The following is a 288,358-nucleotide window of genomic DNA, read 5'->3' as shown; positions in this document are numbered from 1 at the left end:
AAACTCATAACGTAGAAAAATATTAAAATGTAATGTGAATGCTTAAAAATATTGGTCCTTCTGAAATGGCATGCTCATTATATACTTCTTTCATTTTTTGTTGCACTTATCACTCTCTGATATTATAGGATATACTTATTTCTTGCTTGGTTGTTCCCTTCATTAAAATATAAGATTGGTGAGAGCAAAACTTTGTTGGATGACTGTACATTCAATTCCCTCTAAGACACTCTATCACAATTCCCTCTAAGACACTCTATCAGACTTCATAGTTTCATTAGTGTATAGATTGAACTTGGAATTGAATGTTATGAACACTTTTGTTTCATTTAGGAACACTGAGTTTCTTGGTAGATAGGGGTGTTTGTGTCTTCAGCAGCAGTACAGGCAAAGTATCCAAGTTCATCTTATTTTCTAATCCTTAGTTGTTTCACCTGGAGATCACAGTAATAGCTGCATTATAGGATTATTGTGAAGTATAAATAAAATATCCTAGAACTTAGCAAAATACTTTCAATCTAGAAAATGCTCAGTAAATGTTAGATAAGTATCATCAATAGTAATTGATGATTAAAATATATAAAATCTATTTTATCTCTGTCTTTGTATGGGACTAAGCGATGGCTCTAGCATCGGAGGAAGAATTAAACCACCCACTTGAGACATACATCCTTGAGCGAACAGAACAACTTATTTGATATTTAAGACAAAAGTTAGTTGAAAGTAAATATTTTATCTATTAAAAAATCAGCACCACATTGAACCACTGGGAAGAAAAAATTACCAACTTATATTTTAAAAAACCTATACTTACCATTTATCTGTGAGAGTGGAAAGGCAGATAGCACTTTACATTTAAAACACATCTGTAAAGGTGCATAAACAATTCTACCTGCTAGAGATCAATGTTTCAATATCCAAATGCCAATCAGAGATCAATTTTTTTTATAGAAAATTGTAAATGGTGACTCGAATATCTCAGAATTTTCAAATTCTGTCTTCTAAAAGAACTCTCCCTGAAACTTGAAGGAGACATTTGCCATTAGTCAGCATGATTATTGGAAAAAGATGATGGGATGATTAATTAATGTCAAGTCTCTTTTGTTAGCTATGGCTCAGCAGCATGTACTGGAAAATGATACAAATTCACATTTTTCTGGAATTCCATGAATGGCGTCATCAGCATCAAATCATTACCTACCCACTGTCCATCAAATGGCTTTCTACTAAAGAGCCCTTCATAAGGGAAGCCAAATGCAATGCCATCACAGACAGAGAGATGCTGTCTCTGATTTCAGTAAAGAAAGAAGAGAAACGTTTTTATTTTTAAGAAAAACTTATTTAACTTTTAGGGAAATACACAAAGAAAATATCTCAGACTTTCTAAAAATTCTGACAGATTTTATTACTGGGGGTCCATATGGCCTACATCAAATGTTGCTTTGTAAATGTGTTGCAGTAATGTTGGAACTAAGATCTAATATTACTAACTGTATATGTGGACTAAATGCTTATTCAAAATAATGCTAGGCCTCCACTTGTTCCTGCTGGACCAGTTCATTTTCTATACTCTATTATCATCACCTGGGCTGCTTTTGTTATTTTCTTTCCTCTGGCTATTTCATGTAAAGTTTAAATGCTTTGAAGTTGTAAGTGTGTTAAGCTAAGCCCTGTATAATTAAAAAAAAAAAAAAAGAACTAGCAGATACGTGATTTAAGTGACAGTATAATGAATTAGTTGTATTAACAATGACAATCAAATAATTATAAACGTGCATTATGTGTATCAAGCACCTTCATTTAAAGTCACATATAAGGTCAATTTTAGGATGCTTATAAATATAATGAACAGCTTGATTCTCTCCCTAGTTTAGTATTTAAGAAAGATTATTTTATTATTTCATTTTTTCCAATTTCTTCAGATGGAGTCCTGAGTAAATATGTAAAAGCAATGAAAAATTTATTGCTTGGAAGTTCATAAAAGAGAAATATACTGATAGTTTTTAAAATACCATTCATTTAGCTTGTTTATACATCGTTTCTCTTGAAGAAGGTGGTTTAGACAGAAGAACCATTTCTTGGAAATTTGTGAGGTTTGCCATTGTCTCAAGACTACTTGATTTCCTTTACAGAATGAGCAAGAAGGCTATTCATGCTGCACCCCACCCACAGCTGACCTTGTCTCTACACCTTGCTCACTGAGGGCCAGCCACACTGGCCTCTTACTTTGGGGCCTTTGCATGGGCTATTTCTTCTGCCAGAAACAGCCTTCCCCGGGTATCCAAATGGCATGCTCCCTCCCTCTTGTAAGGATCTTTGAAATTATCACCTAATTATTTTACTTAAAACAGGGAAACCTACCCCTACCCCCAATAGTCTGTATTTCCATGCTTTATTTTTCTTCTAGTGCTTGTTATCATCTAATATGTTACACAATTTACTTCTAATTTTGTATGTTGTCTGCCCTAGAATATAAATTCCATTCAGACAGAACTTTGTTCCTGCTCTAGTTATACCAGTATTTCCAGTATTTGCTGAATAAATAATAGGACAGATTCTGAAAAGTGGGGGACTAACTGTATTTTTTACCTATGGTTCCTAAGCAAAGATTTAAGGATAGAAGGTAGTGTTGAAGGAAGAAGGGCAGCGTTGCAAATGTGGCTCAGCCTACATGGGCCAAAAAGCACAGAAAATGTCCATTGTTCAAAAAAGTCTCAGACATCTTTTCACACCTTAGGATTTCATTTAGGTTCAAAAGTTGTGTTTTAAAGGAACCCCTTTGGAAAATCAAACTTTTATTTAGGATGAAAGGCTTAGAAAATAAGTTCTGTGACAATCAAGAAATGATGAATGTTTTCCTTCACATGGGAATCTGATGAATGATGAGGTCATGTTGGAGAACATTCGAGTAGGGCGGAGAACTTCAGACACACGGGCCTCTGGAAGATGGCTGGAGATTGAGAGACAGTGAGATGAGGCTCCCACATAGGTATACAGTTGGTATTTAAATCTATTATACTTTTACCTGTAAAAATGTAACTTTTATAACAAAATGCTATGGTTAAGAAATGAATTCTTTTGAAGATATATGTGAAATCTGAAATCAGAATTCTTATCCTGATTTGAAATGTTATTGAATGTATTTAATGAATGTTTAGTCTTGTTCTTTACAGAAAGAGTCTTTCAATGAAATATGCTTATTTATAATGAGTCTTGTTATTTTCTGGAATTGTTTATCCAAGGTGTTCTTGGATTGTCTTGCACCTGTATGCTGAGAAAAAATTTTCATCCTACATAATTTTATGTCATCAAGTTAGGCACCTCTTAAATAAATATCAAAGTCAGATGAAGTTCCTAAATAGATGTTTGACAGAAAATGAATATAAAGAATTAGAAATAGCAACAATATCAAATACAAAGATAATTGTACTCATTTAAAGAGCTCTCTTCTTTTTATTTTCTAAATTGCTTTTATCACTAGTTAGCCCTGTGTTTTGGAGAAGTAACCGGGCCTAAGTTTTGTTAGGTATAAAGGGGCTCAGGTAATGATTTCTAAGATCAATGTATCTTGGAAATGTTTAACAACCAGTGCTGATTGATAGAGTGCTGCATAAATAGAAGGCAGGATTTGCATCACTTACCAGTTTTTTTTTTTTTTTAATTGTTGGGGATTCATTGAGGGTATAAAAAACCAGATTACGCTGATTGCATTTGTTAGGTAAAGTCCCTCTTATAAATGTGGCTTGCCCCCAAACTAGTTTTTGTCAATTTCAGTTGTATAAATACATCTACTGTGGCTACACTGGTGGGAGAATTAAGCTACTAACATGATCCTATCAACTGATATCTATAATTTAGTTCTATTATAATTGAATTCTATTATGTTCAGAGACATGCTTTGTATAAGTTGAATTTTTATAAAAATTATAGAGACTTGAGACTTGATTAATGGTGTGGAATATGGTCTATCTTGTTGTAAATAATGTGTATTCTTCTGAGGTCAGATGTAGTGTTCTAAAAATATCAATTAGGTCAAATTGATTGATAGTGTTATTCACATATTTTATATCATTACTGAATTTATTTCTATTTTATACATTATTGAAAGAGGGGTGTTGAAATCTATGACTATAATGAATTTGTCTATGATTCTTGCAGCTCTGTTAATACTAGCTTCAGGTATAATGCAGCTCTGTCATTAGATTCTTGGAATAGGCAGAATTCTGAGACAGTTCCCCAGATCTTGCCCCATGATGTACATAGTCCTTGGAGATTATCCTCTGTAGCTCTGTCTCAGTCAGATTAGCTCTTAAAAGAGACAAGAGGTCCTGGTGAAAGATTAGAATTATGAGAGGAATTCCATGAGAGGCAGACTCCATGTTCCTGGCCTTGAAAATAATGGGGGGCACATGGCCGAATGACTTCTAGGAGCTGAGAGTACATGCCAGGTGACAGCCAGCAAGGAAGTGGGAACCTTAGTCTTACAACTGCAAGGAATTAAATTCCATCACAAGCATGTGGCTTGGGAGAGGACCCTGAGCTCACATAAGAATGCAGTCCAGCTGGCATCTTGATTTTATCCTCATGGAATTGAATAGAGAGTGTTGCACCCAGACTTCTGACCTACAGAACTGTGAGCTAGTAAATGTAGCCATTTTTGAAGACATCATTGAGCTTGTGGTGATTTGTTTTGTAACAACAGAAAACCAATACAGTGCAAAAATATTTAAAATTGTCATGTTCTCTCGATTAATTGAATAGTTTACATTATGAAATGACTGGCTTTATCCCTGGTAATATTCTTTGATCTAAAATCTACAGTGTCTTATAGTAATGTAGCCATTCCACTTTCTTTTGATAAATGTTAGCATAGAATATTTTATTCCATTCTTTTATTTGTAACCTATTTTTGTTTTTATATTTAAGTTGAATTTATCTTAGGCAGCATTTATTTGGGTTTTGCCATTTATTTTTTTTAAGAATTTTTTTTTTTGTGGTTTTTGGCCGGGCCTAGGTTTGAACCTGCCACCTCCGGCATATAGGACCGGCACCCTGCTCCTTGAGCCACAGGCGCCACCCTAGTTTTGCCATTTTATATAATGTGACATTGTATGCTTTTGATCTTTACATTGAATGATTATTATATGATTGAATTTAAAACCACTATCCTCCGTTTGTTCTATCCTTGTCCCCCTTTTTTTCCTTCCCCCTTTCTTTTGAATTAATGGAGTGTTTTTTATGATACTACTTAAGATTCTTCTAGGCTGGCTTATTAGCCATAACTCTTTATAGTCTCATGTTAGCTTCTGCAAGGTTTATAGTAGTCATCTTTAATTCACCACTGCTTATCTTCAAGTGGCTTTATACTACTCCTTGTAAAGTATAACAACCTTACACTTCCTTTCTACTCTGCCAGACTTCGTTCTAATTTCATACATTTTCCTTCCACATTTGTTCTAAACCACAAAATACATTATTCTTATGTTTGTATTAACAATTATGTTTTAGAAGATTTAAATTATCAGAAAAAGAGCCTGCACATTTATTCAGGCAGTTAGTATTTCTGGTGTAGTACATTTTTGTGTGTAAATTCATATTTTTATCTGGAATCATTTTCTGTCTGCTTAAATTCTTTCAAGTTTCATATTCTGACAAGTCCTTATTTCACTATTTTTTTGAAATACATTTTAGCTGGGTGAGGAATTGCAAGTTAATAGGTTTAAGAACATTTTGTTTTTTAAATTTCAGGACTGTAAAGATGTTGCTCTGAGTCTTCCAGCTTGCATTGTTTGTGAGCTTACTACTACTACTAATACCAATAATAAGAGTGTGCTGACATCCTTATCTTTACTCCCCTATGCAAAATGTATCTTTTTCTTTGCTTCCTTTGTTACCAGTTTCAAGGTGTGATTTTTACTTTTCCTGTACTTGTAGTACTTGGATCATTTTGCTTAAAATTTTCATCAGATTTTGAGAAAAATTACCATTATTTCTTCAAATATATTTTTTCCTCCATCATTGAGGATTTTCATTACATGTATATTTGACTGTATGAAGATATCCTACAGCTCACTGAAGCTTGTTAATTTTTTTAATTTGCTTTCACTCTGTGTTTCATTATGGATAATTTCTTTTTTTTTTTTTCTGCCTTTTTTTTTTTTTTTTTTTTTTATTGTTGGGGATTCATTGAAGGTACAATAAGCCAGGTTACACTGATTGCAATTGTTAGGTAAAGTCCCTCTTGCAATCATGTCTTGCCCCCATAAAGTGTGACACACACCAAGGCCCCACCCCCCTCCCTCCGTCCCTCTTTCTGCTTTTCCTCCCCCTCCATAACCTTAATTGTCATTAATTGTCCTCATATCAAAATTGAGTACATAGGATTCATGCTTCTCCATTCTTGTGATGCTTTACTAAGAATAATGTCTTCCACGTCCATCCAGGTTAATACGAAGGATGTAAAGTCTCCATTTTTTTTAATAGCTGAATAGTATTCCATGGTATACATACACCACAGCTTGTTAATCCATTCCTGCGTTGGTGGGCATTTAGGCTGTTTCCACATTTTGGCAATAGCAAATTGAGCTGCAATAAATAGTCTAGTACAAGTGTCCTTATGATAAAAGGACAGAAAGTTCTATTCATGTCTCTTGCCCATTGATATATGGGATTGTTGGCTTTTTTCATGTGGATTAATTTGAGTTCTCTATAGATCCTAGTTATCAAGCTTTTGTCTGATTGAAAATATGCAAATATCCTTTCCCATTGTGTAGGTTGTCTCTTTGCTTTGGTTATTGTCTCCTTAGCTGTACAGAAGCTTTTCAGTTTAATGAAGTCCCATTTGTTTATTTTTGTTGTTGTTGCAATTGCCATGGCAGTCTTCTCCCTGAAGTGTTTCCCCAGGCCAATATCTTCCAGTGTTTTTCCTATGCTTTCTTGGAGGATTTTTATTGTTTCATGCCTTAAGGTTAAGTCCTTTATCCATTTTGAATCAATTTTTGTGAGTGGGGAAAGGTGTGGGTCCAGTTTCAGTCTTTTACATGTAGACATCCAGTTCTCCCAACACCATTTATTGAATAGGGAGTCTTTCTCCCAAGGTACGTTCTTGTTTGGTTTATCAAAGATTAGGTGGTTGTAAAATGTTAGTTTCATTTCTTGGTTTTCAATTCGATTCCAAGCGTCTATGTCTGTTTTTGTGCCAGTACCACGCTGTCTTGAGCATTATGGCTTTGTAGTACAGACTAAAATCTGCTATGTTCATGCCCCCAGCTTTCTTTTTGTTACAGAGAACTGCCTTAGGTATACAGGTTTTTTTCCGGTTCCATACAAAATGCAGAATCATTTTTTCCAAATCTTGAAAGTACGAAGTTGGTATTTTGATAGGAATGGCATTGAATAGGTAGATTGCTTTGGGAAGTATAGACATTTTAACAATGTTGATTCTTCCCATCCATGAGCATGGTATGTTCTTCCATTTGTTAATATCCTCTGCTATTTCCTTTCTGAGGATTTCATAGTTGTCTTTACAGAGGTCCTTCACCTCCTTCGTTAGGTATATTCCTAGGTATTTCATTTTCTTTGAAACTATGGTGAAGGGAGTTGTGTCCTTAATTAGCTTCTCATCTTGACTGTTATTGGTGTACACAAAGGCTACTGACTTGTGGACATTGATTTTATATCCTGAAACATTACTGTATTTTTTGATGACTTCTAGGAGTCTTCTGGTTGAGTCTTTGGGGTTCTCTAAGTATGAGATCATGTCATCAGCAAAAAGGGAGAGTTTGATCTCCTCTGCTCCCATTTGGATTCCCTTTATTTCCTTGTCTTGCCTAATTGTATTGGCTAGAACTTCCAGCACTACGTTGAATAGTAAAGGTGACAGAGGGCAACCTTGTCTGGTTCCAGTTCTAAGAGGAAAAGCTTTCAGTTTTACTCCATTCAGTAAAATATTGGCTGTGGGTTTGTCATAGATAGCTTCAATCAGTTTTAGAAATGTGCCACCTATGCCTATACTCTTCAGTGTTCTAATTAGAAAAGGATGCTGGATTTTATCAAATGCTTTTTCTGCATCTATTGAGAGGATCATGTGATCTTTATTTTTGCCTCTGTTAATATGGTGGATAACGTTTATAGACTTGCGTATGTTAAACCAGCCTTGCATCCCTGGGATGAAGCCTACTTGATCATGATGAATCATGATTTTTGATGATAAGCTGTAATCTATTGGCTAGGATTTTGTTGAGAATTTTTGCATCTATATTCATGAGTGAGATTGGTCTGAAATTCTCCTTTTTGTTTGGGTCTTTTCCTGGTTTTGGTATCAGGGTGATGTTTGCTTCATAGAATGTGTTGGGGAAGATTCCTTCTTCCTCAATTTTTTGGAATAATTTCTGCAGTACAGGAATAAGCTCTTCCTTGAAGGTTTGATAGAATTCTGGAGTGAAGCCATCTGGACAAGGGCATTTTTTGGTTGGAAGATTTTTTATTGTTTCTTTGATCTCAGTGCTTGAAATTGATCTGTTCAGGAGCTCTATTTCTTCCTGGCTGAGTCTAGGGAGAGGGTGTGATTCCAAATATTGATCCATTTCTTTCACATTGTCAAATTTCTGGGCATAGAGTTTCTGGTAGTATTCAGAGATGATCTCTTGTATCTCTGTGGGATCAGTTGTTATTTCCCCTTTATCATTTCTGATTGAGGTTACTAGAGATTTTACTTTTCTATTCCTCGTTAGTCTGGCCAATGGTTTATCTATTTTATTTATTTTTTCAAAAAACCAACTCCTTGTTTCATTAATTTTCTGAATGATTCTTTTGTTTTCAATTTCATTGATCTCTGATTTGATTTTGGATATTTCTTTTCTTCTACTGAGGTTAGGCTTAGATTGTTCTTCTTTTTCCAATTCCATAAGATCTCTTGTGAGATTGTTGATGTGCTCTCTTTCTGTTTTTCGAATGTAGGCATCTAAAGTGATGAATTTTCCTCTCAAAACTGCTTTTGCAGTATCCCACAGGTTTTGGTAGCTTGTGTCTTCATTGTTGTTATGCTCAAGGAAGTTAATGCTTTCCTGTTTTATTTCTTCCTGCATCCATCTGTTATTCAACAGAAGATTGTTTAATTTCCATGCCTTTGGGTGGGGTTGAGCATTTTTGTTAGAGTTGAGTTCCACCTTTAGTGCCTTATGGTCTGAGAAGATACAAGGTAAAATTTCAATTCTTTTGATTCTGTTGATCTTTGTTTTGTGTCCCAGGATATGATCAATTTTGGAGAATGTTCCATGGGGTGATGAGAGGAATGTATATTCTTTATCTTTGGGATGGAGTGTTCTATATGCGTCTATCATTCACAGTTGTTCTAGGGTCTCATTTAAATCTCTTATATCCTTGTTTAATTTCTGTTTAGAGGATCTGTCCAGCTCTGTAAGAGGAGTGTTAAGGTCCCCTGTTATTATGGTATTATCAGATATCATATTGCTCAGACTGAGTAAGGTCTGTTTCAAGAATCTGGGAGCATTTAAATTGGGTGCATAGATATTTAGAATTGAAATGTCTTCTTGTTGTATTTTTCCCTTGACCAATATAAAGTGACCATCTTTGTCTTTTTTGACTTTAGTTGCTTTAAATCCACATGTATCTGAAAATAAGATTGCAACTCCTCTTTTCTTCTGAATTCCGTTTGCCTGAAAAATTGTCTTCCAACCCTTGACTCGGAGCTTTAATTTGTCTTTTGAAGCCAGGTGTGTTTCTTGCAGAAAGCAAATGGATGGCTTGTGTTTTTTAATCCAGGCAGCCAATCTATGTCTCTTCAGTGGGGAATTCAAGCCATTAACATTTATTGAGATAATTGATAAGTGTGGTAGTATTCTATTCGTCTTATTTTGTGAGAGTCCATTGCTTAGTTTTATCTTTTGCATCAGTGTGGAGGTTAGGTTCTGTCCTTTAATTTCTGAGTTCTTACTTTGCTGCTGATCCATTGTGGTGGTCAGTGTGCAGAACAGGTTGAAGTATTTCCTGTAGAGCTGGTCTCGTTGTGGTGAATTTCCTCAATGTTTGTATATCCATAAATGATTTGATTTCTCTGTCAATTTTGAAGCTTAGCTTAGCAGGGTATAGAATTCTGGGCTGGAAATTGTTCTGTTTAAATAGATTAAAGGTAGATGACCATTGTCTTCTTGCTTGGAAAGTTTCATTAGAGAAGTCTGCAGTCACTCTGATGGATTTGCCCCTGTAGGTCAACTGGCGCTTACTCCTGGCAGCTTGCAGAATCTTTTCTTTTGTCTTGACTTTGGACAGGTTCATCACAATGTGTCTTGGAGAAGCTCGGTTAGAGTTGAGGCGACCTGGGGTCCGATAGCCCTCTGAAAGCAGTGTGTCAGAATCTTTGGTGATATTTGGGAAATTTTCTTTTATAATATTCTCTAGTATGGCTTCCATTCCTCTGGGGCACTCTTCTTCCCCTTCTGGAATTCCTATAACTCGTATGTTGGAACGCTTCATAAAGTCCCATAATTCTGACAGTGAACGTTCTGCTTTCTCTCTCTTCTTTTCTGCCTCTTTTACTATCTGAGTTATCTCAAGACCTTTGTCTCCTACCTCTGAAATTCTTTCTTCTGCATGGTCTAACCTGTTGCTGATACTTTCCATGGCGTCTTTAAGTACCCTAATTGACTGTTTCATTTCCTTCAGCTCTGCTATATCCTTTTTATATTCTTCATATCGTTCATCTCTTATTTGATTCTGTTTTTGAATTTCCTTTTGGTTATTTTCCACTTTATTAGCCGTTTCCTTCATTGTTTCCATTATTTCTTTCATTGTTTTCAACATGTGTATTCTAAATTCCCTTTCTGTCATTCCTAACATTTCTTTATAGGTGGAATCCTCTGCAGTAGCTACCTCATGGTCCCTTGGCGGGGTTGTTCTGGACTGGTTCTTCATGTTGCCTGGAGTTTTCTGCTGATTCTTCCTCATGAGTGATTTCTTTTATCTGTTTCCTTGCCCTAATTTTCCTTTCACTTCCTCTTGCTCTTTAAGTTCTCGTGCCTGTGGACTAAGGGTTACAGGACCAGTAGGGTGAGAAGGTTGAAGAGCAAAAAAGGGATGAAAGAAAGGAGGACCGAGTGATAAGAAAAACAAAGAAAAATAGAGAAAGGAGAGGGGGTGGGTAAAAGGAATATTGACAAAAAGAAGAGAGGCACAGAAAGAGGGAGACAGAGCAATATAGGTGTACAGTAGGGTACTTTGATACAACCTTAAAAAAAAAAAAAAAACACCTTCTGGGGGTGCCCAGTGGGGTGGTTCCCTTGAGGTCAGCAGCTTTTTGCTAACCTGATCAGACACAGTACCCCACCTCCACCAAGTAGAGAGGAAAGACAAAAATGCTATAAATCAAACCAAAACAAGCAAACAGAAAACTTTACGGGATAAAATTGGGTGGAAAACCAAATAATAGCGGTAGAAAATCTGACAAAAACGAAGTTCTAATTATTGAAATATGCAGCAATGGGAAATTATAATTAAACTAGAAAAATTGAGAAAGAAAAAGGATCTGTATGGAAAAGGTTGAACTTAAAAAACAAAACAACAATCAACAACATCAAAATAAACAAAAAAACTCCAACCAAACCAAAAAAAAAAAACCCACAACCAAAAACAAAGCAGTATGTATATGTTATTGAATATTGTCTGGGCAACACGTGGTCTTCTGGGGTATGAGATGTTAATCAGAGTTCTGATACGACTGGAGGCTGCTAGTTTCTCAAACCCCAGCAGGTAGACACCCTAAATCTCTCTTCAGCCCACTTAAAAGGCACTTTGAACTTGTTCACTTGCTGAGCAGAAGCTTTCCCAGGGAAGTGCTTGTCGCTGGAATCACTGCTGAAGTGGCTATCCACTTACCCTGTGTGCCAAAACTGGTCTCCCTCTGCCCCCAAAGGTTAGGGCTGCAAGGCAGCTCAGACCCCACCCTTAGGCTACTTGGTCGCTGGGTTACCAGCTCCCACCCAATTCTAGCTCTGCAACCCTGAGGGTGGAGCTTTCCGGGGCAGATTGCTCACAATGGCTGCCTGTGACCCAGAGCCAAACGCTATTAGCTCCGTCTGGCTCAGCGGCTCAGACTGGGGCCCTAGACAAAGGCCAAAGTTCTCCGCACTCCCGCTCAGGCTCTCCCCAAGGTAGTTCAGCTGAGTGCCAAGTCCAAAGACACCAAAACAGTTCACAGGTAAGGCCTTTCTAGTTTGCAGTCTTGCTGCTACTGAGAGACTGCAAACTCTGACATTTTTCTTTTCTTTCTTTTTTACAGTTGCGGGTGGGTTTAGATGGATTGAACACACGCGACCACTTGCCGGTTTTCCACTGTTTTAGTCCTCCTCTTGGGGTCCAGAAGTCTCTCGCTGACTCCCTGTATCCTCTCAGGGGTGATGATAGGCAGATCCCACCAGCCAGAGATGCCTGGAGTCCTATCTCCCCAGACTCACGGTGCCCAGATGCAAGGAAGCTGTTACTCAGCTGCCATCTTGCTCCGCCTCCATTATGGATAATTTCTATTACTATGTCTTAGGGTTGACTAATCTTTTGCAGCATCTTATCTGATTTTAATCACATCTAGTATAGATTTCATATCAGACTGCTTAATTTGCTTCTTTATAATTTTTCTAATTTTAATTAAAATATTTTCATCTAATTTATTGATTTATTATTTTATTTCAAAATATTAAGAGGCTACAAATGTTTTTGTGACATGGATAGATTTTATAATGTTTATGTCACGGCTATGTGTGAGCCCATCACCCAAACAGTGCTCATTTTACCTTTTAGGTAGGTTTTGCAACCCCTCCCCACTCCTTACTTCTCTCTGTGCCCATGTTTGCCCATAGATAGTTCCAAATTATTAAGTGATGATTGTTTTCACATTACTGAGATACTTCACCTAGGAAAGTAGTACCCAGCTCCATACAAATTGCTGCAAAAGGCACTATTTCAGTCTTTTATGGCTGAGTAGTACTCCATGGTATATTTATATCACATTTTGTTAATATCCACATGGATTGATGGTTACTTAGGTTGATTCTGTATCTTTGTGATTGTGAATTCTGCAGCAAGAAACATTCTAGTGCAGGGGTCTTTTTGTTAAAATGACTTCTTTTCCTTTGGGTATTACCCAGTAGTGAGATTACTGATTCAAATGGTAAGTCTCTCTCTCTATTTCTTTGATACCATTTTCCATAGAGGTTGTACTAATTTGTACTTCCACCAACAGTGTATAAACAATCCTATCTCTCTGCATCAACACCAGAATTTATTGTTTTTTGACTCTGACAGGAGAAAAGTTATGTATTATTTTGGTTTGAATTTCTACTTCCTGGTGATTAGTGATGTTGAGCACTTTTTTCATGTGTTTGTTGGCCATTTGTTTCTCTTCTATTGAAAACTTCTACTCATGCCTTTGCCCACTTTTTAATGGGGTTGTTTGTTTTCTTCTTGCTGTTTTGTTCGAATTATTTGTAGATTTTGGATATGTATACTTTGCAAATATTTTCTCCCATTCCTTAGATTATCTATTTACTCTGTTCATTATGTCCTTCATTCTGGAAGCTTTTTAATTTAATTAAGTTCATTTTATTTATTTATTTTTTATTGTGTTAAAACATTTATGTTCTACATTTAGTAAGTTTCACATGTACCCTTGTAAGATGCACCGTAGGTGTGGTCTCACCCATTACCCTCCCTCTGCCCATCCTCCCCGTCCCCTCCCCTCCCTTTCCCCTTTCCCCATATTCTTAGGCTATAATTGGGTTATAGCTTTCATATGAAAGCTATAAATTAGTTTCATAGCATTTTATATATTTTTGTTGTTGCTGTAATGGCATTTGGGGTCTTAGTCATAATTTTTTTGCCTAGGCCAATGTCTAGAAAAAATTTTCTTATATTTTCTTCTAGAACTTTTATGGTTTCATACCTTATATTTCAGTCTTTTATCCATCTTGAGTTAATTTGTTTATATGATGAGAAATAGGGGGTGGGGGGGTCCTATTTTATTCTTTTGCATGTGGCTATCCAGTTTCCCCAGCACAATTTATTGAATAGGGCTTCCTTTCCCCAGTGTATGTTATTGTCTGCTTCGTTGAAGATCAGTTGGCTGTAGTTTACATGGTTTTATATCTGAGTTTTTGTTCTTTTCCATTAGTCTTTGTGTCTATTTTGATTCCAATACTATGCTCTTATGGTTCCTATAGCCTTGTAGTACAATGTGAAGGCTGGCAGTGAGATGGCTACAGATTTATTATTTTCATTTAATATTGCCTTGGCTGTTCAGACTTTCTCTTGGTTTCAACTGAAGCATAGAATTAATTTTTCCTAGCTATGTCATATATGACATTGGTATTTTGATAGTGATTTTGTTGAATCTGTATATCATTTTGAGTAGTAGGGACATTTTAACAATGTTGATTCTGTCAATACATGAGCATGAAATGTTTTTCATTTGTTTATGTGAACTGAAATTTCTTTGATCAGTGTTTCATTGTTCTCTTTGTAAAGATGTCTCACCTCTTTGGTGAAGTATATTTCTAACACTTTTATTTTATTTTGTTTTGTTTTTTGTAGCTATTGTGAATGTTATTACATCTGTGATTTGGCTCTCTGCTTGACTGATATTAGTATATTATAGAAATGCAACTTATTTGTGTATATTGATTTTGTAACCTGACACTGCTGAATTTATGCACCAATTCTAGGTCTAGGTCTTTTGATGAAGTCTTTGGGATTTCCTAGATACAAGATCATATCAATCCTCAAAAGATTGATCTACTCTGCTCCCACTTTGGATATCCTTTATTCCTTGCCTGATTGGTCTGGGTAGGACTTCTAGCACAGTGTTAAATAGAAGTAGTGACAATGGGCTCTCTTATCTTGTTCCATTTATTAGGGGGAAGGCTTTCAACTTTTTCCCATTCAATATGATGTTAGCGTTGAGTTTTGTCATATTTGGCTTTGATAATTTTGAGGTGTGTTTCTTCTATGCCTGGTTTGTTGAAGATTTTTATCATGAAAGGTGCTGGCTTTTGTCAAATACTCTTTCTGCACCTATTGAGATGATCATATGATCTTTGTTTTTGCTTCTATTTATGTGATAAATTAGATTTACTGATTTATGCACATTGAACCATCCTCGCATCCCTGGGATGAAGCCCACTTGGTCATGATAAATTACTTTTTTAATATGTTGTTGAATTTCATTTCCTAGTCTTTTGTTGAGGATTTCCGCATCTATATTCATAGAGATATTAACATTTATTGAGAAAATTGATAATTGTGGTAGAGTTCTATTCATTTTATTTTGTGAAAGTCCATTGTTTAGTTTTATCTTTTACATCATTGTGAAAACTAGGTTTTGTCCTTTAGTTTCTGGGTGTTTATTCTGCTGGTGGTCCATTGTGATGGTCAGTGTGTAGAATAGGTCTAAGTATTTCTTGTAGAGCTGGTCTTGTGGCAAACTTCCTCAATGTTTGCATATTGGTAAATGATGTGATTTCTCCATCAATTTTAAAGCTTAGCTTAGTAACGTATAGAATTCTGGGCTTAAAACTGTTTTGTTTAAGTAGATTATAGGTAGATGACCATTCTCTTCTGGCTTGAAAAGATTCATTTGAAAAGTCCATAGTCATCCTGGTGGATTTGCTCTTGTATATCAATTGGCACTTACCCCTGGCAGCTTGCAGAATCTTCTCTTTTGTCTTGACTTTGGACGAGTTCATGACAATGTGTCTTGGAGAAGTTCTATTTGTGTTGAGATGACTTGGGGTCCAATACTCCTCTGAAATTAGTGTGTCAGAATCTTTGGTAATATTGGGGAAATTTTCATTTATGATATCCTCTAGTAGGGCTTCCGTTACTCTGGGGTGTTCTTCTTCCCTTTCTGGGATACCTATAACTCGTATGTTTGAACACTTCATGAAGTCCCATAATTCTGTCAGGGAGCATTCTGCTTGTGTTCTCTCTCTTCTCTCTCTCTCTCTCTTTTTTTTTTTTTTTGTCACTTTAACTGCCTGAGTTAGCTCAAGAGATTTATCCTTTACCTGTGAGATTCTTTCTTCTGCATGGTCTAATCTGTTATTGATACTTTCTACTGCAGCTTTAAATTTTCTGATTGACTGCTTCAATTCCTTAAGCTTCACCACATCCTTTCTATATTCTTCATACATTCGTTTCTTATTTGATTCTGTTTTTGGATTTCCTTTTGGTTATTTCCCACTTTCTCAGCAATTTCCTTCATTGTTTTTATGATCTATATTTTACATTCCCCTTCTGTCATTGCTAACATCTCTTTATAGATGGAATTCTCTGCAGTAGCTACCTCATGATCCCTTTGGGGGGAGGGATTGTGGTTGCTCTGGTCTGGTTTTTCATGTTGCCAGGATTTTTCTGCTATTTCTTCCTCATGAGTGTTTTCGTTCTGTCTGTTTCCTTACCCTACTTTGTCCTTTCACTTCCTCTTGTTCTTTAAGTTACCGTGCCTCTGACCCAAGGTGTTCAAATGTCCTTTTGGTAAAGGACTAAAAGGATGAGAAGAGCAGAGAGCTAGGAGGGATAAAAGATAAGAAAAAGAGAAAAGAGAAAGGAAAGCGGTGCATAAAAGGGAAGATTGACAAAAAGAAGAGAGGCATAGAAAGAGAGATAAGAGTAATAGTGGTGTACAGTAGGGTACTTTGACCCACACCCACAAACCCCAACCTCTGGTGGGGCTGGTTGGGTGGTTCCCTTGAGCTCTGTAGATCTTTGCCATCCTGAGCAGACACAGGACTCCACCTCCACCAAATAGAGAAGAAAAACATAAACACTATATATCAAACCATACCAAACAAACAAAAACCCTGAAGGGATAAAATGGGGTGAAAAAATAAATAACAGAGGCAAAAAAAACTAGTAAAAATAAAGCCCTTATTATTAAAGAAGGTAACAATGAAAATTTACATTTACACAAATAAAACAATTAAAAATGTAGGGAGAAAGTTGAACAATAAATTAAAAAAATATATATATGTATATATATAGATATATATATAGATATAGATAGATAGATAGATAGATAGATAGATAGACAGATAGATAGATAGATAGAGATAGCCTGGGCAACAGGTGCTCTTCTAGTGGATGAGATGCTAATCACAGTGTGGATACAGCTGTGTAAGTTGGAGACTGGAAGGCTCTGATGACTTCTTTGCCCTGAAGCCCAGCAAGGTTGAGAGCCTGAATTTCTCCTCAGCTCACTTAATAGACATGCCTCAACTTTTCCAAACCGTATCCCTTGGCTAAGCAGTGGCTTTTGTGGGAAAGTGTGTGCTGCTTGGATCTCTCCAAAACTGGCCTCCCGGTTATCAGGCATGCCAGAACTGGCCTTGCTCTAGGACCCTGAGTGCAGAGCCAACAAGGCAGTTCTCCAACAATGTTTGTACCCAGCCTGCAGCCAAACAATGAAAGCTCTGTTTAGCCCCAGCAGCTCAGTCCTGGCCTCTGGGTGCTGTTCAAAGTCACTTGCTTGCTCACCCATGATCTTCCAAGGTAACGCAACCAAGTGCGCACGTCCAAAACAAACAAACAAACAAACAAACAAACAACTGCAGGGAAAGCCTTCCCTGTCTACAAACTCTCGCTAATGCTATAGCTGCTGCAGCTGTAGCTGCCACAGCTGGCCTCTGAGCGATGGCAAACTTTTGCTGCTTCTCCAATATTTTCATCCTCCTCTTTGGGTCCTGAAGTCTCCTGCTGCCTCCCTGTGCCCCCGAAGGGATGTTTCTGGGCAGAACCCACAAGCCAGAGGTACCTGGAGTCTTCTCTCCCCACTCTCACCAAGCCCAGTTGCAAAGAAGCTGTTTCTAGTCCACCATCTTGCTCAACCCTGACCAAATAACTACTTTTAATGAATCAAGAAGTAGTATTTTAGTTTTGTCTGCATCTGCAAGGTTAATTACATGAAGTATTTGAAGAATATGAAGATATGTTATTTAAACAGAAGAAATTATGTAATTCATATTAGCAAACAAGTTGAACATTTGAAAGATTAAGTTTATTCTTTGAAGTCTAAAATATATATTTATGTGTTGTCATAGTAACATTTACTTGTAGTTGATTATCTTCATTGTTCAGAACTAAAAGACACTGCTCTTTAATATCTGAATATCAATCAAGTTTCATAATCTTTCAAAAATAAATGTATATTTATCATCTCTTTTATTTTTTATTTTAAAACATAATCTGACCTAAGTATATTTTCTATCAGTTGCTAACTTTTAGGTAAATACATAGTGCTTATAACAATTTCAAAGTTCTACATATTATACAATATACTAGAAGCGACACATACCCTTGTATTCAGAAACACAGCATGAATAAAGCACTATATCTTTCTCTGTTTCAAATAAATTGAGACCATAAACAAAATTAGTCTTTTTTTCTTGAAAATTAACAGAAATTGTAGTTTTAAAGCACGTGCAATTTTGTTTCTAACCAACAGATGGCACTATCAAATTCCGAAACACAACTATATTTAAGTAAGGTATTAAAATTTTACAATGGGAAAGGATATTTGCATATATTCAATCAGACAAAAGCTTGATAACCAGGATCTATAGAGAACTCAAATTAATCCACATGAAAAAAGCCAACAATCCCTTATATCAATGGGCAAGAGACATGAATAGAACTTTCTCTAAAGATGACAGACGAATGGCTAACAAACATATGAAAAAATGTTCATCATCTCTATATATTAGAGAAATGCAAATCAAAACAACCCTGAGATATCATCTAACCCCAGTGAGAATGGCCCACATCACAAAATCTCAAAACTGCAGATGCTGGCGTGGATGTGGAGAGACGGGAACACTTTTACACTGCTGGTGGGACTGCAAACTAGTACAACCTTTCTGGAAGGAAGTATGGAGAAACCTCAAAGCACTCAACCTAGACCTCCCATTCGATCCTGCAATCCCATTACTGGGCATCTACCCAGAAGGAAAAAAATCCTTTTATCATAAGGACACTTGTACTAGACTGTTTATGGCAGCTCAATTTACCATTGCCAAAATGTGGAAACAGCCTAAATGCCCACCAACCCAGGAATGGATTAACAAGCTGTGGTATATGTATACCATGGAATACTATTCAGCTATTAAAAAAAATGGAGACTTTACATCCTTCGTATTAACCTGGATGGAAGTGGAAGACATTATTCTTAGTAAAGCATCACAAAAATGGAGAAGCATGAATCCTATGTACTCAATCTTGATATGAGGACAATTAATGACAATTAAGTTTATGGGGGGGGGAAGCAGAAAGAGGGATGGAGGGAGGAGGGTGGGGCCTTAGTGTGTGTCACACTTTATGGGGGCAAGACATGATTGCAAGAGGGACTTTACCTAACAATTGCAATCAGCGTAACTGGCTTATTGTACCCTCAATGAATCCCCAACAATTAAAAAAAAAAAATTTTACTGGCATTCAATCTTGAAGAAAAATGTATTATCTTGAATAAAATGCTGCTTTTTCAGAATTAACATCAAACAGAATCTGAGAAGCCGATTGATCAGATTTCAGAACCAATAACATTAAAACATATGAAATCCAAGCTCATAATCAAATTTTATTTACTACAACAGCAATTTAGCCCTCCACTTTGAAACTGTGATAGTCTCCTCTGATCATGAATGTAGACAGGGATGGTCTATGAGGGAAGAGGCTAAGTTGGATGACGCTAGAACTGCGTAGCCATTGGGAAGCCCCATTTCTGACAGTCACATGGAACTTAAGAGGTTAAAAAAAAGGAGCAAATTTGTCAACTTGTCTTTTTCTTTCCTTTAAGAGGTATAGTCAAGGATGTTACATATGGGGAAAGAGCTGTGAAGGAAGAAAGATTAAAAATAGTTGTTTTGTTCTGACAGAAGATAATAATACCCCAGTCTGGTGTGGGAAAAGCAGACTCATTTGTTGTAGAATTTTGCTATGGACATGGGTTCTTTGGCAGGACTGTTTAAGTCAGCAACTTTGTCTCAGCATCTCCCTTATTCTGGTCTACCCTGGAGCTGCCAGTCTGGGCTGGAGGTAGAGTCACCAAGTTTAACCATTTTTCTACCTTATGTGTTTAATTACATTCTACTTTTAGCACTCCTGGTAATATATCTTCTGATGTGCCAAGTGTTTTTTCTTAGAACAACATACTGGAAGTCTAGCCTTAAAATGTTCTCTATTATTATCCCATTTCTGTCATTTATACCCTTTCTCTGAACACATACGTGCTTTTCCCTTCTAATGTCTTTCTCTTCAAGAGTAATTTATCACATATGTTTGTTCTCCTCCCTTAGCAAAACATTAATAAGTTATCTTTTAACATTTTCCTACATTATTCCTTTCAAATTCTTATTTTGCTTGACAAAATAGATTTTGAATAAAGCTAAACTCATTGAATATGTTTTCATATTTCAACATATCTCTTCATATATAGCTTAGAAGAGACCCCTATTCTATTTCATATATTCACTATTTGTACTTCTCTGTTGATTTATATAAATGGATTGTTCAATTATTTTGAGTATAATATGAACAGTATACATTTTCTGCTAATTTAGTAACATTGAGGATAAGATTTAATTATCTTTACCTATTTTCCCAAGACTGAGAACAAAATCTTTAAGCAGTCACTGCCCATTCCAGGTTCTGCAAAAGTCTAGAACTTTATTAGTTACCTTGGAATGTCATGATATTTTTATCATAAGCAAAACAAGATAAAACTAAGGAATATCTAAGGCGCATTGAAATCTCTGAAGCGGGGAATTCAGTAAAAGTGGGCTTGCATCACGGCCAGTGGCCAGCATCCTGCTGATGGTCTAGAATCCACCAAGACAATGATAGCAGTAATGGTGTAGGAAATTCGAATATTTACAGGTAAATAAAGATCAATTTTTTTCTTGAAAAATATAGGTATCCAGTCTATATTTCATATTTCCACCTTCCATAGAGATATAGCACTTCAGGATTAGTTTAAATTGCAAAAAGCAAAAACTGCAAAAGAACAATGGCTTAAATAAAATAGAAATAATTTCTCTCGTGGAAAAAGTTCTCTTGGAGATATTCAAGTGCTGGAATGGCAACTCTATTCCACAAAGTTCTCAAGAACTCAAATACATCTAAGCCACTTCTCTGCCAGCTCTAGTTTATATACTGAGTCTTCAGGGTTCAAAATGACAGTAAGATTTCTCCCCATCTGCCTGTGATTAGGAAGTAGAATAAAGAAAAGGAGGAAAAAGTATACACAAGCTGTCTTTTAAGGAAGGTTCCAGAAGTTGCCATAGAACACTTCTAACAACACTTAACCGGCCAAAATTTAATTTCATATCACAAGCTGCAAGGGAGGCTAAACGTACCTTTCTTCACTCTGTTTGGACGTTATTACAGAGCATCGCCCAATAAAGAGGTTACGTAATCAATATTGTAAAGAAAATCTAGCCTTTTACCTCTAAGTGGAAGTAAAAATGCTGTATTACTATCCTCTCTCTTCCTTTCTTTCTCCTTGTCTTATTTTGGTTTTGGCAACCAAAGCCAACTAAATTTGATTGAAATTAAAAGAAAAGAAAATACATTATACATGTTGTTATGGTAACTGGAATGATGGAAAGGTTTGCATTATTTTCACTGTGTAAGTAATACATTTTTTCTAACCATATATTTTAAAAAATTGCCACAGGGTTTGCTTAATGAGACGAATATAATGGAATATTTGTTTCTCAGCTGGCAAAAACACAGTTTCCACTAATTTGACAGATTTTTTTAGCAGATCTGTAATTTATTTGATTAAATTACATTTTCATAGTGTTTTCATGATGACTTACTAGAAATAAAATCTAAAGGTCTAAAGAAAAGCAATTAAAATTTGAATAATTTTGGTCAAACTACTTATCATTTTTACTTGCATTTTTTGGCAGAATAAAAAGTATTTCCATGAGATATGAACCATCTCAAAGAGAACATGAAAAATTGCAAATATAACTAGGGATTTAAAGTAACCTATAGATTATGTTCTGTATCAAAGTCCACAAAATGTTATAACCTCCATGTTAGGAAAAACATTTGTTTATGACATAACAAGGACATGTATGAGGCATGCATGTGGATAAATGACATAAAGTTGTGAAAAATTTTTAAAGTTTTAACCTTTCATCTGCAGTCAAATTTTTTTTTTTGCCAAAACAAAATTTAAAATACTCAAGCATAAAAAAATCAATACATGTAACCAAAAACATTTGTACACCTGTATTATTTTGAAATAAAAATAAAAATATGATCATTTAAAAGAATAAATGTGGGCTCGACACCTGTAGCTCAAACAGCTAGGGCGCCAGCCACATACACCAGAGCTGGCGGGTTTGTAAAGCCGGGCCTGCCAAACAACAATGACAACTACAACCAAAAAATAACCAGGCATTGTGGCAGGTGCCTGTAGTCCCAGCTACTTGGGAGGCTAAGGCAAGAGAATCGCTTAAGCCCAGGAGTTCGAGGTTGCTGTGAGCTGTGACGCCACAGCACTCTACCAGGGTGAGAGCTTGAGACTCTGTCTTAAAAATAAATAAATAAAAATAAATGTGACATGGTTGGATAAGAGGTTAACATTAGGAGGAATTACATGTGCAAAATATACAGAAACTCTTTATACCTTGCCGTTCTTTTGTAAATCTCATATCATTTCAAAGGAAAAAAAATTAAGACATCCAGTCTTAAAATATGTTAGAAACATTTATCTAAAGTTTTGTTGGATTTGGGTTAATACATTAATAATATTACATAGATGAAGACAAAGAAAAAAACTTCAAATTAGTTTGAAGAGGATGTTGTTTTAAGTCATTCACATTTGACTTTATTGGCTCCCGCAAGTTGGCCCATATTATCTCCCAACATACAAACACATGGTTACAGTCAGCGTTTAAAGCACAGAGCATGAGCGCTCAGATATCAAGGATCCTCTACGGGTCAGGAAATGATAAAGTTCCCCCGCCTCTCAGGCCCCGTGCCAGGCTGTCTTAGGAAAACCACCCCTACGCCCAGGAACCGTGACCTCTGGGGGCTGATAGGCAAGTAAACAGAAAAAAGTGTGTGTCGCTGGGATTCGTGAAAATGTTGACAAAAAGAGAAACTCAATTACCTTTCCTCGGAACCCAAGTTTCTTCTTGCCTTTTTTGAACAAATAAAACTTCTACCGTTTTTCCAGATGCCCAAGAGAAAAAAAACTAACTCAGAAATGCATGCTTTTCTCAAGTACATGGCTATGTTTGGTTTATCAAAGATCAAACGATGGTGGTAAAACACAAATATAGTTGAGCAAAGGGGAGGAGGAGGAGGGAGGAAGAGGGGGGAGAAGGAGGGATCTCACCTAATACACACAACGTGAGGGTGTTCAGCACGCCCCTTGGGTGAAGGGCTCAACTACAACTTGAACTTTACCTTAGAAGTGAAAACAATGTAACCTAAAAATTCGTTCCCTCATATTAATTTGAAGAAAAAAGAAAAGAAATGCATGCTTTTGTTGCTGAGGTGCAGGTTTGCTGCTTATCCTCAGCAGCCCTTTCCCTTGCCCCCTTCCAGCCCAGCTTGTTCTGGCAGACTCTGCTTCTCAGCACTGTGCGCACCGTCCAGCCCGTGAAGCACCAGGAGGTTTTCCCAGGGCAGGTCAGCGTCTCTGGGTCTTTCCTGATGCTCGCCCCGGATCCCCCTCTACCTCCCCCTACACACATACACGTCGGAGCATGTAAGACTCCATACTGAACTCCAGCGTTTAGTTCTATTTAGTTCAACAAATCGAAGCACATTTTACTCCAGCCTGTGGACTAAACATTTTTATTCACGGACAGTTTAGATGAAATTCTTGCACTTCAGGAAAACAGAGGGGAAGTAGGTCATGTAACACTGCACGCTCTCCTAGTCTCCAAACATACTCCTTGGTATATTTTCACAAACCTAATCTACCTATGTAAGCAGCACCCAGAACAAAGAATAAATAATAATAACCGTGACCAGCAAAGCCCCAGTTCTTAGTAACTACTCCATTTGCCTGACTTCTGAGAGTAGAAAGTACTTTTACCATTTTTATTTTTTATATAAATCTAATATCTCTGTCTGTATCTCGCTCTCTACCCAGCCTCTCTCTCACACACACAAATTTCTTTGGGGGTATTGTATTAGTTTTCTATTGCTGATGCGACACATGACTGCTCATTTAGTGAATTAAAACAACACAAATTTATTCTGACACAGGTCCCACTGGGACAGGACTGAGCAGTTCCCCGGGCTGTGCTCCTTTCTGGAGGCTCTGGAGGAAAATCTGTCTCCTGGCGTTTTCTACCTTCTGGGGGCCACCCACGTTCCTTAGCTGGTGCCCCTCTTTCTTCATCTCTAACGTTAACAGTGCTGCATCACTCGGTAGTCACATCTCCCTCTCATTACAGCCAGCAAAGTCTTAAGAACTCATGTGAACAGACTGGGCCCGCCTGGATAAACCAAAGTAATCTCCCCATCTCAATATCTTTAACCTTAATCACCCCTGTAAAAAGTGCCCTTTGCTGGGCGGTGCCTGTGGCTCAGTCGGTAAGGCGCCGGCCCCATATGCCGAGGGTGGCAGGTTCAAACCCAGCCCGGGCCAAACTGCAACCAAAAAATAGCCAGGCGTTGTGGCGGGCGCCTGTAGTCCCAGCTGCTGGGGAGGCTGAGGCAGGAGAATCGCTTAAGCCCAGGAGTTGGAGGTTGCTGTGAGCTGTGTGAGGCCACGGCACTCTACCGAGGGCCATAAAGTGAGACTCTGTCTATACATTAAAAAAAAAAAAAGTGCCCTTTGCTGTGGAAGGCTTAACATATTCACAGATCTTTCAGATTAGGATGTACATACTTTAGGTGGTCATTATTCTAGGATTGAATCGCTGGCCATAGAATATACATGTATTCAGACTTAGTAGGTATTGCTAATTAGATAAACTTTTGCACCTATCAACAGTAGGTGTGTGTGAGTTGTCAAAGCTTGATATCTTTGTCTTTTTTGACTTTTATCTGTTCTGGAGAGAAGTATTACGATGTGTACCAGAGTTCTCAAAACTCCAAATTTTCTCTGCCTTTCAAAATGCTGAGTCAAGAATTCTGAAGGGTCTGTGATTTTACTGTACTTACAAGTTAAGAAGGTAACCCGCCATAATTTTATGGATTTTTGCAAAAGAGACAAAATTCCTAGTTTGGCCATAGAAGACAGTTCATTAGTCATAGGAATGGCAAGTGCTAAAATATCTGCATTTACTCTCGTCCCCCAAACGCTAGTTTTCACAGGACAGCGAAAAGAGGGCTACATTCTTGGCTGGCCATGCAGGGGGCTGCAAACCAGGGGGCTGCATTGAAGGAGAGAAAGAAACCCAGAGCTTGGGGGAGCTAAATCTTTTGTGATGGAGAATGTGCTTGTCCTTTTCTCCGGAGCAAGACACCATGTCTATATTGCAGTGCCCTGCAAGTTGCTTTAGAGGGAGACTCCGTGTCTTCTAAAGTCATCTTCTATACTTGAAAATATATACTGGAACAAAGGCAGTAAATGTATCAACTTCTAAGATATTCAGGAATATTAGAGACCAATGGAGGATTGTGTCTCCATATCAGGCCTATCTCTAATCTATTATTGGAGTTGGTGAATAGATTACCATGTACTTATCAAACAAAATTTATCCTATGGCTGTATGGGGTATATATGGGAAGTATCACGGAAATTAATTACAGGATGTCCTTGCCTTCAAGAACTTATAAACTAGTAGAGAATGATAGAATATTTGCTTTATTTCTATACATATATTGTAATTCAAAGAAAATGTTTAAAATGTAGCAATACTGAGCTGCCTCGCATCAACTAGGTGAATTTGAGCAAGGCCCTTGACCTCTTTGTCTATCTGACCCTCAGTTTTCCTAACTGTAATAGGATAATAATGATAACGATAATACTGTATCTGATTGAATAATGTCCTTTCAAAATTCTAGGCTCTCTAGAACTACAGAATTTGACCTTATTTGGAAATAGGGGTTTTTTATATGTTAATAAAGTTAATATGAAGTCACAATATCTCAGGGAGTATTCCTTAATCTAAAGACTGATATCTTTATAAGAGAAAAGGTAATGAAATTTGGGTACAGAGATAGATCCACACAGGTAGCCATGTGAATATGGAGGCCCAAAGTGGAGTTATGCAGCCACAAGCCAAGGAATGCCAACGATTGCTCACCACAGGCTCAGAGGAGGCAAGGAAGGTTGCTTTTCTAGAGACTTTGGAGGGAGCACAGCCCTGCTAAAACCTTAATTCTGGACTTCTAACCTCCAGAACTGTGAGAGAAGAGGTTTCTGTTGTTTTAAGATGCCCTGTTTGTGGCAGTCTGTTACAGTAGCCGTAGACAACTAATGCAACTACCTATAGACCCCATCATGGGTTTTTATGATATATGTATAGATGATGTAATGTATATGATGGTGTTTGAAAAGTAATATCCATCACTTAATCTCAATTCTCACCAGTCCTTTGATAAAGAGTCTTAAGGTAGAATTCCTTTTAGCTACACATCTAAATAATAGTCTGAATATTTCTTCTTTAAAAAAAAAAAAAAGGAAACGAGGTGAGACGTATGGGCAAAGAAATACATCAAACACTCAGTTGGTTGGGGTGTTTCTGTGTGCCTTTGGGCTTCAGTTACACCAGAATGCACTTCAGGAGGGCCTTGCTGCCTAGGCCAATATGTAGCAGTGCTTTTCTTTATCTGTATTCTGCACCAAGGGAAAATAAGGCAAAAGAGAAGAAGAGAAATTGAACATGATTTATATTAGTACAGAAGCCTAAGTTAGAAAAGGTAGTTAAGAGAAAAACAGGCTTGCTACCTGAAATATAGAATTGAACAAACTTACCTGTTCATTCCCCTTTAGCACTGAACTGAAACAGGACTCTCTACAGGGCCCACTGGTAATATTTAGGTAAGGGCCCTGGCTAGGGAGTGGAAGGCTCTTTTTGAGCTTTATAATTTAATTAAAAATGTATTACAAAATCCTTTGCTCCATATTGAATATTACAGTGATTCATTGATGAAGATTAGAATAGAGAAGAGGTACATTTTTCATTGTCCAATTAATATTGTAAAGAGTCTTAATAATATTCAGGCATCAATCTTCCTTTCCAGGTCCCAGAACTTTCTCTATGTGTTTTTTATGGTCAAATGCATTATCCTGGATAATTTCATACCTCCTACCTTGAGAAAGGGGAGCAACTCTGTTACTCTTCACAAGGCCATGGGTATTCAGAATCTATTTGTATTGAAATGATACGGATCTTTTTGCCTCTGCAGTTCACGAATGTCGTTTATTTGATGCTTTTCACACAGTTATTCATGGTTCTGCATCATCCACTATTCTTCCTGTGAGCACTGGCTTCCACCAACTCTCCCGTAGATGGTCACTGTGCTTTGTTGATGAAGACCAAGTCTTAAAAGATGTAGGAAAATGTGAATAGCAATTATTTTTCCCCTCATGTTAAATTTGCCGTTCAGAATTTGATATTGTATCCTTAGAACATTACATCTTCCAGTCATGTCATCTCTTGAACTTTTTAGAAATAGTCACTGAATTTTCAGAGTGTGATTTCTTTTGATGTTGACCTCACGCTGCCTCTCACATATCCTCTCCACCAGCCAGGAGGATCGGGGAAAGGGTATAGACAGAGCCAGCAGAACAGTGTCATTTGAATAAAAATGGCCATTCTCCTTTCCAGCACAGCTTAAGACCAACTCAAGAGAACACGACTTCACCACATGGAGAATCAAGGGAGCAGAAGGGTCAGTCATTGGCATGGAGCGGTGACATTGAAGGCCCTCAGTGAAGACAGAGGTGGTTGGTTACTCTTGAAGGTTTGTTTGCCTCATGGGTGGCACAGTGGCTGGGGGCACTCAGGCTAAAGGACACCTTTCCTTACCTCTGCTCTTCTGCTGCTATAGCCTCAAGGTGGCACCATGCAGGAAACACAGACAGGTGAGACCCCATGTAAGAGTCCAGACACCGCTCAAGCACCTATGGTGGGCAGTAGTGGATGGCAGGCCCAGATCCCTGCCAGGCCCAGATCCCTGAACTGGTCCTGCACAGGAAATACCTCTCTAAGCAGTGGGAAAAAATCCAGTGGCTTCTCTCCTGGACTTGACCTGACCAGAGTGATTCCTCAGATGAGAGCCCCAGACTTCTTCAGGCCATCTGGCTGACTCTATAGCCAGAGAGGCTGGTGCGTCAGAGCAGAACTTGGAAAGGGAGAAGGGACTGGCCCTGGGGCTCCTGTTTAGGCTGGCAGTGCCTTTCCTGAAAGCACCACAGACTCCGCAGTTCTTGGCACCACAGTTATTCAATTTAAAACCACCAGAAAAAACCTATGTCTTGCTTCTGTCTTTCCATGAGCTCCATTTTTATTCTGACTTGTGAGAGGAGGTAGACTTCAAGCTGTAGTTTAGAGCATGGTCATACATTCCTGAGGTTTAGCTCCCCACCCGGTTGGAATCTAGGGCACAGAACCCATAAACAAGGATTTACAGAAACCTCTGTTACTGTCTAGGGAGTAAATTGTGGACAATAAAAGTGAAATATACAATTCCCAGTGCTTCTTAAATGTATAAACATGCATAGCAGCTCAGTGTGCTCTGCACTAGATTAACAATACGCTGCTATGCTGCGGCACCAACACCACCACCTGGATTTCAAAGCAGGATACATTAGTGCTAGAAAAAGAGGAGCAGAGCTCCAGGGAACAGCCATGGCCTCTCTCCTATGTTGCCTGCTTCATTGCCTAAGGCAGAGCAAAAGAGCAGGTGGCCGAGGACAGCACTTTGCATCTCTCCACGCTGGTCCTCAGACCAACCTATGGCTTTTGTGATTCTGACTCCTTAACCTACCAAATGAATATCATTATTAACACCCAACACAATTCAGAGGATTAAACAAGGCCAATAATTTCAAAGACCTTAGGTCACAGCCTGGGAAGTCATAGGATTTCAGTAAACTCTTATAATTGGTGTTAGCAATCTTTACTGTCATGTGGGAGATGGAACGACAGTATGTTTATAACTTACATATATATGGGACTAATGTAAAAAATAAAAGCTATTGTCTAAATAAAATAGCCTGAGGTGCTGAAGAAAAAAAACAAGAAATTGAAGCTGCAAAATTGTAATTTGACAACAGCTACCTAGACATTTCGGTCAGTTGAGTGGAGTTGTTCTCCAGCGTGGTTCTTGGGGACGCAGATCAGTGTCACCTGGGGAACGAGTTAGGCCAATTCTCTGGCTGCTCCACCCCTCAGGTGTTCTCACTGATGTACCGCATCTAAAAGGATCCCAATTGGGACGTTTAGCATCACTTATGAACCAAGGAAATCTGACATTGATATTTTCTTCACCTTTAGATGTTTCTTCTTCCAGAAACTAGATGTGACTATGCTGTTAAAGTTGTGATTTTTTTTCACAACACATTTCCTGTACTGTGTCTACGTTAAGGGAAGTAGTAGATATCATGGAACCCAATGGTACACCCAGAGTCAGCTGTTTCAACTCCGTGTTGTTCCTCTTCTCTCCTTTCCCTCTTTACCCCCAGCCTCCTCTCCGGCCCTCTCAGAACGCCAGTTTCCTGGAGCCCTCAGCTGGTTCTGCTCATTCTTGTATCCAGATGCACTCACCAATACAGTCGACACAGCGGGAGCCTCGACTGCTACTTTAGAACTCAGCGGGGCTCCCCATCACATAATTCTCTCTAAGGGATGGAAGATTCTCTATCCCAGCAGTGGTGGCTCTGTGTGGATGCTGGGCCTTCTGCCTAGAATGGTATTTCTTTATACTTTACCACAAGGCACATAATAAACATAATAAACAAGCATTCTGACATAAAAATTTGAAATGCCTTCTCCTGCAAAAATAGTATATACATAGCACTTATTTCACTTCAGTAAAAAGTTATCGAGTGTCTAATATGGGCTGGGCGTTGGACAAAGGATGAGGTAGAAGGAATAACGGTATTTTCTCCCTGTACTAGAATAATGTGCACCCAAGCAGGGGATATGTATATCCTATATACGTGATCACTTTCACACTATGTCGTAGGTGTAGCAGGAGTATTCACCGTGTGGGGTGAATAGTAAGGCAAACTTGAGAGATTAGGAAAGGGGTTTAGGAGGAATGATGAGGAGCTGAGTCTGTTTTACAAATGCTAAACATGTTTTCAAAGGGCCATAGACACTCACAGGTTCCATAACTATTATGACCAACACACTTATTCAGATGAACTCAAATTATGTTTGTTTTTTTTTTTTGTTTGTTTGTTTTTTGAGCAGTTTTTGGCCAGGGCTGGGTTTGAACCCGCCACCTCCGGCATATGGGACTGGCGCTCTACCCCTTTGAGCCACAGGCGCCACCCTCAAATTATGTTTTTAAAAGCTCACTTATTCATTCCTGTAAATATGCCTGGGAGCCATCTTCTTGTTGCAGGCCCTTCACACTTTCATATAGTCCAACTATCTCAATACAGAAATCAGAAAACCATGCTGACTTCTCCTTCTCCCTCGATTCTCACATCCAGACTGTCCTTAGGGCCACAGCATCTCCAGGGTTCCTCAAATTCATTTGCTCCCTTTATGTCCCCCTTCTCAGTGCCTTCTCTTTAGCTCTCATAATTTATTTCTGGAATAATATAACATCCTAATTTTTTTTTCCAAATCTAATTTTTACCCCCTCCGAACATCTGCAGGATAACATCAGGGTGCTCTTTAGGCAAAACAAAACAGATGCCACTTAAGTCTTATTCAAACATTGTATTGTGCCTCTTGCATTAGAATAAACATGTCTCTCAGTTTTTCTGAATGCAGATGTTCCACTTTTGTATCTGCTGACCTAATCATAGGATTATTCTTCTCATTGCTTTCATTATTTAGTTTAAATTCTATAATCTTATATTCATAAGGTGAGTCCTGCCATTCAGAGATGCAAGGTTGATCTCACACCCTACATTACCCCTGCACAATCTAAGTGCAGCAAAATCCTGTTTATGTCTTAAACATATCTCATATTCAACATTATGTCTGGCATTGACCAGGTGCTTAATAATTATTGAAGTTTGAATAGTTACACTTAAAAATTCAAGTTTTTGTTATTAATCACATTCTATGTGACTCATTCTTAGATAATTAGTGCAGACATACAGGTTTTTACATTCTTTTAAACATGTTTATTTACACATTCATAAAACTATCATTGGCTACCTAATTAATATGTGCTAGTTCAGCAATGCCCAGATGATACCTGGACCAGAGAAGCAAGAATATTAACACGTAATTATAGATTCTCTTTGACTTACAATGGGGTTATGTCTAAATGAAGTCATCGAAAATTTAAAATATTGCAAGTTAAAAATGCATTTAATATACCTAACCTACCATGCATTACAACTTAGCCTAACCTACCTTAAACAGGCTCGGAACACTTACATTAACCTAACCTAACATTGAACAAAATCATCTACAACAAAGATGATTTTATAATAAATAGCTCATGACAGAATATTTCACTGCATATTGCTAGCTCAGGAAAAGATCAAAGTCCAAAATTTGTAGTATGACTTTTACTGACTGGTCATCGTTTCACATTATTGTAAAGCCAATAAAATTATAAGTCAAAAATTCTTAAGTCAGGGATCATCTGTAAATAATGGCACAAGTCTCCCAAGAAGGTGCTGGAATTAGATTCAAGATTTTTTTTTTTTTGAGACAGAGTCTCATTTATTAACCCTTGGTAGAGTGCCGTGGTGTCATAGGTCACAGCAACCTCCAGCTTTTGGGCTTAGGCGATTCTCTTGCCTCAGCCTCCTGAGTAGCTGAGACAACAGGCACCTGCCACAATGCCCACTATTTTTTTGTTGCAGTTTGGCCAGGGCTGGGTCTGAACCTACCACCCTCAGTATATGGGGCCGGCGCCTTAACCCACTGAGCCACAGGCACCACCCTAGATTCAAGATTTTTTGAAGACACAAATGAGGAAGAGATGAGTTGTCAGGGGATGGAGAGGAAAGGATAGCTTAATAAAATAAATTACTCTGGGACTGAATCCTGGAAGTTGAGTGACAATTTGGGCAGGCTATTCTAGGCCTGTGCGTGAAGGCATGTGATAACTAGGTCCATTTGGGAAAATGCTAATATTTAGTAGAACTGCAGTAGGACATAGGGGAAGCCATGGATGAGGCTAGACAGGTGCACAGAAGCTGGAGCTCAGCAGGGATTATTGGCCCATCCATGTGAACAACAGTGACTCTTCCATAGTTGTCTGATAAAGGAATGTCATGAACAGTATAGAAATTCAGAAAGTTCATCCTGGTAGCAATATGACAAGGTGTATTGTAAGAAGAGACTTGCTCTAGGTCAACAAAGATTATTTTAGACATCCAGAAAGGCAGATCAGAACGCAAATTTAGAATCCTCCATGGGAAATGGGAGATCAATTATGAGAAAATTATTAAGGGTGTAGATATGAAGGACTTGTTGACTAATTGGACATGAAAGGTGAAGAAAGAGATGAAGAGGTGACCATAAGATAAATTTCAGGTTTTTATTTTGGGAGATTTAATATTTGGAGCTGCCATTGACCCAAATGAAGACATCAGATGAGAAGCTGTTTTAGGGGAGCAATGCGCAAAGAGGAATCTCTAAAAAAGACTGTGAAGAAATAGAGAGGAGAACAATCAGAAAAGAGCTGTGTTATAGAAATTTAGAGTTGGAGTGTTTCAGACTGTCCAGGATTATCAATAGCAAAAAATGCTACACATTCATCCAGGATTATAGAAACAGAAAAGAGTAAGAAATATATTCAGATATAGGGGTCTGAATCCAAAAATGCTTTTGCCAAAATCATGGCATGTTGTATAAAAGTTTACTTAATTACACCCCACATTTATTGGAGTTGGTTCTTCCAAATTTCAGGGTTTAGGTTAGGGACTGTGCATACTCACATGGACAGGACCACCATTTGCCTCAAGGACCTGCAGTCCAGAAGGGCAAGTCAGACGTGGAAACCAAGGTAGTCATATTATTGACCAACCTCTCCTTGACCAAATATAAATATGGCACCTTTTTCTTTGTTGCCTTCAACTACACTATGTTTGCTTTCTGCTGCCTATGCCTCAACAGGATCTAGGTAAAAATGATAACTTCTGACAAATTTCAATGATTAAATTTAGTCCAGCAGATGTTAAATCAATTCAGAACTTCCTCTTTCCTCCTCCTCACGTTAGGCCAGAACTGCATGATATCCCTAGAGACACCTTCTTACACCATTCCTCTTTGGAGTAAACTGAGGTTAATTTACGTCTCCGAGGGCTACCAGGATCTGTCTGGGGAGATACTCCCCCAGGTTTTCCTGGGCACCCAATAGCACGGTCCCTTCAAAGCCTCCAGGGAACATGCTTCTTCCACCTTCAGAAATCTCTGAATCAGAAATAGTTCTCAGTTTCTCTAGCTATCCTTCATCCATATTCAGAAGATTCAAGTTAAAACTCAATTTTGTTGACCAGACAAGACAAGCCTTCAGACTCCGCATCTCAGTGACCACTCAACCAGGGAAATAGACAAGTCTCTTCTTTGTACCCTAACTCCGTAAGTGATTTTCTTGGAAGAAGCTCCAATTCAGCTATTCAGACCTGTCCTTATGCAGAAAGTAGGGCCTGAAAGTGTAATGAAAAAGAAATGAGTACATATTTCAAGGTACATATCTCTAATTATTGGTGGATCTCTTTAGAATGTGGGCACTCAAACATTTTATTCCTCAGTTTTGGGTCTTGGCAAAAATTCTGGGAGTTAGGAAATATAACTCTCTGTAACTTGTTAAATAAATAATTATAAAATACTATGTTCTACATAATTATTTTTTTATAAATGCTCTGCCCATAAAGGCTAATTCCATTGAGTCTGGAATTGGCCTGGGTTATTCATCCTCTGTAATTAACTATTACTGGACTGAGGGCTTATAAATTTCTTTATGAAGTTTAGTGACTCTTATGCCCCCTGGACTGAAATTCTGACAGCTACACAGTTGGAGATAATATTAAATTTAATGGTGGTAACAGATCAGCTGTTCTAAATATGTGCACATGTTACATAAAGCTTAATAGTGCTTTCCAACAGTGCACATGTTTTTAAGGTTTGTTGATAAAATGATCTGGCCTGGTCCTAATCCTAAAAGCATTAACTCAGTGATTTTCAACCAGTGTACCAGTACATATGGTGTGCCATGAGAGGATCTCAGGTGTGCTTTAAAAATTTTAAAGATCATTAATGAATTATTTTCAAAGGAAGTTTAAATCACAGTAAGTATATATTTTTTTTATTACCCCCTTTTTTTTGATCAACAAAATCAAAGTGTGCTGGAGGTTTAACCATAGTTCAAGTGTGCCATGTTATAAAAAAAGGTTGAAAAACAGGGGCATGACTGATCCTGGAAGGTCAAATCAATTGGGTGTTAGCTTGTGGAAGAAGCATGTGTGGAGACAGGGGAGGAGATACTTCCTGACTGTGACCTTGCACAGCGACATTATCCTGAAGGTCTTGAGCCAGGAAGAAAGAGGATTCCTGAGTAGTCTTACTTAGAGTTATTACTGTGGTGGAAAACAGTCTACTTTAATCGCTTAAAATCTTATTTCTCTTTCTTGTGAACATTCAGTGTTTACAGAGAAAGTCGCTGAAAGTGGCTCTTTATCATTTTGCTCACAAAATGTAGCTCTAAATGTATGAATTCAGTGCTTTTACTGCTAGCTCCTCTGAATTTAACATATTCCCTGGATAGAAACTGTCTGGCACTTTGTCCTGCGGGAATTCCTCATACTTTAAGCAAAGGCTGAGTGTTAATGCCTGTCAACTCCCCTCTTGCCATTTTGAGATTTTTAACACCTAAGCTTTGAAAGTTCAATCAGGTGAAAAACACTTCAATGTTTTTAAAATTTAAATCTCAAAGACCTTGAGATATACTTCAAGATTTTTTAAAACCTTTTAGTGTTTTTTAATAAAAAATTAAAATAACGAAAAATGTACATTATTTTAAAGAACAACAAAGAATGTGTGACACCGCTGAAGCATTCTACCAATGGCTGTATTAGAAATGAGATGAAAGAAACCTAAGATCCACACCTTAATATGCACGACTGTTACTAAAAAGGATATAATTTAAAACTTTTCTCAATGATTGACATTAAACACAATCTGTGTTCAAACACAAATGATAATTTCATTTGTATTCTTGATTAAAATCATGTAACTTGTATGCCAATCAAAAAATGGGACTGTTGAGAGATTGGCCATTTTAGAAGCTTAAAATAAGTGATGCAAATTGTGGCTGATGTTGTGAGTTGTTACTGGTCTATGAGTTGACCATAAATACATAGACGTGTAATACATATAGAAAATATGCTGCATGGATTTTTAAAAATAGCTATTATTATGGGACAGCAACTCAAACTTTTCACAGATTTTAAATGCAAGTATTTGATAAATGAATCAAGAGGAGAAGCAGGAGAGAAGGAGCTGGAGAAGGAGAAGGGGAGGATGGGGGAAGGGTGGGGAAATAAACCTTGAGGAAACAAAGTATGATATATTGCCACATTGTGCAAAATATGGATGTCAAAGAGAATTGCATTGCCAACTAGAGATTTAACTGGTTCTTTCCAGGTAATGACCACATTAAGCACCAACTAGGCTAAGAATATATTAACAGAAAAAGCCAGGCACTGTGGGCAGGAGAACTGGGTGCAAATGCCAGACCTACACTTAAAACTCCACAAGGACTCAGTTTTCTCATGTTCTAAGTTAAAGAAAGAAGGGAACTCATAATTCTGTAAACTGCAAATAAAAATCCTAAGCCCCCCAAACACTGAATGGACCCCCTCTTAGCCAACAAGACTATGGAGAAATCTGAAAAAATGAGTTATCTGCCATGAATGGACAGGTCTAACACGCCTTGTTATATCCCCCTCCCTTTGGCACTATAAATACAACTGACCAGCATTAATGTTAAAATAGAGATCACACAACTAACAGAATGGACTTTTTGTGCTAAGATGCAAAATTATAAATAGGTCACTTTGACAGGCTTCCAATTTCCCACCCAGAGAAGGTGCTGTGATTCATGCCTCACATCGTGCCCCTGAATTAAGATTCTTGTTGTGAGTCCCCTGAGTTGTTGACATACAGATTAATACATAACCTAGAGACATTGAAAATGACACTGATTCGTTTCTAAATCATGAAGTTTTACTGATTGCCTTGCCTGTAAGATATTTTAGCCTGTATGTGTCATCCATAGCCCATGATCGTAACTTCTATTTTGTACTCTCCCGTGAAAAAGATAACTCTGATATGAGGCCCCCCAAATTTTCTTATAAAAGCATCCCACCTTGTCAGACTTGGAAACATGCCCACATTTGTTTGTGCATTTTCTGAGGTTGATCCTCAAATTTGGCTTTCAAGGACACTAATCATTTCTGCCTCAACAGCTTTAATTATAGTTCACAACTCTTACCTCAATGGTTACTCCTGAGATTAGAAGCTGTATGAAATAAGAAATATATTGCCTGCCACATGTTAATGCTTCATTTTCCATATGAAAAGTGGTGGATTCTTAACCTTCATACATTTCCTTGTTTGTTTTACGTACAAGTGGAGGAAAGATAAGAGATTATGTTGAGTCATTAATATATGATTTGGAGAAAAGACATTTCCAATCATGTTGTCCTTGCCCATTGATTAGATAGAATAAGTCTTAGACTGCAGACTTTGGGGCAATAATAGTAAGATGGAATTCTATACATAAAAGTTTAGGCAGAATTTTCACTGTGGAATTTTAAAACTTTTTTGCAGTTATTCAGATCCTCCTAGTTCAAATTTTTAAATCAATTATTGAAGTAGAGACTACAATTTACTTTTCCTTTCCTTTTTAAAATAAGAACTACAAAAATAACACTGAAAGTATGTACTAGAAATATTATTGTGCATTTGATTAATTAGTGTTTGTTATCAATTATTTTAGGTGTTACATAAACTAATAATCTAAAAGTATTGCTTATTCAATCTGTTTTTATATTCTTAAGATAAACTTTTTGTAACCTAGTCCATAATTTCACTGCCATTAGTTCAGAATAGCCTTATCCATATTTTATCCAAATCACTGACTATGTTAATAAAGTTGTAGGAAAACAGGAACAATAGTAGGTTTGCAACAGAGAGAATTTAATGTCAGAATTGGTTCAATTGTATTGAAGGACTACAAAAGGGCATAATTGGGTAACAAAAAGTTCAACAAGAATTCAGGAAGCTGGGATCTCCCCTACACTATGAAATGAAGGACGGAGCTTGGGGTTGGCTGAACCTAAAAGCACAAAGCAGGACTCTGGTAGAGCTGGCGCTTCCCCTTCTGAGGAGAAGGTGCCCCAAGCTTGTGCTAGCCCTTTGGAAGGTCAGAGAAGAGGCCTCAAAAGAGCTGGAATCAGACCCATGAGCCAGAGACATCGCCTGGATGGCCAGTGCTGGTAACTCAGGAGCCCTGGGAAGGAGACCACATTGCTGGGCCTCAGACATCTGAAGAGAGGATGCTGCCTCCTGGTCCTGGGATCCCTGAGGAGAACATGAGACCATCTCTGGACACAGAGAAAGAAGCTAGAAGCTAGAACCAATCGCTGCTGTTGGAGTGAATGAAGACAGCTAGAATGGGGTGACTGTGACAATGACACCCATCAAATCAGAGCATGAAATCCTGTTTCCTCACCTTTCCTTTTCCTCTAAGGTTCTTAGGTGATGGAATCTTATAAACAGTCAGCTGGCCCAGGAACACAGTGTATAGAGTCCAGCACAAGGACCGGAATGAGAAGAAAAAAGAATCGGACATAAAGAGCAGTAGCTGTGTAATGAGCACAGAGACATTTCATAAGTGTGGACAGTTCATCAATTTTGTTCAGCACATTCACTTATGTGTGATGGTTTTGTGACAATCCATCAACAAAAACCTGAATATCTATTATTTATGGCAAGGAAACTACTGTCTTTGCATAAATTTCGACTCAGTGTTCCATGTCTTGATTTAACACAATTAGAGAATTACTGGAGTATCACCATCTATTCAATTGATGACCCAAATACAAAATCTAATTGTAACACTGGCATTCATTATGACAAATTATTTCTTTGTATTATAACCTTACATATTCATTAATAAGATACATGTTCTATTTTGGGACTGTAACAAGATTAATAAGTGGTTTACCATTGTTATTATTATTATTATTAATCTACTGCATAAATACCCTCCTATGTTATTTATTCATGAAGAAGTATTCCTTCTCCTGAGACAATCCCTTGTTGAAGTTGATTTCCTCTATTTTCTGTGCCCAATGATGAAAAAAATAATAGTGATTTGATTAGGATCATTAATATTTGATTTTAGTATTCAAAGCAGACTAGCCCATCATGTTGCTCGAATTCCTACTGCTAATGTAATCATCTTCATTCCTGGACCTTCTTTTTAGCACCTAGAAAAAACATTTATTTTACAGTTCTACTCGAATCACAGTTTTGCCACCTGAACACAAGAATGCTCTGTTGCAATCGGGAGGATAGGGAATTTGAACAACCCAGCATATAACCAATGTGATAAACAGAAGAGTCTTAATTTTTCCCCAAGGACCCGTGGATCTTCATGCTTCTGGATAGCTGCTCTCAAGTTTTTGTTTTCTTTGCAGAGTGTTCAGTAGTTCTGTCACTGACAAGTGTTTCTTCCAGAATTGATGGTGTCAAATACAATTTATAGATTGGTGTGGACTGAACTCCAGAATGAGCCCCAACAGAACAAACCAAAATGGAGTGACTTGTTCTAAAATCCCACCTTACTAAGCCCAAACTATTAAGAAGTTATTTGTCTGATCGTCTTAGAAATCAGGAAATTGAAAGATAATAGCTATATCTCCAAATAAGCCAGTTACAGCTGCCTTGACAGGGAGGTTCCCTCTGCTTTAACTTTTACAAGGAAAGCTAGCTTTGGTTTGTTAGTTCTGATTTCTCCATCCTTTTCTGTCCATACAACGAATTTTCTCTGATCAGCTTATTGGAACACTCATCCTGCTTTAGAATGAAGTGTTGCCTGACTCTGGAATCTCAAATAAAAGCCAATTAAGACAAAATTTGCTGTAATTTTATCTTCTGGAAGTAGTTTCTAAACTGAGTCTGAGACATAAACAACCACTAGGTGAAAAGAATAGAAAAAGATGAGTGAGTTCTTCAAAGCTGTCTTTTCTTATTCTGATAAGTGTCTTCATGCTACAAAAATAAATTAATTCTACTGTCTGGATAAATTTGGTTTATTAATGGGAGAAAAAGAATAATATCCTTTAGTAAAGGTGGAAATTATGGATAAGAAATGGGAATTAAAATGCCTGAACCAATCTTTTTCTCATGAAAATATCAAAAACAAACTAGAATGATGCAGTAATATTTTGAATCAAAAATAGTCATTTCATGTAGAAAAAAAATCTTCATTTAGGAAGCCTTGGAGCCAATTGCCAGGTTTCAAAGACAAGGACTGTCCAGACCAAAGGGGACTCCTGGTCCTTTCAGAAATCGCTCAAGTAAATAGATAGTTTTTACTACAAGAAATGATGGAACCAAAGAAGAGGCTAAGTGCTATAAACTGGAGACTAGTGGATGTAAAACAAGTTGGGAACCTCTGGGGTACTAGTCTGTATTTTTCAGACCCCAGAAAAATACATTTAAATAAGTATATTTTAAACAGTGTATCAAAATACATTTAATAACTATATTAAAATAAATTTAAATAAGGTTTAGTCTCTTAGAACATAGCCAATAAAATATTCTCTATTTTTTATGCCCTATTTAGCAGTCAATAGGGCATTTTCTATAGAATTGTTGAGTGTCGGGCGGCGCCTGTGGCTCAGTGAGTAGGGCGCCAGCCCCATATACCGAGGGTCGCGGGTTCAAATCCAGCCCCAGCCAAACTGCAACAACAACAAAAAATAGCCGGGCGTTGTGGCGGGCGCCTGTAGTCCCAGCTGCTCTGGAGGCTGAGGCAAGAGAATCCCGTAAGTCCAAGAGCTGGAGGTTGCTGTGAGCCATGTGACGCCACGGCACTCTACCCGAGGGCGGTACAGTGAGACTCTGTCTCTACAAAAAAAAAAAAAAAGAATTGTTGTGTGTCCCATGTAGCCTGTACTCTGAGAATTATGTGAGGATTTCTTCTCTTTCTTTCTTTTCTGTCTTTCCTTCTTTCCTTCCTTCCTTCTTTCTTTTTTTGAGACAGAGTCTCACTTTGTCACCCTAGGTAGACTGCCATGGCATCATAGCTTACAACAACCTCAAACTCCTGGTCTCAAGCCATCCTCTTGCTTCAGTTTTTCATTTGTGGTCTCCAACTTGTGAGCTCAAGCCATCCACCCGCCTAGGCCTCCCAGAGTGCTGGGATTACAGGTGTGAGCCACCATGTCTGGCCTTATGTGAGGACTCCTTTGCTTATCTGTGGTGTCTGTGGTGGTGGATGTTACAAAAACTATATATGGATCTTTTGTTGGCTCATCAGCGTTCATCGTCAGTGTTTGTGTATTTAACATGAGGCCCATAACAACTCTTTGTTGTCCAATGTATAGCAAAGAAGAAAAGAGTTTGGACACCTCTGCCGACAGTTTGACAGTTTACAATGGAAAGTCCCGCAGAGCAGGAAGTTCCATAATCAATACGTGCTTTTGTTCTTATGACTGATTCTAGTGAGGTGGTAAGATCAGAAAAAAAAAATTCTTTATAACTTGATTATAATTCGATTCCTTATGTTCTTAGACCTAAACTTTGTCTACTATGCTGATGACTTTTGATGTTGACCCTCCAAAATCCTTTGAAAAAGTGAAAGCTGAAATTATAACAGCCAGATGGTATGGGTGGGGCTGGTTTTAGAGCCTGAAATTCAAGCCTCAAAACTTATTTTTATTTGTGCACATTTATTTTAAAATCTTCATTGCGCCAGCTCATGTTCTCTCTACCTTCTGAAGCCCGCACAGCACAAACAAGCATTTATAAAGGAGATGATGGGGGACCGCTCATTCTAAGTATTTTATTCCGTGGCATATTTGACTGTGAGAAAGTATAAAGGGGATTAGTAGGTAAGAATACAGCTGCCACATCATTAACCACATGTTCAGTAGTTAGCCTGGGGCCAACCATGTGCTGTTACAGACATCAGGCTCCCTGGATAAAGCAGCATGTAATGCTCATCGTGTAGCTATGCAGTTTTTGTTTATAAATATTACCCCGGTGTAGAGTTTGCTAGAAGTGCCAAAACAAAGTAGTGTGGCTTAACAATAGCAATTCCTTCTCTCAGCCTTCTGGAGGCTAGAGACTCTGATAAAGGTAGCCGCAGAGGGTTCTTTCTATGCTATGCAGTTTTTGTTTATAAATATTACCCCGGTGTATAGTTTGCTAGGGATGCCAAAACAAAGTTAGTGTGGCTTAAACAATAGCAATTCATTCTCTCACACTTCTGGAGGCTGGAGTCTCTGATAAACATAGCCGCAGAGCAGGTTCTTTCTAAGGCCGCTCTCTCCGGCTGGTAGATGGCTCTCTTCTTTTGGGGTCCTTCTGTCATCGTCTCTCTTTCTGTGCATAAGTTATAATTTTTCCTTACAAAGGTATCAGTTATCTCAGATTAAGACCCACTCTAATGATTTCATTTAACCTTAACTTTCTCCTTGAAAACTCTTTATCCAGGCTCAGGGCTTGCAGCTCAGCGGCTAGGGTGCCAGGCACATACGCTAGAGTTGGTGGGTTCGAATCCAGCCTGGGCCTGCCAAATAACAATGACGACAACAACAACAACAAAATAGCCAGGCATTGTGGTGGGTTCCTGTAGTCCCAGTTACTTGGGTCTGAAGCATGAGAATTGCTTAAGCCCAAGAGTTTGAGGTTGCTGTAAACTGTGATGCCATGGCCCTCTACCAAGGATGACAGCTTGTTTCAAAAAAGCAAAAAAACACAACTCTATATCTAAATATAGTCATACTCTGAGGTACTAAGGATTAGAACTTCAACGTATAATCTTAGGGGAGCATAATTCAGCTCCTAACTTTTGGGGTGTTGGCTTAGTGTCTTGGTGAATGAATATCTACTATTTAAATCAAGACCAACATTTTAGAAGAAAAAACGTTGTTGTTTTTTATTTCCCTAAATTATGGCAAAGGTAGTCATGAGAAATAAAAGGAAAAGATAGTGATAAAGGTAAAGTAAAAGAAAAAGGGATAAAAGGCATAAGATATGTTACTTTTCATTTATCTGGGGTAAGTGATTGGTTCCCTAATTTTCTGAAGTTTCTAAATTTTAGACCCTGTGTCTTCAGAGGGATTTCCCCATAGCCTTTACCTTCATTAAAACTCTTTATGTAATGCATCAATCATAATATACAAATCATATATAATACCTTTCTTCCTAATGCTATGGAAAAATTAATAAGCATATTTGGCAAGTATGCAAAAGCTCAACACCATTTTAACACTCAGAGAATAATTCGGAAGGATTTTAGATGAGAATGATCATACTATTACTGGCTCTAATTAGCACGTTAGAAGGTATAACATTTGTTCTATGCAATTAAGCTTTATTCCAAATTTTGTTAAATTCATTTTTTCTCCAGGAAACAAAAGATGTGGATGAAATCTTGAGAAGCAGGAATGTTGTGATCATGAGGCTATGAATCAGCTAGGCCGAATACCCAACTCTTTAATAAGGAAATATGTTATGTACAAAAGCCATGCCAGGCACAGTACTAGCTGTTCATTATAGGGTGGAATCTATACAATGCACGCTCGGCAGTGTTCTCTTGTTCAGGCAGGAATTGAGAGCATCCTCCTTTCTCGGATAGGGACAAGAAACTCCAGCTAGACAGTTCTCTTTGGAGAGGTACAATGGAGAGAACACATGGCCCATGAAGTAGTGTAGAGGAATGGACACCATGCTTGCAAGGACAGTTAACAACTTTTATCACATTAAAAGGAAACGCTGAGAACAGGACAGTCTCCTGGCAAGCCTAGAGATGTTTTGTGACTTAGAGGCAAACCCCCATTTAACTCAGTGTTCCAGAATGAGATAAGATCGCGCACTCGTTAGTAAGCATGTGTTAGCCATTGATGTATTTTTATCTATGATACAAATGTTGTCTCTTCTAGTTTATCACAAATTTTCACACTTGGTTAGTTTTTTAATCCAAAAGTTGATAGCTCATATTATATGCTGCAAATGGTTGAATGCTTATCACCTTCATCTTGAAATCCTGAAGCCAATACTTCTCAAGGAGTTATAATCTTACAAACAAACACATCAAGAATTTTAAACAAATTACACTGAAAAATTAGTAATAGGCTGGGTGCCGTGGCTCACGCTTGTAATCCTAGCACTCTGGGAGGCTAAGGCGGGTGAATATCTAGAGCTCACAAGTTCCAGACCAGACTGAGCAAAGCAAAACTCTATCTTTACTAAAAATAGAAAAACCAAGGCCAGAGGATCTCTTGAGCCTGAGTGAGCGGTTGCTGTGAGCTATGAAATCACAGCATTCTACCCAGGGCAACAGCTTGAGATTCTGTTTCAAAGAAAAAAAAGAAAAATACAAGACACAGGCCAATTCTCCTTTGCCCTTGGTAGAATCTTTTATATACTTGACTTTTGATGTTTTTCTGCTTAATTTGAAAAGCTTTTATATATGTACTTTATTTTTATTTATTTTTTTTTACTTCATTTTCATCCAATTAGTAGCTCTTCTGTGTCCAGAACTAAATAATACATCCTGTACTTCTGCAAGCATTATTTTAACATATGCATTTGTCTTAGTTAGGAAAAGAGCTAGAAAATTATTATCCTTTTGTTTTTCTGCTAAAATATGCTTTATACGCTAAGTGAGAGCAACTCTTTCATCTACCATCGTAGTAGTTATCTATATGCCTAAGCTCAAAGTTATTTTCACAAATTTATGAGGTGATATAGTTAACCTTTATGTCTTTAAAAGTAGACAGCAAATAGAGAATATGGTCCAATGCAAGTACTTGAAGTTGTATTGAACGCTGCTTAAGAAGAAGGAACATGGAGGAAACCTATCTGTCATTCACCAGTTGTGTGACACATCACGTAAAGAGGAAATGGCCTGAGAGAAGTACACAATCAGGAATCCAACTTGAACAACTACATTGGTAAAAACTATGGAAAACGCCGAACTATTTTTAAAATTGTACAAAATGATATAAAATACATTTCTTTGATATACGAAAACTTTTGTTAGGATATATTTCTAGAAGTTGAACATCTGAGTCAAGACGTATATTGAGTGGTTTTGGTATATATTTTTAAATGGTATTTTAAGAAAGGTAATTATTAATAGGAAAGGCAAAAGTTACCTCTTGTTGGGCATACTGATATTTTGCTCATTTTTCTGTTTTCTTTTAAGCATTTACTTAATTTTCTTTAATAAGTATGCACTATTTGTGTAATAACAGAAAATAAAGAAGAGTATAAAAATAAGAAAGGGAGAAAGAAAAAGAAAGAGAGAAAGAAAGAAAAGGAAGGAAGAAAAGAAGGAAGGAAGGAAAAGAAAGAAAAATTGTATCTGTATACAGTGTTATTATTAATTTGTCCTGTCATGGAAATCCACTTGTCTTTTAACCTATGTTGAGAAAGTTATTTTAGCTATTTAAATGCTCCCTACAAGTTAGGACCATAATCCAAGTGATTAAGGAGTCTGAATTCTTTTTAAATTGATTGTTGTTGGCAAACACTCACACCAGGATAAACAAAGCCATTAAACACAGATCTCTTTTACATTTGAAAAGACTTGGCAAATAATTTCAATGCTACTCTTTCTTTGGTGTATACAACATCTCTGTTGAGTGTGTGCATGCCTGTGTGGGCACACAGTCTATTCTTTCATCTATATCTTAACAATCTGGTAGGAATATGCTCTTTACTTGAAAATGACTTGCACACATTTGAGTAACAACATGAATATTTTTTTGTTTTGAATTTTACATCATGTAATATTGTTTGAATACTGTTTTTGTCTTTGTTATGCATGTATTTAAAGATATATCTGTGCAATATCTAGCTAGAAGTCCTGAAGGGATCAGAGATGTACTATGTAAACAGATATATTTCTGCACTCTTAAATTTTGATAAATAAAACAAGAATTCACAACTTTTTCAATCATTCTCAAGTGTTATCATCAAAAACACTTTGTGGTTAATCTGATTACTTGGATTCTCTTCTTATTATGATTAAAACATCCTCCTCCCTTCCCCCCAAATTAACACAACTTTTAGTCCAATATTTTAATGTGGAAAGTTAAAGAGAATTTAAATAGAAATGAACTCAGAGGAGAGAGAAGGTTGAAGAAGATCGCTGAGGCAAGCAGCGACCCCAAGGATACAAACAAAAGGTACAAAATCCATCACCAAGTGGATGGGAGTCCCCTCCCCCATAGGAACGTCTTGGGAATGCCCCACAAACAAACGAGCAGAGTTTAAAGGTTCTCCCATTACACTCCATAGGAGAGACCCTCTAAAAACTGAACCTACCTCCTCTATTAGGGTGCCACGGCATTCTCCTGCCAGGCATAAAACTGTATAAAACTGTATATATTCTCTACCTGCAATTCTGAGCTCCCAGAACTCCCCCACAATCTCACTTTGAAGTCTGGAGTCATGTCCCCCAGGAGTCCAGATTCTTGGGTGATTTCTCGAGGGGTATGGACAGGGCCTAGACTGTAGCTGGTCAGTGCTGATTCTGTGGCACAGGAGTGAGGAGAGGATGGTTGGCTGAGAGGGCACCACACCGGAGCAGCGGTACCCTGAGGTGCAGAACAACAGCCATTTTTGGCAACAATAGGGCTCACTCCGAGATATTTCAAAGCCACACCCCCTGTCTCCCTGGGCAACCAGAGGAGGCCAGGCATCTTCTCAGGTGGCGACCACCGTGGAACAGATCTGGGACGGAAATGCAGGCCCCGTGAGTAAAGGGTTTGCCTGAGGTGGTACCGGCCTGGGTGGAGTGTGGGGACTAGAAAAATGCACGGGCAGAGCCGGGAAATTCCCAGGGTGGGGCTGATGCAGAGGACCGCTTTACTGAGCCTAAGACACCACAGGCCCTCAGGAGATCATCAGCCTATAGACAAAGGAAGGCAGGAGGCTAGAACTGACAGCTAATGAATACAAACCTGCAGGAGCAAAGACAGGGCCTGAGGACAGGCTCTGGGAATTCAAAACAGCTTCTCTTCTGCAGGGGAATTTAGCAGGGACAGAAACAAATACCTGCAAAGTTGTTCTGTTCTGTTCTCTTCTGTCAGTAACATCAATCAGGGGTGGGGCTGGAACCTCCATCAAGTGCCCGAGGTTGTCAGGCCTCACTGCCCCCTGCTGGATAGAGGCAGAGCACAGTGGCCTGGCTGAGCAGATATAGATTTCCTTGTGATTCAGGCAGGTGCAAACCCCTGGAGTATCTGTTCACTAGAGGCAACTGGGTCACAGCCCTGTGGGGCTATCAGTGACTGGGCGTGACAGAGGTGCAAGATGGGGAAGGAGGCATCAACCTTCCCAGACTAATCTATTTGCTGGGTGGGTTCTCCTGACTTCATGGAGCACTGGAGCAAGTCATATCTGAGTTGTCACCAGACCCCTGCGATCCAGTTGCCAGAGACCTTTTAAACTCTCCCACCTGAGATAGGTGCTTACTGAGAAAATTAATTTGGACCTTCTGAACTGAGCCAATCACCCGAGGACTATTCAAGTGGTGCCCTGGGTGTGTGGGTGTAGGAAGGTTTGATTTTCCTTTTCCAATTGTTGCCTGTTGGGGGTGGGGTGACTTAATTGTTGGTGTTTCTTCACAGCTTAGCCTTCAACCCAGAGTAACTGTTTCACTAGGGTCAGACAGAGACCAGCTGAAAACAAGACAGAACCACTTAGCCCCACCACACCAAACAGGTCCTCAGTTTCTCAAGCTATAGCACTGTATGGGTCCTTGACAAAGCTCCAGGGGAAAAACCAAATGGTGTAAAATAATCATGAGGTGGAATTAGCAGAAAAACTCTGGTAACATGAATAACCAGAATAGATCAACCCCCCCAAGGAAAGATATGGCAGATGTAACTGAAGATCCCATTCATCAACAGCTGGCTGAGATGTCAGAAATTGAGTTCAGAATTTGGATTACAAACAAGATTAATAGAATGGAGGAAAATTTGGAATTAGAAATTCGAGCAGCAATTCAAAAGTTGGAATTAGAAATTCGAGGAGAAATTCAAAAGTTGTCTCCAGAATTTAATGAATTTAAAGACAAAACCACCAAAGATTTTGACGCACTGAAGCAAGAATTTGCAGCCCTCAAAGATCTGAAAAATACAGTAGCATCCCTCAGTAACAGAATGGAGCAAGCAGAAGAAAGGCTTTCTGACATTGAAGATTGAAGGCTCCCAAACTCTCAAAAAGGAAGAGAAATGGAGAGCAAAAATGGATCATTCTCTCAAAGAGCTCTGGGATAATTCGAAGAAGGCTAATAGCCACCTCATTGGAATCCCTGAAAGTGATGAAGTGGCCTCGCAAGGCACAGAGCCCCTTCTCCATGAAATTATGAAAGGGAATTTTCCAGACATGCCAAGAGATTCTGAAATTCAGATAGCAGACACATTCAGAACCCCAGCACGACTCAATCCGAATAAGACATCCCCAAGGCAAATCACAATTAACATCACTAAAGTTAATATGAAGGAGAAAATTCTGAAAGCAGTCAGACATAAGAAATCCATTACCTACAAAGGGAAGACTATCAGAATGACTGCAGATCTCTCTGCTGAAACTTTTCAAGCCAGAAGAGGGTGGTCACCAAATTTTAATCTCCTAAAGCAAAATAACTTTCAACCCCAGATCCTGTATCCAGCTAAACTGAGTTTCATTTGTGATGGAGAAGTTAAATAGTTTAATGACATTCATATGTTGAAGAAATTTGCCATAACCAAACCAGCTCTTCAGGATATTCTCAGACCTATCCTCCATAATGACCAGCTCAATCCTCTACCACAAAAGTAAACTCATTCAGAAACTTTTGATCAAACTCCAACTTCCACAGTGGAGAAAGGATTAAAAATGTCCACTGGACTTTCAAAAAACTCCATACCCCAAATTTTACTAGACTTATCAATATTCTCCATTAATGTGAATGGCTTAAACTGTCCTCTAAAGAGGCACAGGTTGGCTGACTGGATACAAAAACTTAGGCCAGATATTTGATGCATACAAGAATCACATCTTACCTTAAAAGATAAATATAGACTCAGGGTAAAAGGATGGTTGTCCATATTTCAGGCAAATGGTAATCAGAAAAAAGCAGGTGTTGCAATTCTATTTGCAGACACAATAGGCTTTAAACCAACAAAAGTAAGGAAGGATAAGAATGGTCACTTCATATTTGTTAAGGGTAATATCCAATATGATGAGATTTCAATTATTAATATTTATGCACCCAACCAGAATGCTCCTCAATTTATAAGAGAAACTCTAACAGACATGAGCAACTTGATTTCATCCAGCTCCATAATAGTTGGAGATTTCAACACTCCTTTGGCAGCGTTGGATAGATCCTCCAATAAGAAGCTGAGCAAAGAAATTTTAGATTTAAACCTAACCATTCAACATTTGGATTTAGCAGACATCTACAGAACATTTCATCCCAACAAAACTGAGTGCACATACTTCTCATCAGCCCATGGAATATACTCCAAAATCAATCACATCTTAGGTCACAAGTCTAACCTCAGTAAATTTAAAGGAATAGAAATTATTCCTTGCATCTTCTCAGACCACTATGGCATAAAACTTGAACTCAGTAACAATAGGAATCTGCATACTCATACAAAAACATGGTAGTTAAATAACTTTATGCTGAATGATAGCTGGGGCAGAGATGAGATTAAGAAGGAAATTGCCAAATTTTTGGAACAAAACAACAATGAAGACACAAATTATCAGAACCTCTGGGATACTGCAAAGGCAGTCCTAAGAGGGAAATTTATAGCACTGCAAGCCTTCCTCCAGAGAACGGAAAGAGAGGAAGTTAACAACCTAATGGGACGTCTCAAGCAACTGGAAAAGGAAGAACATTCCAACCCCAAACCCACTAGAAGAAAAGAAATAACCAAAATTAGAGCAGAATTAAATGAAATTGAAAACAAAAGAATTATACAACAGATTAATAAATCAGAAATTTGGTTTTTTGAAAAGGTCAATAAAATTGTTATTAACCTGTTGTTAACTTTTGGCTAACCTAATCAAAAAAAGAAAAAAAGAAAAGAAATGAACTCAAAAAAAAGTGAGGCTTGGGGAAGAATCATTACCTACTGTAGAGTAGTTGATTTAAGAAAAACATAATAATATTTTAATATATATAATTAGTAGTAAACTGAGTATATAGTTAAGTCATACTACCTTTGTGAAGACAAAAGCAAAAGAAGAGAAATTGAATTCAAGTTAAACATACAAATAAATAAAAAATAGATGATCAATTAAATACATGATGTAATGTAACATTTTATAGTCAAAATAATGTTACAAATCTGTATTTATTCACATAAATATGTTTTGATATCAAAATATGTATCAAATAAGCATTAAGAAATAATTTCTTCGAATAACTTCTTTAAAAAAAATTCCTTTATAACATAAATTTTCAGTTTTATGTGAAATAATAAGTTTCAAAACATTAATGATGTGCTTTTTATATAGTAGTGAAAAAATGTTAAGTATCACTCCATACTCTGAAGTTAACTAAAGAGTAAAATATATTATTAAATTCCCGGCCACTTTTGATATTATAAGAAACACGCTCATTTTATTAATTGTTTGTTTGTGATTTCTCTGTTTATAAAGGCATTTTAACTTCAATTCAAAACAATACACAAAAAAATTCCCCTAGGATTTAAAAACTTCATTTATTTTTTTCCTTTCTGAATACAAATGGTCTGGGATGGTAGATCTGTCATTGTCTTAGCAGTCTGTCAATTCTTAAATTACCTGGAATGTTAGAGGCTGATTCATCTCTGAATTGGGTATACATTCTGAAGCCATTTAGAGCCCCTAGCACAAAGAGTCCGGCAAACTTGGAACACCATTTGGTGTATCAATAATAATTTATAGAAAGGACTCTGCCTTTGTCCCTTTAAATAAACTAGACTTAAGGATGTAAAAATGCCAAGAAAGATAGTGAATGTTAATTCTGTCACTGTTATTATATTTCATCACTGCTGCTGATGCAAACTAATATGACTGATGTCACTGTAACCCACACATTAGGAAGAGCAAATAAATGTGTGGCAGATGTCTAATTAATGATTCCATCAATGTTCCTTGGCTTTTCCCACTTTCATCCCCTAGTTGGATTTTTTCTTCTATTAATGTAGTAAGAGTTATTGATAGGAAGCACCATATACCTTATGTGGGATGAAGGGAGACTAGAAAGGGTTGAGAATAAGGTTGAAAAAAAAAATGTGCTTCCTAGGACTTCTCAAAACATGGGGGCTAGATAATAATAACAATGACTACTTGTGTTGAGAGATTCCACTGTGCCTGGCTCTTGTTAAGAACCCAATCACACAAGACAAGTAAAACATCATTCTATTTTTACGGATGGTGAAACTAGAGATCAGAGAGGTTAGATACTTCATCTGAGTCACTGCTAATGAGTCCCGGAGTCTTGATAAATCCCTACATTGAAGTGCGCCTGGTACTTTTGCTCTTAGAACTCTGCCATGCTCACCGGAGTTGAGTGTACTTCTTGGGTTCATTAATACATTTTTGTCTAATATAAAAGTAGTTTGAACTTTCTAGATCCTAAAATATTTACACATATTTTCTATCTGTCTTTAATCTTGAAATTTCGCATGTCTTCCTATTCTTAGGACCACAAAAAACACAGAGATATTTAACATGACATCTAATTGAATTTTATATATTTTACATGGTATTTTCCAGCAATTACAATTTATAGTCAGTCTACATTGTTGCCCATTGTTTTTTTGTTATGGAACTGTAGAAACAAAAGAGATTGACTATGGGTAAAATTAGAGAATCTTCTTTGGACACTCATTCTCTCTTCTCTCTATGTCTTTGGAGAATCCCTATAGCCCTGTCTCAAGCTCCCACCCTTTTCAAAATCACACATGATGCCATTTCAACAATATGCATTAGGCTTTTCCTCTCATGCCCACTGTGAAATTTCAGGAGAAGCCTATAGTGATCCCACTGCCACACTTCTCACTTACCTTCAGAAGACGAGAGAACAGTGAAGACAGAGAATAAGAAGCAGGTGGACCAAGGAATAACAATACTTTGCTGCTGGAGTTTACAACAAACCTGGTATATTACCTAAAGACAGTAAAGACTGTATTGTCCTCAATTAAACATATGAAGTCAATTCTCCTCTTCTTTACTCATTAGGCCATGGGCCACTTCCTATTTTCTTTTCTTTTTATTTTATTTTATTTTTTTTAGAGACAGAGTCTCACTTTATGGCCCTTGGTAGAGTGCCGTGGCATCACACAGCTCACAGCAACCTCCAGCTCCTGGGCTTAAGCGATTCTCTTGCCTCAGCCTCCCAGGTAGCTGGGACTACAGGTGCCTGCCACAGCACCTGGCTATTTTTTTGTTGCAGTTTGGCCGGGGCTGGGTTTGAACCTGCCACCCTTGGCATATGGGGCCGGTGCCCTACTCACTGAGCCACAGGCGCCGCCCCGGCTGTCTTTCCTACAGCACAAGCTCACCACATTAACATACCAAAACATTCTGTTGTACTAGGGGAAAAACAAAGAAAATCTAGGGTAAGCATATATTTCACAGAATGACACCCTATAGCTAAATCACCAGATTAAACCCAGATAAAATGATCCTATTAAGAAGTAGTAAAATGTTTAGATTTCACTTATCAATGAGAAAACCAAGCATGCGTGTGGTAATTATTAACGAAATGTGCATATTAGTAGGTTATTATTGCCTACTCCCTACAGGACATTCAATTAGTTTAAATTTTAAAGTTATATTCAGAGAGGCTCAAGATTTACTCAAGATTGTACTGTTAATTAATGATGAAAATAAAAAGAAAAATTTTCTTCTTCAAGATTCCAGTTCCTTTCTTTGTCTTTGAGTAGCTCTGCCCCTTTGAGAATACAGAGCTAAGAGACCCTGAGTAGGACAGAAGTGATATTGTTTGTAATTAGAAGTTTACTAAAGGCACTTTGAGGAGTGAAAAACTAAGGCATATAATTATAATTCAAAAGGACAAAAATATTTTAGGATTTGTTGTGGATAATGAGAATTCATCCTCCCATATTGAGGAGTACCAACACAGAAAAGTCAAAATTTGACATGTGAAAACACTGTTTTATAATAACATAAATTCTCCTGATTTCCATTGTCACATCCAAATTCAAAGGTAATTTGTAACACATCTGGGTTCTACTTTTTTCCGTCCCACCCCTCACCACATTTAATCTGTGAGTCTTCAGAGAATAACTGCTAATTCAGGAGACAATTGTGCCCATTGGAACAATCCTTATCAGATTATCTGTCTCACTCAAGAGCTAAGTGATCTGTGCCTTATCATCAGAGGGCTTTGAGCCTCAAATTCCCTGTCTATAAAAGGTACATAACATTTAAATGATCTACTTGTTATAATTGACAGTACATTTAGTCCTCTGTCCAACATAAAATACGATATGAAAATGTGGAATCATGCTATAGTATAAGAAGTACAATGTCCCCAAATAATTCACTTTGTGGTCTGCTAATAAGACCTAAAATATCTGTCATTATATTCACCCCTTTGACTCAAGGAGGTAACAGAGGTTACACTATAAATATGTCATGAAATAATTGTTGCAATAGTCTACCAAGGTACCTAGGTGGGATGGGTCCCTATGGAACACTTGTTATTAATAGTAACAAAAAGAAACAAACTAGGGATTCATGCAACAAGGTGAATGAGCCTCAGACATGTTACGCTGCATTAATGAAGTCAGGTAGATAGAAAACAAAGTTCAGAATATATGATTGGATTTTTATGAAATTCTGGAATATGCACAGGAAGGTATAAGGGAATTTTCTGGAGTAATGGAAATGTCTGTGTCTTCGAAATGACGTGGGTTACACTAATACCTGGATCGCCCAAACTGGTTTAAAGGAACACTTAAGATCTGAGAATTTTACTATATGTGAATTATATTTCAATTAAAAGACTAATGTTATTGTGATTTTTAAAATGTCTTGTATTTTATGAGAATTGAAGTGTTCTCAATGAAAAAATATATGGAAAGCTTGAAATTAGTGAAAAACAAGAAGGGAGGTTGGTAGGGAGGAAGTGGGCGCGCAGGTAGATGAAACATGATTAGCCACGGATTGAAAAATTGTGAAAATTAGGTGATATTCACGTGGGAGTCCTTTAATCTCCCTACTTTTCGATGTGTTTGAATATTTTCCATTGAGAAAAGTGGAAGGGAGGGCATATCTGGGTTTATGCTCTCATTTGCAAAATATAAAAGTAGAAATAGGAGAACTTAACTTGTGGAAGGTCTCAGAGCCGAACATAAACCAGTTCCCAGGTGGAACCTTCCTTCTCTGGTGCTCAAAGACGCAGGAAGCAGGAGCCATTGCATTGTAAAAAGGCTGCTTTTCAAAAGGGCAGACCAAGTGTGCGCGGCTATGTTTAAGCTGTAAGTATTTGCGACATTACTTCTCTTTTCTACTATATTTTCTCTTATACACACTTTTATATATAATCATTGGCTCCCATTCCCTGTGGTTTCACACGGTCGTTTTCTAGATTTAAATTGGATTGTACTCAAATTTCAGAACCCAAATGCGTGAAAAGGATCACAGAAAGCATCATTTTCTGCAAAAATAAAATGAACCCCAAATAATAAACATGCAGCAACAACTTGTTTTTCTTTCCAGTGCTACACTCCCAGGCGCAGAGAGCAAAGGCAATCTGCTCCTGGGAGGAGCTTGGTTCTCCTGCCTGGTGTGCTGGGGTCAGCCGTCTGTCTTTTCCTGCAGCTTCCAAAGAGGTGACAATGTATTAAGTGATGCAAAAACTGTCTGAAGTTCACGTGTGTCTGTGCGTGTGGGGGGAGGAGGAAAGGGGGTGTCAGCTCTGAGGGCAACACCAGTCCCAAGCGGGAAAGGTGAGTGGTGTAAGGAACGTCCTTTTCCGATGGAGCTGAATAAATAGGATGTGACAGTCCAGGAGCGTAAATCACGCCGGGTTTGTCGCCCAGACCTCCTACTCCGGTCTGGGGAAGTAAGAGCCATTTCCAGAGTGATGAGCCTCTTGCCCGCTCTTTTTAGACGGTCATATTTATTCCGCCGATGTGAAAATAAGAGTCTGGCAGCCGGTGATTGGCGGAAAAGGAAATGGTGACAGTGGGGTGGGAAGCGGATTTGCTGGGCCTCCCCCCGCCTCTCCAACCTGCGACTCTTCCTCGGGAGTCTCTTCTCCACCCGCGGGACCCTTTCGGGCTGGTCCTAGATTGAGAGCACGCGAAAATCTGGAGGCGATTTGGACTAAAGCAACCCTTAACGTTGTGCCCCGTGACCAGTTATCCAATTTCTGCGATCCAGGGAAACGTGCTCTCGGCGGTGCCTCCTCCCCAACCCCCTTCTGAGCCGCCCGTCGCCCCCGCAGCTCCCCCAGGACTAGGATGTGCCTTCGGGGGCGGATCCCTGAGGCCTCCGGCACCCCCAAGTTGACTCTGACGAGGGGGTCCCGTGGAGGAACCAGAGGGAAGGTAGATGAAGAAAAGGAGGGGGATGGGAGAAGGAGAAGCATCCCCCGAGCCTGCCGGCTCCCGGTGACCCTGAACCTGAGCCGAGGCGCTGAGCACCCCACCTTCCTGCCTCCCGGGCCAGATGGGCGGCTGCAGGCGCTGGCGCGACCGGTCCCCACCCCCACCCCATCCCCACCCGTGAGAAGGACCGAAGCGCACGCGGCGGGGGAAACAGGAGTCTGAGATAGGGGCGGGCAGAGGCGCTGACAAATCAGCAGCGGGGGCGGCGAGCAGAGGGGAGGCGGGAGGACCCGGTGGAGGGCCAGACCGCGAGCAGGAAACGCGCCCCGAGAGCGCGGGGAGCCGCCGAGCGCCGCGCCGCCCAAGCCAGGTGCGTGCGGGCTTTCGGGGGACCCGGGTCCTGCCTCGCCTTCGGCATCTTCGCGCTCCCTCCTGCGGGTCCATCCAACCCGGTGTCTCTCTTGGATCCTTTCGTGCGGGGGACGGGGAGTGGCAATTCGACGACAGGTTCGCGGGTTGGCCTCCCACGCCCCCAGCCTCCAGTCTGCGGGCTGTGCTGACAGCAGCCTCCCCCGGGTACCATCCCTCTTCTGGTCCGCCTCCGCCCTTACTCTGCGCTCCTTTCTCTCCCTCTTTCTATTCAAATAATATCTGGGAATTGTTTAAATCTTTTTAAGAGGGGGGGAGGCATCGGAGTTCTGGAGAAGCAGAGGCATTCAGGTGAGTGCTTGCGGATCTAAATGGACGTCTTTGGAAATGCTGGAGAAACCTGGGTGGGAGAGGAGTCAGCACAGACGCTGGGAGGGGATAGTGCTGCGGGGGCGACTCGCTGTGCGGAGTCTGTGCGTACGTGTTCCTGTGGAGCTCGGGGAAAGTAAGTTGACCTGGCTTGCCTCCTGCTCCCTGCATCCCGGATCTGTCCTCCCCACCGGCTGGGAGGTGAGACTGCTTCTCCGGGATCCGCTTTTCCTTCAAGGTGCACGAGCATCCAACTTTCTCCCTTACCTTCCAGCCCTCTGACCATGTTCTCTGTGGCGTAAACAAGCTGCGTTTGGCAAATAATTAAATGGGAGCGCGGGGAGGGCGAGCCAACAGGTGGCAAAGGGTTAACTAGCGCAGGCAGCTCAGTTAGGATTCGGGCTGACAACGCGCCCTCGGGGGGCCGGCGCGGCACCAGGGGCTGGTCCGCGGGGGCCAGCCCAGCTGCTCCGGGTAGATAGCGGTGCGGCAGGGAGGTGGCAGGCATGGTCTGGTGGATTAGAACTCTCACCCCGGGGGGGCGGGGTGTGTGTTCTGTTTACCTGAAGCTCAGCCACACCCGGTGTGAGATGTTCGCTTCCCACCCCTTCCCCAGATCAGCCCATTAGCCTCTCCCCTCTCCCGGTACGAGTTGCAAGGACGCTCCTGGCCCTGAGCCCCAGCTCCCTTCCTTTCCTTTGGTTTTTCTTCTGCACCCGCTTCCAACTTACGCGGTCACCCTTCCCAAGCTGGGAAGTTGCACGAGAAGAGAAGTCTCTTTTCGTGCAACTTCACTTTTGAAATGCTGTAAGAACAGCTCAGATGATTCATTCGACTCCCTGTTTAGGCAGCCAGACTTTTACTAGCCAAGATGGATGGGAGATGCTACATTTTTAATGCCAAAGCTAAATAAAGCTGTCTTGTCCAAAGGTTGAAATAAGGGTATGCTTTAAAAAGTCTCGCATGGCGGGGGGTGGGGGGTGAGGTGGGGGAGGGGGGAGTATTCTACTGATTTTACAGTGGTTTTTAACTGGAGTGGTTTTAATTTTATTTCTTTTACCCAAAGTTCTCATTCAAAGTGTATTTTATGCTTTCCAGTGTGGTTTGAAGGAATTCATTAGCCATGGATATATTCAAGAAAGGACTTTCCAAGGCCAAGGAGGGAGTAGTGGCTGCTGCTGAAAAAACCAAGCAGGGTGTGGCAGAGGCAGCGGGAAAGACAAAAGAGGGTGTTCTCTATGTAGGTAGGTGAACCGCGAGTGTCATTTTCATATTTATTCATGACTGATGGGTTAGAATGATCAATATTCTAAATGCTGGTAGTTCTCCCTTGATTCATTTTGGCATCACTGTTTGTCAAAAGGACAGACTGAGTAACATGTGCGTGTAGGTAGGTGAATGTGTATATTTGAGCTACTCATAAAAAGTGGGGCTAAATGTTTGCTTTGGAGACTATTTCATTTTGCAATAATATTTAGAATTTTTTTCATTTATTTTATTTATTTTTTAATTTTGGATTAATAAGAAGGTACTTACGATTAGGGTACAGCATTTGCGGTTGCGAAGTCAAGTTCCCACCTAACAGGTGCAATGTAGGGGCTATGGCACACCCCCTGGGTGAAGGATTCATTGTTTTTACCTTTTTAATGAATGTTTCTGTACCCAGGTGACTGTGTTTCAGAGCTATGTTTTCAAACCCAGTCTTTTCAAAAGTAAGCAGAAATATTCTTAAGAATCAAAATCATTCATTGGCCTTTGATTTCTACTATCATCGTTAACAATATGTGCTAATTTTAATGTGTTCTGATTTTAAAGTAAGACTTGATATGGCCCTGCGTTATGTAAAAAGAAAGCTATTGTGGCCCTAAAATGGAAGGAACACATTGTTCTTTGATGGAACTACTTGGGATCACTTAGTTATTGTGGACATTGGGGATTAAGTGCTGAAGAAAGTGCTTGACGGCTACTACTACTATCTTAGAAATGTTTATATAGTTCATCTGTCAAATGACACATATACTAAAATAATAAAGAAATTGGTGCCTATCACTTCACTTGTTCCTAAATTCTCACCTTTAATACACCAAGGCTCTTTTCTGTATCTTGAAGTGTTAAATTCTTCTGTCACATAGGGTGTCATTTTACAAACCACTTCAAATTCTTTGGGGATAGAGGCAAATACACACACACACTCATCCACAGGCATAGACACACACACAGCGCGCCCACTCTTCCCCACCTCTTTCTCCTCTGCATGTGTGAGCTCTTCCACATTCTCTGGTGGCAACTATGGTAGCAGGAGTCCCAGGATGGACCATCAGGGGAGGGTGAGCCTGTGGGGTGGCAGAGATGACCTGGGCGCTTTGCCTATGCCTATGTCTATGGAGTGAAACAAAGATTCACTATTTCTCCTACACGTATACAGATTAGAAGGAGAAAATTTAAACTGGGAATGATTTTTATGAATGCTTTTCACCAAAGTTTATAGCAGATTTCTTTTTTCTCATTCTACATCCACCTTAAAACGTATTTTTCAGAAAATCATTGAAACAGTGTTACAAGAGAAAAAAAATCTTGATGAGTTAATACTGTGAAGTGTGAACTAATACATATTTTTAGATGGAATTTGGAATAATGAATCAGTGACATGCAGATTACCCATATCTTTCTATTTGTCCTCATTTTTCCAAGTTCTGCAAGTCCAAGTTTGCACCTGTTCTATGACATCAGCTACTTTATAACAACTTTTCACTGAAACGCTTTCCCGTGTCTAGCGTGGTATTCAACACATAGCATGTTCTTTAAATTATTCATTTGTTATATTCTGAAGTCTAATTGAAAGATGAACTTGCATGCAGGATTCAAGGTGAAAATGACTATTTGAAGACACAATAGTATAGTGCAGAGGTTGGCAAATCACACATGTTTTAGGCTATTACATCTCTGTCTCAACTACTCTGCTGTTCAAGTGTGAAAGCATCTCTGTATAACTAGTAGGGCTGTGCTCCAACAAAACTTCTTTATTTTTCAAAACATATGATAGGCTGGAATCGTCCATAGGTTGTGGTTTATTGACTACTAGTAAGGTGGAAAGAATATGGACTTGATGTCATACAATCCAAAATTTTAGCCCAGGTTATATCACTTGTTACTGTAGTGAAGGGGTCCTCAAACTGCATCTTGTGGCCTGCATCCACATGAGGCCGTGTGAATTGTATTTGTTCCTGTTTTGTTTTTTACTTCAAAATAAGATATGTGCAGTGTGCATAGGAATTTGTTCATAGTTTGTTTTTTTTAAACTATAGTCCGGCCCTCCAACGGTCTGAGGGACAGTAAATTGGCCCCCTGTTTAAAAAGTTTGAGGACACCTGCTGTAGGGTCTTGAGAAAGACTGAGCGTCCCTTCCCTCATTAGTAAAAATATGACTTGGAAAAATGCAACTACCTCTCAGTATTTCTGTCATAATAAAACAGAAAATACTTGTAAGAATAACAAGTACACTTTAATATATAAGAGCCATTGTTATTATCATCAAGTAAACTCTCCAACAAAATAATTACTGTGCCAACATATTTTCTGTTTATCATTTCATCCTTCAATAAAAAATGATTACTAATTACTAGTATGATTGGATGTGACCAAAGAAAATTTTATAATTTCACTTATGGCTGAAGAATTTTAGAAGAAGCCTCCTAAGAAATGTAATCTTATTCCTTACTAGAATATAGCTTTAGCAGCTGTCTTTTAACTAATTGAAGACCTGCCATAATAATCAGTGTTATTTTTATTTTTTCTCTAGTTACGTTATGTGTGTACACAGATTTCCAATTGATGTACTTTATCAGACAAAAATGTCTCAATCGAATGACTCAGAAATTAAAAATTAGCTTTAAATTCAACAGCAGAAAAATTTAATTATTTCCCTACAATACCAAGTATTGTAACAAAAAATGCAAGAAAATGATGATCTTCAAAACTCTTCCAATGTCACTCTGTTCAACAGCGGCAGTGGCCATAGGGGTGATTGATAGCAAACTCTCAAACCACCACGTGCTTCATCTCACCAAGTTGGCAAAGTCAGCGTAACATGCCCATCAGCACAATAGCTGAGTTCTCACATTTCTCAGGCCTTACTTTTGATCTTCTCCACTTTGTGCTCAAGTATGTTGCATGAGATATTTATGAAATATAATTAATTATAATTTCCAGTGGTTTGGTTTAGTGGCATTCTTTCTTTTTTTTTTTTTTTGGTAAACTAAATGTTATTGTGTAAAGTGTTTACTATAGTGAAGCAAGTCAATACATCTATGATCTCATATAGTTCTTATGTTTGTGGCAAAGGCAGCTAGAATCTACTCATTTAGCATGAACCCCCAACACTGTACAGTTTTATGAACTTCAGTCCTCATGTTGTACGTTGGATCTCTGGACTTGTTCATCCTGCCCTCCTGCTACCTTGGATCCGCTGACCTGTAGCTCCCCATTTTCCACTCTTTCTTCCACCTCCGGTAACCACTCTTTGGTTCTGTACCTCCGTATGTTTGAGTTTCTTTTTTACATGTCAGTAAAGTAATGCAATAGTTTTCTTCTTTCTGTGTCTGGCTAATTTCACTTAGTATAAGGTCCTCCAGATTCATCTGTGTTGTGGTAAATGACAGAATCTTTTTTTTTTTTTTTTTTGAGAGCTCCTTAGTATTCCATTATGTATTAATATATGTCCTACAGGTTTTCATTCATTTGTCCATTAATGAATACTTGTGTTGCTTCCATATCATGGCTGTTGTTAATAATGCCAACATAAGCATAGGAATAAAAATGTCTATGAGGTGGTGATTTCATGTCCTTTGGATATTTTCCCAGAATAGGGCTTCCTGTCCTATGGTGGTACTATTTTTTAATGTTTTTCTGTTAGTTTTTGTTGACATGTAATAATTGTACATATTTATGGGGTATAGAATTATACTTCAATATATGTATGTATATAATGTGTAATGATCAAATAGACTAATTGGTATATATCACCTCAAACATCATTTCTCAGACTTGAGAATATTAAGAAGCCTCTCTTTTTGCTTTTTAAACATATGTCAAATTATTATTAATTATATTCACCCTATAATGCTAGAGAATCTAGAACTCACTGTTTCTTATCTGGCTGTAATTTTGTATTTGTTAACCAACCTCTCCTGCCAAGCCATTTACCCTCCCTAGCCTCTAGTAACCATATTTGTACTTTCCACCTCCGTCTCATTTGTCTTTGGTTCAAAATACAATCCACAATTAACCAAGGGTTAAATTCACAGCTACTCCTGAGGCAGCGAGGAAAGAGCAAAGATCAGCAGTTGAACATTTTTTTCTACTAGTCCTTTTTTTTTTTTTTTTTGCAGATTTTGGCCAGGGCTGGGTTTGAACCCGCCACCTCCGGCATATAGGGCCGGCGCCCTACCCCTTTGAGCCACAGGCGCCACCCATCTGCCAGTCATTTTTTTAAAGGTATGGGGTGCAGGTAGTGGGGATGAGGCATAGAGATGAGAAATACACCCTTACATACGAGCGCTTCTCATTACATACAGTTCCACAAATTCTAGTTACCACAGTTAGTTAAATAACACTAGTCCCCTAACAACACAATTCACATTGGTATATACACGCTGAGAGTAATTACGTGAGGTACAAACTTTACTGCTGGCTTTGAAGCCACCAAATTATTTCATAAATAACAGAAAGCATTATAATTAATGACCAAATCACAGCACTTCTTTCCGAATTTGTTGGTAACTGGTGACTTCCTGGTTTGCATTGTCAGCGATGTCCACAGTTGTATGGATTTCTTGTCTCCCAGTGACAAGCCCATGTGGTATTTCACAAAAATGCATAATCAGAAGGGGAAACTAGCCAACAGATATGAAAGTGCGACAAAGAAATGAAGTGAAAATGTCGGAATTAAAATTCGAATCAAACGAATTTATTTATAGAAGCAATAGCCGACCATGGGGATGGTGTCACTGCTGGAGTCAAGAGACTCTAGATGTGAAGTCAAAGAGACTTATTGAAGGTGCACATATCAACATGAATGTGGAAAGTGTTTGAGATAGAGTGAAAGTATCCAGAGGACATGGTGCTACAATGCCTCCTGTTATACGTAATCTCATAAAAGTATATCATGACATTAAAGTACAAAGGATAATATTTGGACACTGATCTGTCCAATATGTAAAGTATGTCCATACGTAAAGTATAACAATTTGGCAAAACAAAAACATATACATTCCATATAGGGAGTTATGCAATAAACACTGTTTAAACTATGCTTGATAAGTTTTTTACAAAGAAATAAAACACTTTTCATTCTCAGTATTTTAAATTACCATATTATAAATAAATATTAGTTTTAGTGCTCTTTCATTTCATAAATGTATTTGTAAATAACTATGTTAATTTTTAATGTTTTGGCAAAAAATTTTAAAGGTTAGGGAACAATCATAATGTTTACCACTGAATAGTCATACTTCTTTTTTCATTGATTAGTAAGATCACTTACCACAGCTTGAATTCAGTTATACAGTTATTTTACAATCTCATAGTACCATGCAAAGGAGGCGTTGCCTGTAAAATACATACATGGCTCTCCAACCCCATAAACGAGGTCTGACAATTAAGTTTTTTAACTCATTCTAGGAAAAGTACTATATACTTCTTTGCTGAATATCACTATGGTCATTTTCAAAATACTCCCCTTGGGAAGCTATGCACTGATGCCAGCGCCCGATCTACCTTTCAAACCAATTTTGGAACTCTTTTTCCGGAGTGACTATTAAAACTGTCATCATATTATCCTTAATGTCCTAAATATCATCAAAATGTCTTCCTCTCACTATTTCCTTTATCTCCAGGTAAAGAAAAAAAGTTATTGGGGACCAGATCCAGTGAGTAGGGGGGATGTTCCAATACAGTTATTTGTTTACCAGCTTAAAACTCCCTCAGGGACACTGTTGTGTGGGCTGGTGCACTGGTGTGGTGCAAGAGCTATGAGTTCTTGACCAAAGTTTTCAGTTAATATATTCCTAATTGTTTTTCTTCCAAAGTTTACTTTGTCTGCTGTGCTTTTCATAGTCAGCCAGTGATTTTGATGCACTATTTGATGAATTTTTGCAATGTTTTCATCAGTTCTGCTTGTTATTGGCCACCCTGACCTCTCTTCATCTGTGACAGTTTCTCTTCCCTCAGAAAAACATTTAATTTCTTTGAACACTGCTCTTTTCTTCATGGCATTGTCTCCATAAACTTGGACTAAGATTTTCCTGACTACCCTTCCACTCTTCTCAAGTTTAACAAGAAATTTATGAATGTTTGCATATTTCTCTAATTCGAGCTCCAACATTCTTGTGACAGTGCACAAATACAGACAACAATAATGAATGCCGCTCATATCACCACATGTCAACATGAACACAACTGTGAGAGACTGATGTGCCCCAACGTTATGAAAGCTTACCAGGCTATTTGTACAGTGCTGTCAAAGTAAGCACATGGCGGGCAGTTTGCAAACTTAATTGTCAGACCTTGTATGTATAAAGACAATATATAGAATATTGTCCTTTGTCCTTTAACACATTTAACAATTGCACAATTTCATTTATACAACATTTATGATTTGATTATTTTTCCTGTGATTTAAACTCTAAATTCATTTACAAACATTATATGTGAAGAATAATAGTTATCACTTACCATTCTATGCTGTTTTAAGAAATTTATATGAATAATTTCCTTTGATTTTCCTGTTTACCTAATGATACACATGGGATTATTTGAGCAGTAAGTGAATAATTAAACACAGACACTCTGAATCCAAAGGCTGCATTCCTAACTTTAAAGCTATTATATTTTAAATTTTTATTGGAGTCCCTTAAGTATATTCAGTTTGAAATTTATTCAATATGTTTGTTTATTAAATTTAGAAACTTTCTTTGACTGCTTATAAAATCTGATTTTAAATATGATTCATACAAATTTACTTAGTGACATATTCACGTATGTTCATGAAAATAAGTATCTTTCATGTGATTCAGTATGTTCATTTAGATCATTTTATTAATTATCATTATTTAGGATCATAAAAGTATATTTCTGAATTTTAAATATATTTGCAACTAAGTGACTATATCAGATCAATGTTTCTCAAAACTTGATCCATGAATTATCTGCATTAGATCATGAGGGTTATTAAAAATAACAGAATTGATATTCTATATTTACTGAATATTCGGGATTCTAACTCAAAGGTTAGCGCTTTTTTTTTTTTTGAGACTGAGTCTCACTATGCCACCTTCAGTAGAGTGCTATGGTGTCACAGCTCACAGCAACCTCAAACTCTTGGGCTCAGGCAATTTCTTGCCTCAGCCTCCCAAGTAGCTGGGACTATAGGTGCCTGTCACAACACCTGGCTATTTTTTTGTTGCAGTTGTAGTTGTTGTATAGCAGGCCCAGGCCAGGTTTGAAACTCCCAGCCTTGGTGTATGTGGCTGGTGCTGTAACTCTGTGCCACGGGCGCTGAGCCAAAGGTTAGCACTTTTAAGATCACTGCTACCCAAGTCATTATACCATACTCTGTGGTTTTAAGAACCAGTTTCTATGAAGTAATTAATTAATCTTATGTATTAATTTTAGTAAAAGGAAATTGAGGCCCCTTTACATTTTTTTCCTATTTTTGTCAAAAGTATTCGGTTATTTCTTATATACTTAATAAGGATTTTTTTAAATAATGTATTTTTAAGCTGAGGATTTGTATCTATCTTAATATCCACGTATAATTTTAAGTCATTCCAGTTTTTATGTCTTCATTTTCTTAATACTCTTCTATGTTTGGGTAGAACTATATTATTTGAGTTAAAATATAGTTTTCAAGTTGATATTTAATCAATTGTGGTTATTTTCTTCAAAAATATTTTAATTAAAAAACTGGTGTGAATTACACTGAAAAAGCCACTATTAAAGAGGTTATGAGTAAAATTGCTAACAAGCTCAATTTTAATATAATATACATAACAATTATTGTATACAAGTTTAGTAATGAGCATGGTTTGGGAGAAATTCTTGTTTTACAAAGCCACAGTTTGAATATGCTTATACCCTGTTATTTCATGTGTAATGTTAGGCAAATTACTTAACTATGATTTTAATTTGCTCGTACATAACATGGGCTTAATATTCTTATATTAAATAGATACTATGGAGATTGAATGCGATGAAGTGTAAAACACCTTTTACATAACAGGTGTCCAACAGATGCTAATGCCTCCTTTCCTGCCCCTTCTGTTGGTGTTTCCGGGGCTAAACTAATCTCTCTGATCTCTGCCGTGTTGTACTTTTAAAGCTTCAACAGTTCTGAAGCCTAAATCATCTTCTCGCCAATCCCCAATGTTATCTCACCTTTTTTTTCTCTGTAAGTTGTTATGTGAAGTGAGAAGCAGGGGGATGTGATCATTTTGTGCTAAACCCTTCATTAGAGAGAACCGCCTGTTATTTTTGCTTTGTTTTCTTTGTTGTAGGGGTGATGAGATTGCTCCTCTTTTTAGTTGCTTTTTCTTAAATTTGGTCCCCCTACAAGGATATCATTATACACAGATATCTAGAGATTGAGAATTATTAATTAGTAGTATTTAAAACTAGCTAACAAGTCATATAAGACCATTTTGAGATTTATGATTTGAATTTGTTTATTTTTATAGGTTCCAAAACCAAGGAGGGTGTTGTGCACGGTGTGACAACAGGTAAGCTCCACGAGGGTTGCATCCAGGGATGGTATTCAAAACGCCTAGGAGCGAGTCATTCAGAATGTAATTATAAACAATCACAGTGTCCACAGAGGGAGATTCTAAGACAGCATCAAACTTTTTTTTTAATTAATTCATAGCTGTGTACATTAATGTGATCATGGGGCACCATACACTGGTTTTATAGACCGTTTGACACATTTTTATCACACTGGTTAACATAGCCTTTCTGGCATTTTCTTAGTTATTGTGTTAAGACATTTATATTCTAGATTTACTAAGTTTCACACGTACCCTTGTAAGATGCACCACAGGTGTAATCCCACCAATCACTCTCCCTCTGCCCATCCTCACCCCTCCTGCTCCCCCTTTCCCATATTCTTAGGTTATAACTGGGTTATAGCTTTCATATGAAAGCCATAAATTAGTTTCATAGTAGGGTTGAGTACATTGGATACTTTTTCTTCCATTCTTGAGATACTTTACTAAGAAGACTATGTTCTAGCTCCATCCATGTAAACATGAAAGAGGTAAAGTCTCCATCTTTCTTTAAGGTTGCATAATATTCCATTAAAACTTAATTCTTCATGAAGTATTTCAAATAGGTAAATATTTATTGTAAATACACAAAACACATTTAATTGCCAAGAATAATGAATTTGAATTGAGCAGCTACATTTAAAGTAGTTGTGAATTTGAGTATTCTGACCAACAATATGTTGGTAAACTGCTAGCATAAATAAAATGTCAAGATTACCATTTTCAAAACATCAAAGTAAAATCTCCCATAGAGTGCAATAAAATATTCTGGCCCTCAACTATACTGATTATAATATTTGCCTGATGATTTGGAGTACATTTTAGGACATACCCTTATTTCTTGTGTTTATACTTGTACACATATTGTATTTGTATAATATATCAAGAATTTGATTAAGTCTATAAGCAGATTTACAACAAAGAAATAGCAAAAATGATGTCAATGATGATGCTTATCATCAGATTATGAGGAAAATGAGAAAGATAATTACAGACATAAAAAAACTATAAGAATACCAAAATTTTTTGGTGTGTGTCACACTTTATGGGGGCAAGACATGATTGCAAGAGGGACTTTACCTAACAATTGCAATCAGTGTAACCTGGCTTATTGTACCCTCAATGAATCCCCAACAATAAAAAAAAAAAAAAAAAAAAGATAATTGAGGCTCAATAAAAAAATATAATTGCGAGGGTGGCAGGTTTGGACCCAGCCCCGGCCAAACTGCAACCAAAAAAAAAAAAAAAAATAGCCGGGCATTGTGGCGGGCGCCTGTAGTCCCAGCTCGGGAGGCTGAGGCAAGAGAATCGCGTAAGCCCAAGAGTTAGAGGTTGCTGTGAGCCGTGTGACGCCACGGCACTCTACCTGAGGGCGGTACAGTGAGACTCTGTCTCTACAAAAAAAAAAAAAAAAAAATATATATATATATATATATATATAATTGAGGAAAAAAAAAAAAAAGAATACCAAAATTTTAACAAATTAAGAGCCCAGAGACTTGCTATCATTGAGTTTCATGTTGTCACTGTTTCACACTTCCTGACAGGTGTGCTAAAACAAAAGATATAATCAGGAACACAATTTAAATGGCAAGAAAGCATAAAACATAATACTGCCTCATAACAGTAAAATGCTCGTATCACTGAATTATAAAATAGAAATGAAGAAAGAATGGCAATCTTCGTGGGGTGTTGTAGTTCAGACTATAAACATTGTATTTAGAGATCTCCTTTGTTCAACTTCCTGCTTATTTCAAGATTCTTATCCTCTGTATTATTTAGTATTCCTTATCTCTAAAAAAATTAAGTGAATTAATAATGTATACAAACCACTAGAAAACTGGAAACAAATAGTATGTATTATATAAGCATTACTTATTGTTTTATAGTGGACTTTCTTGAGCAATATTTTTAAAGCTAGTGAAGAAAAATGTTTCCTATGACTTTTAAAAATATATACTTTTGATAAAAAACAAGGGAATAGAAATAAAAAAGAATCCTTTGGAACTGATTTTGTTACAAGCTAATTTTGCAGCTTTCATCGCCTCTACTGCAATCCAATATATAATACAGAGAACTCAGGCAAGTAAATAGACCGGCTCGCCTTTGGGTTACCTTTTATATACAAGGTCTAAATAATGTCAAGCATAATTTATAAGCAAGAACTGGATAGCCAACAGAGACTGTGCCATCTGAAGACAGCCAACTTGGATTAACAGTGTTTCATTTTGATAGTTGAGGGAGAGCCCTGTGGTTTAGAAAGCAGATAAGGACATGGCAAGTTCCAGACCATTTGGTAGAAATTGAAGAACTCAGCCAATACAGTCACCTAAAGATCCAATGGAGGCCGTGGAGATGGGCTGCAAAGATAACTGTTGACAAGCTCAGAATATGTTAGTCTTCTTCAGAATGCCAGAACATGAACATAAAATCTGGTATGCACGCACGCGCGCGTGCGTGTGTGTGTGTGTGTGTGTGTGTGTGTGTGTGTGAGAGAGAGAGAGAGAGAGACAAAGACAAAGCGAGAGCCTGAAGTTTGTATAATTAGGCAACATTTTATAAAACATCTTCTGAAGGGCAGTAGCCCACAAGCTTATGTTTCCATGGTCTTATAATCTTATAAAGCTGGGAAATTTTGCACACCTTGTCTTCCCTTTATCATGTTAAAGAATTGAGATGCCCTCCAGTAAACGAGTTTGCATAATATAGTTTAACTCAAGGTCTTTTAAAAACCTATTTGACTATTGAAACCTTTCTTTAATAGTTACTAGGGTCAAATAAAACTAATGTTTCATAGAAAACTATGGGAAATACTGCTGGGCAGCAAGGACGTGATGATTTTGGCACAGGCGATATTTATGGCCATTGCAACAGTTCATCAGTCCAGCAGTAGGGAGATTATTTTATTTATTTTTTTTTTTGTAGAGACAGAGTCTCACTTTATGGCCCTCGGTAGAGTGTCGTGGCATCACACAGCTCACAGCAACCTCCAACTCCTGGGCTTAAGGGATTCTCTTGCCTCAGCCTCCCGAGCAGCTGGGACTACAGGCGCCCGCCACAACGCCCGGCTATTTTTTGGTTGCAGTTTGGCCGGGGCCGGGTTTGAACCCGCCACCCTTGGCATATGGGGCCGGCGCCTTACCGACTGAGCCACAGGCGCCACCAGCAGTAGGGAGATTATTAAAAAAAGCTTGTCTGGACACAGTGGCTTACATCTGTTTTGGCAGCAATTTGAAAGGCTGAGAAGGATCACTTGGTGGTTTGAAACCAGCCTTGGCAACATAGTGAAACTCCCATCTCTACAACATAAGGATAATAAAAAGGTGGACATGGTCGTGTACTACTATAGTCCCCTTGGGAGGCTGAGGCAGGAGGATTGCTTGAACACAGGCGTTTGAGGCTGCAGTGAGTTATGATCAGATCAATGCACTCCAGCCCGGGTGACAGAATGAGATCCTATATCTAAAAAACCTAAAATGCAGTTATAACTAATCTGTCTATAACAGTGGTTCTCAACCTTCCTACTGCTGTGGCCCTTTAATACAGTTGCTGTGAGTCACGATGCACAGGTTGAGAACTGCTGATCTGTAAGAAATGAACTGGGAAAAATCAACTGCAATAAGAATAATTCCTGTCCCATGTCAGATAAATGAATTAACTTGTCCAGTTGAGTTATTTAATATAAAAAATCTAATTATAATGAAGAGGAAAAATAAGTTAATTTCCCTTAATGGTTAAAGAGAGGGAGAATTTGTTGTTTATTATGCTTGGTCTAAAATGTTTATTATGAGTATAAATTAAGTGCTAAAGAAATGTTCTTTATTATTGTTATTAGTCTTAACGCAAGACAGCAAAAAACTATCATATCATACCTAACATTATTTGCTAATGTTAAAAGAACAATATCCCTAAGATTCATCCTATTAGCTGTTTTTGCAGAAAACCTCAGTAAATTTAGGCCAGTTTTCTATTTACAAAGTTCAAGGAAAACAAATTCTTTTCGTTAGGTAATCTCAAGTTAAAATCTAGAAAAGTACACTTTAAGTCCTGGCTCTTGGTCTCAGGAAATTATTTCAATTATCAACTTAATGCATCATGTTGTGGGAATATGTGCGAGTATATTTAATTGAATTTACTGAAGGACATATTTTGAAGGTGCTTTTAAAATAAATTATGATATAAGCTTACTCATTTATTTTTCATATAAGTATAGTGTAAATAAATTCCCAACACTGGAGATTTTCAGAAAGTTTTGATCATTATGAACAAAATTAATTTTGAACTGTCATAATTTGAATTTCTATAAATTGCTTTAAATTCATTTTCCTCAAATATATTATTTGTATAACAACTCAAATCTAGTATTTCTTAATTTTATAATTTTGTTCATATCAAAAATTAGGTTTACTATATCTGTTTTAAAAGTTGATATCACATTTCCTGTTTGGAATTTTATTTTTGACTTAGCTAAAAATCAATGTAAATCCAATTATTGAAGTCAATGATATATTGAAAATAGACACAAAATTCATTTTAGTGCATTTCAAATTATTTACTTAGTGTCCACTATTATACAATAACAAAATAAAACAGAATCCCTGGTTTTAAAGAACTCGAAATAGGGTGATGGAGGTGAAAAGACATACTGGTAAATAAATAATTATGGTACAATAGAAACAGTTCAAAAGTAGAGATGTCTCTAAAATTTTATGAGATTGTAAGAGACAGAACAAAAGCATGCATGGAAGGAGAGTTTTTTAACATAGAATGGGATGTTTGAGCTGGCTTTTGATAAAGGAATTGAGTTTGCTACTGCTCAGGTGGAATTGTTCACCCCAAGATGGGGAATATTGGAATGTTGGGGAAAACAAGAGTGAGTTCAAAACATTATAGTATCAGTTGGCTGAGAGGAAAGTAAGCTTTTAAAATCCTGATTAAAAGATCATTTCCCTTAAAAATAAATAGCATTTATTAGACCCAAAATGTACTAATTCAAATGTGTCTCTTTTCCTTTGATTTTGTCAACCTTTGACCTATCAGTGGGCAGAGAATCAGTCTAAAAGACCTTAAAAGGGGAAGAATCACAAGTTCAAGGTCAAGAGAGAACCTACTAGAGAAATCAGTCCTACCAAAATCTTTTAAAATGTGTCTACTATTATTATTTGCATACTTTGTCATTTTATAATGTAACTGATTTATTTATTAGTGGGCTAATGAAATTACGATAAGGTAAAAAGTACATTTTACTGTGTAATTTATGTATATTAACAACATCGATTAAAGTTTATTTATATACAAAGGATTGTAAAACTCATGGCTGCATCTGTGAAAAATAAAAACAAACTTTGGACTTGTTTTTGAGATTTTATAACAAAAATAAGTTCACATCAACCAAAATCTATTCCTGTCCTTAGAAAAGAAAAAAAAAAAATGACAACTTCAAACACAGTATTCACTGTTTTTAGAGAATCAACATTTCAGAAATGTTTTAAAACATAAAATTTCCAGTACAGATTTTCACCAGCAATCGAATTGAACTTTGCATTGTGCATAGCTCTTACTCTTCAGGAGGGATCAGCCATAGCTCTAGAAGTGGCAAGCAATTGGTAGGTAAACCTATGAAATTCTAGCCTAAAAGGCAGAAATACAGAGCAACACCTGGGGTGAACTTGTTCTGGTTTCAGGCTGTATGGTTTCATCAGGCTTCCCCTTGGTGTCTGCCTGCCCTGAAAAGTAGGCCCCTTGTTCTTACAGACCATCTTAGCATCCATGACCTATATAGTCTGTTTGAAAACAAGTTGCTTTGTCCACATTGTATAACTAGGGCCCTCTCCAACTGATGACATGAAAGCTGTACAATAATGGTGGGAATGGCCCTTGCTAGCTGACAATAGTAACCTCTCAGGTTCCTAGACTGAAGCTTACCTACAGAGTACAAGGCATAACAAGTAACGTTGTCTTTACTCACGTGAGCCCCTGAGGAATAATGTCACTCAAAACCCCAAATTTCTGAAACTTGGGGGGAAAGCAAAGAATGAGTTTGTACGGCAGGATGAAAAGAAGGTAAACATTACACAGATATAGATAAGACGTGGAAGTCAGAAGGCTTTGTGGGCATAGATATCATAGAGGTTTTGACAGAGGAGGGTTTGTTTTATTTTTGTATTGGCCTTGGAATTATTAAGAGAACAGAATCTCTTATCTCTTTGGCTTTTTCATGAAATTCTTTGTTTAACTGAAAAAAAATTTTGTCTCATTGGATCTTCCTTTATGAGATTATATGGAACTAATTTAGAAAGATTAGTTTAGCAATTAAATAATAGTTCTAGGATGTCTTGGAGAAGTTATTTTTATTAATTTTTTAAATTGACATTGTAATTATACGTATTTATGGGGTACAGTGTGATGTTTTGATTGATATGTATGTTGTAAATGATAAAGTTCATTGTTTCTTTGTAATGAGAGCATTCAGAAGCCTCTTCCAGCCATCACATTACCCTATTCTGCAGTAGAATGCCAGATCGTATTCCACCTGTCTAATAGTAACTTTGTACCCACTGAGTAGTTTGTCCCTATTCTCATTCCCTCCCCAGTCTCCATTAACCACTATTCCACTCTCTGCTTTCTGATTTTATGATATCAACTGTTTTTTTAAATTTATTTAGATTTCACATATCTGTGAGATCATGTGGGATTTATCTTCTGTGTGTGGCTTATTTCACGTAACATGAGAACTTTTGATATGAAATATCAAATTTGGATTGCTTATAAAGCCAATCCAAACTATTTATTCTACCTTCTACAATTTTTAACTTATTTTTTAAAATCTGCTGAATCACCACGTCCTAATTTGTTTTATGAAAATAAATTTTAAGAGTGTCTAACATGCCTCTTCATTTTCACACAGTGCTTAAGTCTAGCTCAGGGATGGGGAACCTGTGACTTTAAGCCACATGTGGTCTTCTAGGTCCTTAATTGCAGCCTTTTGACTGAATCCAAATTTTACAGAACAAATCCTATTATTTTTATTAATATATTTTGTTTATCTTTTATATTTTTATTTTATTTTTGAAATGAACTTATTTAAAATACCAAAAAGTAAAATAAGTTTCATCAAAATAATCCTCCTCCTGGCCAACAGAATTAGAATATTAGTAAGCCATAAGGGCTAAATTTATAGCCACTATGCTCATGATTTAGTTCTAACTTCCATCACCTGATTTGTGCCACTACTCTAGGTGGCTGGTTGGTGAGAGTTCATTAGTCTGTTATCAACTTTGGACAAGGGTGCATTGTGCTCCTTTTTGAGTGGAATTTGTGCATAGTTGCACAGCTCAACAGCCTTTTTAAATTCTGTCTGCTTAAAAGCTCATCATGTCAAAGAAGACCAAGAGAATGTTAAAGGAAGAAAACAGATTTTTTAATGAAGGTTGGGAATGGCAATATTATCTTGTTTCTGCTAAAGCTAAGATGACTTGCTTGCTTTGTGATACTGCAGTACAAATATTAAAGGAATTCAGTGCTCATCAACACTATAGTGCTCATAAGGACCACAAATACTTTAAATCAGAGGAAGAGGCAAGAAAGATAACATCGTAAAAATTAAAAAATGTAAAAGCAAAATCAAAAACAATTCTTTCAAACAGCAATAAGACCTGGAAATAATGCCACTGAAGCAACTTACAAAGTAGCTTATTTGCTTGGGAAAAAGGGAAGCTATTCCCCAATGTAGGAATTGTAAAAAAATGCATTTTTGAAATTGTAGGATGCACAGATCTCAGTAACTTTTCAAAGAAATATAACTTTTCAAGAATTATAACTGATCAGCCGTATGAATTAGCCTTCAACTTAATAGAACTTCATCAATATTTCAAAAGAGAAATATATGTTATTCAAATGTTTTTGATAAATAGACTGATACTACGAACTTAATGCAGGTTTTATACATCATTTGGGTCATAACAGAAGATTCTCTTTGCTATAAAGAGTTACTCACTTCTGGCACTCTTGAGAACAAAACATAGGCAATAGATGCTTTCACCTTTCAAGATAAATGTCATGAAGTTGGACTGAATTTGGTAAATTTAGTGAGTGTAAGTACAGAGGGTGCCCCTTCTGTGACAGGAAAACATGAAGGGTTTATTACACAAATAAAGTATTAACAAAGCCAGATGCTCTAATTTCTTTTCATTGTATCTTGCATCAGCAAACATCTGTGCTAAAGCTGTAACTTTCCAATAAGTTATATTTGTGCAAATGCAACATGGCATTGTCAGTTTTATAAAATGCTAAAATCGAACCATGAGATTTTCAGTGTGGATTTGCCAAGTCATTCTAAAGTATGTTGGCTGTCACAGGGACAGGTGTTAGTCAACATTTTACCTTTGTGAGAACAGATAGTTAAATTTTGTGATGAACAGACTCAGCATTTTGTATTATTGAAAGAAGATACCATGTCAAATCAAAATGACTTAAATATTTCTTTGCATAGTAAAACTACATCTGTATATGATATATAATAAAAAAATCCAAACATTTCAAAAAATGCTGTCTTTTTTCAAAACACTTCTTCAAAAGGAAATTTCATCTGAACATTTTCCTCAGTTAGCAAATGTCGCTGATGAATAGAATGATACATGCCAATAATTTGAAGGTATAGACCCATTGATTGAAGAATACAATGAAAGAATCACTGACTTTGAAAATCATGACATAACACTCAAATTAGCATTTTAGCTTCACCTCGTTGATATTATCAAGGTATCTAAAGAACAATAGATGAATTGATTGAGCTCCCAGTAGGTGACATTTTAGCATGTCCAACTGAAATATGGGGAGATGCAGTATAATACCCATGCCTTCAGCAACATGCCCCCAAAATTCTTTCTTCACTTACTTTTGTGAATCTGCCATTCTCCTACCTAACCCAAACTGAGATACCCTTCCAGTCACAAATGACTGATACCTATCTAGAGGATCAGCTGGAACTGGGGACCTTCATGCTGCAAACAAATATTCAAATGCTTTCTAACCAAAAACAGACACAACCAAGTCATTAACAGGCTAGTTCACTTTAAAATGGATGAATAGTTTTTGTGTTTTGAAATTATTAAGTATATAACAGTTAGATTTTTACAAAATAATGTATATTATAAAGTATATGTAATTGAAGTTTCTTGAATGTGGCCTTATTTGATTTCAGCTTAATTAATGTGGCCTTCCAACATGAAGAGGTTCCCCATCCCTGGCGTAGAGTCTTTGTTCCCATTAAAACTAATTAAAATCTACCTTAGTATTAAAAACCCTTCTATTCTCACCACTTAAAGTTCCATAAAGGATCACAGTTCTTTCGTAATTATCTTTTATGCTGTTGTTCATTCATGTGTGTCAATACACATACCGTATATGTGCACATGGGTAAATAGTACATGTTCTGTTATTCAGAAAGTGTTTTGAAAATGCACTTGTTGTGTGAGGTCAAAAAAATAGCATTGGATTGAAATAAAGACGTACTTGCATGCCGAGTCTGATTCAACTTTAATCACACCTGTAAACATGGCTTCCCGTAAACATTCCTTTATATAAATCAAACTCAAAATTTTCATGGCTTTATATTCCTGGTCATTAAACTTGAATCACTTTTTAATACCTGAGCTTTATAAGAAAATATCTTCGCAAATGTTTGCTTAGAAATTTCAGTGGTTTTTGCTGCCTCTGACCCTTCAGGTGTCCATAGAATGTGTAGAAATGTAGGTGTGTAGAAGTTGATGGCCAGCGAAAGTGGAATTATTCTAGGTACTGTCATTCCACCATTCTTGATTGTTCTTGATTGTTGTTGTTTTGATTTACCAGTGGCTGAGAAGACCAAAGAGCAAGTGACAAATGTTGGAGGGGCGGTGGTGACAGGTGTGACGGCAGTAGCCCAGAAGACAGTGGAAGGAGCAGGGAGCATTGCAGCTGCCACTGGCTTTGGCAAAAAGGACCAGTTTGGCAAGGTATAGTTGCTTATGTTTCACATCATATTTATAAACTTGTGAAATCATGGTTCGTTTTCACATGAGGTGTTGAGCAGTAAAGATGCTTACTGTGAGAGAAGGTTACCTGATCTTCCCCTTGTAAAAAAGTGCTGCCTTTCTGTGAGTCTTGTTTTTTTTTTGTTTGTTTGTTTGTTCTGAGGTAATAACCCAGATAAATGGCCATGCAACTTGTACAATAATTACAATTGTTTCAATTTCTTGAAGAAAGTTAATGATACGAAAAATGTATTAAATGCCAAGAGGAGCAGTGACATTTCAGAAAGAATGCGTGTTTTCATGTGAACTATATAGATCTTGGAATTTCTTTTCTGGAATAATGAATCTCTTTATGCCTAATCTCTAAATGAAGAGCTTTTACTTGTTTTTTTTTTTTTTTAATAATGAAACCATTTCTCATTAAATGGCATATCTGCATATCACTTAACAGTTCACTAGCAAATACATATTTGTGGGAACCAAGAGACTTAAAATACACACCAACCAGAGATCATAGTTTGGGGGTAATTTAAAAATTGTCCGAAGAATGTTGCCTGAATTCTTTGCCTGTATTTTTTTGATAAATATGGGACTTGAGTATGATTATACAAAAGTTATAACTTTCATTTTAAACATGGGAGTAATAAAGTGTGAGGTGTCAACTGAAAGGTGAAATTTTACAAATCTCATGACCACAACAGCAAAATAATCTTTGCTTTTTCCTTGTTATAATGGCCTTCTTATTATTCCTTAAACAAATAGAGCTTACTCCAGCTCTATTCCCTTCCTTTGCCTGGAAAGCTTTTTCCCCAAACCTTATACTGTACTTGGCTCACTACCTCATCACCTTAGATCTTTGTTAAATGACAAAATTAACGAAGATGACACAGGTGAGGCCTTCCCTGACTTATGCAAAATTGGAACCACCCTCCTCACCTCTCATATTCCCAGTCTCCTACTCTTTTTTTCCCCAAAGTGTTTATCACATTTCAAAATAATGATTTACTTATTTTTATGTGTGTTGTTTATTTTAGTTCTGCCTTGAGAGTAGAATGTATTTATTTTCCTCACTGACAATTTCAAAAGTGGCTAGGAGAGTTCTCAGCACATACTTGCCAATTAATAGATAATTATTAAGTTAAGAAGGGAAGAAAGGAAGGACAAAAGTGAATAAGCAGAGTAACTTTTATTTCTGAGTCTTTTATAATTATATCTTCAGTATAAGAATGATGGCTCTTCGGCCATCCAAAAGTTGTAATTAAAATGGCTTTGGATGGTTATCCTGAAAAAAGGAAGTTTTATTTGTTGGCAGGGTGATCTGTTTTGTCTTAGCTTCACATAATCAATTCTAGGGAGTAGCCCTGCTGTGACAGCCCATTAAAACATTGATAATAAAAAAGTCAGGATGAAAGAAAAACTTGTAATATATTTGAATCTACCACATAGGCTTACCACATGTAGTCATTGTTTGGTGCCATTGATGTCAATTATGGAAAATATGAACTGGACTTCTAGTGAAGTTCTTTAACTAACATACCAATGTATGGTTGAATATGGTAGTTCTCCTTTGTACAGAGTATTCAAATCTTATTTGTGCCAATAATTATACTAATTTCTATTTTCCATCTGAAATTATAATTATTTAAAGCTCTGTTATATTTCAAAAGTTGGGAGGGATCTCATATAGTAAGAGGTAATTAACCTGTTCTCTGTCCCAGACCCTTTTGATGAGCTAATAGATGCTATGAATTCTCTTCTCAGAAAAGTCCACACTCAGATACACACTCCAGAGGACTTAATGGGAAATTCATTAGCAGACCCACATTCACAGCCCATGATTGAGTCCATTTCTCTCATAGTAACAGATGAAGGAACTGAAATCCATAGAGGAAGTGAGTATTCCAAGGTCACATGACCAGTTGAAATAGACTGGCTACCCATGATACTTTTTCATTCACTACATCACTATCCCCCAAACTTCCTTAAAACCAGCCTTCCTATGTACTTATGAGTTGAATTATGGATAACTTGATTTAACTGAAGAATTTAATTGCTTCAGAATATCAAGAGACCAGGGAAACATGTACCTATTCCCTATTAAGGCACATGATATAAATTGCAAATGGATATGAAAGTGCTTCGTCTTTTACAACATTGAGCTTATTTTTCACCCTTCTAAAAAATATTGCTACTTATTTTAATAGTTTAAAGCAGCAAACTAAATGAGACAATACTAACCATTTAGATGTATTTCTTTTATGGGTACTACAGGTTCTTACAAATTTGGAATATGAACATGAAGCCATAAAATCTAAAAATTGCAGTATGGTGGTAAAAAAAGCCATTGAACTAGGAGTGAAAATGACTAGTCTTTATCTGTGCTCTGTCACCACCTAGCTGGACAACCTTTAGCAGATGTCCTAAAACTGTTTCTCAAATAATGAAGAACTCTACTAGGAAATTGTTAAAGCCAAGTTTAGCAATAAATTCTGACTTTCTATAACAATTCAAGAAATACTATAACACCTGTAATTGTAGCCATGTCTGTGGGATCCCAAAAAATCCAGGGAATTTATTTATTTATTTATATTTTTTGAGACAGAGTCTCAAGCTGTTGCCCTGGGCAGAGTGCTGTGGTATCATAGCTCATATCAACTTCCAACTCTTGGGCTAAAGCAATCCTCTTGCCTCAGTTTTTCTATTTTTAATAGAGATGGGGGTCTCGCTATTGCTCAGGCTAGTCTCAAACTCATGAGCACAAGCAATCCACCTGCCTCAGCCTCCCAGAGCACTAGGATTATAGATGTGAGCCATCATGCCCTGGAGAGTTTAATTAGAATCAGTAAATTTATTCATTCTGAAATTTGAAATAATTTAATTTCATCATTTAGATGCTAATAAAAATCATCCTGATGAATATAAATAAGCTCTTTTTTAAATTAAATCATAGCTGTCTACATTAATGCAATCATGGGGTACAATGTGCTGGTTTTATACACAATTTGAAATATTTTCATCAAACTGGTTAACATAGCCTTCATGGCATTTTCTTAGTTATTGTGTTAAGACATTTATATTCTACATTTAGTAAATTTCACATATACCTTTGTAAGATGCACCGTAGGTGTGGCCCCAGCAATTACCCTCCCTCCACCCATCCTCCCCCTCCCTTCTCCTCCCTCTCCCCTTTCCCCATATTGTTGAGCTATAATTGGGTTATAGCTTTCATATGAAAACTATAACTTGTTTTCATAGTAGGGCTGAGTACATTGGATACTTTTTCTTCCATTCTTGAGATACTTTGCTAAGAAGAATATGTTCCAGCTTTACCCATGTAAACATGAAAGAGGTAAAGTCTCCCTCTTTTATTATGCAGCCACAAAGGTAGTGGACAACTTCAATGTGCCACTTTTAACAATGTATAGATCATTTAGACAAACAGCAGACTTGAGCAACAATGCACACCAATCAATCACATCTAAGAGACATGTTCAGAACATTCCATCCAACACAACAGCAGCAGAAATGCACATTTTTTTGAAGAACTCATGGAACATTCCTAAAGATAAATCACGTGTTAGACCACAAATCAAGTCCTAACAAACTGATGAAGATTGAAATAATATTAAATATTTTTCTGACTACAGTATTATAAAACTAGAAATCAATAACAGAAGGAAATTGGAAAAAAATTATGTATATGTGGAAATGAAACAACACAAGTCTGAAAAGCCAATGGGTCAGAAAGAGATCAAAGGAGATACTTAATTGTTTTTGTGAATTTGATCATATAAATGAAGCCACCTTAGTAAAAATTTTTCCTTGTAAAGCCTTAGAGGAAAAAACAACTTATCTTGAATTTTAAGAATTTGTTTCATCACACATTATTAGCTTCTCTATTGAATACATCAGAATAATAGATCTTTTGATCCGTATTTTTACCTGTGTGTGTAAGAAGTTGTCAGTCATGCAATTCATTTCTTGAAGCTCATTCATTTGATTGGCACAGTAGAAACAGGTTAAAAATGCATTGTAAGAAATTTTAAATTCAAACCAATTATGAGGTTATATAGGTAAAATTTATGTTTCTCACTTCTATTGAGGAAGAAATATCCACTTGCACCAAGAATATGGTATCAATAACCTGAATCAGAGTTATTCTGCAGTCTTCCTATGTATATGGGATAGAACTCATCCCTAGAACATTTGGTCCATCCCAGCTCCTCAACAGTGCCCTGCATGTCATTGATACTCAAATAAATCCTTTGTGAACAAATGAGCATCTCTTTAATGCTATGTGGAATACTCTAGAACAGGGGTCCTCAAACTGCGGCCCGCAGGCCACATAAGGCGGTGTGATTGTATTTGCTCCCTTTTTGTTTTTTTACTTCAAAATAAGATATGTGCAGTGTGCATAGGAATTTGTTCATAGTTTTTTTTTTTTTTTTTTTTTAAACGATAGTCTGGCCCTCCAACGGTCTGAGGGACAGTGAACTGGCCCCCTGTTTAAAAAGTTTGAGGACACCTGCATTAGATCTTGAAGTTTTATATTTTTGTAATTTTCTTGATTCTTGAGGGAGTAGAAGTCTTGAATAAACCGAGAAGCCACAAATAGTGCCCCAGTCAGCTTCTTCATCGTATCCCAGTTAGGCACTGACTTCCCTACATGGCAATTAATAGTTTTCATATGAAAAATGAGCTGGAAATATCTATCATCTCAGGTAGTTGAAATGTCCAGGTTCAGCCGTGTCATTTACCTTGTTCAGAATCAGAATGAAGCACCTCAACAATGCCATTTTGGAAAAATCACATCAATAGATCATAAAGAGTTTTTTTAAATCTTAATTTCAGATGGATGAAAGCATGTGTACTCTGTCATTCTGACTTAATTCATGCACGGATAGCTAATCAATTCTGTACTAGATGCATAAAATGAAGGCACAAGGAAAAATTTCAGGTTTGACATCGTGATTTATAACGTTTAAGCATCCTTCTGCTGATTTCCTTTGACTTACCCCAGCTGTCATGTTTAGCTTTATGCAAATTTATTTTTAAACACTTCAGTGTTATGAACCTTCTGATTAAAGGATGAATCAGATGATGCATGGTGCCATCAGCTGAGTCATTTCACAGACAAGCCACAGGTCACAGGCAGCTTTGCATGTTTCTTCGAAGCACACGCCGATCACAGGCACAATCTCAATACCATTTATTAAGAGGGCAGTAAAAAGATGCCAATATTAGTGAAATATTTTAATTTACAGTAAACTTTCTCCTTAAGTGTTTAATGATGATTTAATTATGATATGTTGTCACAAATAATTAGAAGTTTGATGCTTGTCTTTGTGCTTGACTTCTGAAGATAACAAACATAAATGTTAGACATAATTAACCTTCCATTAAAAGCTTTGTGGCACAATGAATTGCTTGATTTGTATTTGTAGTGGGAATGGCGTGCAGTATTAACAGTATTATAATCTTAGATTACAACATAATATGATAATTAAAGAAAAAACAAAGACAGTAGTTTCAAAAGATATGTATCAGTAACATTTTGTAATGTGGTATGCAAAAATTGACATTTTATACTCCTTCAAGAGTCTACTAATTGTATGTAAACCTCACCCGCTTAAAAACATGTCTATTATGGATTTTCTTTTATCTGACACTATTTCACTGGGTTCAAGTTGGATGAATCATAAATCCTAAGGACCCTTAATCATGTAAGTTACTAAACGGGAAAGTACACTATGATTTGTATATAAAGTCATAAGGAAAATAGGCTTACTGTTATATTTTCATTAAAATTATTTTGCTGAATATTTTATATGCCAGGCACTCAGCTGGGCATGATGAGGAATAAAAACGGAGTAACACATGGGCAGCTCCTGCCTTCAAGAAATATGCAGTCTGTGAAGGGAGACTGATTTATTTACCTATCCCTGAAAAAAAAGGAGCATCTCTGGCCTCTGAGAACACTATGTGTTTGTAACAAGTATAGATCCATCATGAGAAAAGAAAAATGTTTTTGATAGACGTGAGAGAGACTTATTCTCTCAATAAATATCATACTGAATAAATATCCATCATACTTTAAATTGTGTTTTTGTCAGTAGACTAAAATTACCTAACACACATGGAAATGATGACTGTTTAGATAAAGGGACACAAAAATGCTACCACCCAAATCCTAGGACGGGGATTAGTAATCTGGGAGCATTACAACCGTGCAACATACACAGATTACAAATCCAATTTTGGTCTTTAGAGAACTGATTGTGATGACAGTTTTGTTTGTCAAGGAAATGTATTCTGGAATGGATCTGATAGAGCTCCCTCAAGGCACGCCAACGAACAAGCTTAAATCATATTTGTGCAATTGACTTATTCCTTCATGAATGATGACTAGTGATTAAAATTGTGCTGAATGCAATGTGAGAACAGGGTCTGTACCTTTATGAATCCATTTTTACTACCCATGTGCTAACCTCTCTTGCTAGTGCTCCTCAGTGGCAAAGAAGGATGATGTTTTTGTTAGCATTTCATTAATCAGATCTTGTTATATGTAGGATGACGTTAAATGTGGTGAATTTTAAAATTATTTTCGTTATATATATTTAAGGCTTATGTCATGATATTTTGATACACTCCTCACAATCTAAATAAATTTAGTGAAGTGATTCCTACAGCCAAGCAAATTAACATACCCATCCTCTCACCTACTGACATTTCTTGTTTTTTCTTTCTTTTTTTTTTTTTATGGTAAGAGTACCTAAGATCTACTCTTTTGGCAAATTACTGGTGCATACTATTATTGACTATAATCCTTATCTTGAACGTTCGATCTGTAGACTTACTCACGTCACGTAACTTAGGTGGTTTGCTTTTCACTCGGTTGCCAATGGAGCCATATTTCCAGTTTGTCATTCGTTGGTAAGCCTGGAGAAATAGCAATATGTTTAGGGGACTAGCAGAAAGTGAATAAGACATGTATAAATACTAAAAATCAATAGTCTTATCCCAAATTTTAGTGATAATCAACTTATTTGTCCCTAAAAATAAGAAATAATTTAATTTTTTGCCCCTTCACGTATAGGCTTTGAGCTCCCTAATTTTCAAGAGAACCATAGGATCTCTTTTGATATCACCTTTGATAGTGTTATGTACTTATCAAAGGTGATATCAAAGGAGATCCTATGGTTCTCAAAATGTTCAAAATACAAAAAAAAATAAACATATATATATATAATTTAGGGTGAAATACATTTACTTGATGTTCAAGGAGAAAGAAGTAAAGTCACTGAGATGCCAGCTATGGTTTGCAGGAAAATATATAATTATGGGAAATAGATGATACATCTCATCAACCTGATTATTCCTCTACAAGGAGAAAATAGTTTGTCAACTCAAATATAAAGTATTTTAATTTTATAAGAAGCTTTATTAACGGTTTACAACATTTGAATTTTTAAGTTGCAGTTTAAATGTCCCTCTCTGCCAGGGGTTCTGGGATCACTGAACAGATACTTGTGAAAATTCCAAAAGTAGTACTTTATTCTTATTAAGGATAGAACAGTGTGTATTAAAAACCACCAAGCCTGAAACTATTTTCGTTGAAAAGGTAAATTGTTGAACTGATGTTTAAAAGTGGCAACAGAGAAGGAATATCTATTTTATCTTCCTTCTTAGAGGTGGAAACTGGCTTATCTTTCTCTGGTGTTCTTCATACTATTATTATTTAGAACTTGATTCATATGAATGGATTCAGTTACAGTATTATGGGTGGTAAAGAACAATGTGGACTTTCAATTTAAGAAAATCAAATAGAAGCTGAGCGTTGTGGCAGGCGCCTGTAGTCCCAGCTGCTTGGGAGGTTAAGGCAAGAGAATTGCTTAAGCCCAATAGTTCAGGGTTGCTATGAGCTGTGACACCATGGCACTCTACCAAAGGTGACAAAGTGAGATTCTGTCTCAAAAAAGAAAGAAAGAAAATCAAATAGATTTGAGTACCTATGCTTTTCAAGGGAATGGCATGAAGCTCAGAACCCATAGTCGTAGCAAGTCAACTCTAATTCACACATATACACTTTTCCTTCCTGACTGCTGGGAATCCTTACCTAGTAGAAAATCACCCTTTCAGGGCAGTGCCTGTGGCTCAAAGGAGTAGGGCGCCGGCCCCATATGCCGGAGGTGGTGGGTTCAAACCCAGCCCCAGACAAAAACTGCAAAAAAAGAAAATCACCCTTTCAATGTATGTTACCCTCTTTCATTCCACACAGATTTCCTGAAAATGTACAAACAGCGTTGCCTTTGGCTCCAGTTTTTGCTCAGTGGATTGATTGTGTATTATTTGCAATCATTAAAGGAATTGGAAATGGAAAAATGCTTTCTACTTATGTCACTGAGCTTTTGGATTAATATAATTGTCATTCAAAACAAAATGACATTAAAAATACTTCATTCTTGGGCGGCGCCTGTGGCTCAGTGAGTAGGGCGCCAGTCCCATATGCCGGAGGTGGCGGGTTCAAACCCAGCCCCGGCCAAAAAAACCACAAAAAAAAAAAAAAATACTTCATTCTTAACTTCTAATATGACATATGCACGCCTAAAGTAAGCACCTTTAAAAGATAATCTCCACTAAATACTAATAACGGCCTGTAGGAGTAATTCTTCTTCCATGGTGTTCCTCCTGCCAAGGGAAATTAATAGTTATGAGTTAGAAACAAAGACAGTTCACAAGTGTTCTGGTTGGTATCTGCTGTTTGATCCCATCATGACCAGCTGGCCTTTGTGTGCGTAATGGGCTCCTGGTTTATTTGCATGGGATCTATAGGGATATCATGGCTTGGGGCAGAGGCCAAGGGCTCAAAGTCAGGGAACATGAAGTTGGTCTTATCTCTCTCACTATGCTGGGTGATGTCATCTCACCTCTCCACACAAGTTTTCTCATTTGTGAAATAAAAATGTTGGGGGCAGTGCCTGTGGCTCAAAGGCGTAGGGCGCCAGCCCCATATGCCAGAGGTGGCGGGTTCAAACTCAGCCCCGGCCAAAAACTGCAAAAAAAAAAAAAAAAAAAAAAAAAGAATATATATATATATATATATATAAAATAAATAAGAATGTTGGATAGATGAGTTCAAAGTGCTTTGAGTTTGTATTTAATGGCTTGAATTTTAAGCCAGTTTATTTGATTATGTATTGCCAACCTCCTGGCAACCTTTCCAAACCAAAGCTACTCATCTGTAATTGGCCAGCAAACTGCCCAGAAGTGGGAGTGTGAATGAAGTAAGTAAGACAGACAAAAGACAGAAGATAAACTGTACTGCATTAAACAGTCATAGCAGTTTGCTAAGAAAAGTCTGCATTTTCTCTAGGAGATGTGTTAAATACAGGAATATAGAAGGTCTTTTCAATATTCGTATGTAGTCTGATGATATTAAGTAAACTATATAACTCAAAGGGAAAAAGTTCGCTGAACATGCCAACTTATTTAGCTGAATAAAATGAAGTTGTGCTATTATTATTTTTCCTGTAATTTCCCCAAAGTTATATGTTTCCATTGAATATTACTATTCACCTGGTGTAATTAGAATTAGTTCTTTGCTCAAATAGTTTTGGGAAACACTGGAATAAACAAAGATAAAAATCTCTCTTTTGAATGAAGACAATCTCAAGAGTTCTTGATCATATGTGGTGTGTGTAATGCCATCTTTCCTAACGCCTTTTTGATACCACATCTACAGAGAACAGTTCTGGGTGTTCATGGAACACACATCTGGATGCTGTGGGTTAATTTTGGCAATCTCCCCTCACTCTTTTTTTCCTTTTCTTAATAATGGCTGGTTTTATATCCCAGATTTAAAACATTTAGAGAGATTGTGAGGACTCAGCATCCCACATTAAAATCTATTTTGTTATAGCCATTTTTTTTTTTAAGATTCCTTAACTCATACGAGGCTCTTGTACCAAATGCAGACAAAAATTCCTGGTGAAACCAGATGGGGGCAGGTCTACGTTGATTGCAACTGTGAAAATTGGCTGATGAGTCTTCTGGGCCCCTTTTTTTCATACCCAAAGGCAGGGATGTCCATTAAAGGGAAGGAGGACAGAGTTTCTCTGCAGCTAATTGCAGATGACAGAACTTTCTAGAATGGGAACAGTCCAGAGGGGGAACAATGCTAAGTGCAATTGAAAGTCCCCAAGTTCATTACAAAATGAGATGATTTATCTGCAAAGGAGGAGCGATAGGAACAGGAATATCTTTGCTCTGATTTCCTTTCCATGCTCTTACTACACAGATGCTTATATCGTGGGGTTACTCTCCAATGTGGTATATCCTGTGGTCTGAATGTCCCTGGCCGGTCCTCTCTTAACCAGGAAGGAAACCACTTATTCACTGACTCCTGTGCTTTACATTTCGACCAGCCCAACAGGACTTCCACTTCCACCCAAGGCCTGGATGGGAGTCCATGGGAAACCCAGGAATCCTAACCCCATTAGCCCGACTCTCAGGACCCAGGGTGTACGGGGTGAGGGGAGTGAGCTCACATTCTTCTGTGTGGTACGTTGGCCCTCCATGTCTGCCTGATTTTTTGGTTCATACTTTGTTGGCAGATGCACAAGTCTTGCTTCAGGCAGCATCCCACCAGGAATAGGACATAGGTGGTCCCTGCTTTCAGGAAACACCAAAACTAAAACGAGGGAGACAGAACCTGTTTCCACAGAGAAAGGGTGAGGGGAGAAGAAAAACTCTAAAGTTACACTCAAATATTCCTTCAAATAGCTGTGCCTGAAAAACTCTTCTCTTTCTTTCTTTTTACGCTTTTTTGATGGAAAAATAAGAGGGTTTGGCACTTGGACTCCGGAATTGAGTTCCATGCTTTTCACCTACAAGCTTATCCCACAATAATACTTGCACCTTCTGCTGAGATGTGGACTGGGGAAGGGGCCAACCAATGTTCAGAGACACAACGCCTCAGGGAGGGTTTTACATCTGCAGCAACTTTATGTTAGAGATGTCTACCAATCACTAACAATATGGTTGGAAAGAAAATTAATACAAATCATTTTTGAGGACATGTTGAAGCTCTATGTAGAAAGCATTGAAATTATGCACACTCTGACTCAACAGTTTCACATCTAGGAATCTAAATACTCATCAATTTTAAGATAAAGATGTTTATCACAGCATTGATTATTATAGAAAATTGAAAAAATGCTAGGGGCTTGACAGTAGGGACTTTCTGAAATGCATGACAGCTGTTCCAAACAGTGGTATACCAGCCATTAAAATGCTGATGTAGAAGAATAGTAAATGGCATAAAGGACGTTCTTGCTGAATTAAATGAAAAGAGCAGACTGCAAAGCAATATGAACAGTTTGTAGAGTATAACATTTATTTAATCCGTATGTGGTGTCGACAGACCCGAAGTATATGACAGGCACTTAGTTTTTCTCAATGAAGCACACTTTGCATCTTAGGCTGGATAATTCTTTTCTATGTAGGATGTTTATAAGCCCTGGTCCTTACTTGTTAAATGCCAGAGCTGCTCCCAGGCCTTGCAACAAACACACAAAGGCCCTCCTGTTGTTCCTGAGGAAATGCTGGAAGGGAGTGAATATTTCCAGGTCATGGATTCTCGTCCTTTTATTGTCTCCCTTTCTTATTTATATTTTCTCCAATTCCCTTTAATAAACATGTCCTTGATTCATAGCAAAAGCAAAATAAATGATATTTACAACATTTTGCTATTTAAAACTATGTAAATGAGCCTTCCCCTGCTTTGGCCACAATTCGAACTTAAAAATATTAATTGTCCTGCTCAGTGTCCCAGTTTCCACTTACATTCATTCAACTGATTTAACAACATCGGCTTCATAGACTCTGAGAAGTCCAGTTTAGTGCTTGGTATTGGTTCATTCACTCACCCATTTATCCACCCATCCATCTGATCTGAGTTTGTTGAGGTACACTACATGTGAACTAGGACGCCAGCTCTCATCAGAAGTATAGTGATAAACAAGACTGACTTCTTGTGCTCTAGGCTTTGACATCTGGCTGTCGTTATGATGAGTACAAATAGGAGTTTGTTTGTCTGTTAGTATTAAGGACCTTGCTTGAAGATTTCTTCCCCAGCCTTCTCTGCTCTTCAGTTTGAAGCAAGATTTTCTGAGTGAAATATCACGGCATCTACAGTCTCTTATTATTTTTTCAAAAATGTCCAGTTATAGTACACTTCTTTCATTTATTTCCCTTTACCCCAATTATCAAACCAATTTAGAAAAATCATTTTGACAATTCCCTGTTTGCTGTCTAATCCCACCACATCCAAATTTCAAGATATATTTTAACAAAGATTTCTCAGGAGTAATAAGTTTTATTGCCCAAGCGAATTTAAAAATATATTTGCTCTTTGATTTTTTACAATTATGTATCTGATCATTTGAGGCCTTACGCATTATTTGACTTTGCAAATTCTTATTATAATGTTTTAGGGGCTCAAAGGAAGCTGTTATCTTAGTCTGCTTGTGCTGCTGAAACAAAATACATGAAACTAGGTAGTTTATAAACAACAGAAATTCTTTTCTCGCAGTTCTGGAGGCAGCCAGTCGTAAGTTCAAGGTGCTGCAGGCAGGTTTAGAGTCTGGTGTGGGCTGATTCCCCATTTCCAACAGAGCACCTGAGGGACGCATCCTCTGGAGGGGACAAATGCCTTGTCCTCACGTGCCAAACTCACCCCTCAATCCCTCTTACAAGGTCACTACTCTTTCTCATGAGGGCTCTGATCTCACAGCTTCATCACATTCTCCAGGCCCCACCTTTTAATACTATCACATTGGCAAATAAGTTTTACTTCATGAATTTTCACCACAGTAGCCTTGGTGAAATGTATCCATTTTCACCTTTAAGAAAGGTGAATAAAACTTCACCTTTCTTATTTTAATATACTTATTCAGAGTATGCCAAACTCTCGAGCTTATGAATAATCTTTCTGTACTTTTGTAACCCTGCCTGACAATATATAGGAAGTTGCAAAAGGATACTTTTTGACAGAATCATTCCTGTAGTCAGTTCATTTCTACTGCAGTTAGACAAACCCTTCCACAGTGTGTGGGTTTATTTTATGCATCAACAAAGACCTATACACAGATTGGGTCATTTTTATTCTTTAGTGCTTCACTTGTAATCTCCGAATATCATCTTGTTACTAAATGCTGCTATGTTAACAGTAACTAGCATGTTTGATCATCTTAAATGTCTAGGATCACATTTTAAAATAAGTTATATTTGTCATCTAATAGTTCAGTGAAATGTAACAAGGATTGAATCATAGATAGATTTGAAAGTAGATTTCAACTGTAAATAGCAATTAGTTCTTCTATAAAAACTATAGAAAATGAAAACTTTAGGAGAAAAACTCTCCAAAGTGCCCATTTTTCAGGTGATAAATATCTTGAAACTATTTAAAAAAAAATGTGTATTTCTGACAGCTAACAAATATTTGTGTTTGTTTTCATTCTTTATTGGGAGAATGAAATTTCTTCTCTCCTTCAAACATTCCTCTTTCTTTGTAAAAAGAACCCAACCCCAAAAAACGGGCATTATTTTTTCTGATACTGGTTTATCTTATAATTGGGGGTTTAGCGTTGCATGTGTATATGCGAGTGTGCGTGTGTTGAGAAATTTGTTTGGTCTTCTTAGAGTTCAGTCATTTTATAAACGTATCTACATTGGCCTCTGTCTTTGCCATCCATGAAATGGCTTTTGGCAATACTTCCTTTAATATAGTGTGCTGGATATCTGCAAGTTACTGGCCAGATTAGTTCTAGAAAATTAGCTCCTGGCTTTTTCCTGTCTACAGGATCAAGGCCCGAGGCCCGCTCCTATTACTGAAGGGCCTGTGGTATTTGGCTACCTGTTCTTATGAACGATGCATTTCACAATTCTCAACAAAACTCTTCACTTTAGGTGGACAAGTTATCTTCAAAATACTTCCCAATTACCGTAGTTACAATGTATGTCTTTCAGCTCTCTCTTATCTCAGTGAAGGCTTTTATGTCTCTTTTCTTAATTTTATCTATGCTAAAAAGTCAAGCTCTAGAACTCCAAAAAGCTTTTTCTACCTGCTAAAATACATAGTAATTTCACCTTGCTTTGATCTTAGAGCAGGTGCGGATGTACTTTGCATATCCTTGATTCTTTTCCTTTCATACACTTTATCCAATCCTTTAGCTAATCATCTTACCTATACTGTATTTCAAAATACGTCCCTAATCTTACTCCATCTCCCTTCTCCACTGTTACTACCCCAGCCCAAGCCACCATCTCTTACACATAGTCCTTCCCAGACCTGTGAACAGATCTCCCAGCATCCTGTGTCCTCTCCCAGCATTCTGGCTCATCAGTTCTTAACCAGAGTAATTCGTATAAACCAGATCACGTCTCTTGCCTGCCCTCAACCGTCCTGTGGTCTTTTGTCACACACAGAATGAGATAACAACCTTTGCAGTGATTTAAAGGTCCTACGTTATCTGGCCCGCATCGAGTTCTTATTTCCTGTCCCTTTCTCCCTGCACGCTGCCTCCAGCTGCACGGCTCCCTGCTCCTCCTCTCCGTTCTTTATACTGGCCCACCGCCTCGCTGAAACTCAGTAAATACACAGAAAATACATTATAAATTATTAGCTAAATGTGAACCGTTTCCTTCTGAAAGCAGAGATAAAAAACAATCTTTTTCTTCAAAACACTTCCAGAATTCTGAATTTAAAAAAAACTGTTAGAATGTCTACAAAGAATCCAACCATTGTCGGTATCAGAATTCCGTGTGATTTCTAGTAACTTAGTATGTTACAGAGTATTAGGACATGCGAATGTACTTAACTATATGTCTGACACCTACCACAAAAGCTCTTGCTTTCTCACACTTTTATAACAGCTCTGGTTATCATACAAAGATACATTAAATCAATTTTCTTAAGAACAAAGCAACTGTTTCACTCATGAGATGAATCTTGAAAATTAAAAATTTGCTTATAATTACACATTATTCATATTCCACTAAATACTTTCTTAGTAGACCACATAACTTAGAATGACAGTTGGACAGATGGGAAGAACCACATGCATCCAATATGAGGCATTTGGTGAGCTTAAGATGCCAGAAAGAAGATTAGGAATATCAAGGCAGGGAGCTTCTGATGGCTCTGAAAATGTCGTCCTTGACCCTCCAGTATGTGTTTCCTTTGAAAAGTGGTGATTCCCCAAACAACTTTCCATATGTTATATTCAAATGTAATGCTTTCTCATGGTTATGGGTATATAAATAATAAAATGAAATGTCTGGGCAGATCCAAAGAATTTCCCCTCCCTCTGCCTTTTACACCAGGGTGACAGCTATGAAGCGTGCAGTGCATTTCCTCCGTGAGGAATGTAATAGGATTCATTTGTAAGAAGATGAGAGGGAGAGAGAGGTGCTCATGGAGGGATGGAGAGTCATTTGTCACTGCCTGTACTTGTCAGCCATGTGGAACCCCGAGAGGCACTGGCTGAAATAGCAGGCCTCTTTATTCATTTCTTCAGAACATTTCAGCAGTAAAGATTTCATTAAGGTGCAGAAAAAAATTATAGCAATGAGTTGGCTTCTATGATTCAAAGTAGTCATCTTTGAATATTGATTAAGATTTGAGATGAAGACTTTGTTACATATTTTATCCATAGGCTATACTGATTTATCTAGACAATTCTAATTTTAGGAGGTGCCTTTGGGTGTGACAGATTTCTTTGTAATACATGAAGTATCTATTCAAAACTACAGATACATTTTGCCTACTGTAATGTTAGATCTAGTTCAAAGCATTTGGACTTAACAATTTCTTTTCTGCAAGAGAGAATTAATTGATGTTCCATGGCAAAATTATGTGTAAGGGTCATTAGCTTTTCACATCCAATGCATATTGTGCAAATATTTACTCTTTCCTAATTCATAATACATATATGAGATCTCAGTTCCAGTGAAAATGGTTTGAGCAAGATGGCTTAAGGACCATAGCTCTTTTCCTTTCCTGTTCTCAGACCTCTTCTGATCAGATGGAATAAACCTAGATGCTCCCAAGAACAAGCCATCGTGCCCACATTCTGCCTCACAAAGGCAGAAGCGATGACCACAGTGACAGGGCTCACCCTCACCTTTTTCTTATCAGATAAATTGGTACATTGCCGGGGCATAAATACTTTCCACCACGTTAAAAATGCCGGGAAATTGGTTCTATGATTCTCAACGTCAGTGCTTCTTGATTTATTCATTCTGTTTTGTATGGAATTATTTTTGTCCTACATTTTCACTTAACTGTTCTCTTCCAATGTCTTCCCTAAACCCACATCAGCCAGACACACAGGCATGGCTTTTGCTGCCATCAATGTTAATTCTCCTTTAAAGTTATTTTTAAAAATTTGGTAAAATAGACTTTGGAAATTTGTGTTCATCAATTGTTCCTCATCTGTTTTCCCCCTTCTCATTTCATTGTATGTTCATATTTTTTCTTGGTCAAATTGATTTTTAACTTTTTATGTTAGTTTCTGTCAGTATCTCTCTTAATTCCAAGTATGCTTTTCTAAATTTCCTCTCTATATGTTTCATTTTGAATTATTGAAAGATGGATTAGCTTTTTCATAATTTTATTTGTTACCTTAGGGAATATAGAATCACCAGGTCACACAACATTGCTGTTTTTCCTGTTAGAGACAATGCTTTCTATGTATTTTGGTAGGAGGGAAGCCAGGGTGATGCTGTTACGATGTCTTTGGCCGAGATTAGCTAGTTGATACTAAGATGCATTGTTTCCCAGAGTGTCATTGTTTAGTTTTGTTCAGGTACATTTTACACAAGCTTATAGCTGTCAGTAGTTGTTCCCAAGATCTATTAATGCACGGATATTAAAACTTGCCATCTTTTATCTGTCCCTTTCACATTCATTTTTTCATCTAACCTGGAATACACTTACATTTTTGGTTCTTATTCCTTTTAAACATTGTATTGTGAAGGAGGAGAAGGTGATCCATAGATTCTAACAGTAAAACTATCTAAAAAACAACCTTATAGGCAAATGCATAATATAAGGGAACCTACAAAAATTATAGTATGTCCTGTTTACACCACTGCCTCCTTTCACATGCAATGTTTGATGAATACTTAATGAATTTTTGTGCAGCCCCATACCCAATTATTCAGTTTAGGATACAAGAATTAATAAGAAATGTTCTCAGATCTTAGGAAAAAGGGGCACAGCATCTCCGTCCAATGGTTGCTCCAACCCCTCTTCCTACCTCATTCCCATATTAAATATCAGGCAAGCTAAAGTAATAGTTATCCCAGATCTATTTTAAACTCCAGACACTTTGTTCAATGTCTCTTTCTCCTTATCAGACTGGAATAATTCCAAGCCTCTGAAATTCTGGGCGGCCACGATAATGAAACAGAGAGGATACCAAATCTGTCACAAATTTATCTTGACACTCTATCCAGTTGTACTTGGGACTGAAGGTCACAAATAGAATAAGGTTATTGTGGGGTGTTTTTTTGATAGGAAGAAAACAAACAACACTGTGAGCACAGAGTCAATGTCAAAAACTGATTCTTAAATCAACACGAATTCTGGCCTTAGGCATTTCTATGAAAGGAGGTCCCGTGTTTTAGCACCATCGATGTGCTAAGGGGCAATATATCATAAGCAGTACGGTTTGAATTCTAGAAATTTGGGTTCAAGAAATGGACCCTGCAGTTCAGGATTTATAATGTAGCTGCCTCCGGTTTTCTATCAAGAATACAATTACACTGTCTTCCTTAGTTGTGTGACCAGGAACAAATTGCTTCATTATTCACGTAGGTCATCTTAGAAATGTGGTAGATATTACTTGGGATAAATGTGGTCCCAACACATGGTACGAAAGCTTAACACCCATAGTCCTTCCCTGTTCCTCCTCAGTATTCTAAAGGAGGTTTTTGGAGCACAGCTCCCGCACTGGACAGACTGTAGCATCGTCAGGGTCATCATCCCTGCCAAATTGCAAATTCTCTGGTGTAAGGACCGTCACATACATGACCTCACATTTTATAAAGTGCTTTATGCTTTTCAGATTGTTTGCATAATTTCAAATAGACAATATGCTTATTAAGTGCTTATTGTTGCTATTGTTATTGTTATAACAGAGTCATAGTAGGGTGGGAAGGTAAAAATGTAATTTCTACGTTACAAATCTGTTTCTGAGGCTTACAGAAGTGAAGTGAACGGCAGTCACATGGTCAGAGAGTGACCCAGAATAAACAAACCTAAATTCACGTCTCTGAGCACAGTGCTTACCATGCTGCATCCCAGAGATGGTTACATAGCGCAGGAGAGTGTCAGATGGCTTAGTTCATGATTCCCATCTGCAGAGTCAGGTGTATTGGAGGCAAGGTACTGCTACTCAAAGATGCCAACAATTAACAGGTCCTGCCTGTCATTGGTCTGTGCTGAAGTCTTTACCAAAAGAAACATTAAAACCAATGCAAGAATGAACAGCGAAAAGTTTATACCCTATGTATATCTCAAGTAAGATTTTTAAAGCTCTCCTTATTAGTCTGTTAGGCAATTCTTTATATTTAGCATGTAACTTTTCTGTAATCTCAACTTATTTCCTCATTACTTCAATAGAAAAGTATGTATAACCTCTGGTTCTCTGTTCTTTCCCTGGCCAATTGCCAGTCCATAACCTAGTTGTCAAGTAGTAAAGCTCACAATGTACTTATTAGACTAAAATCCAAAGCACAGACAAAACCAAAAGCTGACGAGGCTATGGAGCAGCAGAGACTCTCACTCGCTGATGGTGGTAACGCAAAACAGGACAGTCGCTCTGGAAGGGAGTTTGGCAGTTTCTTACAAACCTAAACCTGGACTTACCAGATGAGCCGGTGGTCGTGCTACTTGACATTGACCCAAATGAGCCAAGCACTTGACGTCCACATACAAATCTGCATGTGGATGTTGATAGCAGCTTCATTCATAATTACTCAAACTCAGAAGGTACTTGGGTATATTCCTCAACAAGTGGATGAAGGAACAAACTGTGGTGCATCCACTCAATGGGATATTACTCAGTGATAAAAACAAATGGCTCAGTCAAGCCACAAGAGCACATGGAAACGTAGATACATATTTCTAAGTGAAAGAAGCCGGTCTGAAAAGGTTGAAGACTGTGCGACTCCAGCTGTAGGACGTTCCAGAAAAGACAAAACTATGCAGACCATAAAAAGGTCAGTAGTTGCCAGGGCCTCTAGGAAAGGGTGAAGGGATGGACAGGTGAGCCCGGGGCATGTTTGGGGCAGTGAAACCATTCTTTATGACCCTGCGATGGTGGACACATAACTTTATACATTTGTTAAAAGTCACAGAACTGTACAACACAAAGAGTGAATCCTAACGGAAACCATGGATTTTAGTTATAATGTCAATATTGGTTGAGCATGTTTAATAATGTACCACACTAATGCAAGATGCTAGTAATAGAGGAATTACAGGGTGCCATGGAGTTTGCAGGAATTTGTTGCACTTTCTGTGCAGTTATTCTGTAAACCTAAAGTTTCTCTCAAAAATAAAGTCTATTCAAAAAGCTGCAAAGCCCAGATTAGATTTCACACTAGTAGGAACCTTATTTTACGTCATTTCATCTATACTACATCATATGGTTGTGCTCCACTTCAGTAAAACTCAGTGTTCTAATACCTTAATTTAAGATTTATGGAGAAATTGTATTTCAAAATAATCTTTAACTAATGTCCTTCTAAAGTAGTCATGAATAGAGAAATCAATGCATAATTTAATCACGGAAGATTGATGTGCACGAGGCATGCCAGGAACGTGAGCAGAAGCCGGGAGTGTGTTATGGTGGTAGGCTGATAGTTCCCACGTGGCACTCTGAGGCATTGAATGGGGCTTTTTCTCCTTTCTTCAAACACCATTTAACCACATACTTAAACAATACTTTTGAGGGCCTGTTATGTAGCCTCTCTCTAGGCACTGAGAAGACTCTCTTTGTGACTTTGAAGTGTAACATTCCAATTTCACCTTACCTACAATCTTCCATGCCTCAGAAGATTGTAAAGACTTCCTCAGATTAAGATGTCTTATTCACCTTGGTAATTTCTCCAGTATCTGGTGCAATCAATGTTTTCAAAAACAATAAGCCCCCAAGAATTTATTGACTCAATGAGTGACTGCATGACTAAATTAATAATAAATCTATTCTACTTCCCTGCTTATTTAGAAGGTATGACAATAAAATACTGAAACAGGTATACATTACTTGTGGACTAGTCTTTTTTCTTTACAACCTCAATACCTCTTTCTTGTACATAGTGCTATTTTACAATTCCATTGGCTTATCACTCTTTGAAGAAATTCATATCCCAATTCCTCCCTAGAGTAATAAGGGTGAGAAAGTATTTTGAATGATCTCTCATAGCTCACTTTCATTGAGTCAATCAAGATGTAATATATAATACACAGTACAGGTATCAATCCATGGTCGTGATAAGACCGTGTGTATGAAACTAAGGCAGACAAAATATCTCCGTGAATATTTGGTATTTTGCTTTTCTATAAATAATTTTGTTTTACTTCTTATTTTTTGGAGACAGAGTCTGACTCTACTGCCCAGGATAGAGCAGAGTGGCGCCATCTTAGCTCACTGCAACCTCAAACTCCTGGTCTCAAGTGATGCTTTCACCTCTGGCTTCAGAACAGCTAGGACTACAGGCACATGCCACCACACCCAGCTAATTTTTAAAAATTTTTTGTAGAGACAGAGTCTTGCTTTGTTGCCCACACTGGTCTTGAACTCCTGCCTTCAAGGGATCCTCACACCACAGTCTCCCAAAGTGCTGGGATCAGACGGCGAGCCACCATACCTGGCCCTGTAAATATTTTTCTATGTATTACACTGTGTCAACATATAATTCCTGAAGGAAACAGATGATGCACCCAAATTAAGTCATTTTACAAAACTTTAGAAAAAGAACTAATATAAAGTTTTGGGCAGGATTAGGAAAAACACCAGGAATGGTGCGGTACTTTAGGATGGTAATGGAGGGGACCACTGAAACGAATAGGCCAAAGAGAGAGAGGGAGGAGCCGGCAAGAGCTGTGTGAGGATGGCGGCCTCCGGAGCTGAGGTCCATGGAGTACGCAGCTGCCTGCACTGGCCTGGCTGGGAGGTAGAGAACATCTGGGAAACAAATCCCCTGACCTTACCTCTCTCCTACCCTGCCCTCTTTCTGGTATTCCCACTGGCCCAACTCACGGGGCAACCAAAAAACAAATGAGTACCCTGATGTAGCAGTGGGTTCTAACCAGGAGCAAGTTTGCTCCCAGGGGAAAGTTCCTATTGCTACAACTTTGGGGAGAAGGGGGCAGAGTGCTGCTAGCATGCCGTGGATAGACCCCAAGGATTCTTCTCAGCAATGCTCGGGACACCCTGCCATGACGAAGCATCCTGTTTAAAATGTCCTTGGTTGAGAAACCCTGATATAATAAACCTGATATATATAAATATTTTTTATATATATTAAATATAATAAACCCTGATATATATAAACCCTGATGTAATCCATATAGTGCATGTTCCCAGGGCACAGAGCAGGAGCAGGTGGAGAGAGTTTCTGAAAGTGGGGAAAAGGAAGAAATCGGCATGTCTCACTCAGCAAAGAAACTAATGCAAACAGCAGACATGGAAACAGTGCTTAAGATGCAAAAGTCTTGAGAATGTATCTGGTAGTGGTCCATGGAATTTATTAAAATTCAACCTGGAGTAAGTAATATTTAGCAAGCCAAGTTTGTCTTTAGATAAATCCTTGTGGGATTTATTCAAGGATTTGTTAATACTGTGCACACACAATGCTCCTATTACAGTCAGTCTGCTTATGTGAAACACACACAAGAATGTAAAGGACAATGTGGTGCGTTCACAGAGGGTCTTGCGATGACACAGCTGACCCTCTCCTGTGTTCACGTGTGTGCTGATGAGGGCTCTGGTTTGCATAGTGATACGGCTACGGGAGATGCAAATATGACATTGATCCAGCTTGTATGTTTGCACACACCCAGGTGCATGGCCTTTCTATCTGGTTGATATTTGATTCTTTTATTCATCTCTCTTATTCCCCAGAACGTCCTCCACAAAACCTGTTTCTTATTCCTGACTCACTCTCCATGATATTCCTGTTCCCTCAGCAACATCATATACTCTGTGACTGCTTATCCCTTTGTCCAGATTTCTAGTTAGATCTCTTGCCTAATATACACTTTCATACTGCTGTTCGCTTGCCACACGTTTTAAATTAGATGTGACACTATTACTTTGACTTCAGCAGGTCTCAAAGTTGAACTTAATTTTTTTTGGTTGTTGTTGCGACAGAGTCTCAAGCTGTCACCCTCGGTAGAGTGCCATGGCATCACAGCTCACAGCAACCTCAAACTCTTGGGCTTAAGTGATTCTCTTGCCTCAGCCTCCAAAGTAGCTGGGACTATACAGGCACCCATCACAACGCCCAGCTATTGTTTTTTGTTGCAGTTATCATTGTTGTTTAGCAGGCCCAGGCTAGGTTTGAACCTGTCTGCCTCAGTGTATGTGGCTGGCGCCCTGCCAAATGAGCTACGGGCACCGCCTGAACTTAATTTTTAACACCAATAAGGGGTCCCTCCATGTCAGTTTCACCAGCATTTTTCTTATGACCCCCAGTATAGGTTGGTCACTGATGCCTTCATAGCTCCCTCTTTCTCCCATCTAGCCGCAAGGTGATTTTAGAGTCCTTGTTTTCCTAATCTCTCTTATTCTCTCTCCCATCTCTTCCACTGGGAGGGTCTGGACAGGACTCTCATCACCCCGTGCCTAGATTAGTGCGAGAGACTCTGGGCTCGTTTAGCTGTGATTTGCCTTTTCATCCCAGGTAACTTCCTTTAACTGCCACTGATAACATTTCACACATCATTTTTCATCCAAACGTATTTACCTGGCTCTTTGTTCATTATTAACAGAAGCCGGACTTTGTCATTAGACTGATATTTTGAAATTTTTACATATTTTTCTCCAGTCTTGTTCCAGTGTTTTCTCTTGCCATTTCTTCATTTATGCATTTAGGAGTCAGCTAACACTGGGAGGCCTGAGAAGTTCAGTATTTATCAAATGAACTCTCTCCTGCTGGTTCATCCCTTGCCGCCACCAGAAGACAGTCTTTTCCTCCCTTCACATGTATGTTTGCCATATATTATACTCATGTGCCTAAAACATTTTCTTAAATCTCAAATATCTAAGACTCTCACTTCTGCCCAAGATCACAATAATCGCTGCCACAAATACTCATGGAAACTGTTGCCTACATTGCTTCTGCTCTTGGTTTCCCTGGTACCTTGTACAATTTCTTGCGTATGATCAGTATCTGCAAATGAAATGCTCCTTGTTTACACCTGCATTGTCCAATGTGGGAGCCACTAGACCAGTGATTTTCAACCGGTTTGCCATGGCACACTAGGGTGCTGTGAAAGGATATTAGGTGTACTGTGAAAAATTTCTAAAGATCATTAATTAAATTATTTTCAAAGGAAGTTCAAACACAGTAAGTATATTCTTTTTTTTTAATAAACATAATTTTAGTGTGCCCAGAAGCTTAATTACAGGTTCACATGTGCTGTGCCATAAAAAAGGTTGAAAAACAGGGCAGCGTCTATGGCTCAAAGGAGTAGGGCACTGGCCCCATATGCCAGAGATGGTGGGTTCAAACCTAGCCCCGGCCAAAAACTGCAACAAAACAAAACAAACAAAAAAAAAAGTTGAAAAACATTGCACTAGACACACGTTGCTATTAAGCCCTTGAGAAGTAACTAGCCTGAATTAAGACACAGGTGTAAAATGAGGTATTTCAAAGGATTACTGTGAAAAAAAAAGAACATAAATTTTCTCAATAACTGTTATATAGATTACACATGGAAGTTATAATATTTTGAATGTTATATTAAATAAAATTCACCTGTTTCTTTTTTATTTTTTTAAACATAGATAGAAAGCTTAAATTTACATCTGGGGCTCACACCATAAGTACATCAGATAGTGTTGCTGTAGATAGTAAGGCACATGAGCATTTAATTATGCTATAAACAATGTGCATAGGTAAAATATTTAACATTTTTGATGACATATTATTCCTAAGTTTGATTATTACATCTGTGTATACACTTCAATAAAGGTAATGGGAGAGAGCAGCTTAATTAAAGGTTTTCATCTTTTGACTAACTTGTTAAGCCACAGGAGGGACCAAGTTAACTGAATGCTTAACTCTGGAAATTTGTATTCACTTGGAGAATTCCAAGTATGTTTACACACTTTTATATTGCTTTTCATCTTCTCTCCTGGTGGAACTTTTCCTTGTAGTAAGTATGTGGCATTCAAATTCATCCCTATTTTCTATGATTATCCTTTCATAGCCCTGTGGTTTCCAGGAACACTGCGGAATTGTGTGCCGCAGAGTAGACCATGTGTAACTGTGACACGATTTGACTGCGTGTAGTAGGGCTCATTATTCTGCTATTTTAACAACTGGAGAGATTGAGTTTGGTGTATTTTGTGTCCAAGATTTTGCTATTTTTAACATAATATTGAATACTTTGAATAAATGTTACAAAATCTCTAAATGGATCAACGAAAATAGCTCTCCGTCCAAAGAGAAGCAATGCAGTACATGGGATAAGAGCAGAAAAATTGCAAAATTGCTTACCTCATTATTTCTGTTTCTTTATCGTAAAGTGGTGACAATTGAAGTCAATTCCAGAGAGTTGCCAGGAGGATTAAATGGGATTAAGCATCTGTGTATAATTGGCACATAGTAAGCTCTCAAAACTGTCAGGCATTATTATCTGTATCCCAATTCTTTAGAAATCCTAGTTTCTTCTCTATCAATAAAGCTAAAGTTAATATTTTAAGTAAAACTTGAAGACAAAAAAGAACATTGTACATTTTCTATTTCTAAACACTGCTTTATAATAGGAAGATAAAATTTGACATTTGAACTTCTGTTTAGGAACTATGAAATTATTAATGGGAAACATCATGTGAAATTATAGAAGATAACATCATGCTATGAAAAAAATTTTTAATTAATTAATTATTTATTATTTTTAAATTTCAGATTAATATGAAGGCACAAATCTTTAGGTTACACTGTTTTATTTCTAAGGTTAAGTTCAAGTTGTAGTTGAGCCCTTCACCCGGGGAGCATGCTGAACACTCTCATATTGGTCCTGTTAGGTTAGAACCCTATTTACTTATTTTTTGAGGCAGAGTCTCACTCGGTCACCCTCAGTAGAGTTTCCTGACATCATCATAGCCTACAGAAACCTCAGTTTCTTGAGCTCAGGCAATCTTCTTGGCTTAGCCTCCCCTATTGGGGACTACAGCCTCCAACATAATGCTCAGGTAGTTTTACCATTTTTGTAGAGACGGATCCTCACTCTTGCTCAGGCTGGTCTCAAACTCCTGAGCTCAAGCAATCTACCCACCTTGGCCTCCTAGAGTGCTAGGATTACAGGTATGAGCCACCTTGCCTGGCCCCCAAATTTTCTTATTGCATTCCACAGGGACCTTGTCTGATTCATTTTATTATTAAACTTATTAGTCATTAATTCTTTTGTTTTTTATTATTATTGAATCTCTTCATTGCTTAAACTAGTTAATTAAGTGTGTAGAATAACTTTTTAAACTTAAAAGTCTAAAAAAAAGTTGAAATTAAAATACTCAGAAAAGTTATGTTTCAGAAATGCTGAGGACCTCCAAAACCACAATAACCTAACTGACATTTATACAACACTCCACCTTGAATAAGAAAAATACACATTCTCTTCAAATGTACATAGAACATTGACCAAGAGAGACCACTTTCTAGACTATAAAATAATTCTCAGTTTATCTTATAGGACGAAAAGCATACAAAGTATGTTCTCTGACTACAATAGAACTAAAATAGACCAGTAACACAAAAATGTCCTAAAAGTGTAGACATAGTTGCAAATTAAATAACAAACTTCTTAATAAAAGGGGGGGCATTGCAACTAATTCTTAACTGATGGAAATTTTTAAAAAGTAAGATATACTCAAAGCAATCAATACTTAGAAGAAGTTAATATGTTTAAATTATTTTTTCAGAAAAAAAATGGTCCAAAATTATTGGTCTACATTTTTACCTTAGCTAGATAATAAAAAAAAAGCTAAAATAAATAAACAAAGAAATGAAAGAGCTGGAAGAGCAGAGATTAATATAATAACAGAAAATAAAATACAAGTAGAGAAAAAATTTAAAATAGAAAATCTGGCTAACATTTATCTGTTGAAGAAATTGTTTTTGTTTTTTAATTTTTATTTATTATTTTCTTCTTCTTTTTTTATTTTTATTAAATCATAGCTGTGTACATTAATATGATCATGTTGAAGAAATTGTATTGAGTGTTTAAAACTTTTTCATAAAGAAAATTTCTGGTTTAAGTGTCTTCACTAGTGAATTGCACAGAATATTTATGGGGGAAATAGCACAAGGATTACACAATCTCTTTGAGAAAATGCAGGATTAGGAAACACCTCTCAGCTCATTATGTAAGCCCACCATGACCTTGATACCAGAACATGACAAACACACTACAAAAAAAGAAATTTATAGACGAATATCCTTCATGAATATAGAAGCAAAATTTCTTTTTTTATAGAAGGAAAATTTCTTTACAAAATTTTCACAATATATATGTGACAAAGAACGCATGTGAGGACTATGTAAGGAACTCTTCCAATTCATCAGAAAATATTTTAAGTAGGCAAAAGAATGTATATAATGCTTAACATCAACATCATTAGTCATAGGGAAATGTAAGTTAAAACCACTATACACCACCACTACATGCCTATTACAATAGCTAAAGTAAAATGGCTGTTATTACCCTTGTGGTTGAAGGTAAATAGTAATATCATGTACTTTTTGTGGGATTATAAAATGCTATAGTACCTTTGGAAGGGAATTTGGCAAGTTCTTCTGAAGTTGAACACACACTTAACTCGTGAGTAGCAGCTCCACACCTAGGTATTTGATGAAAATCTATGTTCATACAATGACCTGCACAGAAATACTCATGGTAGCTTTACTCAAGTAAAGAGTACTACCCTTTTAGTAAAGAGTACCTCGTCATTTATGCTACTTTTAAACAGTAGGACCCTAGCTAGCAGTAAATATGGAATGGACCACTGCTAACCTCAACAATGCTGATGTATTGTCTCAGAAGCCAGGCACCACTGAGTAGATACTACCATTCTGGAGAGACAGAGTCATCTTTTATAACAAGATCAGTGGTTGCTGGAGGTGGAGCTGTCAGGGCAGTCATCCAGGAAGCTTATCCCAAGATGGGGCTAGAATTGCAAGAGACTTATTGGGGACGATATGTGTGAAAGGTAAAAAGAGAACAGGAACCAAAGTAAACAGGGAAACCTCAATGAGGTTACGTTATCTCTGCAAAGAGAGGCAGAAGGGAGGAGAAGGAGAGTTGGGTAGAAAGAACCTTAGCATGCTGTGCAGCTATGAGAAAGTCTTGCTTTCAAAAGGAATTGTGGTACAAAGATTGCTTTCTGAGGAGTGGTACAAAGATTGCTTTCCGAGGAGTCACATGTTGGGCGGAAGTGTCCAGACCCTAGTTTTGTTGCTGTTTTCAGCCAGAAAGAAAACAGAGGGTGGCTTGTGTTCGCATACTGCCGTGGATCCCACAGCTGTTGCCGCACAGGTTGACAGTACGCTTTATAGCTAATTGGCTTTCACGTAAAGATCCGAGAGGTACGGCTTCAGGGACACCACGCTGGGCTGGGGTCACCTTATGTCCATGTCGTGACTTAATGATGCTTCCAGTTGCAACACTATATTATTAAAAACAAACAAACAACCTTTGTGCAATTCTAATTGAGCTGTGTTTGGAAATGTGTATTACGTACTTTTTAACAGTTGTTAAATCTGCTCTCTATCGGTTAAGGAATCCCCACATAATGATCTTGTGGCAAATAAGTTCAGGTCGTGGTGTGATTAAGAACTAAAATGGCTTAAAGTTTATTATGTGGGAAATTATTAATGGAAAAGTATATTTCAGTGCTCCTGAAGTTTTTATTTCTTTCTTACAAATTCTTCTCATAGTCAATCTTATTACTATTCTTTTTCTTCAGTAAAAATATGCAAAGTACGGATCTATAGAGGATAAAAAATATTAGAAGAATGATTTCTCCTCCTTCACTGCCCCCAAAATACTAAGACTATTTCCTTGGCTTCACTTAAATCTTCTAAGTCCATCTCCACAGTGTCAACTCAGGTCTTAAAAGTAACCTTCTCACTGTTTTCTGTCATGATAGAATATTCCTACATCAACATACCCTATCATGTTAGTCACAAATTATAATCTCCAGGTAACAGCCTGTCTTGAGGTTCTTAACCTGAAGCTTGGGGGCATCTGTTCGATCAATGGATAGTCTTCAGCACTTCAGTCGGCCCTTGGAAATTTAATGCAAAATGCTGTAGGGATGCACAATGTTGTGGGAAGTGTGTGTGGCTCTTATCGGGTTCTGAGAGGATTAATAACACATAAAACATTAAGAATGTCTGCTGTAGAGAGAGTTTAAAGCTTTGCCCACCTACTACCAACACAACCTCCACTCTACATCCCATTTTGAGTTCTAAAATTGAATCTTTAAGAACACACAACATTATGGGCAGTTCCTGTGGCTCAAGGAGTAGGGCGCTGGCCCCATATACTGGAGGTGGTGGGTTCAAACCCGGCCCCGGCCAAAAACTGCAAGAACACACAACATATAGTGGGTGCAGCTTTAGTTAGTCTAATAAAAGACCCAGAAGTTATTTTTTTCCTACTTATGCCTAATAGGAGTCCAACAAACATTTATTTTCTTTATAGCTGTATACCTGCAATTGTAGACACTTGCAGGTATACAGCTATAAAGAAAATAAATTTGTACAGGTATTTGTGTAGGTATATAGCTATAAAGAAAATAAAACAGATGCCATTTAAAAAAATAATACAATTTGTTCATGCTACAAGCCATAGACTATGCTACTAGGTATTCACACACATAACCTCGATTAATTCTCACAACAGCATGTTGGTATTACTACCCCCAGTTTACATATGAGGTTTAAAAAGAGCTCAGTATCTTTCCCCACATGATCTAGTTACTAAGCGGCAGAACAAAAAATTTGGTTCATTCACTTAGTAAACTGTGTTACATGAGTACCTATGATGTGTCAGGCATCTAGACACTTGGGCATAGTTAGGAACAGAATGAACAAAAATCCCTATCATGGGGGAATTAATATTGTCACAGAGGTTAGGCACGCAATCATCAGATGTGAATGGAAAAGAAAGAAAAAAAATATAGAAGATTCCAGATCATGGTAAGAGCTATGAATGGTGTCAAGAAGCTGAAAATGGAAGGCAGTTCTCCCCAAGAGCCCCCAGAATGGAGCAGAGTCCTGCTGACACCTGAATTTAGCCCAGTGAGACCCACATTGAACTTCCAACCTATAGTCCTCTGTCACAAAAGTGTTATGTTGTCTTAAGCAACTAAATTTGTGGTAATTCATTATAGCAGCAATAAAGACTAATACTGCATCCAAATAAATTATATCATAGAATGATAAGATGTGAATGGGACCAATGTCTACAAAACTATTTTAAATGCTAAACAGGAACATGTATTTAAAACTCTTAGGCCAATATTTAACATAAAGCTACGCATGCTCTAATGTCATCATTACTAAAACTTAAGGTCTCAAATACATGTGTAAGTGTACGGAGATATAAGAAAACTTGCTTGCTGAAGTGACAGTTATAGCAGACAACAGCTACTAAATAAATACAAACTAAATGTTTTATCAGATTAAATTTAACTTAAAAAGCAGTAAGAGATCAATGAGAGGCTTTTAGGAGGAAAATGCCAAGCAAGCTGAAGGGCGATTTGGAGTCTGATTACTGTATGTGTAGGAGTAAAGGGATGATTAAGACGTCAAGAGGACGGACTGCGCACTTTGTATGCTCATGTCTGTCATGACCAGGGGATTAGCTGTGGGAATAAATGGACTATATCGGAAGTAATCCGAGGAGATTGTGTTGACATGGGGCAGTGTCCACAGAGTGAGTTTCAGACCCGACGTCAGGCTATGATGAAGGAATTGGTTCATACTGCGTCGTGAGGTTTATATCAGGGGGAGATGGAACACAGAGGCCCTAATAGCCCTAATCTGCCACTAGCGTATGGCTTAGACAAGCCACTTAGAGTTGCATCCCCTATTTCCACATTTATAAGTTCGAGGATGTGCGTTACACAGGACCTCAAAGGTTCTTTGCAACTGTAAAATTGTACAGCAATCCTTTGCCTCCACAGTGGAAATTTGCTATTTTACTACAAATTTTCTACATGTATGGGGTGTCATACTCATTTCAAAAACAATGTACAAAAATTACCATTCTAGAAATAAACACAGGTAATGTTGACATTCTGTGTTTTCGCTTCTCTTCACAACACAACTCACCTTGAGGCGAAAAATTTTGTGATGATCGAAGCACACATTTAAAAAAAATGTGCTTTCCTCCAGTTGGAAAACCCTTTTCATGTTTGAGTCCTTGTCATTTTTCTTTCAAATGACAGGCCTGGCAGGAGTCAATATCTGTGTCTGAAGGTAGCTGGATCAAGATTTAGTTTACAGGATATTTTTACCTATAGCAACTACTGCTGGGTGACCCCGGAGCAAGAAGTTCAGTAGGACATGCATTTACAAAAGCTGGAAAATTGTAATCACAGCATGATTGTGAGACAACACTGTATCATCACTTTCTAAAGTGGTTTGGGTTAAAGTCATTTCCCCAGCCCAAATGGTGGTGGTGGTGGAGAAGGGGCCTGCAGGGAGGGGATTCACATGGTGTTGCCTTGTGGACAGAGAAACATAGTCTTCATTTTTGTGATACACAATCACAGCTGCTCAGAATTTATTCATTTATTCTTCTGAGACAAGAAAAAAGCCACCAAAGGATATCAACAACTTGCCCTCCTCACACCTGGAGAGCACAGAGACCTGTCCCTCATGACTTTGGTTTAACCCGAGGAGAACACCTCTTCGGGAAAACGTATTACAGCAGTGCCCCCCTCCATGTAATCCTGGACCTTTAATTTTATAAGAGGTTTTTCGGGCGGCATGCACAGCTGCCTCAGTGACTTCAGCCGTGCCTCCCGAGGGAGGTGAGAGGAGACCACAGATACTATGTAGCACGTAAATCTCTAACAGCAGCTCTGCATCAGAGCATCACTTAAATGTGTCTAGTAAGACTTATTCTGATACATGTCAGAGAGAGTGCTAGAAAATACTCAGTCTGCAGAGTTCAACATGTTGAATAATTACTATTGCAAATTAGCTTGTGATGTTCCTAATGGTGTATTAAATTCATACGGATGAATATATGTGTGTGTATACACGGCTGAGATGGTTTTCCCCACACGGGGTCACATTACTCAGATAGGCTCGGGCTGGGATTGGCCCTCCGGCTCTTTTTCATTGTCTTTAGTCATTGCTTGTACCTCCTCCCACTCCAAAGCCATGGTCCTTTCCCTGCCGATTGTTCCTAGAGGTCTAGAATGGTCTTCGCAACGTACGTGGTCTGCCAAGAACTGGACCACAGTCACTCTCCAAGTGGAGAGACTGTTGCTCCCTGTAGCAACCTCTGTTTTTATCTAGAACAGTGATTCTCAACCTTCCTAATGCCACAGCCCTTTAATACAGTCCCTGTGGGTCACGACCCACAGGTTGAGAACCGCTGATCTAGAATCTTCCTCCTGCCTAGAGCCCGAGGACTTCTTATCTTACCATTAAGAATGAAGAGTCCTTATGATAAAAGGATTTTTCCCTTCTGGGTAGATGCCCAGTAATGGGATTGCAGGATCAAATGGGAGGTCTAGCTTGAGTGCTTTGAAGTTTCTCCATACTTCCTTCCAGAAAGGTTGTACTAGTTTGCAGTCCCACCAGCAGTGTAAAAGTGTTCCCTTCTCTCCACATCCATGCCAGCATCTGCAGTTTTGAGATTTTGTGATGTGGGCCATTCTCACTGGGGTTAGATGATATCTCAAGGTGGTTTTGATTTGCATTTCTCTAATAGATAGGGATGATGAACATTTTTTCATGTGTTTGTTAGCCCTTCATCTGTCTTCTTTAGAGAAGGTTCTATTCATGTCTCTTGCCCATTGATATATGGGATTGTTGGCTTTTTTCATGTGGATTAATTTGAGTTCTCTATAGATCCTAGTTATCAAGCTTTTGTCTGATTCAGAATATGCAAATATCCTTTCCCATTGTGTAGGTTGTCTCTTTGCTTTGGTTGTTGTCTCCTTAGCTGTACAGAAGCTTTTCAGTTTAATGAAGTCCCATTTGTTTATTTTTGTTGTTGTTGCAATTGCCATGGCAGTCTTCTTCATGAAGTGTTTCCCCAGGCCAATATCTTCCAGTGTTTTTCCTATGCTTTCTTGGAGGATTTTTATTGTTTCATGCCTTAAATTTAAGTCCTTTATCCATCTTGAATCAATTTTTGTGAGTGGGAAAAGGTGTGGGTCCAGTTTCAGTCTTTTACATGTAGACATCCAGTTCTCCCAACACCATTTATTGAATAGGGAGTCTTTCCCCCAAGGTATGTTCTTGTTTGATTTATCAAAGATTAGGTGGTTATAAGATATTAGTTTCATTTCTTGGTTTTCAATTTGATTCCAAGTGTCTATGTCTCTATTTTTGTGCCAGTACCATGTTGTCTTGAGCACTATGGCTTTGTAGTACAGACTAAAATCTGATATGCTGATGCCCCCAGCTTTATTTTTATTACTAAGAACTGCCTTAGCTATACGGGTTTTTTTCTGGTTCCATACAAAATGCAGAATCATTTTTTCCAAATCTTGAAAGTACAATGTTGGTATTTTGATAGGAATGGCATTGAATAGGTAGATTGCTTTGGGAAGTATAGACATTTTAACAATGTTGATTCTGCCCATCCATGAGCATGGTGTGTTCTTCCATTTGTTAAAATCCTCGGCTATTTCCTTTCTGAGGATTTCATAATTTTCATTATAGAGGTCCTTCACCTCCTTCGTTAGGTATATTCCTAGGTATTTCATTTTCTTTGAAACTATGGTGAAGGGAGTTGTGTCCTTAATTAGCTTCTCATCTTCACTGTTATTGGTGTGTACAAAGGCTACTGTTTATCGCAGCTCAATTTACAATCGCCAAAATGTGGAAACAGCCTAAATGCCCACCAACCCAGGAATGGATTAACAAGCTGTGGTATATGTATACCATGGAATACTATTCAGCTATTAAAAAAATTGGAGACTTTACATCCTTTGTATTAACCTGGATGGAAGGGGAAGACATTATTCTTAGTAAAGCATCACAAGAATGGAGAAGCATGAATCCTATGTACTCAATTTTGATATGAGGACAATTAAAGACAATTAAGGTCATTGGTGGGGGAGGAAAAGCAGAGAGAGGGAAGGAGGGAGGGGGGCGGGGCCTTGGTGCGTGCCACACCTTCTGGGGGCAGGACATGATTGCAAGAGGGACTTTACCTAACAAATGCAATCAGTGTAACCTGGCTTATTGTACCCTCGATGAATCCCCAACAATAAAAAAACAAAAAAAAGAATGAGAGTCCTTACTGCTGAGAGCTAGCACAAATAGTACAGCTAGAACTTGGAGAGAAGCATGGGTCTTGACAATGGACAGTTAGAATTTCTTTGTTGGAGATGTAGTATCAATAACACCAGAATTACTGTTTCATGGTACAATGAATAAAAAAGACAGCCCTGGATTTGCCTTGGGAACTAAAGACATCCTTAATGTAATTTCTGTGCTGGAAATAACTTTTTTGCTCAGACAAAAGACATACAAACTCACATGGGGCGGAAATACATTCGTAATTGAGGAGACAGTGCCCTAGATAATGTCATAATTTTAAATCATGATTTGTTTTCTTGTATATCCTCATGTGTCTCGGTTCTTTTTTAGTCTAATTTAATAATATTATGGCAGATACTGAAGAAAACCTTTACTTTTCTGCCAATTTATCAAAGTACTTGAAAAAATTTTATACATAGTATATTAATCAAGAGATTTTTATAACATTTAATATAATCTTGTAAAAGAAGATTGAAATTATTTGTAACCTATATTATTATTGTTATTAAATAACTGATAGTCAGTAGGGTATTTATCATGTTTGAGAATGTTTGGCAAGCTGTTGGGTATACTCAAGGAAGGGAATGTACTTTTAGCAGGAATCTTATACCTCCTACATAGAAATGAGGCATTTACCGAAACATCTATGGAACAAAATGTTTCCAAATGTGTACTATACACTTCTTATAAACCTCTTTTCTTTTGTAGCTCTATTTCAGAGGCAGGCTTTGCTTTGAGCAAAAAGCTCATGTTTGTTTTCACAGATCTTTTATAAGTAAGCAGTGTTTGATTTGTGATAAAGGACATAAAAACACAAAAATATTAAGCACACATAAATAAGGCCTTTGTAATCTGAGCTATGCTAGTGGACAAGTGAAAGGAGTGTTGTCATATGGCCTGTAGACTGTGTCCAGCCTAGGAAGATAGTTTATAACCAAAGGAATAAGAGAAGACAGACTGAGTTCAATCTAAGTGATAAATACAGCATGGTATACACAATTCCATTATTTCAAGAGATAGGAAAAAAGCTGAAATTTTCAGCAAAGAAAATTATGAATTTGGCAGCCAATTCTGATTACTCAGCCCTCTCATCTATTTTTTTAAACTCTGGCCGAATTTCTAGTGATGTAAATGTCCATATGAGGTTGCCCCTGGGGATGGTCTTACCATTGACCTTCAAAAATGTTACTTTCTGGCATTTCTTTTCACATAGCGTTGTATTAAAGATGAGTTCATTCATCCTCCTTCCCCTGCCCTTGCTATTTGCCCTCCCCTCTGGGCAGGGTGACATGCAAACATGGGTGGCTGGTACCTGAACATGCCTGGTGATGAAGGAAGCGGGTAAGGAGCAGAGGTCCTGGGCTGTGTGCCCAGCAGCCAAAGAAGCCGGGGAGAGGGAGTTGAGGGGAAGAGATGGATACGGAGATTGAATCCAGAGTGGTTATGACATTTGTCACACTGAACAAGTGACTGAATAAACAATAAGCAAGTAACAATTTCAGCTGTCGCTGGCTTGGATGACAGTGTTGCATCCGTTATGAGTCCTGGTTGGGAGAGTTGTGCAGGGTCATATAGAAAGGAATCCTTGCTTAGGGGATGGTACATACTGACGTATTTAGGGTTAATGTGCCATCCTGTCAGAAAAAGACGCACACACACACACACACACACAAATGCATGCATATGTTAGGGGAGGAAAGCAAATGAGGCAAAATGTTAATAATTAGGGATTCTGGATGAAGGGGAAATGGGTAGTCTTTGTACCATTATCAAAACTTTTCTATAGGTTTGAATATATTTTACATTTAAAAAACTAAAACAGTGATTCCTTCATGGATCATCTCCTGAATATCTTGTATATAAAATAGAATGAACTTATATAAAATGTTCAAACACTGTAGATGTTTACTTGTCATTCACCCAAGTGCACGGTAACTGTTTTTGGCAGGTGGAAGAGTTTCTTCCTTATCGAGCTTGAGGCCTCAAAGTCCTCTCACTATGCAGCCCCCCCACTGTCTAGGGGAGGCACCCATTGCTAGTTTGAAGGGGCATACTGTATATCCTCTCTGAAAACAGGCCACAGTTAATTCACAATAGACTGGAAATGTAGTAGATAGACATGTGCCCTGACAAAGAACCAGGAACAGATTTTAATGGCAAACTCTGATACAACCTGTCATTAAGTGCTGTGTGGGGAAAGGTGCTAACCAGACGGAGCTCATCCTCCCTTCAGCAAACAGAAGCTGAACACAAACCTTTTACTTGGTTGAACCTGAGCTAGCTGATGGTTCAGAAATTTGATAAGACAATTTAATTTCTTTCAACGAGCTCACAAAGAATGAATGTGTGGAATATAATCATACCCACAGAGGGTTTATACACCACTTAAATAAAATGAAATAATCCTTTGAGTTCAACTTAGCAATACATTTGTGTGGGATGGTTAAAGGTAATCTTTGACTGTTACTGTGTCAAGGACAGGAAGAAGATATTTTGGGTTGAGGAGTAAATAATTATAGTTAAAAAAGAGTTCTCAGTTTTTCAGTCTTACCTATTTCTATTTAATGACATGTATACTTGCTAACATTCAAGGTATAAAGACTGTGATTGCAACTACAATAAGAAGAAAACATGTTAATAAAGCAAATGCTACATTTTCACAACCAGCTAATCATGTTCACAGGTTTTTTATGGAAGGGTCATTGACATTGATCCGGCCAAGTAGGTCATCATAGCCAAAGCGTGAAGTCCATCTGTGTTGCAGTTTTTCGCATCCACGCTTATCCAAATGCTCCTTAGATTTTTATCAGTGAATGCATTTTGAAGGTCAGAGACCTACTTGGATAGATCGTTACCTTTTAACAAAACTATATGCTATTTTCACTGAAATATACTATATTTAGATGTTCCCCCACTGGGAATTTTTTCAAATTTATGTATAGCTAGTATCCTACCTTAGTCTTGGCTTCTTAGAAATAGTTCACTCTGCCCAGTGACTGATGCCACAGAGCACTGGAAGGCCTTACCGGTGTTAGGCTCCGAATTTTCTTTTGTTTATTATGTCTGAGTTATCTTTTCTCTGCCATTCCTCGTTGGCTTCTTTATAGGAACCTAAAGTATTATTTTGGTATGTATGATTTATTTATGAAAAAAAATCAGTGGAAATATTGACTATAGCTTATTCCTTCCCTTTTAAGAGACTTAATTTTAAGCTCCACTTGATTCAGACATTTCGTTGTCATATAAGTGAGATGTTCCGAATTCATAGCTTTTGGTTTCTACCAGCGCATACAACATTGTGACTTCATATGGAGATAAAAAGACCTTTAAAAATTATTTAATATGTGGCCAGGCGTGGTGGCTCACGCCTGAGCTCACTGGTTCCAGAACAGCCTGAGCCAGAGCGAGACCCCGTCTCTAAAAATAGCTGGGTGTTGTGGTGGGTGCCTATAGTCCCAGCTACTCAGGAGGCTGAGGCAAGAGAATCGCTTAAGCCAGGAGTTTGAGGTTGCTGTGAGCACTCTACTAAGGGTGACAAAGTGAGGGCGGCGCCTGTGGCTCAGCGAGTAGGGCGCCCGCCCCATATGCCGAGGGTGGCGGGTTCAAACCCAGCCCCGGCCAAACTGCAACAAAAAAATAGCCAGGCGTTGTGGGGGGCGCCTGTAGTCCCAGCTACTCGGGAGGCTGAGGCAAGAGAATCGCGTAAGCCCAGGAGTTGGAGGTTGCTGTGAGTCGTGTGACGCCACGGCACTCTACCGAGGGCGGTACAGTGAGACTCTGTCTCTACAAAAAAAAAGGGTGACAAAGTGAGACTCTGACTCAAAAAAAACAAAACAAAAAATATTTAGTATGAGCTAGGCGTGAAGGCACTCACTTGTGGTCCTGGTTAATCAGAAGGCTGAGGTGGGAGGATCCCTTGAACCCAGGAGTTCAAGGCCAGCCTGGGTAAATTAGTGGGACCTCAGTTCAAAAAAAAAAAAATTAATTAACAAACAAAACAAAATCAAAAACAAAGGATATTAATATGAAGTGTATTATCTAACATTCATGTGACAGCCTTGCAATCTATTGTCTGGCTCTGCTAAAATCTTTTTACCCACTTATCCTGTTTTTCTTTCCATTTAAAATAATAATGATTTTTTTTTAATTGAAATTATACACAAACCTATCCCCACACGCAGTGAACAACTGGGCAAACCGTTAGTCCTACAGTTAGAGTATGGTATTAAATAATGTCTCAGGAGAGAGACATTGAGACGTAGGAACATGGAATTTAAGTCCCACATCTGCTAACTGCTGCAGTGCCTACAGTCAGATCAGTTTACTTATAGTCTGCTCTCAGTTTACTTGTTAATGGTAACGTACCCCTGTTTTGGAACAGTAAAGTTTTTCTATAAATTTTCATATTCTATGTAATGTTTTGATGAACATCCTTAATTGAAATCTTGTTTACATCTTTATCAATTCCTTCAACATGATTAGAGAAATAAATATTGGAGATGCAGATCTCCCATTAAAAATATTGAAAACTTCTGATGCTCAATGAGTAAATTAGATTTAGTAAATATTTATCATTCTTTAAATTTCTTCACTTTCTTGCTTTTATGATAGTTTACAAAACAAATGCATGTCAGGTAATTAAGAAGTTAGCAGAATTTTATAAAATCCTGTAACTGTATTTAATCCTTTAATGTCAGTGAAACCAGCTGATCCTATAGAAATAGTTTTGGAATTACAAACAGTAGCACATAATCCCTGTGACCTTATACTGGTTATTTACTCTTTTTAAATCTCATGTATGTTAAGGGGTCATATTGCATCTAATTTGTGTACATGCTTATGTACACATATAATAGTTGTGGTTATTGAGAGAGTCCAATGGAAACATATGTAAAAGTACTTTAAAAGTAGTGGGTCATTCTCTATTTTCATTACTATTATCAATTTTTGATAAATTAAATCATCAAATTCATTTAATGATGTTTGTTTTCAGCTTTAGGTTGTATTAATTTTCCTCTGATACTTTTAAAGATTAATTAATAAGACATTTCTCCTAATAAATAAATAGACCATTGTATTTTAATCAGACAGATGAATATTTTGCAATAGCTTCAACCATAGTAAAAGTTTGAAGCTGTCTACCGAGGACAGAGCCCTGTATTAAAAGAAATACAGTGAACAATGGACTTGCATGAAGCCTCTAAGAGGGGCTCAATTCATCTCTAAGAGGGGCCAGTTTTAAGAAAAACATGACTTTGTTTTTCATGAGTATTTCAAAATAAACCTAGCTCATATGGTATGGTTTTAAACAGGGGAAAGAAAAAAAAAATTCTGAGAATCCCTGGAATTCTGATGAAAGTATTACTTGGCATTTTATTTCACCTTCTGGGTGCATTTGACAGAAATAATGTGATGCTGGAGGTGTTACAGGACTAGAAGGTGAAAACTAGAGAATTAAAAATCTAAATAACATTATCTGTGAAGTCAATCCTATTGTGTTGCTTGAGTTTTACATTCTCTTCCCATGTTATATCAAAAGAATAAAACTTGGGGCAGCACCTGTGGCTCAAGGGAGTGGGGCTCTGACCCCATATGCCTGAGGTGGTGGATTCAAACCCAGCCCCAGCCAAAAACTGCAAAAAATAAAATAAAAATAAACCTTGCTTGATAAATACTGATTGTCCCCAGCCTTATTTCTAAAATAGAATTCCTTTAAAGTTAAATGTATGCATATAGGCTAAGATGGGTGAGGAACCATTCACATATTTTAAATAAAATATAGTAGAACCTCTGTAAGTTGACCACCCAACGGACTGTAGCAAGCTGATCAACATACAGAGGAGGTCTACACAAGGAACAAAGCCCATGCACAGCATGTCCAAGTGGTACCTGCCCACTCTATGAAAATTAGGTCAACTTGAGGACGTGGTTAATGTATGGAGGTGGTTAACTATGGGAATTCTACTGTATATTCTTATTATGAAGAGGAAAATGATTAGATCTTTACATTTTATAGTCAAGTAAAATAATATCAGTTTTAAATGAGTTTCTAAGATTTGCGCAGTTTCTACTACCTTGGGAAGGAACAACCTTAAATTTTAATAGATACCTCTTTACATACATGGCCCTGTTACGTTTGAGATATAACACCAGAGCTTTTTATAAATGCACATTAAATTCCTAACAGTCTTGAGAAGCTTTAAAAATGCAAGTAGCGTTTCCAGATGGAGCTGTGGGTGCATGAACACTAGTCTTGGTGTTGGAAGGGACCACTCTAGGCCCTCATCTTCAGACTCATCTTTGAGTGATTGACTTGCCCAAGGTCATGAAACTAGAAAGTGGCAAGATGGGCACTAGAATAAGTATCACTGCCTCCTTATTATGAAGCCTTCTATGTTCTGAAAGTATTGAAAACCCTCTGTGAGGTAGATGTCCCCTTTCTTGATCTGTTTTATCTTTACAAGAAATGGAAATTCAAAATCCACAATCCTCATTCTCAACCCACCTCAAAAGGAACATGTTTTTCTTTTTTTTTGTTTTTTTGTTTTTTTGTTTTTTTGGCCGGGGCTAGGTTTGAACCCGCCACCTCCGGCATATGGGACCGGCGCCCTACTCCTTGAGCCACAGGCGCCGCCCATGTTTTTCTTTTTTAATTGTGGTCAGCCTCTTCCTTTTACCTGAAAGATGCTTGATAGTGATGGCAGCCATTATAAATATTCCCTTTCACTCCAAAACAACGTTTCTCTGTTGATTAGGAAAAATATTACATGTTACCAAGTGTGCAAACATTCTTTTCAACAAAACTTTCAAGCTTTCTTTCTCTCCCCTTAATAGCAAAATGTGAACTCTGTGGTCCTGTGTTCTACTTTAAGTCTGTTTATTCACAGGTGAAGAAAGCATTGCAAATAATATTTCATTTGGGCTGCTTATTCATGATGAATAAGGTCCCCAGGCATAAATATCCGCTTATCCATTTGTCTGTCTGCCTAGTCATCCATTGCTTCCGCTGATAATTATTGACCCCTGCTGGGCTGTCCTCAGATTTAGTTTCTGTCCTTCTGCTGCAGGGAAATTGAGGAGAAGCCACCACATCCCCCTTTCTCCTTTTGTTCTTCCCCTTCTTAGTATATTTACTGCCATCTTCTCCAGCACACTCCCTGTTGTACTTCAGGGTTTTTACTGTCTAAAGTTATTTCTGCAGCATAGATCATCCTCTATACAGATAGTATCAAGTGTTTTAAATACAGATACTGAAAATGGGTATGTCTCATATAAATAACATGAATAGTTTTTGTTACCTCCTCTCCCTATTCTCTAGACAAGTATTAAAAAAAAAAAATGTGTCTTAAGATGTTCACCCTGGTCAAAGGCCCATGATTGTATGCTAAATGAGTTTCTTCATACGATTCATAACCTAGAGTTAGAATATGATCTCCTAAGCATCCAATTAGCCATCAGACATATAAGAGTCAATGAAAAATATTACGTTTTGATTCATCAAAAGAATTTTTTTAATTTTCATAAAGACTATTTTGTGGCTACAGATAATGAAATGTTTAAATTTTATTTTTCAGGCCACAAGTGAACAAAAAATGATTAATCATTTTTCCTACCATGTAGCCTTAACTCTACTTAAATCTGGACTCAAGAGAATGGACGATATCTTTTCTACCCTTCAAAAGCCATGTCTGTATCTGAATGCTAAAACTAAATATGAAACCAAATTGTTTTGACTTGTCAGTGGCCCATTCACTTTGTAAGTACCAATAGGCAATGATCGTCTAGCTCAGTAAGATGGTCTGACCCATCAAAAATCTAATTGTAAACACGAAGATGAGGTGTCTGTTTTCTCAAGTCATCTCTGTAAAAAAGTAAAATAGGAGACTGTAAGTATGAGCTTATAAATGCATTACAGACCCAATCTGTTAGTCTTTCCCCTTTCCTCATGAAATGCTTCAAATATCTGGAAACTGGAACTACTCTTCTCATTTTAAAAGATATTTCTTAAAATTCTGTTGATAACTGGGGAAAGCATGATACTTTTCTTACCTGGTTCTTCCAATATCAAAAGGATGGGACCATCAAGTAGACTTAGAAGATAAGCAATAATTTAACTACTGGTGGCAGTTAGAACTTTAAGGAATAAACTACTTTGAGGAAAATTTACATTTAAAGCATCAGTATGCCAAAACATATTTGCTTCTGCATGCAAAAACAACCAATTTCACATGGGCACTGTCTTCATGAAAGAATAACCACCTGGCCCTTCGCCCTATTGCTCTACAGAGAGCTAGAAATAAGAGTACTTTTCTAAGTATAAAGAAAAAAATTTTAAATGTAAGTGTTGGTTTAGCTGAAGCAAGGCATTTTCAGTTGGTAATTATTTTTCAAAATTAAAACAAGTTCAGCATGTAGGTCATGAACCTTGGATATGTTCTTCACTGTCGAGATTATTAACCATCTGTTCTTGAATCTAAAGATTTTTTTTCTTTTCTAGATCACCCTCATTCTCACATAATTTCCTCACATTTAAAGGCATAAAAACTGTAAAAGTAACACCTTCCACCTTATTTTTAATGAAGAATTCCTAATGAAACACTGGCCTCTGAGACAGAGAAAGAAACCAAATGCCATTAATGATACTTACCTTGTTTCTATGCCAGTTCTAAGTGGTTTCTGGCTATGTATGTAAAATGCATCTGGAAGAAAAATAGCAAATGTCAGGTGTTTAGCTAAGTCTGCTTTGAGAATTATGTTATATAAAATGTTAAGAAATATTTTACTCTGGTATTTTTATTTATAAAGAAGTTATAAAACTAATGTTTTAAAAATATCTCGGCCCAGTAAACAGTCCTAAAGTAAACAGAAGTTGGATGCCACTGCTTTTATGTAAAATACTACATATTGTTGTATTACAGAGTCATTTCACTAACAGTATAAGAACAGGATCTTTGTTTAGGATTGAATATGGGCTGTAGTCAGGATTCTGCCTTTACCTGGATACATAATTTTCTTTTTCCTTGAATAATGTGGAATGGTCTGAGATATCTGAATGGTCTGATATCTGCCTTTTTTGTGACCACAGCTTGTGTTCCAAAGCAACTAGTTAGGCTTAGAGATACTCTCACTGTGTGTGAAAGAGCCACACCTCTGTGTGAAGCTCTGGGGCTATCAAGGCTTTGTCTTTATGAACAGAGTTCAAATTGAGAAGTCATAAGACTTCCAGTTGCATTTTTACATGTTAGTGAAATATATTGCACACTTAGAAGATATTATTTATGCAAACCTTGTTACAAGTAACTATGATTAGTCAATTAACTGATTTGTAGTACATTTTTATATTTTAGATAAGGGCATATGTGTGGCCCTATTCATGACATCTTCTCTGTAAAGTGAAATTCAATGGAGCAGTTCCTTATTGAGCCTCCACTCAATTGACCTCATCTTTAGCATCTGTTATCTTTGTGTTTGTGTTTGACCTGTGGGTGTACCTTTCTTAACATGGCAGCAAAAAAAGAAATCCAGCCCAGAAGTACAACATAGGTCAGAAAAAATGTGGCTCCAGAGGTTTACATTGGGTACTGGGGATTGCAAAGCATGTGGCCACAGGAAGAGAATTCCGTGACAGGTCTTCAGGTCTTAGGAGTCCAATAGAAAACACACACACACACACCTGTGAGGCCTGGAGGGAGATCCCCAAAAAACATCCTGAAGGGTCACCAGGGAGGGGAAGTCTGTTCCCACAGGAACATGGCACAGACGTTGGCTAAGCGAGGATGGGTTCTTGGCATTGAAGAGAAGGAATCAAAGTAGGACCCCAGCTATGCAAATTGAAGCACCTGGGCAGGAGAACTAGGTCTCTGGATTATATACATAAACACACCCCTCTCACAGCGTCTTGCATGCCATGCGGGGGTTTACATGTGTTCTGAGACACAGATATCAAGGAGATGATTCTGTACACCAGCTTGCACCACTAACCTCTAAGCAGACTGACATTAAGGGAGACCTGGATAAAAGGCAGGTGCCCAGTGGTCAGTCCTCAAACACTTCCAAGGTGAGCCTAACAGAAGTGTAACTTAGTATCTGTTGTGTCCATGACTTCAGGGGAGAAGTGAATTAAGGCCCATTATGGACAGAGAAAAGAGGGCAGAGACCCATTACAGTGCTATCTTAGCATCCGAAGCTGCTAACATACCTAGAGCCTTAAGTCTGGTGTTTCTTAATGTGAGAGGTGGTAAGCGTCAGGGGAAATCAGCAGGGTAGTTACTTGTTTTGGTTCTAACTAATCTCACAGCAGTTTGGGACCCCAAACATTAAATTGTTGAGTTTGTTTTTTATTTACATTTTAGTCCTTTTATCTCTAATTTTTAAAACTAGTTTATAAGATCAACATAGTTCACAGCAAGTTTATCAGTACATGTTTCTTGACAACTGATATTTTTTTGCCTCCCAATTTCTCCGTGATTTCCATACCCACTTAACCACTCAGTCTTATGCAACCCATTCACAGAACATTTGTGCATGTCATGGGCATATACTCGAGGAGCTGGAAACACAAAGGTGAGTAGAGGTCATAGTGCTCCATTCACAGAATCATAGTTCAATGGGATAGGTACAGAAATGAAGTAGGTATAAAGTGATGTAAGGACACAGAATCAAGAGGTGAACTCTGAATGGGAAGATTGTACGAGGCTTCCCAGAAGTGCTGTCTGAGCTTCAGCAACAGCAAAGTCTTCTACGGAGACTGTGCTTACCATGTGGCTCTCTCCTTTGTCTTCTTTCTCTTAACCAACACTTCCCTATACTTCCTCACATTCCCTGGACATGTTGTGCCCTCCAATCAGTCTGCCATAATCCTCTCTGCCTCCCAGTCTGGCCTAGACACTCTTCCTCCTTACTCTCATGGCACCTGTGGACACTTCCATCACTGTCCTAGCTAGACTGTTTATTGATCTGCTTGTCTCCCTCTAGACTATGTACTCATCTCACTGACAGCAATGACTGTTGAACTCATCTTTATATCTTCAACACCATGCTGACAGTAACAGCATGAACATCCAGTTGAAGCTGGAAAGATGGTCGTACCATGTAGTGAATGACTCTCTATGTTATGCTGGCTTGAATTCCACAGCCAGTGAGAAATGTGGATACATGGACAGTTTTTAGCAGGGGACTAGTGAAAGCATTTGGATTTTAGAAAGGAAAGTCTAATGATATGCATACAATTAAGACAATATATTAGGAATAGGAATTTCACTTAAAAACTTAAGCACAAAGTGAGAGATCACCAAAGGTCTGAACCATATTGCAAATGTGAAAATAGAGAAAAAAAGAAAAAAATTTGGGTGTAAGAGCATGAGGCAGAAAGGTGTGAAGAAATGACTAAGTGTGGATCTGTTTCTCAGGAATGAATGAAAATTAGAGTATTGGAGCTAATCAGGTCTAATACTTACTGTTATAGTTTGGATGTTTGCTCCTCCAAATCTATGTTGAAATTTATCCCCATTGTTGGAGGTGGGGCCTAATGGGAGGTGTGTGGTTGTGAGCGTGGATCCCTCATGAATAACAGGTCAGGGCCCTCCCTGAGATAGGAGGTGAGTAAACTCCGTTATTTCCTGTGCGTGCAAGCTGGTGGTGAAAAAGACCCTGGCATCTCAGCACCTCCCCCTTGCTTCCTCTCTTGCCATGTGATCTCTGCACAGGCTCCCTGTTCCCACCCACCAGGAGTGGAAGCAGCCTGAGGCTTTCACCAGATGCCCAGTCTTCCAGCCAGCAGAACTGTGCACCAAACAAAACTCTTCTCTTTACAAATTGCCCAGTCTCAGGGATTCCTTTATAGCAACACAAACAGACTACAACGCTCATTTTTAAACAAAGCTAAATGCTTGCAACTTATTGCAACTGTGCTGTGGACTGAAAATATGAAGCAATGTAAATGCTCAGTTCATATATGAATGCTCAGTTCATCACCTCTTTCATCTTCTGACTTAACAAGGGAGCCCAGCCCCATTGCCTCCAAATTCTGTTGTATCTGAGAGCAGCAAAAACAGATGAATTCTGCTTTCCCCCAGAATCATACAGGAAAAGCTTGTTGCCTTTCCATTTTATAATAATATGTTTAAGTATGGGTGAAACCTTTATTTCTTAACAAATTTTTAGCGTAACATTTGTCTTCATAAATTTTTCAAATAAACAGATTGTTTCCCTAACCTGATCAATTTGACTCAGTAAAAGTATTTTCCCCAAAAACACATAAAAAATGTCACAATAAATATGTTTGGAAATAGCTAATAAATTTTTAAAGTAGTTCAGTCACTTAAAAACTGATAGAATTATAAAAATACTTAAATAGTTGTCTGCTATGTACATGTATTTCTAATGATATTGTTTGCATAATTTTATATTTTAATACTGATCTTTTCTCCAAACCTTGATGAAGCATACTTCTTTACCCCCCCACCCCTAACCCACTCACCACCTGGCAATCCACATTCCTTTCTTAATGAACTCTGTAACTTGAAGGCTATTGGTTAATATAGTTATAAGGATACACATGAATTTCACTCTTAAGTAAAAGTTTTATTATACTTTTTTATGCAATAATATAAATATAAAATTAAATTTTAAGCCTATAGAATACTATTGAAGGAAATTGTTTGAAGACTCTGAGCTATTTATTAAAATCTCCTTAAGCATTCATTGGTAGATTAGGGACCATGGATAACAAGAATTAAGATGGCTACAGTAATCAGAGGGTCAAAGGAACATGGAACTATTCATGATCTAGCATGATCTAGCAAAACATTCCTTATCTGTGCTAAACTATCATGTTTTTTTCTCCAACATTAAAACACAAAGGAGAAAACATGGGGCTCCCTAGATGTTTATGGTTCTGGGTCCTCAATAATACATATATGAATGGTCAGAGTGCTCGAACCTCATGGATGCAGGCCTGTCTTGAGATTGCCTGCAGCATGTCTGACCAAGATGGTAACAGAAGGTGAAACCCGCTATAGTCTCTCTGTCTTCAGACCACTTTTTTCCCCTCTTCAGGTTAATATCTCTACGTCTGAACCCGAGGGGAAAATGTTGGTCTTGCTCTTCTTTCTCCCTCACAACCTACCAGAAGTTATCCTGGAGCACTAGGACTTTTTTCCAGACTGTATCCATAATAGACAGAGTGAATGAGTCAGACTCCTTCGAGTGAGTCAGACTCCTTTGTTTTCTTTTATTCAACAAGTATTTTTGAATTGTCAGTATTAGGTGCTACAGTACTAAGCTTACAGGTGTGTGTGTGTGTGTGTTTTAAAACAGGTCTGTCTCTTAAAGGTCACACTTTGACAAACAGTCCCTAAATGAGAATTACAAGTGCACGTATTCAATCACCAAACATTTATTGAAGAGCTTTACTTAGCCAGGAACTGTATTGGCATTAGAAATTCAAAGATAAACAAGAGAAATCTCATGCTTAGAGAAACGTTTACGACAAATTCTGTAAGGGCAGTAGGTTCAGGAATCTAGGTAGCACAGAAGCAGGATGAGTTCAATGAGGCACAAGATCTTGTCTTAGCCTGGTTTCATTCCCCTGAAAGCAGAGCCTGAAGTACAGGGCAGAAGGCAGGTATTTTATGTGGGTGGCAATCCCAGGGAACAGGGGACAACATGACAAGTGAGGAGAAAAAGCCAATATAAAGGTATTTTATTGAGAGCAGAGGGGCCACTAGTCCTTGGTACCCTTTTAAGGGTTGTGCAGACAGATGGCTTGAATTATTTTCCTGAAGGACAAAGGAAGAAACGGTTACCCACTCGCTCCTGTCTCCTACTGAGAGCTGGATATTCAACTCTGAAATCCTGCAGAGGCCTCCTCTTCCCTTTGGCACTGTTGATGCTCTTAAGCAGAAAGCAGAAAGGCACAGCACGCTTAAGGCAGGGTGCCGGCACAGAGTGAACGGAGGCCCTTAGGGAACTGAGCGTGCAGCACTGGCTGGAATCTGCGGAGCTGGCAGGAAGCCCTAGGAGTGGCACCGCTGATGTTCCTTTACAGCTGATGGATCTTCCCACACAGGTGAGAAAAGGCATGCTGGACAAACAGATTCACAAGGGCAAATTATGGGGGAAGAGCATATATTGATTGGAGAAAAAGCAAGAAGGGTGTTGCCTTCTTCAACTCTGCCTAACAGTCGGTTAAATAGGGATTTATGTGGAAGAGTGGTAGGAGTGGAGAGAAGAAGGTTAGCTTCTATTAGAGAGAGTAGGATTTAGCCCCCGATGAGAAGCTCCTGAAATACCTTCTAAAACTTGTATGTGAGAAGAACAATATTGATCTCTGCAGTAAAACTAAATAGCCAGGAAGACCATTTCAATGACTAATGATGCATATAAAAAAAAAAAATAATGTCATCTTGAACCAAAGCATGAAGCTGCTTAGGATATGTAACCAAAAAGATTTAACTGATAAAAGATAAAAGGAGAAAGAAGAAAAAACTGTCATGTTTTGGTTTATTCTTTTTTTGTCCTTATCCCTTCTAAGTGTGGATAAACTCTAGAAAGGCTTATACTAAATGATTCTGGATAGTCATACTTGTTTCTTTGATGAAACTAAGTCTGATTTATTTATAAATGCATAACCATATTATGAAAACATATTAGGAAAAACTTTAAAAGTAAAAAGAAGATTTTTCTGAAGGGGGAAAGAGCTGGTTTAATTCTCTGCGGGCAGTATGCTTTGTGATTTACTGTTGGTATTGGTGTCCAGACTCACATTTTACTAGTTGGAAAATGTTTTTCTTTCTAATCAATGTTATCATGAGCTTTAGTTTTACTCTTTTGCTTTTCCAGTCTTGGAAATCTATGACTAATCCAAATAATCCTGTGTGGCAACTTTCTAAAAACACTTCTAAACGTTCAATCCCACACGGCCGCTGCGTAGTAACACAAAGAAGAAAATGCCATTGAATTGGAGAAAAGTCTACAACTTATTCCCCTTTAAATGTAGTGTTAGCTCAAGAGAAAGGCGGCTATTTATATTTTTCAGAATGGAACTTCCCTCAATGAAAATAGAGTAAGAATAGTAACTGAAGTATTGTTGCAACTGCAGTTAATTCTCAAACATAAAGGTCATCCGATAAAAGCTTCTCGGCTACCATTGCTTCAATTTAAAAGTTGGCCTTCTTTGTAAGAGATGAAAGTAAAATAACTGAAAAGGATCTGTTGCAAATTTGGAATGTATTGAAATATATTAACGTGAAGCAAATTTGGAATGTATTGAAATATATTAACGTTTAAGCCACCTTCGCTTAAATAAGAGACAAGAAAGAGAAAAACAGACTTCTATCTCTAGAGGTTAGTCTTTGGTGAAATCTTAGGTCTTGTAATCGCTGGCATAAATGAATCCCTGACCACTTCATGTAGAACAATTGCCACTTGGAGATATGATATAAACATAAATATGTACTATATGCTAATTTAAAACAAACACAGAGAGAATTGCCTACTGAGTCCCAGCAGAAGGTGGTGCAGTGATTCTTAAAGTTAATAATGTATCATAGTTAAAAATACAGTCTGTTGAAAAGAAAGGGTATGCAAAAATGAGATGACTTTTTTATTCATATCAAAGAGTACTCTTCTAGGATTGTGAGAGAGACCTGGAATTAAGAAAAGACTGTCAGTTATAAATCAGACACTGACGAGTAAGCTGTCAGATGAAATCCAAATGCCTCCATCACTTAATATTACTGAAATATTAGTATTTACTGCCGGCACTGGCACGTTTTACTAGTTAATTAGTATTTTGTTAGTCTTAATTTCTAGCTAAATTCCATAGTGAAATGGAAGACATACTACTAAAAAATTATTATTTACAGAACAAATTTTTCTTTTTCCTTGAAGAATGATATACGGACATCCCTTGGTAGCCATAGGAAGTGTTTTCTAGGACCTCCCTTGAATACCAAAATCCTTGGATGCTAAAGTCCCTAATATACAATGGCTCAGTATTTGCATATAACTTATGCTCTTCCTTCCATATACCATAAATCATTTCTGGATTACTTATAATACTCAATACAATATAAATGTTATGTAAATAGCTGTCATCCTGTGTCACTTAGGGAATAACAGCAAAGAGAGAAAGTCTGTATATGTTAAGTACAGATAGAATTTTCTTCTGAATATTTTTATCTGTGGTTGATTGAATCCACACATACTGGCTCTATGGATATGGAGAACCTCCTGTATTAGTGTTGTAAGTAAAATAATGCTCCCTCCCTCTCTCCACCCCACAATGATGTCCATGCCCTAATCTCTGGAAACTATAAATACTAGAGATGCCAAAAATCTATACATATTTTAAGAGATGGTCTCTATGTATTACTTTTTGAAGTTGACTTGAATTATGGTAGAAATGTGTAGTATGATGTGTGCAGTATCTCTTATAATTGCAGAAGTCAAATGACACATATTCATTTTCTGTTATTGGTGTATATTGACTATTACAATTGTAAAACAGTTTTTCCCTCTCTTTTAATGTGTATACATTTTGTCTCCCTCTGTATTTTATGTTATGGAAAAGGAAGTGAAGTTTGCAGAGGGAATTAAGTCCTACTGTGAGATGAGGTGATTCCAGGATTATCAAGGTGGGGTCAATGTAATCATAAGGGTCCTTACCTGATATGAGTCATAGCAAGTTTTGAGGTACTCAAAAATCAAGAAATGTAAAATCCTCACAGACAGAAACAAATGAAGCCCTCCCAGCAACACTAGTAAGCTGAGCAAGTTGCAACTTGCATAGGTGAATCAGAAAGGATGCTGTTGGCTGGGTTTCCTAGATGTGAAATAATGGACCATAACACAATTTGTCTCAAAACTTTCATAGTGACCCAGGTATAAAGAGGCAGGACATTCAATATTTTCATGATGTCCTTTGAGAAAGACTTGACTAGCTGTTGCTGGCTTTCAAGATGCAACAGGTCATATACCAAGAAGAGTGGGCAGCCTCAGGAAACTAGAAAAGATTAGGAAATGGATTGTCCCCAAGATCCTCCAGAAAAAACATGTTGATGCCTTGATATGATCCCAGTGAGACCCATTTTTGACTTCTGAAATCCAGAACCGTAAAAATAAATTTCTATTGCTTTAAGCGACTACTTTTTTTTGGTAATTTGTTAACAGCAGCAATAGTAAACTCATATAATTACTTTTAAAATTATAAAAGAAAATTGAGTGGGCATGCTATTAAAAGATTTTACCAAAGTTTATAACAATTTTTTTACCAAATTAGATATCTAAAATTCATTACCACTTTGAAAACATACTTTTTTTCAGTTGGTACATAATAGATATAATATATTTTCATGAGGGGGCATGTGATAATTTGATACCATCATATAATTAAATCAGGGTAATTGGGATATTCTGGGGAGGGGGTTGCAGATTTTGGCTGGGGCTGGGTTTGAACCCACCATCGCCGGCATATGGGGCCTGCGCCCTACTTCTTTGAGCCACAGGTGCCGTCCTAATTAGGATATTCTTGCCTTAAATATTTATCATTTATTTATGCTAGAAACAGAATTATTCTCATCTAGCTATTTTGAAATGTACAGTAGAGGGCGGCGCCTGTGGCTCAGTCGGTTGGGCGCTAGCCCCATATGCCGAGGGTGGCGGGTTCAAGCCCTGCCCCGGCCGAACTGCAACCAAAAAATAGCTGGGCGTTGTGGCGGACGCCTGTGGTCCCAGCTACTCGGGAGGCTGAGGCAGGAGAATCGCTTAAGCCCAGGAGTTGGAGATTGCTGTGAGCTGTGTGAGGCCACGGCACTCTACGGAGGGCCATAAAGTGAGACTCTGTGTCTGCAAAAAAAAAAAAAAAAGAAAGAAAAGAAATGTACAGTAGAATAATATTAACTATGGTCACCTTATTGATCTATTGAACCCCAGGTCTTATTTCTTCTCTTTAATTGTATATCTGTGTCCAGTAATCAGCCTCTCTCCATCCCCCTCTTTCTCCTACCTTTCCTGGACTCTGGTAAGCACCAGTCTACTCTTCATCTTCATGAGGTCCACTTATTAAGCTTTTTCATATGAGTGAGAACAGGCACTCTTCGTTTTTATGCGCTTCACTTACTTCACCTAACATAATGACCTCCAGTTTCATCATTGTGCTGCAAATGACAGGATTTTTTTCTTTTTCTGGCTAAATAATCTTCTCTAGTGTATATCACTGCACTTTCTTCATCCATTCATACATGAGAGGCACTTAGGTTGATTCCACATTTTGCCTACTGTGAATAATGCTGCAATAAACATGGGAATGCAGATATCTTTTCAATACCCAGTATTGGAATAGTTGGATTATATAGTAGTTCTATTTTTAGTTTTTTAAGGAAACTCCATGCTGTTTTCCACAGTTCCATACTTATTTACATTTCCACCAACAGTGTATGAGAGGTCCCTTTTTTCCATAAAACAACTTTCAACAGCATGAATGTTCTTTACAATTCCATAAAAAATGTTGGAAGCATCACATTTCCTGATTTAAAATTATATCACAAAGTTATAGTAATCACACAGTATGGTACTGACATAAAAACAGACACATAGACTAATGGAACAGAATGAAGACCCAAGAAATAAATTTAAATATATATAATCAACAAATTTTTAATGAGGATACCAAGAAGACACAGTGGGGACATAATAATCTTTTTAGTAAATGGTGCAGGAAAAGCTAGCATTCCCACATGAAAAAGGAGAGAAATTGGACCTTTTATACCATACACAAAAATCAAACATAAACTGATAGAAGATCTAATTCAAAGACCTAAAACTGTAAGAAATGGAAGAAAAGCTGCTTGACATTGGCCTTGACAATGACCTCTTGAATATCACACCAATAGCTCAGCTACAAAAGTAAGTATGAACAACTAGGACACATCCAAATACGAAGCTTCTGCATAGCAAGGGAGACAGCCCACAGAATGAAAAGGCATTCTATGAACTCAGGAAAAAAAAAAATTGTAAACCATATATCTAATAAGCAGTTCCTATCTAAAATCTATAAAAGACTTCATAGAGGGCGGCGCCTGTGGCTCAAGGAGTAGGGCGCTGGTCCCATATGCCGGAGGTGGCGGGTTCAAACCCAGCCCCGGCCAAAAAAAAAAGACTTTATAGAACTCTATAGTGAGAAAACATATAAACTAATTTAAAAATGTATAAAGGACCTGAAAAGACATTTCTTCAAAGATGACATAAAAATAGAACACCCATCAGATATATGAAAATGTACTCATTATCACTTATCGTTAAGGAAATGCAGATCATAACCATTGAGTTATCACCTCACGCCCTTTGGGATAGCTGTTATCAAAAAGTAAAGAGATGACAAATGTTGGTAAAGACATAGCAGAAAGGGAGCCCTTGTACATTTTTGGTGGGAATATAGATTGGTGCAGCCAGTATCAAAAAAAATATGGAAGCTCCTAAAGTAATTCAAAATAGAATTACTATATGACTCAGCAGGGTCATTTACTAATATATGTGTGTGTATATATATATATATAAAACTATGTATATACTATATATATTAGTATATATATACTAATATCATGCATATCACAAGGTAACTGCATACAATTGCAAGGTAACTTTATATATATAGGTCAAAGAGTCAAAGGGGGATTACATTAGTCATCTTTACATAACAAACTAGTCAACACTTAGCAGCTGATAACAACATTCATTTTTTTATTGTTATTGTTGGGGATTCATTAAGGGTACAGAGAACCAGGTTACATTGATTGCATTTGTTAGGTAAAGTCTCTTTTATAATTGTGTCCCGCCCCCAAAAGGTGTGTCACACACTATGACCCCTCACCTTCCCTCCTTCCCTCCTTCCCTCTCTCTGCTGTTCCATTCCCATGCCCTTCCCTTCTTCCCTTTCTCTGCTCTCCCCATCCCCTACCTCCCATTGTGTACTAGGTCACTAATTATCCTCATATCAGAATTGAGTACATAGAATCTTGCTTCTCCACTCTAGTGATGCTTTACTAAGAACAATGTGTTCCACTACCATCCAGGTTAATACAAAGGATGTAAAGTCTCCATCTTTTTAATGGCTGAATAGTAACATGGTATACATATACCACAGCTTGTTAATCCATTCCTGGGTTGGTGGGCATTTAGGCTGTTTCCACATGTTGGCGATTGTAAATTGAGCTGTGATAAACAGTCTAGTGCGAGTGTCCTTATGGTAATTTTTTTTTTCCTTCTGGGTAGATGCCCAGTAATGGGATTGCAGGATCAAATGGGAGGTGTAGATTGAGTTCTTTGAGGATTCTCCATACTTCCTTCCAAAAAGGTTGCAAAGGTGGGTTTGCAGGCACACGAGCAGTGTAAAAATGTTCCCTTCTCTCCACATCCACACCAGCATCTGCAGTTTTGAGATTTTGTGATGTGGGCCATTCTCGCTGGGCTTAGATGATATCAGGGTGGTTCTGATTTGAATTTCTGTAATAATTAGGGACAATGAGTTTTTTTTATATGTTTGTTCTGTCTTCTTTAGAGAAGGTTCTATTCATCTCTCTTATCCATTGATATATGGGATTGTTGGCTTTTCTCTTGTGGATTAATTTGGGTTCTCTGTAGATCATAGTTATCAAGCTTTTGTCTGATTCAAAATATGCAAATATTTTTTCCCATTGTGTGGGTTGTCTATTTGCTTTGGTTGTTGTCTTCTTAGCTGTACAGAAGCTTTTCAGTTTAATTAAGTTCCATTTATTTATTTTTGTTGTTGTTGCAATTGCCATGGAAGTCTTCTTCATAAAGTCTTTCCCCAGGCTGATATCTTTAAGTGTTTTTGTATGCTTTCTTTTAGGATTTTGATTGTTTCTTGCCTTAAATTTAGGTCTTTTGTCCATCTTGAATCTATTTTTGTGAGTGAAGAAAGGTAGGGGTCCAGTTTCAGTTTTTTACATGTGGATATCCAGTTCTCCCCAAACCATTTACTGAATAGGGAGTCTTTCCCCCAGTGTATGTTCTTCTTTGGTTTATCAAAGATTAGGTGGCTGTAAGATGTTGGTTTCATTTCTTGATTTTCTATTTGATTCCAAATGTCTATGTCTCTATTTTTGTGCCAGTACCATGATATTTTGACCACTATGGCCTTGTAATACAGCCTAAAGTCTGGTGTGCTGATGGTCCCAGCTTTGTTTTCATTACTAAAAACTGCCTTAGCTATACAGGTTTTTTATTGGTTCCATACAAAACGAAGAATTATTTTTTCCAAGTCTTGAAAGTACCACGTTGGTATCTCAATAGGGATGACATTGAATCTGTAGATTGCTTTGGGAAGTATAGACATTTTAACAATGTTGATTCTTCCCAGCCATGAGCATGGTATGTTCTTCCATTTGTTAATATCCTCTGCTATTTCTTTTCTTAGGGTTTCATAATTTTCTTTATAGCAGTCCTTCACCTCTTTTGTTAGGTATATTCCTAGGTATTTCATTGTCTTTGAAGCCATGGTGAAGAGGGTTGTGTCTTTTTTTTTTTTTTTGTAGAGACAGAGTCTCACTTTATCACCCTTGGTAGAGTACCATGGCGTCACACAGCTCACAGCAACCTCCAACTCCTGGCTTAGGCGATTCTCTTGCCTCAGCCTCCCAGGTAGCTGGGATCACAGTCTTTAAGTAGCATCTCGGCTGTTATTGGTGTATACAAAGACTGCTGACTTGTGGAAATTGATTTTATATCCTGAGATATTACTGTATTTTTTGATGACTTCCAGGAGTCTTGTGGTTGAGTCTTTGGGGTTTTCTAAGTATAAGATCAGATCATCAGCAAAGAGGAAGAGTTTCACCTCCTCTGCTCCCATTTGGATGCCCTTTATTTCCTTCTCTTGCCTGATTGTATTGGCTAGAACTTCCAGCACTATGTTGAATAATAGTGGTGACAGAGGACAACCTTGTCTGGTTCCAGTTCTAAGTGGAAAAGCTATTAGTTTTACTCCATTCAGTAAAATGTTAGCCGTGGGTTTGTCATAGATAGCTTTGATCAGTTCAAGAAATGTGTCACCTATGCCTACACTTCTCAGTGTCCTAATTGGAAAGGGATGCTGGATTTTATCCAATTCTTTTTTCTGCATCTATTGAGAATATCATACGGTCTTCGTTCTTGCTTCTGTTGATACGGTGAATAACATTTATGGATTTGTGTATGTTAAAACAGCCTTGCATCTCTGGGATGAAACCTACTTGATCATGATGTATGACTTTTTTGATGATAGGCTAGGATTTTGTTGGGAATTTTTGCATCTATATTTGTTAATGAAATTGTTCTAAAGTTTTCCTTTTCAGTTGGGTCTTTTCCTGGTTTGGGTATCAGGGTAATGTTTGCTTTGTAGAACCTGTTGGGGAAGATTCCTTCCTCCTCAATTTTTTGAAATAATTTCTGTAGTATGAGGATAAGCTCTTCTTTGAAAGTTTGATAGAATTCTGGGGTGAAACCATCTGGACCACGGCATTTTATTCTTAATTTAGGTAATCAGTGTTATAAAGTGATTGCCTCTTCATGCGAGTATCAAATATATTCCTCATAGGCTGAGCCATTTTTAAGATCACTTTTGTAGCCAGCTATGTGTCCTTATCTTATTTGTTTCTTAATCTCCCTAGCCAATATATTTTTTTGTTTAAATTGTTCAACAAAGATGAAATGCTTGTTACATCAGTGTTATCCTATAGAAACATTGGCAGTGACAGAAAGACATATTTCAACCTACCATAAAGTAGAAGCAGAATGCCAGTTGCTCATGGAAGATAAGCATTGACTTCTGTATTTAAAATAGCTCATTTTGTTCTATATTTTCAAATTGTTCTCAATCAATTGTGAGCATCTTGAATATCATTTATACACCTAAGGGTAAATAACAGCAGCAATAAGGACTGAAAAAAGAGATCTACAATGAATTACAATGAATTTTCACCCATTTCAAAAATAGCTCCACACTTAATTTTCCTTTCCTCCTCAGATTTTTGTTTGAGGACTATCCAAGAATATTTTAGTTCCCTGAAGACTTCAAATGTCAAGATTCTTACCCACGTAGGCAGGAGAAATCTAAGTAAAGGTTAGATTTACTGGCTCTGTGCTCCCCAGCAGGAAAGGGTAACATGGCATGTCAGGACAATGCTGCTGGGTCCTTTACTCCGCTGACACTTTCTCTCCTCTCTGGTATTTAAAAAGATTTTTAATTCAGATACAGAATTTTATAAAGTTAGTTTCAGTCTTGAGATCTTGAGATCTCAGAAGTGTCAAAATTTCAATCTCCTCCCAGCTTGATAGCTATAACCTGAAATAGGATCTCAGTAGCTCAAGCAAAATTGGGCTCTGTAAGTTGGTTAAAAATTATTTGGCTGGAGGCCTGTTGCTGAGGGAGGAAGTAACTAATTCTTAGCATATTTTTGGAGCCAAATGCCAAATTGTTTGCACTTAACGTCACAGCACCAGGCTTACCCTTCAAAATGCAGACCAAACGCCAGAAACGTTCCCCTTCTGCTACAGAGCTCTCTTCACCAGTGACAGACAGCAAGAAGCCCTCCTTTATTTTCAGAATAAGGGTCTTTTGCTTTCTTAGTCAGTGGTTAGAAAACTGCTCTAGTTTTCATTGCATTTCATAATTTAAGATGATTTCTTCAAGAACTGTGCTATATATATGCCTATGTGTGTCTACATGCTTTTTAAGCACCCAGACAATTTCTGAAAATAGTACAAACCTTGTATTGTAAAATAGATGTGAAGGAAACAAGGGAACTTACAACATTCTTTCCTTACATTGCTCTACTTTGCTTTCTGCACTTTTAATCTATTCCCTTGTTAACACTCAATTTGGGGATAGTAGCTGTTACCAAGGCAACTGGATAACTCCACCCAGGTAAAAATGAATCTTGAAGATGAGTTTCTATGCCCCTGAGCAATTATTATGCACATGAAAGTGAAATATACATAAACTTTTGACCTTTACCAGTCTTTCAGATTTACATCTACAGCTAAACGTTTTTATTCTTAATTCAGATAAACAACTTTATAAAGTGATTGCCCCTTCATTTAAATGTCAAGTATATTCTCAATAGACTGAGATATTTTTAAGACCATCTCCCCTCCCCCCATGGAAAAACTGTCTTCCATGAAGCCAGTTCCTGGTGCTGAAATGAGTAGAGAACACTGTTTTAAAGTGCCGCGTTCACTACGATTTGGTAACAAATTATTATAACCACCGACATCCGTTAATCACCTAATATGCGCCAGGCACTGGATTATGGTCTTTATGTGCATGATCTCATGTAATCTTCACCATAACCTACAATGTAGGCATTCTGAGAAATTTCAATAACTTGCCCTGATCAACAATCTCGTGATTAGGATTCACAGGTGCAATCAGCTCTAACTGCCACACTGTTCACCACTACTGCGTTTCTTACATTCGCGCCCAAATTTATTTGCAATCTAAATATTAAAAGCAAGTAATAAACTTAGTATCACTAATGTATACACATAGTAAGCTTCATTTTCAAAGTGTGGATTTATCTCAGTTTAATGAGCAAGGCATATTTTCATCATACTTTTACTTTACGCATGGTGATAAGGGCATGGTTACAGACACGTCTGTTTCCTGCGCTTCTTCACTTTGGCCGATCAGGATAGCAAATGGAACTATTACTTGGCAGATACCCCCAGGCCTGCTATATCTGAATGGACATGACCACACCTACAGCAGAGAGAGGAAGCAGGCAGAGTGTTTCAGTGAACAGAGCCCATTCGTTCAGCCACAGTGTCAGGGCAAAACAACAATCAAACAAAAATTTCAGATGCAGGGTTTGTAGAAAAGTTCACTTCCTGGAGTTTTTTGGTGGTGTTTTAGATTTATTCTGTCTTTGTCAAATCAGTAGATCACGGCATAGTTTTAATTTGCTCTGATTTCTAAGCTAGGCATGTAATAAGTGCATTAAAACAGGAATCTCGGGGATGTGCGACTTCTGTTAGAGCCCTGCTTTCCCAGTGCCACCTGTGCTGTGTTGAGGCAAGTCACTTTGCCTCTCTCTCAAATCTCCCAAATGCGGGACAGCAAGAATAATTACTTCAATTCAAGGAGCCATAACACGACCGTGTTTAGAAATGTTCTCGGTACACGGTGAGCACTCATTACCTCATTAGAAGTGGAGAGTGGACTTATCAAAGTTATATGTTCCTAAAATCCTCTTGAGTGACAGAAATGTAGAAATTACCAGTCTGTTTAAGAGAGCTTTCTGAGAACCTTGGCGTATGTTTTAAGGATGAGGCTTAAGCTTCAAATGAGAGAATGTGTTTGGTACTTACTCTGGGTGCCCGGCTTCTTGCCCTTCTCTTGACATAAACAGCTTTTGTTGGGGAAAGGGCAGCATCTTTGATTTGACTCCTTTTCAGTCATCATTCCGCAGCTGTCTACAAAGCCCCGCCCCGCGTCTGGTCCCTGTGGGTCCCTATGCCAGCCCGCTGGCCTTCTATGTCTTTTCTTATCCCTTCTCCATCTGCGCCCCCCGCTCTCTAAATCATAAACAAATAAAGCAAGATATTAAACATCTTTTGGTTGTCTTCTCTTCGAAATCCCCTTTTTCCAAACAAACTATATTTGTATCTAAAATATAGATGTTATCTAATAAAACCGCTATTAAAAGTGTCATACCCTTCCAGGAATAGACCTATATACTCGCATGCACATGTGTTAGGTTTTGTTACACTAAACATATTTTCTGGCACACATTTATTTCATTTTGCTTCTTACCTGATCCTTGCAGATTCCTTGAACGACCCTGTTTCCTCGAAAATAAGACATCCTCTGAAAATAAGACCTACTTACAGGAAAGATAAGACGTCCCCTGAAAATAAGACGTAGCTCATCTTTGGGAGCACACCTTAAAATAAGGGGAAACAGGGTAGTTGAGCGTAGCTAAGGGGCTCTCGAGTCCACCTGGACTAACCGTGCTGGGCTTGTTATGGGCTTTTATAAGTAGCTCTAGGAAAAAAATATTTTAAAATTAGCTTGTCTGGTGAAGTGGTGGGGGTAAGGAGTTATGATGCCTATTTTATTTTTGGAACTGGGTAACTGTCTTGAAAGTCACATGATTTTAATTATGAGTATTTATACATGTATGTATGAGTAACCCTGAGGCCCCCTGAGTTATAGAAGCGTCACCATGATAGCTAGTCACCTGAATTTGCTAGGCGTCCATAGAGTGCTGAATGTTGCTTTGGTGCTATGGATTTTACTTGGAAACATAAAGACACAGTTTAATCCTATGTGGGACCTTGTAGGATTTTGTTGATTTTTGTTGTAAATAAAACTATTTGAAACAAGTCTATCAACACAAAGATACGCACTTCTGAACAGGCAAATACACAATCTGCCTGTTCAGTCACGGCCTCAGCTCCCCCCCATTCTCCTTCCTGTTTCTATGATACAGATGTGTCAGGTGACTGAAGAAAAGGAATTCTGTTGCTGGGGAAAGCAGCCCAGTCCAGACTGAGAGAGAGACAGAACACAGCCAGCAGGAAAACCCTTTTCTAGGGCACCTGCAGCAATAGTCATGAAGTGTCGGAGACCTACAGACAGCCGTGCTCACCCTCTCCATCCAGCTAATCGCAAGGGCCCCGGAAATTCACTTTCCAAATATTTTCTGATTCTGTCCCTCCTATCAAGCTTGCCAACATTGACATAGTTCCGGGGCACCCTCTTCTTTGTCCGCATTTCCAGTTAGATCTCTCCTCAATGCAGTCCTGTAGATCCCCCACCACAATCCTTCCATGATTTCCCTGCCGGTGTAAAACAAATCTCTTCCTTTTATTAACACATTCGGGGGTTCTGTGGCCCACATTTATTTCATTCTGCAGACTAGTTTTTCAGAAATTAGCTCCAGTGCAAGTGAAAATCTAGCATATTGACAGCATGATAGATAAATTTAAAGCCGAAGAACTCAAAAGTATCGACCACGTAGTGAAAAGTTTATAGTAACGATACAGGGGCCTTATAGCATAGATGCGGAAAGCTCTGTGTTTACTGTCAAACAGATCGTTCGGCAGCTGTGAGACTCTAGGCCCTAATTTTTATGTTCCTTCATTTCTTCCCTTGTAAAATGAGAAAAAAAAAATTACCCTTAATACATAGGGTTTAAAGAAAGCGTTTAGCATAGTACCAACCCAATAATAACGGCAGTTCAGTGGTGTTACTACCACAAAGGAAAGATGACTGACTTCATATTTTTGTTTAACATATTCTGAGATAGATGCACATCTTTGAAATGAGGTTAAGGCTGGAGAATGAGCTGGAAAGGACTGGCCACAAGATGACTGTATGTGGTGATGGAAGAATAAAAGGTGGCTGCAAAATGTAAACCTTCAACAGCAGGAAGAATGAAGTCGCTGGTCTCATGGGAACTGATGTGGGAAAAAAAAAACAGATCAAAAACAGTCATAATTTATGTTATTTATGTTTTTGGCCTCCTCTTTATGGGGGCAAGACATGATTGCAAGAGGGACTTTGCCTAACAATTGCAATCAATGTAACCTGGCTTATTGTACCCTCAATGAATCCCCAACAATAAAAAAAAAAAAAAAAGAAAGAAAAAAAAATTAGCAATTATAGCATCTGGTGTCCATACAATTTTTATTCCTTAACTTAAAAGAATCTATAAGAAACTCCCCAAATAAGAGGAAGCTATGGGTAGCATTACATTTTAAATCACCTTTTAATAATTAAAATTAGAGTTTGAGTTCCCAATGTGAATATAAAGTTTCCAACTTAAGAGAAATGGCTTCCAAATTTGAGACAGCTAACGTGAGAACAGACCCTACTAAGGGATTAATTCCATCTCTTCAGACATCTAATGCCTGATTTATCGATGTTCAACCAAGCATTTAGCTGGTACATTTAAATTAGTCATAATTTCAAAATGTTACCTAATGATACTAATTAACTGTACAGTACCTCTGGATACCACATATCCCTAAAATGATTTATGCAATTTGATTGTTAGTAAAACTGAACTACAAGGAAAGTTCATGTTCTATGTGAATTTACGCAGAAATGGAATATCGATGAAGTAGTATCTGGTGGAATTAGAAATAAGTAAAAATTTTCATGTTTTTATTTCCTTTTTTCTCAATGGGATACTCTAGTTAAAGATATTTCTGTATAGTAATGTTTGTATAAATATTTTTTAGTTAAGGTTAAAAGAGGTGACATATTGGTTCAAGCATAGCTATTAAAATAAATTAGTTTGTGGGTAGGCAGCAATTATATTACTAGCCATAGCTTTGGTCCTTTTATCATTTTCCATTTGATTTTACACAGTGGGATTTTAAAAGCTAAATGTCTTTGGTATCTATAAACTTGACTGAAATATGAACTCATTTGTTTTGGTCTGCTGATTTTTATAATCATAATTTTACTCCTATAGATTTCTTGTAGAAATTTATAGTATATACAATTTATGTTGCACTAAATTTTCTTATTCTATATAATTAATAGACTTTTACTTACAGAAAGCAAGTATTAATCTGCACTTTCTTAAAAGATTTATAAATCGTCTTATAACTCTAACTGAGGAATTTATCTTTTAAAAGTTACATGCGAAGAAACTCACATTGTCTGGGTATATTAGAAATTGTAGATAATTCACATATCAACTCTATAGCTCTACAACATCACATTTCCTTAATAAATAACATGAAATTTAGTAGTGAAAATATAGCAGGGTGCTAGTAGCAAATAATTCAACTAACTCAGTGATAACTCCTAAACTCACTTTTAATTCAACAATATAATTTCCCACCCAGCCTTTACTTATTCATTTATTAAGTATTTATTGACTTCCTACAATGTATGGAGCATTGTACTCAGGCTAGGGAGTGTAAATTACTTTGTAGTATTACCCTTTAAATATGTTCGAGGTTATTGAAAAAAGAAAGAAAAGCTCTGAGAGAAGATGAAGGGTTAATTCATTAAAAAATAATATTGGAGGACAATTTTCTATGCAAGCCTTAAAAGTTACTACCTTTCTTAAGAATAAGATGTACCAGATTTAGGATATGAGACTCCAGTTCCGACAAAGCTCACTGAACACTTCTATACTGATTAACCTGCTGTGTCTGAGCAATATTACGTAGCAGCTGCATGCTTCCACTTTTGTGATGGTTAATTCCTTCCATTCGCATTAGTAATTTTCTGAGCTTTGGAACTTCCTATGGTACCTCAGCTATAAAGCGTATTTATCTAAATGAAAAACAAAGAACTAGATGTAACCAATGGGCATGCAACATCAGCAGCTTTGTCACTCTATTGTAGCAGAAAATGGATGTTGGATACGTTAAAGTTGGTGCTAGAACATATAACCGATATTTAGGTAGAAAATGTTTCAAGTTTTATGTACTTTGGGGTTGAGAAGGAAATGGAACTTATGTTTCATGCGCTGTCATCCTTTTGGGGGGAAAAACTCTCTTATGAATGAATTGTATATAAATATTACAGAAACATAATTAGATGTTTTCCAGACTCTGTTTCTAAATAATAGATGTCCTTTTAGGAGGGCCACTAATATCTGACCTTCTGCTGCAAGCCACTATCAGGGTACACATCTAGTCCTCATTCCACTCTCATTCCTAGCCACCATATCACTGTTCAGATAAAACTGCTAGTTTCTATTCATATGACTCACCCCAAATGGACTTTAGACTATGCCTATTATGGTTTGGTGAGGCAAAGCTTCTAGGTCAAGTGTCATGAGGAAGAATAACCCACCAGGCAGCTAACTGACTCATTCATTTACATCTCTTCACTTCAGACAGTTCTCCGTAACTTGCAGGTAGCACAGATCAAAGTCAAGGGCGTCCACCCTTTCGCGGCAGACACTTAGGTTGATTTCATATCTACTGTGAGTAGGGGTGAGTGCTGTATCAAAGTATTACTTGTACTCCATAAATATGTACATCTATTATGTGTCCACAAAAATTTAAAAATATTCAGAAAGTCAAGTTTAAAAAGCTTGTGGTTGTTAGCAAACCACTACCTTTCTTGACACAAAACCAGTGTGGAAGTCTGGACAGGGATCTAATATAGCCGGGGGAAGCATTTGCCACTTGTTTTGAGATTTTACATAAGCACAGTTAGAGAAACGTGTAACAAATGCCTAAAAACTCTTTAGTAGGGACTTTTTTGGTGCCAGGAAAACCACTATAAATAATTCTTTGTTACTTGATATTTTCTGCCAAACGCTGGTAGATTATATTTCCATGTTTTATTAACATCAATTAAAATAACGATATCAAAACATTAGCAAATAAATAAATAAGGGTTAAAAGGGTAAAATAAAAGGGAAATATATGAAACTATAAATAATATAAATGATGATAGTATGTATGTACAAAAACATTCTGTTAAGGAGAGAGGGCTGCGTTGTGAATGAAAGCATTTTTTTTTTAATATAAGACTTCTTTTTTAAAAGAACGAGTTTAGTTACAGCTCTGGAAACGTGAGTAACAGTTTCTATAATTTAGAGTGTTCCTTCCATCTAGATATAAACCTGATCTTTTTCTTCTCATAAAAAAATGCCAAAGTAAATAATCTGTTCTTTTGCTATAATGCATTAATATTCCATGAAAGGATTATTGATTGGATTTTCTGATTCCATGAGAATATAAAAAGTGATCCCATTACTTTAGCATTATTTGGTTTTAGGAGTCCTAAATGGAGGCAGCGATTCCTATTATAAATTCCTGCAAAATTCATAAAACCAAAACTAGCGTGGAATTGTAGGCAGGGATGTTAACATAACCTGGTGAAGAAATTGCCCTCTTGTTTGTGACTATATAAGCACAAAGAGAGAAATGTGTACTATATGCCTGCAAATTCTATGCATATGTAATAGACTTTTTTTCATATGCTATGTTATTAAAAGACCAGATGTCAAACAGATTAGATGAGGAAAAGGAACTGGGTAAGAACCTTGGACTCCACATGTCTTTTATTTCCGGTTTTTACCACAAATCTGTTTCGTACATTGCTCAGTCGTGCTGAATCCATTTTGGATTCTGTGAGCTAGATAACATCTTCTTCCTTGGATACACTTTTGTCCTCTTCCATGGTGTTACCAGTGCTGCTCAGAACAGTATTGGACAGTGATTATTATTTATATGACTTCCCAGATTTCTCTTTCATAGTCACCTTTGGATGTTTTAAAGATCATTCTTAAAATACTGCCACGGACTATCCATGGTGGAGCTCAGGTAGATGAAATTGAAAAGGGAGTTTCATGGAAGGTCATTTTATTGTCCTCAGATAGTGTTAATCAAATAGAAAACAAACCGGACATTGAGCAGAGCTCAAAACACCAGAGCCGTTTGACAAATGTGATCTTTTTTAAATAGGAGTGCTGGCAGTTGAGAGGAGTGCTCTGTCACACTCGAGAGAATCTGTGTCCCTGCAGATTTATATGAATGCTTAGCTATTATTGACCCAGCTCTTCATAGACGACTTAGTAAATGTCTGTTTTTGCATCAGATAATGGCTTACAAGTTAATCTCCTCTTGCTCCCCATCACACATACACACCCCTTCTTCCCAGATGGCTGGTAAGTGAAAGAAATACTTCGATTTCTGATAATATCGCACAGACCACTTGCTCATCATCTGCTAGTCACATTGGCAGAGGTGACAGTTTTAGAGACACTGAAAACAACGCATATATTAAGGAATTAACAGTTTTCTGAGATGAGTTATAAATTACCTAACATTTATTTTACCTCATGTTTCATAAGATTTGATAAAAGAACTAATTTTGAACTTAGCCATTTAGAATAACTATCATAGCAAAAGCCCTCAATGTCTCACTCAATTTCAAATTTTCCATTTCTCCCACCAACATTTCATACATGTAGGGACCACGGTCAGCTCCAGCCAAGTCCATGTCAGGATCCACTGCGTGCACACAGAGGCATCATTTTTTTCTTTTTTTATTAAATCATAAATGCATAGATCATGTATACCTTAATGCATGTGTGGGATACAATGTGCTGATTTCATATAGAATTAGGAGCATTTACGTCACACTGGTTAATATAAACCTCATCTCGTTTACTTAATTAGTGTGTTAAGACATTTATACTCTACACTTAATACATCTGACAAGTACCCTTGCATTATGTACTCTAGGTGCTATTTCAAGCCAAAGCCATCGCTGATGAGTCAAGAACACCTTAAAAAAAAAACGCAGAATGAATTCCACCTTTCAAAACAGTCATGCACATATGATTTTTATGTAAAGATGACATTATTCTTTCGTGGTAAATTACATTTTGCATGAATTCCTTATAGTCATGGGAGTTTTATCAACTGTTTTTGGCATCTCTGAAATAAACACCTATATTTTAAACTTACTCATTCCATCAAAAGCGTCTTATGCAGAGATGTTGCTGCAAGTGTATGTCTGTGTGCTGAAGACAAGGACTGAAGAGAAGTAATAAACCAAACCACCGGTGTAAATGTGACATTTTTAACAACTAGAAATTGAAACAATTCTAACAAAGAAATATATTGTCCAGGTCAACTTTCATTAGATAAAAATCTTTTCTTGGCACTATGAACCTTATTTTATTCAAAGACTGACTAGGTGGCTCTCTCTATTATATACACAGAGTTCATATTTTTAGTCATCTTTGTAAATGGTGCCAAAAAGTATTTGAAGAATAAATGACTAGCAATAGGAATAAATGCCCCTTTTTATTTGGGTGTAATTCACTACTCTGAATCATTAATAGCCTCTAAGGATGACAGCAGAAATTAGTTGAGTAAACCATTATGTCTATTATTAGAACACTAGACAGTTTATCAGTCCAAATAATGCATCAAACATCTGTCTTACATTACTATTGTTCAGGTTATCGGATAATGGTTTATTTAATTGTTCTTTCCAATTATTCCACTGAAGTTTTTGCTCGCCCATTAGCTGACTGTCAAGATAAAACAGGGCAGAAGGAGAAGTGTATTGAAAATGCTGGACAACTGTTCTTAAAATGAAAACAAGTACATCCTTTGCAAGCAGACTTGTGTTTATGTTGTATGTCCTCCAGGGCTGTAAGATATAATACTCTTATTAAGTCTTGGCTTCTGATAATATTTGTTTATATTTGAATAATTAAAAAATATATAATTGCTTTTGTTATTTGAAAATATCAAGTTTAAAAAGGTGGCTAACTCTGCATCCCTCATTTATATTCCAATACATACTTTTAGGACTTCGTAGCTTCCTAGAAGGCTGTCAATCATTTATGGTTTAGAGTATAAGGAATGTATGTAGTTCGTGTATAACAAAGGTTTTCCAATTTTCCTAGAACTCCATAAAGATCTTTGCTTCTTACAGCTCCTCTTTGTCAGGAGTTCTGCAGGACTATATTTTATCTTAAATCTTATTGAGTATTGAGAATAATGTTTAAGCTTGAATTCTTTTACGGCTGTTATTTTCAGGACTAACAATTGTTGTCTGTTTTGGGTTTGTATGTATTTAAAAATTGAAGTGATTAATATCAACAAAATAATATTTTGATATTTTAAAAAAATATTTAATAATTTAAAATTATTTAAAATACATTTTGTTTACAATTCTTTCATGCTAATAATCATGAAAAAAACTTACCAAGTGGTCACAGAGAATTTTTTCTTTACAAAAAATTCATATATTTGTCTTACTTAGAAGAACTGATAAAATGAAAATGTGCTATTAGCAAATATATTCTATTATTTTATATTTGCATTTTATGATAATTATATTTGAAACAAGCTTTTAAAATCTTTCACTTAATTTCTTTTGCATTTGTATGTTTGGGCTTTTTTATTTTCAAGATAGGTGGCATTTAAGTTTCACTGCATAATTTTTAACATAGGTCTACAAAGAGCTCATCTTTTTTGAAATTTATCATCATAACCACAAATTGAAGTTGCCTGAGCTCCAGGTGGATCTCACATAGTTGACTGAATTTTATTATTTTAACCACACCCCCATGACTACAGAATATTGCCAGACAACAGAGTACAGAAGACCCATCGGACTCAGTCTTGGTGCCATAAATGTTTTAATGGTTGTGTTGGAATCTGGAAATGGAGCTGTCTACGGATGAGTCCTCTTCCTTTGACTACCATTATTATCTCCTTTACAAATTAATTATAAAAACTGGCATGCTAAATTAGCACTCAATGAAAATAAATAATAATGAAAAATGAAAGTGAATAATAATACTTGGAGAAAGGAAATCTTGATCATATTCAGGAATACCAGGAGGTATAAAATACATGTTTAAGTTTGAAATCATTTAGTGTCCTTTATTAAAAAAATGTTAAATGTGATTTAAGCCTTACATATTATTTACTTTAACTTGTTTCTAGATTAAAAAGTAAATGCTTACCTACTTTTTTATGGTTTAGAATATAAGGAATGTATGTAGTTCGTGTATAACAAAGGTTTTCCAATTTTCCCAGAACTCCATAAAGATCTTTGCTTCTTACAGCTCCTCTTTGTCAGGAGTTCTGACAAAGTAATCCTTCCAATTAAAACAGCAATTTTGTCTATTACATCTCATTTAAAAATGATCTTTATTATTGGTTATAGAACATATAACCAATAATAGCTATTGGTTTCTTCTTTGACTAAGATGATGCTTCAAGTAGGTAAATCTGTAACAAAAAATATATATATATAAAAATATATATATATAGCTAGTTATTGACCACAAATTCTACCTGCCTCTCAAATGGACCATATTGGACCTGGAGGGGACTGGAAAAGATATGAGATGGTTCATGGTATTCCACCAACATTCCAAGAATAAAAATAGATGTTGTACTAATAACAGCTTCCTCTGGTCGGGTGCATGTGCGTGAGAGCGTATTCATGCTGTCAAGTCAGTTGCAATCTTTCACGGTTGAGAGTCAGATGAAATGCTTAAATGTGTGAGTCACTGGCATTAAAGACAATTACAGCCAGATTTATGGCTGTGCTAAAATAAGGCTAATTAGAAAAGAGACTAAATTCCCTGATGATACCAAGTCTGACTAGTGATTCACCTTAAATTCGAGAACATTTATTCTCACTTCTTCGTTTGTCTATTTGATAGTTTGCCTGTTCCATTAAGTGGCTAGTAGGAAAGGAAAAGAAAGGCACTGTGTGTGTGCCTGGCGAGCTGCTGAGATTGACATGTGGCTTTGGATAGTTCCTGGACACCATTGTCTGCTTGGAAACAGAGGTGGACCTGTAACAGTAGTCGCTGCTGTTACTGTCCCAGGGGTCATTTACTTACCCCAGGTGTCCCCAGCTCTGACATCCTGAGGATAAACATGATTTCCCTCCATTGCAAACGCCCTCTGCAGGGCTAGCCTCGCCCCCAGCCTCCCCCGTGATGTACTGGCATCTCCGAGGGTATCCCACATATGCTCAAGAAGACATCTGCTCACTTTTATCTGTTTGACTTTCTTTTTTGAAAACTGCTGCCTTCAAGTTACTAAGGGAAGAATCATGCCACTGCCACCCTAAGCCAGTGACCTTGTGTCTTGTGCCCTCGGTCTTCCAATTACTGCAATCAAAACAACAGCGTCAACAGTTGCAAGTGCGCGCTCTCTCTCTCTCTCTCTCTCTGGACATCAGGTCTGATCCCGAGAGCCAGGCTGGGGAACAGACACTGCCTCCTCTTGTCCTTCCACACCAGGCTTTCCAAGCCCCATAGACTGCCCCCTCCTCATAAAATAGAAGCATGGAAAGAATGCTCAGACAGTTCCTGAGTGAGGAATGAAACAGGTTTGTTCTTAAGTTGAATTTGTATGTACGTTGGAACAAGTACATTTACCTATTACCTGTAATAAACTCTGTTCATAAGTGTGCGTCATACATCAGTTGGATGTTTGTAACTCGGGGACTTACTGTATAGTCTCTGTTCATATGTGTGAGTTATGCGTAAGTTGGATGTTTATAACTTGGGGACTGCCTGTAACAGGAAAAGAGAAAACCATTAGCCATTTTGATTCAGTCAGATGACCCAAGTTAGGGAAAGTTGATACAGGAAGGTCACATTTAAATTTAATTTACCCTCCTGCAAAAAAATAAATAAATAAATAAAGATTAACCTTGTCATTTTCATGACATTCTTGATTTATAATATAAAAGGTGCCAAAACTACACAAACAGACAAAAGGAACAACAGAACTGTGTTTTGGCCACAAAGGGCATATGTATTTATCATTTTCACAATGCAAAAATGTTTTATTATTTTAAGTTTTAGTGTAAATTTGGGTGTGCGTCAATGTATGATTATTGAAGTTTATTGAGGAGTAAAGCTAAGCCTGGCATTTATTGCATGGTTCCAACTTACTAAGGGAAAAATCTCAATACAGATTGAGTTTTGTTTTTTTGAGACAGAGTCTCACCATGTTGCCCTTGGTAGAGTGCTGTAGTGTCACAGCTCACAGCAACCTCAAACTCTTGGGCTTAAGTGATTCTGTTGCCTCAGCCTCCCAAGTAGCTGGGACCACAGGCACCCGCCATAATGCCCGGCTATTTTAGTTGTTGTTTAGCAGGCATCGGCTTGGGCCAGCATGCACTCTTTTATCCTCCCAGAAGGCTATGAGGAGAAACTGTTAGGTAAGGTCTATGAAACACTTTCAAGTAACACTATAAATAGAAACACTATAAACTATAACACTATAAACAGTTCCCAAGACCCAGCCAAGATACAAGAGCTGGCCCCGGCCAGCTAAACATTGAGAACTGCAACAAAAAAATAGCCAGATGTTGTGGTGGGTGCCTGTAGTCCCAGCTACTTGGGAGGCTGAGGCAAGAGAATCGCTTAAGCCCAAGAGTCTGAGGTTTCTGTAATCTGTGACACCACGACACTCTACCGAGGGTGACACAGTGAGACTCTGTCTCAAAAAAAAAAAAAAAAAAGTGAATGTAGCATCTTCTTGTGGAAATGGGCTCTGATTCAGCCAAGTTCTCAGATGCATTTACTTTTACAGATTTCTTTAAAACACAAAGGAGTCTTGGATTTATTTTTTTTTCCAATATAGCAATTTTACTGTCAAGTTTTTTTTTATTTTTTTATTTATTAATTTTTTTTATTAAATCATAGCTGTGTGGGGATCTTAAATCTGACTGTATTTTATCACCATATTATCTAAAATTACTAAATAACTATATTACCTAAAATTATTTGTACCATATTTAAAGGGACCCCCATTTTTGTGCCTTACTACATCTATGTCTAGTTGTAGCGTCACAGCCGTCCACAGGTCCTGCAATCGTCAGAGCTTGCCATAAGAATACGTGTCTTAGGCACAATTTTGATAGTTTTATGTAAGCCTCCTACAATAACAGATCATCACCAAAAATACAGCAAACAGTCCACAATTACGTTGTTTAATTTTTACTGCAAATGACAATTTCTTTGGGGTTTAACATTCTCATACCAATGGGGGAGTCAGGGACTGACCCCACAGAAAGGTTTTATTGTTTATCTGTTTAAGAAGGACAACAGATCATGCAAAAACAAACTTGGTGGGGTCCGTCGCTGACCTCCTCCCTGGCGGTAAAACCCAATAGTTTCCTCTCCCAAAACACCTTGTTCCCTCTTTATAAGTTTTGTACTTATTTACAGGAAATCTTCCAATATCGGATGTTTTTGTCTGTGTTCCTTCCTGGATCAAGTGTTAATTGATCTCTTTGGGTTTATATGGGGAAGGGAGGCCTGGGGCTTGGGGAAAAGTGATAGTTGTCTAGGGAGTTAACTGCATCTGTGCAGCAGAGCAGACAGACCATTCATATGAAAAGCTTTTGAATGAGAAAACGGAGCAGCCACTTCCCAAGGCCTTCCTGGTGGGCCGACCTCTCCATTGCCTTAGACGCTCCAGCTTTTGTCCTTCCCTGTGATTGGATGGGTGGTCTTGTTCTTTTTCTTCTTTTAGCACGCTCATCCCTGCTCTTCAGAAAAGGTGCTTGGAATAAGCTACAGACTTTCTCTAAAACTCACAAAAGCATATAATGCATTGCACATGAAAAGAGAATAAAAGAGACAATGTAATTTATACAAACCACTTAGAGCAACACTCCATGGAATACATATTTTTTTTAAAAATCTACCCAATCTTTTCATTGAGCTTCTATTAAAGATTCATTATGTGGAGTGTAGCTTGGAGATCTGGAAAATAATTACCACTTTTTTATACATTCACTATTGTTTATTGACGTTTTCAAGGGAGTTTACTTGCCTAATGTAGGTTACAGATTATACTACTCAGGAAGTGTATAAATATGAGCCTAAAACATCATCTGAGTTTTTAAATAATTTAAAAATGTATAGAAAGTTAAAACTAATAGAAGAAAAAATAATTCAACAATACTTCAGTTGAACCTAGCAATTGATCTTTCTACGTTGTGATAAAGTATAGTTTTTTAAAGTGCTATTAAAAACATGACTTTTAGACAAAAATATATAGTAAAAGGAATACCTCCCAAAGATTTTATTCAACTAATTAATTAGTATTGTAACAAGTAAGATGGTAAGATTTGTTTAAAAGAAAATCTAATAACTAAAAATGTATAAAAACAGTGAGTCAAATTCTTAAATGAGTTGCCTAGTAGATACAAAGCTGGTTAATGTCTTCCTGACAATAACCATAACCTTTGGAATTATGTTTTCCATTGGGTAGAAATCTACAAGTTAACATATAACTTCAAAGTGTTGGAGCTTTAATCAAATCACAAAGTCAGACTCAGGGTTTTTTTTTTTCTCTCAGTTAATTCAATAATAATTGAATGAGCCTCTTAAAAATAATATTTAAAAGATATGTGGTTTTTGTCTTTATCTCCAAGTTTTCAATAATTCTTCTCATGAGGAAAAATGTTTAGAACTTTTTAAACGATAACATTACAGACATCACACCGATCCCAAACCACGTCCAGGAAAATATTCTAGTTTTGTGCAAGAAGGAATAGATAGATACTTAGATCTGATATAAATGTGTGCATTCACATATATATTTGTGTACCTGTATATTTTTAATTACACAAAATATTAACTGATTTTGGAGAAAGTGGTATGCTCTAGAGAGAGAATGGGAGAAATAGACAGTACTGTTATAATCTCTCACATTTATATTTAATCTTTTTTTCTTTTTCCGAATCTTTAATAGAAGTCAGCTAGAAGATACTAGTTTCTGGAAAAAGTAGGAACATTTAAAGTCCAATCCAGGGGGAACTAAAGGATTATGAGTGATTGAGTAAGTAAATGTTAGCTACAGAAAGTATTTTTTCCTCTTGTAACCTTGAATATTTCTTGTACTTGTGTTCAAATCACTCAGTTATTTCCCACCTAGCAGTTATACTTGAATGGTATTGCTGAAATACGCAGAGATACAGACTGATGATGAATTCCAATAAACTATTAATGGTTTAGAAGGTACAAATATTTTGTTGTTTTTCTGGAATTCCAGCCATTAATGTAAACACGCAGTTTCAAAATAAATAACACATGGATAGACACATATGCCCAAGCATCACATATGCCCAAGCATAGGCCCGCACACATATAGGCAGGCTTTCAGAGGTGTCTGCCTGGTGCTCCAGAGCATGGCTTGTGGAGCCAAGCTGCATGGTTCCATTTACTATAAACTGAGAGGACTGGGGTAATAATAATGGTTCTATCTGTATTGTGGGCCTAATCATAGAACATATCTCCTAAGGGTATGGTAAAGTTCCTAATGAGTATTTACCAAGAAGCAAATCTTCACAAAATATGAATGACCATTATCATCTAAATTTTACTTTATGATCAATTTTACAATTTTACTTTGTGATCAATATTCTTTCTACTTAAACATTTTCTATGTTGATTCATGTTTTTTTTCCATTCTGAAAGAGCACTTCTTAAAATTATGAAGTGCCCCGGCCCATGGGGAATTCAACGGGGACCTGGGAAACAAAAGGGGTCAGTCGAATGAGGGGACAAGAGACACGAAAGAATGAGAGCAAGTCAAGAGTCTGATCAAGCTCCGTCGAGTTTATTTTTCAGCTGGACTTATAACATTCAAACGAGGAAGTAACTAAGGGCTATTCCTAGCAGGGCGGGGAGGGGGCTAGTTTCTGGAGAATTACTAGGAGAAGGTCCCTAAGGTGGGGGGTGCATTTCTGAAGAGATACGCAAGCGGAAAGTACCATTGCTGTTATGGTTGAATTCCTGAGAGTAGTTTGCTCGTAAAACCGCAAATCAAGCAGGCTTAGCAAGGGGCATTTTTGTGAGATGTTTTGGCTCCTGGCAATGAAGTAGTGTAAGTTTTATGCATTCCTCCTTTTATCCAGACTCCTAAGCTGCTGTGAGAGTCTCACTGGGAATGCCAGAATTAGATGACTAGAGGCTCATCAGTCATGGGATCAGAGAGCCCTTTTGCAAGAGAGTAAAGGCCAGCAGGTGGAATCTGCCTGGACTGACTTGAGTCACTGGATTGGGGCTTAACTAGAAACTTGTGCTTTAAGAGAAAGCTGAGTACATTCTTTTTACTTTCCTCAGAGAAAAGAGTCTTTCTGTCAGAAAAAAAGAGACAATATCCAATGTGTATCTTAAATTCTGAATAATAATTAAAAAATATTCATCTCAATAAAAACACAACAAAGAGATATGTTAAAATCCTCACATGTCCCTCTTTCGTTTTCCTTGCTATACGTTAAAGCAATTATCCTTAGGACACCCTAGGGATCACCCTAGGACATTATTTTTTTAAACTCAGATTCCTGTTGGTTCACCTCCAAAGATTCTGATAGTTAAGGGCAAAGCCTAGGCATTTGCATTTATGATAATTACCTAAGGCAATGCCCATGCATGTTGTTCTGAATGCTCTGTTAATACATATAAATAAAAATTAGATTTTTAAACGTGAAATTTGGTATAAAAATTTAACACAAACAATATACATTTTACCTATTAGCTGACAAATTATGATATCTTCTTGGGGCCATAGTATCAAGTTCACTTGGATCTGAATCCTAATTTCAGCCATAAATTACTGAGGGAGTCCTCTTTTAAAACAATGGAGCTGAGTTCGATTTTTCAAGTAACTCTTTATTTTCTGTTTTCTCCACTGTTGTCTTATAAGCATGTATTCATCTCCACCCCCGCGCCTTTTTTACTTGACCTTATTTGTCAGGCACTGGGCAAAGAACTGGAGACGGTAAAAGTGTCTGTGATGTCCCTTGCTCTTAGCTCTCGCAGCCTGGCCGAAGACCTTCACTGCAGCAGTCATCTCAAAATATAGCAGTTGATGCTGGCCTAGATCCTGGGGAGAGCATTTAGGGGGGCACATAGGGAAGAGATGTTAGCTCTAACATCTAATTAGATAATTAAGATAATTGAAGAGCAATTTCTAGAAAAGGTGCCGTCGTTCATCTGATCTTGGCTCGGCGCCTACCAAGTGTGTACATGTTGCAGAGTCTAAGCACAGAGTGATGAAGGGCACTGGTAGGTCACTCCCCTCCGATGCCTTTTCTTCTAGTGGACATGAAAGCTAACCCCAAAAGGTAATTGGGGAAAACGGTAAGGAGACTGAATGTGTTCTTGTCACCGGGTTTACTGGCTTTTGTTTGTATTTTTATCTTAACACGGCACAGTGTAATGACACATCCTCCAAAGGCTAGGCGTTCATACCCTTTAGCTGGCATTTCTGCAGGCAAGAGCCATGTTCTCTCTCTCCCTGCTGCATTAACCAGGAAGACCTCCCCCAGGTGGATTTGTGCAGCTCCCCAGCTAATCAATTATCAGTTTACCTCCTGTCTCAATAAGCTTTCACACCTTACGGTTGTGAAAGAGTGTAAATATAGTTTTAGCATCTTAATCACAGCAAACACCTGATTCACATTTCTTTATTAGCTCAAATGTAATAAAAAAGCACACAGCAGGTCGGAAAATACCTGCAAATTTCCTAATAACCTGCTTTGAAAAATGTGCAGAAATAAGATTTTTAAGGCATATTCCAGAGGTTTGCTTTTTTTTTAAGAATATCTCCATATTAAAAATATTTGTCTGAGAAGCAATCTTGTTCCTGATTTTTTTTTTCTCTTTTGAAAATAAAGGACTAAAAATACTTAAAGAGGCAGAACAGCAACCTTCCCTAGCGAGACTTTCTTAATTAATGCCGTGGTCTACATGGAGAAAAGGGACAATTGGAAGAGTCCCTCAGTAATTATCTAACCAAGGGCTTTAGATAATTACAGCAATAAATTTTTCAAGACACAAACACACTGCCAAATTTGACCTCTTATTTGGATTCAGGCTTTTTATTTTTAAAATCTTTTCTTTTATGTCCATGTTTATGTTTGACAAAGTCAGCTTAATGGCAGATGAAACCCTGGATCTCAAAATATTACTGAATTCTTAGTAGGAGGATCTCAGTATAAGAAGCCAGCTCTTAAAAATCCTACAGTGGGAACAAGAAGACTGAATTTAAAAAGCCAAGAAATACTCAGGTAGAGATGAATAGAGACACGTGGACTAAAATAATAAAACATATTCAAAAAAAGAAGCTGTGGGCAAATAAAGAATTAGTATCAGACAGAAATGTTTGTAAATCCATTTTTTTAAAGATGATTATTAATTTGCAATCTTACAATGAAAGGGATTGGAGAAAAATTGCTGAGCCATTATATTCATGAATATTAAAACCATCCCTAGAAAAATCTCCTTTTTACTTCACAGCTGATAGTCTAAACAATACCCAGTTTTCCACCATTAAAATAAAAAATAAAGGCTTTGGCCTTCAGGGAAGTCTCTGGACTTTTGTAACTTTAGTGAGTCAGAAAATGCATAAAAACATTTTGTTTCTGCCAAAAGCCAGCTTGCCCTCTTGATCTTCCTAAGTCTCCTCCGTATCTTCCATCAGCCCTCTCTCTATCTGACTTAAATTATGGCCCTTCTTTCTAAAAATGGTAAACTCAATCTCCTTGGCGTGCTTCAAGATAGAGTATAAAATCCTCTTCAGAGATTGAGCTCTCCATTTTAAATTGTCCTTGGTGAGAGCAAGCACACTTTGCCCTGTATTATGTGACTGCAGTGTTAAGTATTGCCATGGGCAACACTGTATTTTCTAAACATCTTCTATTCTTTTAATGACTGACATACATTCAATTACAAGTAGACAAATGTATATCTGCTGTATTTTCAGCTCTTTGTTGGCTTCCTTTCCTCTCAGGTGCCTTGTGACCCACAGTGGTGTGTGTTCACACTAACCAAAGCAGTCATTTGCCTGCCAGAAATAGCTGTGACATTTAAAGAGGGGGCCAGCGGAAAGCACAGTGCTTAATATCCAAGGCCAAAGAGCCAATAATGAAATTGGGGCATCAGCTACCGAGAGATTTAGGGGTAAGAATGTACAGGTTCATCTTGAAATAGTCTGTGAAAATGATTTCTGTTCTAAATATGATTGAAACGAATCCATGTCAATCTGTTTCATTAATTTGTTAACTCGCTCAAGATAAACTGTGCTAGGCTATGAAGAAGATAAAACTGAGGTTCTAAGCTTTCCCTTCGGAGTGTTCGCGGAATACTTGTTTTGTAACACCTGGCTTTAACTGATGGGCATATTTACTTTAAAGGTCCTCATTAAAGGTATGTGACAGCTGTACCTGGGGGACATTAGACACTGTCAAATGTGATGGTTTATCAGTGAGGCATGAAAGCGGCCTCAAGTTTCTTTTTTTTTTTTTTTTTTTTTTTTTATTGTTGGGGATTCATTGAGGGTACAATAAGTCAGTTACACTGATTGCAATTGTTAGGTAAAGTCCCTCTTGCAATCATGTCTTGCCCCCATAAAGTGTGACACACACTAAGGCCCCACCCTCCTCCCTCCATCCCTCTTTCTGCTTTCCCCCCCATAAACTTAATTGTCATTAATTGTCCTCATATCAAGATTGAGTACATAGGATTCATGCTTCTCCATTCTTGTGATGCTTTACTAAGAATAATGTCTTCCACTTCCATCCAGGTTAATACGAAGGATGTAAAGTCTCCATTTTTTTTAATAGCTGAATAGTATTCCATGGTATACATATACCACAGCTTGTTAATCCATTCCTGGGTTGGTGGGCATTTAGGCTGTTTCCACATTTTGGCAATGGTAAATTGAGCTGCCATAAACAGTCTAGTACAAGTGTCCTTATGATAAAAGGATTTTTTTCCTTCTGGATAGATGCCCAGTAATGGGATTGCAGGATCAAATGGGAGGTCTAGGTTGAGTGCTTTGAGGTTTCTCCATACTTCCTTCCAGAAAGGTTGTACTAGTTTGCAGTCCCACCAGCAGTGTAAAAGTGTTCCCTTCTCTCCACATCCACGCCAGCATCTACAGTTTTGAGATTTTGTGATGTGGGCCATTCTCACTGGGGTTAGATGATATCTGAGGGTTGTTTTGATTTGCATTTCTCTAATATATAGAGATGATGAACATTTTTTCATATGTTTGTTAGCCATTCGTCTGTCATCTTTAGAGAAAGTTCTATTCATGTCTCTTGCCCATTGATATAAGGGATTGTTGGCTGTTTTCATGTGGATTAATTTGAGTTCTCTATAGATCCTGGTTATCAAGCTTTTGTCTGATTGAAAATATGCAAATATCCTTTCCCATTGTGTAGGTTGTCTCTTTGCTTTGGTTATTGTGTCCTTAGCTGTACAGAAGCTTTTCAGTTTAATGAAGTCCCATTTGTTTATTTTTGATGTTGTTGCAATTGCCATGGCAGTCTTCTTCATGAAGTCTTCCCCCAGGCCAACATCTTCCAGTGTTTTTCCTATGCTTTCTTTGAGGATTTTTATTGTTTCATGCCTTAAATTTAAGTCCTTTATCCATCTTGAATCAATTTTTGTGAGTGGGGAAAGGTGTGGGTCCAGTTTCAGTCTTTTACATGTAGACATCCAGTTCTCCCAACACCATTTATTGAATAGGGAGTCTTTCCCCCAAGGTAAGTTCTTGTTTGGTTTATCAAAGATTAGGTGGTTGTAAGATGTTAGTTTCATTTCTTGGTGTTCAATTCGATTCCAAGTGTCTATGTCTCTGTTTTTGTGCCAGTACCATGCTGTCTTGAGCACTATGGCTTTGTAGTACAGACTAAAATCTGGTATGCTGACGCCCCCAGCTTTATTTTTGTTACTAAGAACTGCCTTAGCTATACGGGGTTTTTTCCGGTTCCATACAAAACGCAGAATCATTTTTTCCAAATCTTGAAAGTACGATGTAGGTACTTTGATAGGAATGGCATTGAATAGGTAGATAGCTTTGGGAAGTATAGACATTTTAACAATGTTGATTCTTCCCATCCATGAGCATGGTATGTTCTTCCATTTGTTAATATCCTCTGCTATTTCCTTTCTGAGGATTTCATAGTTTTCTTTATAGAGGTCCTTCACCTCCTTCGTTAGGTATATTCCTAGGTATTTCATTTTCTTTGAAACTATGGTGAAGGGAGTTGTGTCCTTAATTAGCTTCTCATCTTGACTGTTATTGGTGTATACAAAGGCTACTGACTTGTGGACATTGATTTTATATCCTGAAACATTACTGTATTTTTTGATGACTTCTAGGAGTCTTGTGGTTGAGTCTTTGGGGTTCTCTAAGTATAAGATCATGTCGTCAGCAAAGAGGGAGAGTTTGACCTCCTCTGCTCCCATTTGGATTCCCTTTATTTCCTTGTCTTGCCTAATTGTATTGGCTAGAACTTCCAGCACTACGTTGAATAGTAAAGGTGACAGAGGACAACCTTGTCTGGTTCCAGTTCTAAGAGGAAAAGCTTTCAGTTTTACTCCATTCAGTAAAATATTGGCTGTGGGTTTGTCATAGATAGCTTCAATCAGTTTTAGAAATGTGCCACCTATGCCTATACTCTTCAGAGTTCTAATTAGAAAAGGATGCTGGATTTTATCAAATGCTTTTTCTGCATCTATTGAGAGGATCATGTGATCTTTATTTTTGCCTCTGTTAATATGGTGGATAACGTTTATAGACTTGCGTATGTTAAACCAGCCTTGCATCCCTGGGATGAAGCCTACTTGATCTTGATGAATGACTTTTTTGATGATAAGCTGTAATCTATTGGCTAGGATTTTGTTGAGAATTTTTGCGTCTATGTTCATGAGTGAGATTGGTCTGAAATTCTCCTTTTTGTTTGGGTCTTTTCCTGGTTTTGGTATCAGGGTGATGTTTGCTTCATAGAATGTGTTGGGGAAGATTCCTTCTTCCTCAGTTTTTTGGAATAATTTCTGCAGTACAGGAATAAGCTCTTCCTTGAAGGTTTGATAGAATTCTGGAGTGAAGCCATCTGGACCAGGGCATTTTTTAGTTGGAAGCTTTTTTATTGTTTCTTTGATCTCAGTGCTTGAAATTGGTCTGTTCAGGAGGTCTATTTCTTCCTGGCTAAGTCTAGGGAGAGGGTGTGATTCCAGATATTGATCCATTTCCTTCACATTGTCAAATTTCTGGGCATAGAGTTTCTGGTAGTATTCAGAGATGATCTCTTGTATCTCTGTGGGATCAGTTGTTATTTCCCCTTTATCGTTTCTGATTGAGGTTATTAGAGATTTTACTTTTCTATTTCTAGTTAGTCTGGCTAATGGTTTATCTATTTTATTTATTTTTTCAAAAAACCAACTCCTTGTTTCATTAATTTTCTGAATGATTCTTTTGTTTTCAATTTCATTGATCTCTGATTTGATTTTGGAGATTTCTTTTCTTCTACTGAGTTTAGGCTTAGATTGTTCTTCTTTTTCCAATTCCATAAGATCTCTTGTGAGATTGTTGATGTGCTCTCTTTCTGTTTTTCGAATGTAGGCATCTAAAGCGATGAATTTTCCTCTCAAAACTGCTTTTGCAGTATCCCACAGGTTTTGGTAGCTTGTGTCTTCATTGTTGTTATGCTCAAGGAAGTTAATGATTTCCTGTTTTATTTCTTCCTTCACCCATCTGTTATTCAACAGAAGATTGTTTAATTTCCATGCCTTTGGGTGGGCTTGAGCATTTTTGTTAGAGTTGAGTTCCACCTTTAGTGCCTTATGGTCTGAAAAGATACAAGGTAAAATTTCAATTCTTCTGATTCTGTTGATATTTGTTTTGTGTCCCAGGATATGATCAATTTTGGAGAATGTTCCATGGGGTGATGAGAAGAATGTATATTCTTTATCTTTGGGGTGGAGTGTTCTATATGCATCTATCAAGCATAGTTGTTCTAGGGTCTCATTTAAATCTCTTACATCTTTGTTTAATTTCTGTTTAGAGGATCTGTCCAGCTCTGTAAGAGGTGTGTTAAAGTCCCCTGTTATGGTGGTATTATCAGATATCATATTGCTCAGACTGAGTAAGGTCTGCTTCAGGAATCTGGGAGCATTTAAATTGGGTGCATAAATATTTAGAATTGAAATGTCTTCTTGTTGTAGTTTTCCCTTGACCAATATAAAGTGACCATCTTTGTCTTTTTTGACTTTAGTTGCTTTAAATCCACATGTATCTGAAAATAAGATTGCAACTCCTCTTTTCTTCTGAATTCCGTTTGCCTGAAAAATTGTCTTCCAACCCTTGACTCGGAGCTTTAATTTGTCTTTTGAGGCCAGGTGTGTTTCTTGCAGACAGCAAATGGATGGCTTGTGTTTTTTAATCCAGTCAGCCAATCTATGTCTCTTCAGTGGGGAATTCAAGCCATTAACATTTATAGAGATAATTGATAAGTGTGGTAGTATTCTATTCGTCTTATTTGGTGAGAGTCCATTGCTTAATTTTATCTTTTGCATCAGTGTGGAGGTTAGGTTTTGTCCTTTGATTTCTGAGTTCTTACTTTGCTGCTGATCCATTGTGGTGGTCAGTGTGCAGAACAGGTTGAAGTATTTCCTGTAGAGCTGGTCTTGTTGTGGCGAATTTCCTCAATGTTTGTATATCCGTAAATGATTTGATTTCTCCGTCAATTCTGAAGCTTAGCTTAGCAGGGTACAGAATTCTGGGCTGAAAATTGTTCTGTTTAAGTAGATTAAAGGTAGATGACCATTGTCTTCTTGCTTGGAAAGTTTCATTAGAGAAGTCTGCAGTAACTCTGATGGATTTGCCCCTGTAGGTCAACTGGCGCTTACTCCTGGCAGCTTGCAGAATCTTTTCTTTTGTCTTGACTTTGGACAGGTTCATCACAATGTGTCTTGGAGAAGCTCGGTTAGAGTTGAGGCGACCTGGGGTCCGATATCCCTCTGAAAGCAGTGTGTCAGACTCTTTGGTGATGTTTGGGAAATTTTCTTTTATAATATTCTCTAGTATGGCTTCCATTCCTCTGGGGCATTCTTCTTCCCCTTCTGGAATTCCTATAACTCGTATGTTGGAACGCTTCATAAAGTCCCATAATTCTGACAGTGAACGTTCTGCTTTCTCTCTCTTCTTTTCTGCCTCTTTTACTGTCTGAGTTATCTCAAGAACTTTGTCTTCTACCTCTGAAATTCTTTCTTCTGCATGGTCTAACCTGTTGCTGATACTTTCCATTGTATCTTTAAGTTCCCTAATTGACTGTTTCAGTTCCTTCAGGTCTGCTATATCCTTTTTATATTCTTCATATCGTTCATCTCTGATTTGATTCTGTTTTTGGATTTCCTTTTGGTTATTTTCCACTTTATTAGCAATTTCCTTCATTGTTTCCATCATTTCTTTCATTGTTTTCAACATGTGTATTCTAAATTCCCTTTCTGTCATTCCTAACATTTCTATACTGGTGGAATCATCTGCAGTAGCTACCTCATGGTCCCTTGGTGGGGTTGTTCTAGACTGGTTCTTCATGTTGCCTGGAGTTTTCTGCTGATTCTTCCTCATGAGTGATTTCTTTTATCTGTTTCCTTGCCCTAATTTTCCTTTCACTTCCTCTTGCTCTTTAAGTTCTTATGCCTGTGGACTAAGGGTTATAGGACCAGAAGGGTGAGAAGGTTGAAGAGCAAAAAAAGGGGATGAAAGAAAGGAGGACCGAGTGATAAGAAAAAAAGAAAGATAGAGAAAGGAGAGGGGGTGGGTATAAGGAATATTGACAAAAAGAAGAGAGGCACAGAAAGAGGGAGACAGGGCAATATAGGTGTACAGTAGGGTACTTTGACACAACCTTAAAAAAACCCCACCTTCTGGGGGTGCCCAGTTGCGTGGTTCCCTTGAGGTCAGCAGCTCTTTGCTAACCTGATCAGACACAGTACCCCACCTCCACCAAGTAGAGAGTAAAGACAAAAATGCTATAAATCAAACCAAAAGAAGCAAACAGAAAACTTTACGGGGATAAAATTGGGTGAAAAACCAAATTATATCGGTAGAAACACTAACAAAAATGAAGTTGAAGTTATTAAAAAAGGCAGCAATGGGAAATTATAATTAAACTAGGAAAATTGAGAAAGAAAAAGGGATCTGTGTGGAAAAGATTGAAATTAAAAAAACAAAAGAACATCAGCAACGTCAAAATAAACAAACAAAAAAAACAACCAAACCAAAAAAAAAAAAAAAAAAGAAGAAAAAAATACACAACCAAAAACAAAGCAGTTTGTATATGTTATTGAATATTGTCTGGGCAACACGTGGTCTTCTGGGGTATGAGATGTTAGTCACAGTTCTGATACGACTGGAGGCTGCTGATTTCTCAAACCCCAGCAGGTAGACACCCTAAATCTCTCTTCAGCCTACTTAAAAGGCACTTTGAACTTGTAAACTTGCTGAGCAGAAGCTTTCCCAGCTTTCTCGCTGGACTCGCTGCTGAAGTGGCTATGCACTTACTCAGTGTGCCAAAACCGATCTCACTCTGCCTCTGAGGGTTAGGGCTGCAAGGCGGCTCAGACCCCACCCTTAGGCTACTTGGTTGCTGGGTTACCAGCTCCCACCCGTTTCTAGCTCTGCGACCCTGAGGGCAGAGCTTGCCGGGGCAGATCACTGACAATGGATCCGTGTGACCCACCACCAAACACTATCAGCTCCGTCTGGCTCAGCGGCTCAGACTGGGGCCCTAGACAACGGCCAAAGTTCTCCGCACTCCCGCTCAGGCCTTCCCCAAGGCAGTTCAACTCAGTGCCAAGTCCAAGGACATCAAAACAGTTCACAGGTAAGGCCTTTCTGGTTTGCAGTCTCGCTGCTACTGAACTTACAGTTGTGGGCGGGTTTAGACGGATTGAACACACGCGACCACTTGCCAGCTTTCCACTGTTTTAGTCCTCCTCTTGGGGTCCAGAAGTCTCTCGCTGACTCCCTGTATTTTCATAGGAGTGATGATAGGCAGTTCCCACCAGCCAGAGATGCCTGGAGTCCTATCTCCCCAGACTCACGGTGCCCAGATGCAAGGAAGCTGTTACTCGGCTGCCATCTTGCTCCGCCTCCGGCCTCAAGTTTCTTAATCAGTGATAACCCATATATCACACTGGCTTTTTTAACGCAATGTGTTTGTCTTTCTTTGGATGGAGACGTTTATTTAGTTCATTGCTGTGGTTTTCACTCTTGCTCCAAGGTACCCTTAGATGTTCCTGAGTCTCCATAGAAAAAAAGAATGATGGGCAAGAACTATCAGAGATGTTTTTAAACATTTATTTTAAAGAAATATTTTTTATACTTAATAATGTGATGATGATGATGATAATAAAGGTTTAAATGACTTCGATTGTCAAATCTGGACAGGAATTGTTATACTGTAATGACGTCTAATCACAGAGAAGCCCCAGCTTGCTTATTTTCTGGGTATAACCATGTAAGAACAACAACATGGTTCTATATCCTGGCTGGGTTTTTGAATGGTGGTTGTTGTTGATGTTGCTGTTTGGAACATTCAGTGACTTCCAAATACTTTATTTGCCTGGGAAAACTCAACAAAGGCAGATACTATTTTCCGGGTTAAACTTGCTGAGTCTGCTAGGAAAGTAAATTGTCTGGGCTGGCTCTTCCGCTCCAGTGGACTTTCTAATAAAATCATCCTTGTACTGCCTACATCTTTGTTTCCATAGAGATGGGACAAGCAGGTATTCCACACTAAATTATGGTTTGAGATGTGAAAAATGGGATAGGAAAGCCACAGCTTAAAAACAAACAAAAAGCTAGCACTGGAAGAGGTAGGGCTAGTGACAATTGAATCATCCTGAATTTAAAATTCAGAGATAATCAAAATTAAAAGTAGGAAGAATCTAAACAAGGAGGGTAAGCAAAACAGCGAAAGTTTGTATAGTAAAAGGGTGCAGAACAAATGTAATATTTGTTTAGGAAAATCAAATGAAAATAGATTGTTCTTAATAGCAAAGATCAAATTTCAATATTTTCATCACATTGTGAAACACATTATGCATCATCTTTTATATATGTCAATTTGATGTTAAAGTGACTTCTTTCTTGTTTCCAAATTCTTAGAATTGTTTTAAAAATTTAATTGCATGATTTAGCAATTTAATGTGGGAATTTGAGGCTCGGCGCCCATAGCACAGTGGTTATGGTCAGCCACATACACTGAGGGTGGCGGGTTCAAACTTGTCCAGGGCCAGCTAAACAACTGCAACAAAAAATACCGGGCGTTGTGGCATGTACCTGTAGTGCCAGCTACTGAGCTACTGGGAGGCTGAGGCAAGAGAATCACTTAAGCCTAAGAGTTGGAGATTGCTGTGAGATGTGATGCCATGGCACTCTACCAAGGGTGACAATGAGATTCTGTCTCAAAAAAAAAAGAAAAAAGAAAAAGAAAAAAGTGGGAACTTGATAGAAGATTTTTTTGCATAGAAATATGTTGTCATGCATGGATATATGTTTTAGACTTGGCTTTTAGTTAACGTAACATATCAGGGCCACTAGATTTACAAACTACCCTATTTCCCCGAAAATAAGACATCCTCCGAAAATAAGACTTACTTACAGGAAAGATAAGACGTCCCCTGAAAATAAGACCTAGCGCATCTTTGGGAGCACACCTTAAAATAAGACACTGTCTTATTTTCGGGGAAACGGGGCAGCTGTGAAGTCACTTTGGAGGAGAAACTCTGGCAACAGGGCTGTTAGCAGAGATTTTTTTGTTAGTTTGTTATCTGTTCTATTGTATACTACACGCATTACATTATTGCTATAAAACAGTTCTCAGTGAACTGTTTACGTGAAAGATTGAAACACTAAATTCTTTGCTTATTAAAGAAAAATCAGGATATTGGGCTGGTTGTTTTAACTAAAAAGTAATGACACCTGCATCCACTGTGCTCACGGCTTCTCAGTGCTTGTTTTACTTCTTTCTAATTGATATTTTATCATATTTTTCACAGAGTCCCCCATAAAACTTTTCCATCCTCTTAAGATCACAAACCCATTACAGCAACTAAAATCTTATGCTTTAATGTAAGACTGATAGGTTTTGAACACAGCTTGACTATCAGCTTTGTGACTTTAGGCAAAAATGCAACCTCTGATATCCATGTTTTATTCTCAGTAAAAAGAGGTGATTAACTGCTTTATAATATTATTGAATAGGTAAGTATAAGTCCCCTCTCTTTTCTTTCCTTTTTCATCTTCATGATATCATTACCTATTTTACTAAGAAAATAGACTGTATATCGTAAGCTCCTTTCAGTTCTCTCAACTCCACCTAGAAATATAACCTAAATAAATTAAAACATTCATGTGTCCCACTTTTCTTAAAATAAACATTACCTGTGTTCTTGACTCCAGCCCTTTCCATTTCTTTTCAAATCTTGCTCTATTTTTTTTTATTAAATCATAGCTGTGTACATTAATGCAATCATGGGGTACCATACACTCTTTTATAGACCGTTTGACACATTTTCATGACACTGGTTAACATAGCCTTCCTGGCATTTTCTTAGTTATTGTGCTAAGACATTTACATTCCACATTTACTGTTTCACATGTACCCTTGTAAGATGCACTGCAGGTGTAATCCCACCAATCACCCTCCCTCCGTCCACCTCCCCCCTCCCTCCCCTCCCTATTCTTAGGTTATAACTGAGTTACAGCTTTCATGTGAAAGACATAAATTAGTTTCATAGTAGGGCTGAGTACATTGGATACTCTTTCTTCCATTCTTGAGATACTTTACTAAGAAGAATATGTTCCAGCTCCATCCATGCAAATCTTGCTCTATTAACCAACCTCTCTCCACCTTGTATCTTGAGTCTCTGCTCTGAGAGAATCACAAAGCTCTTGGTTTCATTAAAAAGGAAAACAAAATGAAGAACAGAAATTCAAACCCTCCTGAAATCTCAAATTCTGTTACCCTTAAAATTAATTGTCCAGCTTTAACACCAGCTTTCTCTTTGCACAACTTCTCAAAACGTTGTCTGCCACCAATGGTCTTCAATGGTCTCGCTTCCTTCATCTCCTGAAATCTGACTTCTTCCTCTGTGTTTTTTTCTGGACTATTCAACAAGCTTAGAGAAACAAACAAGTATTTATTAAACAAGTACATACCCCCAATACATAAAGTTCATATTACTGAAAGTACCTTTGTGCTGTTCTTTTCTTCGCCTTTTTTGTTTTACAGTGTTTGAAACAAGTAGTCACACTAATCCCTTTTTCAGTTTCTGAAACTGTTATTTTCTGTGTTCTAGTTTTTACTTTCCATCTCTACCCCTTCAATTTCCCTTCTTTATTTGCTGCCTTGTCTACTAACTGAGAACGTTCTTCATGTGATGTCATGTTTTTCTTCTTCATTTGCCTCTTTTTCTCTCCTCAATTTTATGGACTCCGATGATTTCCTCAATTACTTTGTGGAGTAAATACTCAAAATGTATCTGTATTTCTGAACTCTCTCAACTCTAGGCTCATACTTTCAACATATATTTTAGGCCAGATTCACAATATATCTAAAAAAGTTACTTTTCTCCTCCTAAAATCTACTTTAGGATCTACTTGTTATTCTTTTTCTCTATGGCTTCTACTAACAATCCCCATATTTCTAGTCAAACTCAAAACCTAATCATTTTTCCCCCTTGTCCTTTTGTCATCTGCCACATTCAAGACGACAAATGTGAGACCCAGGGTCTCACATTTTACAAGTAAGGTATGAACTGCTTTTTGTTTGGAGCTACCTTTTCAAAGATTTCCTTATAGTGAACAGACTTGAAAGATAGAAATAGTTTCTCTCTCTAAAGCAAAAGGCAGGTGTGCCTTGGTTACAGGTAACATCTCTTTAGGGAGCAAAGGGACATGTTTACTGTGCATTATAAAAGATTCACATTCCTTAAACTTTGAGTTTCTTTTCTCTAATACAACTCACTGACCACATAGTAGTCACCTGAACTTTTCTGTGGGAATAGGATCTTGGAGAGTCGGTGCAAGAAAATCATGACACTCTGGCTACTGCTATTACTCTGAGTGATAAAGTCATTTGTCTCTGACCCAGGACTATTATGTCTTTGCCCAGCATCCATAAAACTGGCAGACTTACAAGTCAGATAAAATCTCAAGCTCCTCAGAGCTGTTAAACAATTGTGAAATTCTACTCATCTGACAATACATGCAATATCTCATGAATTCTTTTTGATCCATTTCTACTTCCCAGACTGGTTATCTATCTCATCCTCTCTCTGTGGACTATTGCTGTAGTGCCAAGGGTGTCCAGCCTGTGGGCCCTGGATTGCATGCAAATCATGTGAGGACTTTTTGTTTAATCTGTAATAGCAAATATCACAAAAATTATGTGTGGACATTTTTATTTTTGCTCATCAGCTTTTGTTAGTATTTCTGTATTTAATGTGTGGCCAAAGACAATGCTTCTTCTTCCAATGTGTGGCAGAGAAAAAAAAAGGTAGAACACCCCTGCAAGCCCTTTATTTGATCCTCCATCTGTGTCTCTCTTCCTTCCAAACTATTTTGCACATCATTGCCAGTGTATTCTTCCTAAAACAAAATTCTTACTGTAGAACTTCCCCATTTGAAACACTCCAGTGACTAGCTTTCAAGGCACTCATCCATCTCCACACCCTATTCTTCAGCCAGAAAAAAAAAAATCACTTTTCTGCTCCTGTGCTTTTGTCCAGGATGTGCCCGCGCTCCCGAAGTTCCCAGTCTGCCCAAAACATTCAGACCCAGTTGTAATGATGTTTCCCTAGCTGGAAGTAATCTCTCCCCATTCTGAATGTTTTCTGTTTACTTCCCTTAGCCCTATATCACATTTATGATCTTGCATTTTATTAGCTTTTATATAGTTCTAATTTTTCTTTCTAGACTTGAAGTCGCTGGAGGTGAAGGAACCATGTCTTACACCTTATAATATGTTTGACCATTCTTGAATTGTGCTGTACATTATAAGTACACCTGCATTTTTACTGCTAACTACTCTTTCATTTGATTATTCAGGTGAGGTTGATATTGGCAATAATCTTGTATTTGCTAATAAAATAACACAAAATATATAAACCCCATCTCTGAACTGTAGAGAAAAAATGTTATCTGTTTTATTGTTCTGTTATAATTTAGAGTTGTTTGTTAACTCATAATAATGTCACAGATATCATAACTATTCGGTCAATGGTTAGTACAGAACAATTTGAATTCTAAATTTTTCTGCCAAAATCCTGTGGTTCTTTACACACAGATATATTGCATATTTAAACAAGTCACGATGCTATCAGTTACTGTGACATATTGTCATGAATACTAAGATTACATAATTGGCATTTGACATTTCTAAGATCTCAATACTTGATGTTTTTTCTGTCTTGTACTTTTATGTCAAGATTATAACTGATTGATACAGCACTCCACAGGTATCATACAGCACTCCATGGGTACAGAACTGACCCTCTTCTGCTTGTAGATCTTTGTTAGATAATTGTAGCGTTTTCACTCATGGCTCTGTAGCATTTGCTTCTTATGTGTCATGAGTATGTACTGAGGATGCTGTAGGCCTATCTATTGAGCTTACTCAAGCTCTCAGCTGTATTCCTGTGCAGCTGAGAGAAATGAACAAAGAGGAATTCCTGCCCACTCTTACAGGAGGGCAAAACACTGAGGCTCATTGTGGATTCTAAATCATCAATGAAATAAGGCAAAAGTTTCCACTTTTGAAATAGTGGAGTTATTTGTTTCAATCTTTGCCAAGAAAAATTTTGTTTCAAAAATAAAATTAGCAATAGGATGAAAAATAGCAATGCTATCATCTTTACTGAGATAATATAGGATATACATTTATTGGGATACTTTTTTAAAAAGTGCTTAAAACAATCCAGCACATAGTTGAGGCTCAGTAAATGTTTGGTATTACGACCATGCATGGTCATTATAGCCTATATTATGTATATTATGTATGTCATCTGATTTAATGTGATGACACTCTCTGACAGGTTTTATTTTCCAGTTGAGTCATCTGCACTGCTCAAGATCTCACAGGTACCATCTGCCACTAAGTCAAATCCCAAATCCCATGCTCTTAAAAGTATATTTCTCCAAGAAATAAATAGTATGCTTAAGCAATTGTTGGAGGGAGGTGACTATGGTACAAAGTATTTAGATTGATTATGTAAACACAGTTTCAGTTCCTTAATGAAGTGATAGAATTAGGCATCATCACTAGATAGATAGATAGATAGATAAATAGATAGATTTTCTAAATGTATGTTTTCCCAGCATTCACACGCATACACATACTTACATACACACAAACACACTTGTACACACTCCCTCTACACCATGCAACAATAGAGACAGTTGCAGCATTAAATACAGGATAATCTGTATATTGTTATTTGTTCTTCCTCTGATACAGAAATCAGGAGTTCTTACTCAGCAAACACCAGAAGAAGATATAAATGAACCAACTTAAAGAAGGGAAAATGGTTGAAAAAAATAAATAAAGAATTGTGTATTGATTTTTTTGAGAGTTTAGTAATTTAATCCAAAAATAATGGATAGATCCTTTAACAATAATTAAAAGAACATAAATAAATATTTGGTTTCTAATTAAAGATTAGACAAAGCAAAGGATATTCATTCATTGTGATGAGGAAATAATCTTTTATTCCTGGTTAAATTCTCTGTGGATTAAGACAAGGTAAAATAAATAAATAAATAAACATCTGCCCTGTTGACTTAATGGATCATTATGTTTTATTGTGATAATCAAAATTAATTTGTAGCAGGGGCTGGGGAGAGAATAGGATCTTTAGTGTAAGGCTAAGCAAGATAAGGCCTCTGACCCAGTTAAAAGTTTTACTGGTTGGTCCAAAAAAGTGAAGTAGGAAACTCAAATGATTATATTTCAAACCAATCTAAAAAAAAAAAAAAGAAAAAAGTCTAGTATTACATATTTTGGGAACAAAATAAACAATTTATTTCAGACAACTTTATTTTCTTTATTCTGTTAAAACACACTCTAAGTTAAAGGTGTTAATTCACCAGAAAATGCTATACATTGAATTCATAATAAGTCATTTTCCCTGTAACAAAAAACTGATCAACTTAGTGTTTGCAGATTCAATATCTGGGTTTTGCTTTCTGCAAAAATGTTATACACACACACACACACCCTCAACAATTCCTGTAGTCTATTTTTTTTCTGATAAAAGTAGCAACAAACTCTAATGGTACTAGTGATAGCTCAGATGGTTAATCATAAAATATTTTACATAGCATTTTGAGAGGATTAACATTTTGAATCTTAGTTTTCCTTGTTTAAGAAGCCCAGCTTATTGTTATGTAAAAAGATTTTTTTTCAAGAAGCTTAAGAAATATTACTGCATAGTAGCTAGGAGAGTGGCCTTTGGAGCCAGAATTCCTGTCTCCGTACCCTCCTTAATAAAATGGAGAGAACAGTAGTAACTTCTTCATAGAGTTGTTTGCAAGATTAAGTAATACATGTAAAACTCTAGGCAGGATTCAAATAGAGTACACATTAAATGAACGTTAATTGTTATTGTTATTCCATGAAAGAGTCAGATGGAAAAGTAAAGTAAGCGTTTTAATATTTCATTTGAATGACTATTTAAGGACACACCCAGCCCATCTGATGAGGCACATCTACGGGTTTCCAGAGGAAGCTTTTTCTAAGTAACCAACCTTTTCCCAGCAGCCACAACCTGTGTGACAAAACTTAACGACGAAAAAGTTTATAAAAGTTTACAGAGAAATCGCTACCCCTCTTGAAGTTGACTACTTCCTCGGTGAGGTATATTTCTTCAGTGCCCTTTATCTGGAACAGATGCTAAAACTTGGATTCTAAAACTTGGAGGCTGAGATTCATTAGAAGAATTTTCCTTTTAGATCTGGAGGGCTCCTCAACCTTCACTTGGCATCCATTTCCATTAGCGTGGAAACTTCTGGGACTTCAAGGTGTCAGATATACTTGGCTGTTCTGTAATTCTACTCTGGCTTTCTGAAAGCCTTTCCTAGTCTTTAATCTCTTTGAGAATGAAGAAGCATTCTTATTGTACCCTTTAAGACTCTTCTGGGTTTGATATCCACTGATCTTGGAGCTGCTGCCTTCCCTCTCTGCTTCAGAGCTCTGTAAGTTCTATCCATCCTTTTGTGTACGAGAGCTTGTTTTGCCTCAAGTACTTTCTCCCAGTCTGATATTAAGATCAGTTTCCCATCTAGTTTTGAAAGCAAACTCCTGGGCCTTGTTTCACCAAGATCTTGAAGGCATATTTCCTCTTTTCTAAGAATTTTTAAGCATTCCCTGGGTTTCTCTAAAATAAAGAAGCAGACTCCTCATCTTAAAGTTTGTCAAAGCCTGTACTCCCCACTGATCCTTAACCCGGTTGCTGGTTTTAATACGTGTCTCCAGATATCAACGCATTTGCAAAAATGAGATGACTCATTGATTCTGAGCTCAACACAGATCTTTCTCAGATTAATCCACTCTCCCTTTGTTGATAATATCTGATTCATCCATTACCACAGGGACTGATCTACAAGAATCCATTCCTTGCAAGCTTAAAATGATACATTTAGATATATACTTAAAGATACATAATATTTGTTTATTCATATCAGAGGAGGATCAATTCTTAGATATGAAAGGTGAAAATAGTTTATTCCCAGATTTCCTATTGTGTATTAGTGTTTTCAGCCAGGTCTATATCCAAGTAACAGTGAGAAAACCTGGCAATGGTTGCTTGCTGTGAAGTCTTATTAGGTGAGTCAGCTAATTACACAGTAGGCACTGTACTTTTGCTATGTTTGCCAAGGAGAATGGAGATTTTGGATTGCATACTGTCTCTTTGCTATATAGTGAAATTTCTACTTAATGATTTTACACCAATTTCTGATTTATACACCATTTTTTTTAATTTATAGCCGAATGTATTTAAAACTGGATAACACTATTGAATAGCATCCAAAAGCAATCCCAAATGTATTCATCGTAGTAGCTTTACTCTCCCCTCTACTCCAAAACCTTTACAAATAAAAAGTAAAGCAGTTTTTATTTCATCTATTCCTTTTATCTTTCTTTCCTTTCAAAGACATTAGCAAGATTATTCAAAGTATAACATGAATGTGTTCTAAATACATATTATTTCTATGTAAGACTGGGTTCTCTAAAGGCATCATGTAATTAGTACATTTGCCTGCTTAATCTAAAAATGTTCCCTGTACTGTGAACTATGAACTGTGTATAATGTGTTTAATGCGTTTGCTACGTGACTTACAGTGTTCACCAACATGATTATTCTCAGGTGATACGGATGGTTGAGGCCATACCATTATAATTTGTAAATTTGCTGAGACACTATTTGAGCAGGCATATAGCATAGTCGAGGGAGAATAAGTCTGTTTGCAAATAAGAAAACCTAGCCTATGTCCTGGGAGCTACATCTTCACTCAACCCAGTTGCTAGGTTTTGGTTGTTGTAACATGCAATTTATGACACAAATTATATGCTATAGTTGCACTTTCCAATTAGGAGATTCAAAATGATCTCAGGAGGTTGCACCAGACAGGATCACAATCTACTGTAATCTGTGTGTGTGTAGATGTGTGTTCCCAATTTCTAAAGCACATGTTGTACAAGAATTAGAAAATGTTGGCAGAAAATTATAGACTCCAACATCTAAAGCACAATAGGATACTGCATCACCAAATTTTGAAACTTTTATCTTATAAAGTCAGGCAAATACAATGCAAACTACTGCTCTCTTGATACAGTAGTGCAAAATATTCAAAATATTATAATGATGGGCTTGATGGTATGGCTGTACCAGTCCTCCCACTCCGTAAAGGCCGATGTTTTGCCTTTTTACTTAAACCATTCTCTTTTACATCTACTTCACTAGAGGGAATATCACACATTATATCATAATATATCAGATTTATTACAATTAATAAATGTTATAAATAATATTGCAACTCCTTGCCTTTTGTCTACATAATTGCCTCAGAAATGACAGATTGGTCCAATAGACTTCAACCACAGGCTGCTGTTGGCCATTGGCTGTTCATGCTGGGCCTGCCATTTTTGGTTCATTCCTGAAGGTCTGGAGTATTGAATGGACCAAGTCCATTGGTTCTTTTAATCCTACCCTAGATATAAATCATAACTGCACTTTCTTCAAAAGTAAAATTTGAATTTTAACTTAACCACATACAGGTACAATAGGAAAAAAAGATGGGGTTCATTAAGTGTCTTTTTAACATTATTCTTTGGTGCCAGTTTTTATGGTTTCTCTTGCCATAGAATATAGTTACTTGAATGCATTTAAACACTCTTATGGTATATGAACAATAAATATGATCATTACATTATTTTTATATTATTCTTTCCTGTATATAATATTAAATTTTAAAATGCAGTAAATATAGGGATTTTTTGAAATATAGATGTTGTTTTGGTTTTGATAAGTAATATTGTTTAAAGTTTTGTATTATTTTAAATCTTTTACCATTTAATAAGATACCTAGTCTTGCCAAAACAAGGCCTCAAAAAATTAGTTTAAGACCAGGTGCAGTGGCTCACACCTGTGATCCCAGCACTTTCTGGGATGGAAGGATAGCTTGAGGCCAGGAGTTCAAGACAAACCTGGGCAACATAGCAAGACTTCCGTCTCTACCAAAAATGAAAATTAAAAATATTAGTTTACTGTCTCTATTCTCTCTCTTTCTCTCTTCTCACTTCATACTAAGCATTTCCAAGTTAACGTTCCCCATAAGCTATTTATTCTTGCCTAAAACTTTAAAGTTGACCGTTTGTCTACAAATGATTCTAAACTCTGTGCAATGCTCAATCTGTCCATTCATAGGCCAGTCTATCTTTTACGGTTTTACCTTTCCTACTTTTCTCTATGGTTTCCAGACTTCACTAAATATGTTCAGCAAACAGGCATGTATTTGAAAAGAAGGGTCTGTATTCATTTCATGTCAGCCTCACAATGTCTTTGAATTTACTGATCTCTTCATTCATCTTTACCTATTTTATTTCCTTCTCTTACAAGGAAATATCAACTCTTCTCCATTCCAATTTTAGTTTAAGTTTCTATGTAAATATTTAAAGTCATAGAAGTGAAGGGGGTTTATTGTTTGGTACGTTTCCAGAGGACAATTTGGTGATATGTTGCAGCATTTATAATACATCCATCTTTTAACCTAACTATTCAGGAATTTATTAAAGAAACAAGAGTAATAGTGTTTAAAGATACATGTGCCAGGATGTTCACTGATTGTTAGTGATAATATATATAAAAAATTTATCACATATCCAACAATAATTCATTTACTTCTATGATGGCAGAGGCACTTTACCCAAACCCAATTAATCTTCTAGTTTAAGTCTTCAATAGTCCACAGCATCAGCTGTAAAGATGTGGTGTGCAGTTCAGTTATAGGAGAACGCTCATCCGCTCTGGATTGAGTCATGTTTTCATGACTCCTAACCTGCCTTTTGATATCTGTGTGAATTTAGAAAACCGAGTAACCGCTATGACTCTGTTTCATCTGTAAAACGGAGATGTTTTGCCTTTGATTCTGATGGAATTGAACCCAAGTAAATCGCCTTTCTTTAGTTAAAAAAATTTTTTGAAAAATTAGTTTAACACTTAGAGCTGCTCCTCTCCATGGAAATCTTTAGTAAACAGTGAAACTTTTATAAGAACTAAAGAAAAACCAGAGTATCCAAAATTTTTAAAAATTCGATTTGTTTCTTTATAAAATTTCTTGGCTTAAAAAAAATACCTAAGATTAACCTGATTTTTGAGCAGATGCCCTGTCGTCCCCACACTAACGAGGCACAAACAGAACAGTAAGAATTGACAGCGGAAAGTTAAACATAGGCAAGATATCTTTCTAATAAGACTTTCATACCGGCCTACTTCATTTTTGAGTGTTTCAATAAAATACATAATAATACTCTTAATGATGTGCACGGTACTATTTACACACGTATAGATTCCCATCTAATATGGGAGAATATGATACGCACATTTTTTTGAAGAATCTAGGTTATTTTCATTTCAATAAGAATTCTGAGTTTGACTTTATATTAGAAGCACTGGATTCTTTAAGACGAGTGCTTAATTTGAACCCTTGATTCCTTCTTAGGTCAAAGTTCTTTCTTAGTTTCCTCTTCTCTGTGTGTATCTTTGCGGCTACACTCTCTCTCTCTTCCATCCTCATGGTCTGAAAGGTTGAGCGGTCTATTATTTTGGAAAGCTTAACACCGTTCAGCAATGCAGCAAAGCAAAGGCTCCATCCCAAACAGCTCGCAGTGCAACAGTAGTGGGGGAAGGAGGCTGCTGAAAGAGTAGATAGCAGGTGGTTGATGAAGCCCTCCTGTTAGGAAGATCATTGTGGATTGTTTCCTGGTGTCCTGCCCTCCTTCGTTAGAATATACCGTAAAGAAAAACTTGCCCTCATCAATTCCTTGTTTACACTAAGATGCAGTTTGTACACGAAAGGCAAGATAGCCTGAGTGATAGTTTCCCCAAGAAATCCAGCTGATCTATTCTGGTTCTGATTTCTCACTTCCATACAATGACCCACCTCTCCCTGTGCCGTGCCTTTCCCATCCTGGAGGATCCTTTGCTGAACGCTGTGCGGCAAACTTCAGTGGCGATTTAGGACAATGGGACTATGTGTGAGGGTCAGAGTGGGATAATGATACAGTACCGCAGCACAGGACTGGAGAAGAAAAGAGGAGATTGAAGGTTATACATCCTGTGCTGAAAGGATGTGGGCTACCTGTGTTGCAGGAAGTGTTACTGAAGTTGTCCTAGCTTCTGCATTGCCCCTCCATCCCAATTAGTCCTGGATCCACTAGTTCCTCTGGCCTTGCCCTCAGAATGCTCTTTCTACACCTAACCAGAGGCTCATCAGAGTGTCTCGACACACAAAGGCAATTCTCCCCTGTGCTTGAGCTAAAATTGTGTTTGTTTTGTTTTATTCCCTTTGGGTATACTTTTGCAGTATAAAAGAGATAGTGGTGTGATAGAATATATGTCCGTGAATAAACTTATGGACAGAGGTCCATGATTACTTCTTTATTGATGGGTTTTAGAAATCAAGTTTTAAGACTTTTTCTTTTACCTGAAATATACTCTGGTTATAAAGGAATAGGTATACTCAGGGATACAATGGAATGTACTATTTCTCAATCAGGGAAATCTATAGATAATTCATTTAAAGAAAACAATTTAAACGCCAAAACTCTTTTAGGTAAGCTCAGGAGAGTAGTTATGAACAAAGACTCTAAAGTCCCCTCTGCCCATGTGATTGTGCAAAGTACTAAACCTCTCTGAGACCAAGTTTCCTTAAAAAGATGTGGCAAAGATGTGATAGCTCATGTGGCTATCTCATAAGTCTGTGAGACAGACTGCTTCGTAGGAGTTCCGTGAGCTATTTCCACTTCATGTATGTAATGCAGTTACTTGAAATCTTTACAGTTGATGATTAATTTATTTTTAAAATTAATGTATTTTCATTTTGTTGCAATCAATAATCTCATTCTCCAGAATACGACATTAAAAATCAGTGCTCAGACTTGTGAAAGCACAATAAAATTATTACTTGAGTAAGTAAAAATTTCTGAAAATACAGGTCTGTTCTTGAGATCTCCAATAATTATTGAACATGTTAGGATATTTGACGGTTCACCCTTCTTATTTCAATTTCAATCATTTATTTAATATCTCTTTTAATATTATACTAGCTTTTCCTCTATGGTCCAACAATTAAGCCAATTTTACAATCTGTATATATAGAGAATGCCATTTTAAAAAATTATGTAAATGCATGCTTAGCAAGGCATGTATTTTTTTTTAAATAAGCAGCCATTATATATTTACTGCTTGAGTGAGCCAATATTTATACTTAATAGGGATGGATTTCAGTTGACAACAATACCTAGTCAATCTAGCCGAGGAATTTAAAAGCAACACTTAATGTTACTTGGCTGAACCTTGAAGGACACACACAGATATACCCAAATAGACATGCATGCATGTAACCAGTAACAGTCATTAGTCTTAGTTATAGAGTGACAATTCAATTGTGAAAATCAAACAACAGATAAGGCAGGGCTGCCTAAAAACCTTGTAACAAATTACATTAAAAATTTAAATCTTCACATGTCAATTTCACAATTCATGGATGTGTTTTCCTCAGAACTGGTTATCATTAATAGTTATCCAAATCTTAATGAGAGGGGTAATGATGTCATTTGCTCCTCCCAGTTATAAAGAAGGTATTGCTTCCCCATTTTAGCATTACGGGTGGTTTAGGCTTACAGAAAGCATAAGAAACTTGTCAACATTGTGAAACAGAGAAGCTAGAATCTGAGCTGGAGTCTGTGACTCTACGGACCTAGTGCCTAGACACCACACAGCAGACTAGAATCTGAGCCGGAGTCTGTGACACTATGGACCTAGTGCCTAGGCACCACACAGCAGAGCTTGATTCCTTGACCAGTACCGTTAATGGAACGCTGTGAAAACAGAGCCTTTACTTCACATTTAGAAGTGAAGTAGTTCGGGGATGGTTTATATTTAATTTAACTTACAAATGACTTGGATTTCTTTGGTTTATGAAAGGGCCCTGGGCAGGGCGATCTATGGTTCTCTGCCTGGCTACCAGAAACGCAATGTTAATTTTGACCTTTTCTCAAGGTCAGCTATTTCCTTGTCCCTCTGCCTGTTAGTCATTTCCATGAGGAGGACATGGGGTGGCTTTGCTCCCATCACACTGCCCAACATCAGCCACATCGGCCGATTGAGTTGATTCCTTGACTGAGACCGAGGAATTGCCTCTCTGCACTTTCAATTTTCAGTGAACTATAGCTTTTCAAAGTTGCTTTGCAATGCAGTGCAATGCAACAAAAGTATTTAATTAAGAATACCACTGAAGCTATGGCCGTTTCAGGCTGAGTTTCATTGTACCTTATTTCTAAGAAGCGATACCTGGAAAAACTTTCCGAATGTGTATTTGATTTTCTTTCGCCTATCTGTATAGTCTCCATCTTCCAATTTTAAACAAGAATTTGTTTCTTTGTTGTCATTTAAAAACAATTTAAAATATGTGTGCTTTAACATTATAAATGGTCACATAAGTCAAAAATTTAGAAAAAAGTAAAAGTAACGCACATAACTACCCAAGAAAATAATTTTCCTATTTGTTGCGTTTTCTTCCATTACTTTTACCTTTGCGTCTGAATTCTACGTAAATCGTGTCCACAATAGCTGCAACGCTTTATATCCTGCTAAACATCATGCCATAAACAAGTTCTTATATCGTCACATGATTCTCGGGTAATACCTGTCTTCATCATAATCTAGAGTACTTGAATGATAATCTTTTAAACTTTTTATCATCTATTGAACATTTCATTAGCTTTTTACGCTGTCACTGATCTTGTGAAAAAGGCCTCGGACTATAACTGTGAATTATTCTCTAATTACTGAATTACTTGGGCAGAAACTCGGTACATTTTTAGGATAAGTGTTGCCCCCGTGTTTTCCCAAGGGCGCTGTGTAGAAGACCAGCAATAATGTTGTTACGCCATTTTTACAATATTCCTATCTGTACTTAGATAATATTTTTCTAAAACAGGTTTGTGATTTTAAAAAATGCAAAATGGTACCTCATCATGGTCTTTCTGTGCTTCCCACTTTCAACATTAGAATGAAGAAGGTGCCCCACAGGAAGGAATCCTGGAGGATATGCCCGTGGATCCCGACAGTGAGGCTTATGAAATGCCTTCTGAGGTGAGAGCTCACGTACATAAATCTCCAAGAACAAAGTTTAGGAATTCAGGCTGGGTCTTTCTAATACTCAGCACCAAAAGTCTGTCCCTGTCAGATTTCCCTTACCTCAGTCCTCACTGGGCATCGTTTGTTTTCCACATGCACGACTTGGCCAAATCCAGGATGTGTATTGTGTGGACAGCTTGCATGCTAAAAATGGGTTTTGAATTTGTAAAGGATTTCAAAAACAAAGAAAGAAGAGGATAGTGATGATGGTGGTTGTCAGAGACCATCTGTGGTCCACATAGCTTAAAATACTCACTATTTGACCCTTTATATAAAAATTTATAGACTCCTGTGGTAGAGAACTATTTTACTAGAAACCTTACTTTATTTCTTTTTATTTTTTTATTTTTTTGCAGTTTTTGGCCGGGGCTGGGTTTGAACCTGCCACCTCTGGCATATGAGGCCAGTGCCCTACTCCTTTGAGCCACAGGTGCCACCCTAGAAACCTTACTGTCTGAAATAAAGTCCCAAATGGAAAGTTAGAGAAATGAACTGAATGCCAAAGGAAGATAATTAGGCTTTGCCATAACTGTCCAGTGAGGTGACTGCGTAGCAAAATAAAGATAGCTGCAAAAGTTGCAGAGTAGAAAGATAAATGCGTGATTGGCAACAAATGGTGTATTTCAATCTAGCATTTTAAGCAGCATAATTTGTTTCTTAATTTTACTTTATTCAAAAATAAAATCACTTTTGATTAAAAATATATAAAAAGTGAAACTAGAAAATACTTTTAGGTGAAAAACTAACTCACCAAAAAATGGTAAATTTGACTAGATTTAGAACCCATTAAAGAGATTAAATTAGTAATCACAAACCTACCCACAAAGAAAATCTCATGCCCAGATGGCTTCACTGGTAAAGTTTATCAGGCATTTAAAGAAGAATTAATGCCAATTTATTATAATGAATTAATACCAATTAGTTCTTCTTATGAAAATTTAAAAAGGAGGGAGCATTTTCCAAATTATTTTATGAGATCAATATTACCCTGATATAAAAACCAGACAAAAATATCGCATAAAAATGTATAATTGCTTCATTAAAAATTGAGTTCAAGTGTGTATACTACATATTACTCTTTATGGCATTGCTAAAGGCATATTTTAATAATATCCTATTTATAGAAACTGAGATAGAATTATTCATTTGCCTAATAAGATTTTACTTATATTGTTCGGTCATCTTTTTATGCAAGGCGCAGCGCTGAGCACAGTAGAAAATGCAAAAAAGAGTAATTGACAGCACCAGTGCACAAGGAGTTTGTACTTAGTAGGTTTGATGGAACGAAAATAGAAGTTTGTTTCTTCATTTACTCATTATGATTCCTTTAATAAACATTATTGACTGTCTTCTATACACCAGGCATATAGGAACAACAGCATACAAGATATACTAAAAAGCATAAGATTTTAAAGGATCTGTTTAGGTCAATTGGAAGTTTTATTGAGGAAGTGGTATTGATCTGGGTGGGAGAGTGCTGGAAATAAGGGAAACCAAAATGAATGGAGGACATTCCAGCACAAGGAAATACGATATACAAAGACGCATGTGTGTGAGAATGTAGTAGGTGTGTCTGAGGAATGAAGAAAATCGTGAGAGATTAAGATTGTAGAGATGGCTCAAAGCCAAACTGGAGAGTACTGGGACAACCTTTCCATTTAAGTTTGTACTTTATTAAGAAAGCAACTTGTATTATTGAAGGTATGTTTTTTTTATTTTTAAGCAGACTCCTGGTATTATTTATTAGACTTATTCATTAGGAAGTCACCTGGCCAGGAATGAGTTATTTATATACCTTCAAAATTATCTTCATGGAAAATACTAGTTAACTGCAAAATCAAAAGAACAACCTCACCATAGAGAAAACTGGCAGATACTCTGTTAGTCATCAAAGTAACAGGAGAAATGAAATCCCACACCACCTGATAGGATGCAACAGAAAGTTCAGAGGGAAGAACCCTCAGAGAAACTGAAAGAGGAACATTTAACAAAATGATTGGCTTGTGATAGTTAGAAGTGCCAATGTTGTGATAGTCAAAGAAAGACTAAGGAACTGTTCCAGATGGAAAGAGACTTGAAATTTGATTAAATGTAGTGCCTGATGCTGCACTGGGAATTTGGCCATCAAGGACCTTATGGGGCAACAGGAAAAACTTGAATGGGGCGGTATCAACATTAACTTCCTGGTGTTAATGATTGTGCTGTGATGATGTCAGAAAATATGTTGATATGATTATAGAAAATACACACTTTATTTTAGTTTTTTTTTTTTTTGGTCATTGTTTTCAGATTCAGGGTCTTGCTCTGTTGCCCAGGCCCAATCCGGCCCCTTTAGTAAATCATTAATACTTTTATTATGAATGATATTAGATATTGAGGGGGCTTGAGGTTTGGAATAAACATTAAAATTAAAGCCATTAAGCTTGGTGCCGTGTTCAGTAGGTAGGGTACTGGCCACATGTCCCGGGGCTGGTGGGTTTGAACCCAGCCAGGGCCTGCTAAACAACAATGACAACAATAACAAAAAAATAGCCTGGGGCAACTGAGTAAGACCCTGTCTCAAAAAAAGAAAAAACACATCAAACAAGCCAAACAAGGTGCCCACCCATGTCCTATCTCATTTGCCATAACTCCTGGTGACGAACCACCTGCACTGATCCTGTGTCCTATTTGATTTTTCTTTCTTTTTTTTTTTTTTTTTATTAAATCATAGCTGTGTAGATTAATGCAATCATGGGGTACAATGTGCTGGTTTTATATACAAATTGAACTGCTTTCATCAAACTGGTTAACATAGCCTTCACGGCATTTTCTTAGTTATTGTGTTAAGACATATCCTGTTTGATTTTCCTAACATTAGGGAGGGTATCAGGACTACGAACCTGAAGCCTAAGGCCAGTCTTTGCTCCAGTTTCCTGAGATCTGCTGACAGATGTTCCATCCTGTAAAAGTGCTCAGTTCCAGTGTGCCCAGTCCTGACATTTTCTCAAAGTTTTTACAGTGTCTTTTGAAGTCTTCCATCAGCAGTGATTGAAGTGCTCGCACCTGCCCCCGCCAGCGTTCCGGTGCTCCCCTCTCACTGACGTGAACATATGGTAGCAGGGTCCTTGTGTGCTCTGGATATTGTGGCTTCAAATCTAAAATATTAAAACCAATTAAAAACACCTAAGTGACTACCACTTATTTCTAAATCTTCACTATTTTTTGTTGCTGTTGTTGAGAGATTGTGATTTATTATCATATAAGATTTTTAGGTATCTTTTACTGATTCTGTCCGAGAATTATAATGTATTGTGAAATTCGTTTACATATATAGCATTTAAAAAGAGCATGAAACTATGCACCTATAAATATTAACAATGAAGTTTTACAGCTTTGTGGTGTGTTTTATTAACTTGTGTTTGTATATAAATGGTGAAAATTCAAAATAAAATGTTATCTCATTACAAAAGTATTTTCTTTTTTATGCCATCTCATTTTAATGTTAATATTGTGCTTATAAACAATACGAAATGAAAACTGATGTGATGAATGTAAGTATCGGGTTCTTAATAGACATTTACAAAGGAGGAGGAGCTTGAGAGGAGTTAGAAGGGATGGTCTATTAACCATGGTCTCTGTGAATTCCCTGAAGCAACATTGTCCAACGTGTGTCTTGAAATGCACCTGTGCCTTCAGATGCTATACTGAAAAAGTGGGTACTACGGAGTAAGTAGTGTAAAAAATGATTTTGACTACACTTCCTTTAGATATTCATCAGACACATTAGCACATAAACGGCTCTGAGAGATCCTGGTGAACTTTTTTTTTAATTCATCATTTCCACCCCCCCCCATTTTTTTTGTAAATAATCAAATACTCTTTCCCCCCACACACACCCCACACCCCCGCCCAGGACACACCTTAAAACATCTCTGGGAAATACTGGAGAATCACCTTAAGGAAGGTTCCCTGGATTCACAGAAATCTCATGGACTTTAAAAAATTTTTCTAAATATATAAATTCTAGGATATTTCTTAAAAAAATACTTCTTCTTTTTTAGGGAAAATCCCTAGCTCCCCATGGATGCTGCCAAATAAACCTAACTATGAAAAATTTATATAAATTCACTTAAAAATTATTCAGTTAGTACTTTCTAATTATTCAAGAAAAAATGGCATAGTAACTTTAAAAAGTCAATAATAGAAAGTATAATTCAAAGAAAGAACATTGTGGGGTGCTAGCAATTTATATAAAAGAGTGACTACTGTGATAAGTGGATGGGCACCATAGAAACTTCCTTTTTGCCTAATTTGAAAGAGACTACTACCAGGTGCTGAGCTGCCTGTGTCATCTCACACTACCGAGCAGCGGTGAGTCTCTTGTTTGTCACATTTAAGCGAGTAAAGGATTTGTTTTTGAACAGTATCTAGGGTGGACATAAAGCTCGTGTGCAATTTTAAATTGTGCACTATTTTAACTTGCACGTGCACTTTATACCTACCCTGTATTTCCAGGTAGGTTAGAAAATGTAGTTAAAGTATATTTTCAATCTACCTAAAGCATCATATTTTAAAAAGATAAAAAAGTATTGGTATTGAAATTAAAAAGAGTACAGAATCAGACTAGACATCAGTGTCTGAGAACACCTGGAGATTAGAAAAGTTGTGACCATGAGCCTAAGGATTCTACTCTGAAGTCTTTCTTCCCTTAACACTTATCTGGAAGTTATTTATGAGCACTGAATTGCTTGTCTATCATAATAGTTTATTTTGTACCAAACACTTAGACAAAGAGTTCTGTGAGTCACACAAGCCTTTTTCAGGAAGCTTGTTTCACATTCACTCCTGAGACAGTCACCTGGCAAGTGGCCTGAGGATTAATCGGGTCATCAGTTATTTTGCAGATATACCTTCCCCCAAGTCTGATTTATTTCATCCTCAGATGACTCCATAGGGGCCTTTATCTCAAAAGTTCGCAGAAGGCTTTGGCAGACCATGGGCAGCAGAACAACCCAATGCGTGGTTTGGCTCTAAACAGTTGGATCTTTTTCAGTATCTCTCCACCAACGTGAGATGAAAATATGTTTCCTCATCTTTCTGGCTCATCCAGTAAGTAGCTCTTTGAGATGCCATAAAAAAATACATATATTTGATTTCTTCCCCCAGTTCCTGGCGAAGAGCTTCTAAAACCCTTCTAATTTCCCTAGCAATCGGGGTGGTAGGGCCATTTTGGGTTCTAATATTTGGTCGTTGACCCTGTTTTCCGACACAGCTCCTAAATCCCTGGGAATTTCCTGTGTGGTAGGAGCATCTTCTGTCCCAATGAGGTGAGTCTTAGTGGGTTCCTGGGTGGACCCTGGTCAACAGAAAGGTCACGCCTGGATAAGAAGTTTAGAACATTCGACCCCACCTCCGTCTTCTACAGAAGGGAGAGGAGTTGGAGATTGAGTTAATAGTTGATCGTGCGTACATGAGGAAGCCTCCATAAATATCTTCAAAAGACAGAGTTCAGAGTACCAGGTAGGGGCCGGGAGGGATGTATGTTAAGAGAGGGCTCCTCACTCACCCTTCCAGCTTGCCCTGTGCCTCTCTTCCATCCGTTGTTCCTAACTTGTGTCCTTATAAAAACCTGGTAGTCAGTAAGCAATGTTTTTTCCTCAGTTCCATGAGCCACTGTAGTGAATTACCAAGCCTGAGGTGAGCACCTTGGACTGAGAGCCAAATCAGACAAAAATTGTGGGTCATCTGAGGACCCATCACCTGTGATTCAGCTCTTAAGTGGGGAGCAGTCTTGTGGGACTGTGCCCTTAACGTATAGGTCTATGCTACCGCCAGGTCGATAGTGTCAGATTTGAAGTACAGGATACCTGGTTGGTATACACAGGGACTGTAGAATTGCGTGGTGTAGGAAAAAGAAGTGTACACATCTGGATCAGCAGTAAAGTGTTCTGGAAACACTGAGTGATGTGGATGAGAGTATAAAAGGAAAACCACTTTATCTTTTATTTTCACACATACGTGTAAAAACTCATACATTTCAGAGACAACCATTAATTCTCAGAGTTAGTGTTGTCTAATCCATACTGAGGGAGAAAAACATATTTTTCTCTTTTTTTTTTTGTTTAAAGCATAACAAATTTAATCAAAGTTTTTTCTTTTACTTATACATGTGTTTATTGGGTTTCTACTTTTTGCCTTCACAAAATTAAAAAGGGTTAAAATTTAATAACAGTAACAATGCTTAAGATAAGGACTAGAAACAAAAACCTTGTAAAGAATGAACAAAGATAAATAGATTCAGAAAGGAAATCAGATGATGGCTGCAACGAAATATTGAGCAATAATAATGCAAAAAAAGTAACATTCACATTGTCAAATAAGATTATGTCTGTTATAGAATGCTTTGACTCAGGTTCAGTATGGAGTCATCAGTTAACTTCTTCTTATTATTTTTTTCCAAAGTCTCAAAAAATAGACAACTAATATTTATAAATAAAAATAAAAGATAATTTCAAAAAACAGACCATGTCAAATCTTATAGACAATAGAAAACGCAGAAATACTTCAAAATCATTCTACTTCGTCTGGATACAGATATTTCTCTCTGAAATCTTATAGACAATAGAAAAAGAAGAAATACTTCAAAATCATTCCACTTCCTCTGGATACACCTGATATTAAAATTGGAAAAAAATATATTATTATAAAGGGGAAATTACAAATACATTTCACTAATAAATGAGGATGCAATATCCTAAATGACATATCAACAAGTTCAATTAAAAATTAATGTGTAAGTAATATACTTTGGTCAAAATTAAATCCAATTTATGTGAGAATTAGTCACTATTTTCTTTTCTTTTTTTTCTTTTCCTTTCCCTCAGCCCTTCCCTCCTTCTCCGTCTCCTCTTCCCTTCCCCCATGCCAATGGTGGGGCATGGGGGAAAAACATATTTTTCTACCTGCAAACCTTACAGACTGCCTCTGTCCACCATACTAATGACATGGTTTTTATCTGGGATGAGTTCATCATACTTTTTTCTTTCTGTCTTGGGCAAGTTATCTCTGTCCATGAAATTAGATATACTTTTTAAAAAGTATTATGTGTCAGACATAGATACAAGTAGCCATAAAATTCCACATAAACTTTATGGCCATCCTGTATAAGTGATTTATCAATATCAAGTCATTTAATTCTCAAAAAAACTCGAAAAGGTTCCATTATTATTTGAATTTTATACATGAGCAAACTGAGGTGCCCATAGGCTAAGTCAATTAAAAACAGCCGTTACTTAGCAGAGCAAGGAGTCTGTGCCCTTGGCCCATGGGCTCTCAGTGTCTAAAGATATGCAGCCATGTAAAGAACCTTCTATTAGTCTAAAGAATGAGTTGGAAGACCTACTTTCTAAGTATAATTATTAATTTATTTCTGTTTTTCTTTAGGTGTCTTTGTCTGATGTAAGTTATAGTTACGTATATGGAGATATATTTCTAATTCTAGGGAAAAATAGCATCTGATATCTGATATTTTCTTGTAACTAAACTATGCTTAGAAAATACAAAATGTTGACATAACAATAATAACAACAGTCTACAGGAAGGCTTAGTTTTCCCCCCTGAATCACGAGAACTTGGCTACTGCCAAATAAAGAAAAATATAAGTGAAGGTATAACTAGAATTTTCGGTGATATTTATTTAATAACTTGTTGACTGAATTTATAAACAATTTAACAGGAAAGGGCATGAATTAAGAATCTGTATGCATAAACAATATTAGCACCTTAATATTATAAAATAAGCTTTGGTTTTCTAGATATATTTTTGGTACAGTAATTATATATTTTATTTCTTAAGTAAGCATATAATTAAGGAACTCAAAATGCAATAGAACAGATATAACACTAAAGCTATTTCTATACCTCTTGATTTGTGTTATAATGTTTCTAGTATACCTAAGATTTTCTTTAATGCTTTTACTACTAGTAGAGTATCCTTAATTCTTTTAAATCCTATATTTTAAGCAATTAAATACATTCCTTCTAAAAGCTTTTGAGTTTTTAGTAAGTTTTGCTGATCTAATTTGGTTCTAAAATCAGCTGAGACCGCAAAGGGCATTTCAGAATACTGACTCTTCAACTATGGGTTAAGGCGCTGGGATGGCTTCTCTTATGAACCTTATGAAAACGGTATCCTTAGATTCCCTCAAAGGTCAGTGACCGAAAATACCCTCTGTTTCTATGGCAACACAGCAAGATACAGTACCTTGGAAAAGTTTTGCATGTTAATTAGTATCCTCTAGAGTTTCCTAACTGCCTTTTGCAGGTAAACTAAATACCAAGTTACCTTTTATCTTGCAGTGAGAGAAAAGCTAACCCCTGTCTGTAAATGTCAAAGCTAAGCTGGGCTCCAGGAAAGTCAGTGGAATCTAAACAAATACAGTAGCAAGTCTACATATTTATCTTAGAAAAGAATTCAGTAATTTTTTACCTATAATAGTCAGTGGTGCTTGCATAATGAGGCTGGCAGGAGGAGGAGTGAAGATCTGGAGTCTCAAACTAGACTGTAACTTTGACTGCCAGTCATGACACTTACTGCCTGCATCACTTTGAGCCCATTAATCTCTCGGTGCCTCTGTCTCCTTGTTGGTAAAAGTGTGGATGGTTATAATAGTTTGCCATAGTCTTGCTGCACGGATTAAATGGGTCAATATCGGTAGAGTTGCATAGGTGGGTAGTGATCAATGAGTCGAAGATGCTGCTAGTAAGGACAGTCCCAGTATACTGAATTTTTAAAGGAAATAAGAAATAGCGATGCTTTAAAATGTTCAGATAGATTCATTTATATCTTCTCCCAACACAGAACAGTAATCGAGATAAAGATGTTGGTACAGACACTTTGGATACATGAGGCAGGCACAGGCTATTTACTAACAGCATGGGAGTATTTTAACAGTTTCAATATTGCTATAGTCGTGTGTATGCAGTAGACTATCATCAGTACTAAAAAACATCTAGAAAAAAAGCATAACTCACTAAAAGAAGAATATGCACCAGATCCATGTACATTGTGTTTACAGAACTTGTCCATCTTTAGACTCAGCTCTACTGACCATGTCATTCATCTATCTTGTCATCCAAGTAAGGTTATCTATACACACACACACACACACACACACACACAAAAGAATGAGACCTATAGGTAAAGCTCACTGATCTAAAACAGATTATTAACTGCAAGGAAAAAAAATCAGCCACTTGAATTTCCATTGATGACTAAAATCCAATTCATTTCCCATTATCTCCCCCGATACCCCTTTCAAATTATTGACTATCTTTTTGACCTAAAGGGAGATAATATTTATCTGACAACTTCTACATTATGCTAGAAACAACAAAGATACAAGTAATTGCATTTCCAGGGGAAGTATTGTTTGTTTGTTCCTGATGTCTCCTGTGAGTCCTTGGGAATCAAGATCAGCAAAGATCAATGAGTTGGTGAAAGCCTTGCTGTGGTCGCACTGTCTGCTTTAGAGTGGAAGGTCAATCAGTAGGACAATGCACACTTGCCCTTTTACTCTTTAGACACTTTGTCACAGCCCAGTATAGAGTAGTAGAAAATGATTATTCAATAATATATTTCCTAATGAAAATTTACTCTGTGAGAACAAAGACTAACTACAGACAGAGGCATGTCTCCCAAGGCTGGGGAAGGCCTCATCCGGATCTCTATGGAAATGTTCAGGGCACGTCTTGAGAGGCAAACATTTGTAATTCTGCAGGATTGACTGCTGCTGCTGAAGATGGAGTCCCACATTGAATGACGTGAAATCTGGCAGGTCTGGCAGCCTTCCCTGGCGGTCAGCCTTGGGCCTCTTAGTGTCTTGTGCCCCGCTTCCAGCTAGGCCGTCATCTGAGAATGAGGAGCAAAGGGTGAGGCCTGAGACGAGGACTTCTGCAATTTTCTTAGTGTCATCTAAACCAAAAGTGGACACATAATCTAAAGGAAGTGTACATTATAGATTCTGAATAATTAATTCTGACCGCTTCTCATCACAGCAATGTTTGGAGGTAAAACACAGGTGGATATTTGGTGTCATTATGAAAAGGAGTCGAATACAATCGAACTTATTCTCGAGAACAGCTCCATAAATCCGTATTTTCTTTTCTTGGTGGCTGTTGCTGCACTGCCCATGGTAAGAACATTCAAATGCTACAACACTGCCAGTTTTTCCCAATCAGACCTAATTTGACACCCCTAGATGTAGCTTTTAGTCATTTTCATGCCAACAATTCCTGGATGTGAGAAGCTGCCTGCTCAAAGTAATTCTGTCTGGAATAACAAGGATTTCCACATAATACGTCCCCTTATACATTAAGACTCATATTGACAGCTTATAATGGACTTGAATTCCTCAAGTGGTTTCTTTCCCGACAAACCTCCCCTCCCTGTTCCCCCTACACATACACATCACCAGTTAAGGACAGACCTCTCTGTAATCTTCTGTGTATTTAATCATGTAGGATGCTTAACGTAAAAATGTTGATTGTTAATCTTTAACTTTATGTATAATATTTCTGCCACAAATACTAAGACCAGTGAATTCCATTAAAAAATATGACAATATTCCAGAATAGGTATCTAGAAAGAGCATAAAATATTAACACTGAAACACAACAGATGTAATAACGCTCTCAAATGTTAGTAGTTCTCCTATATAACAGGTCAGGATTCACTACTTTCTGCTCTTTTGAGCCACTGTATCACTCTTCTCCCTGCACCTTCCTTATTGCTATGCAAAAAGAATCTTTTGTATTTTTTAAGTAATATAAGCAAAGTATAATAAAAAGTTCCATGTAAAGGTATAAGAAAGCAAATATAAAATTCCATGTTTAAATATTCAGCACACACACAAAAAAGAATTTAATACTTAGGTTAGGAACCACCTATATACCCAGGCAAGTATAAATTCATCAAGTTCCTTACTGGACACATTTTGGGGCTCTTTCAGTACAGTGCCTGGTAGAATCTTACTCAGAATAAATATGTGAATGAATCAAACACCATTAGATGTCATTCGTAAGCCTAAAATTTCTCATACTATATATATTAACATCAGGATGGAAAGAGACCCATTTGTGTATTGACTAAATTTAAAAATGGCTAAAACTTATTCTATCATTCAGGTGTCCAATTTATATTTTAAAAAGTATAGGATACATGAACTTTCAAGTGCTTACCATCAACTAAAATGACATTCATTTTAGACATTTACTTTAGAAATGCTATTTCTGTTCTTTAAACCATGATTAAGTTGTTCTGATCCTTTAACTAGAGAAACTTGAGGTCACCAAAAAACAAACAAACAAAAAGAGTGGGTGCTAATCTTTAGGAAGGAGAAAAGCTCAGTCATATCAGGACACCATCAGCTTAAAAGAAAATAGTGCTTTTTTAGGGACTATGTTTGACATTTTCCACATATTTCAAGAAGGTCTTACTGATCTAAAAGCGTAGCAGATGGAGAAGCAGCAGGTGTGAACTCAGCAACTATAGAAGAGATAAGATTCCAAAGTAGGCCGACCTCCTAAGGTCTTTCACATTCAAGGTTAAGGAATGGATTTACTTTAAAAAAGACAAAATTGTGTGTGTGTGTGTGAGTGTGTGCGTGTAAAATGCATTAAAACCCATGAATTGTTTTACGTGGCATGCCACAAATCTAGATCCTAAGACAGGGACAGCAGCAAAAATGACAGAGAATAGAGTTCCACCCAAAGTAAACAGAAGACATCTACTTCCACCACTGTGCAAACTAACTCAATAGTTGTTATGCTTTAAAACATCAGGAATATGCTTCTCTAAAGGCACATATCTACAGAGGGTCCCAGAAAATGTATACATATTTTACAAAGGAAAAAAAAATCTGTATTAAATTTGTAATACTCCAGTCAAGTTTGACTTCTGCAATTATAAGAGGTTCTCAACGTGACTTGTATTCTTTTGGTGACTATTCTAAAAAAAAGAAAAGAAAACTTTACAAAAGCCTTGAGTAATAACATTTTCGGGAAAAAGTAATCAAAGTAAATATGTTTGAAATAAAGTTTAAATTTTTATTACCAAGGCAGGAATACCTTCCCATATATTATCTTGAAGAGATTTTGGGAATCTCCAAAAAGCCTTTTGATTTGGTAAGAAGTACACAGACATAGATGTGTAAATTACATTGCAAAGCAAGCTTTTTATGTGTTTATACAATCCCAACTTATATAGAGAAAAGGAGAAAGTAATAGAAAATCTAAAAGTACTTCATCCTGACATGTATTTGAAATGGACGACCCACGAACTAAATGCATTCTGTGTTTCTTACTTTTGGTGACAAGAGAGCACTAATAAATACTCTACGGATTTCTGAACTGACTCTATATTATTGTTTTCAAGATCGGTAACATAAGCAGAGTAAGGAAATTCTAATGTATCTTGGAATTTTACCCACTAAAGAAGTGCATCTGCGGATTTCATATTCTAAATACTGTATTTCAGAAAACATCCTAGGGTGGATAAAAAAATCTCTTGGCTTCTTTGTTCTTGGTTCTTTGATGTCTGTATTTTTCCCCTTGCAGGTTGTTTCAAAAAGACCAAGACAAAGTGTAAGGCACATTTACATTTAGGAAAGGATTGTAGTAAAACTTAGCAAACCTTGAGTTATCAACAGCTAAATATGCCTTACCATAGAAGTACCAAAAAGGAAACTTGCTTTGTAAGTAAACCAAGAGGTTCAAAGTTTCCTTGAAATAGTATCCATGGTGGATTTTAAATGTCACCCTTAAATAATATGCAAATTTTTATATAAAATTTAATGTCCATATGTCTACATAACTTATTCTGGCTAAAAACATTTCTATTCTTCACCCACTTCTAAAATGGATGTGAACTCGAATAGATTGGGAATTAAAAAAAGAATAATATTGTGTAATTACTACATGCATCTCAGAATCATTGAATAAACCTTATCTTCACAAAATGTGTTGCATAAAACACAAGTGCCCAGGAGCTAGGCAGATAGAAAATAATTTGATGAACAAATTAAACTTCTACACTGCGATACTCTTCAGGGTCATTAACATTTGAATGAGCATTAGGCATCCACAACAGTGTGATAATCACACAGTGTTTCAGAAAGTCCCCTACCGAGGAAATGTCCTTAACTAGGGTCCATGGCCTAAATGGGATATTCCATGGAAAGCATTTCAAGAAATGCTGATCTAAGACTCCACTTCATGGCCAAATACTGAATGAGAATCAAGTGAGGATTTTATAATTAAATTCAAATTAACCAAGTTTTAGTGAATAAAATAGTAACTGTGGCTTTGACACCATGCTGTCTCCAATGCCCCCATAATTTTGCACAACTGGGAAGATTGATAGGTGAGTCCTGATTGGATGAGTACTTCTTCACATGCTCTTTAATCATCAAGGCAAATTACTTTTAAAAACCAGCAGGTGACTTTGTTGTCCCAGGGATCCTTACTATTTCTTCCCTAGCTACTATACTGGAAAAGAGGTAGGAACAGGAAAAGAGAGGAAAACAGAAAATGTTTTATCTAGAAACTCCAGGAATTATAGAGTCATTGCTAAAATTGTATAAAATGTGATGCATATAGCCAAGAGCTAGCTATATTTTATCTTCTGGTTTACCAGTGTCTGAAGTGGAATCCTGTGTAAACTTACGTCAAAATAAATGAAACTCAAAAAGAAAGAGATGATTAGTGGAGAATCAAACACACTGTTGTGAATTAAACTCGATAAGGGAATCTCTGTTGTCATAAGACTGAAACATTCTATGCAACTGCTTCTAGTGTGATAAAAACCTGTAGAATGATGCTCTTTATCAATGAGTAGGAAGCACATTTTATTTCTACTAAAATCACGGCTGTAACTTAAAGAAAAAATATAAGATTGCAGGCCATTCCTTTTCCTTCCTTTCTACTTAACCAGCTATTCAATTATATCCACTGACCCATTTAAGCTGACAACTGACATTTTTCTTTTATTCGCTCTGTTCCACTAATGTTCTCCCAGCCACTGTGTTCTCACCCGGCATCCCCACCTGGCCTTGGCCTGCATCTGTTCTTCATTAGCCTCCCATGGGGGTGAGTTTTCATTCAGCAAATATTCATGGAGTATGTTTGATGGAGCATGACACTAAATATATGCATTTGGCAAGACTTGTTCCCAGAACCAAGGACACTGACATTCTCACGAAAGAGCAAAAGACAAAAATAGCTGCTTCTTTATCGAAAAATAAGATGAATTTTTCAATGTGTTTTTTCTTTGTAGTAATGAGATGTAAAATCACTACCTTGACTCTTCACTTATAAAATGCTATTGTGATATGACTTAGGGTTGCCATTACTCCTAATTTGTAAAAGGGCAAGAAGAGTACATTTAAGATAGAATTATGAAGAGCTTTAGGGAATTTACATTGCTAAAAAGCTCCGTTTTGATGTGTAACAATATTTAAAATGCTGAGCTGATCTTTATTATACTGTGCTTTTAGCAACTATCTTTTCTACTGCTGGCAGTAGAGCAGAGAGCATCCAGTGCATAGAGTACTGGATTATCAAAATTTAATTTGGTATACTAGACAGCTGGAATGAGCTTTCTAAGAATATAGCTGTCTAAAATATAGTACCTGAATTTATTTAAATTCATTGTATTTTGACAGAATACCTTCTGTATATTTAGATTAAGGGCATATTGTGCCAGCAGTATCATTTCAGTGAACTGTAATATCACATGTGGATTTTTTTGGTATGGATATACTTGAAATTTTGTTTCATTATGGTTAATGCAAACATTTTAATCTGAGTGCAAATTTTCAAAGAAAAATATTTGTTCTACATTTGTTAGGCAGGAGAAATGTACATTGTATGTACAATGCAAGAACAAATGCATGTATGTGATGAAAAAAGACAAGGTATTACTTGAGTTCCACTTGGTTGCAATAGCAGACACCAACTGGAACTAGATTCAATGCTTTTTAGGAAGATGCCATCACATCTTAAGAGAAGCTAAGTTAGAATCCAACAACCCATCTCAGGCAAAGCAAGTGTCAGAGCAAGTTCCAGCTACCAGAATTCTCAGGCTTCAGAGACATTGCCATTAATAAAAACTCAGCTGCGGGAAGCTCACAGCTTCTGTGTCCCTCAGTTCAACTTTCTAAATTCCTAGCATCATCTCATTGTTACAGTTTAAATGAGGTGTCTGCAGAAGACACAGTCAACTGTAGCAGATGAAGTGGGTTGGATCACAGAGCCATGACTAGTAGAGACCCATCCCTCTGAATCGGAGGCAGTTTTCAGAGAGACTGTGGACAGCTATATATGAACCCAAGAGCTATTTTGATCACCCAAAAAGAAAGCGTGTGATAATTTACCAAATTTAATTTCAATGCTTACCAAAGATTATTATACCTTTAAAACTTAATATTTATTTGACAATTATGGGCAAGTTTTCACTCTGTTAAGCGTACAACTGAAATACAAGCTCGGTCTTTCTTTTTTTTTTTCCAGTTAATCAATTTTTTTTTTTTTTTATTGTTGGGGATTCATTGAGGGTACAATAAGCCAGGTTACACTGATTGCAATTGTTAGGTAAAGTCCCTCTTGCAATCATGTCTTGCCCCCATAAAGTGTGACACACACCAAGGCCCCACCCCCCTCCCTCCGTCCCTCTTTCTGCTTTTCCTCCCCCCCATAACCTTAATTGTCATTAATTGTCCTCATATCAAAATTGAGTACATAGGATTCATGCTTGTGATGCCTTACCATGCTTCTCCATTCTTGTGATGCTTTACCATTATGTCTTCCACTTCCATCCAGGTTAATACGAAGGATGTAAAGTCTCCATTTTTTTTAATGGCTGAATAGTATTTCATGGTGTACATATACCACAGCTTGTTAATCCATTCCTGGGTTGGTGGGCATTTAGGCTGTTTCCACATTTTGGCCATTGTAAATTGAGCTGCAATAAACAGTCTAGTACAAGTGTCCTTATGATAAAAGGATTTTTTTCCTTCTGGGTAGATGCCCAGTAATGGGATTGCAGGATCAAATGGGAGGTCTAGCTTGAGTGCTTTGAGGTTTCTCCAGACTTCCTTCCAGACAGGTTGTACTAGTTTGCAGTCCCACCAGCGGTGTTAAAGTTTTCCCTTCTCACCACATCCACGCCAGCATCTGCAGTTTTGAGACTTTTGTGATGTGGGCCATTCTCACTGGGGTTAGATGATATCTCAGGGTTGTTTTGATTTGCATTTCTCTAATATATAGAGATGATGAACATTTTTTCATGTGTTTGTTAGCCATTCGTCTGTCATCTTTAGAGAAGGTTCTATTCATGTCTTTTGCCCATTGATATATGGGATTGTTGGCTTTTTTCATATGGATTAATTTGAGTTCTCTATAGATCCTACTTATCAAGCTTTTGTCTGATTCAAAATATGCAAATATCCTTTCCCATTGTGTAGGTTGTCTCTTTGCTTTGGTTATTGTCTCCTTAGCTGTACAGAAGCTTTTCAGTTTAATGAAGTCCCATTTGTTTATTTTTGTTGTTGTTGCAATTGCCATGGCAGTCTTCTTCATGAAGTCTTTCCCCAGGCCAATATCTTCCAGTGTTTTTCCTATGCTTTCTTTGAGGATTTTTGAAATAAAACAGGAAATCATTAACTTCCTTGAACATAACAACAATGAAGACACAACCTACCAAAACCTGTGGGATACTGCAAAAGCAGTTTAAAGCAGTTTTGAGAGGAAAATTCATCGCTTTAGATGCCTACATTCGAAAAACAGAAAGAGAGCGCATCAACAATCTCATGAGCCATTTTATGGAGTTGGAAAAAGAAGAATAATCTAAGCCTAAACTCAGTAGAAGAAAAGAAATATCCAAAATCAAATCAGAGATCAATGAAATTGAAAACAAAAGAATCATTCAGAAAATTAATGAAACAAGAAGTTGGTTTTTTGAAAAAATAAATAAAATAGATAAACCATTGGCCAGACTAACGAGAAATAGAAAAGTAAAATCTCTAGTAACCTCAATCAGAAATGATAAAGGGGAAATAACAACTGATCCCACAGAGATACAAGAGATCATCTCTGAATACTACCAGAAACTCTATGCCCAGAAATTTGACAATGTGAAGGAAATGGATCAATACTTGGAATCATACCCTCTCCCTAGACTTACCCAGGAAGAAATAGAGCTCCTGAACAGACCAATTTCAAGCACTGAGATCAAAGAAACAATAAAAAATCTTCCAACCAAAAAATGCCCTGGTCCAGATGGCTTCACACCAGAATTCTATCAAACCTTCAAGGAAGAGCTTATTCCTATACTGCAGAAATTATTCCAAAAAATTGAGGAAGAAGGAATCTTCCCCAATACATTCTATGAAGCAAACATCACCCTGATACCAAAACCAGGAAAAGACCCAAACAAAAAGGAGAATTTCAGACCAATCTCATTCATGAATATAGATGCAAAAATTCTCAACAAAATCCTAGCCAATAGATTACAGCTTATCATCAAAAAAGTCATTCATCATGATCAAGTAGGCTTCATCCCAGGGATGCAAGGCTGGTTTAACATACGCAAGTCCATAAACGTTATCCACCATATTAACAGAGGCAAAAATAAAGATCACATGATCCTCTCAATAGATGCAGAAAAAGCATTTGATAAAATCCAGCATCCTTTTCTAATTAGAACACTGAAGAGTATAGGCATAGGTGGCATATTTCTAAAACTGATTGAAGCTATCTATGACAAACCCACAGCTAATATTTTACTGAATGGAGTAAAACTGAAAGCTTTTCCTCTTAGAACTGGAACCAGACAAGGTTGCCCTCTGTCACCTTTACTATTCAACATAGTGCTGAAAGTTCTAGCCAATACAATTCGGCAAGACAAGGAAATAAAGGGAATCCAAATGGGAGCAGAGGAGGTCAAACTCTCGCTCTTTGCTGATGACATGATCTTATACTTAGAGAACCCCAAAGACTCAACCAGAAGACTCCTAGAAGTCATCAAAAAATACAGTAATGTTTCAGGATATAAAATCAATGTCCACAAGTCAGTAGCCCTTGTGTACACCAATAACAGTCAAGATGAGAAGCTAATTAAGGAGACAACTCCCTTCACCATAGTTTCAAAGAAAATGAAATACCTAGGAATACACCTAACAAAGGAGGTGAAGGACCTCTATAATGAAAATTATGAAATCCTCAGAAAGGAAATAGCAGAGGATATTAACAAATGGAAGAACATACCATGCTCATGGATGGGAAGAATCAACATTGTTAAAATGTCTTTCTTTGTAGTACACAGAGAGGAACATCACAAAATATAATCAATTGTATAAGTAAACTCTTTGATCAAAATCTCAGCTCGATTGGCTTTATATTTTTCTTTTTTACTCAATGGTATCATAAAATCTTAGATGTGAGATGTAATCACTAAACTCCATCAAATGTTAAATATAAGTTGGACTGTAATTGTATGATAAAAGAAAGAAGTAAATTCCTATATACGGATGATATAGTCATTAAAAATATATGAGTTTGATGCCTTTTTACAAATAAGTTGGGATTTCCTTCTATGCATTATAAGGTTCAGTTTTCGGATTAAAGGATTTGACTATGTTAATAACTGCACCTGATGAAGTTAGTAAAGAAGTTTATTTGACTTGCTCTGCAAGAAATTTGATAACCACATATTATGCTACTGTTCAGATCTCACCAAAGAATTCAGTGACTGTACAAGTGGCACATGAGTGAACAAAGAGCCAAGAAAACATGAGTTTTTCAAATATGTAATTTGTCCTTGATTTTTAAATAACAAAACCATAGTTACTCTTCTGCCTATCCCATAATAGCATAAGGAGGCAAACAGTGGAAATAGGGGGGGATTCTTTATGACTACTATTAATTGAGCAAAGAGCTGGCTTCAGCAGCTCTCGTGAAGACCTTTGTGGTCAAAAATAACTAACCAAGCACTTAACTCCTTTAATGAATTCCTTTTGTTGGATCTTGGGAGTAGAGAATGGAGAACAGGAAATTGCAAGATGAAGAGACAGGCTCTCATTGTGTGAGCAGCTGACTGCTGAGCTGGAGCAGCAGCAGTGAGGCTCAAGCAACAGCCCAGATGATAAACAAATACAACAGAAGTCTTTGTATATTCACCGGTGCTGTTAGATTTAGAGCCAGATACATGGGAGAGAGGAATAAGCGTGGGTGTCCAAGAGGAAGTGAAAGCCTTGCTGATTCTCACACTAGCACATGGCAGGTGGGGAAACACCAGGGGTGTTCCACAAAGCTCCATCTTTCTTGTCCTTTCTGTGGAAGAAGGAAAACATATTGGAGACCTTGGCCCCCTCTGAGAGATGTAAACAAGAAGAATAACATTCCCTCTGGGATGACCTGCCCTGCGGCCTTGAAAGGAATTGCCCTGGGAAAGAATCAGAGACTTCTGCAAGTATCGAGTATGGTTTAATAGAGACTGTGAAAATGGACTCCTTTGTCTTCCTGGTTAAGGGAGCATTCCAGGAATTTCACTGGTATCCATTGTGAGTCTTAGCAATTCCATATTAATGGGAAACTTGTGTGTATGTAAAGGTGATAACTTCTGTGGAGTTAATATGGTTGGTGTAAGTATTTTTTACACAGTTGGATTTAAAATTAATCTAGAACTCTAACTGGAATTTATTTTTAGTGGAGAGGTCTTTGCCAAGAATCTTTGTGTCTACTTCCAACAAGTTTGAACAGAAGAGGTATATCGAGCCATCTATATTAGACTCTACCAACAACAACAACACATTGGAATGGCCCAATCGGGTCAGTGTTAGAGAAATGATAACCATTAGCTTAGCTCCAATTTCTTACTGTGAATCATTTTCTAGCAGACAGAATCTAGTTCCAATGTATGCTCTATTAGAATTAGCCTTGCTCTATTTATGGTATATTAATAAGTAATTAATTATTGGACTTAGTGAAAACATCACATAGGCCATAAAAGAAATCTAATACACAGACATTTACATTTTCAATAAATAGAGTAATTATATTGTGCCAGACACTGAACTATGTGCTTTCAACTCATTTTGAGTATTGTCTGGTGGAGAAGAAAGGTATCAAACAGGAGGGTTGAATGAAGTTTGATACAAGTGATGGTTATTAAGCTTCCTCATCTGAAATGGAATAAAACACCAGCAAATGGAACTGCACAGGCTAGTACAACATATTTGGCTTTTGAGAGATTCAGTGGAAGTACTAATTATAAGGACAATGGAATCAGATGGCTCTTGCTGAGCATAATTGATGCATTGGTGAAAAACAATGAAAGGCTGAGGGTAATTAATCACAGATCAAAAGCAAAATGTGAAAGTCAGAGGTCTTCCTTGGCAGCACATAAAGTAACTCTGATCCCTCACAGCTTTAGACAGAAAAAGCGGAGCATTAAGGCCAGTAGCAGAGCAGCACAGAAGGCTAAATTCTCAGCTACATCGACTCAAAGCCCTGCTTGCAGAAGAGTGACATTCTGAGAAGTGGGATGGTGCCGTGTAGGTAGAAAATGTTGGAGCCCCAGACCCTCTTCAGTTCTCTGAGTCTACAGGAAGGTGCCGCTCTGCCTATCGGAGACCATCGTTTTCTCCTGCTTGAAGACAATTCAGCAATGTCTAGTTTGCAGTCCCTCCCCAAAATCTAGCCCCACCTTCCTTCCCAACTAACAAACCAAGAGATACCTTCAAGGTACAATACAAACTGGCTGGTGAGGTGCTGGGGCTGAAAAATAGGAAATGGGCTATATCTCAAAGAAGCACCACAGTCTAGTTAACAAGTACTAGCAGGAGCCTGAAAATGATGCACGGGTCTGCATCCTGAATGTGCTGGATGGAGAGTTCGGGGGTGGATGGAACAAAAGTCTACACAATGAGGAATTTATTAGCATGGCAGTATTCTCCCGTAATATAGGCTCTAATTGTCTGGGAAGAACTCCAGGAGATTATGCTAATATGATGGTCTTTAGAAGTTTGTAGATAGCAGGGGTCTGCCGTAAGTGAAACAGGAACGGAACTGAATAACAGACAGCAGAAACCAGCAGGCTAGGGTGGATATTGCTGTAAGGTTAGAAAGCCTCCCAGCTGACCACATCCCATGGCTGGGGCTAGAGGATACTCCATTTACCAAAGTAATAAACTGTGCTCTGGTGAAAGAGGCACCAACATCACTGATAAACCCAATGGGGACTTTTCCTCTATAAGTGAGAAAAAACCGCAGGAGATTCTGTGGCAGAACTGGGCTCAATCATACAATTTGGAATGACAGAATTCCAAAATAATAGATACGAGGTGGTGGCCTATAACTCAGAATCAAGGAGGTTACAACTAAGGCAATGAAAAGCAGGACCAACATGGCAATCAGGGGGCCCAAACCATAAGGCACCATGGCAATAGTTAATAAAACATAGCTTCCCTAGGGGCAAGAAAGACTGGGTAACATAGGAAGATAATGTTCCATCCATGGAATCAAAATAAATCAAGAAAGGAAGCTGAGGCCACTAAGCCCAGTAAAATAATTCAGATACTTATTAGTTTCCATATCTGAGCCAGTTTTCAGAAACAGATGAGCTAAAGACAAACTAGGTTCCAAGGAAGAACACTGTGCAAATAGGCAAGTATGTAGAAAAATGACTCCCACCATCTTTTCTCAAAGGAGCTTATAGCCACCTACCCAGTGATGCTCATGGATGAATATATGATATAATATATATGAATAATACATATATGAATAATACACAGTACTATCCCAGGGCATGGATGAATATGTGATATATATGAATAATATATTCAATATAAGTACCGTGTATATGAATAATACACAGTACTATCCCAGGGCATGGATGAATATATGATATAATATATATGAATAATACACAGTACTATCCCAGGGCATCCACACAATGGGACTGCTGTGTCCCCAGAACCACTTCTTTAGTCCTAGCCCCAAGTCTATAATGGTACACTATCACATTTTGCCATGTATAATGTGCCCCCATATGTAATGTATACCCAGCTTCAAGAAAGTGGCCATCTTTCAACAGGGAGAAACACATCTGGGGAGGCTAATGCCCCCTGGTAGGTGTGCAGATTGTACTGCCCTTCTACAGCCATCTGCTCTATGAAGGCTGCCCCTTCCCTTGCTCCTGGGAGCGCTTACCTCCTTGCCATATCAGGGGCCATGGTCAAGATGGCCATCTGGGTGGCCAGTAGGGTGGAAGCTTCTAAGGCTACTCAAACCATGGGCAGCCAGGCAGGTCTCTGGGGGCTGCATGGGGCTATTGGTCCCCTCCTTACAGCCAGGCCTCAGCCCCTGCCATGCAGGGCTGTGGCCCACTGCACCAGCCACACCACTTCCCCCTGCCCTTGATGGTGGCACTTGTTGGAGGCTGCTACAGCCCACTTCCACTGGATCCTGCATCCTCCCAGACTGGAACCCTGCATGAGCCAGGTGGGAGGGTGAGGCAGCCCTAGGGGGTCTGTTGGGCTCTCAGGCTTCTGAGCTGTACTACTCATGTATAATGTATATCCTTATTTTCCCTTAAAAATTTGGCAAAAAAATGTACATTATACACAGCAAAATATAGTAGTTGTTATTAGAACTCCGACATACATTCATGTTTATAGGTAGAATTATTGTAGTGGGGAAGACCATATGCAGCCTCTGACACTATCAACAACCCCCACCCCGCTGGCCAAATTGGTAAATCAAAAACAATACTGCATCTTGGTGGGAAATAACATTGCTTTTAAAGGCCTAAGAAATGCAGGGGTGATGGGCCCCATGTATTCCAAATTAATTCACTGATCAACCAGATGAATTCTGTTTCTGTGCAGGATGTGGCAGAAATCACCTAGGCTCAAATACGTGTGTGTGACAATTGATCAGCTAAATATTTTTATTTCCATTCCTGTTAAGATGGAGGACTAGAATATGTTTGCATTCATTTCAGAAAGATAGCAATGTACTTTTCTGGTCTTGCCACAAGATTAATTTAACTCTCCTGTCATCATTCTGAGTATACTCTGAAAAGATCCACCCCAGCTGAACATTTACAGAACATCATTTTTGTCTGCTAGATGAGCAAGATCACGTAGTGGGATCAGATGAGCAAGAAGCAGGAAACATGTTGACTAAATATGGTTTGGGTTAAATGCATGAACTACGCAAGCTGGGAGATAAGCCCTGAGAAGAATTAGGACCAACTACACTGAAAAGATTTTAGGGGCCCAGTGGTCTTGACAGTGCTCCAATGTCTAGAATCACCGCATCTCACACATCCCAGCACTAAGTCCAAAAGGCAGAATATTCCATCCTTGGGAGTAGTACTCTGACTGCTATGGATGGCATGGAAGGCATCCTTTGTTCTCTGCCTCATCTGACCTTCTGGGCAAATAGACTTCAATAAAAGCAGAGTGGAGCAAACGCTCTGGGCCATTGCTGGAATCCCACGAGGGGCAATGGACTCCTGAATTCCCACAGTTAATTCTACTCTATGTCTCTGGTCTTTCTTTACCATCGCTTCTAACTCTGTATTTCTTCAGTCAATGGCAATCATTTCCACAGGTCTCAGTGGACACTGCTCTCAGGGTGGGACCCCGACCTAGAAAAGTGCCCCGAGGTAGATCCAGGCTGCTATGAAATAAGTTCTACCACTTGGACTTTAGTGTTGAGAAGCAGCTAATATTTTCCATCTCTGTGTGATCTGGGCTTTTTGAGTAAAGCGTGATTGAATAGCCATTCTAAATATCTTTAAGTAAAGAAGAATGTCCTGGAACCATTTTTTTAATATATATTCCAAAATGGTAAAGAAAAGCTAAAGATCTTTTCTTTCTCTTTCTGAAAAAGATTTGTTTACATTGCAGAGTGAAAGTCTCTCTAGAGAGGAGGAACAGATGTGCCAGCTGCTCCGTATAAACTCTGACTCACAGTCTCAGGGCTCCTTTTCTGCAGTGGCACTTCTGCATGCACAGGTGGTATCCGCCTGTCATTGCACTGTCCCCTGGGGAGTTGAGGCACTGCTAACATTCTCTGTATATTGTCTCTTCTCTCATCCAGAAGTTTCAATAGATAGATAGATGGTAGCCTCACTTGTTAGCTTACTAATAGATAGCTTAAATCTTCCACGGTTTTAAATTTAAAAATGTAACACATCATTTGTAGAGAAAACCACATTCTGTGAAACGTCTTACAAGCCCTAGTAGACGTTCCACAGCATAAATCCTATGGGTTCTGGAATAAGACATGTCATCTGCAGCAGAGAATTAGACACTGTTTGTAAGATAACTCCTGGATTGTTCCTAAGCTCTAGAAGAGATGAATATAAGAGCTTATGGGGATGAGCCAGGATGCTACTTTATGCCAGAGAGCAGTGCATGTTAATGGGTTATGGGAAACTCAGGATTTAATTGTCCCTAGAGTGGGAGGCCAGGTGGTAGCAGCTACAGCACAGAGCGTGGGGTGATTTTTAAAAGTTTGATGACTGGAGGAAGGAACAAGGTGGACTGGAAGCAGCCCATGAGCACACCGCTCAGCCAAGGGAGTGGAAGTTGCACTGACCCCTACCTGCGGAGAACTCTTCTCAGAAGAAACATTGTGAAAACACAGAGAAGCAATGTGTGGCACTTAGTGTGGAAAAGAAGGCGATGGGCTGATGCATTGCACAAGATCAAAGGCATCTGTGCGGAAGCATCTACACATGGGGAAGATTAGAAGGACAGAGTGTGGGGCAGGGCACTCACCCTGCAGGGGCTGTGGCCAAGTTTGGAGAGGCCTCCATCATCACCAAACCTCTGTCTGGATGGATCAGAGAGCTGCCTAGAGTCTGTGCAGAGTCAAACAGACAATGGGGCAATAAGGATGTGGGGGAGCCAATCCCAGGTTCCTGCAGCTGACTAAGGTGCACAGCTCTGGGTAGACATGGGACTCACTCAGCTTTGCACCAGCAGCCTTCACCTGGCCCCTACTGGGTTGGCAAGGGAGCAGGCTAACCTGAGGCTTTTCAGAGCATACACTGTGTCCCAAAGCCATTTCCTCCTCCCCTCCAGTACAGCAGGATCTGAGCAGAGGAGTTGCCTTGCGCACTGCAGGCTCCTACCTGGGAAGCTTTGAGTGACTGCTTCAGTAGGTAAGGGGGTGGGGGGGCAAAGATTACTCTGTGGTCCCTAAGCTGCTGGAACCACAACCACCCACGTGACTTGGCATCTGTGGGCCCCCACACTGCAGAACAACCAGCCACCTATGTTGACCCGACGCTGTCCTCCAGGTCTGAACATCCTGCCACCTGTTCAGACTCCACCCTCCAGGCCAGATTAGCCCCTCCTCCTGCATAGCTCTGGCACTGCACTCCAGTAACAGCCTGCCATCCACAGGGCCCTGCTCAGAAGCACTGCTCTGGCTCATCCCCAGTGCCAGATCTAAGGCTCCCACCAGGAACAGGACACCTCCCCCAAGATTCCAGCACTGTACCTGGACCCCAAGACCCTACCCTGGAGCCTCCATCACTGCTGCAGGGCCGTGAAACTGCTACAAGGTCCAAGGCCTTGCAGAGGACATCCCCCATAGCCTCAATGCTGCTTACATAACCTCACCCAATGTCACTGCCATCATTTGGGGACACCAGAAGCAGAGCAATTCCAACAATGCCAGCCACCCTCCAAAGAGTCTATCCAGCTCCAAACTCAAACTTTCTTCAACTATCTGAGGAACACCCGGTACAAAAGTCATCACGTGGAGAGGCCACGTGTTAAGTGTTATAACTGACAGCCACGGTTAAGGACTAAGGCAAAATTAATCTCCAGGTAAGTGAATGAGCCAGAATTCAGAGGATGCTTGTCCCCAGGCCACAGCTTCTGTCTGAGCACAGAATCTATCCCCTCATCCTTCAATTCCCCAGTTAGATGATCCATCCTCAAAGAAGTTTTCTCTGAGCCCTCAAATTCTATTACATTGCCTTTTTATGCATCATCATAATGCCTCAAGTATCCTCTCCTAATGCATATGGAATATAAATAGATACCTATTTGTGTAATTACTCAATTACACAAATCTGATTAGTGTAATCTGTCTGTAATAATAATTTTCATAATTTTCACTATACAAGCAGATACAGACTTTTATTCCATACAGTCTGTGGAAGAGCTATGTCTTTTTAGTTCAACATACATCCTCAGTATTCTAATTCTGAACTTAGTAGACCCTCAGTACACATTTGTGCCAATTAATTGTTACCCCAAGGTCATATTTCTAAAGGTTCATGCTTCCGTGGTCTAAGAGTGAGGCACAGAAAGACTTCGGTGTTGGGTGACTTGGAAAACATTTTCCCAGCAGAATGAGTTTTTGCAGCTTTGCACTTACTATTTTCATAGAAAAGTATGTGTGGTTTGTTTATTTTTACAGAAATAATGAACTCATCAGGGCTTACCTGATGTAAGCTTACTTTTCTTCCCTTGGAACAGCTATGCGACTCCTTTCAAAGTGCCACTGCTTCTTTCCCTGCTGTGTCCTGCCACCTTTATCATTCAGAGAATGAGATTATGATATAAAAGCTGAAAAAGAAAGGAAGGAGTCTAGAGGCCAGACACTGCAAATTTAATCCTGGCTGAACAGGTGACAGACCGAGCGACCTAGAACCGGTTATGCATTAAATCTTCCACTCTGTGGCTCTGGGAAGCCTCATGGGTGAAGCTTTCATGGGAACACACACGTGACGCATATGTAATCCCAGTGACATGCGTGTGGCACAATGTAATGCTCTGTCAAGCGCTGACAATGATCTTTGAGACCTGAGATTTGGTTTATTCTATTGCTTGAGTTTTCTGCTGCATTTTTAAAAAACATCCACGTGTCCTTCATTTCCGGAAGTTCTGTTTTTCAATGTATTTATCTCTTTAGTAGTTTTTTATTCTTGCCTTGTGTAATTTTTTGGTTTGTTTCCACTTACTCTTAGATTGTGTTGACTTCTGTGAGCTTCCTTACAATCCTTGTTTTGAATTCCTTTTCTGTCATGTCAGCATCTTCCCTGTGCTTTGAATCCATTCCTAGAGAGCTAGTGGATTCCTTTGGGGGTGTTGAAGCAATCTGTTCATACTGCCAGAGCTCTGATGCTGATTAATTCTCATCTGGGGAGGCCATTCCTTCTTATTTTTGATTATATTTTTATTTTGGGGAATTTAAAATAGTTTACCTTTTTATTGTGCTTTATTTTCTTCTGCGGGGGTTGTTCCTGAAATGTATGTCATGCTTGTTCATTTAGCTTCAATTTGGGGTACTTCACGGAGTCAAGGGTCTGCATATAGTCCTTCGTTATCAATGGTCTTTGTGCAGTGAAAGCAGTGTCTTTCTTATTTTGCTTGCAATAGAAAAAGTGCTGGGCTATAGTTTAACCATCAGGCCAATAGACGGAGCTTATATCTAACAGCCAGCTGCAGCAGGAGCTCGTGGGTGTGTGCTTGCTCTGCCAGTAGGGTGGTCTGCAGAATGTCCTGAACTCTGTCCTCACCCCCCTGGAGAAGTAAGGCTCGGTGGAGCTGGGCCACCAACCTCACCCTCATATACCCCAGAGGTGGGCAAGTATGACAAATGGTAAATTTTGGAATGTGGATTTGAACTTAAATGGTTGATTTCACAGTACTCAACCTCTAACCACATTGTGCAGTATTTCTCTTTATATTTCGTTTATTCCCAACCCCAGTAAGGAATCTTTCTGTTAGGACAGCTGAATATATTTGTTGCAGTCATAATGTTATGTTTCCTCAGACAATAATAAGGGAAGTGGCAGAGGTAACCAAAACAGAAAAACGGGGACCTTGGTTCATGTGAATGAAATCAACTCATTTAGAAGGCAAATAATTTTTTGGCTAGAGGAGCAGAAAGTATGGAAAACAGTTCATACTTGATAAAATTTTTTTGTAAATATGCCCTTGTTCACTTAATTCCTAGATACCTAAACATTATTGATATTTGACCTATAATTGAACAAGTAATTGTAAATTAACATATAAAATATATCTATGATAAATGTTGAGTGTTTATTCAATATAAAACTTAGAATTAAATTTTAGGTTCCAATTTAGGTACCAAAATGGACTTGCAGTTTTTAATAAACTGGCTAAAAGGTGGCAGCTAAACTGTGTTCTATTTTATAGGTTGGCACTATGGTGGTAGATTATATTTTCCAAAAGTTTCTAAACATACAATATTGGCTGTATTAATGCTCTTCCATAGTATTACCCATTCCTTATTAGGAGGTGATTCCTTATTAGGAGGTAGAGTCCATTTCTTCTTCCTCTAAAATTGGGCCAGTCTCTGTGACTGTATCTGCTGTGATATTAAAGGACTACCAACATTTGGTTTATACACACACCAGGGAATATGTCCATCTCCGTAGAGAAAGCTCTAAATCAGGTCTAACAAAGAGACAAGCCCCAAGAATGGAGTTTTTCGGGTAGCGTCCATACAGGTCAGGTGATTACAGGAACATGAGGTGGGTATTTGAGTGAAACCCAGGGCCCTTCTGTTAACTGCCAGGCTGATAACTTTCACAAGTACTGTGGCTGTGAATCTGTTGGTTTTCAAGGCGATGGTTGAGCTGATGAGAGGGAAATTAGAATACAGCAAGTCGAAGTCCATAAAACTCACTATTTCTCTTACCAAGATTCACAATTTTTATAAAATGATTGCTAGTTGGGCATGGGAGCAGAGCACACGTGTAATCCTAGCACTCTAGGAGGAGAAGACAGGAGGATCACTTGAGCTCAGAAGTTCAAGAATAGCCAGAGAAACAGCAAGATTCTATCCCTACTAAAAATAGAAAATGTAGCTGGGCACTGTGGCAGGTGCCTGTAGTCCCAGCTACTTGGGAGATTGAGGTAGGAGGATCACCTGAGACCAGAAATAAGTTTGAGGTTGCTGTGAGCTGGGTTGATGCCATGGCACTGTAGCCTGAGCAAGAGTAAAATGCTGTCTCAAAAAAAAAAAAAAATTAAGAAAGTAAATAAATAAACATTCCATAGATTATGGAAAGCCTTTGGCTAGTTTCTAGACTTCTGAAAAGCTGACTTTCACAATTTTTGCAGCATTCTCATGGCTCTTACTGAAGAGGCTTTTAGAGGGTCTTACTCCATTATTCTGTAAGTGTTTCTCCCTCTTCCTTTTCTAATCACTGGAAAATATATCCAGGGATTGATAATAATGAAAGGATGTATAATTGACCCCATTTATAGTCAATAAAATAACATTCGAGATGAAAACACAAGCAGCTGAAGTGTTTTCTTCTCATTAAATATGCGATAAGTATGTTCTTCGTGCTGCAAACAGCATGGCTTTGAGAAATACGGAGAGAGGGGGAGAAACGGCTATGCTGAAAATAAGTACACACAGTCAAGAGGAACAGGTGTGACAGTATCAGGAAGGCAGCTAGCTTTTAGAAATCTTTATACCCGAAAAAAAGAATTGTTTGCATTGTTTTTAAAGTCCCTCAGAACAGTTACAAAAGTCTCTTCAGCTACAAGGAAAATCTCTGAAAACTCTCAAATTTAGACTTTAATGTGTGACATTTTCTGAACACAATGAAACTCTAATAGAGAAAAGATAAAAATCAGTAAAATAAACCTACCTGATTTGAAATAAACGCTCTTCTAAATAGAACAAAGAGAAAATCAAAACTAAACAAATTTTAGACAGCTATGACTTGCTTTAACTTTCAAAAAAAAAAAAACACTATCCTTTCCAATGGCAGCTATTATTCTTTTGTGGATGTATACATTTCTTGACATTCCCTAAGGATACAAATTTCAAATAAAAAGTTATTCTCTTTGTGCCTCCTCTTTCTTAAAAGCAGAATTCGACAGTATAAAATATTATAATGTCCATAATCACATTTCCCAGAGCCAACCACTTTTGCCACTTTCATTTTGTGCTCTACTGGTGGTTACCTCCTCACCGCCAAAGAAAATATGTCTCTAGTTTCTAGATTAACAATTTTAGACTTTCCATATTTTCTCTTTTCTTTGAAAGATCAGGATTTGCATTATTTACCATTTCTTCTTGCCTTTGTCATATTTTACACTTGATATTTTAACTCTTCTGCAGTTACCTTGGTAATTTTAAATAATATTCCTAAGCCATTCTTTCTCACTACAATAACCTTAGACAAATATCTCAGCCACCCACTATGCAAGAGGCAGACATGATGGACCCCACCATATATGGTATATGTTATTGTATTTAAGCAGGGCTCTTAAAAATAGCTAATTATTATTCTTTGTCTTTGACAGGGGAATTTATCTACTCAATACTATGATCATAATATGTTTAAACTTTTTGTACCATTTTGCATTGTTTTCTTATGTTCATGTTTTCAAATGTCATTTTTTAAAACTTTCCTGTTGTTGACTTTGTTACCTCCTTCTAATTAACTGCAAATTCTATATTTTACTTCTATTATTGTATTAACTGTGTTTGAATTTGGAACAACATATTTCAATCCACGTATTTATCAATGTCAAAAATTAATGATTTGATTTTTTATAGATGAAAATTGTTTCTTACATTTTTTGATCCTCTGTTTTATGCATCTATTTTTAAGAATTATATTAAATTTTAATGCAGCAGCCTCAATAATGATTTACAATTAAATGACATTTTTGTAGCCTCTTTAGTCATCACTGTTTCTTGAATCCAAAGCTTTCCTCTTCCTTTGTTTGTAGTTATATATTTTTTGATAATCTATCTTTAAACCAATTTTATAGGTGCCATCACTAAATAAACATGGCTGCAAAAATACTCATAACCATGCTAAAAGTTCATAACCACACCCTATAAGGATTCCAAATGATGGTCACGCCACACTTCCCAAGTCCATTGACTCTGTTCTAGATCTGTGCTGTCCAGTAACAGAGCCATTGTCCATAGGTGGATATTTCAACTTTAACTAATTAAAATAAAATAAAATATTAAAATGTTGCTTTTCAATTGCCCGGCCATATGTCCAGTGACCTGTCACCCTATGGTGATAGTGGCCACTCTAGCAGGCAAAGTGATGACCTCCCAAAGATGTCTACATCCTAATCCCTGAAACATATAAAAGTGTTTTTTTCATTTTATTTTTTTCATTATTTTTTTTTTATTAAATCATAGCTGTGTACATTGATATGATCATGGGGCATCATTCACTAGCTTCACAGACCGTTTACCAAGTTTCACATATACCCTTGTAAGGTGCACCGTTGGTGTAATCCCACCAAGCCCCTTCCCTCTACCCACCTTCCCCCTTCCTCCCCTCCCTTCCACCCTTCCCCCTATTCTTAGGTTGTAACTGGGTTATAGCTTTCATGTGAAAACCCTAAATTAGTTTCATAGTAGGGCTGAGTACATTGGGTACTTTTTCTTCCATTCTTGAGATACTTTACTAAGAAGAATATGTTCCAGCTCCATCCATGTAAACATGAAAGAGGTAAAGTCTCCATCTTTCTTTAAGGCTGCATAATATTCCATGATGTACATGTACCACAATTTATTAATCCATTCGTGGATTGATGGGCACTTGGGCACTGAGGTCGTGATTTTTTTTTTAATTAAATCATAAACACATATATCAGGTATACATTAATGCATTTATGGGGTACAGTGTGCTGATTTCATATAGAATTAGTAATGCTTACATCACACTGGTTAATATATACCTCATCTCATTTACTTAATTATTGTGTTAAGACATTCATACTCTATACTAATAGATCTGACATGTAACCTTGCATTATGTACATAGGTGTGATCCCACCATTCACCCTCCCTCGATTTGACCTCTCCCCTCCCTATCTGTCCCCCTCGCCTCCCTCCTTCATCTTGGGCCATAGTTGTGATCTATTCTTCATATGAAAGTGTGAGTGATTGTAAATTGGTTTTATAATAGTACTGAGTACATTGGATATTTTTTCTTCCATTCTTGAGGTACTTTACTAAGTAGGATATGTTCCAGCTCCATCCATGTAAACATAAAAGAGGTAAAGTAATTTACATGACAAAAGAGACTTTGTTGGGGACTTTGAGATGGGAAGATCATCCTGGATTATCCACATGGGCCCACTGTAATCGTAGCCAGGTCCCTTGAGATTTTTGTACCCCAGCATTTTTTAATGGCAAAAATAATGTAAAATTGGACTAGGACTTTAATTGCTTACACTTTTAACTGCTTGCTTCCTTCCCAGCACCCTTTGTTCTCACAGCGATTATCAACTGCTGATATGTTGTTTCTTTGTCAAGCAAGAGGAGATAACTCCAGGTTCACCAGGAGAATATATGAGTTTGTTCTGCTGAAGGAATGAATGTCCCTGAGTGAACTCTGACTAGCTGCTAAAGCCCAAAAGTCTGATTACTCAAGGTGTTATCTGAGACTAAAAGCATTGTAGACTTTCCCCTTTGATTCCCTGAAATTCTCTCTCTCTTATGCCCACTGCAGAAAAAGTCATTGCTTCATCTGTTTGGGAAGACAGGTCTGAGAGATTTTTGCTCTCTTGTCTTCTCACATTGGCCAAATTGAATAAACCTTTTTCTACTACTGAGCATTGGTGGTGTCAGTGTTTAGCTTTAGCTGAGCCCTGTATCCACATGTCTGAATTTGGGGTTCTACATAATAATCTAAAGGGTCTTTGGGGTGGAAAAGGAGAACAGAAGAAGAGACCAGAATAATGAGCTCTGAGAACTCAATAAGCCGTGCTGGCTTTTGAGAAGCAGGAAGGAAGCCAGAGCCAAGAAATGCAGGTGGTCAGTAGATGCTAGAACAGGTCAAGAAACAAATTCTGTCCCAGAGCTTCCATAAAGGAATATAACCATGCTGACATCCTGATTTCAGCCCAAAGGGACCATGTTGGACTTACGACCTACAGAACTGTAGGATAATAAATTTATACTGTTTAGTCCACTATGTTTAAGATAACTTGTGGTAGAAATAAAAAACAAATACAGCTACCGTATGCATAGGACAGATATGGAACATTCCCATCATTGCAGGAAGTCCTATTGGGCAGCACTGATTTATAATATTTTAAATATATAGAGGCTGTGGTAAATGTATTCTTCCTCCAGTTTTGGTAATCTCTTTTTTATATAGCTTCACTTTCTGGGATGAACTCCTCTAGTCTCATAACTTTGAAAAAACTACTATAAAAACTATTGGATTCTAAATTGATATGTCCAGTTTGAACCCTCTGCATATATACACAAACTAATAACTTTACAGTGCCCGTTAGGTGTGTAACAGACATCTTAAACCTACACTGATCTCCCCCACTGGATTCCTGCTTTATTTATAGTTTTCTCAGTTCACAGTAATCATGCCAATTTTAATTTCTCTTGAAAAACAATAGAGTCATCTTTGACTTCTTATTTATTTCATAACACCCACACCACCTACCAAAAATCTTGTTGACTATGTGAAGAATGCAACTTAGGAACAGCTGAATGGAAGAGAAAGGGGTGAGTGTGTGAGCCCCCAAGTTCTCTATATGTTTGCCACCCTCCAAGCTCCTACTTAGATATGTTCACTAATCCAGAAGCACCCTGAAAAATAGTTTAGGGGGTTCCAGGAAGGTTTTATTATATCGGCATGATGATTCTATTTTTACCATTGTAGTCAATCTTAATCTCCAGCCTCACCAGAGATCAGGGAATGGGGCTGAAAGTGCCAAGCCTCTAAACATGCCGTGATCTTTCTGGTAACCAGCCTCCATCTTGAAACTTTTTACGGATCCCAGATGAAAACTTTTTAAGTGCTCCTAGCTACCCTGTTTCCCCGAAAATAAGACAGTGTCTTATTTTAAGGTATGCTCCCAAGGATGCGCTAGGTCTTATTTTCAGGGGATGTCTTATCTTTCCTGTAAGTAGGGCTTATTTTCTTTTCTTTTTTTTTTTTTTTTTGTAGAGACAGAGTCTCACTGTACCACCCTCGGGTAGAGTGCCGTGGCGTCACACAGCTCACAGCAACCTCTAACTCTCGGGCTTATGCGATTCTCTTGCCTCAGCCTCCCGAGCAGCTGGGACTACAGGCGTCCACCACAACGCCCGGCTATTTTTTTGTTGCAGTTTGGCCGGGGCTGGGTTTGAACCCGCCACCCTCAGCATATGGGGCCGGCACCCTACTCACTGAGCCACAGGCGCCGCCCAGTAGGGCTTATTTTCAGAGGATGTCTATTTTCGGGGAAACAGGGTACTAGTCATCTTAACATAGAATAGACACTGATCACTCTGGAGGTTCCAAGGCCTTTGGGAGCTGTATGCAGGAAACCAGGGATCAAGACCAATTTCTTTTTTTTATTATGCCATGCTCTACTTATAAAATATATTCTGAATCCATTAACTTCTCATCATCTCTATTGCTACCACTCTTTCCAAGGCACCAACATCTTCAGCCTAGATTACTATAATAGCCTCTAAATGCTGTTTTAGCCTCTATTAGTCAAGGTCCAGTAGAATGACAGAACTAATAGAAGTCAATTAGTTACCAAAATGTTAGACTATCTGAAAGAACAAACAGAAGAGTTAGGATAGTCCAGATGTCATTTACTACAGGGATCTGCTTCCTCTAGATGTGGTATTACTAGAACCTAAGAACCAAGATAACCCAACAGCTACTGATTACAGTGGCCTGTCCAGCAGGGACTGGTCATGAGCATATGCAGCAGTCATCAATGACATAACCCAAAACAGAGAGATGAAGCAACACCCCAGCCTCTCCCATCTTCATGCCTTCAACTTTATGACACCACCTACCATAGTAGAATCCATACTCAACTTAAAACCTGTTAGCAAGGGAGCCTGGAAAATATTTGGGGATTAGAATTCTACAATATAGATCTAATCAGAGGGCAGGCAGAGAATGGATTTGAGTGAGAACAGCACACTTCCTAATTTGTCCCCCATCTTCTGTTATGTCTCAATACACCAGTGCTCCCCAACACATATGTGCTCCATCCTAACAGAGTAGGGAAAGTGATGCTTTAAATCATTTCACTCCACTACCCCCATCCTACAATTGTCTTCTTATCTTGCAGAGGAAACGTCTAACTCAACGCAGCAGCCTACAGGGTCTACTTGATCTGCTTCCCCATTTTGCCCCTTTGACCTAATCTGCTTCTTTTTCTCTAACTCAATTTTCCCTTGCCACAGTGACCAGCTTGCTATTCCTAGAGGACCCTAGGAACCCTCCTGACTCTGGATCTTTCTTTCCCCCTCATAGCCAGTTGGCTTACTCTCTCCCCTGCCTCAAGCCAAGCTCAAATATTATGTTTTTTGGGTTGAAGAATAATCCTTCGGCATCAAGGCCAAGAGCAGTTAGCAAAAACTACATCATAAAATAACCGCATTAGGAGATGTATTTAGAGCCCACTGCTTTTCCTGCTGCTGTTGATTCCTTTACTGTGTTAAACTATGCTCACTTAACATATTTTTGTTGTCTTCATCTCTGATTTGATATCTAATGAAAAACATTCCACTATTATCCAAGTGATAACTGTAGAAAGACTTGAACAGCCAGAAATGAAAATGAACACGACACCCAGAACATTTCTGTTGTTGTTATTGTTTGGCGCAGTTCATTTCATGGTTCAATTCAGCACAATGTCCTGCTTGAACAAAACAATAAGGAGAATGCAGAATAACAGAGGAGAAGGCAGTAGACTAATGCATCAACTTAGTTATTACACCAAAAACAAGTGCTATCTGAACGAATCATGAACTTGACAGATTTTGACATGAAAAAGGTAATTTAGTAGAACAGTCATGATTGTATGTCTCTCTCTTGTCTTTTATTTAATGCAGACTGAATCATAAGGTTGCATGCTGCTACATTTTGTAAATATTTCTTATTTTTCCTCAATAAAACAGTAACAGCAAGGCAGCACATGATTTAAAAGTGAAATCCGCTGACAAAGCACAAACCAGTGCATAGGTACTTCCCTGCCTCACGCCTGTCCCTCCCCACGTGAGTTAAGTCATTGCTCTCAGTCAAGAACAGTTTTCAGTGTTGACATACATCTATTTCGCTGGCCGATGATAAGTGTGGCACATTGCAAGAATGACCACAATCCTCACTTCTTTCTTTACTCCTGCCCTTTTATCTGACTTTCAACTCTTCCCATCAAGAGACAGAGTCTATTTCTTCACCTCTGTATCTGAACCAGCTGGGTGAATAGATTGGTGGAAGTGAAGTGTGCTGTTCCCAAGGCTAGATCTCCAAAGGCTTCCCTGTAACACTGTCTCAGAACTCTGCCTCCACTGTGTGTTTGAGGCCAGTCTACCCTGCGGGAAGATGAGATACAGAGAAGCAAGTAGCTGTCCCAGCTGAGGCAACCCTGGGCCTACCAGCCTCCAGCTGACCCAGCAGCAGACCCTACACACCAGGAGTCCAGGAAAAACCCAGCTGAGCTCAGTCTGAATTGCCAATTGGCAGCTCTATGAGCTGAAGGTACTGCTGTTGTAATCTGCTATGTTTGGGAATTTATTATTAACATGATAATTGTGATGTAGCTTCTTTCTTTGCTGGCAAATTAAAAAGAAAAATGTATGATTTCCTTTTGAATTATAGTTCAATTTTTAACTGGAATAACCAGAAGGCCCATTTGGAGTCAACATTTTGGAATTAGAATTTGCTTGCTGGTCCACCCTCGTATCTCCTCTCTAGACTACAGTTCTAGATACAAGTGGCTGGCACCAAGGCACCAAATAGCAGTGTGGTGTGAGTCTGTCCCCTTATAGCAGGAAAGTTATCAGAGTCGCCAAAGCTGCTGAGAAAGCTAGAAGAAAAGCCTCATATTTAATCATTGTCACAAAAATGTTATTTCTTTGATTGCTAACCTTTGTTTTGATTAAATTGTCTTTTTTGTGAAAAGAAAAGGCAAAAGTCCATGTGGCACAAAATTAGCCCACACAGACTGATGGAGAAAGAATATAAATCAAACTCCAGAGCTAGAACTCGATTACTGTGCCAGAATGAATAGGAAAAGACGTCCCTTCAGCACAGCACTCAGACTGTTATGCAATTGTTACAGTAGCTACAACTTTGGGAAGGATTGAACACACTCAGCAGAGAATTCTGAAAACGAATAGACTATGCCAGGTGAAAGCTCATGGAAAGAGCCAGTATAGAGGATATTTGCATCTAATGAATGTAAATAATAGTGGGACAATAACGATAAAGCTGTAAAAAGGAAGAAGGCACAAGGAAACTGCCTACCCAGGAATGTCCCCTTGAATTTCTAGATTTACCACTGGCAAACTTGCAAAGCCCCCTGAAGTTTCCTTTCTACGCTATTAAGCCCTCATTATACATGTATCCTCATGCCATACAACTTCAAATCATTTAGAAAATCACATTTATCATTTATCAATTAGCTCCTATATTTATCATTCATTTATTAAGAATCTTCACTATGTCATGTCATGTAAAGTGTACAGAAATCAGTAAATCATGAACAATTGTGTTACCGTGTATGAGGGACGCTGATAAAGAAACATTTTAGCAGAGCTGGTGAAAGGTGGAAGATAGCAAGAAGTGGCACTAATTAATTGAAAATGGGGACAATTTTAGGCAGTGGATATCAAGAAAAAGCATTTGGAGGAATACCATTGGAATCGGACCTTGAGAGATAGCTGGAATTTGGACTTGCAGGACAGTGGTGTGAATAAAGAGTAACTTCAGCATGAGACGACAGCTTGTTTTTTCTTTGCAAAGAAGAAAACATAATGAGTAGACTTGGCTAAAGCTCTGGTATTAGAAAATCCCTTCCTAGGAAACTCTGGCTTTTCTTTATGCCCTAAGAGGTGAGAAGAAGGCAAAAAGCATAGGGAATAAACTACATTTCGGACTGAATTATGTAGGAATAATATTTAATTGGTTTGACTAGAATGTAAATCAGTTTGTATTTCATAACTTTTTAAATGAATACTCATAATTTAGAATGTCTTTTAATGGCATCTCAAGTAATGCAAACATTAATTTTCTTTTGTCTGCAGCTTTATTATTCCGTTGGAATGGCCGGATTTTGCCACCTCTTCTGTTCTTTGATGCAATCAGGCATGAAGATTTGCTTTTTGTTCCCTTTAGTCTAGCAAATACCCTGTCTAATTTTGTTCCGAGGATTGTTTTTCTGGACATCCCCAAGTTACCATTTTACTTACTGTCTTGAATTCCTTCCTAACTCATCTAAACACCTTGTTTGTGGCCTTCTGTTTCCGCGCAACCTATTTTCTCCCTTCTGCCTTGCATTTCCTTCTCCTTGTGCTCCACATTTGCCTATAGCAAAGTGAAATATTCTATTCCTATTCCTTTAGATTACAGCGTCCCTGGCATCGTTATAGAAGACTTACCTCATCTAATTGGAATTAAGTAGTGATAAGTTCTACTCAGAGGTATCACTAGATTGGCATCAGAAACAAAATTTTTGGTTCAAATTTGTCTATAACATTTGACCCATAAACAAGCTGAATGTACCTTACTTCAGTTTCCTTATGGATAAATTTTGACTTTGATATAAAAATTAACAGGTGTTTATTGTATGTTTTGTGTAACAGAAATTGTGCTGATAAAGAGCATATAGAATCATGAGATTCTGAGAAGGCTAAGGATGATGAAATTTAGGGAAATCAATAAAATTAGCTAAAATTCCTCAACAAAGTGTAAATCACGTTTTACATGCTATAGAGAGCTTCCTATTAACTGCATGGAAGCTGATGTCCCGGCACATACGGAGTGAACCACAGTGAAGACAGAACATTTTCAGTCCCCTGCTATTGTTTCTCAAGCCTGACTGCATTAAAGTTTCCTTCTCCAGGAATTCAGAGGCTAATGTTTACCAACTCCTTTTCTTTGTACCTGGTTATTTGCTTTAGAACACCTTTTCCTTATTCAGCATTCTTCTTGCCCTTCCTTGATATCCATGAAAGCCTCTTTTTTTTTTTTAATAGAAAATCCAATTCCTTAGAGTGTTGATATCTTTGTACAGAATCTATAGGTGATGAGTAGGATTTAAAATTTTATGGGACACCCCAGAGATCATAGAAGCCTAAGGATGATCAAGGCGTGAATACCCAGGGAGGTAAATCTTACACTTGTTTATCATTAAGTTGTGTATCGTGCAATATAGGTTGCTATACGGCAAAGCAAAGGGGGAGGCCTAGCAAGTGATTGGAGGCAACACTATAGTGTTTTTAATATGACTTTAGTAAAAGTTTGCCTATTTGAATTATGATGTAGACTATTCCCTTGGTGATAGAGATGAGGTGCTATGAGGCTAACAATTTTTTTTAAAGATTTTGAAAGTCAAACTGGTTCCTGTCTTCTTTTTTTATTTCAGGTCCTTCAGTCATGACACCAAAGAGCCTTTTCTACAGGATAGAAAGGGGAAAGGAGACTTTATGCTTTTTACAAAAAACAGAACATGGAAAAATTATTTTCTCTTCTATTCCTGGTTAATCTAGCAAGAGATTTATTAATTTTGTTCATCTTTTCAAAGAACCAACTTTTCCTTTCACTGACCTTTTGTATTATTTCATTTTTTTTCCGTATCTTTTTATTCTTCTCTGACTGTTGTTCTGTTTTCCCCTGATGGCTTTGCTCTGGTTTATCCTTCCCTTTCTATGTTCTTCAGATGTAATGTTAGGTTGTTAATTCGGGATCTTTCTGACTTTTTTGATGTAGGCATTTAGGACTACACATTTTCCCTTAAGAATGATTTTGATAAAAAAAAAAAAGAGAGAGAGAGAGAGAGAAAGAAAGAAAGAAAGAAAGAAAGAAAGAAAGAAAGAAAGAAAGAAAGAAAGAAAGAAAGAAAGAAAGAAAAAGAAAAGAAAGGAAAGACTGCTTTTGATGAATCTCATAGACTTCCATAGCTTGTGTTCTCCTCGTCACGCGTATTAAGGTATCATTTGATTTTCACATTCATTCAATTATTGACAAAATAATCAGTCAGCAGCAAGTTGTTTAACTTTTATAACTTTGTATAGAATTGAGTGTTACTCTTGGGATTGATTTGTCATTTTATTCTACTATAGTCTGCAAAGATGCGTGGTATGATTTTGACTTTTTAAAGTTTGTTGACAAATATTTTGTGGCCAGGTATGATCAGTCTTGGAGAAGGTCCCATGTGCTGATGAGAAGAATATACATGCAGTAGTATTTTAGTAGAATGTTCTGTAAATGTCTGTTAAGTCCATTTATTTTAGGGTCCTATATAGGTTCTGTGTTTATTTATTTTCTGCTTTGATGATTTGTCCACTTCTAATACTAGGATGCCAAAGTTCTCAAGAACTATGATACTACTATTTATTTCCTTGATTAACTTTATAGTATTTGTTTTATGTATCTGGGAGCTCCTTTGATAAGTACAGATATAGTTAGACTCAGTATGTCTTCTTGAAGAACTACTCCCTTTTCCATTATATAATGACCATCTTTGCCTTTCTTTACTATTATTGATTTAAAGTTAATTTTGTCTGATATGAGAATGGCTATCCCTGTTCTCTTTTTGGTTTCCATTTGTGTGAAGTGTTTCTTCCCCATCCTTTCACATTGAGCTCCTTTCACATTGAGCTTCTGCGTGTCCTTGTGGTTTAGATGTGTCTCCTGGAGATAGCAAATACTTGGTTTACCTTTCTATCATCTATTCAGCCAGCCTGTGCCTTTTGAGTGCTGCATTTAAGCTATTAATGTTAAGAGACAGAATTGATATGCGGGATGCTGTTCTCTTTATTATGTTGGGTAGTACCTTACTGCTTTTTTGTTTCCCCTTGTGCTATTCTTTTATAAGAGTTGTGAGATTTAGCATTTGGAGGTGATTTTACACTGGGTATGTATTATGCTGATTTGTGTATAACGCAGTTCTGAGTATGTCTTGCAGGGAAGATGTGGTTATGTCAATTTCCCTAAGCGTTTGGCTTGTCTGGAAAAGACTTAATTTCTCCAGCAATTGTGAAATTTAGTCTTATAGGATACAAAATTCTAGGCTGGTAGTTCTTCTGTTTAAGATAGAAAAATCTCGGGCCAACTCTCTTCTGCTTGTAAGATTTCTACTGAGAAGTCTTCTTATTAACCTGATGGATTTTCCTTTATGAGTCAGTTCTTGATTACATCTAGCTGCTTGTAGAATTTTCTGGGTTTTTTTTGTTGTTGTTGTTGTTTGTTTGTTTTCAGTTTATTTGTTTTTTGACTTGGGTAGTTTGATTACTGTGTGCCTTGGAGATGTCCTATTTGCTATGAATCTTCCCAGTGTTCAATGATCATCTTGTATTTGGACATCTGGATCTCTGGAAATGCCAGGGAAGTTTTCTTCAATAATTCCCTTGAATTGATTTTCTATGTTTTAGCTCTTTCTTCTCCCTCAGGGATACCTATAACTCATATTTTTGTTCACTTTGTGTATTCCCATATCTCTATGTTATTGCTCTGTCTTTTTGGTTCTCTTCTCTCCTTTAAGTAACTAGGTTATCTCAAGGGCATTCATGCTCAGAGATTCTTCTCAGTTTAGTCTGTTGCTAATGCTACGTGCTGTGTTGTTTTTTTTTTTGTAGAGACAGAGTTTCACTTTATCGCCCTTGGTAGAGTGCCGTGGCGTCACACAGCTCACAGCAACCTCCAACTCCTAGGCTTAGGCGATTCTCCTGCCTCAGCCTCCCGAGTAGCTGGGATTACAGGCACCAGCCACAACACCCGGCTATTTTTTTGTTGCAGTTTGGCTGGGGCTGGGTTTGTACCTGTCATCCTCGGTATATGGGGCCGGCGCCCTGCTCACTGAGCTACAGGCGCTGCCCCATGCTGTGTTTTGATACTCCCTTAATGACACTTTCATTTCTTGAAGTTCTATTATATCCTTTCTTACATTCTTTAGCTCTTTAGTGACTTTTCCATTAATTTCCTGACTTTTTGGTTTTTCTTTTTATTAGTTTTCAACTTTCTCTTCATTCCATTCATCTCATTTTCCATCCATATTCTGAATTCCATTTCTGTCATGTCATCTATTTCCTTGTGGTTGGAGTTCCCTACCACAGTTCCCTACTGTAGCTCCACTATGATCCCTTGGGTGTCAAACAATTTTACTGTTTTTATGTTGCCAGCTTTTTTTTTTTTTTTTCTGGTTTCTTCTCATCTGAAACCTCTTTTCTCAACTCAGGGATAATAGGTTTGCAGGAAACCTGTTCTTTGCTGAGAAGTTTTCTGCTTAATTAGGAGAAGAGGAGGTCCCTAGATGGCACTTTTTATTCTCTCTTGAATGTTGATGCAGCAGGGGTGGGCTGTGTGCACTAGAAGCCTGTAATGCAGCTGTTCTGATTTGTCCTGTTCACCTGTGATTACCACTGGTCAAGTCTGTGCTGGATGCTCTTTGTGCTGGCTGTTGGGTTGTTCCCCAGATAGTTATAAGAATTTCAGGTTAGTAACTAGGCAAGGTCCTCTCCATAGAGCCTGGCATTTTCAGGATTGCTCAGCTCCACATCTCCCCACAGAAGAGTCAGTGGAGCTGGGTAAGGCTATCTAGTCAGTGGTCCTGGGTTCCCCAAGCTGTGGATGTTTGTTCAAACCAGGTCCCATGTCCTGGCAGCTTGAGACTGAGGGTCCCCTGGCCAGGCGATAAACCTTAGAGCACTTTCAAGGCCCTGTGGCAGTGGTGGAGGGTCAGGGGTGGAGTCTTGGGGTCCAAGTGCAGCACTAGAATCTCAAGAGCAGTATCCCAGGCCTGGTGGGAATTAAGGAGCCAAAGGGGTGGATCCTCAGGCTCCAGTGTGAGAACCTCAGAACTAGAACTAGGGAGGAGCCAGAATCAGGTCTGTTTGGGTGGCCAGCTGATCAGACCTGGAGGGCAGAGAGTCAGGGCCAAGCAGGCAGCAGGTTGTTCGGACCTGGAGGGTGGAGTCAGGCAGAGGGTGTTCCCCACTCTGGGAGCACGTGAATGCCAAGTCATAAGCCCAGAAGGATATTCCAGTGCTCAGGGACTACTGAGTGTGTGTGCTTATGAAAAAAATAGAATGCGCTGTGCATTGAAGACTAACAGAAAGGAATTTCAATAAGACAATTGCTATAAAAAACAATATTGACTCTGATTATTGTATTTCTGGAAAAAAAATTTTTTTTGGAAACATATGGCTATTTTAATTCACCAGGGCAGTGATCATAGCCATCACCTTTCTGGACTTCCTCCCCCCAAAGAGGAAAACGCTCCCAAAGCAATGAAGTCTGTTGAATATGTTCTCGTGTCTCTCTTGAAAGCTCTAATGGAGGGACATATGGCTTCTCTTCACCTAAATGTAGAAAATGGCAAAATCGGTTTGTTGGCATTGTTTGACCTATGGCAATAGTTCACAGTAGCTTGTGCATAGACGAAGTCTCCAGCTTTGCAGTAATCCTTTGTACTATAATTAGGGGAACATCTGGAAGGAATGCATCTTCCCAATACTCCATAATGCAGCTCAAAATAGTATGTTACCACAGGGCTGTGAAGAAATTTTCTGTTTGTAGATTTAAACACATACTCATACATACCCCCACCCATACCCATGCACACACAATTTTTTTTTTCCAAGTTTACAAATCTTTTTACCATCGCCAGTCTTGGTACCTAAAATTCCATTATTAAAGATCCATTTTTGTAAATCAGAAGTCTCCTCAGTTTTCAGGAATCTTTAGATAACATGTAAATAGCTCTGCTAGGCATAATAGCCTGATTTTTAACATTCTCCAACATCTGCAAGGAGTTTCTCCGATGTAATTAGCAAGGGAATGTATAAGGGACACCCATTCTGGTGACAGGAGGCTAGGTACTTTTGTGTGAGGGAGCATGAGTGTTCTAGGTACATGGAGGAGAGAGTCAGAGAAAGTTACATGAACTAGAAAAGAACACCAAAAACAAACTTGGCCCATCTATCATTGTGTCTGGCCCTTGTTCTGGATGTAGGAAAAGACTAAGGGAACAGGTTATATAATAGAATACATAATCATTAAAGCTGCTTCAAGGTCCTCAAGAGGAATGAGCTTAATATTATTTCAAATCTGATCTCAGAATAGATACATTATTAAAGGAACAACCCAGGATCATTAGAAGCAGGAATTCTTACTTTGCCTGTAGGCCTCATTCCTAAATTAAATGATGTACCAACTAACTTGGTCCATCTGATTCACCCACCCAACCAAAAAGAGGGAAAACACCATCTTTTCTGCCAATATTTCGCATCTTGTCTCCTCGCATCTTGTCTCCTCGCATCTCCTCTCCAGGAATCTCCCAATTCTCAGCCCTTCTAGAAGTCCCCCTTTATACCCACTCTAACCACATGCAAAACTTAAAGACCCCTGGTTTAACATAATATTCTCAAGTAACCACATATCCCTGGAAAAAATGGTATTTTTACGTGTGTAATAAAGTCTTATTCTAAGTAGAACTGCCTACACTCAGAACTGAACATGACAAAGTTTCTTTAAACACAGTATAGCTTTGTCTCCACAAAAGGATAAGCAACAAAAACTCCAGGCAAAGATTGATGTCTGCAAAAGTTGTCTTCTGTGCCTGTTCCTGGTCATCCTTTCCTCACTCTTTCCCTGCCTTCCCTCCAGTTTTTGTCTTTCCCAGTGAAAAGCTCTTATACTAGTCCCCTCTCATAGACAATGTGCATAGTAAGGATCCCATTTCTTCCTCCTTTATATCCAGGAATCTTTAACTTCCCCCCAGATCTTTTCTAACTGTCATCTGTTTATCAGATGCTGCTTTGTCACTCTAAGGAATCTCACTCTGCATATTTCTCACATCTTTAAAGCTCCTGGCCCATCAACCTAAAACCACATCATCTGAGTGTCCGTCCCAATTGCTGCTGCCTCACACTTGCAAGAACTGTGACCTAGAACTTAGTTCTTGTACTTCTGTTCGCTGAAATGACATTCTTTAGAGAAAGGTAATTAATGTTTCTTAGGCTCAGTTTCATCTGTAAAATGGATAAAAATACCTTCCCCTTAACAATGTTGTGAAGATTAGTGCACTGAATATATCTTTTATTAATCCTATTTGATGCTAAGCAGATCCTGTAACTCTAAAGACATATCTTTTCTTGCCTTACTATTTCTTTAATTGATTTCCCCCTTCATTCTCCATTCTCTCCTCTGGCCACAAATACAGGGGACCAATCATCACTGCAGACTGTTGGTCATCCCATGGGCAGGAAAAAGGCCTGACTGAATGCAGACTCTGTGTTAATTGCAGGCTTTCATGAATGATCCTGGTTGCTGTTCTAAAGTGCCTTCCTATTTTATGTTTTTCTTTATTCTGAACATGGAATTCTTTGGGCTTTGTGAGATAAACTACCCTTTCCCATCCAATGCCTTGTCTCTGTATATGCTCTGGATGTAGTTTTCTCTATTTTTGTTTTTCTACTATCTGATCGTATCTACTTGCCAGTTTCTAAAATTTTTCATGATTCCTGGCTTATTGTTGAAATCTATTCTTGTCTTGCAGGTTTATTCTTTATAAACACATTTTCTTTCTGTTACATCAGTAGAATTGCTGGCAGGCTAGGGAATGAATATGTGTTGCTCAATCTGTCATGTTGAGTCAGGCCACTGATGGTTTCTAATCTATTTATTTAACTGAGTTAATTTTTTTCCATCAGGGCTTTCAAATCATATTGGTGTTAGAAGGTTTTCTGTCATTTTTTTTACCTTATCCTGGGTACAAGCATAGTTTGTGGCTGCCTCTGAATATAAACAAGGAAATTTTTGTCTCCATGGGAAAATTATTGATTGGTTTTATGCAAGCTGAAATTTTAAAAATCTTATTCATATCAGAATTAGAGGTTGTATAGTATTAGGATAAGATCTCTTACCTAAGTATAATCCCTAATGTCCTTTAGCATGGCCAAGTTTAAATTGATTTATGTTCCAAACTAGTCATGTGTATCCAGGAAGCCTTAAATATGGGACAGGGCTAACTTGTCTTCATTAGTAGTAGTATTGCCAATTTAGATGTTTTCTCAGATGCCACAAACAGTCCAATTAGATTTTCTGGCTTTTAGAAACACACAAAAAATACACAATTATAATATTTCCAGTATACGCTCTCTCCTAAGGCAAATTTAGTGCTAGAGAAAAGTTCTCTGAATTATATTTTAAAGTAGACAGATTTATACATCAATATATATGTATGTATATATATGTGTATATATGCATTTTATATTTTTAAGGTTGATAATAAAGTCCTTGAATTAATATTTTTTAATTTATTATATCTTTTACTACATGGTTATTTAAAAAAAATACACAAAGCTCCAGAAGCAAGCACGCTCATCCATTCTTGAATGAGGAAATCTCTGCTGATTTAATGTCTCTTTGTGGTATTTGAATACAAATCAGCTGGGGTAGACTCATGTTCTACTCATTTTCACGTCCGGCAGTTATTTTTATGGCACCTTAAGTATACTCTTCCCACTGAAATAAATAGAGCCATCTACTGGTTGAATTTTTGTCAGGAAGACAAAATCCAGCAAAAATGGAGTTGGTGGGAACTGACATCACACCTAACGCAATTTCCTGCCTTTCAGCCCCATAATAATGGCTGAGAGAAGAGCTAAAAGTCACCCTGACCTAAAACACACAACTGTTATCAATTCAATAATGGTACCATCTTTATAAATCACTGAGAACACCAGGCTAGCTATACCTGAGTAGGTAATCCAGTAGGTAATTTTTTTTCACAGCACATTAATTTTCTCCATCTTTTAAAAAAGTATTTTCTTCAATATAAAAATTCTAAGGTTAAATGTAAGAAATTAAATGTACCGAATACTTTTTAATATTGTTATATCATAATAAGAAATATGTTAGCTTCTTGAATAAGGCTACAGGATGTTGAATTATCTTTATCTTTCACACAACCATCATTCATGACTTGTCTTTCCTAGGAGAAGGATGGGGCTATGAACTGCTTGGTGTATTTGTCAGTTGGGGGCTCAGTAATGAGTGAGAACTAAGAAATGACTCTGAACTAATAAATGCTGATACAAAGAAAGAAGCTAAGTTAGATGGCAATGACATATCCCAAATAAAAGCCTAGTTTGTATGTTAATATATTAGAGCTTTAGAAAACAAGGTCTTATAACTGAGTTCTTGAACTCGTCCTAGGAAAAGTACTACATCCCTCATTGCTGACTGTTGCTGTAGTCACCTTCAAGGTACTCTTTTGGGGAAGGTAGGCACCAATTCCAGTGCCTAGTCAACCCTTCAAAGCAGTTTTGAAACTCTTTTTCTGGAAGAGCTATCAGAGCTGTTGTCATATGGGGTCTGACAATTAAGTTTGCAAACTAATTCCAGTAGAAGTACTTCATACCTCACTGCTGAATATCACTATGGCCACTGGATGGCCAAGGGGAGTACTTTGAAAGTGACTACAAAAATCATGTCAAGAAAGTTATTGGGTGGTGCCTGTAGCTCAGTGGGTAAGGCACTGGCCCCATATATGGAGGATGGCGGGTTCAAACACGGCCCCGGCCAAACTGCAACCAAAAAAGAAATAGTTATTTACAAGATAGTTTTAATATATCTCAATTGGATTTGATTTCAGTGAGTAGGGTCAAATTCCAACCTTTGATAATTATTTTCCTAAGGTCTGCATCACCTGGAAGCACTTTCATTGTTCACTGAACCCTAAGATTACAGAGGCCTTAATATTTCAGTTAATCAATAATATAGTTTACAGGCAATTTATTCCTCATTACAACCTTCAGAAATAATTAACTATACATTTTTTAGATATATAATCACGAAACTGATTCAAATCCATCAAATAAATCTTAGAGAATCTCAAAGATCCAATGCTGCTTTCACAGTTAATGCTTTAAATATTGGCTTTCTAATTAAAACAAGTAATTTTATTTTCAAAATAATTTAAGCCATCAAAATTATGTATTGACTTTAAAGAAAAAGTATAAAAACCTTTCCCCTAAGTTCATAATCATCTGCTTTGAATGTCAAAATGTGGCAAATAAAATATTAAAAAATCCATGACTTGACTGAATCTTGATCCTTCTGATCACTTAGTATCCATTAAAGATATAAATTAATATTTGAAAAAGAAAATAGTTTCTTTTTCATTAGCCCAGTAGTGTTGGGCTAATGAACCTGATGAAGTACAGTTTGCTGTTAACGTTAAGTTAAACATGGTCAACATTGGTATGTAAGAGGAGAAATATTTAGAGAACTTGTGATAATAATCGTATCTCCATCAAACGCTAGTGACAAATATTTTGAAATGCAGGAAAGGGATAGAAAATGCATGTCAGAAGTGTTAAAATTCAATTTTCTCATCCAAGGGAGAGAATTTTCCAAGAACCAGAGACTGAGGCTCAGCAGGAAAGAGCACTCAGTGTTACAGTGGCTTTCATGTGGCTGCCCCACACAACCTACGATTCACGCACAGATATTGATTGCTGCCCAGGGTAAGGAGCTCATGCAGAAACTTAAAATCAAAAGTTGGTCCAGAGAAGCACTGCCTCGAGTGGTAGGAAACTCTGTCTGTCCAGAGTCAAAGGAAGCACTCAGTGTAACTATTTCCGAGGTTTTCATTAAAATCATTTTCTATACGGTAATGACAGTTTTGGCTGGCAGTATGTGATAAAACCACAGCTTCTAGAAATAAATGTAATAATAATATACACCAGTGGAAATTATCATTTTAAAATGGGAGAGAAAAAAGCCTTTTCTTGAATGGTACATACACATGTTTGCATCAGCTATAGGAAACCAATGACAAATCCTTTACTTGGCATTCCAATTTTTATTCATCAAGTTAAATTAAAAATAAAGTTTTTAAGAGCTTATATTTGCAAATGACACAGTAAAACAGAACAATGTGGGACAAACCTGTAAATAATGTTCCCTTTTGGGAACAGGAGGTCAGTAAAAGATTGTAAATTAGAGAACAGAATTTGTTGGCTCTAACTAGTTCCCTTGATTTCTCAGCAGATGAATTCTCACCCATGGCACCCCTCTCTGTTCTCTACCCCTGTTATGCACTGAACTGTGTACCCACCAAATTCATATTCATCACCCCCAATATTTATGTATTTGGAGGTATGGCCTTTAAGGATGCAATTAAGGTTAAATGAGGCTGTAAGAAGGGGCCCTGATGTGACAGGATGGTGTCCTCATAAAAAGATGAAGAGACGCCCCATTGGGGCAAGATGGCCGACTGGAAGCAGCCTCTGACAGAAGCTCCTGTCCAGAGAGAAAGATAACATCCAGAAAGTATCCAATTAAGCTGAAGACAGGAAGCCCAGCCGAGAGAGAAGTGAAGTAACTGCAGGTCACCCTGCTGAGGCAAACTGCTATTCCAAGACAACAATCTTTAGGTACAAAACTCAACTGAAAGGAAAAGTGCTTGACCCCTCTCCCAAGAAAGCTGCAGTTCCTTTTTTCCTTTTCCTTGCACTCTTCGTTTGCTCCTGTGGGTTTTCTACAAGTGAGTAGTGAACTGAGGATCTCTTGTCTCAACCCATGGGTGAGAGCAGTAGGAAGTGGGGACTACTTCCTCCAGAGGGACCCTGCAGTGACTCTGAACATTCTCTTACCAGGCAGAAAAAGTGAACTAACATTTTCCCTGCCATTCTGAACTTCCAGTCCACCCTTCCCCCCTTACCGGATAAACCAGATCCCTAACCCTTGCAGAGACTGAGGGAAGAGGCTCATGAGCAGTGCCCTCCAGCCTGCCTGATCAAGTGCCCTTCCCCCCTGCCCAGCTGGTCCCCCACTCCCTCCCTGTCTCCAAGCCACACCATGGGTCCTCAGCCCTGCCCCTGGTGCCCTCCCTGCCTCTGCGCCAAGCCCACCTGAGGGCTGCGCTGCACCCTGCCTCTGCAGTAGGCCCCCACCTGACCAGAATTGCCAGTGGAGAAGCATTCTTCTTGCTGAAGTCACCGGTGCTGGACACTGCCAGAATCACGTGCAGTGTACCCTGCCCTGCTGCTGGATCCGTGTGGAGCATGGTCCTGGAGCTGCTCCTACAGCCAGAATTATCTGGCTTTAGCAGTGGCAGAGGAGTCGGGCAGGGGCACTTCCCACAAAGATCCAGCAACAATAGAGTGATCATGCCAGGGTCTAATCTTGGAGAAAGACACCCCCCCAACTCTGTGCACCACCAGAAGAAACTAGAACTCACTCTATAGGGATACTGGTGCTGTAGAGTGGAAGGGGAAAAGGCATGGTGGCTGAGGGAGAAAAGCATTTACTGGACTGGTACCCCCAGGATTAGACTGAGCCCAAGTGGAACACTCGCCAGTGGCTGTTGAACACCCAAGGCAGGCAGGCCTCAGCTTCCCCAGCTGGCTGGTAGCTGAGGGCAGTGGCCAGGCCTCGGGGGCATTGACCTTCCTTTGACTCTTACAGGCTCTAAACCCTGGCACTTCACATTATTGGAGGCAATAGGACTGCAGCCCAGTGTGGTCAACAGTGATTGGGTGTGAAAAAGGAACCAAGTGGAGAAAGAGACTCAGTCCCCTAGTCCTATTGTGCTACCGGGCAGTCCTTTCCGAATCCATAGAGCACCGGAGAGAGCCAAATCTTAGCAGCCAGTAGACCTCTGCTATCTAGCTGCTGGAGACCTTTCAAACTCTCCCACCTGAGAGTTCGTACTGACTGGGTCAATTGGTTCGGAACCCCTAACTTGGGACAATCACCCAAGAACCATCTCGGGTGATACCTGGTTATGTTGATTTTCCCATTCCAGTTGTTGTCTGGGGAAGTGGGGTTTCTTAATTGCTTGTATTTCTTCACAGCTAAGACTTCACCAGAGTCACTAATCTACCAGGATCGAACAAGAACCAGTTGAATACAAGACTGAGCCACCTAATCCCACCACACCAAGCAGGTTTCCCCAACATCAGACTGTAATACTGAACAGGTCCTTTGCAAAGCTAAAGGGGAAAAAACTTCAGTCAACAGTCCCAGATCGTTAACAAAGGGCTGGTTAACCACAACTCCAGGAAACCCCAATCCAATCTCACCTTACCTGACCACCTAGCCAACAGTGAAAAACAATCATGAGGTGAAATCAGCGGAAAAACTCTGGCAACATGAACAATCAGAGTAGATCAACTTCCCCAAGAAATGATACAGCAGACACAGCACAAGATCCCATTCGAAGACAAATGGCTGAGATGTCAGAAATCAAGTTCAGAGTTTGGATTGCAAATAAGATCAAAAAAATGGAGGAAATGATGAAATTAGAATTCAAAGCAGAAATTCAAAAGATGTCTCAAGAATTCAACAAATTTAAAGACAAAATGACCAAAGATTTTGACAGCCCTCAAAGATCTAAAAAATACAGTAGAATCCCTCAGTAACACAATGGAGCAGGCAAAGAAAGGATCTCCGATATTGAAGACAAAGCTTTTGATCACTCCCAAACCCTCAAGCAGGAAAAAAGTGGAGAACATAAATGGATCATTCTCTCAAGAGCACTGGGATAATTTGAAGAGGTATAATATTCACCTTATAGGAATACCTGAAAGTGATGAGGTTGCTGCGAAGGATACAGATGCTTTGCTCCATGAAATAATTAAAGAGAATTTTCCAGACATGCCCAGAGATTCAGAAATTCAGATAGCAGATAGTTTTAGAACACCAGCATGACTCAACCTAAATAAAAATTCTCATAGACGCATCATAATTAACCTCACTAAACTAAATATGAAGGAGAAAATTCTGAAAGCTGTATGACATAAGAAAACCATAACATACGAGGGGAAGAACATTAGAATGACTGCAGATATCTCCGCTGAAACTTTTCAAGCTAGAAGAGGGTGGTCATAGACCTTTAATCTCCTTAAACAAAATAACTTTCCACCCAGGATCCTGTATCCAGCTAAACTGAGTTTCATCTATGATGGAGAAATTAATTACTTTAATGACATTCACATGTTGAAGAAATTTGCCATAACCAAACCAGCTCTTCAGGATATTCTCAGGCCTACCCTACATAATGAACAACACAATCCTCCAACACCAAAGTAAACTCATTCAGAAACTTTTCATCAAATTCTAACTTCCGTAGTGGTGAAAGGATTAAAAATGTCCACTGGACTTTCGAAAAACTCAATACCCAAAACTCTGTCTGGCTTATCATTACTCTTAATTCATGTGAATGCCTTAAATTGCCCTCTAAAGAGACACAGGTTGGCTGACTGGATACAAAAACTCAGGCCAGACATCTGCTGAATTCAAGAATCTCACCTTACCTTAAAAGATAAACATAGACTCAGGGCGAAGGGATAGTCATCTATAATTCAGGCAAATGGAAATCAGAAAAAAGCAGGTGCTGTAATTTTATTCACAGATACGATAGGCTTTAAACCAATCAAAGTAAGAAAAGACAATGATGGTCACTTCTTATTTGTTAAGGGCAGCACTCAACATGATGAGATTTCAATTATCAACATTTATGCACCCAACCAGAATGCACCTCAATTTATAAGAGAAACTCTAACTGACATGAGCAACTTGATTATCCCCAGCACCATAATTGAAATTGGCATAAATGTATTTATGATCTATGTGCAAAAGACTTAATAAAAAAAAAAAATGAAGAGACACCGGAGTTCTCTCTCCACGTGTGCACAGAGAAAAGGCCGTGTGGGGACACAATGGAGAGGTGACTGTCCACGTGCTGAGTGTAGTCCTCATCAGAAACCAGCACTGTTGGTGGCACCTTGATCTTAGACTCCCAGTCTGCAGGACTATGCCTGTGTTTGAGCCACCTGCTCTGTGATACTCTCTTACATCTGCCTGAGCAGATGAATACGATCCTCAAATTTTCATCAGTAATACAGAACTCAGAGTATTTAATGAGAACCACTTGGAAAAATTCAAAATGATTTTTAAAAGTGACTGCTACTGTGCCTGGCTACTTCTTGTTCTTTCTTTTCTTCTCTTCCTCCCACCCCTCTTCCTCATCGTCATCGTGTGTTCTAGCAGTGGTGGTGGTGTTACTACATTATCACTATTGTGATCAGTATTGTGTGGCACCGCCCATTTGAATGACTCTGCAGCCAGCCAGTGGCCAGTTTTTAGACAGGAAATAGCATGGGAACTAACTTTTGTAAACCATCTACTATGTACTATTCTAGGTTTCTAATACTTGGATCATTGTTCCAAATTCTGAATTGTCACGTTGTGAATGTCTGTTTTAAAATTAAGAAGAATAAATTGTCCAATGTTACACACTTGGTATTTAGGGTGATGGAATCTACTCAGTTATTGTTGTCCCCAAAACCTACGGCCTGTGCACCATACCATTTTGCCTCAGGAACACATTTTCTTCCACATTTGTGTGTCATGGGAGCTGATTATGTTGGCCCATTTAGTTGTCAGAAAGCATTAATGAGTCCTAGTGCAGAGGTTTGATTTCTGTAGGGGCATATTAGCTGTATGACCCTACTTGATCACAATCTTACCAGAATCCGGTTTAGAATAAGAATTTTTGATAAAAGATAATTTATCTAATCAAAATAAATATAAAGTACAAATACAATTATAAACATAAAAATATAAATGTTCCTGGAAGCGCCTGTGGCTCAAAGGAGTAGGGCGGTGCCAGCCCCATATGCTGGAGGTAGGAGGTAGTGGGTTCAAACCCAATCCTGGCCAAAAAACAGCAAAAAAAAAAAAAAAAAATATATATATATATATATATATATATACACGTATATATAAAATATATTCCATATATATGGAAGAATATAATTTCCCAAGTAGAACCTCCGTATTTGACCACCTACCTCCCTACATTGGCCACCTCCTTAAGTTGACTTAATTTTCTCACATGTACATATCAGTACAGTAAGGCCTAGTTCCTTATGGCAACCACCTCTGTATATTGACCAATTTGCAATAGTCCCTTGGGTGGTCAACTTACAGAGGTTCTATTATATGACATTTTCATTTTGACTGTGTTGAGTAGTCTTACATACTATCATTTGAAGAAAAATGTGTATCAAGTGTTTTCTTAAATAAAAAATAATGTTCTTAAAAATTAGTAAATATTTTATTTCAAAATTACACATTTTTAAAATAATATTTGCTTCTGGGACCTTTTGATTCTATTTGATTTTTTTAAATGGCCATCAGTGAATTTCAAAAATTGCCCAAGTAATGGTTTCATGAGAACTGATAGTAAAAGATTTTAAAAGTATTATTTCAGAATTAAGAATTATTTTTTTCCTGTTGCTTGAGTTAAAAATTAAAACTTCAGGGGGAGGAGACAAGATGGCTGACTGAAGCCAGCTTTCCACAGAGGCTCCCGTCCAGAAGGAGAGTTAAAGGACAAAAATTCAGCAAGTAACCTGGTGGATTTGAGCTGCACTAAGAGAGAAGGTTGTAGAACGCACGTCAACCCCACTGAGGCGAGCTGCGACCACAAGGATACAAACAAAAGGTACAAAATCCACCACCAAGCAAATGGGAGTCCCCTCCCCCATGAGAACGGCTCACAGTGTCCCACAAACAACCTGGCAGAGTTCGAAGTTCCTCCCACTACACTCCATGGGAGAGACCCTCTAAAAACTGGACCTACCTCCCCTACTAGGGTGCCACGGAGTCCTCCTGCCAGGCATAAAACTGTATAAACTGTATATAGTCTCTACTTGGAATTCTGAGCTCCCAGCGCTCCCCTTCACTCACAGTGGGGTCTGGAGGCCAGTCCCAGTCGGTGGGCGGAGAGGGGACTGCACCGGAGTGGCAGTTCCCTGAGGCACAGTGCGACAGCCGTCTTTTGGTGACAATACGGCCAGGCATAAAACTGTGTAAAGCTCTGTGTGTTATCTGCCCGCAACCCCAGGCTCCCAGTGCTCCCTGCACTCCCCTCTGCTGTCGCTCCAAGGTCTGGAGGCCTGTCCCCCAGGGGTCCAGACTCTTGGGCGATTGCTCGAGGGGTGTAGACAGTGCTGGGCTGCAGCCTATTGGTGCAGACTCTGGGGTACGAGCGGAGGAGGGGAGCTACACCGGAGCAGCCATTGCCTGAGCCATAAAGCAGCAGCCCTCTTTTGCTAGCAATACGGCTCACTACGGAATATTCTGAAGCCACACCCCCTGTCTCCCTGGGCAACCAGAGACTCTGAGTTTGCCTGAGGCAACTCCAACTTGCAAACCAGGGAAACTCCAAGGGCGGGGCTAACCCAGAGGTGCACTTTACTAAACCTAAGACGCACCTGGCCCTCAGGGGATCGTCAGCCTATAGACAATACAAGAGCAAAGACAAGCTAATTTGGAGCTCAATTCAGCTTCTCTTCTGCAGGGGAAATGCAGAGTTGTTCTGTTCTGTTCTGTCAGTAGCATTAATCAGGGGCGAGACTGGACCTGAGTGAAAACCCCTCAACCTTCATCAAGTGCCTGAGGTTGTCAGGCCTCACCTCCTCCTGCTGGAGAGAGGCAGAGCGCAGTGGCCTGGCAGACTTCCTTGCGATTCAGGCAGGTACAAACTCTTGGAGTACCGATTCACTACAGGCAACTGGGTCAGCCAACTGCAGGGCTATCAGTGACTAGATGTGAAGTGGTGCAAGGTGGGGAAGCAGGCAGCAACCTTCCCAGACTGATTTATTGGCTGGGTGGCTTCTCCTGACTCCATGCAGCACTGGAGCAAGCCACACCAAAGTAGTCACCAGACTCCTGTGATCCAGTTCCCAGAGACCTCTTAAACTCTCTCACCCGAGATAGGTGCAGACTGAGACAACTGATTTGGTCCTTTTTGAACTGAACCAATTGCCTGAAGACAAATCAGGTGGTGCCCTGGGTGCACGGTGGTAGGAAGGTTTGATTTTTCTTTTCCAGTTGTTTGCCGGTGGGGGGCGGGGTGACTTAATTGCTGATATTTCTCCACAGCTGAGACTTCAATCCAAAGTATCTGTTTCACTAGGGTGAAACAGAAACCAGCTGAAAACAAGACAGAACCACTTAGCCCCACCACACCAGAGAGGGCCCCAGTTTCTCAGGCCACAACACTGTACAGGCCCTCGACAAAGCCCCAGGGGAAAAAATCAGAGGTAGTAAAACAACCATGGGGTGGAATCAGCGGAAAAACTCTGGTAGCATGAATAACCAGAATAGATCAACCCCCCCCCAAGGAAAGATATGGCAGATGCAATTGAAGATCCCATTCATAAACAACTGGCTGAGATGTCAGAAATTGAATTCAGAATTTGGATTGCAGACAAGATTAACAAAGTGGAATTAGGAATTTGAGGAGAAATTCAAAAGTTGTCTCAAGAATTTAATGAATTTAAAGACAAAACCACCAAAGACTTAGACACACTGAAGGAAGAATTTGCAGCCTTCAGAGATATGAAAAATACAGTAGAATCCCTCAGCAACAGAATGGAGCAAGCAGAAGAAAGGATTTCTGACATCTAAGATAAAGCCTTTGAACGCTCCCAAACTCTCAAAGAAGAAGAGAAATGGAGAGCAAAAATGGATCATTCTCTCCAAGAGCTCTGGGATAATTCGAAGAAGGCGAATATCTGAATCATAGGGGTTCCAGAAACAGATGAAGTGGCCTCGCTGGGCACAGAGGCCCTTCTGCATGAAATTATGAAAGAGAATTTTCCAAACATGCCTAGAGATTCTGAAATTCAGATAGCAGACACTTTCAGAACCCCAGCACAACTCAAACCCAATAAGACATCCCCCAGGCATATCATAGTTAACTTCACTAAAGTTAATATGAAGGAGAAAATCCTCAAAGCTGCCAGGAGAAAGAAAACCATTACCTACAAAGGCAAGAATATTAGAATGACTGCAGATCTCTCTGCTGAAACTTTTCAAGCCAGAAGAGGGTGGTCACCAACTTTTAATCTCCTAAAGCAAAATAACTTTCAACCCCGGATCTTATATCCAGCTAAACTGAGTTTCATTTATGATGGAGAAATTAAATACTTTAATGACATTCATATGTTGAAGAAATTTGCCATAACAAAACTAGCTCTTCAGGATATTCTCAGACCTATCCTCCATAATGACCAACCGAATCCTATACCACAAAAGTAAACTCACTCAGAAACTTTAGATCAAACTCCAATTTCCACACTGGCAAAAGGATTAAAAATGCCCACTGGACTTTTGAAAAACTCGATACCCAAAACTTCACCAGACTTATCAATGTTCTCCATTAATGTGAACGGCTTAAACTGTCCTCTAAAGAGGCATAGGTTAGCTGATTAGATACAAAAACTCAGGCCAGACATTTGTTGCATAAAAGAATCACATCTTAACTTAAAAGATAAATACAGATTCAGGGTGAAAGGATGGTCATCCATATTTCAGGCAAATGGTAATCAGAAAAAAGCAGGTGTTGCAATTTTATTTGCAGAGACAATAGGCTTTAAACCAACAAAAGTAAGGAAGGACAAGAATGGTCACTTCATATTTGTTAAGGGTAATACTAAATATGATGAGATCTCAATTATTAATATCTATGCACCCAACCAGAATGCACCTCAATTTATAAGAGAAACTCTTAACAGACATGAGCAACTTGATTTCATCCAGCTCCATAATCGTCAGAGATTTCAACATTCCTTTGGCAGTGTTGGATGGATCCTCCAACAAGAAGCTGAGCAAAGAAATCTTAGATTTAAACCTAACCATCCAACATTTGGATTTAGCAGACATCTACAGAACATTTCATCCCAACAAAACTGAATACACATACTTCTCATCAGCCCATGGAACTTACTCCAAAATCAATCACATCTTAGGTCACAAGTCTAACCTCAGTAAATTTAAAGGAATAGAAATTATTCCATGCATCTTCTCGGACCACCATGGAATAAAACTTGAACTGAGTAACAACAGGAATCTGCATACTCATACAAAAACATGGAAGTTAAATAACCTTATGCTGAATGATAGCTGGGTCAGAGATGAGATTAAGAAAGAAATCGCCAATTTTTTGGAACAAAACAACAATGAAGACACGAACTATCAGAACCTCTGGGACACCGCAAAGGCAGTTCTAAGAGGGAAATTTATAGCACTGCAAGCCTTCCTCAAGAGAACAGAAAGAGAGGAAGTTAACAACTTAATGGGACATCTCAAGCAACTGGAAAAGGAAGAACATTCCAACCCCAAACCCAGTAGAAGAAAAGAAATAACCAAAATTAGAGCAGAATTAAATGAAATTGAAAACAAAAGAATAATACAACAGATCAATAAATCAAAAAGCCAGTTTTTTGAAAAGCTCAATAAAATAGATAAACCTTTGACCAACCTAATCAGGAAAAAAAGAGTAAAATCTCTAATCTCATCAATCAGAAACAACAAAGATGAAATAACAACAGACTCCTCAGAAATCCAAAAAATCCTTAATGAATATGACAAGAAACTTTATTCTCAGAAATATGAAAATCTGAAGGAAATTGACCAATACTTGGAAGCATGTCACCTTCCAAGACTTAGCCAGAATCAAGTGAAAATGTTGAACAGGCCCATAACAAGTTCGTAAATAGTGTCAACCATACAAAACCTCCGTAAAAAGAAAAGCCCAGGACCAGATGGTTTCACGTCTTAATTCTACCAAACCTTTAAAGAGGAATTAGTACCTATATTACTCAACCTGTTACAAAATGTAGAAAAAGAAGGAAGACTACCCAACACATTCTATGAAGCAAACATCACCCTGATCCCCAAACCAGGAAAAGACCCAACAAGAAAAGAAAATTATAGACCGATATCAGTAATGAATATAGATGCAAAAATATTCAACAAGATCCTAACAAACAGAATCCAGCAACACATCAAACAAATTATACATCATGACCAAGTCAGTTTTATCCCAGGATCTCAAGGCTGGTTCAATATACGTAAATCTATGAATGTAATCCAGCACATAAACAAATTAAAAAACAAAGACCATATGATTCTCTCAATCGATGCTGAAAAAGCTTTTGATAATATCCAGCATCCCTTCATGATCAGAACACTTAAGAAAATCAGTATGGAAGGGACATTTCTTAAACTGATAGAGGCCATCTACAGCAAACCCACAGCCAATATCATATTGAATGGAGTTAAATTGGAATCATTTCCACTGAGATCAGGAACCAGACAAGGCTGCCCATTGTCTCCATTGCTTTTTAACATTGTAATGGAAGTTTTAGCCACTGCAATTAGGGAAGAAAAGGCGATCAAGGGTATCCATATAGGGTCAGAAGAGATCAAACTTTCGCTCTTCGCAGATGATATGATAGTATATCTGGAAAACACTAGGGACTCTACTACAAAACTTTTAGAAGTGATCAAGGAATACAGCAGCGTCTCAGGTTACAAAATCAACATTCATAAATCGGTAGCCTTTTTATATACCAACAAAAGTCAAGTTGAAAAAACAGTTAAGGACTCTATCCCATTCACAGTAGTGCCAAAGAAGATGAAATATTTGGTAATTTATCTAACCAAGGACGTGAAAGATCTCTATAAAGAGAACTATGAAACTCTGAGAAAAGAAATAGCTGAAAATATTAACAAATGGAAAAACATACCATGCTCATGGCTGGGAAGAATCAATATTGTTAAAATGTGTATACTACCCAAAGCAATATATAATTTCAATGCAATCCCTATTAAAGCTCCACTGTCATACTTTAAAGATCTTGAAAAAACAATACTTCATTTTATATGGAATCAGAAAAAACCTCGAATAGCCAAGACATTACTCAGAAATAAAAACAAAGCAGGAGGAATTACGCTACCAGACCTCAGACTATACTACAAATCAATAGTGATCAAAACAGCATGGTATTGGCACAAAAACAGAGAAGTAGATGTCTGGAACAGAATAGAGAACCAAGAGATGAATCCAGCTACTTACCATTATTTAATCTTTGACAAGCCAATTAAAAACATTCAGTGGGGAAAAGATTCCCTATTTAACAAATGGTGCTGGGTGAACTGGCTGGCAACCTGTAGAAGACTGAAAGTGGACCCACACCTTTCACCATTAACTAAGATAGACTTTCAATGGATCAAAGATTTAAAGTTAAGACATGAAACTATAAAAATACTAGAGGAGAGTGCAGGGAAAACCCTTGAAGAAATCGGTCTGCGCGAGTATTTTATGAGGAGGACCCCCCAGGCAATTGAAGCAGCTTCAAAAATACACTACTGGGACTTGATCAAACTAAAAAGCTTCTGCACAGCCAGGAACACAGTAAGTAAAGCAAGCAAACAGCCCTTAGAATGGGAGAAGATATTTGCAGGTTATGTCTCTGACAAAGGTTTAATAACTAGAATCCACAGAGAACTCAAACGCATTAGCAAGAATAGAACAAGGGATCCCATCGCAGGCTGGGCAAGGGATTTGAAGAGAAACTTCTCTGAAGAAGACAGGCGCATGGCCTTCAGACATATGAAAAACTGCTCATCATCTTTAATCATCAGAGAAATGCAAATCAAAACTACTTTGAGATATCATCTAACTCCAGTGAGACTAGCCTATATATCACAAAATCCCAAGACCAGAGATGTTGGCACGGATGTGGAGAAAAGGGGACACTTCTGCCCTGCTGGTGGGAATGCAAATTAATACATTCCTTTTGGAAAGAGATATGGAGAACACTTAGAGATCTAAAAATAGATCTGCCATTCAATCCTGTAATCCCTCTACTGGGCATATACTCAGAAGACCAAAAAGCACATCATAACAAAGATATTTGTAGCAGAATGTTTATTGCAGCTCAATTCATAATTGCTAAGTCATGGAAGAAGCCCAAGTGCCCATCGATCCACGAATGGATTAATAAATTGTGGTACATGTACACCATGGAATATTATGCAGCCTTAAAGAAAGATATAGACTTTACCTCTTTCATGTTTACATGGATGGAGCTGGAACATATTCTTCTTAGTAAAGTATCTCAAGAATGGAAGAAAAAGTACCCAATGTACTCAGCCCTACTATGAAACTAATTTAGGGTTTTCCCATGAAAGCTATAACCCAGTTACAACCTAAGAATAGGGGGAAGGGGGAAAGGGAGGGGAGGGAGGGGGGAGGTAGGTAGAGGGAAAGGGATTGGTGGGATTACATCAGCAGTGCATCTTACAAGGGTATATGTGAAACTTGGTAAATGGTCTGTAAAGCTAGTGAATGATGCCCCATTAACATATCAATGTACACAGCTATGATTTAATAAAAAAAAATTAAAACTTCAATTTCTTATTATAAAAACTGTATTAATAATAATAAATCTATAGGCTTGGCACATGTAGTTCAGTGGTTAGGGTGCCAGCCACATACAGCAGGGCTGGCGGATTCAAACTCGGCCCAGGCCTGCTAAACAACAGTAACAACTACAACAAAAAAAATAGCCAGCATGTGGCAGGCACCTGTAGTCCAGGCTACTTGGGAGGCTGAGGCAAGAGAATGGCTTAAGCCCAAGAGTTTGAGGTTGCTGTGAGCTGTGATGCCTCAGCACTCTACTGAGGTTGACATAATGAGACTCTGTCTCAAAAAAGAAAAAAAAGAATAAATCTACAACTTTATAATTTAATACCTTAAAAATGTTAAAATAACTATAAAAGCAAAATATTCAATAATAAGCAAACTAAAATGGATAAAACACTGAAGCAATACACATCGGCCTCAGGGAACACATGTAAATATATACTCATTGTTCAAGTCAATCAAACAACATTTTTAAGGTTGTGTCAAAAAATGCTACTTTCCCAAGTGATTTTTTGGTTAATTTTGTTCCAGAATACTACTGCCCAATTCACATGGCAATTTAGAAGACAATTGTTAAAGGATTTCCCAGCATGGTGGCTCATGTTCTCATCTGCTGCTGGAAGATTCTGCATTTATTAGGGGAAATTATTCCTTCAAAAATTCAGACAGGAATTCCATTTTTTCCACCTATGGTTTTATTTGTTTGATGCAGCCACATTATCCTATTGATTTACCTTGATCTAAGGATTGAAGGAAAACAACAGATCTTCCCATTTTTCTACATTCGCCAGCTCTGTGTGCTATTATCATTTCCTAATATGATAGTAAGATGTTTAGAACAAAGGACAAAAATTTATAGTAATTCCTCTCAAATGCAGTTACTAAAGATTTAGCCCAATCTTCTAATCTCTATAATTGATTTGAACCTGCTTCTCCAGTGTATTTTTGTCATATCAATAACCTTATTATCTGTGAATGTAATAAGCACGTTCTCTAATTCCTCATTGAAGGTATTTATGAAATGATAAAAATTGGAATCAATCCATTAATAATTTCTGGGTATGATAATAGAAACACTTTCTGTTCTTCTTAATTACATTAACATCCAGCCTGAATTTATGGCATTATCCCTAAGCATATCTCGAGACACTTTGTCAAAGATCTTGTCAATTGCAGACACATAGAGGAAACAAAAGAGAATTCAAAGTCATATCAGATGTTTACTGTTTAGTGGAGTGATATTTCCCACAAATAATTGAAATTTTAAGTACTATTACTTCTTGCTCTAAGTTTTCTGATCTAACTCAGAAAATATGCACATACTCACATAATACCCATAAAAACAAATTTGTATGTTTTTTTTTATAAAAACTTTCCAGTTGATTTAAGGATACTGGTTTTCTAACCATGCAGACTTGGACTTGGTCCTACCTAGACCTAATACTAAATGGCTATGAGATCTTATCAAAATTATTTAACATTTTGGACTCCAGTTTCCTCATTTGTTAAATAAAAATATCAAGAAAAATTAAGTATATGAAGTGCCTGGCATAAGTCTAGTACTTAGATTCACAACAAAGATAGGTTTTCTTACCAAAGTTATTATGAATATCTTGATAATATAAAGTATTTATCATTATTAAAGAGAGGCTGCTTTTCTGATATTAAATGACATCAGGATAAATTCTAAGCTTCATATCAATGGGAACTATAGCAAACTTAGATTTATTTATCAATGAAATCAATAGAAATTTGCATTTGAACTTAAAAGCATAACATAAATTAATCAAATAATGCTATACAAAAAACATTACTGAATTCCTGCCTTAATCCCATACTGTGTTAGTATTAGGAACAGGGAAGAAGGATTACATCTTCTTTCAAGATAAGGTTCAAAGCGTGGGCCTTTCTAGAGAGGAGACCACAATCTAGTGGCAAGAACTTACAGAAAGCAAATAATTACTATTCAATGTGCTGAGTCCTTCAAAAATAGCTTGTGACATGATTTGCAGAGCAATGAAATTGGTTCAGTTTTATCAGACCTGAACTCCAGGATTACTCAGAAGATATTTCGGAGGAGAGGTAATACGTGTACTTTTGCTGTTTTATAGATTAAGTAGAAATTTTAAGGGGAACAACATTTCTTGCTTAGGAAATGAAGCATTTGTTACGGATAGGACATATGTCTGGTTTAAACTCTCCAAAAATGAAGCTATGTGTTAACTTTCTGTTAAAGGTTTAAACCTTTCCTTTTTCTGTAGATGCTGCTGATTTAGAGAATAGAAGATGCATTTAGCCATTTAGTAGAAATAATGTACTGAAATTGGGGCTATTTATTTTGAATAATGAAAGAGAAAGAGATCAAGATGAATTTAAATATCTACGTTGGGCGACTAAGCAGATGGTAGTTAAGTCAACAGAATTAAGAAATTGTGGAAGAATAGCAGATTTGGGGGATACGTGGAGCTTCAGCTACTCAGTAAACAATGTGCAGAGCAATGTCTGGAAACTGTTTGTCAGTTAAGGTCAGTGTTCATAAGAGGTTGTAGCTACGGGTACAAATTTTATGTGCCAGCTTATTATTTTTCACTTTATTATGATTAAATAAGCCATATGTGTTTATTGTGGAAAATATAAAATGTATAAGATAGAAAATAAAAGCTTCTCCCAATTATATCATCTGTTAGTGATGATAGGGGTTAACATTTTGACAAATATCCTTCCAGAATTGGGGTTATAGTCTTCATTTCTCTTATTCACTTAACTTTATGTTATTAGCATATGTCTGTCCCTAAATATTAATTTAAGAATAGATAAATGGTCTACATTATTGTATTATAGTAGACCAAATAATATTTTCTTTGATATACTTTCAAATGATATTGGGTGTTTCAATTTGTTTCTTTTTTAACTTTTTTTTTTTTATTGTTTGAGATTCATTGAGGGTACAAAGAATTAGGTTACGCTGATTGCATTTGTTAGATAAAGTCCCCCCCCTTTTTTTTTGAGACAGAGTCTCACTACGTCGCCCTAAAGTGACGTGGCGTCACAGCTCACAGCAACCTCAAACTCTTGGGCTTAACGTGATTCTCTTGCCTCGGCCTCACAAGTAGCTGGGACCAGCTATTTTTTGGTTGCATTTGTCATTGTTGTTTTGCAGGCCCGGGCAGGGCTCAAACCCACCAGCTTCGGTGTGTGTGGCTGGTGCCCTACTCACTGAGCTACAGGCACCCAGACGATGAAGTCCCTCTCATAATTGTGTCCTGCCCCCAAGAGGCTGCCATACACCGTGGCCCCCTCCATTCTCTCCTTCCTCCCTCTCCCCACTTGTTCATTCCCCTACCCTCGTATAAGCTCATCCACTGCCTTCATATTAGAATAGAGCACATTGGATTCTTGTTTCTCCATTCTTGTGATGCTTTTCTAAGAGAACGTGTTAATATTGTTATGTTTATTATATTTTAAGAAATACCTGGATTCATCTCCAATTTTTCTCTTTTGCATGTACTTCTAGAAGTGAAACTAAATAAACAAAATACATGAAAATGTAAGGAGATTAATGGAGAGTTTCAAATGCCCTTCAGAAAGTTGTCACTTCAGAAAGTACACATGCATGTACTTTCCCAAGCATGTGAGATAACCCATTTCACGGAATTTAATTGTAATTGTGAAGTCGAACTTTATGTCTCCTGATTGGCTCTCCAATGTGGACTTTTAAATTCCACAAAAGATCAACATTTGGCAATCTTAGTGATATTTCACTGATAGCGAAAAATGAAAACAAACCATAGATAAGTAAGTACAATATTCCCTTGCAATAATTTAGAAAAAATAAAAGTAAACAATTTTAGGAGTGGATTTTTAGAAAGAGAAGACTTCCTGTAGCATCATCTTCAAAGATTCTCTGATTCCCACCTACTTGTTGAAATATTTTGTTATTGAAAAGTAAAAATTTCTTAATAACTGCATACAATTTTACAACCATCAGCTTTAAATGTTGGAAAACATTTTATTCTTAAAATTTTTCTTTTATTTTAAAATATTAAGGGAGTAGAAGTATTTTTGTTACAAGGATATGTTGGATAAGCTTTGGGTGTCCCCATTTCTACAATAGTGTCCACTGTACCCAAGGGGTAAGTTTTGATCCCACACCCACCCTTCCCCCTTCCTGGTTTCTAATGTCCTTTATATTGCTTTGTGCCCACGTATACACATTTATTAGCCCTCCCTTATTAGTGAGAACATATGGTGTTTGATTTTCCATTCCTGAGACACTTCCCTCTATGTTGCTGCAAATGATATAATTTCGTTCCTTTTCACAGCTGAGTAGTACTGTATGGTGGGGAGGTGTATATATGCGTGTGATACACATATCACATTTCCTTTATCCACTCAAGACTTGAAGGCACCTATGTTCATTTCATATCTTTGCTATTGTGAATTATGCTATGGTAAACATTCCCAGGCAGGTGTCTTTTTTGATTAAATGACTTCATTTTCCTTTGAGTAGATGTCCGACAGTGGGTTGATGTGTCAAATGGCAGGTCTATATTTACTTTTTTGAAGAATCTCTGTACCTTTTCCCACAGAGATGCCAACATCATTGATATTTGACTTTTTAATAATGGCCATTCTGATTTTAATTTGCATTTCCTTCATGATTGGTGACATTGAGCATTTTTCATATTTTTTGGCCATTTAGTTATCTTCTTTTGAAAAACATGTTTGTATCTTTTGCCCACTTTGTGATAGGATTGTTTCTCGCTGATTTCTTTGACTTCTTTGTAGATTCTGGACACCAGTCTATTGTCAGATATATACTTTGTGACTATTTTCTCCCATTCTGTAGGTTTTCTATTCAATCCGTTGATTATTGCTTTTGCTGTGCAGAGTTTTTAATTTAATTAAGTCCCATTTTTATTGTTTTTGTCACAATTGCTCTTGGGGTCTCAATCAAATTCTTTGTCTTGGGTGGTATCTAAAAGAGTTTTTCCTATACTCCTAGATTTTTTATGTTTCTAGGCCTTGCATGTAGGTGTTTAATCCATCTTGAATTTATTTTTGTACATGGTAAGGGGTAGGGGCCCTGTTTCAATCTTACACAGATGGCTATTCAATTTTCCAGCACCATTTATTGAATAGGGATGCCCTTCCCCAGTGTATGTTTTTGTCTGCTTTATTGAAGGTCGGTTGGTTGTAGATAGATGGTTCTATTTATGGATTCTCTATTCTGCCCCATAGGTGTATGTGTCTACTTTTATGCCAGTACCACACTGCTTTGGTCACTACATCCTTGTATTAAAATTTGAAGGTAATGTAATGCCTTCAGATTTCTTCATTTTACTTCAGGTTGACTTGGCTATTTGGGCTCATTTTTGGTTCCATTTGAAGCCTGAGATTATTTTTTCTACATCTGTAAAAATATTTTGATGAGAATTTTGATGGGGATTGTATTATATCTTCTGCAAATTACTTTGGATAGTATGGATATTTTAATGATGTCAATTCTACAATCCATGAGCTGAGGGTGTTTTTCTATTTCCTTTTGTCGTCTATAATTTCTTTCATCAGTTTTGTAGTTCTCCTTGGAGAGGTCTTTATCCTCCTTTGTTGAGTATATTCCTGGGCGTTTTATGTTCTTTGTAGCTTTGTGAATAATAGTGAGTCATACCTTTGACTCTCCAGTTGACTGCTGTTAGAATATAGGAATGCTAGTGATTTGTGTACATTGATTTTGTAACTTGAGATTCACTGAATTTATTTATCAATTCCAGGAGTCTCTGGGTGGAGCCGTTAGAGTTTTCTAGATAAAAGATCGTATAGCCTCCAAACATAGATAATCTGACCTTTTCTTTCCCTTCCATTTCTTTCTCTTGCCTGATTGCTCTGGCTGGGACTTCCAGTGCTATGTTGAATAAGAGTGGTGACACTGGGCACCTTTGTCTCGTTCCAGATGTTAGAGGGAATGCTTCCAACCCTTCCTCATTCAGTGTGATGTTGGCTGTGAGTTTGTCATATATTACTTTTATAATTTTGAAATATCTTCCTTCTATGCTTTTTTCATGTATAATACAAATGTTAGATTTATTTATTTTATTAAATCATAGCTGTGTACATTAATGCAGTCATGGGGTACAATGTGCTGGTTTTATATACAATTTGAAATATTTTCATCGAACTGGTTAACATAGCCTTCACGGCATTTTCTTAATTATTGGTGGGACCATACCTATGGTGCATCTTAGAAGGGAACAGGTGAAACTTACTAAATACAGAATATAAATGTCTGAACACAATACCTCTGCTTTTTTTTGTTGAGGGTTTTTATCATGAAAGGGCCCTCGATTTTACCGAACTTTTTCTTGCGTCTACTGAGAGGATCATGTGGTCGCTTTCTTGTTTCTATTTTTGTGGTGAATCACAGTTGTCTATTTGCATGTATTAAACTTTCCTTTCATCCCAGGGATAAAACCTTGATTATGGAAGGTTATCCATTGAATTTGGTTTGCTAGAATTTTGTTGAGGATTTTTGCATCTATTTTCTTAACAGTTTTCCTGTTTTGTTTCACTGGCTTTGATATCAGGGTGATACTAGTTTCATAGAATGAGTTAATCTCCTTCTCAGTTTTACAGAACAGTTTCTGTAGGATAAGTACCAGTTATTCATTGTAGGTCTGGTAGAATTTGGATGTCATCCAGTCTGAGGCCTTGTTTTTGTTGTTTCAAGGTTTATTTTTACTACTTCAATCTCACTGCTCATTCGTCTGTTCAGGGTTTTTATTTCTTCCTGGTTCAGGTTTGGGAGGTTGTATGTTTCCAAGAATTTATCCCTTTGCTCTAGGTTTTCTACTTGGTTGGCACAGATGTCTTTGTCGTACAGGCAGTCCCCAGGTTACAAACGAGATAGATTCTTAAGTTGAATTCATATTTAAGTTGGACCAGGTACATTCACCTGTTACCTATAATAGCCTCCAGTCGTAAGTACAAATTGTCCATAGTTGAATGTTTCTAACTCAGGGAGTGCTTGTAGTCACAGATGACATTTTGTATTCCTGCAGCATCAGTTCTAATATATCCTTTCCAATCCTGATCGAAGTTATTTGAGTCTTTTCTCTCCTATTTCTGGTTAATCTGGCTAGTGTTCTATCAGAATTATTTTTTCAAAGAGTCAACTTTTTGTTTCATTGATCCCTTGTGTTTTTTATATCAAAATATTATGGGGGTACACAAATTTTAGTTACATAGTTTGTTTTTGTACACTTTAAGTCAAAAAGAAAAGTGTGTTCTTCACCCAGAAAATGTGCATTGTACCTGTTAGGTGTAAATTTACACGTCCCTTCCTCCCCCCACCACCTGCTTAATTTCCAGAGAGTTTTTACTTCCATCATGTGCACATAGGTGTTGATCAATTAGTTCCATTTTGATACTGAGTTCGTGTAGCGTTTGTTTCCATTCTTGTGACACTGCACTCAGAACAGTGTCCTCCAGATCTACCCAGGTTGTTACAAATGCTATGACACCTGGCAGTGGTTCAATGAATGACAGTGGTTGCTTGACTGTTGATAGAACTGTTGTTATTATTGTGATTGCATTATCATTGTGTTGCCTCGGTCCTTAACAGGACCTATAACAATGTTAGCACATGAGTGAATGAAGGTAGTTATAGTCTCACTGCTAAGCAAGTGGTGTCATTTTTTGTCTATAAGGGAGAGCGATGTGTCCTACTGGCAACATGAATGCATGCATTGGTAGCATCCACAGAGCACACTGGCACCTATTCGGTGCTGCTGATAACTATGTAACTCAGCTTATATGACTCACAGTACTGGTAAGCTCTTGAAAATACAGCTGGCTCAGCCCCTTTAAATAAAAAGGACAAAAAAAAGTGGAAAACAGATTTATTTATAAACTATCCTACATAGACACAAGGTGCAGTTTTGTTTCCGTGACACACCACCAACTCTTTAAATATTTACTGTCAACCTGGGGTGTTCATGTGTAGACTGATGGCATATTTAGTCCTTTAATGCGCCGTCTCGGCAGGCCCTGCTTCATGCTGCCCATCTGGAAGATGAAACTTTAGAGCCAATTTTAAAATACTTTTTCAAGGACAGATAAAACTGTTTCTAGCTGATTTACACCAGGACATATGAAAACAGACCTGGGGTTTTCTTATTTGAGAGTTAACACTTAAACCAGAATCTACACTTCTTTTCTAGAACTCCCGTAGCAAATGCTTGTATAGTTAAGCCTGATTTAAATTCACTTTTATAAAACCACGAATCATAATAGAGAGCTATAATTTCCTTTTATGGTACCAAAAGCAGTAAGAAAAGAAAAAATAGTCAGAATTTTATTTCCATCTCTCCTCTTCAGACTTAATAGATAGGTGTAATGTGTTAAGTCTCTGCCAATTGAATAAAAGTCCTCAGAATTCTACCAAACTCATTTCTAAATGTAGAAAAGCAAGGTTACATTTCTTTTAAAAAGTACTGCTGTACCAATTTGTAAAATGTCTTTTAAAAGATATACTTGTATTATAGTGTTTTGCATGCCATAGGACTGGTCAGAATTGGTTCATTCAGTCTTCCACAAACACCTGTGATTTAACGGGCTGCTCTGCCTTTATTTATAGCCCTCCATTCCACACTTCCTCACCCTCTCCCTTGTCTCCCTCCGCTCCCTCATTCCTCTTTCCGTTCTCTTCCTTCCTTCCTCTGGTTTCTCATGAGCTAATAACGTTGGTGTTCAAGTGAACATATCTCAACCCAACTCCCTTTCCCTCTCCTGAAAGAATTATTTTCTTCTAGAAACTATAGATTATTTCTCCATAACATAAAATAATTTTGTATTAATATGAGGTCTAGGAGGCATTTATGGGAATTGGGGTGGGAAGGAAGGGAGAAAGCAGCGGCAAAAGTGAGAGCAATCAGAAAAGCCCCAGTAGAACCATTTAGATCACTGATAAAATCCCCAACATTTCAGAGTATAATCACACTGTCTTCTTTAAGTGCCCTCCAGTATCGTAATAGTTACTGCAAAAATACTAATGAGCAAAATTAGTTTCTCTAAAATGATTTCCTGTAATCTTAGTTTTTAAAAGAGTTTCACTTGCTGTGAAATCACCTTTTTAGGAATTAAAAAGCACTTGCCATAGCTTTCTCTTCTCTCAGTTGTTGAACAGTATTTTTTTGAAATTAGTACTGAAATCCAGGAGCCAATATACCCTGATAAAATCCAGAACAGTAATGCTAGATGGCCGGAAGTCTCCCTGAGTGTTACCTCTTTTCAAATGAAGTCTGATACTCCTAGGACAAGGAACATGAGATGATTTCCCTGTTTATGATGTCTTGTTGCAGATGTCTACAGCTTCCTCATTTAATTGGTGCTTGGGACAATTAGCCAGGTTTACTGAGCAAACAGGTTCAACCATTATCCCAGGTTTTATGTAGTTTGAAAACATTGACCATCATTAGCTGAATACTTCCTATACCTCTGTGCCAGTTTCTCAAATGTACTTGCAAACGAAGAACTATATACTGTAATTGGCAACACTTATTTTCACTAGAGGGCCAACTAGTTGGAGAACAGTTTTCAAGGAGTTGGCATAACTAGATGCCCTTTCTCTACTTTTTTTGTGTGTTCTCAAAAGAAAATGCGTTTGCAGTGTGTTTCAAGCCCTTTCACCACATCATTGTTCTTGTTCTGTCTTTTTTTTTCTTTTTAACATATAAAATGATGCACTGTGGTTAAATATTATCTAGTGATTCTTCTTTGGACATTACTCTGAGCCTGCAGAAACTAGTTTTTCTCCATCTTTAAATTGTGAGCTGACAATGATCAGCTTTGTTGACCATTTCTGATGAGACCTTGACTCCTAGCACATGGGGTATGTTCATTTGTTTTCTAAAGGACAGTTCCTTGAAATTTGTAGTGTTTCCTAAGTAGATCCAACTTACATAGTAAGGAGTAAACTTATGTTGCATTTAAGCCACTCTGGTATTCAGCTTTATGCAGCTGATCCTAATTCCAACTGATATCAGAAAGGGACACAAAAAGAGCCTATCTTTCTAGGGAAAGGAATGTTTGAGTTCCTGCAACAAGATCTTTAGCCAGATGGCACTTGGGTTAGTGAAAGAGAGGTTGTGACTTCGAAGAATGGAAAATGAAGGGGCATTTTGGGTGGAAAAAATGCTATGTTCAAATATACTACAAGTACACTCAGATTAAGTCATTAAAGCTTGTGAAGGTCACATGTTAATAGGAGTTGTGACGGGCACATTTCCGTCCCCTCTTCTCCATCTTGCATTGTGCCCCGGAAGACTGACCTGGATCTTCAGGCTCCTTTGCAGCACAGCTTCTGGTTGGCTTCAGTCAATGTGCTGGGTTCAGTCAATGGGATGGGATCAGACAAGGGGTTGGGGTCAGTCAATGGGATGCGTTCAGCAAAATATCAGAGTGTAGATGGAGAAAGGAGTTAGGGTATTAATTCTCTCAGCTTCATCCCTGCAAACCCACTCAACACTGGCTGTATCCCCCCTCACAGCTCCTGTCAGCTGACCTTCCGTCTAGGTTCCAGTGACGGCACTGTCCCTTTGTCCTCTTAGACTAAGAGGTGGTAACAGTATCCTGCTTTTACTACCTATTGAAGAAAAAACAAACTGTCTTTTCTCTATATTCACACTCAACATAGAACATATGACACCAGAAATGTGGATTTTCCATACCAAGTCATTCCAATATTAAAATTAACTATCCTGTGGGGGTATTTAGCACAGATCCCATAGGTTAAAGGTTCAGTTCTACAACACTGCCCACCCTCCCATTTCAAACACCAACCACAAATGGTGGGTTACCAGGTTACTGTTAGAGGTGAGAGTTTACTTCTGAGCTGTTCAGTGGACCTAGTTCAGTTCACCCAACAGAACTACAAGTTTAGCTGAGTCAAAGGGAGAGCAAGAATCTGGGGTAATGGAAAAATGAGACAGCTAGGACTCCAGTATAGCAGAATGAAAGCAAAGTTTTTATGTAAGTGAAGAAAAAGAGCGAAGAAAGCAGAGATATGCAGAAACTTTTCCAGAGAGTGGAAACGGCTCCCCTGGCGAGTGAGAAGAGATGCCACAGTCAATACACCAATACAAGCACGTTCTCCCCAATTCCTTCTACATCCATCTGTGAGAATTCCCTGTGGTTCCCCTTAGGCCTTCAGCAGCCTGTCCTTGTTACATTGGTTGTAGAATACCTCGGTTGTCACATAAATCCAATTTTAATTACTCTATCAACAATTATTAACTGTTATTTTCCTAGTAATGATATGACTGTCTCTTTGTTTCATGATGTTTGCGACAAGCACAGTGTGCATTGTTTTGTGCTGAGGACCCTTATCTTTGTTTTATAGGGGGGGATCATTCACAGGCTTGAGGTCATGGGTCACACACCAGAAGTTACATTTTGCAGGAACAGCACATACTTGAGACATCGCAAAGTGGGGGCTTACAGGTTAGAGGTGGTTTCAAAGATTCTTTGATTTGTAATTGATAATAGAAATGAAGCTTTGTCTAGAAGGCTTAGAATATTTCAATTTAAGGATGTCTGTTAATCAGAGACAACCACCAGGCATTTAGAAACCCAAGGGATCTGTTTAGTAAATTGATGGCCTGCACGTGTGGTTTAAGCTTTGCTTATGTAGCCTTAGGCTTGCTAATGATTTGGTATCTTACTGGTACAAAGTATATCTGCAGAAGAGAGGGGGCATGACCAGGCAGGTCTGACCTCCCTTCTCCTTCCTGGCAACTCAGCCTTAAGGTTTTTCTGATGTCGTCTTGGCCAAGAGGAGGTCCATTTAGACTGCTGGGGGCTTATCTATTTTAGTTGGCAAAAGAAAAACAAAACAAATCCTTTTGTGTCTTTTTGAGAATTAGAACATCTCTTCTGAATTCTCAGCTATCTACTCGGGTTTTGTTGACTTGAATTAGATCACAAGGTACCCTTCCAGAAAGCTGAGGCACCAAGAGAGGAGACCAGAGCAAGGAAGTTCAGGACAGGTTTATTGGAAGGGGCCAGCAACCCACCTGGGCAGTGCTAAGATGGCGTCTGCACCCGGGGCAATTAGAGAGCCCTTTATATGGGGCCATAGGGGTTGGGTAAATTTCACAGCTTGCCTTGAGGGCGCTGGTGAGTTAAAGTCCTTTGATGTGAACTTCAGGGGGTGGGGCTAACTAGGTTCTTCGTATTCTTTGTCTTAGGAGGAGAGAATGGGGAAGACAGGGAGGGGGAGGAGGAAAAAGAGGAGGAAGGGATCATGTCAGGCTGCTTTAGGCCATGCCAACAAGCTTAGCCAGTCATGGTCAGTAGCCCACAGTTGGCTTAGTCAAGCCATAATCATTCAATAAACATAATTGAGTTATCAAGATTTCTGCCATGTACATGGGCCAGTCTTCTCTGAAGCATACCCTCATAGGAAGGTATACTGACACCTGAAAAAAGAAAAAAAAAGACTTCTATTCATAAAAAGAGGGAGATTGCTGTTAACTGGACAGTCCTGAATGTCTGTAATGGTGTCTGTGAAAAATCTGGAAGAGCATGTAAATGCAAGGGGCTGTAGCTGAGGGAAAAAAACACCAGCAGTATGGCAGGATTTCCAGTAATAATTGAGTAGAGGGGAAAAGATTTTTTTCTGGAGAGTATGTTTGTGGATTCTCTAGAGGTTTGCATTTAAGCAGCATTTTATCTTTTGTGGTAGGTAAAAAAAAAAAAATGGTGGTTGGAGAATATTGATGTTCTATGTCAAGGAAGAATTGAGTTGATTGAATTTATTTTTATTTAATTTCTTGTCCTGAAAGATATTCTGCAACTCATCCAACCGCAGGTCTAAGTATAATTCAATTTTCCCACTGAGCTGATTGACAAATTCTTATCTTAACAAGATTAAGACTTTAAAGCAGGAACTTCTCTGATGTTTCAAAAGGCAGTAGCTTTTTACTGATTTTCTTGCACGTTTGACCACTGCCTGTCTTGTTAAGTTGCCATTTTTCTCTTTAAAAATCTTTAAGATCTTTATATTCTCAGTCTTTTTCTTTTTCAGGGGTACTAGGGCTGTCCATTTGGCCTTTAGCTGACTAAAAGGCTAGAATGGCTATCTAAAACATCTGAACCATCTCTAAGACACCTTAAATCACAAGGAAGAAAATGTGTAGTGTGGGGCTAACAGCAGAACCGTGATGTCTAAGCCTAAATTCATGAATATACTATAGTATACTACCCATGTAGCAGGATTCTATATGTGAGTATAGTGTATTATAATTATAGAAAGACTCTAATGTGAATATGAACTTAAACTTTCATCCCAAAGGAAATATCTGTCTTCCTTCATTTCTCTTTTAGTGAGTATCAGGTGGGAGGGTTGACCTTCTCAAAAGCCTTCCCAAAAGCCTTTTTGGTATGTGTATCAGTCAATTTATAGATCCATCTCCAAATAAGAGAACCTGACTTCTCTAGAGAGCTGGCCTAGTTCTGAAAGGAAAGCTCACAGTAGCCTGCCTGCTTATGAGTAGAGGTTATCTAATATTAGCCTCTGCAAGATAGAAAACAAATTGCCCCAGCTATTAATCACCGCATAACAGGCTGACCTCATGATGCAAAGACTTTTTTTTTCCTAACCACTAGACAACTATCGAAGAAAGAATTTTAAATTAGTAATAGTCGTATTGGGGGGAAATGTGCAAATATATTTTATCCAGATTAATCAGGTTTTCTTTTTTTTTTTTTTTTTTTTTTTTTTGTGGTTTTTGGCCAGGGCTAGGTTTGAACCCACCACCTCCAGCATATGGGACCAGCGCCCTACTCCTTGAGCCACAGGCGCCACCCCAGATTAATCAGGTTTTCAATTCTTCTGATTCAGTTATTCTTTTTGATTCTTCCAGAAAAATATCTGGGTTTTAAATTTTCTGATTTAATTATCAGTTTCAGAAAATGTGAATGATCAGATGCATTGCAAGTATTTTAGTGGTTAAAACTATGAGTGCTATACAAAATATAAGAAAATGTCCCCAATGAGACATAAATAGTGTCCTAATTATAGGAAGATCCTTCTGATACAATACCCTAACCAGGTATAATCCCTCAACCTGATATTATCCCCCTGACTGAAGGAAAGTAAATTTTTGAAAAAATAAAATAAGGCCTAAGAAGATGTTTTGGTGTGCTAGCTAGGACCTAAAGGAGATTAGTAGGAAGAGTACAGTAATTTGATTAAATGTATGCAACATAGTCAGACTGCTAGGGATAAAATCGCAACTCTGATTTTTTTGGCTCTGTGATTTTAAAAGGTTTTTTAAAGTCTCTATTTTTTGGTATCCTTATCTGTAAAATAATAATAATACTAATAATAGTGACAAAATTGGGTCTTCATGACCATTAAGCTAAATAATACAAATAAAGTTACTTTGGGGAGCCATGTGGCTCAGTGTTAGGAATTTTAATATTATCTCATTTTCTCTTTAAGTTAAAGAACTTCTTTCCAATGTAAATTTTATCATTTCTCGTAAGGTTACAGGCAATTGATTCAGAAAGTGCTTTCCATTCCTTGTTTGGTATAGCAGTGCATTCACTGTTTTTAAGAAAATAGAAAGCAGTGACTTAGTGCCACTCTGTCAATAAGTTTTATTAAGGTCCTGGTATGAGGCACATTAAGCAGAAACGATGAAAGTCACAAAGAAAACCAAAGATGCACTTTGTGTAAAAGAGATTATGCTGAGTTTGATAAATACAATCAACACATATGAAAATAATAGGCAATCAATGAGAATTAGGAAGTAGAAGCATTATGGATATTTCTAACATTACACCTTCTCTGTGATTTAGTAATCGTTGGTTGATAATCTGTTTCTCCTTGAGATTAGAAGTTCTTGAGAGCAGCTGTGATTCTGCTTTTCAGAGGTCTGGGTATGGTACTTTCCATGCTCAGCAGTGAGTGAATGAGAACAAGGGAACTGTGGTAATCAGGGGAGCGTTTGCAGTTACCTGAGGGGAGAGCACTGGAATAAAAGGAAAAGGAATGGAGGCTGCAGAGGTAATTGGCTCCCCTACAAATTATCTACAGATATGAACCTCAGTAGCTCTGGGAAATGGAAGGATTAATCTCACTCCAAGTTTTTATTTTTAAATAGGACAAAGCATTCTTCAAAGGAAATCTTATGAATAAAAACAGACAGAGTAGAGGTGAAGAAATAGCCTTGGGCTTGCAGACAAGACTACCTGGGTAAATCAATGTTTTAGCTGAGCCCTGGAGAAGAAATGGAATTACTGAGGAGAAGATTGTTCCAGAAGCTAGAAATAGCATGGAATTTAAATTCCTTCATTGGGAGTGAATTCCCGAGTGTGATGGGAGAAGCGGTGGAAATGGGACTTAAAAAGTAAGCAAGGGCCGAGTCATAAAAATCCAATGAAACGATTTTTAAGAACTTTTGGATTTTATCCTGAGGGAAATGTGGAGACCAGGATTAAGGCAAAGATATCATTTAGAAAATTGGTACAGTAATTTTAGTAAGAAGAAATGATAATTTAAGCCAGAAAAATGTCACTGAATCCCTCACTCCCCAGGTTCCCCTGCCTCTTTCCCACTCCATCTGTAGTGCTAATACCACAACCCTGATTAAATCTGACTCTCTGGTAACTCCATGTCTGTACTCAAGAAGTTAAACGTGGGTAGGGAAAAACATAAAAATAAGCAGATTGATCTCATTTTCTTTTAATTTATTTATTTTTTAGAGAAGAGGTCTTGCTCTGTTGCCCAGGCTGCAGTGCAATGCCGTGTTGTGATCATAGCTCACTGTAATCTCAAACTCCTGTGCTGAAACGATCCTGCTTCCTCAGACTCTCAACATGCTGGCATTACTGGCATGAGCCACTGCATCTGGCCTGAGCTCATTTTAAATTCATGAAAATAGCTACCAATAGGACTTAAATTGCTGCTCAGTGATCATACCCTAGATCCCCTGTGCCTATTCACTCTCTCTCCCAGTGTTCTAAAATATACTGTATGTAAAGAGAGAGGGTGCCAAAAAATTGAATATACTTTTAAGAAAGGAAAAACTATTCAAATTGTAATACTTAATATATACCAAGAACAAAAGATGAATGAATATAAGGCACGCTTGACTTCTGCAATTACAAGAGGTGCTCAAAGTGGTGATCAGCATCCAGACGCTTCTGATTGCAGCAAACTACTGCTTGAGCAACGTTGACCAAAGTGTCCCCTGGTATTGCTGCATGTGCCATTTCAGTTTCTTCCCAAATTACTGCCAGCGTAGATGGCTTTCTATGGTACACCACAGCCTTTAAGATCCCTTCTAGGTAGAAGTCTGGCGTGTTTTGTCAGAGAACGTGGGGGAAACTCAACGGCACCTCTTCAGCCTTTTCATCATCCTGGCAAACTCTCGTCAAGGTAAGGTCTCATGTCTTGGTCCATATAATTTTTATTTTAGAAACTTTTTTTTCTATTGTTTTAGGTTAATTTAAGGGCACAAAGAATTAGGTTACAGTACTTGAATTTGTTAGGTGGAGTCCCTCTTATAATTGCATCCTGCCCCCATGAGATGTGCCTTACACCCTAATGTTGCAGCCATTGTGTGGGAGCACAGCCTCCCCTTCCCTCCTCCCCTCTCCCCACTCCCTGTTCCTCTGCCCCCCACCTTGAATAGATTTGAGTTTTTCTCTTATGTGGGCATGTATCATATACTGCATTCATATTAGAATAGAGTACCTTGGATTCTTGCTCTTCCATTCTTGTGGTGCTTTACTAAGAAGAATGTGTTTCAACTCCATCCAGGTTAATACAAAAAGAATGTAAAGTGTCCACCTTTTTAATGGCTGAGTAGTATTCCATGGTATACATATACCACAGCAAGTTAATCCATTCCTGGGTCCATGAGCATTTAGATTGTGTCCATATTTTGGCAATTGCCATATAATAATCTTGGGATGAAAACTTTCCATTTTTCTGTCTTAAAAATTCATTGTATGCTTGTTCTACTGAGTCCTGGCTCACTGTCCACGTTGTTTGGCAGACTTCTGTGGTGAGCATGTAAACTGCTCTAACACCACAGCAGAACTTTAGTGGTTCTCCCCCCTCTTCTTCCTAAGCCATTCTTAGCATCGCTGAACTGCTGTGTTATTTCTCCCACCTTAGCACAGCATTTTCATGACTCCACTTTCTTAACCAGGTACTAACTCCCTTTTATTTGCCTGTTTTTATAACAAACTCCATGAAAAAATAGTTCATCCTTTTTTCTATTTCCTTTCCTCCCTTTTTCTTATAAACCCCATCCAAACAGGCTTCTATTCTTATTATCAAAACTGCAAGAGGCTTCTCTTGATTTTATTTTATTTTTAAAGAGGAAGGATTATGTATGCTTTGTCGCCCAGGCTGGAGTCCAGTGTGGTGGAACAGTCTTGATATTTATCCTACTTCATTAATTGCTCCTTCCTGGTTACTTTCTTTTTGTTTTTTTCTCTCTTAACCTTTAAATATTATGGTGTTATGAGGCTCAAATTCTGGGTTGCCCTCCTCTCTATCTTCTACAAAAGTTGTCAGGATTGAAATGGAACCACTTCTGTTAAAAACCCAGACAAGCAGAGCTGAGGAAGGCCATGATGGGAGAGTTCTCACACATGAATGCCTCATAATAAGAAGGGAGTCTGAAAAATCTACAACCTTGCACAAAAGCCCTCTCAAGTTCACACACACAAATACTTATACAAGGAAATCCACCCAGCAACTGCCTGTCCAAACCCAGACAAGTGCCACCCTGTTACTGACCCAAGCATCATCGTCTCAAAACAATTACGTATTCCTCCTCATTTTTCCTTTAAAAATCTTTGTCTTCCTTTACCTCCCAGAGTATGCACACAGTCCACTATGGTACATACATTCTCATCATAATGCCAATTCCCAAATAAATGTCATTTTCTTTCAGAGAGCTTCTCCTTTCTGTTATTATATTTAAATTGACACTGCTCTTCCTTGGTGATCATGTAACTAGCTCCATGAAGAAAATTCCAATGACCTCTTTATGTTTTTATAATCTTCTCCCTTAATGACCTACTTGAGCTTTTGAATTATTTCCCAGAAATTATAAATTTTCAGCCTGACAGAGGAGCTGAGATTCTGAAGGGCCCTCCTTGAAAAGCCCACGAGCTCCAGTTGGAGACAATCCTCATTGTTTCAATAATTCCATCGTTGTGAGATAAGTAACTGGCCCTAGACCAAATGCCCAGTGTGGTTTTGACAACAGCCATATCCTATCCTAGAAGTGTAAATACCCTTTAGGAGCTAACGACTACAACACGTTTATCTTTGGTCCAATCTTCTATTAAGATCGTTCTTATTAAGATACTTCTATTAGAGTATCTCATCAACTGGTCACAGTAATTGATTTTGAAATGAGCATCAAGATAAGCTAGTTCTGGATGGCACATGTGGCTCAAAGGAGTAGGGTGCCGGCCCCATATGCCGGAGGTGGCGGGTTCAAACCCAGCCCCAGCCAAAAACTGCAAAAAAAAAAGATAGTTTTGTAAGAATGAGCATTGTTCTGGGAATGTGAGCATATAAACTCATATGTTCTTCGCTAGGCATAAGGATTTGTGACTTGAAACTGCTGTAGTCAATATTTGCCACAGGCCTACTCCGTGCTTGTTTTTAGAGCCAAAATGGAAAGGAGCCGAATCCTAGAAATAAATCCTGATGGCTTTAAGTCCTCAATGAAGCCACACCTCAAGCCAGATTCACTCTTAGGATGTTTGATCACATGAGAATAAAATTACCTTTTTTAGTTGACATTTCTGTTACTGAAAACGCACATACCCTATCTGATCTACATACATTGCTGAAAACACATGCTTCCTGGCATACATAAATATCGAGGTAAACCTATTTGTCTTCACTGTATACAAGGGGAAAACCATGCAAAGATGCCTATATAACAAAGTTATTCATCTAGAAAGTGGTGGCATCAGGACATAATGCAAATAGTCAGACTTTAGACTCCACACTCAGAGTTACAACTCCTATGAGTTGAAGCACCATTTCAAAGCACATTTATTTTAATAAATTTTGATTCAACAACATCAACATTTATTTTAAAAGGGGTAGTAGTTGGCCTGTCATGGAGGTTCATGACTGTGCCTGCATGAGAGTGCCTGACAGTAGCACTCTGGGAGACTGGCTGAGGCTCGAGGTCAGGAGTTTGAGACCAGCCTGAGCTAGAGCAAGATACCTTTTCTGCCAAAGAAAGAAAGAAGGAAGGAAGGAAGAAAGGAAAAAAGGAATGAAGGAAGAAAGGAGAGAAAGAAAGAAGAAAAAATTGGCCAATACAGTGGCCCATGTCTGTCATTGCAGCTACTCAGGAGGCTGAGGGAGGAGGATCACTTGAGCTCAGGAGTGTGTTCTAAACAGGGTGATAGAGCGAGATTCAGTCTCAAAAAATAAAATAAAATAGAAGTAATATGATACCTCACAAGATGTACCCTCTCTTGACCCCTTTTTAATAAGTCATTAGCTCCGTTGACAGGAAGCATTGAGGTGTCCCAGTGCTGCCCCGTAGAAATGGCTTAGGAGCATCCTGGGCAGAGGCATAAGTCCGTCTGGCACCCAACCCACCCCACCACCCCCTCGGAGCTGACACGCGGTGGGAGTAGCCATGCTGCCCCCCTTGGCAGTACGAGGCTATGTCCTGCTCCTTCTGTGGCTGAAAAAAATTCAGTCTAAACTTCGCACTGCGGTCTTCAATTTGACGTTGTTTAGTGTCCTACAGAGTGAATGGGAGAACATACTGCATCCTCTATCTTATCTCAGAATGGGACTGTTTTTCTTTAAGAATTCTTAGAAGGGAGTGATTCTTTGATAATTGAACTCCCTGTGGTTTTGGTCAAGTGGAAACAGTGCTCAGAGGCTTCAAAGCAATGAAAGCTGTGAGCAGTAGAGCAGCTTTTCTGGCGGTGGTGAGAAGAGGCATCTCTGCAACCCTTTAAGTAATGAAAGGCAATCCTTGACAAAAAGCCCAGCCAGAGGTACCTGAAGAGAACAAAGAAGAGCAGGAGGGAGCAGAGCCTGGTGTGGGAAGCACTTGCTGTGGCTAAGGGCCTCCTGAAATGGTTTCTGCCCTTTTAACATCATCATTTTGTTCAGGAGAAATATGTAAACCCAAAGTTAGAAGGAAATGGAGTTAAGTCATGCAAAAACTAACAAACAACAAAAAAAAACAGTTGTTCAGCTTGAGAAGACTGCTTCGATTAAGCAAAAAGGAAAGACAGGTTGGAAGAGTAAGTGGATAATTAGGAGATCAGTAAAGTTATAAAGGAGGGCAGATCTTTAATGAAGACAAAATAGAGTTTTACTGAAGAAACTACTAAAATCAAAACACAGGAAAACCAGGTCTGTGGAGGTAGTTTTGCTGGGACTTCAGTTCTTTTGTGTCTGTACCTATTTCTCCTTATGACAACGTTAACCTGCACAGTTCTTAAAACAAAAATCGATAATGTCTACCAAGCCCCAGAAGAGAACCAGAGTCACAAGCAGTTAAAGGTTTTCTTCTGGTTAATACAGGTGAGAAAATCTGATGTAAATCTCAATGGCTTTGCCTATCTGGTCTTACAAATATATTCTGTTAGATTGCCACCATTAGTTTTTTTAGGAAGAGTAACAATTTATCCATAGCGCTGAAACATGTGTCTTGTATTTGTTTCATTACATGTGAGGACATTCTAAATTTAATAGGAATATTTTAGAATATTGAAAGATGGAATTTTACTTCTCCAGATTTACTTACATTTTCTCCTCTTTGTACCGTTCTCTTATTTAAAGGACAATAAGAAGTGTTCCCAGCTCTACCATGTAACATATACAACTACATCTAATGTCCCTTTAAAATGTGGTGGCCCCTACAGCAGCAGTCTGTCGTCCCCCAAGGCGTGATAAGAGCTGGCGCTACTTCAAGAACACGGAACTGTGCTTTAGGCTGATTTTCTGAAAGTAGATGAAATATTTAGCAACTGATCTGTAAAGAGCTGCTGTTCCTAATCACCACCACTCCCCAGAGGGAATCTACCCAAGCGCTGAGCTCTCTGGCTGAGGTGTTTCATCAGTTCCAGAGCAATATCCCTAAAGCACCCTGAAAATCCACAGACAGTTTTTATTTGGCTCACTAGGGCTACAAAAATGGCTCAAGAACCTAATGACTAGTTGCAAAATTCCTCATTTCTACTCACTATAATAGTAAATTCCCTGCCAGAAAATCAGACACATTTTTGGAAAGTTTTCCTTTTCTTACACATTTCTAAACCATTTTTTTTTCCAGGCAGCCATCCTTAAATGTAGAGGAAAATTAAATGGGGAAAAATGTGCTTTATAAACACCTTTCCAAAAATACTATATATGGACTCTGTGGGGTGTCCCCAAAGTCACCTAAAGTCACCATACAGAGGGAAAATTTTACAAAATATTCACAAAATAGTCTACATGTTGGCCACCTCTTTGTAAAGTTTTGTAATGAATATTTTGTAAAGAAAGGTACGTTTAGCTACAATTTTCTATTTTCCCTATGTATGATGACTTTAGGGATGATTTCTGGGACACCCTGTGCCAAGGAAGCATAGAGACGTAGGACTTCAGCCATTTCAGCACCTTTAGATTAGGGATAAAGTGAACATACAGCCCTAAAATGTTCATGGTTTTTGAATTTGTTGTATTTTTGTCACAAGACACTTACCTGCAAATAATTCATCATTTTATTAACATTTTAAGGTATATATATACTCTCACAACAATTTGAACTATACGAAAAAAGGAATAGACATTGAAAATTGTACTGGGACTAGAAATAGAGATATTTAATCACCCATTTAGCATAGCAGGGAATAAGAGGTACAGTGAACAGTGGAACTTTTCTTTATGATGCAAACTGCAATTCAGAAGCTAATTTTGCCTTTCACTGCGTAGAAAACAGTATTATTCCCTTCACATTCACAAGCACACACCAAGCATCTGAATCAGCAGTCTCAGCCCCATCATCTTATGCAGAGCACAATTTGCAGCAGTTAATAAGAAAATCCTGCAGCCAAACTCCTGGCTGCCAGACCAGAAAAATGTGGGTCACGTGCTTCTTCAGGCGGCTCCCATCTAGTAATTACTTAACCTTTGCTAATTGAACCAGATCCACGAAGGTATTTCTTCAACTTTAAAAGTAAGACTGACTTCTATTCTTCTCATTAGTATTCCCAAGTGCTTCAAGATGACACATAAATAGAAATACTAACAGCTAACCTTTATTGAGCACTTACTGTGCGGGAGAAGCATTTTACATACATTACCATGTTTAATTCTTACCACTAACCTCTGAGGCAACCTAAATAAGCGTAATCAGCTCATGAGTGTTTCAAGAGGCCGCGTAGCTAATAAGTGACGGGGCTATACACTCAGGCGGTGACCAGCCCACTCAGTGCTGCCTCTTCTGCCTCCTAAAGCTACTCAGACGAGGATGAAACAGGCGAATTTGAACTAGAAAAAGTAATTCTGCTTTATCTAAGATTTCTGCTCCAGTATGGGAAGCTTCCCATAATTAGATTAGCACTAATCCTGTCCTTGCTAAAATTCAAAGGGCTGCCGAGAATGGATAAACATGATAGCCAATTCGTACCGATGAGCCTGTGCTCCAGGAACAGGCAAATACCTGAAGTAGGAAGGAGCGTGGACAGGAGTGTCCCAAGAGTGTCAATTCCTGAACAGGGATGTTCAGAAGAGGGTAGGCTTGTATACAAATCCTGAGCTTGGGGAAAGACTGAAGTCACCGGACTTGACACAAAATAGGGATGAGGACAGAGGAGAAATGGAAAAGGGGGCTGCAGATGGAGTATTGCAGTCAGATGCAATATCACCGTCAGGGTTTTCCTCGGAAGAAACGCACTGCATGAGTCAGTTAAAAGCATAGCTTGGCCCCTTGGTATCTCATTCTTGGACAATTGAACAAAAGATTTTTCTAGAAATGGAATTTCCACATGATCCAATATCTCCCCTACTGGGCATTTATCCAAAGGAAAGGAAACCAGTATACTGAAGAGACATCTGTGCCCACATGTTTATTGCAGCACAATTCACAATAGCCAAGGTATGCTCTCAACCTCGGTATCCAACAACAGAGGAATGGATAAAAAAACTTGGTATATTCACAACAGGATGTTATTTGGCTATAAAAATAATGAGATCTTGTCATTTGCAGCAACATGATTGGAGCTGGAGGGCATTCTGTTAAGGGAAATAAGCCAGAAACAGAAAATTAAACACCTCAGGCTCTCACTCATATGTAGAAATTAAGACAAGTTGATCTCATAGAAATCAAAAGTAGAACAGAGGATGCTAGAGACTGGGAAAGGTAGAGGGAACTGGGGAAGAGGGGGAGATATGTTACAGAACACAAAATTACGGCTAGACAGGAGTTCTAGTGGCCTACATCACCATAGGATGACTTCAGTTAACAATAATGTATTGTTTCACTTAGCTGGAGGGAGCTACCAGATGTTTCCAACACAAAGACATGATAAGTATTTGAGATGATAGATACACTCACACCATCACTGTGTACCCCCTAAATAGGTGCAATTATATGTTAATACATTTTTTTAAAATAAAATAAGTCCTACAATGAAAAAAAAAGATGCTATAGAGAATTTCAGTCCATTTTGCTTCATAATATGAAATGTATATTCGTAACAACATCTACTTTGAAATGTCAAAATCTTAGCTAAGGAAGAAAGCATAACATTTGATAATTATTTAAGTTGAATTGATTTAAAAATTATTTGTAAATCAACCAATATTAAGTGAAAACTAATATTCCATATGATTTCCTGACATAAAATATGAAAATGTCAAATGAAAAATCTATCTTTTCTGTTCTCAATTCCTTTTACTCACACAAAGAGAATATGGGCTTCTCACCTGACTACAGTCTATGATCAGTTTCACACAATGAAATGAGTTTATTAACATATAGCTCACTAGTCCTATTTCACAAATTGGCTTTGTGATCTCATTCACTTTTTTTTTATATTAATGCTGATGTTCAGACTATGCAAAATGCCATACACTGGATTATCGCTTTCTTGTAGTATTTATACTATTATCTTTTAAAATTTATTTTTATAAAATAATATTTAAAGTAGGTTTAAATTGAGCATATTTTTCATTTTCATTTTTGACATGAAACACTTTTAACAAACTATAAAGTTTTCACAACAGTATTGTTTTGTAATGGGTTAAAAAATTACACACAATGAAACTTTTGAATGTACCAGGAAACGTTTTCTATTCTAAGAAAAATTAAACACACAGAATTCTATGCATTGTTTACCTTAAAATTCTAACTTCATTTCTATAGAAAAATGTAACATATCACCAGATGGCATAAGGAAAAGATCCTGGACTTTGGTATACAAACTTAGGTTCAAAACATGCCTCCCTTTCTTAGAGAGCAGGTATATATTGAAGGAATGAACTCAAGAATATGTAAACGTAAGCAACTCCTCCGAGGAGTCTCCTCCTCTAAGTCTCCGAGGAAGAGGGAATTATTGTCTGTTTTACATGTCATCCAGCCTCGGCACTTTTTGTAACAGCATTCTCTGGCCCACTGACATTGACTTCTCCTTAGCCCCAGGGATGCTCTGCTACTTTGTCTCCCCAGGTGACCTTCCTGGGTACAGTCCTCACTTGGCTCCAGGTGAGGGAAAATGCTGTCCCTACTTCTGCCATTTACTCTTTTCAAGAGAACCTTCTTTCTCAACTGGTCAGTAACCACTCCTATGCCAGATACTTGTAGGAGAACTCATTTACAATCTCTTAGTGTTTCTGGCATATGATGTTGTCCTTGGCCTATCCAAGATGGAATGAGTCTATCCAATTTTAATATCCAGTTGTACTTGAAAACACGACTCTAGTCAAGTTATATACACTTCTCTTACTCTGAGCACCAATTTATTCATGAGCAAAATTGAAAACAAGTCTACCCTGAAGGACTCTTATGAGCATGAGTTAGGAATTCATTGTGACTGGCATTAATACATTACATACTTTCTGCTTCTTCCCTTTCTGTCTGTATAATGCATGCACACATACTATTTTTAGTAAACTACTGACCTAACTAATAAAAAAATGAAAATTTAATAAATTTATAGCGTGTCTTTCCTGCACACAATATGTATGTATGTGCTAAAAAAGAGACAAAGCAGTTGGATTTTCTTGTATACTCAAAACATGTATAAAATGTAAAAATAGAGGACTCAAAATCCCAATATTATTCTACCCTAATCTTTCCCTTATCCTCATGACCAACGTTGTGCATTTAAAATTAGGTATTTCAGGAGAGGCGGAGCAAGATGGCAGCTGAGTAACAGCTTCCTTGCATCTGGGCACCGTGAGTCTGGGGAGATAGGACTCCAGGCATCTCTGGCTGGTGGGATCTGCCTATCATCACCCCTGAGAGGATACAGGGAGTCAGCGAGAGACTTCTGGACCCCAAGAGGAGGACTAAAACAGTGGAAAACCGGCAAGCGGTCACGTGTGTTCAATCCGTCTAAACCCGCCTGCAACTGTAAGTTCAGTAGCAGTGAGACTGCAAACCAGAAAGGCCTTACCGGTGAACTGTTTTGGTGTCTTTGGACTTGGCACTCAGCTGAACTGCCTTGGGGAGAGCCTGAGCGGGAGTGTGGAGAACTTTGGCCTTTGTCTAGGGCCCCAGTCTGAGCCGCTGAGCCAGACGGAGCTAATAGTGTTTGGCTCTGGGTCACAGGCAGCCATTGTGAGTGATCTGCCCTGGCAAGCTCCGCCCTCAGGGTCGCAGAGCTGGAATTGGGTGGGAGCTGGTAACCCAGCGACCAAGTAGCCTAAGGGCGGGGTCTGAGCCGCATTGCAGCCCTAACCCTCTGGGGCAGAGGGAGACCAGTTTTGGCACACAGGGTAAGTGGATAGCCACTTCAGCAGTGATTCCAGCGACAAGCACTTCCCTGGGAAAGCTTCTGCTCAGCAAGTGAACAAGTTCAAAGTGCCTTTTAAGTGGGCTGAAGAGAGATTTAGGGTGTCTACCTGCTGGGGTTTGAGAAACTAGCAGCCTCCAGTCATATCAGAACTGTGATTAACATCTCATACCCCAGAAGACCACGTGTTGCCCAGACAATATTCAATAACATATACGTACTGCTTTGTTTTTGGTTGTTTTTTTTTTTGGTTTGGTTGTTTTTTTTTGTTTATTTTGATGTTGTTGATTGTTGCTTTGTTTTTTAAGTTCAACCTTTTCCATACAGATCCTTTTTCTTTCTCAATTTTTCTAGTTTAATTATAATTTCCCATTGCTGCCTATTTCAATAATTAGAACTTCATTTTTGTTAGTGTTTCTACCGCTATTATTTGGTTTTCCAGCCAATTTTATCCCGTAAAGTTTTCTGTTTGCTTGTTTTGGTTTGATTTATAGCATTTTTGTCTTTCCTCTCTACTTGGTGGAGGTGGGGTACTGTGTCTGATCAGGTTGGCAAAGAGCTGCTGACTTCAAGGGAACCACCCAACAGGGCACCCCCAGAAGGTGGGTTTTTTTTAAGGTTGTATCGAAGTACCCTACTGTACACCTATATTGCTCTGTCTCCCTCTTTCTGTGCCTCTCTTCTTTTTGTCAATATTCCCTTTACCAACCCCCTCTCCTTTCTCTATTTTTCTTTGTTTTTCTTATCACTCGGTCCCCCTTTCTTTCATCCCTTTTTTGCTCTTCAACCTTCTCACCCTTCTGGTACTGTAACCCTTAGTCCACAGGCACGAGAACATAAAGAGCAAGAGGAAGTGAAAGGAAAATTAGGGCAAGGAAACAGATAAAAGAAATCACTCATGAGGAAGAATCAGCAGAAAACTCCAGGCAACATGAAGAACCAGTCCAGAACAACCCCGCCAAGGGACCATGAGGTAGCTACTGCAGAGGATTCCACCTATAAAGAAATGTTAGGAATGACAGAAAGGGAATTTAGAATACACATGTTGAAAACAATGAAAGAAATGATGGAAACAATGAAGGAAACTGCTAATAAAGTGGAAAATAACCAAAAGGAAATTCAAAAACAGAATCAAATAAGAGATGAACGATATGAAGAATATAAAAAGGATATAGCAGAGCTGAAGGAACTGAAACAGTCAATTAGGGAACTTAAAGATGCAATGGAAAGTATCAGCAACAGGTTAGACCATGCAGAAGAAAGAATTTCAGAGGTAGAAGACAAAGTTTTTGAGAGAACTCAGATAGTAAAAGAGGCAGAAAAGAAGAGAGAGAAAGCAGAACGTTCACTGTCAGAATTATGGGACTTTATGAAGTGGTCCAACATACGAGTTATAGGAATTCCAGAAGGGGAAGAAGAATGCCCCAGAGGAATGGAAGCCATACTAGAGAATATTATAAAAGAAAATTTCCCAATATCACCAAAGATTCTGACACACTGCTTTCAGAGGGCTATCGGACCCCAGGTCGCCTCAACTCTAACCACGCTTCTCCAAGACACATTGTGATGAACCTGTCCAAAGTCAAGACAAAAGAAAAGATTCTGCAAGCTGCCAGGAGTAAGCGCCAATTGACCTACAGGGGCAAATCCATCAGAGTGACGGCAGACTTCTCCAATGAAACTTTCCAAGCAAGAAGACAATGGTCATCTACCTTTAATCTACTTAAACAGAACAATTTCCAGCCCAGAATTCTGTACCCTGCTAAGCTAAGCTTCAAAAAATTGACGGAGAAATCAAATCATTTACGGATATACAAACATTGAGGAAATTCGCCACAAGAAGACCAGCTCTACAGGAAATACTTCAACCTGTTCTGCACACTGACCACCACAATGGATCAGCAGCAAAGTAACAACTCAGAAATTAAAGGACAGAACCTAACCTCCACACTGATGCAAAAGATAAAACTAAGCAATGGACTCTCACAAAATAAGACGAATAGAATACTACCACACTTATCAATTATCTCAATAAATGTTAATGGCTTGAATTCCCCACTGAAGAGACATAGATTGGTTGACTAGATTAAAAAACACAAGCCATCCATTTGCTTTTTGCAAGAAACACACCTGGCTTCAAAAGACAAATTAAAGCTCCGAGTCAAGGGATGGAAGACAATTTTTCAGGCAAATGGAATTCAGAAGAAAAGAGGAGTTGCAATCTTATTTTCAGATACATATGGATTTAAAGCAACTAAAGTCAAAAAAGACAAAGATGGTCACTTTATATTGGTCAAGGGAAAAATACAACAAGAAGACATTTCAATTCTAAATATTTATGCACCCAATTTAAATGCTCCCAGATTCTTGAAACAGACCTTACTCAGTCTGAGCAATATGATATCTGATAATACCATAATAACAGGGGATCTTAACACTCCTCTTACAGAGCTGGACAGATCCTCTAAACAGAAATTAAACAAGGATATAAGAGATTTAAATGAGACCCTAGAACAACTATGCTTGATAGATGCATATAGAACACTCCATCCCAAAGATAAAGAATATACATTCTTCTCATCACCCCATGGAACATTCTCCAAAATTGATCATACCCTGGGACACAAAACAAACATCAACAGAATCAAAAGAATTGAAATTTTACCTTGTATCTTCTCAGACCATAAGGCACTAAAGGTGGAACTCAACTCTAACAAAAATGCTCGAACCCACCCAAAGGCATGGAAATTAAACAATCTTCTGTTGAATAACAGATGGGTGCAGGAAGAAATAAAACAGGAAATCATTAACTTCCTTGAACATAACAACAATGAAGACACAAGCTACCAAAACCTGTGGGATACTGCAAAAGCAGTTTTGAGAGGAAAATTCATCGCTTTAGATGCCTACATTCGAAAAACAGAAAGAGAGCGCATCAACAATCTCATGATCCATTTTACGGAGTTGGAAAAAGAAGAACAATCTAAGCCTAAACTCAGTAGAAGAAAAGAAATCTCCAAAATCAAATCAGAGATCAACGAAATTGAAAACAAAAGAATCACTCAGAAAATTAATGAAACAAGGAGTTGGTTTTTTGAAAAAATAAATAAAATAGATAAACCATTGGCCAGACTAACGAGGAATAGAAAAGTAAAATCTCTAGAACCTCAATCAGAAATTATAAAGGGGAAATAAAAACTGATCCCACAGAGATACAAGAGATCACCTCTGAATACTACCAGAAACTCTATGCCCAGAAATTTGACAATGTGAAAGAAATGGATCAATATTTGAAATCACACCCTCTCCCTAGACTCAGCCAGGAAGAAATAGAGCTTCTGAACAGACCAATTTCAAGCACTGAGATCACAGAAACAATACAAAATCTTCCATCCAAAAAATGCCCAGGTCCAGATGGCTTCACTCCAGAATTCTATCAAACCTTCAAGGAAGAGCTTATTCCTGTACTGCAGAAATTATTCCAAAAAATTGAGGAAGAAGAAATCTTCCCCAACACATTCTATGAAGCAAACATCACCCTGATACCAAAACCAGGAAAAGACCCAAACAAAAAGGAGAATTTCAGACCAATCTCACTCATGAACATAGACGCAAAAATTCTCAACAAAATCCTAGCCAATAGATTACAGCTTATCATCAAAAAAGTCATTCATCATGATCAAGTAGGCTTCATCCCAGGGATGCAAGGCTGGTTTAACATACGCAAGTCTATAAACGTTATCCACCATATTAACAGAGGCAAAAATAAAGATCACATGATCCTCTCAATAGATGCAGAAAAAGCATTTGATAAAATCCAGCATCCTTTTCTAATTAGAACACTGAAGAGTACAGGCATAGGTGGCACATTTCTAAAACTGATTGAAGCTATCTATGACAAACCCACAGCCAATATTTTACTGAATGGAGTAAAACTGAAAGCTTTTCCTCTTAGAACTGGAACCAAACAAGGTTGTCCTCTGTTACCTTTACTATTCAATGTAGTGCTGGAAGTTCTAGCCAATGTAATTAGGCAAGACAAGGAAATAAAGGGAATCCAAATGGGAGCAGAGGAGGTCAAACTCTCCCTCTTTGCTGATGACATGATCTTATACTTAGAGAACCCCAAAGACTCAACCAGAAGACTCCTAGAAGTCATCAAAAAATACAGTAATGTTTCAGGATATAAAATCAATGTCCACAAGTCAGTAGCCCTTGTGTACACCAATAACAGTCAAGATGAGAAGCTAATTAAGGAGACAACTCCCTTCACCATAGTTTCAAAGAAAATGAAATACCTAGGAATATACCTAACGAAGGAGGTGAAGGACCTCTATAAAGAAAACTATGAAATCCTCAGAAAGGAAATAGCAGAGGATATTAACAAATGGAGGAACATACCATGCTCATGGATGGGAAGAATCAACATTGTTAAAATGTCTACACTTCCCAAAGCAATCTACCTATTCAATGCCATTCCTATCAAAATACCAACTTCGTACTTTCAAGATTTGGAAAAATGATTCTGCGTTTTGTATGGAACCGGAAAAACACCCGTATAGCTAAGGCAGTTCTCTGTAACAAAAATAAAGCTGGGGGCATCAGCATACCAGATTTTAGTCTGTACTACAAAGCCATAGTGGTCAAGACAGCATGGTACTGGCACAAAAACAGAGACATAGACACTTGGAATCGAATTGAAAACCAAGAAATGAAACTAACATTTTACAACCACCTAATCTTTGATAAACCAAACAAGAACATACCTTGGGGAAAAGACTCCCTATTCAATAAATGGTGTTGGGAGAACTGGATGTCTACATGTAAAAGACTGAAACTGGACCCACACCTTTCCCCACTCACAAAAATTGATTCAAGATGGATAAAGGACTGAAATTTAAGCATGAAACAATAAAAATCCTCCAAGAAAGCATAGGAAAAACACTGGAAGATATTGGCCTGGGGAAAGACTTCATGAAGAAGACAGCCATGGCAATTGCAACAACAACAAAAATAAACAAATGGGACTTCATTAAACTGAAAAGCTTCTGTACTGCTAAGGAGACAATAACCAAAGCAAAGAGACAACCTACACAATGGGAAAGGATATTTGCATATTTTGAATCAGACAAAAGCTTGATAACTAGGATCTATAGAGAACTCAAATTAATCCACATGAAAAAAGCCAACAATCCCATATATCAATGGGCAAGAGACATGAATAGAACCTTCTCTAAAGACGACAGACGAATGGCTAACAAACACATGAAAAAATGTTCATCATCTCTATATTTTAGAGAAATGCAAATCAAAACAACCCTGAGATATCATCTAACCCCAGTGAGAATGGCCCACATCACAAAATCTCAAAACTGCAGATGCTGGCGTGGATGTGGAGAGAAGGGAACACTTTTCCACCGCTGGTGGGACTGCAAACTAGTACAACCTTTCTGGAAGGAAGTATGGAGAAACCTCAAAGCACTCAAGCTAGACCTCCCATTTGATCCTGCAATCCCATTACTGGGCATCTACCCAGAAGGAAAAAAATCCTTTTATCATAAGGACACTTGTACTAGACTGTTTATTGCAGCTCAATTTACAATCGCCAAAATGTGGAAACAGCCTAAATGCCCACCAACCCAGGAATGGATTAACAAGCTGTGGTATATGTATACCATGGAATACTATTCAGCCATTAAAAAAATGGAGACTTTACATCCTTCGTATTAACCTGGATGGAAGTGGAAGACATTATTCTTAGTAAAGCATCACAAGAATGGAGAAGCATGAATCCTATGTACTCAATTTTAATATGAGGACAATTAATGATAATTATGGTTATGGGGGGGAACAGAAAGAGGGAAGGAGGGAGGTGGATGGGGCCTTGGTGTGTGTCACACTTTATGTGGGCAAGACATGATTGCAAGAGGGACTTTACCTAACAATTGCAATCAGTGTAACCTGGCTTATTGTACCCTCAATGAATCCCCAACAATAAAAAATAAATAAATAAATAAATAAATAAAATTAGGTATTTCAAATCAAGCAATAAAAATAGGTATACAACAATTTCCCATATGAATATGAAAATAGTGTAATGTTGAAATGAGTATAATTTGGTATTTTTATTTCCCCAAATTGTGAGTTTATAGCAAACGTGGGAAGATGCAAATGGAAAATACATCACTGTGCTTCCTTAAATCCCGTCTCTTCAGGGGCTGCTCTGCTTCCCATTCTCAGGACTTTGGGATCGGTAGGGTTAGAAGCCTTAGTCCCCAAAGGGAGGCTACTTTCTCCATAGCACATAGCAAGGATCCTGTTAAACAGTAAGTACTGGCTACTACCTGACATTTTTAGTTTCTCATGTCCAGGAGTGAGAAGGCGAGGAGAGGAGTCACCAGCCTGGCGGTGGTGATTGACCATGATTGTCAGGAGGAGTTAGGGCTACTATATTTACACAACGGTAGCAGGGAGAAATTTGTGTGGCATCCACAGGATCCACTTGGGTGCTTCTTGGTACTCCCTTGCCCAGTTATGATAGTAAATGGATAAGTGTAGCACTTGACCCAAGAAGAACATGATGATCATAGTCTCAGACCCTTCTGGCATGCTAAGCCATAATGTGAATATAAGACAAGCCACTGCCACCAAGCCCCGCACAGGTGATCGCTGAAGATGAGAGGAGTTTAAAGAGCAGTGCAGGGAAGTGATGAGCACCGGATGCACCTTTGAGACCACCTCCAGCGTAAGGACTATAGTTTTCCCAAATGAACGTCATCTTCTCAGTTTCCCCCAGGAAGAGAAGCCAACCAATACTCTGGAAAGATTACCAATAAGGAAGTGAATATGGAGGGTGGGAGGAGCAGGCCGTGATGGACACAGAGACATACAGCTCAGATCCTCTGCAAGGAAGAACCGGTCACTCCAGCTTTCATCAGCTGCCCTGTGGCTGTCAGCGGCTTCAGGAGCTCAAAAAGCCACCTCCACATGAGCACAGGCTTCGTGGAGCTGCTCATATCCAGTGACTAATCAAGATGAAAACAGAAAGGCCGCCTGTTTCAGTGAACAAAGACCAGCTTGACAAGCATTGTGTGTTCTGGAGGTCCCCACGTGGTTGGTTGAAGAACTGTCAGGCCTGCATCATGGTTTGACCTCTTCCTCTACCCCATCCTACTTCCCCCTTCCCTCACACAGGCATTTGTCCTAACACCTGTTCTGCTCTTCAAACTCTTTCTCAGCATGTGTTTCCACTATGTTTTTTTTTGGGGGGGGGAAGGGGGGGAAGAGGTTTTTTTTCACAAACAGCGAAAACCAATTCAGGTTAATATCAGTCCATGAGAATTTACTGGGAGAGTATTAGGAACCCCACAGTTGAAGGCCTAGAAGCAGCAGAGCTCCAGAGGGCCAGGAAGCAGGAACCAGTTAGGGTGATACTCGCTGGGTAAATAAACTCCAGTTACAGGAGAACCTCTGTAAGTTGACCACACAAGAGACTATAACAATCTGGTCAACATACCCAGGCAAAGCAAAGAGCCAGGCCTCCTGTACTGATACCTGTATGTGGTGCATGTCCGGTCTGAGAATTAGGTCTACTTAAGGAGGTGGTCACTATGGAAGGTCTACTGTATTTTCAATCTCTTTACCCTCTTCTGAAGATTCAAATTCCACAGCAGGATCATCCAAGGACTTAGGGGAGTACATAGTAGCTGATTGTCAACTCTATCCCAGTGTGAAAGAAATAACTCTTAAAGGGTATCAAGGTGCTGTTAACAAGATGAAATGACGGCAGAGAAGTGAGAAAACAATAAACATCAAATACACTTCTTCCTTATATACGCATCTATCCTTCTTCCCATATATACATTTCCAAATGACAATCATCATTTGTTATTTCATAACACCATAAGGAATGTTTTATTATTATTTCAAACGTGAGACACTTGATGCAAAAGTTTAAGTAACTTGAGCAATAACTGGCGCTTAGCAGATTAGCAGATTCCACTTCAGAGTAGGAATAATATGTTTTGCAAATGAATCAACAAGTGCTTTTTTTTTAATTAATTTTTTTTTGAGACAGAGTCTTGCTCTATTGCCCCAACTAGAATACATGGCATCAAAATAGCTCATAGCAACCTCAAACTCATGGGCTCAAGTGATCCTCCTGCCTCAGCCTCCTGAGTATCCGGGACTACCAGTGTGCACCACTAAGCCTGGCTTATTTTTCTATTTTGAGTAAAAACAGGTTTTGTACTCACTCACACTAGTTTGAACTCCTGGCTTCAAGCAATCCTCCCACCTCAGCCTCCCACAGTGCCAGGATTACAGGCATGAGCCACTATGTCTGCCTTATCCTCCCCACCCATCGAGTACTTTTAATCAGTGCTACCCTTACTCCTTGGACCTATGTATTTATAGGCCATAGTGGTTGTCCCTGGGATTGCAGTTAACATGTTAAAATAATTTACTTTGATTTAATACTGACTTGGTTCCAATCATTCACCATAATTTTGATCCAATATTCTTACTTAGCCTCCCACATTCTTTGAGCTACTACTGTCACACAAACAATATATTTACGCATAATAAACTGATCAACACAATTTTATATTTGTTGCTTTATGCAGTTGTTTTTAAATCACGTAGAGGAAAATAATTGCAAACGAAAACATATTTGTTCTGTCTTTTTATTTACCTATGTAATTACCTTTACCAGTACCCGTTTTTGCTTCATATTTGTTCGAGTTACTGTCTAATGTCTTTTTATTTCAGTCTGAAGAATTCTGTTTAGAAATACTATTTAGTATTTTTTGAGATGCAGATCTATTAGTGACAAGTTATTTCTTTTAGTCTGGGAACATTTTAATTTTTTATTTTTGAAGGAGAGTTTTGGTGGATATAGAATTCTTGGTTGAAACTTTTTTTCTTTCAACATTTTGAAAATATCCCACTGTTTTCTGTCTTCACTGTTTCTAATAACAAGTCAACATTAATTTTATTGAGGGTATGTTTTTCTTTTGCTGCTCTCAAAATTCTCTCTTTGTCACAGACTTTCATCAATTTGTGATGTTTCTTGGTGTGACGTTCTTATTTTTTTCATCACATTATGATTGTAAAATTTATATATGCTTGATACAAAAACTGGTACCCAAGAGATTTGTGGTGACAATCAGAGACTTTCTTAATGAAATCCTACTTAGAGTCTATTAAGATTTTCAGATATGCAGATTAATGTTTTCCATCAAATTTGAGACGTTTGCAGCCTTTATTTTTTCATATATTTTTCTTCTTTCTCTTTCTCTTTCTCAGACTTCTATTATGCACATGATAGCACGGTTAATGGTTCTGCACAAGATTCTGAAAATCTTCATTTTTTTATTCTCCCTCCCTACCCCCACATTCCATTCTTTAGGCTAGATAACTTCCACTGACTTTTCTTCAAGTTCACCAATTCTAGGTGGCTCCTGTGGCTCAAAGGGGTAGGGCGCCAGCCCCATATGCCAGAGGTGGCGGGTTCAAACCCAGGCCCGGCCAAAAACCGCAAAAAAAAAGTTCACCAATTCTTTCTTCTGCAAAGTTACACCTGTTGAGTCCCTCTAATAGATTTTTTATTTGTTTTTATACTTTTCAACACCAGGACTTGTATTTGATTCCTTTTTTTAGAAAAATATACATATCTTTGTTGGTAATTTCTGAAACATAATTGTCATACTTTCCTTTAATTCTTTAACCATAGTTCCTTTGTACTTGGAACATATTTAAAGTCTTAATCTACTAACTCCAATGTCTGGGCTCCCTCTGTAATCTTTTCTAGTGTCTGCTTTTTTACTTATGTGTGTGATATACTTTATTTCTTCACAAGTCTTGCAAATTTTGTTGAAAACTGGACTTTAAGATAATATATTGTACTACATGAGTCGTCATGAAAGTTTTGAGATAATATAGAAATCAAGAACTTGCTAGGCTTAACAATGTTGCTGGGAAGGCTTCATTTGTTTCCATTCATGTAGATTTTACATTTCTTAAATTTGCATATCTTGAAATTTTCATACTGACCCATATATACAATCCTGCCTCACACAAACATTAGCTTTGATTAGTTTTTTGTTATTGTTGTTTTTCTTGTTGCTGCTTATTTGCTTAATGACTTCCCCAGACTAATTCTGTAGATTTTGTGTTTCTTGCAGAGTATGACCATAACCACCGAGTTTTCTGCTAGCATTAATTTCTTGATTTTATTTTAAAGATTAAAATATCAAGTTCTTGATTTTATTTTAAAGATATTTTCCTATAGGTCACCCCTTATCAAAATGATTTAGTGGACAGCAAATAATCAATCAGGAAATTTCTCTGAATGCCTTGCTTATTGTATACTTGCCAAGGAGATTTGTATGTGAAGGCGTGTTTTCAGACTATAGTCTGTAACCTGTAACAGGAGATTTTTGTTTTACTTTTTATATATTTCGTTAAATTTATTTTCACTGTTGCTTTATTTGTTTTCTCCTTGCTTAAATTTCTGTCATGTTGAGTGTAAAATCAATCTCTGTAGACATATCTGAATTATCGAAGTTCAAGGCCCCCTGAGTGCTCTCATTGGAGGTGTGTGAAAGGCAGTTTGTCACTGTTGTGGAAGCCAGATGGCCAACTGATTTTGAAAAATTCACCTTTGGATTGTTTCAAGATACATGACTGTGATAATCCATAAAAATTTAGAGTAGAACATGTGAACTGATAGGAGATCCACAATAAAAAGGAATTCAGTCTAACGTGTGGTTTAAAAATTTATATTTTGAAAATAAGCATCGACAAGGTAGCAGAATAATCAAGTAGCCTTAGAGTTGAGAAGTCATATGGTCATCGCAGGTGGCACACTGTCATGAAAACTGCTGGCTCTGAAGCAGAATTGGAGATGCCGAGGAGTGGAGCCTTCAAAAGAAACCTGCAGAATAAATATCCACTCTCTGCATGAGAATATATCCTCACTCTGGCTTCTGCATTCTGACCTTTATGTCAACATGTCTCTGGATCTCCCTTTTGCATTTTCTCCCGCAGGATTTGGACATTTTGTGTTGATATGCTGGGTCCAGTGACATGTAGATGCCACACATAAAAGGGTTTCCTTCTATCTTTAAACTCTGTGTCCTAACCACTTATCTTTATTTTTAAAATTGTGTATATCCCATAGAATAGATGGTATTTGAGCTTCAGTCTTCTACTAGTGAATGAATTCCCTTGAAGTTGTCCCAGGATCTTGATGGACTAGCCTTGGTATTGACTCCCTAATTGCCTTAGGATTAAATATCATCAGGTTTTATGGAATGCACATTACTACAGAGCGTTTATGTAAGAGTCTTATTTTACTTCACATACTGCATTTATTCCTGACGAAAACAGAAGATATTAAATTATTTTTATTTAAATTCAAATATTGAGGCATATAATTTTTAAAAACAAAAATATGAATAGGCAGTAACTAGTTGTTTTAAAAATGCAGATTAAAGTAGTAACAGCTTGCTCATCAGACTATGAGACATGAAATACCAATAACATCCACTGCCAGTAGAAATGTCAGGAAAAGAATGGAAATGTGAATTCTTTTACACTTTTGGGAAAGTCATCTGGCACGGTCTATTACAAATTAAAAATACGCATGTCTTTAAGCCCAGCAATTTCACACCAGGGAAATTATCTCATAGAAATTAAAGAATCAGTAAGTAAGGAAATATGTGTAAGGTTGATTATTCCAGATTTCATCATGGCAAATGACTGAAACAAAGAGAATAACATTTGGTTGAGAAATGTTGACTAGATTATGGTACATTTCCTACCATGGGGTATTGTGCAACCATAAAAATGAAATTCCAGAGACCTACCAAGATTTCAACCAAAATATCGAAGTTGCATAAATATGTACACAATTGTTTCTCAGTGTCTGCTGGGGATTAAGTCTAGGACCCGCCATGGATACCAAAATCCACAGATGCTCCATTCCTTTGTATAAAATAGAATAGTATTTCCATATCAGAGCCTATGTATATCCTTTCATATACTTTAAATCATTTCTAGATTACCTATAATACCTAATACAATGTAAAAGCTATATAAATAGTTGTTATATTGTTTTGGTTTTATTTGTATTATTTTTATTGTTGATTTGTTTTTAATGTTTTTGATCCATAGGTGGGTAAATTCCTAGATATGGAACCCATGGATAGAGAGGACTGACTCTATGATATAATCTCACTTTTGAAAAATGAACAGTTGCTAACTAATATAATGCTTTATATATACATATATATGATTTTATAAACATGAACATGTACATGGAAAGATACACAGGAGGTTTATAACATGGATTACGGGGAGATGGGAGGAAAGAAAGGAAAGAAGAGGAAAGGAAAGAGAAGTTTATGGGGAAAATCTTGAAAAATTAAAGTTAAAGTTGTGTAATATTATGTACATATGTGTGCATGTGTATGTATAAAGAGACACAGTAAAGGAAATAATCACCAAATGTTAAATGCAATTTTGTCATCGTAAGGTAATTTCAGGTAATTTTTATTATTTCCATATAGTTTTTGCACTATTTCGGCTTGTAAACAGTATTATTTATATAAAATTATCCATAATCACTTAAAATACAGATATTTTCCTTGTGAGAAAGAAATGCCAGCGATTATCGTGGGAATCATTTTTCCATATCCTGTACATATTTAATGTTCCCGCACCATTAAAAAAAAATGACGAATCTAAACTGATTTCCTGGGGTTCTGTACATTCTGTACTGGCTTTCCCACTCGCCACACTCTGGTGGCCTGGACTACAGTACTTATTCATTTCCTAGCCCTCTGTTTGTTCTTAAAACTGTATAGTTACAGATGCTCCATTTTCCTAACTCTGGGTTTGTTAACTATAAAATGGCTTACATAGAATAATTTGTGGTATACTCCATTCCTATATACCATAGCATTGTCATAATTTCACATATAGTTCCCCCAATTTTTCTCTAAATATTTTTTACTGGCTTTTTAAAAATGATCTTTGTTCCTTTCAACATCAATGCTCCCCTCATATCCAAACATGTGCTGTTCTTGCCTAAGAATGGGGTAGGCTAAAAAAGCAAAAACATGACCGTCGATATCCCATTCCAACCTTCCCTTTGAATGTTGTCTAAATTGCTAAGTTTTATAATGATTGTGATTCTCCCTCTGTCTCTGTTTCTCTCTTCTGTCCCTTCTCCCCACCTACATATACCCCACTACACCCCCTATCACCTCATATGCCACTTTTCTCTCTGTCCGTGTTTTCTCTAACTACTATGGCTTCTTATGATTGTCTAAATCAGAGGTTCTCAACCTTCCTAATGCAGCAACCCTTTAATACAGTTCCTGATGTATTAAATCATTACGAAAATGATTTTATGGTTGGGGGACAACATCAGGAACTGTATTAAAGGGTGACGGCATTAGAAAACTTGAGAACCACTGGTCTAAATCCTCCAAGAATGGTTTTGGGGATGTTGGACCTATACTGTGTGTGTGTGTGTGTGTGTGTGTTTTTGTGTTTTTTTGGCCAGGGCTGGGTTTGAACCCGCCACCTCCGGCATATGGGACCAGCGCCCTACTCCTCGAGCCACAGGCGCCGCCCTATACTTTTAATTTTATGTGGTAATTTACCCTCTAGTTGTCACTTTGACTTTCTATAACAATATCTTTCATAATAAATATAATTATTCACTCCTTAAAATAGTCTACCAATTCAATAGCAGTCTCATTTTTCATTTTCATGGATTCATGGGTACAAATATGAAGCATCCAAAGATGGGGAAAAGTCTGTAAATGAAAATGCACAGGCAATGAAGGCAAGATTTGAGAATTCTTAATCTTGGAAAGAAAAAAAATATATAGTAAGGGTTGTATTTGTGGATATAAATACCTACATGGAAATAACATACAGAAAACAGAGTCAGTATCAACATAAGTTATAAAGAGTGGCAGAGTCCAAGACAAAACCTTTTCACAATGAGAATTGACCCAGAATAGGATCTAATAGGTTGGGGCAGTAGGATGTCACTCCTAAAGAAAATATTTGAAAGGTTACAGGGTTTCTATCATCAGAGATGTAACAAAGGACTTAATTTGAATGTTGTGTTCAACATTAATCAGATGTTGATCAGACTCCCTTTTATTTCTTTTTCACGTTAAAAGTCTATGAGTTCTATTTCTTTTATTTTTCCTATCTCTGAAGAGATGAGCTCTATTCTTATTTTACACACCTATTTCTTTTATTTCAAAAGCTAGTTGGGTAAACCCATGTCCTTTTTAGTAAATATTAGAGTTTAGATCAGATGATCCATTTGAGATCATGGCACATATATCTCATTCTTCTCTCTGTCCCTTCTTTTTGAGTCCCTGTTTTAAAAAATGCTCAAAAACAAGTTGCTCAGGAAATGTTTTTGGTGAGTCCTTTCTCATTTTGAGCTTTAATACTGCCCCACGCTGTGGAAGGTCACTTTTGACTATCTGGCTGTTGGTTGAGTTTCAGGAAATTTGTACTCATGAAAAGGGCTTCAGATTTTAATCATTTCCTCATCCTTCTTTTGATGCCTAAAATCTGAGGTCATAGTTTTTTTTTTTTTTTGTAGAGACAGAGTCTCACTTTATGGCCCTCGGTAGAGTGCCATGGCCTCACACAGCTCACAGCAACCTCCAACTCCTGGGCTTAAGTGATTCTCTTGCCTCAGCCTCCCGAGTAGCTGGGACTACAGGCGCCTGCCACAACGCCCGGCTATTTTTTGGTTGCAGTTTGGCCGGGGCCGGGTTTGAACCCACCACCCTCGGCATATGGGGCCTGTGCCTTACCGACTGAGCCACAGGCACCGCCCCTGAGGTCATAGTTTTAAAAGTAAAACTAGCTGTTCATCTTCCTAATTCTCTCTTGAACACTTCTCTTGTCCTATTTAGCTTTTCAGAACCAATGCCAACTGCCCAATCAGAGGCAACACTTGGCAAAACATATAAACATTTCCTCCATCTTTAGAATACTATTTCCTAGGATATAATCTTCCCACTCGAAGGGAAATTTCTGTGCCAAGTTTTCCTCTCCTTCTAATTCTCCAGTCAGCTAATACTTGAAATGCATTACATTACATTAAACACAGAGAAAAGTAAAGCATAAAATTGTTACCACACCTAATGTTAAAATGTAATGGATTGTTTCTACATTTGGATTATATAGGAATTAAGGCATTAAAATTATAAATATATTGGTATGAAGTATGATGGTGCAGAATAGCACCAGAGATGTATGTCACATATGTAACTGGTCAAATATGGCCACTACTTAGTTTATAGGTAAAGACTATTAAAGAGTTGCTAGTTAGAAAAATACAATACTCAAATTATTGTAGAGGAACAGAAGACTTGGAGGTTTTTAAGGGAAGTATTATCTAATTAAGGTGATATGTCGAAAACAAGTGATGAAGAAAATCTGCCATGAAACAAGAAGTCAAGGGGAGTAAATGTAATATAATATGGTCTCGTATCTCGGTTTAACATGCTAAAAGTCCTTAGAGAATGAATCAGTCATAAGAATCTACAGTAACTGGAGAAAAGAAAAAAGATGAAAGAGAAAGGAGAGTAAAGGGATGTAAGGAGGAAAAGAGAGACACACACAGAGATGGAGAAGGACAGAGAGAAGCATAGAGACAGACAATGATCATCATTATAAAACTCAGGATGACTTAAGCAACATTCAAATGGAAAGGATGGAACAGAGTCTTAGCAGTTTTGTGTTTTCTTTCTAGTTTATACTTTCGTCAAACAATGACATTTCAAGTTTGGAGATTAGGGGAGTTCTTGTTGTAAGGAACAAAGATCATTTTAAAGATGTGAAATAGGAAGAAACAGAAAAAAAAATTGACTAAGTTCTAGATTTAATGAGAATTAAAATTTTTATACTAGACCCTAGAGCAGAATTATTAATAAAGAGAGGGAGTTATAAAATAGTTTATGACAAAGATAGTCCATAAGGTTACAAGAGTATGTAAATGTATTAAATGAATCTCTTGTTAAAGAAGAGATTCTATCCAAATAAATTAAAATTGTCAACAGTCAAATGTGAAGAACTTAAAAGTATGTGATGCACATACCGAACGTTACTCGGCCATGAGCAGCCACTCCTTACCACAATTTATCATCCTTTGGTCTTATGAAATACTTAGATGTACTCTTATTTAATTGAGAACAGTATCCAATTATTTCTATTTCTGGAAATGTACATAGCATCAAAGACAATTTTCAAAGCCAACAACATGAAATAGACACAGTTCAGCTTAAATAGCCACTTTTGTTTTTGTTTTTTCCCTTCATATCTGTAAAGGAAGAAATATATAAATATAGAGAAGAAAGAGACTGGGTATAAAGGAAGAAAGCAAAAGCAATTACATGCTGTTCTGAAAAAACTATGTCATTAAGAAATGTTTTAACAATTCTAAAAACTTCAGAGTTTGAACCTCTCTCCTACCCTTCAGATACTTTTTCAGTCAATTCAGAATAGTTCAAAACTTTTATTGTGCCTTTAGCAATTTTTCTAAAGGAGATTGTAAATAATTCTTAAAATGTTTTTACTTGTGATTTCTTTCAAAAATTAGCATACCACACAAAACTTTATTGGAAATAGACTGGAATAACTGACAGAGGACACCTATTGGTGGTGAAGAGTAGTGCCACATTCTTCCTCAGTCCCAGTTTTGTGTTCCAAGTGAAATCACAAGCTAAAAGAAAGAAATCACAAGCTATTGATTTCTATACGAGAACATGTCCTGAACTCTAAAAATCAATCATTTAGAATATGAATAGTCTGGCGGAAAGTTGTAGAATATGTTCTTATACAATAGATGGTCCTATAATAAACAAACTAAAACCTCCTTTTTAAGTACAAGATTATGTCAAATGTTTTTCAAAAATGACATGTGTGTGTCGCCACGGCACTCTACCGAGGGCAGTAAGGTGAGACTCTGTCTCTACAAAAAAAAAAAAAAATGACATGTATTCAGAAGTTCTATAAAAAAATGTTCTTTTTGTTAGTATCTATATCATCATTGTGCATGTGATGAACTAGACGTTGTTATGTCCTCTGGAATCTTGGGGAGGTAGTGATTGTATGCAAATGAACAGATGACCACTTTGGCTTTGGGGACTAGATAATATCATTAACCATCACTGTTAGATACTAGGAATGCAGTTTAGAAAGTAAATCTGGACCACCACGCAGCACCCTCACAATCCCATCAGCTTTTTTCTGTGGCTTCTAAGTGTGTACTCTCCTCCAACCAGGGATGAACTCTCATATGTCCATTGGCACTTTCACCCCTATCAAGTCCTCATCAACGGATGTAACTCAGGAATTCAGAACATATGGTATGAGTCTCAAATTATTTTATTTTTTTTTTTTTTTGTAGAGACAGAGTCTCACTTTATGGCCCTCGGTAGAGTGCCGTGGCCTCACACAGCTCACAGCAACCTCCAACTCCTGGGCTTAAGCGATTCTCTTGCCTCAGCCTCCCGAGTAGCTGGGACTACAGGCGCCCGCCACAACACCCGGCTAAGAGTCTCAAATTATTTTTATAGTCCTTCAAGTTAAATATATACATGAAATTGTTTACTGGCACTGGATTAAAAACCAAAAATGGTCTAGCAAAATGTCACATCAATAATGGTGCTATGGTTGATTCATAGCATTGTTATTTACTTGCTTTTTAGTAAACAATTTATTAAACTTCCCTGAGTTAAACTTTCCTCACCAGAACAATGAGAGTATTGATAGCTACTTCACAGAGCAGTGTACGAATTTAGGAATATATTGAATGTGAAGGATCCTTTATCAAGTGTTTTACAAATGTATTTAGTGTCTTATTATTATTGTATTAAGTAACCAATGAATACATATAGATCACTTAAAAATTGGTCAAATTCTAATATCTCAGAGACTTATAGTATTGCAAACTTTCTTCTTTCAATACAATGGAAATACAACATGCATATGAAAAGAGTCCAGAAAGTAGAATTTCAGGGAGCCACCACCCAGTTACCTAACCTTGTGCAAGGTGCTAATCTTCTCAGGCCCAATGTTCCATTTTGTAAAACTGGATTAAATAGAGAACTTTAAGATCATCTCTTGGATGCTAGTATTGTTAAATAATACTTGTGGTTAAAAAGAGAAGCAAGAATTTTAAGAGTAAGGAAAACAATCAGTATATTTTCACCTGCTGTATTAAGAGAAAAAAATTTACTTTTCAATCATTTTATTTAGACCAGAATGTGTGAAAATGTTCTTATTCATTGGCTTTGATAAGTAGCCAGATGGTGTCTAAGGATTTATTTTCTTTGTAGTTTAATGCAATTGAAATGAGTTTGCCAGTCACCTCTTGAAACCTACAGAGCTTTAAAATCAATCATTTAGAATATGAACATTCTGGTGAAGCCATTAAACTCTATGACTTTTAAATGTTAAAATCACCAAAGCACCTTTAATTTTACTGGTAATGACATGTACAACCTTTCATACTGGATTTTAAATATTCATATCAAATCACAATAAATATTCATACTAAACCATAAGCCACCTGATATTGCAAATGGTCATTTATTTTGTCATTAATGTACCATTGTTAGATATGATAGGATAATGTTTATAATTTATTAAGCAATATGTCACAAGACAATGTCCAATTCCACAGTATTTCCATATTAGTAGCAATAGATGTTGTCGGGGTTTGATGGAGTATAAATTATTTCCCAATTTGAGCATGATGCTACCGCAACAAAATGCCCCATGGCTATGAAAGTCATTAGCATGCACTGTAGAACAAGCTTGTTTCTCTCTCTCTCTCTCTCACACACACACACACACACACACACACACACATAAGTAGAATATTTAGTATTATAGGCAGAAAAGAAATAAAGAAATAAAAATAAGTAAACACAAAGCAGACAGTCCTCTGATTTACACAAGCACAGGACGGATGGATGAGAGTTTTGTAATGAGATGCATAGGAAAAGGTTAGCTCTTTAATAGCAAGCTTACTCCTTTTCCTTTATCTAAAAGGGAGTAAAGTTCAAAGCCAGGTCAGCTAGGCAAACTTGGAACTTAAGGGAATTAGGAAACAGAGATCTTTTGGAAAAAGCTACTGCTACCAATAGCTGACTATATACCTAATTAAAATGGAAGGCCTCATTAATTTTATTTAACTGTTAATCACCAGATGTTGTGAGCCATATGGAAAGAAATGTAATTGAATGTTTTTAGAACTGTGAAGGTTGTGTGTGTGTGTATGTGTATGTGTGTGTGTGTAAGTAGAGTACAAATGGTTATTTAGATCTTTGCTAAAAGAGTTTGTTTTATCAGGAATTTAATTATAACAGTAGAGAGAGAAACACTGTGTTTGTGATAATGTTGATAATGTCACCTTACTACCATATAATATTTTTTTAATTTAAAACATATTTCCTAGGCACTATTTTATATGATTTTTATAATATTACTAATATCATTATTTTATTACGAAGAAACCGAGGTTCAGAAAGGTCAGATTCACAAAGTTAATTGTAGGAAGACTCAGACGTGAACCGAGGAAATCCACACTCTTCACAAAGCTTATGAGAAAAAGTGGAGGAAAGGCATTAATTGAACTGGTTTCCTTGGTGTCTTAGAACAATATGTTAGGTTACTTCTGACTATACCATATTTTAATTATTAATCCCCTTAACAGCGGTGCTAGTTCAGTCTTATCCTCATTTGATGACTACCTGGAGATTGAAGATATGGCTCATTCATTCATTCAACAAAAATTTTTAGTACCTACTATGTGCCTAAAAATGTGTTAAGTACTGTGACTATATCTGAATAATTCACTATGTCTGGCTTCATCTTACATTTGCTTATTTGTTACTGGGAGAGGATTTGGGCATGACAACCTTGAAAAGGAGATCAGAATTACTCTTCTAACTCTTCCCCAAAATACAACAAGAACCAAGGTAAATACACCAATGGGATAGAAAACCATGGGGAGAAAAGAATATGTGATGTGTTCTGGAACATGTTCTTCTTAGCAAAGTATCTCAGGAATGGAAGAAAAAGTATCCAATGTACTCAGCCCTACTATGAAGCTAAATTATAGCTTTCACCTGAAGACTATAACCCAACTATAGCACAAGACTATGGGGAAAGGGCCAAGGAAGGGGAAGGGAGGGGGGAGGTTTTGGTGGAGGGAGGATAATGGGTGGGGCCACATCTGCATCTCAGAATGGATACAGGCGATTGCACTAATGTACACAGCTATGATTTAACAATAAAAAAATAAAAATAAAAAAACAAAAATGTTAATGGCGAAAAAAAATCAAAGTTTTATACAGGTTCTAATTCACATTTTCTCATAGGCTCATCTGCCCCTTTTATTTCTTCTTCTTTTTTTACTCTTTCCAAATATCAATCAACACCTCTCTTTTACCTCGTCTGATGAAGTGAGTACTGTATATGTTCTGTAAACAGAGCTTAGAAGACCAAGTCCCTCTGAGAGAGTAAAGCATCTTCTTTGGGAGACCTCTAGTGATGATACCTGAAACTACAAGAGAGTTTCTTGTGGAACAGGTTAGTGTCCAGTATTGGTAAAGCCTGAGATTCCTTTCAAATTCCAAGCCTAGATCATTTGGAAATGCAAAATGGCAGGGACAGCTGTACATTATCAAGTTCAGCTTTACATTAGTAAAGCATAACTAATAGTATGCAAAAACCTCATTCTATAATCTAAGTAAAATAGTATTCAATATATTTGTTTTTGAAAAAAGATCAACCTGATTTCAAATTAGAATCTTCACCTGGCCACACTGATTTGAAATTCAAGTTCAGTGATTTTAGTGGAATCACTCCCAAGGCATTCTAGGAGGATAATGTTTTATAATTCCTCCAATTATAAAACATCTGTACTAGTTACCACAGAGACTCCCACTGTACCACTGTCTCCCGGCTCCTGTGAATCCCACTATGTCAGTAACAAATCCAATTATATCAATAATAACACCAAGTATGACTGCATTAAATAGCTCAAGCCAACGTTTGAGATTGCCAGGCTAGATAAAAATGCAAGATCCAACTGTATGCTGTCTACCACAGAAACACTTTAGAGTCAAAGATGAAAATATGTTGAAAATGTAAGGATATAAGAACAATCAACGAACAGTCAGAAAAGCTGGGAAGTTTATTCTAATATCTGACAAAATAGTCTTTAAACATAAAATGTTAGTACAAATGAAGAGAGACATTTTATGAAGATAAAGGGGTCAATCTATTGGAAGATATAACAATTGTAGACATATATACTGCTAACAACAGAACACATATATACTGCTAATAACAGAACACCAAAATACATGAAGAAATTGTATTGAAGATTCATATAGAATTGAAGAAAGAAATAAGAATGTCAACAGTAGTAGTTGGAGACTTCAATGCCCCACTTTCAATAACGAATAGAAGATCCAAGCAGAAGATTGATAAGGAAAAGAAGATTTGAAAACACTGTAAACTACCTAGACCTAAATAACATCTAGAGAACACTCTACCCAACAACATGAGGATATCATTTTTCTCAAGTGCACATGGAATATTCTGCAGAGTAGACCATATGTTAGGCCACAAAACAAGCCTTAATAAATTTAAAAGAATTGAAAACATACAGATATATTCTCTTATAGGAATAGAATGACCTTGGAAATTAATAATGGAAAGAAATTTGAAGAATTCACAAATCCATGGAAATTAAGCAACATACTCCAAAATAAAACTAGGTCAGGAAAAACCACAATGAAAATTAGAAAATAATTTGAGATAAATAATAATTAATACACCATATAACAAAATTGATGTCATTAAACAGTGCTTAGAGATAAATTTATAGCTATAAATTCCTATTAAAAAAAAAGAAAACTCTCAAATCAGTATTCTACCTTAAGCAACTGGAAAAAAAAAAAAAAAACAACCAGCAAACAATGCCTAAAGCAAGTAGAAGAAAAGATGTAGTAAAGATTAGAGTGGAAATTAATTAATTAATTAATACATTTTTAAATGGAGAAAATTAACACATGTAAGTCAATTTTAAGAATTTTTAAGAATTTTTTAATTCTTAATTTTTTAAGAAATTTTTTCTTTAAAAAAATTAACAAATTGACAAAACTTTAACTAGTTTTACCAAAGACAAGAAAAAAAAAAGGAAATAAACAAAAGACCAAGCATGTAAAAAGTGACAAAGAAGGTCACTATGGAATTATAAAAGGGATACTTTAATCAAGAGGATATAACAATTATAAATGTCTATGGACCCAACCTCAGAGCACCCAAGTATATAAAGCAAACATCAATACAACTGAAAGGAGAGACAGACAGAAATGTAGTAACATCAAAGGACTTCAACACTCCTTTCAGTAATGAACAGAACATCCATACAAAAATCAACAAAGGAACATCAGTGTTAAACTACATGCTAGACCAATAGGTCACTACCTGCTGCAGAATATACTTTCTTTCTTTTTCTTTTTTTTTTTTTTTTTTTACACCAGCAAGTATTGTTTATTGACTTTTTAATAATGGCTATTCTGGTGGGGATAAGGTTATGAGCATTTTTTCATTTTTTTTTGGCCATTTTTCTTCTTTTGAAGATTTTCTTTTTATGTCTTTTACCCACTTTTTAATGGGGTTGTTAATTAACTATTATTTTTTTTTTGCAGTTTTTTTTTTTTTTTTTTTGGCCAGGGCTGGGTTTGAACCCACCACCTCTGGCATATGGGGCCGGCGCCCTACTCCTTTCAGCCACAGGCGCCACCTAGGAGTTGTTAATTTTTAACACCTGGAACATTCTCTAGAGTACATCAAACTTAACGCCACAATGCAAGTCTCTATAAGTTCAAAAAATCATAACTTACATCAAGTATCTTTTCTTACCACAGTGTAGAAAAACTAGAAATCAGTAATAAGAAGAGCCTCATAAAATATACAGTTATGTGGAAATTAAATAATATGCTCCTGAATAACCAACAGGTCAATGAAGAAAATTTAAAATTTCTTGAAACAAATTAAAATGGAAATAACATGAAAATCTATGGTGTAGAGTAAAAACACTATGAAGGGGAAAGTTAACAATAAATGCCTACATTGACAGAGTGCAAAAACTTCCAAAAACTTAATGATATATCTCATAAGAACTAGAAAAGCAAAAATAAAGCAATTCCAAAATTAGTAGAAGGAAATTAATAAAAAAGATAAGAGAAGAAATAAATGAAATTGTGACTAAAAATATATACAAAATACAACAAAATAAAGAGGCTTAACTCCACTTTGGAAAGAAAAAAATATTGACAAAACTCTGGCTAGACTCAGAAGAAAAGAAAGAAGACCCAAATAAATAAAGTCAGAAATGAAAAAGAAAACACAACTGAAGCCACAGACATACAAAGGATCATTAGAGACTATTGTGAAAAACTTTATGCCAACAGATTGAAAAACCTAAAATAAATGAATAAATTTCTATATACATACAGTTTACCAAGATCAAACCATGAAGAAATAGAAAATCTAAAGAAACCAATAAATGATTAAGAAGGAAGCTATGATGGGTATAAATACCCATCAAAGAAAAGGTAAAGACTTGATGGCTTCATGGTTGAATTCTACGAAACATTTAAAGAATTAATACAAATTCTACTCCAACTCTTAAAAAATAATTGAAGAAGTGTGAATAGTTCCAAACCCATTCTATAAAGTCAGCATTACTCTGATACCAAAAGCAAACAGGACACAGCAAAACAAATACAGCCCAATATCACTAATGTACATAGATGCAAAAAAGGTCAACAAAATATTAGCCATTGAATTCAACAGTACATTAAAAACATCATTCACCACGATGCAGTGGGATTCATCCTCAGGGATGCAAGGATGGTTTAACACATAAAAATCAAAAACATGACACATCACACAATGAGAACCAAGAACAAAAACCTTATCATTTCTATAGATGTTGGAAAAACATTTGATGAAATTCAATATCCATTAATGATTAAAAATAAACCTCCACAAATTAAGTATAGATGAAACACACCTCAAAAAAAAACAAAAAAACAAAAACTCGGTTCATTAAGAAGACATAAAAAGTAGTGCTTAAAAATACATGAAGCAAAAATGAGTTGAATGTAAATGTGTGGGTTTATTTCTGGGTTCTCTGCTCTGTTCCATTTGTCTGTATGTCTATTTTTATGTGTTTAGGTTACTACCATGCTGTTTAGGTTACTATAGCTTTTTTGTATAATTTGAAGTCAGGTAATGTGATGTTTCCAGCTTTGTTCATTTTGTTCAGGATTGCTCTGGGTATTCTAAATCTTTTGCAGATCCATATGAATGTTAGCATTGTTTTTTTGTTTTTCTATTTCTATAAAAAATGTCATTGGTATTTCGAGAGGGATAACATTGAATCTACAGATTGCTTTGAGTAGTGTAGGTGTTTTAACAATAAGCAGACTTGCAGTCCATAAAAAATGGGATGTCTTTACATTTTTTGTGTCCTCCATAATTTCTTTCATCAATCATTTTTGACAAAGGCACCAAGAACGTACATCAGTCTTTTTAAAAAACGGTGCTGGGAAAACAGAATATCCATATGTAGACGGATAAAGCTAGAACTCTATCTCTTGCTCTGTACAAAAACAAAATCAAAATGGATTAAAAACTTAAGTGTAATCTCTGAAATGATCGAACTACTAGAAGGAAACATTGGAGTAATGCTTCAGGATATTGGTCTGGGCAAAGACTTCTTGAGTAAGAACTTAAAAGCACAGGCAACCAAGGCAAAAATAGACAAATGGGATCACGTCAAGTTAAAAACCTTTTGCATAGCAAAGGAAGCAATCAAAAAAGTAAAAAAGACACACAGAATGGGAGGAAATATTTGCAAACTGTCCAGTTGGCTAGGGATTAATTAACAGAATATATAAATCGAAATAATTCAATAGCAAAAGAAACCAAATAATCTTTTTTAAAAGTGAGCAAAAAATCTTAGTAGACATTTCTTTAAAAAAATACAGATGGTTAACAGGTATATAAACAAAATGTTCAGCATCACTAATCATTGGACAAATGCAGATGAAAACTATGGTAAGATATCATCTCACCCATTTAAAATAGCTTTTAGCAAAAGACAGCACAACAGTTGCTGGCAAGGATATGGAGAAAGAGATCACACATTGTTCCTGTCAATGTAAAACAGTATAGCAACTATGGAAACTATATAGTTTCCTTAAAAAATTAAAAATAGAACTAACATATGATCTAACAATTCCACTACTGAATATATATCCAAAAGAAAGGAAATCAGTATAGT

The 288,358-nt window shown here is 37.7% G+C and overlaps 1 protein-coding gene and 1 non-coding gene across 9 annotated transcripts; one reads left to right on the top strand and one right to left on the bottom strand.

Moving 5' to 3' along the window:
* The first annotated feature begins 54,135 nt into the window (after nucleotides 1-54,135).
* SNCA (synuclein alpha) lies at nucleotides 54,136-179,048 on the top strand. 8 transcript variants are annotated; one of them, XM_053607258.1, is made up of 6 exons: nucleotides 54,136-54,226; nucleotides 56,783-56,928; nucleotides 65,416-65,457; nucleotides 75,352-75,494; nucleotides 175,475-175,558; nucleotides 178,464-179,048. In XM_053607258.1, exons 2-6 carry the CDS (start codon nucleotides 56,808-56,810, stop codon nucleotides 178,494-178,496), a joined length of 423 nt encoding a protein of 140 aa, XP_053463233.1. In that variant the 5' UTR covers nucleotides 54,136-54,226; nucleotides 56,783-56,807; the 3' UTR covers nucleotides 178,497-179,048. The 8 variants fall into 8 exon arrangements, with proteins under 8 accessions (XP_053463233.1, XP_053463471.1, XP_053463313.1 ...); XM_053607496.1 differs by lacking the exon at nucleotides 54,136-54,226 and adding an exon at nucleotides 54,324-54,343; XM_053607338.1 differs by lacking the exon at nucleotides 54,136-54,226 and adding an exon at nucleotides 54,922-54,946.
* Nucleotides 171,358-171,476, bottom strand: LOC128591965 (U5 spliceosomal RNA). Its single transcript, XR_008381725.1, has one exon. It is a non-coding gene; the product is annotated as a U5 spliceosomal RNA (small nuclear RNA).
* Nucleotides 179,049-288,358: the final 109,310 nt, after the last annotated feature.

The sequence above is a fragment of the Nycticebus coucang genome, chromosome 1 (genome assembly GCF_027406575.1).
Source record: "Nycticebus coucang isolate mNycCou1 chromosome 1, mNycCou1.pri, whole genome shotgun sequence".
In the NCBI taxonomy this organism is placed as follows: Eukaryota; Metazoa; Chordata; class Mammalia; order Primates; family Lorisidae; genus Nycticebus; species Nycticebus coucang.
The sequence above is the reverse complement of the archived record's forward strand: the minus strand, read 5'-3'. Positions and strand labels throughout refer to the sequence as shown.

What these genes read in the sequence shown, in the direction of transcription:
- SNCA (XM_053607258.1), top strand. Translation starts at nt 56,808, where the DNA reads ATGGATATATTCAAGAAAGGACTTTCCAAGGCCAAGGAGGGAGTAGTG. An exon ending in AGAGGGTGTTCTCTATGTAG is followed by an intron (nt 56,929 to 65,415) that starts GTAGGTGAACCG and finishes TTATTTTTATAG; the next exon opens with GTTCCAAAACCAAGGAGGGT. An exon ending in TGTGCACGGTGTGACAACAG is followed by an intron (nt 65,458 to 75,351) that starts GTAAGCTCCACG and finishes TTGATTTACCAG; the next exon opens with TGGCTGAGAAGACCAAAGAG.